The sequence below is a fragment of the Dendrobates tinctorius genome, unplaced genomic scaffold (genome assembly GCF_039654945.1).
Source record: "Dendrobates tinctorius isolate UK_male_01 unplaced genomic scaffold, ASM3965494v1 ptg000015l, whole genome shotgun sequence".
NCBI lineage: Eukaryota > Metazoa > Chordata > Amphibia > Anura > Dendrobatidae > Dendrobates > Dendrobates tinctorius.
This window is the reverse complement of record NW_027361683.1, coordinates 37,552,223-37,840,580: the sequence shown is the minus strand read 5'-3', so window position 1 is coordinate 37,840,580 and position 288,358 is coordinate 37,552,223. Positions and strand designations below refer to the sequence as shown.

Genomic DNA, 288,358 nt, shown 5'->3' with positions numbered 1-288,358 from the left:
TTTAATGAATTATTTAACTATAAATATACATGATGAGTGTCCACAGGAGTGAGGCGATATACAGTTGTGCTCAAAAATTTACATACCCCGGCAGAATTTTTGCTTTCTTGGCCTTTTTTCAGAGAATATGAATGATAACAGCAAACCTATTACTCCACTCATGGTTAGTGGTTGGATGAAGCCATTTACTGTCAAACTACTGTGTTTTCACTTTTTAAATCATAATGACAACCCAAAACATCCAAATGACCCTGATCAAAAGTTCACATACCCCATTTCATAATACCATGTTTTGCCCCCTCTAACATCAATCACAGCTTGAAATCTTTTGTGGTAGTTGTGTATGAGGTTCTTTACTTTCTCAGATGGTATAGCTGCCCACTCTTCTTGGTGCCTCCAGTTACTGTAAATTCCTGGGCTGTCTAGTATGAACTGCGCTCTTAAGATCTTCACAAAGTGGCTCAATTATATTGAAGTCAGGAGACTGAGCTGGCCACCCCAGAACATTCATGTTCTGCTGTAGCCAATGACAGGTCGACTTGGCCTTGTGTTTTGGATCATTGTCATGTTGGAATATCCAAGTACGTCCCATGTGCAGCTTCCGGGCTGATGATTGCAAATTTGACTCCAGTATTTGCTGATAACATGCTGCATTCATCTTTCCTTCAACTGTGACCAAGTTTCCTGTGCCTTTGTAGCTCACACATCTCCAAAACATCAGCAATCCACCTCTGTGCTTTACAATAGGAATGGTGTTCCTTTCATCATAGGCCTTGTTGTCCTCTCTCCAAATGTAACGTTTATGGTCAAAAAGTTCAATTTTGGTCGCATCACTCCAAATAACCTTGTTCCAGAAGTTTTGAGTCTTGTCTTTGTGCTGTTTTGCGTATTGTAGGTGAGATATTTTGTGGCATTTGTGAAGTAATGGCTTTCTTCTTGCAACTCGACCATGCAGCCCATTTTTCTTCAAGTGCCTCCTTATTTTGCATCTTGAAACAGCCACACTGCTAGGTTTCCAAGAGTCCAGTATTTCAGCTGATGTTATTTGTGGGTTTTTCTTTGAACCCCGAACAATTTTCCTGGCAGTTTTGGAAAAAAATTTTGTTGGTCAACCTGACTATGGTTTTGTTTTTACAGAGCCCCTGATTTTCCATTTGTTAATCACAGTTTGAATGCTACTGACTGGCATTATCAATTTCTTGGATATCTTTTTGTATCTCTTTCCTGTTTTATACAGTTCAACTTTCTTTTCCCGTAGATCCATTGACAATTCTTTTGCTTTCCCCATGACTCACAATCCAGAAACATCAGTAGCTGGATGAAAGATGCAAAAGTATGTCTGGATCCCAGAAACTCACTCAGCTTTTATGCACACACACTGATTACAAGCAAACAGGTCACAGGTGAGGATGTTACCTTTAGTAGCCATTCAAACCCATTTGTATCAACTTCTGAGCATGCTATCTGGCCAAAATCACCAGGGTATGTAAACTTTTGATGAGGGTCATTTGTATGATTTGGGTTGGCATTATGATTTAAAAAGATAAAACACAGTAGTTTCAAAATAAATGGCTTCACCCAACCACTAACCATGAGTGGAGAAAAAGTTCTGATGTTATCATTCATATTCTCTGAAAAAAAGACAAGAAAACAAAAATTCTGCTGGGGGATGTAAACTTTTGAACACAACTGTAAGTGTATAAAAGTGTAAAAAGTGAGGGATGATAAATAAAATAACTGTGGTGAAGAAGTATCAATTTAAATAAACCCTTTCTATTATGCCCTAGTTAGACAAGGCAAACACAGTGCTTCTCACCTGTCCTCACTCCCACGATGAGAAGCTCCTTCTTCCTCCTGTGCTTTCATTGTTTGGCACAGATGGTGCAAAGACCCCAATATCTGCTACCTGCCACTGGAAGACCAGTGAGTTGTATAGCTATTATAGGATGAGGAACCAATGGCTGTCTATACGGCAATGCTTTTCAATTGGATCTGTGTCCGAGGTCGCTCATCCAAGTGAAAATAGTGCTAGTGGCTGCAGGCACCCAAACACCCCTGGACCTGGTTGTAGTCTCATTTTCTTGACTTGTTCCAAGGTCTTTGATTATTTATATCATTTAATTAGTACTGCTACTTGATTTTAGAAGGGACCCATGGGAAGCACTACTTAATACCGTAAGTCTATCAGAAATGTCCCTACACTAGTTCACAATGATCCTGACAGAAAATTATGGGCAACCTAGGGGTCTGAGCCTATAACTTCAAATAACGTGGGCAGCTCAGTGATTAGCACTGTTGCTTTGCAGCGCTGGGGTTCTGGGTTCAAATCCCACCAAGGACAACATATGCAAGGAGATTGTATGTTCTCCCCGTGTTTGCGTGGGTTTCCTCCCACACTACACAGCCATACTGATAAGGAATCTAGATTGTGAGCCCCAAAGGGGACAGCATTGTTAATGTTTGTAAAGCAGCTGCAGAATATGATTTCACTATATAAGCAAAGCATAATATGTAAAATATAAATAATACATAAAACAAAGAAACAGCTAAGGCCCATTTACTTGCATGGTTCAATACTTTAGTTTCAGATTGTAGGAGTGGACTTCACACTGTAAATCTACAACTCATGCACAACTAATGAACTTTACTGTTACTAAATATGTGTCTTGCCAGTTATTCATCTGACAGTTCTTTGCTGACTATTAAATGGAGAAGTGTTCTCTCTAGTGGCAGATTGTGTAATTACATCTATCTATTCATGTGTATAACACTTTTACACAGTACTGTGTACAGTATATAAAATATTATACAGAGCAAAAGTATTAGGCAGGTGTGGAACAAGTGCTGCAAAGTAAGAATGCTTTGAAAATAAAAGTGTTAATGTTTATAGTTTATTTTTATCAATTCAAGCATTTTATTAAAGAAGTACTTGGATTAGCAAAAGTTAACTCATTAGGTGTCAAATACTTTTGCTTTTACTTTCACTTCTCCTTTTGCTGAGAAATTAGCAATCAAACTTTTTCCTGCTCCTAAGTCACTTTTGTGTGTCCAGTTCAACATTAAAAATGTGCTGAAAGTTTTTTTTACTGAACACAATGGTATTAGATATGTAGTCAGAGTCTGTTGTTTGGGTATAAAGGTGCTGCTCACTAAATTAGACTATCATCAAAAATGTTATTTATTTCAGTTCTTCAATACAAAAAGTGAAACTCCTATATTAAATAGTCATTACAAACAGTGATGTATTTCAAGTGTTTATTTCTGTTAATGCTGATGATTATGGCTTACAGCCAATGAAAACCCAAAGTTCATTATCTCAGTAAATCAGAATAATTAACAAAAAACACCTGCAAAGGCTTCCTAAATGTTTAAAAGTTTGTTTTAGTAGGCTCCACAATCATGGGGAAGACTGCTGACTTGACAGATGTCCAGAAGACAGTCATTGACACACTCCACAAGGAAAGTAAATTTTGCATTTCATTTGGAAATCAAGGTCCCAGAGTCAGGAGGAAGAGTGGAGAGGCACACAATGCAAGCTGCTTGAGGTCTAGTGTAAAGTTTCCACAATCAGTGATGGTTTTGGGAGTCATGTCATTTGCTGGTATAGGTCCACTGTGTTTTAATAAAGACCCGAGTCAGCGCAACCGTCTACCAGGAAATTTTAGAGCACTTCATGCTTCTCTCTGCCAACAAGCTTTTTGGACATGGAAATTTCATTCTTCAGCAGGACTTGGCACCTGTCCACACTGCTAAAAGTAGCAATACCTGTTTTAATCCCTTAATGACCGGAGCTTTTTTCAGTTTTGAGTTTTTGTTTTTGGCTCCCCTTCTTTCCAGAGCCATAGCTTTTTTTCCCATCAATATGGCCAGGTGAGGGCTTATTTTTTGTGGGACAAGTTGTACTTTTGAACGTTACCATTGGTTTTACCATGTAGTGTACTAGAAAACGGGAAAAAATTCCAAGTGCAGTGAAATTGCAAAAAAGTGCAATCCCACACTGTTTGTTTTGTTTGCTTTGCTTGGTTCACTAAATGCTAAAACTGACCTGCCATTTTGATTCTCCAGGTCATTCAGAGTTAATAGGTTCTTTTTTATCCAAGTGGTGAAATTCCAAAGTTTGTTAAAAAAAAAAAAATTGTGCCATTTTCCGAGACCCGTAGCGTCTCCATTTTTCGTGATCTTGGGTCGGGTGAGGGCTTATTTTTTGCGTGCCGAGCTGTCGTTTATAATGATACCATTTTCGTGCAGATATGATCTTTTGGTCGCCCGTTATTGCATTTAATGCAATGCCGTGGCGTCCAAAAAAATGTAAATCTGGCGTTTTGATTTTTTTCTCGCTACGCCGTTTAGAGATCAGCTTAATCCTTTTTTTTTTTGCTAGATTAATGATTCTGTATGTGGCGATGACAAATATGTCTGTTTGATTTTTTTTATTGCTTTATTTTGAATGGGGCGAATGGGGGGTGATTAGAACTTCTATTATTATTATTAATAATGATAATAATAATAATCTTTATTTATATAGCGCCAACATATTCCGCAGCGCTTTACAGTTTAACAGTTTCAAAACACAAGTCATAAGTAACAACGTTAACAATACATTAATTAAAGCAAAATAAGATGACCCTGTTCGTGAGAGCTTACAGTCTACAATGAGGTGGGGGAGATACAAAGTACAGGTGTGTATTTACAATGGTGTATTTACAATGATGGTCCAGCCATCTTGAGGCAGTGAGGGATGGGTGGAGATAGTGAATGGGCTACACATGCACACTTACACATAGAATGACTTTGATTAGTGAACGTGATAGGCCGCTCTGAACAAATGTGTTCTGAGGGAGCGCAGGAAACTATGCAAATTGTGGATAGTCCTAATTTCTTGTGGTAGAGCATTCCAGAGGATTGGCGCAGCACGGGAGAAGTCTTGGAGTCGGGAGTGGGAGGTACGGATTAGTGCAGAGGTTAGTCGAAAGTCGTTTGCAGAGCACAACGGTCGGTTAGGCCGATAGACAGAAATGAGGGAGGAGATGTAGGGGGGTGCTGCACTGTGGAGAGCTTTGTGGGTGAGAACAAGTACTTTGAATTGGATCCTGTAATGAATGGGTAGTCAATGTAAGGACTGGCGAAGAGTGGACGTGACTGAGTACCGATCAGCCAGATGGATGACCCTGGCTGCTGCATTAAGTATAGACTGGAGAGGGGATAGTCGAGTAGCGGTGAGACCAATTAATAGAGCATTGCAGTAGTCCAGGCGGGAGTGGATCAATGCTACAGTGATTCTAGAGATGTTCTTTAGGGGTAAGCGGCAAGTGCAGGCAAGAGATTGTATATGGGATGTGAAGGAGAGATTGGTGTCTAACATAACACCCAGACAGCGCGCCTGCTGCCAGGGTGTTGCTATGGTGCCACCCACGGAGAGGGAAATGTCACATTTAGTGAAGTTAGTAGATGGCGGGAGCAGAAGAAGTTCAGTTTTGGAGAGGTTGAGTTTCAGATAGAGAGCAGACATGATGTTGGAGACTGCGGACAGACAGTCACTGGGGTTCTTTAGTTCCGCGGGGGTAAGGTTGGGGGATGACATATATAGTTGTGTGTCATCAGCATAAAATGGTAATGAAAGCCAAATCTGCTGATGGTCTGTCCAATTGGAGCCGTGTAGAGAGAGAAGAGAAGGCGGCCAAGGACTGAGCCCTGAGGTACCCCAACAGCGAGAGGAAGAGGAGATGACATGGAGCCAAAGAGCAAAACACTGAAGGAGCGGTCAGAAAGATAGGAAGAGAACCATCAGAGAGCAGTGTTCTTAATGCCTAGTGACTGGAGCCTAGAGAGTAGGAGATAGTGGTCAACAGTGTCGAAAGCTGCAGATAGATCGAGAAGAAAGAGCAGAGAGTGGTCACCTTACGTTTTGCTGTCAGAAGGTCATTGGTCACTTTGAGTGCAGTTTCAGTCGAATGTAGGGGGCGGAAGATGGACTGTGAAGGGTCTAGCAGGGAGTGAGTGGAGAGGTGATGGGTAAGGTGGGCGTAAACTAGACACTCCAAAAGTATAGAGATGAATGGGAGATTGAAGACTGGTCTGTAGTTGTTTGTGCAGGATGGGTCGAGAGCGGGTTTCTTTAGTAATGGAGTAACTATGGCATGTTTGAAGGAGGATGGGAAAATGCCAGAGGAGAGGGAGAGATTAAAGATTGTAGTTAGGTGAGTTGTGACAACTGGAGAGAGAGACTGGTGGAGATGGGAGGGAATGGGGTCGGTAGTGCATGTAGTCGAACAAGAGGAAGAGAGGAGTCTGGAGACTTCTTCTGTGATGGGATCAAATGTGGATAGTGAGCCAGAGGAGATGCAGAAAGGGATGGGAGTCACAGCACTTGGTGGTTGGGAGCAGATTTCCTGATGGATATTATCTATTTTTCTATAAAGTGGGAGGCCGGGTCATCAGCACAAATGTCTGTGATAGGGGCTTGTGCTTTTGGCCTGAGGAGGGAGTGAAAAGTGTCAAAAAGTTTCTTGGGGTTGTTGGCTAGTGAGGAGATCAGGGTGGTGATGTAGGTCTGTTTGGCGAGGTGGAGGGCAGCGTTATAGGTTCTTAACATAAATTTGAAGTTGATGAAGTCTTCTGGTGTGCGGGTTTTTCTCCATAGGCGTTCAGCACTTCTAGAGCATTGCTGGAGAAGTTGAGTTTGCGATGTGAGCCAGGGCTGTTTTACTCTGTGCTTGGAGGTTCTGAGGGTGAGGGGAGCTACTTGGTCAAGGGTGCTTCTAAGAGTGTCGATGTAGTGATGAACAGCCAGTTCAGGACAGGAAATAGAGGAGGTTGGGGACAGTGATGAGTGTAGGGAGTCTGAAAGTGTCTGAGGGTTAATAGCTTGTAGATTTCTGAATGTGTGGTAGGTAGGAATGAGCTGGGGTGGGTGAGTATTTGTGAGTGCGAAGGAGAGAATGTTGTGGTCAGAGAGTGGAGGCGGTGAGTTATTTAGGTGGGAGATTTTACAGAGCCAGACAATGACCAGATCAAGGGTGTTACCGTCCTTGTGTGTCTCAGAGGTTGAAAGCTGCGAGAGGCCTAGAGAAGTGGTTAGTGATTGAAACTGGGATGTAGATGTGGAAGTAGGACTGTTAATGGGGATGTTGAAGTCTCCCAGGATAAGAGTTGGTAGTTCTGAGGATATGAAGTGCAGCAGCCAGGCTGAAAAGTGGTCAAGGAAGTGGGTAGGTGAGCCTGGGGGCCGGTATATGGCCGCTACTCTGAGGGAGAGGGGACGGAAGAGCCTGATGGTGTGGCCCTCAAAAGAAGGGAATGAGAGTGATGGAACTGGGGAGATGACCTGGAAAGTGCATTGTGGGGACAGGAGTATGCCGACTCCACCACCATGTCTGTTTGTGGGTTTCGGGGAATGAGAGCATTGTAAGCCACCATAGGAAATGGCAGCAGGAGAGACAGTGTCCGAATCCTGAATCCAGGTTTCAGTGAGGGCCAACAGATTAAGAGAGTTAATACAAATGGAGATTCAGTGGCGCTTGTGTATGAGTGTAATTCCAGAAGCAAACACTAGGACACCTGTCACAAGGGTGTCAAAGAAATAAGGTAAAATAACTAATAATATTAGTGTGCGCTTGGAACACTCAAAGAAGAGGGAAATCTAAATTGGGTGGTTATAGAAAAAAAAAACCTCTTATAAGTGCTCTTTATGTAGCTGGATAATAGCGAGAAAATAGCAATTAGTAATAGTCAATTGTAAGACCTCAGAAGAAGTGCTTAAGGGAAAAAGAATATATATAGATGCTGGTGGCAATCTTAGTTCCAACCTGAACAATCACAAACTAAAAAGGCATGAGTGAGGGTGAAAACCTGAAATCACTGAACAGGTTATATACTGCAGGGTAATTCTCCCTGATAGTAGCTTAAAAAAAAAAAAAAAAAAAAAAAGTCAAAGTCAAATTGCAGCCTGTGAACGGCTGTGCAGAGTAGCCGCAATAGTAAATGCACAAGTCAGAGAGCGGTACCTGTAAAGATAATGCGATGCGAAGTCCTCACTCCAGTAAGGCCTCTTTCACACTTCAGTTTTTTGCATCAGTTCAAATCCGCCAAAAAGTCAGACTAGCGGATCCGTTCTCAACTGATGAGAACGGATGGCACAGGATCCGTTTTCAGACGGATCCTGAAAATGAGGAAATGTAAAGGAGAGAGAGAGAGAGAGAGAGATATTTTTTTTTCTTGTCCGGCATCCAGAAAGAATTTCGGGTTAAATGAGTGTCTGGAGGATCCGCCACAGAAAAAAACGTTGCAAGCTCCGTTTTGAAATCTTTGAGGATGGTGACGGACAGCAACTTTTGGCGGATACTCAAAAAAAACGGATGCAACGGACAGCAATCCGTCACAATCCGCCATTAATGCAAGTCAATGGAGAAAAAAAACGGATCCTCACAAGAAAATTGAGGATCCGTTTTTTTCAAAACCTGGCGGATTGTGACTGATTGTAAAAAACTGAAGTGTGAAAGAGGCCTAAGCGGTGCAAGTTAAAATAGCGCTTTTTGCTCCAGCGCTTGGAAAGGGAGGGGGGGCTTGTACACTGGGGTATAGACGAGTTACAGGGGCTGCCCCGGCCGGTGGCAGCCTCCTGTCAGTGTACCTCCAGCTGTGGAGCAGACGTGAGCGGCCTCTTGTGCTCCCGGCATCTGTGAGCTGCTCCAGGTATACAGGACCTTCGTGATGTGAGTCAACACATGACCACGTCAGTTTCACTTGCTGGTGGTTGCGACGGGGACCAATGGACTTTCCAACATGTTTCAAAGACTAACTGTCTTCTTCCTCACGTCTGCTCCACAGCTGGAGGTACACTGACAGGAGGCTGCCACCGGCCGGGGCAGCCCCTGTAACTCGTCTATACCCCAGTGTACAAACCCTCCCCTCCTTTTCCAAGCGCTGGAGCAAAAAGCGCTATTTTAACTTGCACTGCTTACTGGAGTGAGGACTTCGCATCGCATTATCTTTACAGGTACCGCTCTCTGACTTGTGCATTTACTATTGCGGCTACTCTGCACAGCCGTTCACAGGCTGCAATTTGACTTTGACTTTTTTTTTTTAAGCTACTATCAGGGAGAATTACCCTACAGTATATAACCTGTTCAGTGATTTCAGGTTTTCACCCTCACTCATGCCTTTTTAGTTTGTGATTGTTCAGGTTGGAACTAAGATTGCCACCGGCATCTATATATATTCTTTTTCCCTTAAGCACTTCTTCTGAGGTCTCACAATTGACTATTACTAATTGCTATTTTCTCGCTATTATCCAGCTACATAAAGAGCACTTATAAGAGGTTTTTTTTTTTTTTATTTTTCTATAACCACCCAATTTAGATCTCCCTCTTCTTTGAGTGTTCCAAGCGCACACTAATATTATTAGTTAGATTAAGAGAGTTGTTCAGAAAGTAGTTGTGCAGGAAAGGAAGCTTGTTACAAACAGACCGTAGATTCCAGAGGGCACAATTAAAAGATGGAGATGAGGGAGTGCAAGTAATATTAATAAGATTATTATGGTTTCTATATGAGGAAGGGTAGGGATTGAGGTTGGGGGATGGTGGACCAGGGTTAAAGGAGATGTCCCCTGCAATCAGTAGGAAGATAAAGAGCAAGTAGTTGTTGGAATTGTAAATAGTTTTTTTCTGCGATGTGTTTGGGCAAGATGGGCTGAGGTTTCTCAGGAAGGTAAGGAGTGCATGGGAGCTGTACATGGGAGAGGGAAGCAAAGAGGGGCTGATGTGTATGAGTCATGATGGAGGGGGATGGGGTGGTGAATGTGGATGGCAAGGGAGCACAGGAGGATAGAAGTAAAGCACATGGTTAAAGGGAAAGCAAAGTGTGGGTTACCTGACTCCTGCCCTGATTAACTGCCATTTACTTGATGCTTAGCAACTGCCATGGATAACTGCCATTTACTTGATGCTTAGCAACTGCCATGGATAACTGCCGTTTACTTGATGCTTAGCAACTGCCATGGATAACTGCCGTTTACTTGATGCTTAGTTTCTGTGATGCTTTGCTTATGGGATGTTTGCGTGCTGCACCCCACACTTAGTGCTTCCCCTTAGAAAACTACTAAATATATAGGCCACACTACAGGGTCAGGAGAGAGGGATTGTGAGAGCTGGTTTGGGATAAAAAAAATAATAATAGTAAAAATATTTTAAAAAAATAATAATAAATAAATTAATATTTATTCTATAACTAAATAAATGTTTGAATGAAAAAAACTCTAAACAATAAAAGTACACATATTTGGTATCGCCGCGTCTGTAATGACCCAACCTATAAAACTGTCCAACTGTTTAACCCCTTTAGTTAACACCATAAAAAAAGCAAAAAACAATGCTTTATCATTATACCGCCGAACAAAAAGTGGAATAACACGCAATCAAAAAGACTAATATAAGTAACATGTTACCACTGAAAACGTCATCTTCTCCCACAAAAAGCAAGCCCCCCATACAGCTCCATCACCAGGAAAATTAAAAAGTTATAGCTCTCAGAATAAAGTGATGCAAAAATAATAATTTTTTATATAAAATAGTTTTTATTGTATAAAATCCCCAAAACATAAAAAAAATAAATGAGGTATTGCTGTTATCATGCGGACCCAAAGAATAAAACTGCTTTATCAATTTTACCACACGTGAAACGGTATAAACGCCCCCCCCAAAAGAAATTCATGAATTGCTGGTTTTTGTTCATTCTGCTTCACAAAAATTGGAATAAAAAGTGATCAAAAAAAAGTAATGTGCCCGAAAATGGCACCAATAAAAGCTTCAACTTGTCCCGCAAAAAACAAGACTGCACATGACTCTGTGGGACAAAATATAGAAATATTATAGCTCTCAAAATATGGTGATGCAAAAACTATTTTTTGCGATAAAAAGTGTCTTTTAGGCTGCGTTGACACGTTCAGGTTTTTTCTCTTTTTCTCCTATGGGATTCCGCAATGCTGTGCTAATGCTGCGGATTTTCCCACGGCGATATCGCATCGCGGAAAAATCCGAAGCATGCTCATTAATTTGCAAAATCGCGGCAATTCCGCCCACATAGGAATGCATTGTTCTGCTTACTTTCCGCATGTGACTGTGCCCACCATGCGAAAAGTAAGCAGAACATTTGCGGATGGTACACACGGTCTGGAGGAGAGGAGACTGTCCTCCAGGCTCTGGGTACCATATCCCTGTAAAAAATAGAATTGAAATGAAAAAAATCGGGTTACATTCACCTTCCGACGTCCCGCGCAGCGTCACGAGGCTTCAGCGATACATGCGGCAGCTCCCTTCCCAGTAATACATTGCGATGACCTTTGCTGACGTCGCGTCTCGCGAGACCGCGAGGTCATTGCCGCAATGCATCACTGGGGACGGGACCTGTCGGAGCATCGCGGAGGGCTGGGGACGCTGCGCGGGACGTCGGAATGTGAATATAACCCAATTTTTTAAATTATTTTTAACATTAGATCTTTTTACTACTGATGTCGCATAGGCAGCCTCAATAGTAAAAAGTTGGTCACACTAGTCAAACACTATGTTTAACGAGTGTGACCAACCTGTCAATCAGTTTGCCAAGCAATGCTACAGATCGCTTGGAAAATGCTAGCATTCTGCAAGCTAATTACGCTTGCAAATCGCTAGTTTTTCCGCGGGAAAATCGAGGGAATTTAATATGCGATTTTCCCGCGGAATGGAATTCCAGAATTCTGGCGGTACCTTCCGCGGGAATTCCGCTATGTGTGAACCCAGCCTTAGTATTTGACAGAAGTCAAACAGAAAAACTCACTATAATGCCTCTTTCACACGTCCTGATATTTCCTGTACCAGAGATATCAGTGTCCATGTGTGGCATGCGTGTGCCACATCAGTACCACAAGGACAGGCAATAGGGAAGAAGCATTACAGTAAGCGCTGTTCCCCCGTGCCAGGTGATGAACACGGCTCTCATCATTCTCCCCTGCACTGCCGGCAATCAGCGCAAGCATGGGAGAATGATGAGAGCCGTGTTCAGCACCCGACGCCAGGGAACAGCGCTTAATGTAACGCTTCTTCTCTGGCGCCGATGCGTGTCACATGGATGAGATCCATGTGTATTATTCGTATGCACGTGTGCTGGATGTTTTGTGGCCCGTGCTGACATTAAAAAATGTACGTCAGCATGTTTTGCCCATGGACACACGGTTCGTGGAAACACAATGACATGTTCACAGACCCATTCACTTGAAAAGGCAAATATCATTCCGTTCCTCCCAGGTCTCTCCACATGGCTGCCCAATGGTCTAAAATTTTGTGACACACCCATGGTGACAGTATGATCACTGTACCCCTAGATGAATTCATTGAAAGGTGTAGTTCATAAAATGGAGTCACTTATGGGGGGGTTCTGCTGTTTTAGCACCTCATGGGCTCTCCCAGTGGGTCATGGCACCTGCAAACCATAACAGTAAAATCTGGCGCTCCTTCCCTTCTGAGCTCTGCCATGTGGTTTACCCCCACATATGGGGTATCAGCGTACTAAGGAAATATTGCACAATAAGGCCGGAGTCACACGGACGAGGAATACAGGTGCGTGAGAGGCGCAAAAAGCACGCATTAGACACGGACCAATGATTCTCTATGGGGTCACTCGCACCAGGCGTATATTTCTCCTCCGTATCCTCCGCTCCGTGCCACTCGCAGCATGCTGCGATTGTCAGCGTACTACGCCCGTAGCACGCCAATGCAAGTCTATGGGTGCGCAAAAAATACGGATTACACACTGAACACACGTGTGACCTGCGAGCAATACGCAGGTCTTTTGGCTGGTGACCAGGAAATGGGCCAATCCATCATCAGGAAGCGTAGACATGCAAATGAGCTCAAAAAGCGCTCCAGACATCCAGGAAGTCAGCCTCCACGGAGTACAGCAGCAGCATGGCGTCCACTTACATAAATGTGGAGATGCTAATTGTGCTGGTGCAGGAGCGTCCAGAAATATGGGACCCACGCGACGCAAACTATGAGAACCGCACAAGAAAGGAGGCGTCATGGAGGCGCATCTGTCGCCAGATGTACCATGACTTCGGTGACAGACCACGTGATGAGCAGCAGAAAATTCGTAAGTGCACCCATAAAAATGTAATTAACGTTAGCGCGCGCTATAAAATGACTCTACAATCAGCCCCCCCCCCCCTTCCTGGGCATGTAATTTTAGCCTCATGAGGCCGTTACATTAGGATGTGACACGTGGCTTCACACAGCCATAATTAGGGGTTTAGGCCACAAGCTCCTCATCCTCCTAGCCACAAAAATTAGTTTCAGGGGAGCTAATGAGACCCTGGGTATCGGCCCAATAACATATGCCACCATGGGTAGAACGCACACCCCATAAGGCCCAATGCCTAGACTACTGTTTGAAAATGTGACCTCTCAAATATGTGATTTTAACAATCTTTCCTGTCACATTGCAGTGGAAGATGTGATGAAACGGTGGAGAAGCATCCGGGACCAGTACCGCCGGGAACGCCAGCAGCGGTCCAGGAGTGGGGATGCTGGCCATGTCAAGAGGAAATATATATATTATGACCGGCTGAACTTCCTCGCCCCAATTCTGGCTCTGAGACCGTAAGTACATACCTCACACCACATGACACAAAAACATTACACAAATACTTTACAGGGACAAAAATATTGATGTATTTTTGCCTCTGTTCTATTTCATAACAGAACTCAATCCAACCTTACGGATCGAGGAACGGCCTCAGAGGCAGAGCCCGTTATTGATCCTGTAGGGGATGAGGTGGCTGGCCCATCTTCTCCCCCTACAAGAAGGATGTCTGAAGAGGAGGCATCACAAGAGCACACAATGGCTGCCCGACACAACATACCACCAGGACGGTCTGCAGCTGCAACCTCACCCATCCTGGAAGAGATGGGCAACTTGAGCAGCAGCCCAACTGCCCAGATCAGGCCCTCCCCACAGGCTGCTCTAGCAACACGGCGAATAAGAAGAAGGCGCCAGGTCGCCATTCAAGAGAGCAGGACCAATGTGGACACTGGGGTGCTGAATTACTTGTCCAGAGTCACTACAGATGATGGTGAGGAGGCCTATGCACGTAGCCTCACCCTTTATCTCCGTGCCCTTACCCGTGAGGTCAGGCTCCGTATTAGGGGGTGTATTCAGATCCTGCTTGATGCAAGCACCCCCCCCAATACCCCATATGAGGTGTTTGAATTTCTGGAGAGGTGGCAGCTGTCACCAAGAAATTTAATGCGCATGAGACCATCCACACAGATGCTTGCTCAAGCAGGGTCTGAACAGCCCCTAATACGTGGGCCAACACCTCAACCCCTTCCTCCCCCTACCCATCCTTCTATTCCGCAGCCCCAAATGTCTTCATCAAGCCAACCCCACCAATATGGCCACTTGTACCCACCCAGTGTTGGAGGCTGGTCCCAACCTGGTTGGGGACGATCTGGCTATCTTGGTGAGGGGCTTCTTGTTGGCTATGGTAGGCCCGTGGCTCATACCCACCGGCCTACCATAGCCAACAAGAAGCCCCTCACCATCATCATTATTACTCTGGCCAGTATCACCAACAGGCCCAGGAGGCTGGACAACAACAGCATCATGGGCAACAGTATGGCCCCACACAGGGCGATGTTGGCCACAATGTCCAGCAGCACCCACAGGCTGTTCCTCCCCGTTCCCCTTCCCCTAGATATGAGGATTTATGAATCAAAACTTTGGAGATGTCCAGTGACATGTAACTGGTGCTTCTAATCTAGACAAAAAAACAGGTGTTCTCCTTCACCAACATTTAGAACATAATTTAACACTCACATTTGTAAACAATGTTTTCCAAACATATGAAACAATCCATCATGACAGGCAATGCTACCTCACGCCTTTCACACAGATATTACATGTGTGTATAAAAGAGAATATTTAAATGCGCTATACTGTTACCTGAAAGGATGAAAATACACTAATCACTTGTTAATGCATAGGAAAGGTGTGCTTGCCTTTAGTTAAGTAGTCAACTTTGTTATTAGCATTCTCTAGTAAACCAATTTGAGGCGACCAGCATTCTCTATGTCTTAACAAGTGAGTTTTGTATTTTCATCCTTTCCAGTATAGCATGCTTAAATATTGTCTGTTCTACAGACAGGTAATATCTGTGTGAAAGATGTGAGGTAGCCTTGCCTGTCATGGTGGAATCTTTCTATGTTTGGCTAACATTATGAGGAAATGTGAGTGTTATCTTATTGACTTTATTTTGGTGATGGAGCTCACCCTTTGTTGCCTAATCCAGGTTAATGTAGGCATGCAGCAATGTTGTTATTGCATAATGTTTGTTGCAGTTTTTTTATGTTATGTTAATGTTACATCAAGTTAACGAAGGCCCAAAGGGTCATTTTGGCCATTGCCAAATTTGTGTTATGGCAAAATTATGTTTGCCTTTAAGCAAAACCCAAAAAAAAAAGGCAAAACTAAAAATTTGTCTACTCTAGTTAACGTCTCTGTGTGATTTCTCACTATCCCTCACAACATACTAACAGACACCAACCAATGCAAAGAAACACTCATAGAATCATAAAAAGGCTTGAGTAATATATATTTAGACACACTTTGACCAAAAAAAAATTAGAACATAGACACAGCATTCTCTTGCCAAGAAGTAGCCCCCTCAGGTGAGATAAAGTAATTAGTGAATATATCACGCACTTTGAGGCCAGAGAGCGGTCTACGTTGAGGGATGATAGGTGGTCTCACCCTGCGCACATTGTCCGGCCTACGCACAACACCATCAGAGGAGGAGCAATCATGTATCCTGGTGAAGTTATGCAGAACAACACAGGCTTTCACAACTTCATTCACATTTTGCTCACTCAACTGAATGGCAGACTGGAGTACCCGCCATTTGGCACAAAGAATCCCAAAGGAACACTCCACCAGTCGCCTAGCACGTGATAGGCGCAAGTTAAAAATTCTGCGCCTGTGGTCAAGGTTGCGCCGGGGATATGGCCTCATGACATTACGTGATAACTGAAATGCCTCATCTGCCACAAGGACATAAGGGACTGATTGTTCGGGGGAGCCTGGTAGCTGGCGTGGTGGTGGTAGATCCAACTGGTTGGTGCGTAGCCGCCGACCCATTATGGAAGTATTGAAGACTCTAGAGTCTCCCGTCCTTCCATAGGCCCCAATGTCAACAATTATAAACTTGTATTGAGGGTCTACCAGAGCCAACAATACAACAGAAAAGTATTGCTTATAATTGAAGAATTGGGACCCTGAGTTCGGCGGCTTACGCACCCTGATATGTTTGCCATCCAGGGCCCCAATACAATTTGGAAACTGGCAGTCCTCCTCAAAGTCCCTTGAAATCCTTAACCAGTCTTCCATCCTGGGCTCGGGTAGGAACACCTGATGGAGTCTTGTCCAGATTTGTGCACATGTAGACCTCACTATGCCTGAAATGGTGGACTTTCCAATGAGAAACTCATGGTGGAGGGCGGCATAAGACAGGCCAGTGGACAGGAAGCTGAAGAACAACAGAAATAGTCCAGGTTAGAATGGCTAAAATAAAAAAAAAATCAGTTACATGCCGACCAAACTTGGTAGGAAATGAGAGAGAACAACACACACATATTTGGTGGCACAATGACTAAGTGATATGCAGTACATATTAGATGTAACATTGTGCTGTGTCAGGTGAAACATATTTTGAGTAAGATGAGGGTATTAAACATTGTCCAAGAAGGCCAAAAAACATAAATTAACACACACATTATGAACATAGAGAATGTGGTTGTGGAGTACATACCGTATTGTGAGGAGAAGTCGCTCCTCTGCAGATATGGCTTGGCGCATCCTAGTGTCCTGAAATGTGATCCCAGGGCGCACTGTCTCCAAGAGGCGATCAAATGTGGAAATGCTCATTCGACAGTACTGGTAAAATTTGTCCGGATGCTCACGCAGAGACGAATAGAGGCGGTGAAAATGCCCTCTTGTGAGTCGTTGCCTCAAAAGTGGATGTACCCACATGCGTCTCCTCCTCCGCGGATCCACTATCACAGGATATGGTTGGCCAAAGCGCCGTGACAAAAGCCAGGTAAAGAGAACCTGCTCGGTTGTATTGAATGTCAGACCCTCTGACATGCTGCACAAAGAACACCAACACACCTCGTGAAAGCAAGGTGAGAAATGTACAGAATGTAGGCAGCCACCTGGTTCTGAGTGTCTAAATAGGGTGCAGGCTAATGACTTAAATTGTTTGCAGGCCTCAAAACCGTTAAATGTCCATTTTGCAAGGCTGCGAGAAAATCTCGCCATACGGATTGCATACGGAGACACACATGCGCAAAATACGCGACCTCACCTTGCTTACGGATGACCTACGGACCACTATTTAGTGGTCATTGATCCGTATTACGCATGTAAAATACGGAGCGTATTTTGCGCAGGTTAGTGTGACTCCAGCCTAACTCTTGGGGTCCAATTTCTTCTGTTACCCTTGGGAAAATAAAATATTGTTGACGAAAAGATCATTTTGTGGAAAAAAATATGATTTTCTATTTTTACGGCTCTACGTTATAAACTTCTGTGATGCACTTGGGGGTTCAAAGTGCTCACCACACATCTAGATAAGTTCCTTATGGGGTCTAGTTTCCAAAATGGTGTCACTTGTGGGGGTTTCCACTGTTTAGGCACATCATGGGCTCTTCAAACGCGACATGGCGTCCGATCTCAATTCCAGCCCATTTTGCATTGAAAAGTCAAACGGCGCACCTTCCCTTCCGAGCTCTGCCATGCACACAAACAGTGGTTTACCTGTATATATGGGGTATCGGCGTACTCAGGAGAAATTGCACAACAATCTTCGGGGTCCAATTTCTCCTGTTACCCTTGGTAAAATAAAAAAATTGGATCTGAAATAAATTTTTGGGGAAAAAATGTGAAATGTTCATTTTTTTTTTAAACATTCAAAAAATTCCTGTGAAGCACCTGATGGGTTAATAAACTTCTTGAATGTGGTTTTGAGCACCTTCAAAAGTGCAGTTTTTAGAATGGTGTCACTTTTGTCACTTTTGGGTATTTTCTATCATATACAGTAGACCCCCTCAAAGTGATTTCAAATTTGATGTGGTCCCAAAAAAAAAAAAAAAAAAAGAAATCGTTGTTCAACTTTTAACCCTTTTAACTTCCTAACAAAAAAAATTTGGTTCCAAAATTGTGCTGATGTAAAGTACACATGTTGAAAATGTTACTTATTAAGTACTTTATGTTACATAGCTCTGTGATTTAAGGGCATAAAGTTGGAAAATTACAAAATTTTCAAAGTTTTCATCAAATTTCCGGTTTTTTTTTCAGAAATAAATTGAAATAGATCACTTTTTGTAGTGACTCTATAATATATGAGTTTCACTTTTTGTATTGAAGAACTGAAATAAATTACCTTTTTGATGATTTTCTACTTTTGTGAGAAGCACCTGTATGTGCCCTATTTTCATATATGTCTCCCATCCTTGGGGCGCCTGAAAAGTTCGAGGCCCGACCCAGAAGTAGTGACCGTGGGTCAAAATTTTTCAGTCAGTTCTCGAGATAGTCTCCCTTGAGGGTCACACAGGTATGCCATCGCTCTTGGAGTTTCATTATTCCACTGTGGTACGAGAACGTAGAACGTTCCGTCTTGCTCCTCCAAAAAGTCCTTTACGGCGTCCATGATGGCTTCATCAGAAGGAAAACGACTTCCACCAAGGTGCTTTTTCATGTGTGGGTATAGGTGATAGTCCAAGGGAGCCAAATCAGGGAAATAGGGTGGGTGCTGAAGCAGTTGGAAACCACAGGAGTGAATTGCAGCCATTGCAACAGCCGATGTGTGAACTGGTGTATTGTCCTGCGACCCAACTTTAAAATGCTGTAACGGAAACAAAAAAAATCAAAATAAATCCAGATTGCTCATGAGACCATTCAACTAACTAAATAACATATTGCATTGCAAAACAAGACCATGCAAAAAAGATTTCATGGGTGGGCCTCAAACTTTTCAGGCGCCCCTCATATGTCCCACATTCTACTATAATGTGCCTTGTTCTGTAATACATTAAAAGCAGATAATACTACTCACTTTCCCCCACACTCCCATGTCACACAGGGTCCACTTCTACAACCTAGGAGCTGGAAGCTGATTTCCACATCTCTGCCATGGCTCATGACGCCACTGCCATGCTCCCTCAGTCAAGGCAACGTCAGCTGCCAGCCTCTGATTGCCCGGCATCATGTATTGCATCGCAGGGAGCCAGCTGGTTCCCTGCATCGCAATACATTTCAGCTGAATCTGCATACTTGGATTCACATCCAGCTAATGAAGTCTGTTGTGAACACTTTTGACCTGGCTTCTGAGTTTGGGCTCCCTCTGGTGGTTGCCGCTGGTAATGGAGCTGGTGTAGCTGACAGAAGTCAATCACCTGAGCAGGATGATTGGAGGTCAGGTGTTACAGACTGGGGAGATTTAAGTGAAAAAGCTTCCCTCAGCTCTTGCCGGTGATTTGGTTTGCTTCCTGATCATATTTTGAAGTCTGCTTGTCTCCTGCTCCATCCTGCATCTTTCAGATAAGTTATTTGTCTTCTTGAATCTTTTTTTGCATTGGATCCATTTTTGCTTGTCTCTGATTTTTGCTTAGCTGGTGTGAGCTCAGCCTGGTTCCCCGATGGGACCTGCGCTGGACTCTGTTCCATATGCCACAGCGTATGTAAGTCTTTTTAGTAACCAGTTCACACCAGAGTTCTGATCTAGTGGGGGAGAGGTCGTGTGGCCTCAGTATTTTTGCATATCAGACGTGTTGGATTTTTCTTAGGGTTTTTTGCGTGATTGCAGACAGTATCCTTTCCTGTCCAGTTCTATCTAGACAGTTTGGGCCCCATCATTTGCTTACTCTATTCTCTGCCTGTGTTTTGTGCTTCATCTTGTCTCACCAGCAATATATGTGCGGGGGCTATCTACTCCTTTGGGGTTCTACTCTGGGGCAGTTTAGCTTTCCCATTTCTCTCTTTAGGCTTAGTTAATTCTGTGGCTGTGCCGAGGCGTCTAGGGCATCGTAGGTACGTCCCACGGCTAATTCTAGTTGTGTTGTCAGTTTAGGGGTCTGCAATCCGCTAAGCTACCAACCTCTCTGGTTATCTGGTTGCCTAGTCTATCCCCCATTATCCTCCTCGGTTACCTAATCATAACAGAAGTCGCTGGTGAAGCTTCACTTTCGGGGCCTGGTGCGTTTGTGTCAGCTATATGTCTGCACCTGATAGAAGTATGTAAAATGTAAATGTACTGTTAAACTTGCTTTTCTTGCTGCAGCTGCCACAAATCTATGCCCACATGCAGCAACCAATGGCCACACTTTTCTGCAAGAGGATTACTAGCTTCACTGTCTTGTGGCCATGGTTTAGGCTAAATGCAACATAAGCACACAAGCCTAATAATTTAGCCACAACCACTGTAGATTACCAAAAAAATAAACAGAAAATATTTTCAACTTGTCCAATTTCTGTTGTCAGAATTGTGCTGTAAAAGAGCATGCCAGAAGACTGCATGTAAGGGTATAAAATGCATGTAAGTTATTGAGGGTGGGACAGAGTAGAAAAAGTCCAAGCTGGTGGCGAGGAAACAACACAAATAAGAGAAAACCATACAATCCCAACCCTAACCCATCTCTTCAACCTATCACTAACAACTGGTGTTTTCCCCTCAAGCTTTAAACATGCCTCAATCACACCTATCCTCAAAAAACCCTCTCTTGATTCATCCTCTGTATCTAGCTATCGCCCTATATCACTTCTCCCCTATGCCTCAAAACTACTGGAACAACACGTCCATCTTGAACTATCCTCCCACCTCTCTTCTTGCTCCCTCCTTGACCACTTGCAATCCGGCTTCCGGCCACACCACTCCACTGAAACTGCCCTAACTAAGGTCACCAATGACCTACTAGCTGCCAAGGCCAAGCGACACTACTCTGTCCTCCTCCTCCTGGACCTGTCATCTGCCTTTGACACAGTGGACCATTCCCTATTACTACAGACCCTCTCATCTCTTGGTATCACAGACTTGGCCCTATCTTGAATTGCGTCATACCTAGCAGACCGGACATTCAGCGTCTCCCATTCACACACCACCTCCTCACCATGCCCCATATCTGTCGGAGTCCCGCAAGGTTCAGTCCTAGGGCCCCTGCTCTTCTCCATTTACACCTTCGGCCTTGGACAGCTCATAGAATCTCATGGCTTTCAGTATCATCTCTATGCTGATGACACACAGATATATATCTCTGGACCAGATATCACCTTCCTACTAAACAGAATCCCTCAATGTCTGTCTGCTATTTCATCCTTCTTCTCCACTAGATTTCTAAAAGTTAATATGGACAAAACAGAATTAATCATCTTTCGCCCATCTCACGTGACCCCCCCAATAGACCTATCCATTAAAGTAAACGGCTGCCCACTCTCTCCAGTCCCACAAGCTCGCTGCCTCGGGGTTATCCTTGACACTGATCTCTCCTTCAAACCACATATTCAAGCCCTTTCCGCTTCCTGCCGACTTCAACTCAAAAATATTTCATGGATCCGTACATTCGTCAACCAAGAATCTGCAAAAACCCTAGTCCATGCCCTCATCATCCCCCACCTTGACTACTGCAACCTCCTGCTCTGTGGCCTCCCCTCTAACACTCTCGCACCCCTCCAATCTGTTCTTAACTCTGCTGCCCGACTAATCCACCTGTCCCCCCGCTATTCCCCGGCCTCTCCCCTCTGTCAATCCCTGCACTGGCTCCCCATTACCCAAAGACTCCTGTTCAAAACCCTAACCATGACATACAAAGCCATCCACAACCTGAGTCCTCCGTACATCTGTGACCTAGTCTCCCGGTACTTACCTGCACGAAACCTCCGATCCTCACAAGATCTCCTTCTGTACTCCCCTCTTATCTCCTCTCCCCACAATTGCATACAAGATTTCTCCCGCGCATCCCCTCTACTCTGGAACTCTCTACCACAACATATCAGACTCTCGCCTACCATGGAAACCTTCAAAAAGAACTTGAAGACCTACCTCTTCCGACAAGCCTACAACTTGCAGTAACCACCGATCCATCAAAACGCTGCACGACCAGCTCTACCCTCGCCTACTGTATCCTCACCCATCCCATTGTAGATTGTGAGCCCTCGCGGGCAGGGTCCTCTCTCATCCTGTACCAGTCGTGACTTGTATTGTTTAAGCTAACTGTACTTGTATGTATTATGTATACCCCTCCTCACATGTAAAGCGCCATGGAATAAATGGCGCTATAATAATAAATAATAATAATAATACAGAGTGAACCTACCATATTAATCTAGTTATCGTCTGTGTAAACTGCATTGAAATGAGTTATGCTGTTATTTAAATGTGTAACTATTGTATGATCATAAGAAAAGATTTGAGGTTTCGAGTAAAGTTTTGTTTACAAACTGCTGACTGACAAATTTTTTCCTGCTGGGGAACGTAACTACCTTGTGAGAGGAGCTCAACTCCAACACTTGAGTATTACATGTAAGTTCTAGGAAATTCTAGTTGAAGTTCACAGCATTCTTTTTTAGTAAAAACTTGTAGTTTGTGTTTATTATTTAGCATAAATACATGCTGGACGGTAGTCTTCATGAAACTTCTATGTAATGTTATTCTGATGTTTCTGCTAGGTGCTCCAGCATGAGGAAAAAGAAAAGCCTTAAAGCAAAGCACCAGAAGCATGCATAATCAATCATCTTATCTGTAAAATGATAGGACTCTGAAATATTCACTTTTTGCCTAAGGAGGCATTTGGATTAACAAATAACACGTTAGAAAGGTCAATGTGACATCAAAGGGACTCACTTTTACATTCAGTATCTGGTTTTCACACGATTAGCTGAAGAGCTACTGCAAACAATTAGATTTCAGATTATTTGGAATGAAAATTTCTATTTTTACGAAGTGACCTGTTGAAATATGTTTAAAATTTTTCTTCAAAACATTATAAATGGATCTCAGAATGTATTAGACCCTTCCTGCATAAGATACTATTTGCTATGACTGCCAAATCATATTCAAATAGGTAACTTACATGTCACGCTGCTGCTTATACAGATAGATGCAAGCTTCACTAGATGGCAATAGAGTGGAGAGAGGACTGCACACAGCAAGAGCAGACCTGCAGTGCAGCAGGTGGCAGCAGAATAGTCAAACAAGCCGGGTCGATATTAATCTGAAGCGCAGTACCAAATGAATAAACAGAGTCAGAAACAAGCCAAATGGGTCAGGAGCAGATATGCCAAAGACACAAGACAAACAGCAGAGTCCAAAACATGAAAGGGGAACATAGAGTCGGGACAGGAAGAAGGGAACAAAACAGACACGGGCAAAGTCAGCAACAGCAGAAGGATAAATCAGGGTATAGCCGGGATCAGCTACTCACGCCGTAGGCAGAAACTATAACTGACACCGCCTGCAGGATGCAGTGAAGAGAAATAGCCAGCCTGGCGCCAGAACAAGGCAGAGAAAAGTTAACCCTTTACATGATCAGACCGGGAAAGGAAGACACACTACAAAACCCATCCTGGATCATGACAGTACAAACCAGGAAGACATATTCCTGAACCTGACAGGTCTTTGTTCAGACTAGGAAAAGCTCTTCTCTGATCCTGGTCTGTATCCTGCCTTACTGTGGACATTGGCACACCAAGGTAACACAATGGTGTCACCACTCGACGGCGACTTACCCTAAATGTCCTTAGCAGCTCCTAGGATCACTCCTAGGATCACTAAAGTAGCAGTTCCCTGAGAAAAGGAACCATACACAAAGCAACTGCAATCAACACAAACTACAGCACAGAGAATTAGCCCCTTAACAACTAGGGGTATTTTTGGTTTTGCATTTTCAGTTTTCCCTCCCCTTCTTTCCAGAGCCATAACTTTTTTGTTTTTCCGTCAATATGGCCATGTGAGGGCTTGTTTTTTGCAAAATTATGGTGTTTTGATTATTTTCTATGCCGTTTAACGATCAGGTTAATCCTTTTTTTTATTGATCGGGCGATTCTGAGCGCGGCGATACCTAGTATGTGTATGTGTGATTTTTTTTTTTAATTGTTTTATTTTGAATGGGGCAAAAGGGGGGTGATTTAAACTTTTTAATTTTTTATTTTTTTGATATTTTTTAAAACTTTTTTACATTTTGACGTGCTTCAATTGCCTCTATGGAGGCTAGAAGCTTCCCATACATGATTGGCTCTGCTACATATAGGCGATGAGTAGATCACCTATATGTAGCTGAATTACTGCATTGCTGTGAGCGCCGACCACCAGGTGGCGCTTATAGCAATGCGGCATCAACAACCGCAGAGGTCTCCAGGAGACCTCTGGTTGTTATTCTAACGCATCGCTGACCCCCGGTCACGTGACGGGGTCAGCGATGCGCGCATTTCTGGACGCGCGGCCGGAAAGCCTTGTCAAATGCCGTTGTCAGCATTTGACAGTGGCGTTTAACTAGTTAATATGCGCATGTGGAACACGATTCTACCTGCACTTATTGTGGGCACATGTCAGCTGTTCAAAACAGCTGACATCCCGGTTTTGATATGGGATCACCGCCGGAGCCCTCATCAAAGCGGGGGAGGCGTCCAATGATGGGTTATGTCCGTCATTGAACGTTAAGGGGTTAAGCCAACAAAGTCTATCACCAGTATGGGAAGGTGACAGGACAGACAAACATAGTAAACGTAAAACACCTGTTACCCGAACCGATAGAAACAAAGATAACAGAACTAAAACACCAATGGAAATTGTGTACAAGTTGTGGCCCAGCAGAGAGAGACGCCGACTAGTGATGAGTTAGCACTGAAATGCTCGAGTGCTCAGTACTCAAATTGAGTAGGTTGGACGCTTGGACACGCTTGACTCGAGTACTGAATATAATTGAAGTCATTGAGAAACTCAACCATCCCAGCCTATTAATTTCAGTGCTCAGCTGTCTGTTTTGCCTTTGCTTGTGATAAAAAATGGAGGGGACCCTAAAAAATGACATGGGGTCCCACCATTTTGGATAACCAGCAAAGGCAAAGTAGACAGCTGTTAACTGATAATAGGCTGGGAAGGTCTATGAATATTTTGCCCTTCCCAGCGTAAAAATACCAGCCCTCAGCTGCCCCAGAAATGGTGCATCACTTTAGATACGCCAATTCTGACGCTTAGCCTCAGCTCTTCCCGATTGCCCTGGTGCATATATTTTTGAGGTTGATGTCAATAGCTGGTGGGAGGAAGGAGAGTGTGCCGAGCATCATTTCACAAGGTCTTCTATAAGACCAGATGACATGATGTGGCCAGCCAATCACAGTAATGTATATTGGCTATCAGCGGTGAAGCGTGCAGGATGGAAACTTGAGCATGGCACTGGAGCACCTGCAATACGCGATTGAGTAATGAGCATGTCTGAGCATTATGATGCTCAATCGAGCATCAAACAGTGCTGAGCATGTTCGCTTATCACTAATGCCAGTCACAGAACACAGAATCGAAGCATGACAGTATTGATATCCTGATTGAGCCTCAATTTAGAAATCTGACCAGTGACATTATGTTGTAATAACTTTGGAATATTTCTACATATCCCAGTGATTCTTATCATTTTTTGGTTTATTTATGAAAATGTCTGAAACTTGCTGTAAATTTAAATATATTTGCAATTTTTAGGCTTAAGTCATCATATAAAAACTTTAATAACAATTAATGTTCGTTTCATTTTTCAAATATCATTTCAGCTTTTTTTTAGTTTTTTCTTAATGCTTTTAGAAGACTTAAGGAGAAAAACAAAATCAGCATGTTTTGCTAAGTAGTCTGAAGACAGCATGAGATAGAGTCAGAAACACAGAATTCTGGGATGTGTTACTTATCAAAGTACGTGCTGTTCTTTACTAATTGTGAAGAATTTATCACAAAAAGATTAACATTGCTAGACTAGTCTGGCAATCTCCTTCTGTGATAGACACCTCATTGTCTATGGACATTGTACATGGAGAGCCTGGTATGGGCGGGGGCAGCTTTCTCAGCTCTGCTTCATTCTAAATGTAAAAGTTCTGCTTGTGTCATAACAGCTGCACCTTGTAATCTAAGTGATACATTGTTGGATTCAGCTTGTCTTTCCCTACATCAGGCTGCTCTCACCTGAGGTAGAAAAAAACCTGCTGACAGATTCCTTTTCAAAGTTTAGCCATATATTTACATGTTTTCAACAGAATTTCTAAAATCTAATTTTTAGAGACCAATTCACTTTTCAAGTGACTTTTTGTGCTCTATATACTAGAAAGTCTTCAAAAATGACCACATTTTAAAAATTATACCCCTCAAACTATTTTCACTTGCATTCAGATGTAAGTGCCTCTCAGGAATTAACGAAAAGCGAAATGAAAAAATAAAATTCATTTTTTCCACAAAAATGTTGATTTACTACAAAATTTTTGGCCTATGTGCATCTTTTTCATTGCTTTCTATTCCATTTTTTCAAAGCGAAGATCATCAAAAACAGCACTTCTGCATTTTTTTTCTCACTGTATGGGAGAAATAATGTCATAAATTGATAAATTACAGATGCAGCAACATTTTTGTCTGCACATTTTGTCTGATAAAATACAAGAAAAAAAGTGTTTTTTTATATTTTTTTTAATTTGAGAGTTTTATTTTTTACTATTTACTAGTCTGAGTATACATGTGCTTGTATGTGCTCTGCATATAGATGTGTCTGTGCTCTGTGTATACATGTGTATGTGTGTACTCTGTGTATATGTAAGGAGGTGGCGGAGACCCTCATTTGCCTCCCCTCTTCTACACACGGAGCCCATGCGACCCCTTTAATGTTGAATATGTCATGTTTCATACGTAATGTGTAATGTTAACTATAGACCTGTCTCTAATCTTCCCTTCATCTCTAAACTCCTGGAACGCCTGGTCCACTCCTGTCTTATCCGCTATCTCTCTGATAACTCTCTTCTCGACCCTCTCCAATCCGGCTTCCGCTCCTTGCACTCTACTGAAACTGCCCTCACTAAAGTCTCTAATGATCTACTAACAGCTAAATCTAATGGTCATTACTCCATGCTAATTCTCTTGGATCTCTCCGCAGCATTCGACACTGTGGATCGTCAGCTCCTCCTCACTATGCTCCGTTCCATTGGCCTCAAGGACACCGTTCTCTCCTGGTTCTCCTCCTATCTCTCTGACTGCTCCTTTACTGTATCTGTTGCCGGTTCCTCCCCCTCTCACTTTCCCCTTACTGTTGGGGTTCCTCAAGGATCAGTCCTAGGCCCCCTCCTCTTCTCCTTGTACACTGCCCCTATTGGTCAAGCAATCAGTAGATTTGGTTTCCAGTACCATCTCTATGCTGATGACACCCAATTATATGCTTCTCCTGACATCACGCCAGCCTTTCTAGAAAACACTGGCGATTGTCTAAACGCTGTGTCTAACATCATGTCCTCACTATATCTGAAGCTGAACCTGTCAAAGACTGAACTCCTGGTGTTTCCTCCCTCTAATAATGTACCTATACCCGACATTGCCATTTCTGTGTGTGGCTCCACTATTACTCCCCAGCAACATGCCCACTGTCTTGGGGTCATACTTGATTCCGAGCTTTCCTTTGCCCCCCACATTCGATCACTGGCTTGCTCTTGTCATCTGCACCTCAAAAACATTTTTAGAATTCGACCTTTTCTTACTTTTGAGTCTGCAAAAACTCTTACTGTTTCTCTTAATCATTCTCGTCTGGACTATTGTAACTCTCTTCTAATCGGTCTCCCTCTTACCAAACTCTCCCCTCTCCAATCTGTCTTGAATGCTGCAGCCAGGATCATATTCCTCACCAATCGTTACACCGATGCCTCTACCTTGTGCCAGTCATTACACTGGCTACCCATCCACTCCAGAATTCAGTATAAACTTATTACCCTCACACACAAAGCCCTCCATGGCTCAGCACCACCCTACATCTCCTCCCTTGTTTCAGTATACCACCCTACCCGTGCCCTCCGTTCTGCTGATGACCTGAGGTTAGCATCCTCAATAATCAGAACCTCCCACTCCCGTCTCCAAGACTTTACATGTGCTGCACCAATTCTTTGGAATGCACTTCCCAGGTCAATACGATTAGTCCCCAATCCCCACAATTTTAAGCGTGCCCTGAAAACGCATATATTCAGACTGGCCTATCGCCTCAACATATTAACCTAATCTATCCCTGTGTGGCACAGCCAAAAGTTTTACCATAACCAGGTTCCCCGCATCATGTTCCCACATGCTTTATGCATCCATTAGCCCTCTGTGTCTGTTCTATTACACACTAAACATTATGGCTGGTCCATACAATCAGGGCAACTGTTACCACCCACCTTTCGCATCTCCCCCCTTTTTTCCTCATAGATTGTAAGCTTGCGAGCAGGGCCCTCATTCCTCTTGGTATTTGTTATAATCTATGTGATTATTGTTATGCTGTAATGTCTATTGTCTGTACAAATCCCCTCCGAAATGTAAAGTGCTGCGGAATATGTCGGCGCTATAGAAATAAAATGTATTATTATTATGTTTTACGTTTGCTGTGTACTACTGTTATTTATGTGTAGTTCCCTTTAACGCCTTAGTGATGGAGCCAATTTGCAGCTTAATGACTAGGCCAATTTTTACAATTCTGACCACTGTCAATTTATGAGGTTATAACTCTGGAACGCTTTAACAGATCCTTGTTTTTTCGGGATATATTTTACTTCATGTTAGTGGTAAAATTTCTTCGATATGACTTGCGCTTATTTATGAAAAAAATGGAAATATGGCAAAAAATTTTTTTAAATTTTGCAATTTTCAAACTTTTAATTTGTATGCCCTTAAATCAGAGAAATATGTCACATACAGTTGTGGCCAAATGTATTGACACCCCTGCAATTTTGTCAGATAATACTCAGTTTCTTCCTGAAAATGATTGCAAACACAAATTCTTTGGTATTATCTTCATTTAATTTGTCTTAAATGAAAAAACACAAACGAGAATGAAGCAAAAAGCAAGACATTGATCATTTCACATAAAACTCCAAAAATGGGCCAGACAAAAGTATTGGCACCCTCAGCCTAATACTTGGTTGCACAACCTTTAGCCAAGATAACTGCGACCAACTGCTTCCGGTAACCATCAATGAGTTTCTTACAATGCTCTGCTGGAATTTTAGACCATTCTTCTTTGGCAAACTGCTCCAGGTCCCTGATATTTGAAGGGTGCCTTCTCCAAACTGCCATTTTTAGATCTCTCCACAGGTGTTCTATGGTATTCAGGTCTGGACTCATTGCTGGCCACCTTAGAAGTCTCCAGTGCTTTCTCTCAAACCATTTTCTAGTGCTTTTTGAAGTGTGTTTTGGGTCATTGTCCTGCTGGAAGACCCATGACCTCTGAGGGAGACCCAGCTTTCTCACACTGGGCCCTACATTATGCTGCAAAATTTGTTGGTAGTTTTCTGACTTCATAACGCCATGCACACGGTCAAGCAGTCCAGTGCCAGAGGCACTGGACTGCAAAACATCAGACGCAAAACATCAGGGAACCTCCGCCATGTTTGACTGTAGGCACCGTGTTCTTTTCTTTGAATGCCTCTTTTTTTCTCCTGTAAACTCTATGTTGATGCCTTTGCCCAAAAAACTCTACTTTTGTCTCATCTGACCAGAGAACATTCTTCCAAAACGTTTTAGGCTTTTTCAGGTAAGTTTGGGCAAACTTCAGCCTGGCTTTTTTATGTCTCGGGGTAAGAAGTAGGGTCTTCCTGGGTCTCCTACCATACAGTCCCTTTTCATTCAGACACTGACGGATAGTACGGGTTGACACTGTTGTACCCTTGAACTGCAGGGTAGCTTGAACCTATTTGGATGTTAGTCGAGGTTCTTTATCCAACATCCACACAATCTTGCGTTGAAATCTCTTGTCAATTTTTCTTTTCCGTCCACATCTAGGGAGGTTCACCACAGTGCCATGGGCTTTAAACTTCTTGATGACACTGCGCACGGTAGACACAGGAACATTCAGGTCTTTGGAGATGGACTTGTAGCCTTGAGTTTGCTCATGCTTCCTCACAATTTGGTTTCTCAAGTGCTCTTTGGTCTTCTTTCTTTTCTCCATGCTCAATGTGGTACACACAAGGACACAGGACAGAGGTTGAGTCAACTTTAATCCATGTCAACTGGCTGCAAGTGTGATATAGTTATTGCCAACACCTGTTAGGTGTCACAGGTAAGTTACAGGTGCTGTTAATTACACAAATTAGAGAAGCATCACATGATTTTTTGAACAGTGCCAATACTTTTGTCCACCCTCTTTTTTATGTTTGGTGTGGAATTATATCCAATTTGGCTTTAGGACAATTCTTTTTGTGTTTTTTTTCATTTAAGACAAATTAAATGAAGATAATAATACCAAAGAATTTGTGTTTGCAATCATTTTCAGGAAGAAACTGAGTATTATCTGACAGAATTGCAGGGGTATCAATACTTTTGGCCACAACTGTAATACTTCATAAATAACATTTCCCACATGTCTACTTTACATCAGCACAATTTTGGAAGCAAAATTTTTTTTGTTAGGAACTTATAAGGGTTTAAAAGTTGACCAGCGATTTCTCATTTTTACAACAAAATTTACAAAACCATTTTTTTTCTAGGGACCACATCACATTTGAAGTCACTTTGAGGGGTTAATATGACAGAAAATACCCAAGATTGACACCATTCTAAAAACTGCACCCCTCAAGGTGCTCAAAACCACATTCAAGAAGTTTATTAACCCTTTACGTGCTTCACAGGAACTGAAGCAATGTAGAAGGAAAAAATTAACATTTAACTTTTTTTTTTACAAACATTTTACTTCAGAACCAATTCTTTTTTATTTTCACAACTGTAAAAAAGGAAAACGAACCACTACATTTGTTGTGCAATTTCTCCTGAATACGCAGATACCACATATGTGGGAGTAAACCACTGTTTTGGCGCACGGCAGGGCTTGGAGCGGAAGGAGAGCCATTTGACTTTTTCATTGCAGAATTGTCTGGAATTGAGATCAGACGCCATGTCGCGTTTGGAGAGCCCTGATGTGCCTAAACAGTGGCAACCACCAACAAGTGACACCATGTGATCTTTTCGTCCCCAAATTTTTATTTTCACAAGTGTAACAGGAGAAATTAGACAGAAAATACCCAAGATTGACACCATTCTAAAAACTGCACCCCTCAAGGTGCTCAAAACCACATTCAAGAAGTTTATTAACCCTTTACGTGCTTCACAGGAACTGAAGCAATGTAGAAGGAAAAAATTAACATTTAACTTTTTTTTTACAAACATTTTACTTCAGAACCAATTCTTTTTTATTTTCACAACTGTAAAAAGGAAAATGAACCACTACATTTGTTGGGCAATTTGTCCTGAGTATGCCGATACCCAATATGTGCTGGTAAACCTCTGTTTGGGCGCACGACAGAGCTTGGATGGGAAGGAGCGCCGTTTGACTTTTTCAATGCACAATTGGCTGGAATTGAGATCGGACGCTATGTCGCATTTGAAGAGCCCCTGATGTGCCTAAACAATGGAAACCCCCCACAAGTGACACCATTTTGGAAACTAGACCCCTTAAGGAACTTATCTAGATGTGTGGTGAGCACTTTGAACCTCCAAGTGCTTCACAGAAGTTTATAACGTAGATCCGTGAAAATAAAAAAATAAAATTTTTTTCACAAAAGTGATTTTTTGCCCCCAAATTTTTATCTTCACAGGAGAAATTAGACCCCCCAAAGTTGTTGTGCAATTTGTCCTGAGTAAGCTGATGCCCCACATGTGGGGGAAACCACTGTTTGGGCACATGGCAGAGCTCAAAAGGGAAGGAGTGCCGTTTTGGAATGGTCTCCGTGCGTCATGTTGCATTTGCAGAGCCCCTAAACAGTAGAAACCCCCACAAGTGACCCCATTTTGGAAACTAGACTCCCCAAAGGAGCTTATCTAGATGTGTTGTGAGCAACTTGAACCCCCAAGTGTTTCACTAAAGTTTATAACGCAGAGCCGTGAAAATGAAAAATAATTTTTTTTCCACAAAAATAATTATTTAGCCCGCAATTTTTTATTTTCACTAGGGTAACAGGAGAAATTAGACCCCAAAAGTTGTCCAATTTGTCCTGAGTACCCTGGTACCCCATATGTGGGGGGAACTGTTGTGAGTTCATTTTCCCCTTCATTACTGAGGCCCGAGGAACTCCCTCTTCTGGTAAAGAAAGGTAGTGAGCCTGATTGTCAAACACCTGAGGCTGATGATGAGGACTGGCTGAGTGGAGTTACGGACTGGATATAAGGCTGCCGACGCCCTTCTGCCCTGCGGGTGATTTCTCTGTGGGTTCCTTGGAGACCAGTCTGAATTCCTGCTCCTCCAAAGCTAAGTTTGCTGCTTGGCCTTTTGCTTTTGTGCTTTGACTTTGTTTTTGCTTTGTTTTTCTGGATTTCTGCCATTCCCTGCTGGGGTGTGCTGAATTCATTTAGCTCTGTCTTCTGAAAATACCTGAGTGCTGATTCAGTTTTTGAAGCCTAGCTGCTTCAGGGCCTTTTTCATATCAGCTGGTTGGCTTATGTCTTTGATAGGGTTTTGGCAGATTGCAGACAGCAGCCTTCCTGTCCTTTCCTATCTAGGTAGTTTTGGGCCCCCGTCTTTGCTCAGTCTATCTTTCTGTCTGTGTTAGTATTTTCATCTTGCCTCACCGTCATTATATGTTGGGGGCTGCCTATTGCTTTGGGGTCTGCTCTGGGGCAGTTTAGATTTCCCCTTTCTTTCTTTAGGCCTATGTATTTCTCCGGCTGTGATCGAGGGGTCTAGGGCATCGTAGGAACCCCCCACGGCTACTGCTAGTTGTGTTGATAGGTTCAGGGGTCTGCAATCTGATAGTTGCCAACTTCTCTGGTTTTCTGGACTTAGCTTGTATTTCTGCTTTTGCCTCCTATGGTGACTCATTCATAACAGAGGCTGGTGATTCTCTTATGAATGAGTCACCGTAGGAGGCAAAAGCAGAAATACAAGCTAAGTCCAGAAAACCAGAGAAGTTGGCAACTATCAGATTGCACACCCCTGAACCTATCAACACAACTAGCAGTAGCCGTGGGGGGTTCCTACGATGCCCTAGACCCCTCGATCACAGCCGGAGAAATACATAGGCCTAAAGAAAGAAAGGGGAAATCTAAACTGCCCCAGAGCAGACCCCAAAGCAATAGGCAGCCCCCAACATATAATGACGGTGAAGCAAGATGAAAATACTAACACAGACAGAAAGATAGACTGAGCAAAGACGGGGCCCCAAAACTACCTAGATAGGAAAGGACAGGAAGGCTGCTGTCTGCAATCTGCCAAAACCCTATCAAAGACATAAGCCAACCAGCTGATATGAAAAAGGCCCTGAAGCAGCTAGGCTTCAAAAACTGAATCAGCACTCAGGTATTTTCAGAAGACAGAGCTAAATGAATTCAGAACACCCCAGCAGGGAATGGCAGAAATCCAGAAAAACAAAGCAAAAACAAAGTCAAAGCACAAAAGCAAAAGGCCAAGCAGCAAACTTAGCTTTGGAGGAGCAGGAATTCAGACTGGTCTCCAAGGAACCCACAGAGAAATCACCCGCAGGGCAGAAGGGCGTCGGCAGCCTTATATCCAGTCCATAACTCCACTCAGCCAGTCATCATCATCAGCCCCAGGTGTTTGACAATCAGGCTCACTACCTTTCTTTACCAGAAGAGGGAGTTCCTCGGGCCTCAGTAATGAAGGGGAAAATGAACTCACAACAGGGAACCACTGTTTGGGAACACGTCTGGGCTCGGAAGGGAGGGAGCACCGTTTGACTATTTGAATGCAAAATTGGCTGGAATAACCATAACCCTAACCCCAACACACCCCTAACCCTAATCTCAACCATAACTCTAACCACACCCCTAACCATAAACCCAACCCCCACACACCCCTATCCCTAATCCTAACCCTAAAACTAATCCCAACCCTAACCTTAATTCCAACCCTAACCCTAACTTTAGCCTAACTCTAACCCTAACGGGAAAATGAAAATAAATATATTTTCTTTATTTTTCCCTAACTAAGGTGGTGGTAAATGGGGGGGGTTATTTACTATTTTTTTTATGTTGTTCACTTTGATAGGGTCTATCGCAGTGACCAAAATTAACCAATATGTAAAATCTTCCTATTGTTGCTGGCCTACCCTGTCGGGCGCACTGCGCATGCGCCCGCCATTTTCTTCCCGGAAGAAGATGGCGACACCCATCGGTGGGAATCACGAGGGCTGAGGAACACCGGGAGGTACCGGCGGGATCGGGGACCCTATTTCTCTCCTCTGATGTGCGATCACATCAGAAGAGAGATAAATTAAATGGCACATTGGACTTTTTTTTGTGGTCGCCATTATAGGGTTAATAACGGCAATCGCAAAACCGGGGTCGGTAAAAACTGACCTGAATTATGTTCTCTGGAGTCTTGGCTACCCCCAGCAGCTGAGACCAAGGAGAAAATCCGACTCTTGGGGGCTCTATACACTAAGTACCCTTAACTACCACCATTAAAAGGTTTATCAGCGGTCGGTAAGGGGTTAATTCTGTGTCTATGTAATGTACTGTGATATGTCTGTGCCTATGTCTAGGTTAGAGACAAAAGTAGTTAACTGGAGGAGGCTGGGCTAGCAGCCCCAAAAAGGAGAAGGAAGTTCCTGTCTCCAGTCGGTGCCTGGGCAGGCTGGCCCATGGCAGGGTGTGCTCCCCTGCTGGGAGCTGGCCATACCCTTGGAGGGGAACAGAACAGGCACAAAGACTGTGTGTGTATGCCCCACCAGTGACTTTTTGCTCCTGGAAGCCGACTGGGAGTCATTGCTTCTGCTGATGCAGCCATTGCTGTGAATCGGTACAGCTCAGAAATTGTTACTTTTTCTTCTCTACCTCACCATCATTAAACAAGTTGCCATTGTTGGGCCCTAAAGAGTGTGACGTGTGGTGCATCTGTTCCAGCATGGAGAGCAGCCATATATCTGCGGTAACCAACTGTGACATGAGGCTGGGACTAGTACTGTCTATTCATGTCCAAGGGGCCAAGGTGCTCACTGTCTGTGCCTTAGTGGACTCGCCCACGACTACCACCACGTGCCACCTTGTTACATATGCATGTGTATCCGTGTGTTCTCTGTACACATGTGTGTGTTTTGTGTATACATGTGTTTTGTTTATACACGTGTGTGCTTATGATCTTTGTATATACAGTATTGTGTATTTTGTGTATATGCATCTAAATGTGCTCTGTGTATACGTGTATACTGTATGTGCTCTGTGTGCATATGTATACGTGTGTGATGCAGCCTCCAGTTCCTGTCCCCATATTGTTAATCAGTAATTCTTTTGCTGTTTACTTCTCTTACATCTGAATTCCATTTTATTTCTTGCATATTTTAATGTACTAATACAGACTAACTTTTATATAGCATTTTTGTATGGATGATGTTTTTGTAGGTAATCCTTTTAACTTTTGTGTAGAGGTACAAGTGGCATTAAAAATAAGAGATGCTTATAGTGTTAGTACATGTATAGCAGGGTAAAAGTACCTCTACTCACAGAAAAAAGAAAAATATATTCAGCTTACTTCATGTAGCTTCATATATAGATCCACAAATGTTGCAAGAATGAAGATTTCCTATTGGAACAGATGCACCTTCGAGCAGCAGTGATTTAATTTTAGCGAGCCATTAAAAAACAGATTTCCACAAATTTAAAAACAATCCTTGAAAAAGTAGTTATGTTCTATCTCTTATGCATTTCAAATCGACATATTGAACTTGAATTTTTCTTAGTCATGGCACACAAAATAATTACAGGTGCTTCTCACAAAATTAGAATATCATTAAAAAGTTAATTTATTTCAGGTCTTAAATACAAAAAGTGAAACTCATATTATATCGAGTCATCACTCTGTAGTCACTTCTAACTCGCGCACTGCGGAAAATAAACCGCTGCGTTTTTACGCTGATTTTTCCACAGCATGTGCACAGCGGTTTTTATTTCCTACAGATTTACATTGTACTGTAAATCACTAGGAATTCTGCAGAGGTTCTGCAGCGGCAAATCCGCTGCGGATCCGCAGCAAATCCGCAACGTGTGCACATACCCTTAGTCTCCTTTGCTGTACTTTACTGCTCACAGACAGTTCCTACTTGATCATGAACTTGTCCCTATCTGCCTAATGAACAGGAAGTGGTCTCCTTTCCTAACACTAAGCCCCTCCACTATGTGTTAGTCCCAAACATTAGCATTTTCTTACCCTAATGTCACTACCTAAACTACAGTCACTATCTTACACTACCTACCTTATGCCCTAAGCCCTAAATTACAAGTGCTTCTCACTAAATTAGAATATCATCCAAAAGTTAATTTATTTCAGTTCTTCAATACAAAGTGAAACTCATGACACCAGCTTGAAAAAATTATTTTAAAATCTGAAATGTTGGCCTACTGAAATGTATGATCAGTAAATGCACTCAATACTTGGTTGGGGCTCCTTTTGCATCAGTTACTGCATTAATGTGGTGTGGCATGGAGGTGATCAGCCTTTGGCACTGCTGAGGTGTTATGGAAGCCTAGGTTGCTTTGATAGCAGCCTTCAGTTCATCTGCATTGTTGGGTCTGGTGTCTCTAGTCTTCCTCTTAACAATACCCCATAGATTCTCTATGGGGTTAAGGTCAGGTGAGTTTGCTGGCAACCAAGCACAGTGATACTGTTGTTTTTAAACCAGGTATTGGTACTTTTAGCAGTATGGACAGGTGCCAAGTCCTGCTGGAGAATCAAGTTTCCATCTCCAAAAAGTTTGTCGGCAGTGGGAAGCATGAAGTGCTTTAAAATTTCCTGCGCTAACTTTGGTCTTGATATACCCTGAGAGAGGGATCCACCCAGCCAGGACAGGAAACCTACTGAAATAAAAGGGAAGTACCTGTCCCCCGCTTTAGTTTGGTTTTCTGTCCTGAGGGGAACCCTCCTGGTGAGACCCGAGCGGGTTGAAGATTTTATTATTTTTATTCCAATTTACCCACTCCTGTCCCGATACAGGAAGAACAGGCACATGCCTGTATGCTGGCCTTCAGGTGCTATAGGTGTCGACCGTGGGTCTACTGGACCTTAGCGTTCATGCAGGCGTTGGCGGCACAGATGTGGGCTGTGTTGACTCTTCTAGATCCACCGCGCCACTCTCCCTCCTATTTCTTCCGGCCACAGCTCTGTAGTGAGCCAGGCTTCCAGGGACGTGCTCCGCTGACGTTATGGGCAAGACATGCTGGGAATCGGCATGTCCAAGTGACGTTGGCGGGGGTGAGCCGGAAGCAAAATGGCGGAGAGCTGGTCGAAAAAGCTGGCCGGGAAGCGTGGAGACTTGGCGCGTCCTGCCTGGGGCGATGGAAGGGGGAGGGGCACTGTTTCAGTCACCGGAGGAGGTGGTTCTGAGGAGAAGCGCAGTTGATCCCTTATAAAATGGGGAACCAACAAAGAAAAGGCGCTTATGTCCACAGCTCCTTATCATGGAGGATATGAGAGGACAACAGCAGCTGTCACCACTATCAGTGCATGGTCACCAGTACGGGTGCACTTAAGAGGAGCAGCCGCTCAAGTGGCAGCAGTCCCGATCAGAGGTCGCAGGACTCCTTGATATCCTCGTGTATGTACCCCTAATCAGCCTCTCAATCCGATACCTTAATATGACAGCGGGTGGTGAGTGATCTAGGAGAATGTCACCTTTTTTTGTTAATAAGGGCCATTTCTAGCTTAAATCACTAGGGGCCTAGGAAGGCTAGCGTAAAAAATAAGAACAAAGAATGTGCCCTTTGTAGGACCCTGCTGGCAGTTCATTAAGTCTCTTGTCTTACTGCATCCAAAAAACTATACGGGATGAGACCCCTGACTTCACCATGAGCCTTAGGTCCATGATCAGGGCTGAGGTGTGTGGTACTAGGAGGTACGAAGGATGCAGTGACGAGTCGCGAGACGGTTTGGCGCTTTTTATAATGACGTTTATAGGCCTAGAGGTGGCTTTCCTCAGACTCGGCCTGACCAACCAAAAGGAGTAACAAGGGTTTCCCTAGCAGGGGCTGAATACAAGAAACACACTATAATACGAACACAACTAACCCGACAAAGGCCGGTCACTATAGGGCCGCGGTATGGCCGACTACGGGTCCTTAGTTATAAAAGTGTCACTTATCCTCTCTGACGTCCGGCAGGGTCCTGAACGATGATGCTTCGGCGTTGCAGCCGCTGGGCCCAGCCGACGAGGATCTGACGAAGACTTCGGGCGTTCCTGTGCCCAGGCGAGGTAGGGGCACAACAGGCCCCGGAAGAGTTCCGCAAGGCGGCGCCCCCCCGGCGGAGGTGGTGCAGTGCTGCTGGGGGGCTGGAGAATGGAGGCCGCAGCCCCGAATGGTGCTGCAGGGACCGCGGCTGGCAGCAGACAGGTCGCAGCCGCGAACTGGAGTGAGGCGGCGTCTGCCGCGGGTGGCAGCAGGAAGGCTGCAGCTGTGAACTGGAACGGGGCGGCATCTGCTGTGGGTGGGAGTTGACGGGCCGCACCCGTGGAGCGGAGATGGGCGGCGGCAGCCGCAGGCGGGAGCGGATGGACCGCACCCACGGGGCGGAGTCGGACGGTGGCTGCCGCGGGCGGGAGCGGATGGGTCGCACCCAAGGGGCGGAGTAGGACGTCGTCTGCCACGGGCGGGAGCTGATGGACCACACCTGTGGGGCGGAGTCGGGGAGGTGGCTTCCACGGGCGGGAGCGGACAAGCCGCACTCGCGGGGTAGAGTCGGGAGGCGGCTGCCGCGGGCGGGAGCAGACGGGCCGCACCCGCGGGGTGGAGTCGGGCGGTGGCGGCCACTAGGAGTGCGGCTGAATAGTCGGCGTCTCTCTCCTGGATGGCTAGGTGCCATCTCCCTCCTGCCTGTGGTGAGTCTCCCTGCAGTCTCTCTGGTCGCTGCTCTCCCCGCTCTGCTCTGGCTTTTGCTCTGGCTCTCTGGCGCTTCCTGGCTTCCTTCCTCCACCTTTCCTGTTCTGCTGACTCACTGTGACTAGCGTTCTCCTCCCCTCTTATATTGGCTCCTCCCCCTGCCCATCTGTCAGTCTCAACGGTCCGGCCCTGAACTCTGTCCCCCGGAAACAACCTGCCCCGGAACCTACACTGTGTTCCAAATTATTATGCAAATTGGATTTAAGTGTCATAAAGATGTAATTTTTTGTTTTTCAAATAAACTCATAGATGGTATTGTGTATCAGGGCTCTTTAGATCACTGAAATCAATCTCAAATGCCTGAGATAATTAGTTTACCAGGTGAGCCCAATTAAAGGAAAACTACTTAAGAATGATGTTCCACATTATTAAGCAGGGCACAGGTTTCAAGGAATTTAGGAAAGAAAAAGGATCTCTCTGCTGCTGAAAAGCATCAAATAGTGCAATGCCTTGGTCAAGAGATGAAAACATTAGATATTTCCCAAAAATTTAAACGTGATCATCGTACTGTTAAGAGATTTGTGGTTGATTCTGAGCACAGACATGTTTGTGCTGATAAAGGCAGAATGAGGAAGGTTTCTGCCAGGCAAGTTCATCGGATTAAGAGAGCGGCTGCTAAAAAGCCATTACAAACCAGCAAACAGATATTTAAAGCTGCTGGTGCCTCTGGAGTCCCTCGAACCTCAAGGTGTAGGATCCTTCAAAGGCTTGCTGTGGCGCATAAACCTACTATTCAGCCACCCCTAAACAGTGTTCACAAGCAGAAATGGTAGCAGTGGGCCCAGACATACATGAAGACTAATTTTCATACAGTCTTGTTTACTGATGAGTGTCGAACAACCCTGGATGGTCCAGATAGATGGAGTAGTGGATGGTTGGTGGATGGCCACTATGTCCCAGCAAGGCTGCGACATCAGCAAGGAGGTGGAAGTCATGTTTTGGGCCGGAATCATGGGGAAACAGCTGGAAGGGCACTTTAAGGTTCCTGAAGGTGTGAAAATGACCTCTGCAAAGTATATCGAGTTTCAGACTGACAGCTGTCTTCCATGGTATAAAAAGCAGAAATGTGCTTTCAGGAGCAAAATCATCTTCATGCATGACAATGCACCATCTCATGCTGCAAAGAATACCTCTGAGTCATTGACTACTATAGGCATAAAAGGAGATAAACTCATGGTGTGTGCACCATCTTCCCCTGATCTCAACCCTATAGAGAACCTTTGGAGTATCATCAAGCAAAAGATCTATGAGGGTGAGAGGCAGTTCACATCAAAACAGCAGCTCTGGGAGGCTATTCTGACTTCATGCAAAGAAATACAAGCAGAAACTCTCCAAAAACTCACAAGTTCAATGGATGCAAGAATTGTGAAGGTGATATCAAAGAAGGGTTCCTATGTTAACATATAACATGGCCTGTTAGGATCTGGCGGTATTAAATGCATTAAGTTAACTTTTTTTCCTTTGGTTCCAAAGTGTGTCGTGATTGCCCCCGGTGGCCATTAGAATCATCACGTGGTGTCGTTCATTCTAAGTTGCCCGGTGGTGGGGAATGGTATCACACTTTAGGTTAATGTTCACTTAATTATGGATCAGGTGTGACACCCTATAAAGGTGTGCTAGAGGTGTGCAATGACTGCCTGTGATATTGTGAGTTTGTGTTCACTCTGTTTTTGGAGAGGCTGGATGAAGGATGGAGCTGGTGAGGAGTCCAGCGCAGCTTAGCCAGGGGGGACGTGTTGCAGCTATGGTGTCTGGACGAAGGGCTCGCATGGCGTGGTGGAGTCGCAGTGATGGTGTCAGCGGGAAGTGTCTGCATGGGCTGGTGGAGTGGCTACTATGGAGAGTGGCACTCGCCATGTGGGACTTGGCCGCTGAGCTGGACTCAAGCATGCTTGACTTCGTGGCAGAAGCTGAACACTTCCTTGGGTCTCTGGTACTAAGCAGCTGCAACTGGTGTTGGACTCTGCTCCAAGGCTGCACTAAGGTGAAGGATCCTGTTATGGTGATGGATCCAGGTGGAGGAGAAGATGCACTCAGGTGGAGGGCTCTGTTGCTAGGAGCGCACGCAACAGAGCAAAGCTAAGTGGTGTTTCCCCTGTATTGTCTCTTTCCTCATGTGTGTTATTAGTGCAGTGGTGGGATTAGTCTCTGCACCGACCCATTCCCTAGTGAGGGTTTAGGGTCAGGGTGAGCAAGGGCGTTAAGGTACGCGTGCGGCGACAGGTGCGGAGCCTGTTTAGGGAATGTAAGGAGTGCAGGGACACTGGCTCAGGGGAGCTTAGGAGGTCTCCATGTCCCCATTCCCTATCGCAGGGCCCACCATTGTTAAAGTTTCCCAGGTTACCCCGTTATTATTTGATTATTGTATGTATAACGTGTAATACCCAAATTCGCCAGCTGGAGGCGGCGTATCCACCTGCACGTTTTATTATTTAAATTCGCCCCACTGGAGGCGGTGTATCCAGGGTCACGTGTGTCACATGGGTTCGTCTTGCGGAAACATCTGCGTCCTGACACACGTGACCATGACATTATCACAGGCCCTACAGTTTTTTTTCTGGTGAGCTTTGGCCATGTGGAGACCACTGAGTTATTGCTGCCGGGCCTCACTGAGGTGAGTGGGGAGCGGCAAGGTGTTTAGAGCCGCTGCAGCAGCAGTTTTCACAGTCTGGGGCCTCTGCTCAGGTAACCAGGAAATCAAAATGGCGGCTTTGGCAAATTGCGGGTCTGGCAAAAGCCCCTAGAGTCGCTGCTGGGGAGCGGGACTTGCTCTTGCACGGGGAGGTACCCAGGCAGGTGGGAGGAATGGTGCCCCACGGAGCTGCCTGGTATTCCCCGAGGTGAAGGGGTACGTCCCTGTAGTGAGCAGATTGGTGAATAGTCCGCGGGGCTCATGCCAAATCTTCGATGCCGCCCCTCCTGGTCGTGTGGAGGCGACCAGCGAGTATATATATATTTTCCTCCATATTCCTGCGGCTATGGTACTAGAACCCCCTAGCGTCGCTGCTGAGGAGCAGGACTGGTTCATGCAGGCGGGCGCACCCGGGCAGGTGGGAGGAATGGTGCCCCACGGAGCTGCCTGGTATTCCCCAAGGTGAAGGGGTACGCCCCTGTGGTGAGCTGACTGGTGTGATAGTCCGCGGGGTTTTACGCCAAATCTTCATACCATCGAAGAAGCCGCCCTCCTGGTCGTGTGGAGGCGACCAGCGAGTGTATATTTCCTCCACTTTCCGGTCCCCTTCTCCTCCTGGTGTGTGCAGCAGGTGTGCTGCGGGGGAGTAGGGACAAATCTCTACCCTCGCCATTAACCAACCCTAGGAGGCGCAGTCCTCATGGTGAAAGGGTTGGAGGGTGGTGTCCCTTGGTGAATAGTGGGGGTGTGAGTGTGGTGACACAGGGGGACGCCTCTGTTGAGTCCAGAGTGAGTTCACCAAGTTATGACTTATGTATGTGTGTAATAAACGTTCAGGTCCGGACCTGTGTGTGAACGAGCGTGTATGTGTGCCACCAAAAAACATCTTGTGGAAGTGTGTTGTGGAGCCTGATCAGCTCATAACAAACAAACATACACATACATTAACTCGTTCCCCAGGTCGGCGTTCTGGAGATGAGTGGTGCCTCCTAAATGAACTTTATTGCCTATACCAGCGGTGCGTTTGTCATAAACCTGAAGTGTCAGGTAATGGTGGGGTGAACTCAGGGTCTGGGCGTCCCCGCTGTAGGTGTTTCCCTAATGAGGGGTGGTCTTGAGGGTCCAGAGGCCCCTTATTAAGGAGGGGGTACTGTCATGATCCAGGGTTGGATCTGGCGGTATTAAATGCATTAAGTGAACTTTTTTTCCTTTGGTTCCAAAGTGTATCGTGATTGCCCCCGGTGGCCATTAGAATCATCACGTGGTGTCGTTCATTCTTAGTTGCCCGGTGGTGGGGAATGGTATCACACTTTAGGTTAATGTTCACTTAATTATGGATCAGGTGTGACACCCTATAAAGGTGTGCTAGAGGTGTGCAATGACTGCCTGTGATATTGTGAGTTTGTGTTCACTCTGTTTTTGGAGAGGCTGGATGAAGGATGGAGCTGGTGAGGAGTCCTGCGCAGCTTAGCCAGGGGGGACGTGTTGCAGCTATGGTGTCTGGACGAAGGGCTCGCATGGCGTGGTGGAGTCGCAGTGATGGTGTCAGCGGGAAGTGTCTGCATGGGCTGGTGGAGTGGCTACTATAGAGAGTGGCACTCACCATGTGGGACTTGGCCGCTGAGCTGGACTCAAGCATGCTTGACTTCGTGGCAGAAGCTGAACACTTCCTTGGGTCTCTGGTACTAAGCAGCTGCAACTGGTGTTGGACTCTGCTCCAAGGCTGCACTAAGGTGAAGGATCCTGTTATGGTGATGGATCCAGGTGGAGGAGAAGATGCACTCAGGTGGAGGGCTCTGTTGCTAGGAGCGCATGCAACAGAGCAAAGCTAAGTGGTGTTTCCCCTGTATTGTCTCTTTCCTCATGTGTGTTATTAGTGCAGTGGTGGGATTAGTCTCCGCACCGACCCATTCCCTAGTGAGGGTTTAGGGTCAGGGTGAGCAAGGGCATTAAGGTACGCGTGCGGCGACAGGTGCGGAGCCTGTTTAGGGAATGTAAGGAGTGCAGGGACACTGGCTCAGGGGAGCTTAGGAGGTCTCCATGTCCCCATTCCCTATCGCAGGGCCCACCATTGTTAAAGTTTCCCAGGTTCCCCCGTTATTATTTGATTATTGTATGTATAACGTGTAATACCCAAATTCGCCAGGTGGAGGCGACGTATCCACCTGCATGTTTTATTATTTAAATTTGCCCCACTGGAGGCGGTGTATCCAGGGTCACGTGTGTCACATGGGTTCGCCTTGCGGAAACATCTGCGTCCTAACACACGTGACCATGACAGAGGTACGGATTAGTGCAGAGGTTAGTCGAAAGTCGTTTGCAGAGCGCAGCAGTCGGTTAGGCCGATAGACAGAAAAGAAGGAGGAGATGTAGGGGCGTGCTGCATTGTGGAGAGCTTTGTGGGTGAGAACAAGTACTTTGAATTGGATCCTATAATGAATGGGCAGCCAATGTAAGGACTGGCGAAGAGTGGACATGTCCGAGTACTGATTAGCCAGATGGATGACACCGGCTGCTGCAATATAATGTTTGGGGCGGACTGTCAATAGCTCTGAGAGTATTTACTGCAATATAATGTTTGGGGCGGACTGTCAATAGCTCCGAGACTATTTACCAAGGTAATATCAGATTTGATGGCTTAACGGTGTTTCAAGAACGAAGGTATCAACCCTTACCTGATGACCTCCTTATAATCAGAAGGTCAGAAGATGACTGTGCAAAACAGCTGAGGGAAGTAACGGTGGTTCTAGAAGATCTGGGCTGAATGGTAAATACCCTCAAATTGAGACTAAAATGAGAAAGGATACAGTCCTTCCTGGGTTTGGTTGTGGACTCCGAGCACCAGATCTGTCTCCTAGGACAAAATAACCAAGCCCTGGAGCTGTCAGCAATAGAGCAGCCAAGAATGACACTAAGAAAAGCAATGTCCTTGCTAGGATCCCTCACATCTTGAATCCCGGCAGTAAGAGAGGACCAGTTTCACCTAAGGCAGCTACAGTGGGAGGTCCTTTCTGCACAGAGGTCATTAAAAGGGCTTTTAGAGGGAAAGTTACATCTTTCTTCTGCAATAAGGTATTCCCTGTATAGGTGGAAAGTTGCTGGACATTATCATTACGTATAAGTGCCGATCGCACTCAGCTTCATTTTCCGTAGTTGCTGGACATTTTCGTTTTGTGCTGTTTGAACTTCGCTGTAAATTCAGGATAATCTCTGTTAGTTTACGTTGTACACTTTACTTGTTAAAACAGTTTATTTTGTCACAAATTCAGTCTCAGATTCGTTCTTATCCTATGCAATCAGATTCCATAGCATCTTCATAATTGTTACACATTCACTGCCTCTAAGACTTGGACTCTGCTGTGCTGGTGCACGAGCTGGTCTAAAAAAAAAGTGTCAAAGGACTCACAGAAATTGCTTCTTCCATTTCCACCACTGCTGCTGCTAATGTTTTGGCACTGATGAATTGACGTTCCGAAGGTTGGAATTCAATAGCTGCAATGCGAACTGTGCGCTTCACTGCTGTCTTGGGGAAAAGCGTTTTCAATACTCCAGCATTTGCAGGTCCCTTTATAGGGTGGGAAGCATCTGGTAAAGTTTGGTTTTATAATGTAGGTCTAGCAGAGTGGCAACCCAGTAGTCAGCAGTATTCCTAATCATAACTATATGGGGATCATGTTGCAGATAGCGCAGCAAGAAGGCACTCATATGTCCGGCTCTACCATGAGGTCCAAGCCCATGCTGTGTTGGTGGCTGGGTATCAATGAGGCTCGTTTCCTCATTCCCCTCCCATCAACCACGAACAACAGAGAGGGGAGGATTATCTTCTTCATCTGACAGTTGCTCGCCCATCACCTCTTCCTCCTCCATTTTGTTCCTCGGATCTTGCTTTTTTGATAACAGTTTGTCATCACCAGCTCCCCTCGATCGCAGTAATCTACCCTCCCTTGGCACCCGCCTGTGTGACGACAGTCTTGAACTTAGAGACAATGTTATCCCTTCCGCATCCTCCTCTGCTTCATCCTCTTCTTCTGGGACCACCATCTCCTCCTGCTGGCTATTCAAAGTCTGCTCCAGCATATAAATGACCGGAATAGTGATGCTGTTGACTGCGTAGTCACCACTAACCATTTTAGCAGCCATTTCGAAACTTTCAGAAGGGTACAGTGGATGCCCACTCTGTAAACGTGAAATGCGCCACATCCATACTACGTTGGCCCAGGCTATACAACATGATATACTGCGTCAGGGCTCGTTGCTGCTGCCACAGTTGCTGCAACATGTGCAGAGTGGTGGAATTCCTCCGTGTTGGCACATTGCATAACAACCTCTTAACTGGCATGGACAAAGACCTCTGAATCAATGCAATTCGATGACCAGAGGGGTGCGAGTGGCGAAAATGAGCACAAAGCTTACGTGCTTTCTTGAGAAGCTCACCCAGACCAGGATAGTGGCAGAGCAGAGAAAACACTGTACCACCAGGATGAGGACATGAGCCATGCAAAAGGCGCCTGTGTGAGCTTGCCTCGCCGTAGGGCTGCCACCAGGATTGCACCATTATCGGACGCGGTCTTCCCTGGATGCAGGTTCAGCAGAGACAGCCATTGATTAAACTCTGCCTGGAGAGCTGCCCACAACTCTTCAGCTGTATGACTGCGATCTCCAAGGTATATCAATTTTAATACTGCCTGATTGTGGTGAGCCTTGGCTGCGCAGTACAGAGGTGGTGGGGTTTTGCTCTGCACTGTTGAAACGCATGTCTCATTAAGGCAGAGGTTGAGGGTGCAGGCGGTGGCCCTAGAGGAGATAGAGAAGGCAGAAGCAGTGAAGGAAGTGTTAAATGTTGCGGTTTGTCCTGCAAGCCTTGGGGATTCCAAGACTTGTGGTCAGCGCCTGTCGCCACAGCCACCAGAGTCACCCAGTGCCCAGTCAGCGAGATGTAATGCCCTTGGCCATGCTTACTCGTCCAAGTGTCTGTGGTGAAATGCACCCTGGCACACAGATTTAGTCAGCTTTCTTAGAAAAGTAATGGCGACTGGGCAATTGGTACTGGGGGACTGCGTTGGCCAGCAGCTTTCGGAAACAGTCTATCTACCAGGTGGAAAGGCAGCATTTCTGTGGCCAACGGATTGGAGATGGTGGAGTTCAACTTCTTAGCTTTGTCATGCGTAGGAGGAAACAATCTTTTATGTGACCACAACTGCAGAACTGTTGGCTAGCTGCAGCGCTGAGGGAAGGTGGAGTACGGTGAAACGGACAAACTGCTGGACCGCGGGAGAGGTGCAGGTGGAGATGTTACAGTGGATTGAGAAACTTGTGGTGTGTTCTTCTCTGAGATCTGTCAAAAACAGGAGGCATATCTTCTTCCCTTACAGCTCACAGCAGGATCTCAGTTAGCTTGACTGGAGCGGGTAAAGAACCCGAGGTTCTGTGGTCGGAGTCCTGCGTCTCAATAGTTGGCACGGTAACAGAGGAGGAGGAATCAGCAGATGCGATAGATGGGGCGGTTGATGGTTATTGAGGTCCTCCATATGCCTCTTTATGTTGTTTTTACTTGATGGTAAGAAGATTTTATATTTTCAATAAAGCAATTGTTATTTTATCTCCTGGAGACGCTGGAATATCTTTTTCTATGTTGTGCATTGAGGTCTGCTGGTCCACATTTTTGCGCCGTGGGATTCCTACAGTAAAGCATGTTGATTGCGCATATGAAGGTTCATACATGGATTAGTCAAATTATTGCGCGTTTTACCTCAACTCAATTTATTTTTGCAAAGTTGGCAGATTACGTGAGTTGACATCCTATGTAGTGTTAAAAAAGGGCTAGGCAACCCTTGCCACCCCTGCAAACTGCACACCAGCGGATGCTGCTGGTCACAGGTACAGGTGTGGCTGAGGATGCATTGCCCATCATGACTGCATCAGTACATGTCTGCGACATACAGTGCAATGTAACCTCCTCGTCTTCCTCCTCAGATGACCTACTCAGCTGTGTGCCTCAATGTTCACGCCAACTGGGAACTAACACATCATCATCATCCTCTGTGTTATCACATTCCTCCCCTTTGGAGTCACTCTCCTCCTCTTCTTGCCCTGACAGCACAGTACAGTCCGTGTGAGCCTCAGATATCTGACTCTCATCAGGATCACCTTCCCCCAGGTGTTAACGTCTGACGAGGGTCAGGATGCTGTTTGGACCCTACTTCGTCCTGCCCCGGATCTAAGCTAAAAAAGATTTTGGGCATCAGTGCAGATTTCCTCTTCTTGACTCTGAAGCTTTTGAGTACACTTCTGATGACCATGGCATAGAATGTGTGAACAGCTCTTCAGACTCTCCCATCTGTGGTTCTGTACAATCAATTGTACAGTTGGAGAGTTGGGATGCGTGGGGAAGCAAAGGAAATTTGGGTGCCACCTCTGTGGACTAATTATGATGTTGAGGTGGAGGAAGAGGAGGAGAGGGCGCTTGAAGCTGCATTTGCTATCCACTCAAGTACATACTCTTTCTGGGCATCATTGACAAACATACCGCTGTGCATCTGCCAAAGCAAGGAAGTGGAGTAGCCTGTCCAGTAACAGAAGTTGAAACTTGTCTTTGCAAAGGACATGACATTGCTTCACTAGTGCTTTCACAAACATTACCACCTACCCCACGTACACCTTGAACACACTCGCACTCTGAGAACAGCTCAAGTGATTTTTTTAGCATCAGACAACAGCGACATAGACGGCGGACCAGGCGTGGGAGACGGAAAAAGAAAAAACACGAGACAACGCAATCATCAGACCACCCAGAGGAGGAGATACAAACGGTAGATGCTGGTAGCCAACCAAGTTATCAATTTGTCTGCTCACACGCTGACTGACCCTGAAAGGTCAGTCTTACAGCGGGGTCTCACATTTTCCCCAATGCAGACTACTGATAAATTTGTGTTAATTAAAGACCTGTTTTTATTTTGTAGGAAAATCATTTTGCAAGCGTTACATTGCAAACCAGATTTGCTACCGGAGACCTCTTCATCGATTGACAGACGTGTATTCCTCGATTTGCTTGACCTCCTTAATGAAAATGATCTAGGTAGGAAGCGTTTCCCCCACAGATATCCTTCCACAACTCCCCCCCCCCCTTGTGCATCATACCTTCGGTCAAAACATTCTTTGAGGTCATGAGGAATGAGATTTTGTCGACCTCACTAGCCGACAAAACTTGACTTTGATGGACAAGAAGGCCTTATATGACTTGAAATCCAATGATACCTTCTTGATCAAAATGGCTGACAAGGGGGGGAATGTTGTTCTCTGGCCTACTGAACTTTATGTCAGTGAGGCCAGGAGACAGCTGGATAATCGTGAATACTATCACAAATTACCATCGGATCCAACACAAGTGTTCAACTGAAAACTCGAACGGTTGTTGTGTGTTGCACTCGATGAGGGTGTTATCACCAAACAGGAGAAGGACTACATTTTTGTTAAAAAGCCTGTTGTGCCAACCTTTTATTTACTGCCTTAGGTGCACAAAGATCTATCTAATCCACCGGCAGGCCCATTGTTGCTGGAATAGAGGGTCTTGGAGAGAAGGCCTGCATCTATTTGGATTTTTTTCTCCAGCCCTTGGTCCTGAATTTACCATCTTATTTGAGAGACTCCTTGGACTTAAATCACAAGTTGTATTCTATTCAACTGTCAAGTCCGGCGTTACTGGTTGTAATTGACGTTGAGTCTCTCTACACAAGCATTCCACATGATTTGGGACTAAGGACTGTTGAATATTTTTTGAGCCACCAGATTAATTGCGATTTGGGACACAATGATTTTCTCCTCAGTTTGCTAAAATTCGTTTTGACACACAATTATTTCATTTTTGATTTTGTTTTTTTTCGACAGGTGTCAGGTACGGCGATGGGTGCCCGCTGCGCCCCCTCCTTTGCCAACCTTTTTTTGGGTTGGTGGGAGGCGGAGCTTGTGTACCCATCGCCTGGCTTTCAAGAACATGTATTTACGTGGTTTCGTTTTATTGATGATATTTTTTTAATTTGGACTGGCTCTGTTTCAGATTGTGAGAACTTCATTGCGTCTCTTAATCGGAATTCGTTAAATATACATTTGACTTATCACTTTTCTGTTTCCACCGTAGATTTTTTGGATCTCAGACTTTCTCTCCAGGACAATCGGATTTGCACCGACCTTTTCCGAAAAGCAACGGCAAACAATAGTCTTTTAGACTATAGGAGCTTTCATCCGGAACATATGAAAAGGGGCATATCCTATGGACAAATTGTACGGACTTTGTTGATTTCAGGACACAATCTAGGGATCTTACCAATAGACTGCGTCAGAGACATTATCCGAGATCCACGATAGGTCAAGCATTTCGTAGGGTCACCTCTGTCACTCGTGAAGAGCTTTTAAAACCTTTTTTGGCTTCAAAATTATTATATTGGGTCACTTTATATTGTTTTTTATTACTTAGGTTTAGCTCCTGGTTACATTATGGGAAAAATTGACAGTATGATGTGATTGGCGATTGGTTAGGTGACTGCTATAAAGTAATTATAATCTAACTGTACTTGGATATGTAGGTTTTTTCTAGGGTATCATATCTAGTATACTGCTGCGTTGACCTAATCTATACTGTGGCTTGTGTTGATTAACGGCATTAGCTATGTGTCCGTCCTTTTGGTTGGGTTACATATGTTGCGCACCTCTACGCAGGCGCGGCTAACTTGGTTGACATTGTGGTCGCCATGGTATTCCCGATGCGCGACTGCGCAAGTGCGGGACTTGGATAGCGTGACATCGCGATGTTTGTGTATAGAGTGGATACCAGCGAGGTCTCTTGGCGCCGATGCGCATGCGCGGGCGTCTGATGACGTGGTGTCGCGGGATTTTGACTCCTGGGTCGCGATTGCTGATGCTGAGCCTCTGACGTTTTCCATCGCTTCTGTTAGATTGATGGGGATTCGTGAATACTGGGAGCATTAGGTAATGTGTTAGCAACCACTATAGGCTATTGAATTTGGCGCCGATTTTAAGGAGGTGCTTTAATTGGCTATGTTTGACTTTACTGATAACACTAGTTGCTAACTTGTGATCTATTGGTTGGGGGTTGTTAGGACAACAGAGGATGCCATCAGATGATTGGCTAGGATAGGAAAGTGATTGGCTCTATTTTCTTTATACTGCGGCATGATTACATTTGTCCTTTTTTAAATGATGTTTTGTACACATTATCATTCTTGTATATAATGTATGTTATTGTATTTCGTATTTATGCATATTACTGTTGTTGTTTTGGGTGGTGGGCGATTCCATTTTGTTGATTGGTTCTTTGGGCCTATATAAAGACCGCCCTTTTTCTTACTGTGTATGCTTGAAAAAGACCACTTGGTGGTTGAAACGTTGCATTGTATCATGGCTGAATAAATCGATATATTTCTCACCTGGATTGGATGCTGCTCCTTTTCGTTTCATTGGAATTCCTGTGGTCCTGTTGGGTCTCTGGATGGTGAGCGTGCATCCCTTTGATCCTGCAAGTGCTGTTTGCCATTTTTCTTGTACATGTGACGATTTGGACCATGGCTTACGGGCACCGGATCTACCAGATGGAACCTTCTAATCCAGAGGTGGGTGAGCTGGATAATGCCATGACTTTTTCATACACTGAGGATGATGCAATACGGATTCTATCTGGATCCCAGACAGATATGTCGTTTTTAAATAAACCGACTACTGACATGCTCAAGAGGAAATATGAAAATGAGAAGAGGAAACTCATTTCCTTTGAGCTACATGGCACAACATTGTGTGAATACTATAAAGCACATAGAATACCACGTGGATTAAGACCGCATTTACGTCCGACCTTGCTTGCGGACAATGCAATGTTTTGTAGTCGATTTGAGTCCATTACTAACAAGTATGCTTTTGACTTAATGCTTCTCAATATTGAGTTTCTTCGATTGGAGATGGAGACTATTTGGAAATCTATCACTGATCTTGAACTACAGCTCACTTCCCAGATGACCCTACAAGAGATGGATACTGTCAAGATCCAGTTGGATGAGAAATTATTAAAGTGTCATGCTGACATTGAAAAGACTAAGAGAACGAAGTGGTTCCGAGATGCTGAGGATTATAAATAGGGACGTATTTTTTCATGGCACAAGAATGTAGGGTCTTTTTCATTCAAGGCGAAGGAGAGACCAACACAGATGCGTAAACGCAGAAGACCACAAGAGAGACAATATCGCAATTTCGGTTTCACCACAGCTGAGTCGGACTCTACGGATGATACAAATATGGGTGCTTCCTCTTCTTCCTTTGTTTTTTAGGGAAGGACAATACCGACTTAACAATGGCAAAAGAAGGATCCGGCGAGGTGGTAGGAAACATGGGCGTAAGAAGAGATCTGCAGAAGCAGGGGAAGAGTCACAATCCCTCAATGAGGACTCGCAATATGGAGGGGAGACGGAAGGGCCTGTGATACATGATAATTTGGTGGTCAATATCTCCTCTTGTGAGTTATCTAAGGTTGATTATGACATTTTATCTAAGGGTTTGTCATTTTGTCCTATGAATTCTCCCGATTGGTTTGAGATTGAATGTGACCTTTTTTCATTCTTTAGGAGACTTCGGTTAACCTCTTTTTTTGCAGGGAAGCATGTACAATCTGATTTCTCTTCTGTTGGTGATTCGGCGGCATTTACTCTACATGGTGTAGGATTGTACTCTAGGAGTAATTTTCAACCACCTGCAAAGAATAATTTCGTTGAATCATATGTACAGTTGGTTGAAAGGGATATCGCACAGTTGAGAAGGAATAACCGTCATTTTGGTAAACATAACCTCAGTTTAGCTGAAAAACAGGCTCTACAGGGACTATCGGATAATAAGGCTATTACAATCAAGAATGCTGATAAAGGTGGAGCGGTGGTTGTGATGGATACTAATAAATATAAGGCTGAGATTTTACAACAGTTGTCAGATGAGGAGGTTTACCTTAAATTGACATGCGACCCCACTTCCGGGTTTCTTGGTGAGTTACGTTCCCTGGTTGATGGTGCATATGCTGATGGGTTGATTGACCAGAAGTTACATGACTTTTTGATTATCGATACTCCGGTAACACCAATTTTGTACACTTTGCCAAAGATCCACAAGGATCTCTACAACCCTCCCGGACGCCCCATTGTGTCCGGGAGGGGTTCACTTTTTAATAAAGTGGCCATTTTTTTGGATAAAGTCTTACGGAAGTTTGCTACATCAGCACGATCCTTTATTATGGATACCAATGATTTTTTGAACAAAATTAAGGAAGTGGAGGTTGATTCTGATACATTATTAGTTTCATTTGACGTAACCTCATTATATACATCAATCCAGCATGACAAAGGGTTGGAGGCTGTCGATGTGGTGCTATCAGGCTCTGACGTGACCCCTGAGTGTACACAGATGATTCTTACTCTGTTAGGTTTCATCCTTAGGAAGAATTATTTTCTTTTTGGGGATGATTATTACCTGCAGATTAGGGGTACCGCCATGGGGTCCAATGTGGCCCCTACTTATGCAAACATCTATATGGCGGTATTTGAGGATCGTTATGTGTACAAGTCCAACTTTTGGGGTCACGTTCGGGCCTGGTGGCGCTACATCGACGACGTCTTTTGCATATGGGATGGGAGTTTTGAAGATTTATGTAATTTTCACACTGAGTTAAATGGAGTATATCCAGAATTGAAGTTCACTTTGACACAATCTTCTACTCAAGTCCAATTTTTGGACACATTGGTATACAAGGAAGGGAATGTATTATGTACAGATCTATATGTGAAAGAAACTGACAGGAATAGCCTTTTGCTTTTTAATAGTAATCATCCAAGGAAGATGGTGGAGTCTTTGCCCTGGAGTCAGATGCTACGAGTACGTAGAATAGTCAAGGATGAGGATAGGTTACATGTTAGACTTGATGAAATGTGTGAAAAATTTACCAACCGGGGGTATCCAATTAGGCAGGTTAAAAGATTCAAGAATAGAGCCATGAATTTGGCAGCTGACGATTTCTTTCGGAGATGTGACAAGTTACCAGTCAAACGGGTTCCTTTTGTATCCACTTTTTGTCCAGTTAGTGATAGGATTATTGGGATTTTAAATAAACACTGGGATGTACTGCATAGGGGATTACCTGAAATCCCTGAGTTCACTATTAGACCTATTGCTTCCTATCGACGTGGATGGAATTTCCGTGATAAATTGGTCAAGGCTGATGTGGGATCTAGTAAAATGTTGCGACAATTGACATTGGGTCCTCTGACTGTGGGTAATTTTCCATGTCTTGGATGTGCCTGCTGTGGGAATATGATCAAAGGGGATTGTTTTTTTCATCCACATACTGGAAAAAAATTCCTGATTAAAGAAAGATTTACGTGTTCCTCTAGTTTTGTTAATTACGTGATTGTTTGCCCATGTGGGCTAACGTATATAGGGGAAACTACCATGGAAATTCGGGCACGGATTAGTAAACATAAGAGCACAATTAGAACAAAACTTTTGGAGCTTCCAATACCGAAGCATTTCTTGGACTGTAGACATTCTGTGAATCAGTTGAGATTCAGGGTGATAGATGGTGTTCCACTGTCAAGGCGGGGTGGTGATAGGATTACATTATTGAAAAAGAAAGAGCTGAGATGGATTTCGATCTTGGATACTCTTCAACAGAAAGGTTTGAATCTTGACTATAATCTGCAGATTTGCACTAAATAATCCATATGAGTCTTGACGTGTCATCCTGTTGTTTTGAACAGTATTGATTGATTTTAATTATTTTTTGTATTTTTGTAGAATGTTGCAGTGGAATGACTTGAGGACATGGGGATTGAATTTCCCTGAAGACTTGTTGGTCTATTGATGTATAATTACATTGATTATCCCCATGCCCTCTTGCCCTCCCTCCCTTTTCTCTCCCCTTTTCCTCCCCCCTTTTTTTCTTTTTTATGTGAAGATGAGAATAAAGTTTTTTTGGCTTCAAAATTATTATATTGGGTCACTTTATATTGTTTTTTATTACTTAGGTTTAGCTCCTGGTTACATTATCGGATAAATTGACAGTATGATGTGATTGGCGATTGGTTAGGTGACTGCTATAAAGTAATTATAATCTAACTGTACTTGGATATGTAGGTTTTTTCTAGGGTATCATATCTAGTATACTGCTGCGTTGACCTAATCTATACTGTGGCTTGTGTTGATTAACGGCATTAGCTATGTGTCCGTCCTTTTGGTTGGGTTACATATGTTGCGCACCTCTACGCAGGCGCGGCTAACTTGGTTGACATTGTGGTCGCCATGGTATTCCCGATGCGCGACTGCGCAAGCGTGGGACTTGGATAGCGTGACATCGCGATGTTTGTGTATAGAGTGGATACCAGCGAGGTCTCTTGGCGCCGATGCGCATGCGCGGGCGTCTGATGACGTGGTGTCGCGGGATTTTGACTCCTGGGTCGCGATTGCTGATGCTGAGCCTCTGACGTTTTCCATCACTTCTGTTAGATTGATGGGGATTCGTGAATACTGGGAGCATTAGGTAATGTGTTAGCAACCACTATAGGCTATTGAATTTGGCACCGATTTTAAGGAGGTGCTTTAATTGGCTATGTTTGACTTTACTGATAACACTAGTTGCTAACTTGTGATCTATTGGTTGGGGGTTGTTAGGACAACAGAGGATGCCATCAGATGATTGGCTAGGATAGGAAAGTGATTGGCTCTATTTTCTTTATACTGCGGCATGATTACATTTGTCCTTTTTTTAAATGATGTTTTGTACACATTATCATTCTTGTATATAATGTATGTTATTGTATTTCGTATTTATGCATATTACTGTTGTTGTTTTGGGTGGTGGGCGATTCCATTTTGTTGATTGGTTCTTTGGGCCTATATAAAGACCGCCCTTTTTCTTACTGTGTATGCTTGAAAAAGACCACTTGGTGGTTGAAACGTTGCATTGTATCATGGCTGAATAAATCGATATATTTCTCACCTGGATTGGATGCTGCTCCTTTTCGTTTCATTGGAATTCCTGTGGTCCTGTTGGGTCTCTGGACGGTGAGCGTGCATCCCTTTGATCCTGCAAGTGCTGTTTGCCATTTTTCTTGTACATGTGAGCTTTTAAAACCTGTCTCACGGATTGGTGACAGCCAAATTCGTTTCATCACGATGTTCCACAACCAGTGGGACAAAATGAGGAAACTTTTTGAGACTCACTGGCCAATTTTGAAAACTGAGGCGCGTATTTCTAACCTCTTACCTGAAAGACCCCTCCTAACTGCACGGAGAGCACCTAATTTGTGAGATTCGCTTGTGCGGAGTCATTTTGTTAGGCCCACTGTAAGAACCCAAACAGGATTTCGCTTACGGGGCTCCTTTCCGTGTGGGGAGTGTAATGCGTGTGGCTTCATGATTCGCACCCACACTTTCACTAACCCACAGGATGGATGCGAATACCAGCTACGAGATTACACTAATTGTAAAACGCACAACGTCATATACGCACTAGTCTGTCCATGTTCTAAAGTTTACATTGGACACACATCCCAAGAATTGCGTAAATGTGTGCAGCAGCACACTTCCAACATTAATTTGGCTGGATCAGACCTGGCCAAGGGTAAAAGCTTGAGCTCAGTGGCTTCACATTTTTTGGAATTTCATAATAGCCAAATTAGGGCCCTTACTGTGGTGGGTTTGCAGAAGATCAAACACAATATTCGCAAAGCTGACAGATTGAGCGAATTATTGCGGTTGGAGTCCAGATGGATTTTCAATTGAACATGGTCAGATCTGGGGGCATCAATGAGGATTTGTCCTTCACTGGCTTCCTCATGGCCTGATTGGTGTTGACATTCTAAGGGGCCTTGTGTCGATTTGGTGTTTTTCATGTACCTCTATGCATTTTTTTTTTTTGCTATTTTCTATCATGATTTTCATTAGAGCCAAAAAAAATTTTTTAGTTTGGGTTTGATAGGCCCTCTAGTTCCATCTAAAGGAAAATAGAAAAGGAAAAAAAATAATTCTTCCTCATGATAGGATTTATTTATACCATCAATCACATTGGTTGCTGTGTTGAATATCCTGAGTTTTTTTTAATATACATTCTGATTAGAAAGATAGTTACTGATACAGAATTGACCATTCAGTTTGGTACTATGAATTATGGCATCATCGATTTTTATGGAATATTTTTTCATCTTTGATATTTTCCCTACTGTTTATATTGGTTACCTGATTGTTGTAATCCATGAAATTGCATTACCCTTTTGATATATTTAAAGGTATATATATCTCTTGCTGATTGTCTGCGTCCACCATTTTTAGGATACATTGTTCACATGCTGCAGTTTTTTAGGTGCAGTTTCCATGTCATTTGTGCATTATTATTTTTTTTTTTCTTTTTAGTATTTGCATTGATTTTTGTATTACATGTGATTCTGAGCATGGACACTGCTGCAAGGTACTGGCGCTCTATTATCACTTTATTTTTCCAAGTTGATAGCATAAGTTTGCAATGGAGCACTGATGTCATTCTTGGGTGCTGGGCTATGTGAGGAGAAAGAGTTAAAAACCACCCTCCCTGCCTGGCTTACAGAGCAGCAGCTTTGTTACATGTGGGGCACCTCCTGGCTCCTGGTCTCTGGCTTTTGAACTGCTAGAGTCTCCTTCACAATCTCTCAGGAATACAATGCTATCTACTGCGCAGGCGTCATGACTCATTCTGGACTCAGGTTATCTTCATCACACAGCTGACGCCGCACTCAGGTGTCGGAGTACGCTGTAGTGATTACAATTGCAATTGTACTATAAAGGGGACTTGATATCATTCCTGGCTACTTCCCCTGAGGAAGCTGCAGGCTAGCAGCGACACACGTTGGGTTCTGTGGGCAGTGTGAGTATGCTTAGGTAATTTTCATGTGATCCAGCAATTGCCTTCCCTCATCTATGGACTTGCATGGTAATCATTTGGATTGTTTACATACCTACAAGTGACTATTAGACTGATCAGACTTTATTGCTGCAAATTGTCCATATGTTTATACTAAACAATTTATGCATATTATATGGTGATAGAGGGCATTGTTGTGAATGCATTTTTTTGAAACACTTATTTGTATAAACATTTCTTCCTTTGTATACTGCATGTGTTCTCCACCTGGCCACTTTTGTTTGATTTGTGGTTTTTAATTGTTTTTATTGTACACTTGGATCTCTCTGGCTATTGTATCTCAATAAAAGCCTTTTTTCACATGGACATTCTGCTGTTGCATGCATGTTATCCTGTGTCTCTTTTCTCCCTTTTTTTCACCTTGAACACAAAGCCTAATACCCCTTCCACCACGGCCTTGCTTTTTCCCCATCAGGTTGCTCAGATAGTGTGGTAGGAGCATAGTATTAGCAACAAAAAATTAGATTTTAAACTCTGTACCACCTCTGCAAACAGCTGAATTTCAGCAACAGTAAATTCCAAGTTGAAATATGGCGTGCAGCATCGTGTTAGTCACAGAAAAACGAATTGTTTGAGTCTGGATGAGGCCTGTATGACAAAAGTTATGCTGCAAACTATTTGAAAGTCAGGTCCCCTACTTTATGATACTAGGAACAGAAGAATTTTTTGTGGCCTCTGTATCAGGCCTCTACAGCTTAATTTTAACCCAACAAAATGACAAAGTGAGATACGGTGGGTTGTCTAAATTTTTGCAACTGAAAAATTATTATTTTTTTAATGTGCCTTAGGTCTGCAGACAGTTTCATATCACTACAGTACAAAATTACAAGGTGGGATACAGCAGGCTTTCACTTTTAGCTACTGAAAAAATATTAATTAGAATGCATGCATGGAGCACAATAGAAGCAGTGCATAACACACTTGTAGGACATGTGCCCTGCTGGCTTTGTCTGTGCACCTCAGTAATAGCCAAAAAAAAGTGCTGGACGATAAAGTTAACAGCCACACTGGACAGTAGCTAGCTACACTATCTGACTGATATACAACCACCTAGCTAACTAGCTAAAATCTTGCTGCTAACAGTGCCAGCGTCAGGAGCATCCTCTCTGTGCTGTTACAGTGTGGAAATTGCACTAAAACATGATGTCCACTATTTATATGAAGAGGGACATGTGATTTCAGCAGCCAATGACACCAAGCCTTTGTGTCAGGACTATGTGGGTGTTTCCTGTGCTGATTGGCTAGCCGCAATGTGCCCACATAAAGTTAGGAAACAAAAATGCTTAGCTACTTACCTGTAGCGGTGTTTTTCAGGAGCCCATGACAGCACCACGAGAGAGGGGATCCGCCCTCCAGGGACAGGAAACCTACAGACATAAAAAGGGCGGCCCTCTCTCCCACTTCAGTTGGATTACAGAGCATGAGAGGACCTCACCGGTTAGTAGCAATTTATATACTGTATATACACATCCAAACTAAATATTCTTCACCCCCGTGACTAAGGCCTAACTCACGAAAGAAAGGTGCCAGTCCATACGTGAAAAAAGGGAGGGAATGCAAAGGTGCTGTCATGGGCTCCTGAAAAACACAGCTACCGGTAAGTAGCTAAGCATTTATTCAGTCGCCATGACAGCACCATGAGATGTGCGGAGATGAAAAGAGTTTAGGGTGGGACAGCTGCCTAAAGCACCTTTCTCCCAAATGTGAGATTGGAGGAATCGCTTAAATCCAATCTATAGTGGTTAAAGAAGGTGGATGGAGAGGACCACGTAACTGCCTTACATATGTCCTCAATGGATACTTCTGACCTTTCTGCCCAGGATGTTGCCATGGTCCAAGTGGAGTGTGCTCCTATACCTTCCGGGATTTCCACACCACCTGTTGTATAAAAGAAATTGCCTCCCTAATCCACCTGGCTAAAGTGTTTTTGGACACTCTAAGTCCTTTCCTAACTCCCTGAAAGGATACAAATAAGGAATTGTCCTTTCCCCATGGATCTGTGGCCGAAACATAATTAAGGAGACACCTTCTTACATCTAGGGAATGAAGTTTTTTCCTCTGACCGGCTAACAGGATTTGGGCAGAAGGAGGGAAGGACTATCTCTAGTAATCTGTGAAACTTTGAAGCAACCTTGGCAGATACAAGGGGTTTGGTTTTAGTACGAATCGGTCTTCCCTAAACTGATTATACGGGGAAGTCTAGAGAGAGCCTGCAGTTCACTAACCCTCCTAGCAGACATTAGCGCAACCAGCAGGGCAGTTTTGAAGGATAGGATTCTAATGGGGGCAGAATCAATAGGCTCAAACGGGGCTACTGTTAAAGCTGATAGCACCAGGTTCAGATCCTATGGAACTAGCTTCTTTTTAATGGTGGGCCTGCACCTAGCCGCTGCTTTTATGAATCTGGATAGTCCGTAATTGCCCACTAGATTACAGTTGTATAGTGCCCCTAGAGCCAAAACCTGGACTCTAAGCGTATTCGTGGCTAGACCCATCTCTAACCCCTTCTGCAGGAATTCTAATATCTGGTTAATGCAAATTTCTTTGACCAACCTCCACCACCGAAGTCGACAAATTCTGACATAGATATTTGTTGTGGAAGGTTTTCTGCTTTTCAATAGGGTGTTTAGTAGCCCCCAGGAGAAGTCCTACCCACTCAGTAGTGCCCCTTCAAATTGCAAGCCGCTAGATGCCGATTGGACACTCGTGGATGGAATACTGGATCTTGGGAGAGGAGATCCGGGAGCTCCGTCAGAATCCATGGCCGAGTCACAGCCCTCTTCCTCAGCCAAGGAAACCACAGTCTTCTGGACCAGAATGGGGCTATCAGGATTATGCGAGCCTTGTCTTCTCGAATCTTTCCCAGAACTATCGGTATTAGATTCAGTGGGGGGAAGGCGTAAGCCAGGCCGAAGATCCACGAGATTAGGAGAGCGCCCACTGAGTACAGGTTTTCTCTGGGATCCAAAGAACAAAACTGATGTAGTTGTCTGTTCTTTCTGTTGGCAAAACAAAAGTCTATTTCTGGGGACCCCACATGTGCATGATCTGTTTGAATATGGCCCCGTTCATTTCCCACTCTCCTTATTTGAGCTTGTTGCGGCTCAGGAAATCGGCCGTGATATTGTGTTTCCCTTTTATATGGAGGGGTGTAAGGGATAGTAAATGAACCTCGCTATCTGATTGAGAGAAGCCTGACGTGTCGGCCCCGTAGGGACATAAGGAAACTACTTAGGGCCCGCTCCACAGCTAATAGCTCTTTTAGATTAGATGAGTAATCTTGCTCGGATGGTGTCCATACCCCCTGGACCCACATATCCCCCATATGCGCTCCCCAGCCCCTGGGACTAGCATCCGTGGTTATGATATGGGAGATATGATTCACCCAGGGAACCCCTCTACTCAGGTATGGCATGTGTGTCCACCATTGTAGTAATTGTACTGACTCAGAGGATAATGTAAATTTTCTCTCTAGGTGACCTTCTAGCCGACAAGTGTTGTGCCACACGTCCCACTGCAGGGTTCTGGTGTGGTATTGGGCCCAGAGAACCGTGGGTATACATAAAGTGAGTGAGCCAAGTAGTGTCATTGCCCCCCCTTAGAGTGACCAAAGGGTTATGTATTGCCCTGAGTGTTTGTCGCAGAATACTGTACACTTTTGGCTCCGGTTACCGACATTCTCGTATCTTGAAATCTAGGACAAGGCTGAGGAACTGCTGCACTTTCAGGGGCTGCAACCGTGATTTTTTGAAATTTATAATCCATCCCAACTCTTGAAGGCTGGATATTACTTTTCCTAATTGTGCGGTGCAATGTGATTCCGCGTGTCCCACAATTGGCAGATCCTCTAAATAAGGGATCACAAGAATATCCTGCTCGTGTAAATGTGCCATAACTTCTGCCATAACTTCTGCCATTATCTTAGTAAAAACTTGGAGTGCAACCCCGAAGGGAAGTGCTCCGAATTGGAAATGGCTTACTATTCCACCTAATGAAACTGCTACTCTTAGAAACTGCTGGTGGTCTGCGTGTATCGGGATGAGATAGTAAGCGTCAATAAGGTCTAAGACCACCGTGAAACATCCATTGAATAATAGCTTTATGGCAGATTTAACTGACTCCATCTTGAAGGAGCGAATTAAAATAAATTTATTGAGATTTATGATAGTACGGAAGGAGCCATCTGGCTTCTTGACCAAAAAAGAGGGGGGAGTAGAATTCCCTTTGTACCTCTGGGACTTCCACCTGGACTCCCATCTGCCGAAGTTCCGGGACCACAGACTCCAGCACCAGTTGTTCTGTAGATGAAGAACGAACGGGAGTCAAAATAAATATGTTATTAGGTGTTTTCTCGGAACTCAAATTTTAGCCCCTTCTTAATGATGCTCCGAATCCAATGGCTATTTGAAATATTTGTCCAAGCCAGATAGAAGTGTAAAAGCCTGCCTCCGACCTGGTCCGTCAGTCATTGCAGCCTTCTGCGGTCACGGGAGGAATTGAACATATATCCTCTACTTTTCCTCCTGCTGCTGTCGTATCTGGTTCTCTCTTTATTTGACCTTCTTTGGTCGAACCACCTTCTATTAGAGTCCCACCTATATGGGGGTCTTCCCAAGTAAGGGAACCGTTTTTTGCCATCGCCGGCTTTTTCCAATAACTCTTCTAGCATTGAGCCAAATAGATGTCCCCCTTCACAAGGGAAATTCCTGGCCAACACTTCAGCCCTAAGGCTCTGCGGGGAGCATTAGACCGGGCCGCCGATCTGTTCGCTAGTTTTACAGAGACCGCTGATGCGTCTGAAAGAAAACGCCGCTGCACCCTGGATCATAGGAAGGGAGGATAAAATTTCTTCCCTAGGAACCTTGTCCTTGAGCTGTTCCTCTAGGCGGTCTAGCCACGCCATCAGAGAACAGGCTGTACCTCCTTTTAAATGCTGGAGGAAGGAACCCTTTCTTTCGGGTTTTTTCCATTCCCGAGTAACCGGGGAATTTATTTTTATCAATGACTGGAAAGGATCTTCGAGTCTTCCCGTCTAGTACTTTAAACATTAGATCCTGCATTGATCTTTCTGACTGGGGCTCCTCAATTCCCATAGTACTGATCACTGCTTTCACCAGCCGATTTATCTGGTCGAGCAGGAAGCATGAGCGACCTCCTCTGGCCTCTGAAGACGACGAGGATGAAGGGGACGAATCTGATTTTAATACCCCTGAGTCGCTCCCTGAATCTGAAATCGGGAGCCCGGGTTCTACCTTTGTAACCCATCTTCCCTATGGTAGGGCTTTAACTGTATCCCTGTCTCCTGTCTGACCAACTGCCTCAGAGTGGTGGTCAGGTCTGGAGTCTCTTCCGCTACTAAGTTCTGGATGCACAGTCTGCACAGCCTTTTCCCGTGGCCTTCAGGGAATGGAACCGCACACTCAACACACTCCCTGTGTTCGGTTTTTGCAGAACCTAAGGGGAGACAATATATCGTCAAGTGAACTTTCACGGAGATCACTTACCCACGGTCTGTAAGTGAGTGGTACCGTAATCTGCGGGGGGTCCTTCCCAGCCGATGTGTCTCTGCGGCCTGAGGACTTGCCGGACTTAGACTTCTGACTGGACTTAGCTACTGTAAGGCGGTTACTGTCACTAGACCGCCATTGGGAAGCTGAACCATAGGGCTTCTCACAGAGAAGCTGCTGCGGGTGTACCCCGAATGCTGCTGCTGTTGCCACTGTGCTGCGGTGAGTCCATTATATGGAATGGACCTGTCTGCGGGGGTACCCCTGGACACCATTGCAGCTCCTTTACATAGCCGGCCTCCCCGAATGGTACCCACCCCGGCTGGGGCCAGCAGGTGAAGCCAGGTGGCCTGCCCGGTATTGTAATGTGCGCTGGGAATGCCTCCTACGCCTCCCCGAGATCACGCCCTCGCTAGATGACGCCCATTCACCGGGCCGCATCCCCCCTGCCGGCGTCCACCCGGCCTGGTGCAGCATCACGCTACCCAGAAAAGAACCGGCGCCGCAGCCCCCACAGCGCACGCCCGGCCGCGTCATCGGACCGCGCTGCCGGCCGCGTCATCAAGGGCCGCCCCCTTCTGTCACGTTACTCTGGCTGTGACCTGACGGCGGCGGGCAGACGCCGAGACCACAACCACCGCCTTCACCGCACAGCGAAAGCTCGGCACGGCCGTCAACACCCACGAGAGGCAGGAGCACACGCCCCAGACGCCGCCAGCCGGCACAGACCCGAGGAAGAAAAAAGGTCCCCTCGCGCGTATACTCACCGGTACGCTGCCTGAGTCGACCTGCCAGGCCTGGGAACTTCTTTGGTCTTCTGCAGATATATCCTGTCCCTGAAGCGCGGATCCCCTCTCTCGTGTTGCTATCATGGCGACTGAATAAAATGACAGTTTACAAGAACGCCTCACCTCTGAGCTCGGCAAACCCCCTCCCCTCATCAAACACATGCCAAATGCTGATAATACACCACTATTATCATTGCTAAAGTGCTGAAAATACTTTTGTGGCAACGCAAATATTTTCTCACACTTTTACTGAATGCTACCGATTTTTTTCAGATTTCATAAAATTATGCTTGCGTTTCCAAACGCAAATCCAAATTTGCTATATTCGTGCCAAATTTATGTTTGGCAGTCATTTTCCAAGCAAATTCACCAATCACTAATCAGGATGGCCATTAGTTTATCTTACACTATTACGCTACAAGAGGTGCTGCAGTTCCTCAAGACATCAAGGCTGACTCGACCAGAGCTGTGGCAACCTCCTGGGCAGAAAAGGGGAAGGTATCAATTGATCAGATCTGTAAGGCCGATACCTGGTGCTCACCATCTACTTTCTTTAAGCACTACAACTGAATCTGTCCTCCTCTGCTGACTTGACCTTTGGTAGAAGCAAGTGTTGGTAAGGTGTTTCAATTCTCCAAAAATCTCTCCCGTTAGCTGTTTTTTTCCGGAACCTATGGCAGCACCCGTATAGTCCCCCCTTCTCACCTTTTGGTGTGCACTGTAGTTTGGGAGTTTTTTATAATGTGGTGTTGGCTATGTGTGTAAATTAACCAGAGGTCCTCTCATGCTCTGTAACCCAACTGAAGCAGGGGAGAGGTAACGCTCTTCTATTTCAGTAGGCTTCCTGTCCTGGCTGAGCGGATCCCTCTCTCAGGTGTGCTATGATGGGTTCTGAAAAAAAAGGCTACTGGTAAGTAACCTTGGTGTTTTCCTTCCAATTTTACATTAATATGCTTGGATACAGCACTCTATGAACTGCCAGCTTCTTTATCTATGACCTATTGTAGCTTACCCTCCTTGTGGAGTGTGTCAAATGACTGCCTTCAGCTGTCATGTCAGCAGTCTTCCCCTTGTTTGTGGAGCCTACTGAAACAGAGTAAGGGACCTTTATAAATGCTTAGAAAGCCTTTGCAGGTGTTTTTTGTTAATTATTCTAATTTTCTGAGATAATGACTTTTGGGTTTTCCTTGGCTGTAATCCATAATCAAAAACATAAACAGAAATAAGCAAAACCAAAAAAAGACAAAGTGTGCATATACAATAATGAAAATAAATAAGTAAAAAAGCAAGTGCATTAAATAATTAACATAGGGTATTTAGTAAACACTATTTTTGATTAAAAAAAGCATAAAGCTGTCCCACCACAACAAGGTATACCCAATTGGGACAGTAAGTACACTCTCTAATGTTAAAAACAGTGGCAGAGAGTAACCGCGTCTTAACCGGACACCAATCTTTGGAGTGACTATATATGAATTGTCCAGCTCAGTGAAAAGGGGGCCTCACCCTATTTGTACTGAATACAAAAATATTAAGAAAAAAAAAACAGAAAACTGAGCCAGAGTATGACTTGAAAACATGCATGAAGTTAAAGCATGTTCCCGCTGGCCATGGAAACAAGCAAAACCAAAAAAAGACTGTGTGCATATACACTAATGAAAATAAAATAAACACTTGAAATAGATCACTCTGTTTGTAATGACTATGACTGTTTGTAATTACTATATATAATATGAGTTTCACTTTATGTATTGAAGAACAGAAATAAATTAACTTTTTGATGATAGTGTAATTTTGTGAAAAGCACCTGTATGTATTAATAGCTTCATCCTGAAGCCTGTTTTCACCTTCCTGACCAGGCCAATTTTTTCAATTCTGACCACTGTCACTTTGAGGTCATAACTCACTTCAGTGGATACCAGACTGTTTTTTCGTGATATATTATACTTCATGACAGTGGTAACATTTCTTTGATATAACTTACGTTTATTTGTGAAAAAATTTGAAATTTAGCAAAAATTTAAAAAATGTTGCAATTTTCAAACTTTTAATTTTTATCGTCTTAAAATTACAGAGTCACACAAAATAGTTAATAAATAACATTTCCCACATGTCTACTTTACATCAGCACAATTTTTGAAACAATTTTTTTGTTAGGAAGTTATAAGGATTAAAAGTTGACAAGCGATTTCTCATTTTTACAACAAAATTTACTAAACCATTTTTTTAGGGACCACCACACATTTGAAGTGACTTTGATGGGCCTATATGGCAGTAAATACCCCAAAGTGACACCATTCTAAAAACTGCACACTGCAAGGTGCTCAAATCACATTTAAAAAGTTTATAAACCCTTTCACAGGAATTAATGGAATGTGGAAGGAAAAAATAAACTTAACTTTTTTTCACTAAAATTTTCCTTTAGACCCAATTTTTCCTTTTTGTCCGATGATGATTGGTGGATACTGGGTCTACATTGTATACCTTAACAACCCTACCACATGGCATAGACCTAGTACTGGCTCTTTCTACTTCAGGACTATGGTCTAATCACCCCTGGCTGTCCTCACCATTTCTTTCGCTCCACTAGGTGCAACAATCATTTACCTTGAAGACAAAAAACTCTCCTGGCTGTCTTTACCAATTCGTTTGTGCCACTAGGTGCCACAACCATTGTAACATTAAGCCTTTGTCCATACAAGTGATATACATAAGTAGTTGATACACGGAAGAAGGTCAGGATGTGACCGAAACGTTTGTGTGACTGATTTACTGATCACGGACAACATTAAACTTCTCTTGAACATTTAAGTTGAGTACCAAATTTTTCTACACCATTTTGGAAAATAGATGCCTCAGGGACCTTATCTAGATTTGTGGTGAGCACCTGGAAACCCAAGGTGCGTCACAAAAGTTTATAATGTTGAGCCATTAAAAAAAAAAAAAACATTTTTCCCACAAAAATGTTTTTAGCCCCACATTTTCTATATTCACAAGGGTAAGGCTATGTGCCCACATTGCAGAAATGCTGCGAAATTGTCCGCAGCATTGCCACAACTCCCCTCTAAATGCTAGAGAAAAGCAGAATTCCCCGTCAAGTGCCCCCCATTTTGAAAATTATACACCTTTAGGAATTAGTCTATAGGCGTAGTGAGGATTTTGACTCCATGGGTGTTTTCCAGAAATAAACAGTAGTGGATGTTGCTGAGTGAAAATTGCAAACAGCCATTGTAGTGATCAGTGCGCTATAGTGCCCAGTACATTGTAGTGAGCAATACCTTATAGTGACCAGTAAATTATGACCAGCTCATGCTTCTGTAGACATGCACCTGTAAATTAGGCAGGCTCTCATCACTACAGAAATGTCAAACGTGGGCACTAAATGTGGTTTACACACACTGATGCTCAGAAGGGAGGGTGCATTTGGATTGGAGAGCGGAGAATTTGCTGAATCTCTTTTGGGGCGTAAGGGCTATTTTGCTTTTCCAGAGCATTTGTACTACCATTAACATGGAAACCCCCTATATTTCCATTGGCAGATGACGGACCTGAATGAGGTAAAATCGCAAAAACTTGATTCCGGCATGTCAAGCCATGGTTTTTCTCATTGGTTTTTCTCATAATATTATATTGCTTATTAATTGTGATACTCAATATGTTGTATATTGCATCTGCTGCCTGTCATGTAAACTTCAGTACATTGGATGTACTACCGTATATACTTGCGTACAAGCTGAGATTTTCAGTCCATTTTTTTGGGCTGAAAGTCCCCCTCTCGGCTTATATGCTTGTCATATACTCCAGGGGGGTCGGCGGGAGAGGGGAAGCAAGGGTATCAGATCATACATACCCCCCAGCACGTCTCTGCAGCCCCCCGCTTCTCCCATGGTCTCCCTTCTTCCATCAGTAGTCATGTGGTACCGCTCATTAAATTCATAAATATGCACATATTCATGACTTTAATGAGCGGTACCATGTGACCGCTGAAGGAAGGGAGACCGTGGGAGAAATGGGGCTGCAGAGACCGTGTCAGGAGGGGGTAAGTATATCCAATATTCACCTGTCTCCAGTCCAGCACTGCTCGCCGCTGTCTGCCGCATCCTCTGTCAGTGACGTTTAGGCAGCAGAGGGCGCGATGATATGGCGAGCAGAGATGGACCGGGGAAAGGTGAATATCTCAGGCGCCAGGTCCTGAGCCAGCGGCGACACCGCCTGCTCAGGACCTGGCACCTGGCCCCCAGCGACGAGAGGTGAGCATGTCATTTTTTTAATTTGCAGCAGCGGCATATGGGGCATGTTCTATGAAGCATCTTATGGGGCAGCATATGAGGCATAATCTATGGAGAATTTTATGGGGCATTTTATGGGGGCATAATCTCTGGAGCATCTTATGGGGCATAACCTATGGAGCATTTTATGGGGGCATAATCTATGGAGCATCTTATGGGGGCATAATCTATGGAGCATCTTATGGGGCATAATCTATGGAGCATCTTATGGGGCATAATCTATGGGCATCTTATGGGGCATAATCTATGGGGCATCTTTTGGGGGCATAATCTATGGGGCATCTTTTGGGGGCATAATCTATGGGGCATCTTTTGGGGGCATAATCTATGGAGCATCTTATGGAGGCATAATCTATGGAGCATCTTATGGAGCAGCATATGGGGCATAATCTATAGAACATCTTATGGGGCCATAGCCTTTAAGGAGCAGCATATGGGGCATTTTATTCTATGAAGCATCTTATGGGGCGATTATTAACTTTTGTGCAGCATTATATAGGGTGTATTTTGCATGGAGCATCTTATGGGGCCCGTCATGAACTGTATGGAGCATTATATGGGGCTCCTGATTCAATATGGATATTCAAAAACATTTAAACTACTGATGTCTCAATTAATTTTACTTTTATTGGTATCTATTTTTATTTTTGAAATTTACCAGTAGTTACTGCATGTTCCACCCTAGGCTTATACGCGAGTCAATAAGTTTTCCCAGTTTTTTGTGGCAAAATTAGGCGGGTCGGCTTATACATGAGTATATACGGTATTTTAAAGTTAAAAATAAGGATTGCAGAACATTTATCTATTATTTGTAATAAAAATGCAGCTTTCTCTGGAGCTTCTAAACATTTTGTTAATACACTTAAGGGAGATGTTTCACATTTTGCTTTTTATGGTTTTGAGACATTGCATAATCCAATTCGAGGAGAAAAAAGACGGAAATTATGAACTACAAGAGAAGCATTTTGGATTCTCAAATTGGATACAAAGTATCCGAAGGGAATGAATTTCAGAAATTATTTGCTTTATATTTATTAGTTTGTTTTGCATCTTTGTTATGATCATTTTTGTTACACCTTGTGCATATTAATGTAATTATTTACTCTGCTGTGATTGGTTCTGTCATACTATTTATTACCGGATCATTCCTTTCGCTGTATTCTATGACTAAGAGCGTTTTTACCGCGCCAGTAACGCATCAGGTGTTTTCATGTTTTTAACCCCTTCCTGACATCTGACATACTATCCTGTCCATGGGCCCCGGGCCCCTATGCCCATGGACGGGTTAGTGCGTCATAGCGATCAGTGGCGCTCACGGGGGGAGCGCCGCTGATCGCAGCCAGGTGTCAGCTGATTATCACAGCGGACACCCAGCACTATGTGTCAGGGGTGGTCGTGGACCGCCCCCGGCACATTAACCACTGGCACACTGCGATCAAACATGATCGCAGTGTACCGGGGGTTTAGGGAAGCATCGGCAGGGAGGGGGCAATCTCCGTGCTTCCCTGAGACCCCCACAGCAGTGCGATGTGCAGCGCTGCTGCGGGGGCCTCCTTCCCTGCAGGTCCCCGGATCCAATATGGTGGGGAGGACCTTTGGGGGCCTGCAGGGAGCCAGCTTCCTCACTGTCTGCACAGCACAGGCATGAGGAAGCCTTGTCAGTGCCTGTGTGAGATCGCTGATCTGTCACAGCGACCGCTGGTCTGATTTTGCTGGCGCTGCGCCCTGCGCACAAAAATGCAACAGCGCATTTTTGTGCGCTGGGCACAGCGCCAGCAAAATCAGACCAGCGCACGATCAGCGCATCCATCGCTAAATATAGGGTACGCTAATCGCATGCACAGTCATGCGATCGGAGGAGATGTCAGGAGGGGGTGCGGCCGGGGGCAAGGCTTAGCGGCGGCCCTGCACCCAGAAAAGCTAGTCTGAAACTAAAGTTAAAAAAAGTGTAAAAATAATTTATAAAAAAAATCGCTAAATAAATTTAAAAAAAAAAATTCAATAAAATTCATTTTTTGGAAACAATAAAAGTACACATATTTAGTATCGCTGCGTCCGTAACAACCCGCCCTATGAAACTGTCCCATTAGTTAACCCCTTTAGCGAACCCCTTAAAAAATAAAAATAAAAAACAAAGCAAAAGATAATGCTTTATTATCATACCGATGAACAAAAAGTACAATAATGCGCAATCAAAAAGACGGATATAAATAACCATGGTACCGCTAAAAACGTCATCTTGTCCCTCAAAAAACGAGCTGCCACACAGCGTCATCAGCGAAAAAACAAAAAAGTTATAACTCGCAGAATAAAGCGATGCAAAAATAATTATTTTTTATATAAAATTGTTTTCATTGCATAAAAGCGCCAGAGCATAAAAAAAGACATACCGTATATACTCGAGTATAAGCCAACCCCCCTAATTTTGCCACAAAAACTGGGAAAACTTATTGACTCGAGTATAAGCCTAGGGTGGGAAATGCTCCATAGATTATTCCCCCATATGATGTCCCCAGAAGAAGCTCCATAGATTATTGCCCCATATGCTGACCCCATACAGAGCAGCCTGTATACACTGATATACAGCAGATCTCTCCCCATACAGAGCAGCCCGTATACACTGATATACAGAAGATCTCTCCCCATACAGAGCAACCCGTATACACTGATATACAGCAGATCTCTCCCCATGTAGAGCAGCCCGTATCCACTGATATACAGCAGATGTCTCCCCATACAGAGCAGCCCGTATACACTGATATACAGCAGATCTCTCCCCATACAGAGCAGCCCATATGCACTGATATACAGTAGATCTCTCCCCACACAGAGCAGCCCGTATACACTGATATACAGCAGATCTCTCCCCATGTAGAGCAGCCCGTATCCACTGATATACAGCAGATGTCTCCCCATACAGAGCAGCCCGTATACACTGATATACAGCAGATCTCTCCCCATACAGAGCAGCCCATATGCACTGATATACAGTAGATCTCTCCCCACACAGAGCAGCCCGTATACACTGATATACAGCAGATCTCTCCCCACTGCTGGCACCTGAGATACTCAGCGGTCCAGCGTCCATGGCTGCTCACCGCTATCTGCCACGTCATCGGTCAGTGACGTTCAGACTGCAGGGGGCGCGGTGCGCGCTAACCACGTCACCGTGCCCTCTGCTGTCTGAAGTCACTGACAGATGACAGACAGCAGCAAGCAGCCATAGACGCAGGACAGGTGAGTATCGCTATACTTACCCGTCCTGACGCTGTCTCTTGAACCCCCAGCTTCTCCGCACTCTCTCTTCCTGCGTTCAGCGGTCATGTGATGCCGCTCATTAAAACTCATGAATATGCGCATATTCATGAGTTTTAATGAGCGGTACCACGTGACCGCTGAAGGCAGGAGGAGAGAGCGCGGAGAAGCTGGGGGCTCAAGAGACAGCGTCAGGACGGGTAAGTATGACCTGACACCCCTGCCCACCTCCGCCCCCCCGGTGTATATGACTCGAATATAAGCCGAGAGGGGGACTTTCAGCCCAAAAAAATGGGCTGAAAATCTCGGCTTATATTCAAGTATATACGGTAAATGAGGTATCACTGTAATCGTACTGACCCGAAGAATAAAACCGCTTTATCAATTTTACCGCACTCAGAACGGTGTAAATGCACCCCCCCAAAAGAAATTCTTGAAATGCTGGATTTTGTTCATTCTCCGTCCCAAAAATTGGAATAAAAAGCGATCAAAAACTGTCACGTGCCCGAAAATGATACCAATAAAAACGTCAACTCGTCCCGCAATAAATAAGACCTCACATGACTTGGTGGGTCAAAATATGGAAAAATTATAGCTCTCAAAATGTGGTGATGCAAAAACTATACAATAAAAAGCGTCTTTTAGCCTCTGACAGCTGCCAAACATAAAAACCCCCCATAAATAGTAAATCAAATCCCCCTTTATCACCCCCTTAGTTAGGGAAAAATAATAAAATTAAAAAAAAAACTATTTATTTCCATTTTCCCATTAGGGTTAGGGGTGTGTTGGGGTTAGGGTTGGAGTTATAATTGGGGGGTTTCCACTGTTTGGGCACATCAGGTGCGCTCCAAATGCAACATGGTGTCTGATCTCAATTCCAGCCAATTTTGCGTTGAAAAAGTCAAATGGTGCTCCTTCCCTTCCAACCTCTGCCATGCGCCCAAACAGTGGTTTAACCCCACATATCAGCGTACTCAGGACAAATTGGACAACAACTGTTGGGGTCCAATTTCTCCTGTTACCCTTGGGAAAATAAAAAAATTGGGGACTAATGATCATGTTTGTGGAAAAATTGATTATTTTTATTTTCATGCCTGGGCGCTATAAGCTTCTATGAAGCACTGGGGGGTTCAAAGTGCTCACCACTAGAGTTGAGCGAAACAGGTCGAACAATTTCAAAAGTCACCGACTTTTGGCAAAGTCGGGTTTCATGAAATGAAACCCGACCCTAGGATGAGGTCGGCCACGAGGTCGGCGACTTACACGCCAAAGTCACGTTTCAAAAGTTTGTTTAGCGCTCTTTTTCAGCCAATCAGGATCCACGGACACTGTGGGCAATGTGATGACATAGGCAGGGGTCGCCACCATCTTTCAGAAGGGCATGCAAGTGATTGGCTTGCTTTGGTGGGCGTCACAGGGGTTATAAAAGGGCGTGCACGCCGACCGCCATCTTACTTCTGCCGATCTTAGCATAGGGAGAGGTTGCTGATTCTGTAGGGAGAGCGTTAGGCAGGGAAGAAGACAAAAAAACTGCTTCTGCTGCTAGCGATTTTGCCTGTGCAACACACCGGTCACTGTGTGTGCAGTGCAAGGGGAGGCTATATTGTGGTGGATCAGCAGTGTTGGTTGTTAGGCTGCCTTCTAAGGCTTCCTGACAGCTGCATTGCTGTTTCCCCACTGCTCTGCAAACTGCTTTTTTAAAAGCAATCCCAATTTTTTTTTTTGTCCTGCTAAGGTACTGAGCGTGCATTTATTAACACCATACAGCGGTGCACGCTCCTCACACAGTACCGTGTAACGGCTGTTATCACAGCCACAGTGAAGCTATCTGTGTGTCACTGTGGAAGGATAAGTGGAGGACTTGTTCCGTTCTTACAGACCTACACTCTAGGGAGATTCCTATTCTGCCCAATTCTACAATTCACTTTTTTCACACCTGTGCCATCAAGCCTGTGACATAGCACTCTGATATTCAGTGGGCCTCACACAATCCAAAAGTGTCCAGTGTCCACAAGTGTCTGCAGAAATTCAAAATCTCCCTTATCCTGTAGTCACTTTTTTCACACCTGCTGCATCGAGCCTGTGACATAGCGCTCTGATATTCATTGGGCCTCACACAATCCAAAAGTGTCCAGTGTCCACAAGTGTCTGCAGAAATTCAAAATCTCCCTTATCCTGTAGTCACTTTTTTCACACCTGTGCCATCGAGACTGTGACATAGCGCTGTGATATTCAGTGGGCCTCACACAATCCAAGTGTCCAGTGTCCACAAGTGTCTGCAGAAATTCAAAATCTCCCAGAAATTCAAAATCTCCCTTATCCTGTAGTCACTTTTTTCACACCTGTGCCATCGAGCCTGTGACATAGCGCTGTGATATTCAGTGGGCCTCACACAATCCAAGTGTCCAGTGTCCACAAGTGTCTGCAGAAATTCAAAATCTCCCAGAAATTCAAAATCTCCCTTATCCTGTAGTCACTTTTTTCACACCTGTGCCATCGAGCCTGTGACATAGCACTGTGATATTCAGTGGTCCTCACACAATCCAAGTGTCCAGTGTCCACAAGTGTCTGCAGAAATTCAAAATCTCCCTTATCCTGTAGTCACTTTTTTCACACCTGTGCCATCGAGCCTGTGAAATAGCGCTCTGATATTCAGTGGGCCTCACACAATCCAAAAGTGTCCAGTGTCCACAAGTGTCTGCAGAAATTCAAAATCTCCCTTATCCTGTAGTCACTTTTTTCACACCTGCTGCATCGAGCCTGTGACATAGCGCTCTGATATTCATTGGGCCTCACACAATCCAAAAGTGTCCAGTGTCTGCAGAAATTCAAAATCTCCCAGAAATTCAAAATCTCTCTTATCCTGTAGTCACTTTTTTCACACCTGTGCCATCGAGCCTGTGACATAGCGCTGTGATATTCAGTGGGCCTCACACAATCCAAGTGTCCAGTGTCCACAAGTGTCTGCAGAAAATCTAAATCTCCCCTGTCCTATAGACACCTTGTACCTTGTTTTACATTACTATATAGTTTGTAGGATTTTGTCTACATTTCTACCAAAAATGAGGAAGGCTGGTGGAAGAGGCCGTGGAATTGGGCGGGGGTTGGCAGCTGGTAATGATGGTGTTGGTGGTGGATCTGATGGTAGTGGCAAAAGCAAAATAGGACCGAATGCAGGAGGTGTTGAGCCTGCGTCATCGTCTGGCTCCATAAGGCTTCGAAGGCTTAGTTTTCTAGGAGTTGGCAAACCGCTTTTAACGCCAGAGCATCAGGAAAAAGTTTTGTCTTACATTGCTGACTCAGCCTCCAGCTCTATCGCCTCCTCTTCTGAAGTTGTAAAAAGTAAAAGCACTGAGTCGTCATTGGAGGCTCATGCTCATGAACCACACCTTTCCTTGTGTCCTTCACCACAACCAAGATTGAAGGATGACGCAGGCCATACTACTGATTACTCCATGGAGCTGTTTTCACATACCATGCCTGGATTATCAAGTGAAATGGTGAATTACCCAGGCCAAGATGAATCTGACATGGAGTGCACTGATGCACAGCCGCTGATAGATGATTCTGCTGGTACATTCACTCAGAGCACTACATTGTCCTCGCAGTGTACAGAGCCAGATTCTGACCCTGATGAGACTCAGGTGCCCCTTCCTGCACACTATACCACCATACACGGTGACACAGAGGAAGGTGCACATGACATTGAAGAGGAGGTGATGGATGACCCAGTTGTTGACCCAGATTGGCATCCATTGGGGGAAGAGGGTGCTGCTTCCAATAGCTCCGATGAGGAGCATCCACAGCAGACATCAACATCACAACAGCTGTCATCTGGCAGGCCCGGAGCACTCCAAAGACAGGTTCCAAAAATCAAAAGAGTTGCTGGACAGCTTGTCCAGAGGGTCAAAACATCACAGCGTGCTAGGCCGCAAAATGTCTGCCAAAGTAGGAAGAGCGCAGTGTGGCACTTTTTTGAACAAAATCCTCATGATCAGGCCAAGGTTATCTGTAAGAAGTGCGCAAAGACCTTTAGCCGAGGGAAAAATCTGAAAAATTTGAATACCAGTTGCATGCTTAGACATTTAACCAGCATGCACTTGCAAGCGTGGACACAACACCAAACCTCAAGTGCCACATGTGCAACTGATCACAAAGAAGGTAGTCAGCAACGCTACATTGTTTCCCCCACTGTAAGCCCACCGGTTAGCACAGCAGCAAATGTTGAGGTGTCGTTGCAAGGCCACAGCAGTCAGGGAATCCCACTGTTATATCAACGAAATACTGAATCTAGGCCATCAGAAAGAACACCAACTCCATCACCATCATCAACCCTCTCTCAGTCCGCCCTGTCCACCGCAACTTCCACCATATGCAGCTCTGAAGTCCAGCTCACCCCCCCAGACACTATGAGTAGGTCAAGAAAGTACTCAGTCTCTCATCCGCGTACACTGGGTTTGAACGCCCACATTGCCAAACTAATCTCGTTTGAGATGATGCCCTATCGGTTGGTGGAAAGCGCAGCTTTCCACGAACTCATGGCCTATGCAGTACCACGCTGTGATCTACCCAGTCGCCACTTCTTCTCTCGCAAAGCCATCCCAGCCCTCCACCATCATGTGAAAGACCGCATTGTCCATGCACTCAAGCAGTCAGTGAGTGGAAAGGTGCACCTCACAACTGATGCATGGTCCAGTCGGCATGGCCAGGGCCGTTATGTGTCCATCACTGCGCACTGGGTTAATGTGGTGGATGCAGGGTCCACAGGGGACAGCGGTGGTGGGACAGTGCTGCCTAGCCCACGTTATAGGAAACAGTTGGCTGTAGGCGTTCCACCCTCCTCCTCCTCCTCCTCCAGAAGCGAATGCTCGTCCACAGAGCGCAGTCGTACGAGCACTCCATCTGCAGCTGCCACTGTTGCACACGAGGTGTCCCCCTATCGAGCAGCTAGTGGAAAGCGTCAGCAAGCTGTGTTGCAGATGATGTGTTTGGGCGACAGAAGACACACCGCCGAGGTGCTGGCCGAGTACTTGAAGCGACAAACTGAGTCATGGCTGGGCAGTGTACATCTTGAGGCAGGCAAGGTAGTTAGTGATAACGGCCGTAATTTTGTGGCAGCCATAGCCCTTTCAAAACTCAGCCACATACCTTGCTTGGCTCACACCTTGAACATGGTGGTGCAGTGCTTCCTCAAAAATTATCTGGAGTTAACAGCCCTGCTCCATAAGGTGCGAAGACTGTGCGCGCACATCCGCCGGTCGCCTGTACACTCCGTTCGTATGCAGAAGCTGCAGCGATTGCTCCACCTTCCCAACCACCGCCTCATTATTGACATTGCAACAAGGTGGAACTCCACCCTGCACATGGTGGAGCGGCTGTGCGAGCAGAGGCAGGCCATAATGCATTTGTGGGAGGATACACGGCCAGGCACTTTGAGAGCAGACATGGAGTTGACAGGTGTGCAGTGGTCGAAGCTGAAAGACCTCTGTAAAGTCCTTCAGTGTTTTGAGGAATGCACACGGCTGGTAAGCGCAGACGACGCCATCCTAAGCATGAGCATCCCACTTATGCGTCTGCTCATGCAAACTTTGACGCACCTTAAGGAGCAGGCGTCTGCAGCCAATGTTGACGAGGAGGAAGAGGTGGAGGGAATCCTTGATGACATTCAGCCATTGTCTGCTCAGGGACCTCTCCTGGACGAGTTGGAGGAAGAAGAGGAGGAGGAGGATGATGATGGGGATGATTACTTAGGGGAGGAGGATGCATCTCGTGGGGCAAGTGAAAATGTTGGTGTGGCAAGGTCTGGTACAGGGTTTGTGCGTGACTTGAGGGATGTGGATTTGCCAGAAAGTGCTCCTCCAACCAGCACTCGCAGTGCATCATTGACACCGGGAACATTGGCCCACATGTCAGATTATGCCTTGCGGATCCTAAAAAGGGACCCCCGCATTGCCAAAATGATGAACGATGATGACTACTGGTTGGCCAGCATCCTGGATCCATGCTATAAAGGCAAATTACAAAACATCATGCCACAGGAGAACCTTGACCTAATATTGGCTAATAAACAAGCAACTCTGGTAAATCGGTTGCTTGAGGCATTCCCAGCACACAGCAGCGGTGATGGTTCTCACACGAGCCGTACGGGCCGGGGGCAGCTTGGCAGAGGTGTTCGTGGTGCACACAGCAGAAGTGGCGTTGGAGACAGGGGTTTCATGACAATGTTGTGGACTGATTTTTCAAGTACCGCTCACACAACTGGTAATACAGCATCGATGGAAAGTGACAGGAGACAGCAGTTGTCAACTATGGTTACAAACTACTTTTCCTCCCACATCGATGTTCTCCCACACAGGTCATTCCCCTTTGACTATTGGGCTGCTAAACTGGACACCTGGCCTGAATTGGCACAATATGCCTTACAGGAGCTCGCTTACCCAGCTGCAAGTGTGCTATCGGAAAGAGTCTTCAGTGCAGCTGGATCAATCCTGACAGAAAAAAGGACCCGTCTGTCAACCCAAAATGTGGATGATCTAACCTTCATTAAAATGAACCATGCATGGGTTTCCAAGGATTTTGTCCCACCTTCCCCTGATGACACATAGGGTGACAGAAAAATGGCTTGCTTTGGTCCACCTCTTCCTGGGACTTGACCTATTTCGCCTTTTGCATCAGCTGAATGTCCAACATCAACATATGCCACTTTCTAAAACTCCCTAACTGTGCTGCCTCCCCCCCCCATGGCCGGGGTCACCACCTAGCACACGACACCGTGCGAGTGCCGTTGCCCTGGACAGGTGGGTAGGCCGACTCTTGGGCGCGGGCACTGGCACAGGGTCCCTCATAGTGCAATCAAGTGTCTCTGACGGTGGTGGTGCACACCCGCCGTCAGACACACCGCCGTACTATGAGGGGCCCAGTGCCAGTACCGACGCCCACGAGTGGGCCCCCCTTGCTTGGGCAGGGCCCCAGCATTTGCAATCTTTACCTCTCCCTGCTCCTCCGCTGTGTAGTCTGGGCCGTCAAATCCATACTGTGCCTGACACCGTCTGAGCCTGCCTCCTGATGTATAGACATATCTTTTGAATGTGTACGCTATCCATACATGTTATCCGGGGATACGGTACCCTTTCTCACCTTTGTGCAATCACTTGCAAGCCATACTGAGCCTTACACCGTCTGAGCCTGCCTCCTGATGTATAGACATATCTTTTGAATGTGTACGCTATCCATACATGTTATCTGGGGATACGGTACCCTTTCTCACCTTTGTGCAAGCCATACTGGGCCTAACACCGTCTGAGCCTGCCTCCTGATGTATAGACATATCTTTTGAATGTGTACGCTATCCATACATGTTATCCGGGGATACGGTACCCTTTCTCACCTTTGTGCAATCACTTGCAAGCCATACTGGGCCTTACACCGTCTGAGCCTGCCTCCTGATGTATAGACATATCTTTTGAATGTGTACGCTATCCATACATGTTATCCGGGGAAACGGTACCCTTTCTCACCTTTGTGCAATCACTTGCAAGCCATACTGGGCCTTACACCATCTGAGCCTGCCTCCTGATGTATAGACATATCTTTTGAATGTGTACGCTATCCATACATGTTATCCAGGGATACGGTACCCTTTCTCACCTTTGTGCAATCACTTGCAAGCCATACTGGGCCTTACACCGTCTGAGCCTGCCTCCTGATGTATAGACATATCTTTTGAATGTGTACGCTATCCATACATGTTATCCGGGGATACGGTACCCTTTCTCACCTTTGTGCAATCACGTGTAACCCATACTAGGCGTGAGAACGGCTGGCGAGCTGTTAAGCAAGTTACAGCACCTGTGGTTTGCACACATAAGTTTTTCATTTTTTTCAGGAATGACGGTTAGGCCTAATTCCGGAACTGCGGTTGACCTGCACTTACTGGGAAATCATTGTTCGCGGGTAATAATTGTAATCAGTGATCCCCATCACTAACGTTGTTCAGTGGGTTATCTGCACCTGTAAGCGACAAACGCTGGCCTTTTCAGTGTAGCGCACATGCAGCCACGGACATGTAAGGGCATGACACACCAGTTATTGGCCAATCTCATGTGCCAGAGCCTCACGTGTCCCTCTAGTAAGCCGGACTCGGACCGCGGGGCATGACGGAGTCTCGTTCGTTAACGGAATTAAGCTTGCAATGTGTGCATCTGTTCTGTAGCTGGCATGGTTGAGGTTTCCCATGTTGAGTCAAATTACGCCGTAGGCTCCACTCCTGGTGGTGCCCTTCTGGACATTCCTTTAAGGTTCTGCTTTGCAACCATACTGCCCACGTAAAACAAACACTTTGCCTTCATGAACGCTGTTTGGAGGGTCATGACTCGTGGGAATAACGCCGCCCAATCAGTTAACCTGCTAGAGAGATCCTTCGTTGCTCCCAAGCATGACATCACACTCCCTAGGAGGAAGGTAATGCCACTGTGGCGACTGTACTCCTGGGGGCGACACAAGTGCACTGATGCCCAGCCACTGCTCGATGAATCTGCTGGTACATTGACCCAGACCACTACATTCCCCTCGCACGCTACCCGGCCTGAATCTGACCCTGATGAAACTCAGGTTACCCTTCCCATATACAGTTCCATCTTACACGGTGACAAAGAGGAAGCTGCAGATGAAAGTGCAGGTTCGGCCCACCCACCATCAGACACACCACCGTACTATCAGGGGCCCTGTGCCAGTGCCGTCGCCAACGAGTGGGCCCCCCCTGCTTGCTCAGGATCACAGCACTTGCAAGGTTGAAATACTGTGCAGTGAGATGGAAGATGGGGACGACGAGGAGTCCAGACTAGTACAGGGATTCCCTAGCAAGGAGACTTATTTGATTGTTTTCAATGTTGGGACAGCAATTTTTGGGGAGCACTATACTCTGGAGAATGATAGATGGGGCCCACGATACACTGGAACATTCCAAAGGTGGACATCAGACACTGGAGCAGCATTTACAGGGCCCATTATACACTAGAGCATTAGAAATGGGGCCCATTATGTTTGGAGCATTATTTGGGCCCATAAGACAGTGGAGCTTCATCCATGGGACCAACATATACTGTAGCATTATGTGGAGCTCATCATATACTGTTTCAAACATTATATGGGACCAATGATTCTGTATGGAGAAATAGATGGGCCTCGTCATGAGATGTAAAAAGTGAGGTATTTTTCATTGTACTATACTGCTATTTCTCTGCCGTATCGGAGCATGATGAGTTGTGGTATTATGTTTTAAAGGGGCGCTCTTTCACCCAGGGCACATGAAAACCTGGAGCCAGCCCTACCCCCCCCACAACTTTAGCCAAATAACCCCCATTTTTCAGTGCGTAACTTGTATTATGAAGTTAATTAAGGTTGACCAGCTTAAGTAAGAAGAATTGATGCTTTTGGCATTCAAATGAGCACTGTAGGTGTGTTTCCTGTCCTCCTCTCACTGCCGACTTTTATTCCCCATTGACTTACGTTGGGTTTCGTGTTTCGGGACGACCCCGACTTTTCCCTATAATCGGCCGATCTTGCTCGACCCGACTTTTGGAAAAGTCGGGTTTCACGAAACGAAACTCGACCATAAAGAACCAAAAGTCGCTCAACTCTACTCACCACACATCTAGATAAGTTCCTTGGGGGGGTCTAGTTTCCAAAATGATGTCATTTGTGGGGGGTTTCCACTGTTTTGGTACATCAGGGGCTTTCCAAACGCGACATGATGTCCGATCTCAATTCCAGCCAAAAAAGTCAAATGGCAGTGCTTCCCTTCCGAGCTCTGCCATGCGCCCAAATAGTCATTTACACCCACATATGGGGTATCAGCGTACTCAGGACAAATTGCACAATAACTTTTAGGGTTCTGTTACCCTTGGGAAATTAAAAATTGGGGGTGAAAAGATAATTTTTGTGGAAAAAATATGATTTTTTAATTTTTCGGCTGTACGTTATAAACTTCTGTGAAGCCCTTGTGAGTTCAACGTTCTCACCACATATCTAGATAAGTTCCTTGGGGGGTCTAGTTTCCAAAATGGGGTCACTTGTGGGGGGTTTCCACTGTTTAGGTACATCAGGGGCTCTCCAAACATGACATGGCGTCCGATCTCAATTCCAGCCAATTTTGCATTGAAAAAGTCAGACGGCGCTCATTCCCTTCTTAGCTCTGCCATGCGCCGAAACAATGGTTCCCCCCACATATCAGGTATCAGCGTACTCAGGACAAATTGCACAATAACTTTTGCAGTCTAATTTCTCCTGTTTCCCTTGGTAAAAATAAAAAAAATTGGACCTGAAGTAATTTTTTTTGTGAAAAAAAGTTAAATGTTCATTTTTTTTAAACATTCAAAAAATTCCTGTGAAGCACATGAAGGGTTAATAAACTTCTTGAATGTGGTTTTGAGCACCTTGAGGGGTGCAGCTTTTAGAATGGTGTCACTTTTGGGGATTTTCTATCATATAGGCCCCTCAAAGTGACTTCAAATGTGATGTGGTCCGTAAAAATAAAATGGTGTTGCAAAAATGAGAAATCGCTGGTTAAATTTTAACCCTTATAACTTCCTAACAAAAAAAAAATTTGGTTCCAAAATTGTGCTGATGTAATGTAATCATGTGGGAAATGTTACTTATTAAGTGTTTTGTGTGCTATATCTCTGTGATTTAAGGGCATAAAAATTCAAAGTTGGAAAATTGCGAAATTTTCAACATTTTTGCCAAATTTCCATTTTTTTCACAAACGCAAGTTATTTGACTGAAATTTTACCACTATCATGAAGTACAATATGTCACGAGAAAACATTGTCAGAATCACCAGGATCCATGGAAGCATTTCAGAGTTATTACCTCATAAAGGGACAATGGTCAGAATTGAAAAAATTGGCCCAGTCATGAACGTGCAAACCACCCTTGGGGGTAAAGGGGTTAATCATGGCTTGACATGCCGGAATAAAATGTTTGAGATTCTACCTCACGGGTTGGTGTGCCAGATCAAATCCTTTCTACTTCTCTGTTGCGGCTGTGCCCAGCAGTGGAACTGGTACCCACCTGTTTCTTATGATTGGACTCAGCCTCATTTGGTCGGATACTGTGTTATGTTGATAGCTCCCTGAACCTCTCTCCTACAGAAATAACAGGGTAAACACTCAGCACAGAGGGCAGGATAAATATGCACAGAGCCTTACTGTGATCATTGGGAGGCAGAATGAACAAATCAACAGCAAGTGAAGAATTGGTTTTGTTTTTTATGCCGTTTCTCCTGTGGTATAAATGATTAGACGACTTTATTCCTTATTCTTCGGGTCGATGCGATTACAACAGCTATAATTTTTCAATAATTCGGCCGACAGTCATGTGAGGGCTTGATTTTTGTGGGACGAGTTGATGTTTTTATTGGTACCTATTTAGTGCTCATGACATTTTGTGATCGCCTTCAATTCTAACTTTTGATAGGTAGAATAAGCAAAAAACAGCAATTCAGGAATTTTTTATATACTGTTCCGCATGTGATAAAATTGATAAGACAGCTTTATCCTTTGGGTCAGTACGATTACAGCAATACCACATATATATCTTTTTTATGGTTTATCGCTTTTCACAATAAAAACTATTTTATAGACAAAATAATTATTTTTGCATCACTGTATGCTGAGATCTATAACTTTTTTATTTCTCAGTAGATAGAGCCGTATAAGCAGCTTGTTTTTTGCGTGACAAGATGACATTTTTAGCGGTGTCATTTTTATTTACATATGTCTTTTTGATCGCATTTTAATGCACTCTTTGCTCTGCAGTATGATGATAAAGCATAGTTTTTGGCTCTTTTTTATTATTTTTTATGTTGTTCAGTGAAGGGGTTATATAGTGGGACAATTTTGTAGGTTGGGTCGTTACGGATGCGGCAATACCAGATGTGTACTTATTTTGTTTATTTTTTTTTTACATAAATGTATTTATTGGAATGTTTTTCTTTCTTTTTTTGTTCTTTATTTGGGGATTTTTTTGATATTTTTACGCTTTGTAATTTTTTTTTAACTTTTTAACATGGCCATTGCGTTGTGCTGATGGAAGCACACAGGGAGCTCACTCCATGTGTGATGCTCCTCGATGTCACTGTCACTATTGACAGCAGCATCAGAGGGGTTAAATGCCTGTGATTAGTGCTAGCAGGGTGTCAGCTCTCACAATCACGGCATTGCACATATTCGGCTGAGGTCAGACTTGCAAGAAACTCGAATGAGTCTCGTACGTCCATACCTGGCGCTGCTGTCGGCACTCGGGACTGGAGCGTTCAGCTGCATAGAAATACATGCAGCTGAATGCTCCAATCTGAGTGCCGGCAGCAGTGAAGGGTATTGACATGCGAAACTCATGCGAGTTTCTCGCAAGTGTGACACCGGCGTTATTCTCTTTGCGGGAACGCAGCTCCCGCAGAGCAGTATATGATCAGCGCATGTCGGGAAGGGGTCAAAATCCATAAGACATCTCCAGAAAGGGGACGTATTCCTTCTATCACATTGAACATCTGGGATTAATTATAATAAGGGAAGTTAGAGAAAGAGAGCTGACACCTCTAGCTACTTAGAACATCAAACACGACACATGAGGTTAAGCCATAATAATACTCAGCCTTTATTATTGCACAATAGCAAACAGAATAAAAACACTAAAAAGAGACATGTCCAATATGCCTCACAAGGTAAATATATACATGTAGCTATTTTGAAAGTATTCATCATAGACAAATATATGACATATAGCCAGATATCAAGTATATCAAATGATGGCTAGCACAAAGATGATATGTAGCTCCTATACAATTTACTATATACAATCTGCATCTATACCCTGCCACAAGATAAAGTATATGTGCACATACCATAGCGGATATATCATAAGGGTAATACAATAATAGTGGTAATGATGATACAGTACCCAATAGTATACACTGATACACCCAGAACACAGTATAAATAATAAGTAACCACTATAGAGTTTGCACATAGTATAATAAAGTGTCAACATGTGTCAACTTGATATCTGGCTATATGTCATATATTTGTCCATGATGAATACTTTCAAAATGGCTACATGTATATATTTACCTTGTGAGGCATATTGGACATGTGCCTCTTTTTAGTGTTTTTATTCTGTTTGCCATTGTGCAGTAATAAAGGCTGAATATTGTTATGGCTTAACTTCATGTGTCGTGTTTGATGTAGTGGTTATTTTGAAGTGCTATTTATTAGGCTCATTTATTTGGATATATTTTAGCGCCTTAGAAGCAGAGACCTTCTGCAGTGGACAGATCATTACAACAGGATTTCTGCTGTGGGAAAAGACAGTCTGCTCGAGATCTGCTGACTCAGAGGAGAAGAGTAGGGACTGCCTTTGTTCCAAGGAAGAAACAGCCTGGGTTTAAAGGATTTTTTGGAGAGTGTTCCAGACTTTGTGTCTCCATTATCAATATATGAATATTGAGGCTTTGTATCAATCTGATATGTAAGGGATATAGATTTTTGGCATCGCAGCAAAGAGATGGACATGACTTATTCACTCACATCATTGTAAAGCCATTAGAACCCCTCCAACTTAATAACAGACCGATAGCTGATGCTATCCAGCTCATGTTTGATCTGTATGTAAAGGTAAAATCATGATAAAAATTATGACAACAATATCTACAGCCTGGAACCTCTGGGGGGTGAAGATATCCTGTTAGTTAGGGATCTCAAAATTCTGAACAGTTGAGCATCTCTTACAATCAGCCTCCACATGAGAGCATCAAGGGTAAGTATGGTGGTGAAACGGGAACAGGTGAATTTCAAATGGCTCCCCCCGTCCTCCCCGTCATACTCGCCCCCTCCTGGCACGCTCTTTGGAGCATCTTATGGGGCCATCAACCTTTATGAAGCAGCATATGGGGCATATTATTCTATGGAGCATATTATAGGGCCATCAACCTTTATGGAGCAGCATATGGGGCATATTATTATATGGAGCATCGTATGGGGCCATCAACTTTTATGGAGCAGTATATGGGGCATATTAAACTATGGAGCATATTATGGGGCCATCAACCTTTATGGAGCAGCATATGGGGCATATTATTTTATGGAGCATTGTATGGGGCCATCAACTTTTATGGCGCAGTATATGGGGCATATTAAACTATGGAGCATATTATGGGGCCATCATCAACCTTTTATGCAGCATTATATGGTGCATATTTTAATATGGAGCATCTTATGGGGCCCATCATGAACTGTATGGAGCATTATATGGGGCTCCTGATACAATATGAATATTCAAAAACACTTAACCTACTGATGTCTCAATTAATTTTACATTTATTGGTATCTTTTTTTCCAGGACGTCCACCTGACAGCACCATGGAGGACGTCCTCCTCTTTACAGGGACAGGAAAAGCACACGAGAGGTTAAAAGGTCCCGTCCCACCCCATTTTCCTCAGTGTTTTTCCTGTCCCTGCATGCAGGGACACACGAGAGGAAGCGCTGCAGAGCTTACCTGAGGGCCCAGGGGGATCGGGCGGCCATTCCAAACCTTCCCCCTGTCAAGACGCCTGGGGCCGAAACTTCCTGATGGGGAGTCCCTCTGCCCCAAAGGCCAGGAGCAGGATGATGCTCCTGGAGAGAGCTGCTCCTCCCGGCGGGAGGCTCTCGGCTCCAGTTGGTGGCCGCCATGGCAGGCGAAGGCTGGTCCCCCGCGGCATCATGAAGAGAGCGCCATCAGAGGCGCAGGAGGGCTAGCGGCGGAAGCGGCCAGAGCGATTCCTGGACTATCGCGAGAAGACGCACGTCACTTTTGGTGACATCGCGTGCCGGGTTTGAATCTCAGCGCGCGCTCCAGGAGCTCAGCGTCTCTCTGGAAGCGCAGACCATGGCAAGGATGGATACAGAGGCTCCAGCGAATGGAGGGGTAAGTGCGCCTGGCGCAGAGCACCCTCCCCACAGCCATCCCCGCAGCCCAGGACAACAGACCTGACTACCCTATCTTAAATCAATAGGATAAGGGAACCCCAGCAGCCCCCCCGACAGTGACTAAGGACCCCACCAAGGCCACATCCAAGTCGGTCAGATGCCCTGTATGCAGGGTAAAGCTGCCAGACACCTATAGCAAAACCCTCTGTGGACCCTGCACATCAAGGGTCATAAGAGACGAGCAGCCATCCCTCCTCTCCGAGATGAGATACTTGATACGGGAGGAAGTCCAAGCCTCCAGAGTCAGCCTCGCACAGCAGCAGTCCCCCAGTCCAGGGCCAAGCCACAAGCGTCCGAGGTGGGAGGCAGAGCCAGTGTCCGAAGCAAGCTCTATCGAGGGGTCAGACTTCCGGGACTCGGATCCAGAGGAGGAAGGAGAGATCCCGGCGGACTGACAGGATCGAAGCAGGAAATACCTTTTCAGGTTAGAGGACACGGACGAGTTGGTCCAGGCGGTGAGGAACACCATGCAGATCGAGGAAGTTCCTAAGCCGCAGTCTAGACAGGACCTGATGTTTGGAGGACTGGTGGCTCGGACACAGACAGTGTTCCCCATAAGTGAACACATCAAAACAATGGTCCTTGAGGAGTGGAAGGAGGCGGAACGCCGACTCGGACTATCCCGTGACTTTAAAAGTCGACTGCCTTTTGATCCCGAGGAAACACGATCATGGGAGGAAGTTCCGAAGATCGTTGTTCCTGTAGCCAAGGTCACCAAGAAGACCGCCATCCCGTTCGAGGACTCATCAAGTGTCTGGGACCCGATGCACAGGAAGGCGGACGTTTCATTTAAAAGGACATGGGAGACTTCGGCAGCCCTCATCAGGGCTAACATAGCAGCCACCTCGGTGGCCAGGTCTATGTTTCTGTGGATGGGGCAGTTGGAGGAACACCTAACCAACAAGACCCCTAGATCTGAGATCATAGCATCCCTTCCCCTCATGAAATCAGCCACGGCGTTCCTGTCGGATACGTCAGCCAAATCAGTAAGGTTTGCAGCCAGAAACAGCTCCCTTTCTAATGCAGCTCGAAGAGCGGTCTGGCTTAAATCATGGTCAGGGGATAACGCTTCTAAGGCGAAGCTATGCTCCATCCCCTTCTCGGGCCTAAGAGTAGTCAAACCAGCCCTAGATAACATTTTAGAGCTGGTGTCCAACAAAAATAAAGGTTTCCCAGAAGAAAAACCTAAGCCCCAGACCTTTCGGAGAGGCCCCTTCTATAGGAGACAGGCCGACTTTAGGAGCCAAGCCAGGTCCAACAGAGGCTCCTATAGGAGCTCCCACAACCAGGGTGGGAGAGCCAAAGGCTCCCTTTTTGCGTCAACCTCCAGATCTAGGAGGCAATGACGCCATAAGTATCGGGGGAAGACTTTGCCACTTCGCAGTAAATTGGGCCCGAGTTACCCACAACCAGTGGGTCCTCAGAACCATTGCGGAGGGTTACAGTATAGAACTTTACTCCCCTCCCCCGACAGATACATTGCCCCCACCGTAGTCCCAGCGGACTCCGCCATGTGGGCAGACATACAGGACATGATCAGTTCAGAGGTTATAGTACCGGTTCCTCTGACAGAAAGGGGAAAGGGACACTACTCTGTTCTCCATTGCAAAACCATCCGGCGAGGCCCAAACTATTATAAATTTAAAACCTCTAAATGCCTGGGTCAGGTACAAGAGGTTCCAGATGGAATCAATTCGGTCCACAATACAGCTAATAGACAGGGACGCTGTCATGTGCACCCTCGACCTGAAGATTACGTACTATCAGGTCCCTAGCCATCCGTCATCCCAAAGTCTCCAAAGATTCGCAGTCAAATTACCAACCCGGACCTGCCACTTCCAGTTCCAATGCCTTCCGTTCGGGCTGGCGTCGGCCCCCCGAATCTTCACAAAACTGGTAGCGGAAATAGTGGCCTTCCTGAGAGGTCAGGGTATCATGATCATACCATACTTAGACGATTTCCTCCTGGTGGCAGGATCCGAAGAAGCGCTCATTCAAGACAGGAACCGGGCAATTACAGTAATGGAGTTCCTCGGCTGGGTGATCAACTGGCAGAAGTCAGACCTCATACCAGAGTGCAGAAAGGTCTTCCTCGGAGTTCTCAGACTCACAAGACAGGATATCCCTGCTACCAAAAGGAAGACAGAAGACTATTCAAGACAGAGCCGGGGACCTCTTGAAGCATCACTCCTCCATAAGAGGGGCAATGGAGGTTCTGGGCTTCATGACTGCTTGCATTCCATGCGTCAGGTGGGCCCAGTTCCATTGGAGACCATTACAAAGGGAGGTCCTAGCAATATGGGACATGAGTCAGGCTTCACTCGACAGACCCATAAGGCTGCCAAGACTAGTGAAAAAGTCACTATGGTGGTGGACACAGCCCAGGAATCTCCAGGTGGGCATATTATGGACAACCTCTCCATACGTGGTACTCACCACAGACGCCTGTACGTGGGGAAGGGGAGCCCATGTAAAAGGGAAAATCTTCCAGGGAAGATGACCAGTATACATCAGGAGCAGATCCTCCAACTTCAGGGAACTCTATGCGGTCTGGGAAGCCCTGCGGCGGAACCGGCAGGTCCTGAAGAATCGACATGTCCGGGTATTATCCGACAACGTAACAGCAGTGTTATTCCTGAAGCACCAGGGAGGCCCCAGGCACCAACCGCTCCAGGCCCTAGCAGGAATAATATTCGCCTGGGCAGAGGGAACAGTCCTCTCAGTAACGGTAGTCCACCTAGAGGGTTCCCAGAACGTGGTAGCGGACTACCTAAGCAGACAGCAGGTCTGCCCGACAGAGTGGGAACTGAACGAAGAGATCTTTCATCAACTGTGTCAGCATTGGGGGACCCCCAGTATAGACCTGTTCGCAAGCTGAAAAAACTCAAAGGTCTCCAGATTCTACTCCCTGAACCCGGCGTACCACCCGGAAGGCGTAGACGCCCTGAGCCAGGCCTGGGAAGAACACCTCTCTTACGCGTTCCCACTACTGGCGCTCATACTGGCGGTACTCAGGAAAATCCGCGAGGACCACGCAAAGGTGATAATGGTGGTTCCATACTGGCCAAAGAGAAGCTTGTTTCCCCTACTGGGGGCCATGGTGGTGGAAAACCCAGTCGAGCTACCTCTGAAGAAAGATGTCTTCCACCCGGGCCCGATCCCCCATCCGAATGCAGCAAGACTCCACCTCTCGGCTTGGATCCTGAAAGGGACATACTGAAGGCAAAAGGCTTATCAGATCAGGTCATATCTAACCTACAGGCCAGCAGGAAACCGGCTACGTCCACAATATACCGGAAGATATGGAAGAGATTCTGTCTGGACGGTGGCAGGTCCGACCTCATGGTGGGTACCCCTGACCTCCCTAGTATCTTAAACGTTCTACAGTCAGGGTTTAATAAAGGCCTTAAGCCCAGCACTTTAAAGGTCCAGATTTCGGCCTTAAGCTCCTTCTTTGATTACCCGTTAGCTTCTCACCCCTGGGTAGTAAGATTTATAAAGGCCATGCAACGTCTTCGCCCCACGATTAGGCAGCTCACCCTGCCTGGTACTCAGGTTCCTATGTAGGGATCCCTACGTCCCCAGGGAAGAGATGACCATTCAGCTCTCCCTTGCAGAGACCCATATCTCCAGATCAGAGAAGATCGTATAATCTTGAGATTAGATCTGGCATTTATTCCAAAGGTAGCCTCTTGCCAAAATATAAACCAGGAGATAGTGTTACCATTCTTCTGTGACAATCCGCGTAATGAAAAGGAACAGCGTCTTCACTCACTGGATGTGAGACGCGCGGTTATAGACTATTTAGAGGCCACCAGCAGTTGCCGTATTGACCCAAATCTGTTCGTCCTTTTTGGGGGTAAAAACAAGGGGAAAAAAGCCTCTAAGGCTGGTTTCACATTAGCGTTGAAACAATGCTGCGCACTGCGTCGGTAAGCCCCGCCCCGATCCGGCTCCCTGCCCGCCCCATCCGGGATCACCGCCTACTATCGCATTTGCACGCATGCAATCGGCGCACCCTATCTTTAGCATAGGGTGCGCAGATCATGCGCTGCCAGTGTGAAAGTAGCGTGCTGCGCACTTTTGACGGTGCGCACCGAAATGCAACGTGCAGCATGCTACTTTCACACTGGCAGCGCATGATCTGCGCACCCTATGCTAAAGATAGGGTGCGCCGATCGCATGCATGCAAATGCGATAGTAGGCGGTGATCCCGGATGGGGCGGGCAGGGAGCCGGATCGGGGCGGGGCTTACCGACGCAGTGCGCAGCGTTGTTTCAACGTTAATTGGAAACCAGCCTAAGGCAACCATCGCAAGATGGATTGCTTCAGTAATCTCAGACGCCTACCAAGCTGAAGGCGCCAACCCGCCAGATACTTTAAAGGCCCACTCTACAAGGGCAGTATCGGCCTCGTGGGCCGAACGGGCTGGCGCCTCGGTTGATCAAATCTGTAGAGCAGCAAACTGGGCCAGACTTAATACATTCTGCAAGCACTACAAGCTTGATGTGCTAGCTGGTCAACAGACCGTATTTGGGAGAAAGGTTCTCCAGGCGGTAATCCCACCTTGAGGAGGTACTTTGGTACTCTCCATGGTGCTGTCAGGTGGATGTCCTGGAAAATAGGTATTAAACCTACCGGTAATTATGTTTCCAGGAGTCCATCCTGACAGCACGGGTAGTTCCCTCCCTGTTTATGTTATGTCATATGTTGTAATATGATTGTATCATTAAAGTGTTTCTTGCATTATCCACGCTGTGGTACCTGTTAAATCACTGAGGGAAATGGGGTGGGACGGGACCTTTTAACCTCTCGTGTGCTTTTCCTGTCCCTGTAAGGAGGAGGAGGACGTCCTCCACGGTGCTGTCAGGATGGACTCCTGTAAACATCATTACCGGTATGTCTAATACCTACTTTTGAAATTTGCCAGTAGCTGCTGCATTAACCACTCTAGGCTTATACTTGAGTCAATAAGTTTTCCCATTTTTTTGTGGCAAAATTAGGTGCCTCGGCTTATACTCGGGTCAGCTTATGCTTGAGTATATATGGTAGTTCGCTGTGTGTTCTGTTCTTTTTACCAATCGGAGTGCTTCCCACTAGAGTTGAGCGACTTTGTTCCAGATGAAACTGGTCCGACTAGGGCAAAAAAAGTCGAAGTTTCGTCCAAAACCCGACCCCAAGGCAAGTCAATGGGGAATAAAAGTCGGCATTGAGTGAATGAAACCCGATCCGACCAAAGTCGCTCAGCTCTACTTCCCACCACTAAGCTCTGAGACATTTTTGTGACAAGATTTAGTAGTTTCCAATCGTTTTTCCTTTTTATCTCATGTAATTTTATATAACGTATTGTTTTGTTCCCATTTTCTACCAGCATATATATATATATATATATATATATATATATATATATTATAAACACGGCAATTTAATAGCTCTGTTCCTCTTGCTCTATAAACGGCACCTCTGAAGCCATACGCTATCTTTAATATGTGTTCAATCGGCCTCTCTAAATGATTGCTAATCATAGCTAGTAGTTCTTTTGTTGATGCGGAGCTGGCAGCAACTGCATGGGGGATTTATACACATATTGCATAATTGTCCTGACAATTTGAGGCAACGGAGATGCGTTTCCTTGACGTACTTGTGGGATCTATTGATCTCTCCAATGTCATCTGTGACAAAGTGGTAACAGTGGTGGAATCTGCCTGATTCCCTTCACCACCCCCTCAGCTGTGTGACCATGACACGTATACCTGTGTTCTACTTGGTAGACTGCATGTGTGTGTCTGTCACCAGTTTTCCAAATACCGTAAATATATTTCTAAAGGTATTACTGACATGAATTTCACCAGATGTCGGTAACAACCATCCAATCCACACAAGCAAAAAAATCAAGCCATAGAAGTCATAAATTAGGCTATGTGTAATGATGAGAATTGACATGGGCTTAATGTATTCAATACATGGAAGAAAAATGCAAAAAGCTATGGAACCAACCCCTATACAGGGACTGTTAGGAGCAGGCCCAGGGGTTCGATTACCACGGTAGCCGGTACCGAGAGGGACGGCTCACAGGAGACACAGGTGGGTAAGACTGAGGGACGGTACTGGATACTAGCAACACCAGGTGTGTACACGGAAGTGCGCTAACTACAGGATAGTGCGAGACAGGTACACGTGAGCACGTATGGCGTGTGACGTGTAATATGTCCGGAGGTAAACCAAGCAAGACGCGTGCAAGGAGCACGACAGAGTACAGAATGGAGCAGCAGTCATGCCAGGAGGAGTATTAGAGTATAGGGACAGAGAGAGTGCCCGGAGGCACAGCGGAGCAAGAGACAGAGCACAAGATCCGAGTGGATGCTAGAGGGCACGACTGAGCAAAGACAGAGCGGAATGGAAGTTCAGAAAGGGTGCCCTGGAGGACCCAGAGCACAAGGCGGAACAGAGGACCTGAGTACAGCGAACAGCCTGGCAGAGACACAGCCGTCCCAGCCAGGAAGCACAACAATAATCAGGCACCTCCCATAGGGGGAGGTCGCCTGATATAGCACATGACTCCTACTGGTTGCGGGTCAGGTCCTCTTGCCAGAAGCACCTGACCACTACAGCTTCTGGGTCAGGTCCTCCATTACCATAGAGAGGACCGACCCGGAGACAGCACTGACAGGAGCGCGCAAGCGCAAATGTGACATGGAGGAGGAGCCCCGGGAACGAGAGCTGCGCGTGCGTCACCCGACGGGAGCCCCTGAGGGACCGCCGTACCGGAGGGAGTGACGTCGGGACCGAAGCCCCGCCTCCTGGTGAGTGCGGCATAACAGTACCCCCTCCTTTACGCCCCCTCTTTCTAGAACTGGAAAATAGCACCTTGACACTAGGAGCAGGATCCAGACACTTGCAAACTGCATGAGGACCAATCAGATCCAGAGTCCCACTATGAGAAAATTTGGTCTCCTGCCATACCCTGGAGAACTCCACAGACAGAGAGTCGGAGGCAGGTGCACCCAAGACAGGACGAACCAGCAGAGGCACACTGACATGCTTGGAGGCCGAAGCGGTGGTGCGGTTACTGAAAGTCAATTCAGCCTTAAGAGGCGAGCTGTCGGAGGATGATTGCTTGGGAGCTTCCTTCTTGGCACAGTACGGACAAGCAGCCACAAAGTCTTTGACATCCTGAGCAAGAGACGGCCACCAGTAGTAGTGGGATAAACGGGAGAGTGTCCTCTTGACACCAATATGGCCGGCAACTGGAGAAGAATGTCCCCAGGATAACACACCTTTACGGTTACCTTTAGCCACAAAGGTCTCCCCCGGGCGCTGGGATGTCAACTTGATGGAAGCCACGAAAATTACCTTTGTCCAGTTACTTGACAGATGTGGAGACTGACCCTCAGCCTCCTTCTCGACAATGTCACAAGTCACAGACCGGTTGCTTGACAGATGTGGAGACTGACCCTCAGCCCCCTTCTCGACAATGTCACACGTCATAGTCCGGTTGCTGGACAGAGGTGGAGACTGACTCTCAGCCCCCTTCTCGACAATGTCACAAGTCCCAGACCAGTTAGCGGACAGCGGACCTGTAACCGCCGAAGATGAGCAAGCAGGGTTCTTCAGATGAACGGACAGCAGGCAACTTTTTTGACAGGACGGTCCCCAACGGAGTATATCACCGGATTGCCAGTCCAGGGTCGGCCCGATTTCATAACCAAGGAAGACCAAGAAGAAGGGTATGAGCCGAAGTCGGCAATATGTGGAAGGAGATTCGCTCCCGATGACATGTGCCAATCTGCAACTCCACTTCCTCAGTGACCTGGTTAACGGTGTCCTGCAAGGGCTTACAGTCGACTGGAACTACCGACCTAGGAGTCTCCAGGGATCTGACAGGAATCCGAAACTTCTTAACTGCCTTGAGACTAATAAAGTTACTCACTGCACCAGAGTCCACAATAGCCTTCACAGTGCAACTCTCGGAACCAAAATTCAGGGACACAGGCACGGTAAGGGGTAAAGAGGAATCACATACACTAGAGGAGAGCTCACTTACCAGTCCCAGGCGGAGAAACTTCCCCGGCCTCTTGGGACATGAGCGTAGGGAGTGGGAGGCATCCCCACAATAGAAACAGAGCCCTTGTGCCTGCCTCTTCACATGACACCGTTGAGCAATCTGGAGACGATCCACCTGCATAGGCTCAGGTACCGGATCTACTGCAGATAACTCGGGTAACGGATGGGAAGAACTGCGCGTGGAGATTAGGTGGGAGGCCCCTCTCTCTTTGGCTGACTCGCGGGTGCGCTCCTGGTAGCGCAAATCAATGCGTGTCGTGAGAGAGATGAGGTCCTTTAAAATGGTAGGAGTATCTCGGCCCGCCAGTTTGTCTTTGATCCGGTTGGATAGACCACGCCAATAGGTCCCTACGAGGGCATCATTATTCCAACCAAGTTCGGAGGACAAGGTGCGAAAACATATTGCGTATTGTCCAACTGTTAGGCTGAGTTCACACGTGGCGTTTTTTTCGCGTTTCCGCGGCGGTTTTAACTTCGCGATTTTGCCGCGAAAACGCGAAAAATAAGCATCCCATGCATTCCTATGGGATTCCGCAATGCTGTGCTAATGCTGCGGTTTTTACCGCGGCGGAATCGCTTCGCGGTAAAAACCGCAGCATGCTCATTAATTTGCGGAATCGCGGCGATCCCGCACCCATAGGAATGCATTGTTCTGCTTACTTTCCGCATGTGGCTGTGCACACCATGCGGAAAGTAAGCAGAACATTTGCGGATGGTACCCACGGTCCGGAGGAGAGGAGACTGTCCTCCGGGCTTTGGGTACCATATCCCTGTAAAAAATAGAATTTAAAATAAAAAATATTGTTATTCTCACCCTCCGACGTCCCGCGCAGCCTTCCCGCTTCTCTTCACGCTCTTGTTCCCAGTAATCCTTTGCGAAAATGCCCGCGATGGCGTCCGTTCTCGCGGGATCGCGAAGTCTCGCGGTCATTCGCGCGACGTCATCGCGAATTACCGCGAGACGTCGCGATCCCGCGAGAACGGACGTCATCGGGGGCATTTTCGCAAAGGATTACTGGGAACGGATGCGCGGGACGTCGGAGGGTGAGAATAACACCGTTTTTTTTTTTTTTTTTACATTCTATCTTTTACTACTGATGCTGCATAGGCGGCCTCAGTAGTAAAAAGTTGGTCACACTCGTCAAACACTATGTTTGACAAGTGTGACCAACCTGTCAATCAGTTCTCCAAGCAATGCTACAGATCGCTTGGAAAACGCTAGCATTCTGCAAGCTAATTACACTTGCAAAATGCTAGTTTTTTTGCGGGAAAATCGCGGGAATTTAAAATGCGATTTTCCCGCGGACTGGAATTCCGGAATTCCCGTGGTAATTTCCGAGAGAGTTCCGGTACGTGTGCACTTAGCCTTAGAGTACCTTGACGGAGATTAAAGAGTGACTCGGTGGTGGAAGCGAGGCGACCAGGCTCGTCGAACACCTTACGTAAGGTGTCCAAAAAGATGGAAAGCTGAGAGACGAGTGGGTCATCCCGCTCCCAAAGGGGATTAACCCATGCAAGGGCCTTCCCCTCTAAGTGAGAAACTATAAATGCTATTTTAGCACGATTGGTGGGGTAATGCTGCGGCAAAAACTCAAAATGCAAACGACACTGATTCAAAAACCCGCAACATAACACAGGGTCACCACCATACCGAGGTGGCTTACATAAGCGCGGTAGCGAGAGAGGAACCATGGCCTGGGCAGAAACGGTACTGGATACTAGGAACACCAGGTGTGTACACGGAAGTGCACTAACTACAGGATAGTGCGTGACAGGTACACGTGAGCACGTATGGCGTGTGGCGAGTAATACATCCGGAGGTAAGCCAAGCAAGACACGTGCAAGGAGCACGACAGAGTACAGAATGGAGCAGCGGTCATGCCAGGAGGAGTATTAGAGTATAGGGACAGAGAGCGTGCCCGGAGGCACAGCAGAGCAAGAGACAGCACAAGATCCGAGTGGATGCTAGAGGGCATGACTGAGCAAAGACAGAGTGGAATGGAAGTTCAGAAAGGGTGCCCTGGAGCACCAAGAACACAAGGTGGAACAGAGGACCTGAGTACAGCGAACAGCCTGGCAGAGACACAGCCGTCCCAGCCAGGAAGCACAACAATAATCAGGCACCTCCCATAGGGGGAGGTCACCTGATATAGCACATGACTACTACTGGTTCCGGGTCAGGTCCTCTATCCAGAAGCACCTGACCACTACAGCTTCCGGGTCAGGTCCTCCATTACCATAGAGAGGACCGACCCGGAGACAGCACTGACAGGAGCGCGCAAGCACAAATGTGACATGGAGGAGGAGCCCCGGGAGCGAGAGCTGCATGTGCGCACCCGATGGGAGCCCCTGAGGGACCGCCGTACCGGAGGGAGTGACGTCGGGACCGAAGCCCCGCCTCCTGGTGAGCGCGGCGTAACAATCTCAAATTGGAAAGAACATCATTTCACCATAAACCGACCATAACCAGGTACTCCCCACAAGATTTCAGACAGAGAAGGGTAAAGAATTATCAGAAGAGTAGTCAAAGAACCAATGACCACCTATAGAAAGCTAGAGAAAGACATAGAATCAGAAGGTACAATTCTTTCAAAGAAAACAATAAGTATGCAATACTTCTTTGGTAAACAAAAAGCATGTTCATGCACATTTAAAGTTTGCTCAGCAACATTTAGACAAGCCTGTGACATACTGGGAGAATATAGTCTGGTCAGGTGAGACCAAAATGGAACTTTTTGCCTTAATACACACCATGTTTTGAAGCCAAAAGGTACCTGCATATTACCCCTAAAACATCATACCAACAGTGAAGTTTAGAGCTGGGAACATCATGGTGTGGGGCTATTTTTCAGCATATGGCACTGACAAACTTTGTGTGATTGAAAGAAGGATGAATGGACAAATGTTCCAAGACATTCTTGAAAAAAAAATATCTGCTGCCATCTACCAAGATGACTGTTGGAATATGTTTGGTGCAACAACTCCATACCTGTCTGAGTGTTTAGTTTCTAGATTTGTATTCTGTTTATAAAGTTAGAGCAAAAAAAACTCACAGAGGCTCACACAGAGAGAGCATGTGCCTGTATGTGTATAAGTGAAGCATCCTGCTGCTGATGCTGCACAGATACAGACACACAAATGATTTATTCCTAATTTGTTAAGCTTATCATATATTGTTCCTGAATAAAGAAGCTCTGTTGTCACATGCTTGGAGAGTATCCTGAATAATCCGTTGCCAACAATGACGAAGATTAAACAAGGTGGACATTACAGCAAGACAGTGATCCAAATCACTCAGCCAAGTTAACTATCAATCGGTTTTCAGGAAAAAAAATAAAGCTGCTAGAATGGCCCAGCTAATCACCTGTCCTGAATCCAATAGAAAATTTATAGAAGGAAAAAAAGCTCAGAGTTTATGGAACATTCAGGATTTGAAGGATGTTTGTGTGGCAGAAAAGGTCAAAATTGCATGTAAGTAATTTCTCCATGCACCGGACGTGTCTTGAAGCTGTCCTGAACCTTTTTATATGAGGTTCTGCAGATGACATCCTCAACCCGGGCTGAATATCACAATATTGTCGGGGTAAGGTGCAATGTACTTTTTGTGAGGGGTTAATATCTGGTCCATGGTCCTCCAAACAAAGCACAGAATGAAAAATGTGCAAAAATACCTTGCAGTAAGACATATAATAGTAGTCAGCAAGTGTTGATAAAAAGATGACAACAAATACAGGGTATTTAGTCGATACTTTTTTTGCAAAAAAATGTATGCCAAGCTGCTCCACCACGTCAAGGTAACCCCTATTGAAGCAGTCCCTATCTACTATATTTAAAACCTGAACATGTGAACAGTGTCTAAAATGAGCAGGATTAAGACAGGCGCTTACCTGTATGGGCTCGTGGTGTGAGACAGCTCCTTTTGTGCATGTCACACAAGAGAGGGGTGGGGTCTCTCAAATCATGCATAAGCACGAAAAAACTGGATTAAAAACACGTGACATGAAAAATGTGCTAAAATACCTTGCAGTAAGACATATAATAGTAGTCAGCAAGTGCTGATAAAAAGGTCACATGTCATCTTTTTATCAGCACTTGCTGACTACTATTATATGTCTTACTGCAAGGTATTTTTGCACATTTTTCATTATGTGCTTTGTTTGTGTTTCAGTCAGTGGGTGGTGTGAACATTGTCCCACCGACTTGTTCACATTTGTGCATGTCACATGTGTTTTTAATCCATGGTCCTCCAGAAGGTAGCTCCTTGCAGTGCAAAACAGAATTTTGGTACGCTAGAAGCAAGCGTTAGGTGTAGAAACGGCCCTCTTTACCTTTGCACTTTGAGAGAGAAGGATTTGCCAGTAACCTCTTGTTAGGTCCAGAGTGTGATGTATTTGGCTGAACTTAGCTTCTCCTTGACATCATTGACACAGTGTATCGGATACACATCACATTTAGACACCACATTTAGTTTAATGAGGTTGTTAAAGAAATGCCACTCTCCACCAGGCTTCGCACAAAGACAATGGGGCTGGACCTGCCGCACTTTGACACCTTGATGACGCCCATGTTCATCATTTTCATCACCTCTTTCTAAATCACTTTGCGGCGGGCTTCGGTTATTCTATACAGCTTTTGGTTCACCCGCATATGTGGTCCCATCAAGATTTCATGTTCATAACAATACACAGGTTCTTGAACAGGTCACCAAGGAGGATGGCAGGAATAGGCTAGGCCACCTGGAAACCAGAAAGGTTGTTAACTTAGCGGATTGCAGACCCCTAATCCTGACAACACAACTAGCAGTAGCCGTGGGGCGTACCTACGATGCCCTAGATGCCTGGGCACAGCCGGAGAGCTAACTAAGCCTATAGCAAGAAGGGTGAAATCTAAACTGCCTGGAGTAGAACCCCAAAGAAATAGATAGCCCCCAAACATATATTGTCAGTGAGACCAGGTGAGGGACAAACACAGGCAGAAAATAGACTAATCAAATGATGGGACCCAAACTGTCTAGATAGGAAAGGAAAGACACTGTCTGCAATCACGCAAAAACCCTAAAAAAAATCCAACACATCTGATGTACAAAAAAACACTGAGGTCTCACGACCTCTCCCCCACTATATCAGCATTCTAGTGTAAACTGGCAGCAAAGCAAAAGAGACTAATATAACAGGGGACTGAACAAACTGACACAAGCTGTAACATGTGGAGCAGGGTCCAGCACAGCCCCAGCAGGGAGCACACTGAACCTGCACAGCAAAGCAGAAAGAGGCAAAACCAGAAGAGAAGCAAAGGCATAGCAAATTAACAACTTAGCTGAAAAATGCAGGATCAGGCAGGAGACAGCAGACCTGAAGATGCACAAGAAAAACTAATCAACAGCAACAATTGAGGGAAGCCTGCTCACTTTTAATACTCCCAATCAGTAACCCCAGATCTCCAATCATCATCGTCAGGTGGCAGACCTCTGTCAATCCGGCCAATCCTACCCACAGTAACCACCAGAGGGAGCACCGACTCAGAAGAGAATTCACTACAGTGTATGTCCTGGCAATGCCAAAAACAGATCCTGGTTCTGTTGAAGTAATTCTTGGCACTGTTGGTTCTGAGCTGATGACAGTGTCTCTGTCACTGTGACATCCTCAATGTCCTCTTCTGGCTTGTCCAGCCAACATGACATTTTAAGTTTAGTTGCCTTAAAGGAATCATACACACATAATATACAATTAATCACAGTGTTGATGATTCCTTTAGGATAACTAGACTGAAAAGCTCACAACATACTTACTAATATACATGCGATTACAGTGGCCTGCAACAGTATTCAACCCTTTTTGGCTTTTTACCTTTTTTGTTACATTACAACTTGTGTTTTAATATTTTTGTAATCCGATTTGTGTGTGATGCATGAGCGTTAAATAGTATAAATTGTTGAAGTGAAGTAGAAAAATATAGGCAGAAATTACAATTATTGGACCAAAGAACTGTGGCAAAAATTAAGAGACCACCACATCAAAACCCCGTCATGGGCAACCCATTCTCCAGACCTGAACCCCATTGAAAACATCTTGAATGTAATCAAGAGGATGATGGATAGTCAACAAGCCATCAAACAAAGAAGAACTGCTTAAATTTGTGCACCTGAAGCAGTGTAAAAGACTGGTGGCAAGCATGCCAAGACCCATGAAAGCTGTTTTTAACAGTCATGGTTATTCCAAAAAATATTGATTTCTGAACTCTTCTTGAGTTAAAACATTAGTATTGTTGTTTCTATATTATTATGAACTTACTTTCTTTGCATTATTTTAGGTATGAAAGCACTTTTTTTTTTAATTTTGACCATTTCTCCTTTTCAGAAAAAAAAATGTATTGCTTGGAAATTCGGAGACATGTTGTCAGAACTTTGTAGACTGAAAGAACAATTTACATTTTACTCAAAAATATACCTATAAATAGAAAAATTAGACAAACTGAACATTTGGAAGTGTTCTCTTAATTTTTGACAGAGCTGTATATGTATTCCCCTTTTGCTATCTCCTAAAAATTTCTGGTGCAAGCAATTACCTTCATAAGTCACATGCTTAGTGAAAAGAAGTCCACTTGTGCAATCTAAGTGTCATGAAGACCAAGGAGATTTCCAAACAACTCATAGGCAAAGTTGTTGAGAAGTACAAATCTGGGTTGAGTTATAAAAAAAACAAATCACAATCTCTGAGCATCATCAAATCCATAAGAAAATGATACTACAACAAACCTGCCACCAAAACTCTTAGACTGGGCATGGGGGGGCATTAATCAGAGAGACAGCACAAAGACCAAAAGTTGACCTGAAGGTGCTGAGTTCCCAAGCAGAGACTGGACTATCTGTCCATATGACCACAATAGGCCCGTACACTCCATAGAGGTGGCCTTTATGGAAGAGTGGGCAGAAAATAAACAACTTTACTTACACACAAAAATTGTAAGGCTCATTTTGGATTTACCAAAAGATGTGGGAGACTCTATGGTATGGAGGAAGGAGGTGTGGTCAGAGGAGACCAAAATTTAACTTTTTTGGGCCACCAAGGTATACGCTATGTCTGATACCAAACCAACACAGCTCATCACCCTAAAAACACCATCCTCACAGTGGTGGCCGCATCATACTGTGGGGATGTTTTTTGGTAGCAGGGACCGGAAAAATGAACCAAGTCGAGTGGGAAGATGGATGGTCTGAAATGCAGGGATATTCTTGAGTAAAACCTGCTTTAGTCAGAGATTTGAGACTCGGACAGAGGTTCACCTTCTAACAAGATAATGACCCAAAGCATACCGCTTAAGCAACACTCGAGTGGTTTATGGGAAAATATGAAAATGTTTTGGAGTGACCTAGTGAAATCCCAGACATTAATCCAATTGAGATACTTACAAAATATTGAGAAAATACTGACTTTAGGGTGGTGAATAATTATGCACACTGAAGTTTTCAGTTAGTTTTTCCTATTTGTTGTTTGCTTCACAAAAAAAAGAACGCAACATTTTTACAATGGTAGGCATGATCTTTGCATTAACTGATGCAAACCCTCTAAAAAAAGAGAGAAATTCCAGGTTGTGAGGTAGGAAAACACAAAAAATGCCAAGGTGGTGAATACTTTCGTAAGCCATTGTATATGTGAATAATAATTTATGTGCACATAAAAACATATTAAAATGGGAATGATGTTTTTAGAGGAGAGGAGGAGGAGCGCCGAGAGATGGCTGCTCTGGCATGAGGCTCCTGAGTTTTTTAGTTTTTACCCCGTTTAATTGTTAATTCTCCCTTTAATTAAATCGTCATGTGTAGACGCCAGACTTACCCTGTAGGAGTGTTTATAAGTTATTACCTGGTCTTCACTGTGATGGTGAGGTTAGGCTTCAGCTGCAGGTTTGCCCGCCAGGTACCACTCCAGAGCAATCCCCAGTATTGCAGAAGCTGACCCCGAGGGTCAGGAATGCAGGTACTGAGTTTGGAACAGGAACACTGGTAGAAAAGATACTGGTACAGGATCAGACTGGGCAGCTGATGCAGACAGGAGAGGTTCAGTTTCACAGGTACTGGTTCAGATATGATGGCTGAGTTCAAGCGGATTTGGGTTTAGTCATGGACAAAACTGTTTCATGTTCTGAGACAGACAGGGCAGATTCATGTTCAGGCACAGACAAGATGGATTCAGGTACAACTAATTAACAAGTGAAAGACTAAACACTAAAGTTGCTCAGGCATCTCCCTACAAGGGAGAGTGCCTTAAATACATAATGTCTCCCAGCAATAGGCTAAGGACACTTCTGGAGTGCATGGGCTGTCCTTTAAATAAGTGGGAGTGTGTGCCCTAAGCGTTTTGCCAGGTGACCTGTGTGGTGTGCTTCAGCTCTGTGACATGGGAGCTGCGGTGGGAGCCAGGACAGGGGAAACAGAGCTGCCGTGGTGGTTAGCATGGTTGCAGGAGGAAGGGGGAAGGACCACGCAGGGATGCTGGCACTACAGTACCCCCTTCCTTACGCTCATTCTTCTTCAAGGATGCAAGGAATCTTTGCAAATCCCTTTCAACCTATCAGGAAAAAAGTTTTACTCCTCACCTTTTTCATGGAAAAGATGCTCTTCACTTCACAGACATCCTCAAATTAGACTGGCACAGGTGTGTAACCAGAAGTTGCTCAAGACGACTGGCTTAAGGAGAGATATGCGGAAGGAGTTAGGCATGTGTAACAAAGCTGGAATCTTTATCTTTTAGGACATGGCGTTGATCTGCTTGATGACCTCTAAGAGGTTGATAAAGCAGGGAACCAACTTATAAGATGGAATCTTGAGACAAATGTATTTTGAGGAGAGCCACGCCTTATCTCAAGGCTGAAAACATGGTCGATCCATGTGTCTTTTGCCGGCATTCCATCCGTTCACCGGACTTCTAAAGAGTAGCTTTGGCATCTCTCTAGGTCTTGGAGAAATCTTCAGTGAGAGCATCAGCTGCAAGAACTCCGAATGTGGCTGACACTGGAAGATGAATACCATGCTGTTGACCATATAAAATTAAGAATCTTGACTTTACAGAGGACTAGCATACATGATTATTATAGGAAAACGATCTCCAAGGCAAAAGCTTGACCCAATCGTCATGGTGCACATTCGTAAAATGTTGCAGAAAATTAGACACAATCTGGTTTACCCTTTTCACCTGACTGTTGGATTGAGGGCGGTATGCAGAAGAGAAGTCCAAGACCCTATTCAAAAGTTTAAAAGTAGTTCTCCAGAATTTGGATGTGAACTGGATGACCCCATCAAATACAATGTGAAGCAGAAACCTGCGAAGGCAGAATAAACTTCTCAGCAAACAAGAGAGTAGACAGAAGACCAAGCAATGGGATAAAGAGAGCCATCTTTGAGAAGTAGTCCACCACCACCCAGATCGCTGAGCAACCAGAGGTGGCAGGGAGATCCATAATAAAGAACATGGTGATGTTCTGCCAGGGAGATGAAGGCACAGGTAGTGGTAAAAGTCTTCCTGATGAAATATACTTCAGAGTCTTGTTACGAGCACAGGAAGTACATTCGGAAACGAACTCCACAATATCTTTACGCATAGTTGGCCACCAATAATGACATGAGATAAGTTGCAAAGTCTTTTTCTGCCCCACATGACCTGCCAATTTTGGGGCGTACCTCCACAGCAGAACTTACTTCCTCTCAGATTCCGACTCTAAAATCTTTCCTGGAGGAATCTGAGACAAGTTTAACTGAGCCACAATAACAATCTTGGAAAACTCAATAAGCTAGTGACCCTCCTCTTGGTCAGTGTATAGAAAAGACCTAGACAGAGCATCCGCCTTGACATTCTTGTCAAGCAGCTGAAAATATAGAACCAAGTCAAGTCAAATCAAAGAAAGAACAGCACCTAGCTTGGCGCGGATTCAATCTTTTGTGCAGACTGGAGATAAGCCAAGTTCTTATGGTCGCTGTATATGATGACCGGGTGAACTGTGCCTTTTGATTAGGTAACACCACTTTTCTAAAGTCAACTTAATATCCAATCAATAACTCATGATCACCAATCGAGTAGTTACATTCAGGGGCAGAGAAGGTTTTGGACGAAAAAGCCCAAGTGACCATTCAACCGGAGGAAAACTTCTGCATAACAGTCCCTGGCACAGAAGATAAGGCATCCACTTCCAGGAAGAATTGTTTGTTCTCCTCATGCCCAAGTATTACAGTAACAGAGGAGAAGGCCTATTTTAGGGAGAGAAATGCATTCTCAGCCTCCAGAGTCCAAATCTTTTGGATTTGCACCCTTGCAGATCATCGATGAAATGAAGGCATTCCGAGAGTAGAAGTGAGGAATAAACTGGCGGGAATAGTTGGCAAATCTTAAAAATTGCTGATTTGCATTCATGCCAGCAGGACCTGTCCATATGAGGATTGAAGACACCTTTTTGGGATATATCTTCAAACTCATGTCTGAGATGATATATCCTAGGAAAGGCAAAGAGGACTGTTCAAAGATGCATTTCTTAATCTTAGCATACAGGTGATTCTCTCTTAGTCTTTGCAAGACCCAGGGAACATTCCTCCTATGAGAGGTCGGATCTGGATAGAAGACCAGGATATCATCCAGATAAACCACAGGCAAGAGTAAAAGAGATCTCAGAAGATGTAATTCAAACACTTGGAAGACAGCTGTGGCATTACTGAGCCCAAACGGCATAACACGGTACTCATAGTGATGGTTTTGGGTATTGAAAGAAGTTCTCCACTCATCTCCTTGGCGTATGCAGATCAACTTGTATGTTCCTCTCAGATGAGGTTGATGAAAATCGTGGCACCTCTAAAATGATCAAACAAGTCTGGGATTAGTGGCAACCAATATTTGGTTTTAATTGTTATCTGGTTGAGACCTTTATAATCTATACAAGGCCGGGGAGTTGCATCCTTCTTTTTGACAAAGAAGAAGCCAACTCCTGCCAGTGAGGAAGACATCTGGATGAATCCCCTTGCCAGGTTCTCCTTGATGTAATTGTACATGGCTAGGGTCTCCACCTGAGGCAGAGGGTAGATATGAACTCAAGGAGGTGAAGATTCCAGGAGCAGGTCAATGAGACAATCATACAGCCTATATGGAGGTCTCATCTTCGCTTCCTTCTTATCGAGGGCATCAGCGTATGACCAGTAAGTGGATGGCAGACCCTACAGAGTAGATGTCACCTCTTGAGACAAGACTGTCCACATTGAAACACCTCTCCTGACTTCCTGTCCAGGAAGGGCTCATGAATACGTAGGCATGGCAGGCCCAGGAGAAGTGGATGTGACAGCCTAGGCAGCACATAAAAGGCAATCTTCTCTGTATATAGAATTCCTAACTGACATTCTACCTGCTCATTAACAAAAAGAATGACTTCAGATAGGGCCCTTCCTTCGATAGATGACACCATTATAAGGACTTTGGAGGCATCGAACGGGAATCTGGTATCGATCTACCACAGCTTGCTGCATGAAGTTCCCAGCCAAACTGGAATCTAGATAGGTCGTCTTAACGAACGGGGGACCTCTACATGACACAGATATGGTCAGGGTCACCGGTAGAGAGGAATTACTCTTGCCCAGATGTGGAGACACCTGAGTCAGCGTGTGCCCTTGTACGATGGCCTGTCTTAAAGACTGCATGGACCATGGCTCATCCCACTGAACGCCTGCACTCCTTTCCCGTGGGCAGAATACCATTCAGGCAACCTTGATGATGGTAAAACAATGTGGTAATAATATATTGAACCACCAACAGACAGGATTAGCTGCAACTTCTTGGCTTCCAGTGCAGACTAACTCCTCCAATGGCACCTCGCTTTTCATGAGCACCCACATAGAGGAGGTAATGACAAGCTTAGAAATCTAACAGTCCATTGAGGCACATGGTCAGGTGACTGGAGGGTCCCAACCTGGCTTTTTCAAGCTTCTCCATGGGGCCAGGTTACCAGAGGGTCCCAATCTGACTTTTCCAAGTGTCTCTATGGTGCCAGGTGACCGGAGGGTCCCAACCTGGCTTCTCCAAATGTATCCATGTGTTCGGTGATGGTCAATGGAGCAGATCTGCATTCTTCCAGCTAGGGCCCTGGATCCTTAAGCTGGCATCCTGTAGAATGTCAAATCTGTGTTCCTCTTGATGGTGCATTGGCTGTTGTTCTGTAGAGACTCTCTTGATGGAGACATGGTGTTCTGGCTGTTTTGTTGAGTCTTTCTTTGCAGAAGGATAGAAATCCCTTTGTATACCCACACCTGTGGTTCATCCACAGGTCAGGGGGAGGTGGGTTGAGATTAACTCTCATTGTTTGAGTATTTAATCAATCTGCATCGTTTGTCCTCCATTGTTTTGCAGGTCAGAAAGCTACATGGTCTTGTATATTGGGTAATCAACATATTATCAAACATTGACTGTTCAATGACCCTGCATCCCTGTCCTCTAAAGATAGTAACACAATAAACTGTAGAAGCTGATATAAGAGATAAATAGCAGCCATTCAACAATTCACAAACCTCAATTTCAAGAGTTGACATTCAGACTCATGACAATAGTCAATTTTTCTTCATCCACCAAAGAAAAACACATAAATTCAATAGGCCACAGACAATAGGATATTGTTGTGAGTTCATTTTCCCCTTCACTACTGAGGCCCGAGGAACTCCCTCTTCTGGTAAAGAAAGGTAGTGAGCCTGATTATCAAACACCTGAGTCTGATGATGATGACTGGCTGAGTGGAGTTACTGACTGGATATAAGGCTGCCGACGCCCTTCTGCCCTGCGGGTGATTTCTCTGTGGGATCCTTGGAGACCAGTCTGAATTCCTGCTCTTCTAAAGCTAAGTTTTCTGCTCGGCTTTTTGCATTCGTGCTTTGACTTTGTTTTGCTTTGTTTTTCTGGATTTCTGCCATTCCCTGCTGGGGTGTGCTGAATTCCTTTAGCTCTGTCTTCTGAAAATACCTGAGTGCTGATTCAGTTTTTGAAGCCTAGCTGCTTCAGGGTCTTTTTCATATCAGCTTGTTGGCTTATGTCTTTGATAGGGTTTTGGCAGATTGCAGACAGCAACCTTCCTTTCCTTTTCTGTTTAGTTAGCTTGGGCCCCGTCTTTGCTCAGTCTATCTTTCTATCTGTGTGAGTGTTTTTTCATCTTGCTTCACCGTCATTATATGTTGGGGGCTGCCTTTTACTTTGGGGTCTGCTCTGGGGCAGTTTAGATTTCTTTTTCTGTCTTTAGGCTATTTAGCGCTCCGGCTGTGATCGAGGGGTCTAGGGCATCGTAGGATCCCCCCACGGCTACTGCAAGTTGTGTTGATAGGTTCAGGGGTCTGCAATCTGATAGTTGCCAACTTCTCTGGTTTTCTGGACGTAGCTTCTATTTTTGTGTCTGCCTCCTACGGTGACTCAATCATAACAGAATCACCCGCCATACCGCAGATCCTAGGGTACTCAATAGCAGGAAAGAATTGTAAAAAAAAAAAAAAAGTGTATATTTTTTCCTCTATATCTCTGAGGCCGTAGGGGGAATTTTTTTTTTCTCTCAATGGAGATAAAGCAATTGTCTGATTGTGTGGAGCAGCTCGCTGCGGAAGTGCGGGGAATTTCCGCCTACCTTGCTCATTCACATGCTGCTGAACCAAAGATTCTTACACCTGATGTATTTTTTGGGGATCGGTCTAAATTTTTGAATTTCAAAAATAATTGTAAATTATTTTTTGCCTTGAAGCGTAACTCGTCAGGGAGCTCCGCGCAGCAGGTTAAAATTGTCATCTCTTTGCTGCGTGGCGATCCCCAGGATTGGGCGTTTTCTTTGAAACCAGATGATCCTATTCTGACTAATGTGAACGCATTTTTTCAGGCCTTGGGGTTGTTGTATGACGAACCTAATGCCATTGATCAGGCTGAAAAGACCCTGCTGGCATTGAACCAGGGTCGTGATTCTGCAGAATTGTACTGTCAAAAATTCCGAAAGTGGGCAGTACTTACTACCTGGAATGATAATGCCTTGGCTGCTCTCTTTCAGAAGGGGTTGTCAGAAGCCATAAAAGATACTATTGTGGGATTTCCTGTTCCCTCTGGTCTTGACGATTCTATGTCATTAGCCATTCAGGTTGATCGGCGTTTGCGCGAACGCAAAGCTGCACGAGAGGTGTTGCCACCTGTTGAACAAATGTCTGAACCTATGCAATGTGATAGAGTTTTTTCCAGAGAGCAGTGTCAGGAGTTCAGAAGGCGTAATAAGTTGTGTTTTTTCTGTGGAGATGCCTCTCATATTATTTCTGTCTGTCCTAAACGAGAGAAACGCTTTGCACACACGTTTTCTGTTGGTGGTGTTCAACCTAAGTTTCTTCTGGCTATTACTCTGATCTGCTCCCTGTCCACATTTTCCGCCAAGGCTTTTGTGGATTCGGGAGCAGCCCTAAACCTAATGGACTTGGATTTTGCTAAACGTTGTGGATTTCCGTTGACACCTGCAGACGCCTATCCCATTGAGGGGGATTGATGCTACTCCTTTGGCTAAAAATAAACCTCAGTTTTGGACCCAGGTGGTAATGCGGGTCGCCCCAGACCATCAAGAAAATTGCAGATTTTTGGTGTTGCATAATCTGCATGATACTATTGTTCTGGGGTTTCCCTGGTTACAAATTCATAATCCAGTTTTGGATTGGAAATCTGTGTCTGTGGTGAGTTGGGGTTGTCGGTGTGCCTTTAGTGAGGCTCCGGTGTTTTCCACCTCTCCTCAGTCGCATGATGTTCCTGATTATTTGGCGGACTTTTATGATGTATTTAGTGAGAATGAGTCTGCGTCTCTGCCTCCTCATAGGAGTTATGACTGTGCAATTGAACTGAGCCCGGGGTGTAAATTTCCCAAGGGTCGGCTCTTCAATTTATCTGTACCCGAGCACGAGGCTATGCGATCCTATATTAAGGAGGCGTTGGAGAAGGGTCATATTAGACCATCCTCGTCACCCTTAGGTGCCGTTTTTTTTTTTTGTAGCCAAAAAGGATGGATCATTAAGACCTTGTATTGATTATCGTGCCCTCAACAAAATTACTGTTAAATATCAGTATCCGTTACCCCTGATTTCTGATCTATTCTCCAGAGTTAAAGGTGCTTGCTGGTTTACCAAGCTTGACCTCAGGGGGGCGTATAATCTTATTCGCATTAAGCATGGGGATGAATGGAAGACGGCGTTTAATACTTCGGAGGGACATTTTGAGTACCTGGTGATGCCTTTTGGGCTCACTAATGCCCCTTCTATCTTCCAGTGCTTCATGAACGATATTTTCCGAGATTTTGTCGATAAATTTTTGATTATCTATCTGGATGATATTTTGATCTTCTCCAAGGATTGGGATTCTCATGTGGAACATATTCGGACTGTGTTCCGGATCTTGAGGGAGAATTCCCTGTATGTCAAAGGATCTAAATGCCTTTTTTGAGTACAGAGGATTTCTTTTTTGGGATTTATTTTGTCCCCGTCAACTATTGAAATGGACCCGGCCAAGGTACAGGCCATTTACGATTGGGTTCAGCCCACTTCTTTGAAGGCCCTCCAGAAGTTTTTGGGTTTTGCTAATTTTTATCGGAAATTTATAGCAAAATTTTCTAGTATTGCCAAGCCATTGACTGATTTGACTAAGAAGGGTGCTGATGTGTTAAATTGGTCTCCGGAGGCTGTTTCTTCCTTTCAGGAGCTGAAGCGAAGATTCACCTCCGCCCCGGTTTTGCGGCAACCTGATGTCTCACTTCCGTTCCAGGTAGAGGTTGATGCTTCTGAGATTGGTGCAGGAGCTGTTTTGTCCCAAAAGGCTCCTGTAACATCTAAAATGAATCCCTGTGCTTTCTTTTCCCGAAAGTTCTCTCCATCTGAACGTAACTATGATGTGGGGAATCGGGAACTGTTGGCCATGAAATGGGCATTTGAGGAGTGGAGACATTGGTTGGAGGGAGCTAAGCATCAAGTCGTGGTCCTCACTGACCACAAGAATTTGATTTACCTAGAGTCGGCTAAGCGCTTGAACCCTCGACAGGCTAGGTGGGCCTTGTTTTTTACACGTTTTGATTTTGTGGTTTCTTTTCTTCCTGGAACTAAGAATGTCAAGGCAGACGCCCTCTCTAGGAGCTTCTTTGCTGATTCTCCTGTGGTGACCAAGCCTGCTACCATCTTAGGCGAAGGGATAGTTCTTTCTGCCATCTCGCCCGATTTGAGATGTGCTCTGGAAGAGTTCCAGGAGGACAAACCTGAGCGGTGTCCCAGTGGAAAGTTGTATGTTCCTGACCAGTGGAAGAAGAGAGTGATGTCTGAAGTTCATTGCTCTGCTTTGGCTGGTCATCCAGGTATTTTTGGTACTAGAGATCTGGTGAGTCGGTCTTTTTGGTGGTCCTCCTTGTCTCGTGATGTCAGGAATTTTGTGCAGTACTGTGGGACGTGCTCCCGGTCTAAATCGTGTTCTCGCTCTAGTGGGTTGTTGATGCCTTTGCCTGTCCCCAAGAGGCCATGGACCCATATTTCAATGGATTTCATCTCTGATATGCCCATCTCTCAAAGGATGACTGTTATTTGGGTGATTTGTGATAGGTTCTCTAAGATGGTTCATCTTGTACCACTTCCTAAGTTGCCGTCTTCCTCTGAGTTGGTGCCCCTGTTTTTACAACAGGTGGTTCGCTTGCACGGGATTCCTGAGAACATTGTATCTGACAGAGGAGTCCAGTTTGTGTCTAGATTTTGGAGAACTTTCTGTTCCAACCTGGGAATTCAGTTGTCCTTCTCCTCTGCTTTTCACCCTCAGACCAATGGGCAGACAGAGAGAACAAACCAGACCTTGGAGTCATATTTGAGATGTTTTATTTCTGCTGATCAGGATGATTGGGTTTCATTTTTGCCCTCGGCCGAATTTGCTTTAAATAATAGAGCTAGTTCTGCCACTTTGATGTCACCTTTTTTTTGTAACTTTGGGTTTCATCCTCGATTTTCTTCAGGACAGGTGGAGCCCTCTGCCTGCCCAGGTGTTGACACTGTGGTGGATAGAATGCACCAGATCTGGGACCAAGTGGTGGATAAGTTATCTCTCTCCCAGGAAAAGGCCCAGCGACTTTCCAACCGACATAGGACCATTGGTCCCCAGTTTAAGGTTGGTGATATGGTGTGGTTATCATCAAAAAATATTGCTATGAAGGTGGCTTCTCCTAAGTTTAAGCCTAGATTTATTGGACCTTACAAGATTTTGGAGATTATTAATCCCGTCTCTTTTCGTTTGGCTCTTCCTGTCACATTTAAAATCCATAATGTGTTCCATAAATCTTTGTTGAAGAGGTTTGTTGAACCTGTTGTTCCGGGGGTGGCACCTCCAGACCCTGTATTGGTTGAAGGTAACATGGAATATGAGGTAGAGAAAGTACTGGATTCCCGTCTGGCTAGACGGAGACTCCAGTATTTGGTTAAGTGGAAGGGTTATGGTCAGGAGGATAATTCCTGGGTCTCTGCCTCTGATATTCATGCCAAAAGATTGGTGCGTGCCTTTCATCGGGCTCACCCTGATTGCCCTGGTGGCGTGGTTGAGGGTTTGGTGACCCCTCCTCAAGGGGGAGGTACTGTTGTGAGTTCATTTTCCCCTTCACTACTGAGGCCCGAGGAACTCCCTCTTCTGGTAAAGAAAGGTAGTGAGCCTGATTATCAAACACCTGAGTCTGATGATGATGACTGGCTGAGTGGAGTTACTGACTGGATATAAGGCTGCCGACGCCCTTCTGCCCTGCGGGTGATTTCTCTGTGGGATCCTTGGAGACCAGTCTGAATTCCTGCTCTTCTAAAGCTAAGTTTTCTGCTCGGCTTTTTGCATTCGTGCTTTGACTTTGTTTTGCTTTGTTTTTCTGGATTTCTGCCATTCCCTGCTGGGGTGTGCTGAATTCCTTTAGCTCTGTCTTCTGAAAATACCTGAGTGCTGATTCAGTTTTTGAAGCCTAGCTGCTTCAGGGTCTTTTTCATATCAGCTTGTTGGCTTATGTCTTTGATAGGGTTTTGGCAGATTGCAGACAGCAACCTTCCTTTCCTTTTCTGTTTAGTTAGCTTGGGCCCCGTCTTTGCTCAGTCTATCTTTCTATCTGTGTGAGTGTTTTTTCATCTTGCTTTACCGTCATTATATGTTGGGGGCTGCCTTTTACTTTGGGGTCTGCTCTGGGGCAGTTTAGATTTCTTTTTCTGTCTTTAGGCTATTTAGCGCTCCGGCTGTGATCGAGGGGTCTAGGGCATCGTAGGAACCCCCCACGGCTACTGCAAGTTGTGTTGATAGGTTCAGGGGTCTGCAATCTGATAGTTGCCAACTTCTCTGGTTTTCTGGACGTAGCTTCTATTTTTGTGTCTGCCTCCTACGGTGACTCAATCATAACAGGATATGTCTCCTGGCCTACTGAAAATATACATCTGGCATAATTGAGATTAAATGCTGTGCTGTCAAACCAGGGTAGTCTTTCCTACTGACCCTAGGCTTGGGAGTTTCCTGACTTCTTTGAACTAAAGCAGATAAGATGTTCCATTCTACTGCATTAGTAGCACAATCCCAGACAACTGCTGCCGCAGAAGGCTGGGGAATGAGAAATCACTGAAAGGATGGAGCCAGCTGCATCGTTCTCAGCTCATGTGATGCTTCTCTGGAGCTCTCCTGTAACCTGAGATCGATCTGGATAGCCAGATGCTCTATAGTAGCAGGCATTTCCTGACCAGTCAGTTTGTCCTTGATCCTTCCAGACGAAGCCTACCAAAGGCAGCTATCAGTGCCTTGTTGTTTCAGCCAAGTTCTGAAGCCGGTGAGGAACCAGACAGCATTTTGACCTACAGTGTGACCTCCCTGATGCAGGCTGAGAAGAGAGGATGTGGCAAAGGTGACACGGCCCAGCTTGTCGAAGACCTTGCGAAATGCCACAGGAAGGTTTGCAATCCGAGGTCACAGGATCCCCAATCTCCCAAAAGGGATTGATCCATGGTAGGGCCCCTCGTCCAAGGTGGGACATCAGAAATGCCACTTTAGCTCTATCAGAATAAAATTGGTGAGACAGTGGTTCATAGTGCAGCATGCACTGATTAATAAATCCACGACACTGCTTGGGATCTCCATCAAAACGTGGTGGAGCAGATAGACTAGGATCAGCTTCTGGTGTGTGGATTGCAGACTGAGTAATCACAGTCGAGCTGCAACTTGGGCTGGAGCCGATGAAGCAGCCAACGTCAGTGCGTCCAAATGGGTGTTCACAGACCACATGTAGGCCAAGATTATACTAGAACAACTCAGAGAGTGGAGGGGTAGTGGCGTCAGTGATGTCCATGGCCTGAGAAAACTGTCACGCTGGTGGGTGTGGACCCACTGCATCATGGGTCAGGCTTACCCTGTAAAGGTGTAATTAAGCAGGTACCTATTCAGGGCAATCCCCAGTACTGCAGAAGCTGACCCCAAAGGTCAGGAATGTATTTACAGAGTGTCTGGGGGGACAGGAATAAGAACTCGGGGAGAAAGGTGTGCATGTGCAAGACTAACTAAACACTAAGGCTATGTGCACATGCTGCGGATTCACCAGCAGATTTGTATCTGCGGATCCGCAGGTAAAACCACAGGTAAAACCACAGGTAAAATGACCTGTGGTTTTACCTGCGGATTGGCCTGTGGTTTTCCCCTGCAGTTTGCCACCTGGACAATGGAATAGGTGGCAAACCGCAGCGGATTCAAAACCGCAGCTTTTCCGCAGTATGTGCACAGCGGATTGTAAGTCACATAGACTTACATTGTACTGTACACTGTCTGCAGAACTGCTGCAGATCCGCAGAGGCCAAATCCGTAGTGGATCCGCAGCAGAATCCGCAGTGTGTGCACGTAGCCTTAAGCTGCTTGGCACCTCCCTACAGGGGAGGGTATCTTAAATACATGGTGTCTCACAGCAATAGGCTGTTGGGCCCCTTTTAGCGCGCCACCAGAAGACCTGTGTGGCGTGCGCAGGTTCTGGGACATGGGAGTTGCGGCGGGAGCTGAGACAAGGGAAACAGCAGCAGCCGTGGCAATGACCATGTCAACGTCCCTGCTGGGGGAAGGGGGAGGAACCACGCAGGGACAAAGATGCAAAACTATATGGTGTGACTGTAGGAGCCTTACCTAATTAAGTCATTCTGTATGAAGAACATTATTAAAGCACACGTTGGATAATAAGGCATAGCTCCCAACCTTCCAGATTCAGTGGGACTATCCTGACACATCAGGGCTTTTCTTTCTGCTTCTAATACCTCTCTCTGATGTCTTCATTGCTCTCTCTGTAGCTCCTCCTCAGGGAGGGAGGGTCACATTGCTCTGCTTGGTGAATAAATTAAATTCAAACAAAAAAGGAAGCACACTTTAATGCCATAACATGCAAACATGAAATATGAATTGCATTACTGCATTAGAAGTATGAAAAATTGAGAAAGTTTAGCTCATAAAATGGCCAATTTATGTGTACCTGGAAGCCACAGTAAGGCATTTCTCATTTTCCAGGACCTTAACCTAATGCCAATCCTCACTTAGACTGAAGTCTACATCTGAATGTGAACCTATGTAAATTCTCTCCTTAGACTGTAGTCTATATCCCTGTGGAGGAGTAGTGGCCCTGCTTTGATTAAAAATGCCTGCGGCTAACATTACTGCATTAGAAGTATGAAAAATTGAGAAACTTCTAATGCAGTACTGCAATTCATTTTTCATATTTCATGTTTGCATGTTATGGCATTACACTGGCTTCCTTTTTTGTTTGAATGTATATGAGTTGGTGACTCTAGGTTAAGCACCTGTTCACATTATGTTTATGCTTGGATGTGACTGTCAGTTTTTGAAATTGGTGAATAAATAAAATTATGATATTTACACTTCTCTGCTCTTCCTGGGACTCAAACTCACGTCTCTGTGTTCAGGCAGCAGCACTAGCAATGAGCCAGAGCCCATAATGATAAAGATAGGAGTATTTAGTAATCTTGAACTTTATTGCAAGCAGCGACCCCAGAAGCAGATTGTACATGTTGTAAGTCAGCGGTGGCACTATACGCAGTGATGAGGCAGTGACCCACAAAGTTCAAACATAAAAGTCTCTTTACTCTGTTTCCTCACAGTATTAAAGTCCACTTCACACACAAGTGCAAATCATATAGCATAGCAACAGTGTCCATTTCACAGCACTACATAGCACCTGGTATCCTCCGGATCACAGCCGGGAACCATACCCTCCAGTTTCCGATAAATACACAAGTCCACCTTCAAGACCAGTTGCCGTAGTCGACCGCACCACTGTGTAAGCTGTGGGTGCCAGTAGTTGCTCTTCTGGGCTCCGTGTTACCCTTACAAACGCTGTGCCCCTGCAGGCTGCAGCTCCACATCAAGCAAACTCCACTCTGATACTGACACACCCAATGCTCTGCTGCAGTGGCTTTTACAAACAAACCTGTGACCTTAGGCCACATGGAAAACCCCGACCGGAAATTAAATGGATTACACCACTAACATACTGCAGGTTTTCCCTAAGTCTGTCTTGGACAATAGCATGTCCAAGATTACACTTATTTCTATTATTTTTTGTCTGCATTGCCGTCACCGCTATGCCTGTGACTGCCATGCACACCTATGGACTTTGTACGCCTCCATGCACATCCTGGGGAGAACACACAGCGACCCCTATCTGTGACATCGGTCACTGCTTCACCATTGCAATCCCAGCTACGCTTGTGACCGCAATCCATTCCCATAGCGTCAATACGCCTCCGTGCACATCCTGGGGAGAACATATAGCGCCCCCTAGCTGTAACAGGGGTCACTGCCTCACAATGTACATTGTATACAGCAGTGTATTTCTTTGCACTTGTATACTGAGGTGATGAAAAAGTCAGATTTTTTGTGTTTCTATAAAACTGCTAAAAAATAAAAATCAATCACAAAAATGTAATTTTATTTTTTGTGAGTCTCCCCACATCTTGACACTACAACCTTCAACATTACAAGCAAGAGATAAACCTACTGAGCCTCAAGCTCCAGTGATGTAATTGGAGAATTTTGTGTACTTGATCTTTACTGCAGGCTCTGACTCCACAGGCAGATTACATAGATGTACAGTGTATATAACAGTGTATAGAGGGAGAATAAAAGATTTTTTTTCCCTCCTATAAATTTGCTGAAAAGTAATGAAAACAATTATAATAATGTCAATCTTAATTAGCTTTTTTAAAAAAAATAATAAACATCACAAATCGTCAAATAGCATGGGCATATTTGGTTTCCTTGTAATCGAAACGACCTGCACAGTACTACCTTCACAATATATTTATAAGAATCGGTAAATGGCATAAAATTATGGAGAGATTGTTATTTTTTCTCTATTAAACCCATAAAAAATGGAATAAAAATATAAAACTGAGGCCGTAGTGTAAATGCTTCGTTTTTTCCGCAGTTTTTTTTTCTGCTTGCTTTATGCAGGTGTCCACAACACATGATGTAATAAGTCTCCCCTGACTATTGCGTTTTTTGTTGCTTTACTTTTATGTGTGTTCCCCCATATTTGATGCCTTTTGGTGGAGATGTGAAACCGCATTTTTAACGCTTTTTAAATACTACAGAAAAGCTTTGATTCTACACATAAAAATGCAAATGCATTTTTTTTCCTTGCGGTTTTTTCAGGCTCCACATAGAAACCTGTAGATTAAAACAAAAAAAAGCACCAAAATCGTAGAGTTAAGCAGCATCTTTATATGTACCGAGAGCAGATATTTCTTGAAATCACATCCACTTTGCTTAGACATTAAGGCTATGTGCACACGTAAGTGTTTTTTAAGCGTTTTTACCGGCAAAAACGCGTAAAAAAACACTTACAAGAGGCATCCCATTCATTTTAATGAATTCTGCACTTTTTGTGCATATTGATGCATTTTTTCCCGCAAAAAAAACACATCACGGTAAAAAACACAACATGCTCATTAATTTTGCAGAAAAATCCGCATTTCTAGCTTTTTTCTATGAGACTGGGGACGCACGGAAAAAAACGCATAAAAAACTACGTGGAAAACGCACAAAAAAGTACAAAAAAAAGCGCGTTTTCTGGGAAGGAGTCCGGTTTTCATGCAGAAATTTTCTGCATACGTGGGCACATAGCCTTAGACCATGTTCACATGTAGCATAAATTCTGCGCTTTTTCTGTTTATTTGCACAGAAACTTTGCTGTGTTTATCTGTCCAAGCAAAATGGATGTGATTACATGAAAACTGTGCCCTCTGTGCATTTAAACTCGTTGCTGAACGGTGCAGATTTGCTACTTTTTTTTTCTCTGAAGGATTCTATGTGGAGCCTAAAAAAAGTATATATAAATCTGCTGCTACTACTTTTTTAAGTGCAGAAGCAAAGCTTTTCTGTACTATAAAAAGCACTTAACAGTTAACACGGCTTCACATCTGCACAAAAAAGCATCAAATAAGAATGAAAAGGACTAAAAAATGCAATAATCCGAGAAGATTGTTATTGTGTAGTTTGGTTCAAACAGCTGCAGAAAGAAACACAGTATTTATGTTATGTGTGAATACAGCTTTACAGACACCAGAAAGCCAGATTTCGTGTAGTGAATGAAGCTACATAAATACAAAGTTCTGGTGGCTCCGGCTGTGAATGAACGAACAAAAAAATAAATATATATATATAAATAAACCGCTGCACGACCAGCTCTACCCTCGCCTACTGTATTATCACCCATCCCTTGTAGATTGTGAGCCCTCGCGGGCAGGGTCCTCTCTCCTCCTGTACCAGTTATGATTTGTATTGTTTAAGATTATTGTACTTGTTTTTATGTATACCCCTCCTTACCTGTAAAGCGCCATGGAATAAATGGCGCTATAACAATAAATAATAATAATATATAGGTGTCAACTAGAGATGAGCAGGACACACAGATGATGTCATGCCGGCCCTGGCTGATCAAAACCCGCGCCAAAAGCACAGGATGGTAAGAGATTTGCGGGCCTCCCATCCAGTCGCCTAGTACCACTTGCCTGGACGCTGGAACAGAGACCTGTGTGTTGATCCGCTTATCTCTAGTCCCAACTGTCCCAGATACAGCAGACAGTCCTGGATTTGGGCCTACGCCCTGCATTCTCAGGCGTCTTCTGAATTTCTCTCACTGACACTGACCCTCTGACATCTCCTCCTGCCAGGATAGAAAGTAATGGTAAATGAGCGTGGATTGGGGTGTGGCCAAGGCATGACCAATGTTTGCCATGGCATGCTAGGCATATTGCATGATCTGCCCCTCATTCTGCTCCTTGAAAGTTAGGCGGTATGATAAATTGCAGACTTGGTCAACACTATACCACACCATAATGAGATTCTCCTAATCACCCTATGGTGGGGAAGTAACCCTCTTTCACAATCACCTTAATTTATCCTTTATTCATATGGATTGTAAATGTAACAGGGGCCAAGGTGATTGTCATGGAGAGGGGCTGCTGTTTCGGCACGCCCTGACATCTCGCAACATAAACACAATGTCCATTCTAGTGTTTGCTGTGTGTGCAGTGTGTTTCACTGACTTGTGGGTTAGAGTCCTCCTCAGGTTGCAGAGTCCCAGCTTCCTTCAGCATCACACAATGTCTTTCAGAGTCCAAGTCCATTTTTAACATAACAACTTTACTTAGCTCGTCCAGTTTAGTTACAGACACCGCACAGTAATCTTCACACGTTACGGACATTCCTTTTCCGGAACTGTCCCTGGTCCTTCTTGACATCTTGTGTTCCTGTACCGTACCCTCCGGTACCGCAGCTCTCTCAGTAGCCGAACTAGTATTTTCCTGGTGTTCCCCGTCCATTGCCAAAGGATGCCGCTACCAATCCTTCCCAGACCGTAAGTCTTGGACGACACGGGAATTTCCATAAAGCCTAGCCGCTGTGTCCCTCATGCTGCTCCGATTCACTCGTGCTCATGTGTCTTTCCACCTGTAGGGCTTGGACTGATGACCTTCTGTCATAACACAGTCTCTTTTCACAAACTAACAGTTCTCCGTCCTATTCTCAACTTACTATCTCAGGAACACATTCTCACCCCTCACTAGCTCCTCCCACTAGTCATTTCCTATTGGCTTAACTATTTCTTATCTTAACTCAATCTAACCTCCTAATCTACAGTGACCCCACTGTTATAAGTTCTACAGTATATTGCCCCTTTCTAATGCTAAACCTTACTTTATTACTATATCTCCCTATTTCTATCCCTAGCCCATAAAGGTATATAACTTACACAGCACATGAACATAAGTACTCTTCTTGACACTCCAATACACAGTAAAACAATATCACATTACATGACACTATATATGCAAAGCGCACCCAATTTTATTAAAAAGGTATGCACAGGGATGCAGGGCACAAATTAGCCCTCAGCACACCCCCCCACACCTCCCTCCTAAAAACATGGTCGTCCCTGACCATACGGTACAGATAACATACAACAATATCACTAAACACTCTTTTAAAACATATTCAACCGCAAAAATTAGCATGCTCTACATTAGAGTCCTTTTCCCTTTAATAACATGGCCCTTCAGCCAACAATGCACATTTGACCGTCGACGCATGGACACATTCCTTTTTAACCTGGCACGATCCTCGGGTTGTCCACTCAGCACTACGGGTCCACTCAACCCCGATCCCTTTGCTTCTGGGACCCGGGCACGCCACCAGTTCACTGTAGGCCAAACCAGGCCCATTAGCCAGTCCTTTTACCGGTCTCCAAGTGTCCAAACAAACATCATGGCCAGAAGCATTTACATTCCATATGCTTCTGACACGGCTCACTTATCAGGTCCTCCTGTTCATGTTTTCCCCCTCCCTCCTATTTTCAGATCATGGTCCCTTTTAAAACATGTATGCTGCTTCTAACCCCCTAAAGATAAAATTCAGGTTAAGCAAAGCCAGTACAGGATTAATAAAACACAGTCCTTAAAGCAGCCACGCACTATCCCATTTTGCACAAAGGAGTCTCAATCCCATAATCCAGCAGGGGGTGCGCAAATAAACTTGGAGAGGGGAAAACATTAACGCTTTCAACTGCGGCCGGACTGACCGCTCTGTAACTTCTCACTCAGCATTCAGGGGCTCCTATCCCCAAGGATGCGGAACAGTCCCGCATCTCACCATCACGTGCAACAAGCACAACTTTCCCTTTTCTCAAAGGGGTCAACTTTAGTAGTTGTCCCTGCGGCTGACACATCGTGCCACTGCGTGCCCCTGCATGTTACCAAAAGGGGTTCCAGAGGAAGATCCACTGACTTCAGATGCTCCACTCTCCCTCCGGACCCGTCCATCTGACACTGGGCTCCGTGCCCGTGCTCCAGTGACCAGCGGCAACTCCGGCACCACCTCCGGTGTCACAGTCTCCAGCGCAAAAGACTGGGGAGGGGCGGAGGTCAGTTATTCCACAGGCATCGGGAGTGGCGAAGCCTGCGCCAGCTCCCACTCCTGGCGTTCGTGCAGCTCTGAGTCATCCTCAGAAGCAACAAGGTGACTGCCACTGCATAGTAGCCCCAGGGTCCTCTCCTTTTATGAAGGTGACCTGGTCTCCTTGCCGCAGGGGCCGCTGAAACTTAACGGAGCCCGCGTTCACGTAGACCTTGTCATAGGTGCGGGACTCCCATATAAAACCGTACACGCAGGATGGGTTGGTATATACCAGCAGACCGCTGGTCCACCGGCCAGCCATTGCGCCTCCTCCCGGGTGATGCAGATCCGCCCATATTTCTTGCTCTCTTCTTTTTTTTCTCCTCCACCACACCCACTATCTATGCTGCCTGCCCAGGGGATGGAAAGGGGCCTCCCCTTCCAGGTATTGAGGTGAGGGGACAAAAGATGGGACGTTCAGGAACACAGGCCTGCGTTCTGTGACCAGGGTCCACTCACCGTCTGGCTTCAGTCATCCCGCTCCCACTGCACTGGTATCACTGCCGTGACTGCTCCATGACCGCCAGTCTCCATCTCAGCAACTGCCACCGCCTCCAGTTCGGGGTGGCTCGGTACAGGCTCCCCCGGGTCAGCCTCTTCTGGAACAGACACCTCCAGGTCAGGCTCCTCCAGGTCAAACACCTCTGGGACAGGCTCCTCAGGGTCGAACTCCTCTGGAACAGCTTCCTCCAGCCCGAGACCACTCAGCTCAAGGTCCTCCAACTCCGGCACTTCCAGGCTCGCACCTTCCCAACTGTGCTCTTCCGCCACCAGGTCACCGAGTTCCTCGTACTTCGGGGCACCTTCCACCTCCAGTTGGTGACGTCCGGGGTCTGGCATCTGCCAGGGGAAAACGGTCAAGATGATAATCCTTCTCGTACCCGGCCATTCCCCACAACCATACAGGATGGGCCTTCTCCTGTGCCTGCTGCCACCTCCATTCAATGCAGGCGACACCACCACAGCATCGGGTGCACAAATGCTCCATTGATGCTGTGCCTCGCGATGGCGCCATACAGCCGCACAGGAGGTTTTCTTCTTCTGGGCTCCACCCGTTCCAGGGTGGAGCCGCCTCTGGTCGCTTCACCATCTCAGCATCGGACTCCTCCCATTCCTCAGGAATTTGCAGCAAAGGACGAGGTTTCTTCTTTCGCCACACCCACCGTGGGTGGGCACCACTCACAAAGGGATGTGCAATAGGCTCAGGCCACTGCTCTGCCAGATGGATTTTCGCGCCATTCTCGACTTAGGACACCCACGATGGGCAGAGCTATCGCCAGCCTCCATGCCATAATTCGCCTTTTTAAAGTTTCTCACGGCCGCCATCTTTGCCGTGCTGGGGGTTCCTCCGTTTTCTGTATGCAAGGAATCTTGATCCTGCTAACTACACCAAAACAGAATGGGGGCCAAGGTGATAGTCATGGCAAGGGGCTGCTGTTCCAGCATGCCCTGACACCCTGCAACATAAATATGATGTACATTCTGGTATGTGATGTGTGTGCAGTGTGTTTCACTCACTTGTGAGTTAGGGTCCTCCTCAGGTTGCAGACTCCCAGCTTCCTTTAGCATCACACAATGACTTTCAGAGTCAAAGTCCATTTTTAACATAGCAACTTTACTTAGCTCGTCCAGTTTAGTTACAGACACCGCACAGTAATCTTCACACATTACGGAGATTCCTTTCCCTGAACTGTCCCTGGTCCATCTTAACATCAGGGATGCAGAGCACAAATTAGCCCTTAGCACACCTTCTACATAAATGCTTTTGAGCAAACCTCTGGCTCCTTTTATTTAAGTTGGTTGAAACTCTGAAGGATTTTGTTAATGGATGTAGCCTGTGAATTGTAAAGTATAGCAGAAAATATAATGATATATAAATTGATGCATTATTATTAGAAAACTATATAAACTATATACATGTATATTATAAACTATATAGTCTTTGTTTTTGGCAGGCAGGAACCACAAGAAGAAGCGCAGAGTCTTCCTAGGCTGAGAAATCAAAAGTCAGAAGATGCCTTTTTGCGGAGAACATCAAGAGAATCAAAGGTCAGATATTAAATTCATTACAGCTATTTAAGCTGATGTTTTCATGCAATGTGTCACTGAATATCTATGGCACAGATAACTGTATTCCTGACACATGCCAATAAAAACTAATTATCCTCATACCTTGACAATGAGTCAGTCAGAATTCCTTATTTCTGAGAAACCACCCACTACTCAATAGAATTTCTATTGTCCTGACATAGCAGAAGCCAGATATTGCTGGAGAGCCGAGACTCGTGTTTTCCTCCCGCTTTTCCTGGAAATCTGGGTCACTAATAATTATTTACTAGAGCATTGCACCCACATGTGTCTGTATAATATACCAGCCTCAGATTTACTGTGCAATGAAAGCAATGTAATTATTGTAATGTGGTTATTCAATGTCTGGAGTGTACAAATATCAGTACTACTTGGTAATCAGGATATACTAATTCTGTCTACATTGCTTCAATAATGCTCAACTTTTTCAAAGATGAAATCCTAAAGTTGAACCGTAAAATCACTGCTAGAAGCATCTGTTAGTGGTTTATTCAGCTGTCCATATTGAAATAAACATGAATACTCGTCTGAGCTGAATATGCATGTTTAGGGCAGAGACACACTGGTGTATTTCTCCTGCGATAATCGCATCGCACTGAACGGACTGGCCGGCACCTCTCCTGACCTGAGCATGACAGCATGATGGATTACTATGCAGCTGTCAAGCTCAGGTCAGGAGAGCAGACAGCCAGTGCGAGTTTTACAATGCGATTCTCGGACGAAAAATACGGCAGTGTGTCTCTGCCCTTATGGTGGCGTTGGGGAAAAACAAGCACTCAAGCAAAGTAATTGTGTCACTATGTAAGGCTAGGCTCACATTATCGTTTGCGTCCGCAGCGTATTATCCGCATGCACAAACGCATGCAAAACGCTTGTTTGCGCAGCATTTTTTATCTGCATCATCCCTGCATGTCCCTGCATGCGGATCTATGCGGATCAAACACTGCACACACAAACGCTAATGTGGAACCAGCCTAAATTGGTTATTGCTCCATGACACCACCCAAAACCGTGACCGGGAAAGTTTGTTTTTTTTATACATGCGGTCTAAAGAAGTATACTTTTTTTCTCATTTAAATATTAAGACAAATTGATTTTGTGTAACTGTCATATTTACTTCTTTTTTTTGCTTTTATCAGATGATATTGAAGGAAAAATAGGAGAAGCAAGTGTCTGTTTTTCCCATTTTTTATGACCACTAAAGTGCATCAAAAATGTGTTCCCCATTCTTTGACAATTGTATATATTGGACTTGTTTAATGGGTTTTTTTACGAGGGTGTAGCTACTTAAAGCATTTACATTGACAGCAGCATTTTTTTTATTATTATTTATTTTTTACCTGTTATTTTTCTATTTAATTTGCAGCTCATAAAAGATTAAAAGATTTTTGGAGGCCTTTAAAAATTGAAATGTTTTTATTTCCTTTGTAACTGGGGCTGGTATTGGTCTCCTATGACCCATCAGCTTCTGCTCCCTCCCTATACATAGCAATCACATGACTAATGTGTATGGAGGAGGAAGCGCCATCAGCACTTCCTATTACTATTTACACAGCTCTTGTGTAGCATAGTCTATACAGAAATGGAGAAAGCACAGACAGTAAATAAAACATCGGTGCCTCCTCTATAGGGACTCCTGCAGTGCCTGGTAGCCGGATCCCCACTTTTGTAGTTAGGCTAGTTTCACACTGCTTTAAAGCAGTCCGTTCAACGCATAGCATTGACGGACTGCGTTAACGCTATAGCATAACGCTAGAGCGTTATGCTATACGCCTAGCACAGATGCTTCATCTGCACTAGCGGTGACAGAGCCTCGGACGCTGCAGCCCGCGTCCGAGGCTCCATCACAGAATGATGGCACATCGCTAGCACTTGCCACTTTATGGCATGCGTTGCGATGCGTCCGATAATAGGAGGGAATGGCAGCATTAACGGACTGCGTTACATTGCGTTATGCCACGGTGTAACGCAGTCCGTCTAACGGACTGCCATAACGCAGTGTGACCCCAGCCTTACACAATCATGTGAGGCTGCAATCCTTTGCAGTGATGTTTTAGAATGTCACTACAAAGTAGGAGTGGAGCCGCCTGGATATCTAAAGTCTATGTGAATTTTCTGAAAAAATATGAGAAAATTGTAAAGGATTTCCTGATTGCACACTTCATTTTCCTTATTTAAGTTTTTATTTTTTTAATTATTGTTTACAATTTTTTGATATTTTACATTCAGTTACTTTCCTGAGTACAGTGGGGAAAAAAAGTATTTTGTCAGCCACCAATTGTGTGAGTTCTCTTAATACTCTTCTGGATAATCCAAATTCTCTCTAGCAAACTTCAGATGGGCCTTGACATGTATTGGCTTAAACAGGGGGACACGTCTGGCACTGCAGGATATGAGTCCCTGGTGGTGTAGTGTGTTACTGATAGTAGCCCTTGTTATGGTGGTCCCCGCTCTTTGCAGGTCATTCACTAGGTCCCCCCTTGTGGTTCTGGTATTTTTGCTCGCCGTTCTTGTGATCATTTTGGCCACATGGGGTGAGATCTTGCGTGGAGCGCCAGATTAAGGGAGATTATCAGTGGTCTTGTGTGTTTTCCATTTTCTTATTATTGCTCCCACAGTTGATTTCATCACATCAAGCTGCTTGCCTATTGCAGATTCAGTTTTCCCAGCCTGGTGCAGGGCTACAATTTTGTTTCTGGTGTCCTTCGACAGCTCTTTGGTCTTCATCATAGTGGAATTTGGAGTGTGACTGTTTGAGGTTGTGTCTTTTATACTGATAACAAGTTCAAACCGTGGCTATTACTACAGGTAATGAGTGCAGGACAGAGGAGCCTCTTAAAGAAGAAGTTACAGATCTGTGAGAGCCAGAAATCTTGCATGTTTTTAGGTGACCAAATACTTATTTTTCACCATACTTTGCAAAATAAATCTTGCCAAATCAGACAAGGTGATTCTCTGGATTTGTTTTCTCATTTTGACTCTCATAGTTGTGGTCTACCTATGATGTTAACTACAGGCCTCTCTCATCTTTTTAAGTGGGAGAACTTGCACAATTGGTGACTGACTAAATACTTTTTTTCCCCACTGTAAATGCTCAAGGAACTGGTGTAACGTCCAGAAATGCAACAAGTTATTAGTTTCCCCATTTTGAAATAAACTGTCTAATGACTCACTGGTGGTTTCATTTTGCCTCTCTAGAACATTAGAATACAGATAATTCCATTTTTATACCCTAAAATGAGTTCATAATACTTCCAAACTATTAATGGATTACTTGTTAAAGAGGATTCTAGATTTCATGTTAAAGAGGATTTTTTTTTCAAAGCAAAAATGGTTGAATAGTAGTGCAAAGGTAAAGCCACATTCCATTTACAGTAATAGTCGTATAAATGTATTGTAATGAAATAGTGATGTAAACTGAACTCATTGTAAGATAGGAATAGAAGGACCCCCAGCTGAATGGCACCACTCATTTATATTACTATACATCGAATATGTTTTCATCTTTGATCAGTTATGTGCCTTAACCATATATGTACACATTTTATAGTATAAATTAATTTGTTTTAGATTGGCATTGAACCTGACACCATACTGTTGTTGTATATATGATTTTAATATACAACTCTGGCAAAAATTAAGAGACCACTTCCAAATGTTCAGTTTGTCTGATTTTTCTATTTATAGGTATATTTTTGAGTAAAATATAAATTGTTCTTTTAGTCTCCAAATTTCTGACAACATGTCTCCGAATTTCCAAGCAATAAATTTTGTTTGCTTTTTCTTCTGAAGAGGAGAAATGGTCAAAATAAAAAAAACAGTGCTTTCAGACCTCAAATAATTGCAAAGCAATCAAGTTCATAATCATTTAGAAACAACAATACTAATGTTTTAACTCGGGAAGAGTTCAGAAATCAATATAATTTTTAATCACAGCTTTCTTGTGTCTTGGCATGCTTGCCACCAGTCTTAGACACTGCTTCTGGCGCAAAAATTTAAGCAGTTCTTCTTTGTTTGATGGTTTATGACTGTCTATCATCCTCTTGATTTCTTTCCAGAGGTTTTCAATGGGTTTCAGGTCTGGAGAATGGGGGCTGCCCATGACAGGCTTTTGATGTGGTGGTCTCTTAATTTTTGCCAGAGCTTGTATACTCTATGTAAGCTCCCCTGCGTGTTGCTCACTTTTTGTTACCTTCCTGATTGTTTAATTAAGAACATGTTTTGCATTACTCACACATTCTGGACTTCATGGTTGGTTTTCCTTGTCTTTTCCTTCATAGAACCTGAGAAGGGTAGGGATAGAGGGAAAATAAGCAGGTGGGAAGGTGTATTTAAATGATTGGCCCCATTATGAAGCACCGAGTGCCTGTACTTGGATTGAATATTCATTCCGTTATGACAGTCCCTTTAAAGGGATAACCTACGTTTGATAAAGTTGTTTCCTAAGGCTATGGTCACATCTTTATCTTTGGATATTCTGTTTGTCTGATCCCTTTTAGGAACAGACGAACTGAATTAATGTAAAAAAAAAACAGATCCGTTGCATAATTGATGCATACAGAAGCAGAGGTCGCTCAATAATTATCATGCAATCCATTTGTTTTTTTTATTTGTCAGTTTTGTGTTCTTCAAATCCATAATGGAACCCAAATAGACCACATGATAATAATTGGGTCCCCTTTGCTTCTCATTGAATTAGTTAATTTTGACATTAATTCTGTTTGTTCCTAGAACAGAACAAACATAATGTTCAAATGGAAATGTGAACATGACCTTTCTTAGGCATACTGGCATTTCTCTCTTTTCATCAAGCTTTTATTTTACTAAATTGACAAGGAAAAGTGCATCGATATTGGTGTTTGATTTACTTTCTCAGATAATGAGCTCTGATCTAACTGCTGAATTACAACTATATAGCCATTTATATATTTTGAATAAAAATGCTCTTTTTTTACACTATTTTTTGATCCTCTTTTTTCAGACTCGATCACTTAGTTATTCAGAGTTGGAGTTTCCGGCGCCTAGCTTTATCCAGAGGTTTGGAAGTCTGACCTGGCGCAAGAAAAGGTTTAGCACCTTTGAATATGGCAATGCTTCCCCGAATATTTCAAGCCCAACAGAATTGCAGTGGTCTGTGGGACGATTGGAAAGACCAGCTGTGGGAAGTGAACTGGATTTGGAAAGGAGACATCCAAAGTCCTGTATTGTTCAATATCCTTTTGCACAGAGCACCCCTAAAATTTTTGAACATTGTTCTAAGCAAGAGCAAATGAATCTGGAGATGTCAACTTCATTTGATTTTATAGCTGATGATGATGGAAACAGCTCAATCCCAGTATCCACAAAAGGGAAAAATGTTCAGCTGCCATTTGCCTTTCCAGAAAGACTAGGAGAAGATGAAGATTCACTTCCTTGTTGGGCAGAGACTGTACTGAATGACTATATGCCACAAGACCAGCAAACTCCAGGTTCACCAATCTATCCTCTGTCTGGAGACTCTCAAAGTTTAGAGTTTATAGACCAGTGTGAAGATCCTGACCAATATCGAAGCCCTCTTTATCATCGCATACGTTCAAAGAATCTCATGCTAGAAGAATCATTTATTAAAGAATCCAAAGTAAAAAACAGTCTAACACAGAAGAAAGCTCAGACTAAGGATTACAAAAGCAAAAACAAAGAAGAGACTGAAATAATTACAAAACGCACACCTCGCTATAACCGCATCCTTTCTCAAGATCCAGCACAAATCAAAACAGACCAAAAATGTGTTAACTTATCTTCAGAAGAACCACAAAATAGTTCACCCAGTTCTCAGGGATCATTAAGGTCACATACAGAATTTGCAAAGCTATGCGGCAATCGAACCTCTTTAGCGCATACAAATGATACAACAAAAGATGAGTTGCAAAAAGAGACCAAAGAACTTCAGGACCCAATTGAAGACCAGACACAAAATCTGCTCAGAGAGTTTCTAGAGCATGAATCAGCACAGAGACTGTCTGATTCCTCTACACTACCTCTTTCACCACCAATGGAAAATGACTGTAAATCACAGGCATCACCAAATACAGCCAGAATGAGATATGAAGTTATAATTACCATGACTAAAGAGGAAAAAGAGCAAGCCCAATTACAAAGGCTGGCACAAGAGATGGTGAAAGCCGAGGAACTTGTTGGACAAGATCTGAGGATGTCACCTTCATTGGAATCTCAGGCATCTGGCTACCATAGGGCGGGTCTTACAGAAGTGACAGCTCAGGATATTTCAGAAACATCAGCGCAGACTGAAAAGAATACAACACGGGAGGAGGAGATCTCAGAGAGGAAAGGAGGAGAAACTCCTAAGAGGGCACAACTGGACAGGTGAGCAGTGGATGCGAGTGGGCAAGTTATCCTAAATGGTGGAAGCAATTGTAGAGAAATACTGACAACATACAGTATCATGACAGCTAAAGTCATAGGATATCCACAGAAAACTGATTGCATATTTTGTCCCTGGAATGACAAAAAAAAATAAATGGGATAATAAGAAATTGTGCATCTTAAAAGTGAGTAAAACTTGTTGGTTAAGTATATTTACGGTTCAATGTATGAAATGAAATCATGAATGCTGTGACATATCTTTTGTAAAATGCGGTGATTTTGTCATTCTTCCCACACATAGGTTTGGTTCTGGGTCTGAACTCTGTATTCTGCTTGTCACATCACACAATACAAAGTTCAGTGTGGGGAGGGGTAGAGAGAGTAGGGAAATACTGCAGATAATAAGTAGAACAGGAGTGGCTCAGGTTTACCTGTATTGCCATCATTGCCTCAACAAAGTGTTCTTCAGGCAAAAAAAGAAGACCAGAGATCTAGGTGAGTAATATAGCTGGATATAAGTATATAAAATATTCATGTACATTATATATGATAGATACATAGATATTATACATTTGTTTTCCTTGTTGTGATATTGTACATGAATGACGTAAGAGATTAGGTGAGAGGTTGTACATATAGAAGAATCTGTTAGGTTACAGGTTTGACATCAAAAGATAATTCAACAGAACATTCTATGGAGGAAATTAGCCGAGCACTTTTTCATTGAATCTGAATGCATTCATTACAGTTGTTAACAAATGGTGACATATTATCTGTTTTTATGAAGAAAAAGCTTATATGTATTAGTAAAAAGCTAAACAAATTAAAGAACCTCTCTGGCATTTTTTTTATTGCCCCCTCTGTTAGCAATCTGTAATATGTGTGTAGAGAGTGGATTAGAATATTTATCAGTCACTATCCTCTGCGTTATCCAACGCTGCTTCGATATCATGTGACTGCATTTGTGGCCTACCAACTCACAGTTCCTTTTAAGTTAAGGAGAAGTTGTCACCATGTTAAAAGTGGCCCAGTTTTTCCCTTATTTTATTCCCACTGCTCCTTTATGTATTCCTGTTTTTTTATCACATAGATATGGACTTTTTTCATTTATTGCATTTTCATGGTCTTTACAAGAGGGGTGACTCACAGGGTAGTAATGCCAAGCAGCCTAAAGACACATCCACAGAGAATCCTCTGAGCCACACCCCCATGAAAGGCCATAAAACTTGGCACTAGATAAAGACACATATCTGTGAAACGGCAATGCAGATTTGCAAAAAAACAGTAAGAAATATTGATGGTGAAGGGGTTAAAGGAATCTTTCAGCAAGTTTTTGCTTTGTAATGTGACGACCGTAGGAGATAGGGGCTGAAACACATATTTCAAACTTGTGTCACTTATTAGGCTGTGTGTTATTGTTTATTTACATTGAAGGTTTTATCACCTGGAGACAATCACTGCCTTGAATACATCTCATGTGCTTCCTAGACCAACCACACTCCTTGCCCTGATAAGCAGCTCCCTGTCAATAGATAATGTACATAAAGAGTCTGGATGATGATGTTAGCTTTCTGAGCATGGCTCCGTCTAAAACCTCTGTGTCACTGTAAGATGCCCAAGCCAGGTAGTCATGGGCGAGCTTCATCCCTGGTTCACAGTATAGGTAGAACATGCCTTTTACTATCTCTTCTAGTTCTAGGGGATCTTGTCCTTTTCTAGCAGTATATCTGGAAATCATCTCATTCAGCCTTTAGAGATTTGAGTCTAGTTTCCACTGCAGCTTCACAGAAGGAGTGTGCTCCCAGGACCCCAACATCTATCTCGAGGTTCCCAGGCCTGTAAAGGGAGCTTGTGTAGAGGGGTTCTCTGACAATCCATTGCCCCAAGGATCTGGGCTCATGCTGTCCCTACCAGCCCCTGTTCTGGGCTTATCACTGGTCACTGCTCAGCACTCACTGACTCTGTCTCTTCCTGTCCTTGACACTAAAGGGCCTTTTACACATAGCGACGCACCAGCAATAACGATAGCGATCCGACCAGGCATAGATCGCTGGTGCGTCGTTACGTGATAGCTAGATAGCTTTCAAACAGTCCAATCTCATCAACGACTCTAGACAGATCAGCGATCTGCATAGCGACCTCGTTGGTCGTTGAGTACCTTTCACATTACTTAACTGAAAGCGATTCAGACCTCGGTGGGCGTGCTTCAGCGTTTCATTTACAACGCCCCCCAAGTGTGGGGAAGGTGACCTGACGGACGGACGGACTAGTCAGAGTGAAGAAGGAAAGGTTTGCACAGTGTAGGTAGGTGTCAGGTATTACAGTGGGGAAACAGCTAGGAAAGTGTAGTGGACGTGCAGTACCTTGGGTTGACCATTAGATGGCAGGGAGGAGTGTGAGCAAAGGACTTGACAACAGCTTAGGGCTTTAGAAACCGTTGGTCATGGGGGCGGGGTTACAGTGACAGGGGACCGGGAGAGCTATAAATACTGAGGGAGGGTACCAGAAGGTTCCAGTCCCCAGGGGGAGCTCCAGTGACAGGAGGACTGCGACAGTCTGTGCGCTGTGAGGAGAAACCAGACCAGGGGGACTGAGGAGAGGGAACGTCAGGGGGGTGGTCCTGACAGGAAAGTACCGCAGAAAGGACGAGACAGAGGCGAAACACACCGTGTGAAAGGAGACGTCTGACCAGTATAATTACTGTTGGTGTACGGGCCTAAGGCGGCCACAGTGACTGACCTGTCAGCAGCGTCGACGAAGTGAAGTAGGGACGGTACGTGCATGAACGTCCCTGGTGCTAAGGTACGGTGTGTAAAGCGGGCCTTGAAACGGAGGCTCAGGAAAGTGAAGTGTATTGAAGTGAAGTGCGGTGTACTTCAGAGGCCGTCAGGCGGACGGCCAGCGAATAAACCTGGACCTGTTGTACCCGAATGTTGCCTCCAATTGTCTCTGTACGTCTCTGCGCGGTATAAAGAGGGACCACCCCCCAGCTCGGCCCACCCACCTCTACATTTGGCGTAGTCGGCAGGATCGCTGCCACTAATACATCATCTTCTGCGGCAGGCCTGCCTTAAAGGATGGAGAAGGACTTGGACTGTGCTGCTTGGATAATAAATACCTGTGGATTACAATTGGCTTACCTGTTGATTACAAATTGGGAGCGCTGTGGTGACTCCGTGGTGCTGACAGAAGATCCGGGGCGGTATCAGGAGCTGCGCAAGATGGCGGCATTACTACAGCCCAGGGGAGAGGTCCGGGCGTTTGCAGTCGTGTTGAATGGACTGGGACCCCCTCCAACGTACTCCCGTGGACAGCAGTATGTGCCCGGAGGCCGACGCTCCTATGTACTAGACCCTGGCAGATGGGTGGAAAGGTCTGCCAACGCCCCACCCAGCAGGAGGAGTGGCACAGAAGAAAAACTTGGCTGCGGCTGTCTGACGCCATTCGAGTGCTGCCCAACGGACGGTATGAGGTGCTGCGGGTGTCGGGGCATCGGCCGCCTAGAGTGGCAATGGCGGCGAGAAATGGAGCTGCACCAGAAGTCATCTTCAGAACCACGGGCGGGCAGCGGGATGCTGAGTCGGGGAGCGGAGCCTGAGGGGAGTCAGCGAGAACGGCCGCCATCAATACCAGCAGAGGACTTCTCAGCGGAGCCCCCGAGTCCGGAGGGAAGGCCCGCCGGACAGTGGAGCAAGGAACGGAGGCTGCGGGGGAAACCGCGTGATGATGGGACGGAGGCCGCAGCGCCGGGGAAGGTGAGAGTACCCCCGGCCCTATTAGTGCCTCCGCAAGCGGCCCCCACCATTCTGCTGCAGCACGCAGCCCCCTGTGCACCGGAAGGCCTAGTTACCACGGGCCCCGTGGTGTATGCGGAGCTGAGCGAGGACCCCGCTCATGTCCCCGAACTACCCCGCCCGGAGTCACCAGTGCAGAGCTCACCCAAAGAAGACGCTGCTGCGCTTCCCCTGCTAATAGCAGCTGCATCGTTGAAATCGGCCGTTACTCCGGCTCCGTTGGAAGTAGTGGATGCGGCCTGTCCTGAGGCCGCGGTTATACCGCTGCGGCCGACTTAGCGGGCCCTGTGATTCCAGCCCCCGAGGACCCGGTTGTCCCCATTTGCCACCTGACCCCAGCGGCTGCTGGGCCGCAGAAATCTTCGGCCGTTTCTGTCTTGCGGTCTTTTTCAGCGGAGCCCCGCCCACCGGACTCCAGGGCCCGTGCTGTTCCCTCCGTGTGGGTAGCGGAGGTGATCAGGAAGAAGAAGGCCCGGGAGCAGGAAGTGTGGAACCTGCTCCACACTCAAGGAGAGGCCGGCATGGAAAAGAAGAGGACTTGAATGGACACCCTCAGTATCCCCGGGGGCTCCACGGCTGTGGGGTCCCTCACTACTAGCCACTGCGTAGTGAAGTAGACTGTCGAGAGTTCGGTGCACTGTAGTGCAGGTTCTGGAGAACAGTTCTAGTTTAAAAAAAAAAAAATGTTTGATGTGCTGAGTTTGTTTTTAGTATGTTCCTCTTACAGGATGTTATTTGCTGATTTGAAACTTGACAGAACGGGGATATGGAGAAGTGGAGGAGTGTTCAGGTCCAAGGAAGGAGGAAGAAAGAGGATCTGCAATGTTATGTTGTTATATGTTGGTTTTAAAAGCAAAAAGAAAATGAAAAAAAAAAATTATAAAAATGGGTACTTGTGCTATTATAAAGTTGTTTAATGTATAATATGCCAAAGTAAAATGCAACAGGTCCGGGTAAGGGAAGGTCTGCGGGACCAAAGGAAAGTGTGAGATCCGGTAGGGATCTAAGAGTTGAGGAGGTCTGGGAGACCGGGTCGCCGACCATGACATGTTATTGAAAGAAAGGAAAATGAGTTGGAAGACGTGAGAGAGACAGCCGTCCTAGGTCAGGTCCCCAACACCATGGACACCCCTGAAGGAGGAAGGCGGGCGCTGGTAATGATCTGGAAGGTAAGAGACCTCGATCATGGCGTACCGAATAGTGGAAGGTGACAGTAGGGGAGAGTAGGGGAAGGTACACGCCATAGAGAGAATATGGGTGTACCTAGCCCAATTTGAAAGACGTTGTCATGTGGCGTGCGTGCTGGTGAGTAGCAGTAGGCTGCTCAGAGCATAGTGCTCCCAGTATGGTTCGGTCCCCGCAGATAGTGGGTTTGGCTCAACAGCTGGTTACTAATACCGTAGTCAAAAGTAATAAACATATACACAGGGAAAAGTCATTTGATTGTAAAAATCACTCCCTGACAATTAACCTAATTTAATACCATGAAAATAAAATGTAATCTCACCTGTCCGCCATAAATCCATAATAAGGAGGTTCCACAATGATCCCCAACTTTGCTGGAGGTTGTGTTGAGTGATCGCTTCAGTAACGTGAGCACTCAGCACAGCAGCCAGAACACAATGAGACCAATTGAACACTAATAATAATCTTCATTTTTATATAGCGCTAACATATTCCACAGCGCTATACAGTTTGCACACATTTTCATCACTGTCCCCGATGGGGCTCACAACCAACGCAAAAACGGGGAGAACATACAAACTCCTTGCAGATGTTGTCCTTGGTGGGATTCAAACCCAGGACCCCAGCGCTGCAAGGCTGCAGCGCTAACCACTGAGCCACCATGCTGCCACTAATGACCACTAGTAATATTAATGGCACTTCTGAAAAGTCATAGAACAACAAAATCGAGTGGAGAAGAGGTCCATGATAAGAATTATTATTTTTATTAAATCTTCAAATATTAAAAACATTAATCTAAATAAGCATAATGACATATAGGGGACGCTCATGGGTAAAAAATAAATATATATGAATATACAGTGGGTACAGAAAGTATTCAGACCCCTTCAACTTTTTCACTCTTTGTTTCACTGCAGCCATTTGGTAAATTCCAAAAAGTTCATTTTTTTCTCATTAATGTACACTCTGCACCCCATCTTGACTGAAAAAACAGAAATGTAGAAATTTTTGCAAATTTATTAAAAAAGAAAAACTGAAATATCACATGGTCATAAGTAGAGTTGAGCGACTTTGGTCGGATCGGGTTTCATGAAACAAAATTTGTTTCAGATGAAACTGGTCCGACTAGGGCAAAAAAAGTCAGAGTTTCGTCCGAAACCGGACCCCAATGCAAGTCAATGGGGATTAAAAGTCGGCATTGCTCAACTCTAGTCATAAGTATTCAGACCCTTTGCTCAGTATTGAGTAGAAGCACCCTTTTGAGCTAGTACAGCCATGAGTCTTCTTGGGAATGATGCAACAAGTTTTTCACACCTGGATTTGGGAATCTTCTGCCGTTCTTCCTTGCAGACCCTCTCCAGTTCCAGTTACTTACCCACTGTAAGTAGTAGATAACGTGATAAATCTGCACACACAAAAAGAGGGTGGTCAATAAATAGTAACTAATTATTGGTAGTATGAAGAAAAGCCTATCAAAACAAATGGCTCACATAAATGTATAGGGGAACAAAACCAAGGGGTAAATGAATAATTCATGTAAATCCATATAGAAAAGATTGTGAAGTAAAGAGACCCAATATGTAAACAATATTAGATAGGCCCAAAGTCGAGTCCCGCAAGATGGTAAAGACCATGGTCCATAGCCAATATGTAACAGACAGCCCCCAGAAAAAGCTAGCAGCGAAACACGCTTTGGGGTGAGGTGAGGCCTGGGTATTCATGCATTACCTCGATACTACTATTTTGTTGCTATAAGATAAACACTGCACGTTGCACTTTCTTATACTGTTTCTACTCATTGTTTACCATTGTCTGTTACATATTGGATAGAGACCATGGTCTTTATCATCCTGTGGGACTCGACTTTGCGCTTATTTAATATTGTCTACATACAGAGGGGAAAAGTATTTAGTCAGCCACCAATTGTGCAAGTTCTCCCACTTAAAATGAGGAGAGAGGCCTGTAATTGACATCATAGGTAGACAACAACTGTGAGAGTCAAAATGAGAAAATAAATCTAGAAAATCACCTTGTCTGATTTGGCAAGATTTATTTTTCAAGTTATGGTGGAAAATGATGACACAGACATAAACTAAAAAAATTAAGGTCACAAATGACTGTCAATACATATCTATCTATCTATCTATCTATCTATCTATCTATCTATCTATCTATCTATCTATCTATATATATATATATATATATATATAGGTCCCAGAACATAATAAATAAGTGGGATAAAAAGGTCTGCGTAAAGTCTGAAATTGGCTGTGATGCGGAGGGGATAAGCACTTAGGTGTTAAAATGTGATTCAACTAAAGTGCTGTCTTCTGGGTGATTAAGGAATTGTATAAGTCTTGGCTGTGTGTATATTTGTATGAAATACCCCTTTATGATTTATTTACAAACAAGTTCCGTCCGGACTGAGCGAGCAACATATCAGTAATATCATCTAATGGGTGGGGCAATGCATTAAAAGTGTAATTCTACATGTTGTTTCATGTCCTCATGATATTGGATCTTTTAATATTCAGCAATATCTAGTATTCATTAAAGCATGAAACCGCAAGTAGAAATGCTAATTCATGCACCTCCCAATAAGCTGATGTTACTGGCATAATGCCATATATCTCTCGTCGATCTACAGTAAATTTACAGTGTGATATCTGCAATGCATAATACTGTCATATGGATAGGACCTTATTGTGTGGCCTTGCAGGTAACATTCTTAAGGCCCTTTTACATTTAGCGATGCACCAGCGATCCGACCAGCGATCCGACCCGGTCAGGATCGCTGGTGCATCGCTAAATGATCGCTAGTGAGCTGCCACACAGAAAGATCTCACAGCGATGCAGCAGCGACGCAGCAGACGATAGTTACCTTTCACACACCGCGATCCAGACGTCCTCCCGCCCGCGTCCAGCGTTGCTCGTCTCACACAGCAGGAAGCCCAGCAGGAAGCAGATGACAAGAAATGGAGCCGCGATCAGCGATAACCAGCGGGGGAGGCGGTCAGAGGTAAGTATCACACATAGCGATATCGCTAGCAATATCGCTATAACGTCACAAAACCAGTGACGTTTTAGCGATATTGCTAGCGATATCACTATGTGTAAAACCCCCTTTACTTTGATAGAGGAACTAAACTACATTGGATAGAGTGGGACTAAATTAAGTTATGCATTCTCTATTTATATTTATGTGTTTGTATGTATGCATATATATACAGTGGGGATTTAGATCTCTCACTCCATATTTATTCTGAAGCAGGACAACACACTGCTAATGTCATTAAGAAACTCTTCAGCATAAATAAGAACAAACATTTCTGGAAGTTATGATATGGTCCCCACAGAGTCATGATCTCAACATCAAGTCTTTCTTGGATTACATAAAGAGACAGAGGAATTTGTGCTTTTGTACATCCACAGAAGATTTGTGGTTCTCTAAGGTGATTGGAAGAACTTCCCTGCCCAGGTCCTTCAAAAACTATGTGCCAATGTACTTAGTAGAATTGATTATTTGTTTTGATGCTGTTTTGAAGATAAAAGGTGGTCACAAGAAATATTGATTTGATTTAATTTCTTTTTTGTTCAATTCACAAAAAATACACTATTAACAGTTATATCTTTGAAAGCACAGTAACTTTGCAGCATTTCTTCCATACCTACTTAAAACTATCGCACAATACTGTGTATATATTACATATTTATATATTTTTTCTGCCTAAAATTTTTGCATAGTAATATTGATGAGCCCACACCTTACCACCCTGCCTGACGTCACTATTACTGTATGTCAGATGAATCACGTAATGCGGTCTCCCCATTTCCACCAATGTGATGTTCCGCACCCCCTGGGGATATGTAAGGTCCTCCAGATCACAGCCGGGAAACATATCCTCTGGATTGCAGTCGATAAACATACCAGTCCACCTCCGGATCACAGCCGGGCACAGGACTGTTTACCTCCGGTTCACAGCTGGTCACAAGTAAGTTCAAATCCGAGACCAGTGGCCGTGGGCGACTACACCGCCGTGTACGCTGTGGGTGCCAGGCCTTTCAGCTCAGCTTGTCTGTGTTACCTCACACAGGTGGAGCTCTGCGGAGCCTTCTGGTCTGCACACTTACAAAACAAAACTGACACTGACCCTGACACACCCAAACCCTTTACTGCACGGTTTTAACTGGAATCTGTGGCCATGGGCCACATGGAGAATCTGAGCCAAGGAAAAGGAATCGAACTGCCCCATTACCATCCTGTAGTGCATTTTCAAAAATAAAAGCCCAGCAGGATCTCTTAAATCTGCCCTGGACAAAGAGCTTGTCTAAGACCTGTACTCTCTTTTATTCTGCATTACAATCATAGCTATGCCTGTGACTGCAGTGCACTCTCATGGCCTCAATACGCCTCCGTGCTCATCCTGGGGGGACACACAGTGACCCCTACATGTGACACTGGTCACTACCACACACAAGTCACAAATGACCAATAGACAATGCCAGAAGTGTCTTACCTGGGCTAAGAAGAAAAAAGAACTGTACTGTTGCTCAGTCGTCCAAGGTGTTGTTTTCAGATGAAAATAAATTTTGCATTTTATTTGGAAATCAAGGTTCCAGAATCTGGAGGAAGAGTGGAGAGGCACACAATCCAAGCTTCCTGAGGTCCAGTTTGAAGTTTCCACAATCAGTGATGGTTTGGGGAGCCATGTCATCTGCTGGTGTAGGTCAACTGTGTTTTATCAAGACCAAAGTCAGCGCAGCTGTCTACCAGGAAACTTTAGAGCACTTCATGCTTCCCTCTGCCAACAAGCTTTTTAGAGATGGAAATGTCATTCTCCAGCAGGACTTGGCACCTGTCCACACTGCCAAAAGTACCAATGCCAGGTTTAAAAACAACAGGATCACTGTGCTTGATTGATCAGCAAACTCTCGCCTGACCTTAACCCCATGGAAAATCTATGGGGTATATTCAAGAGGAAGATGAGAGACACCAGATGCAACAATGCAGATGAGCTGCTAGAAGGCTGCTATCAAAGCAACCTGGGCTTCCATAGCACCTCAGCAGTGCCACAGGCTGACCACCTCCATGCTACGCCGCATTGATGCAGTAATTGATGCCAAAGGAGCACCGACCAATTATTGAGTGCATTTACTGAACATACATTTCAGTAGGCCAACATTTCGGATTTTAAAATTATTTTTCCAGCTGGTGTTACAAAGTATTCTAATTTACTGAGATAATGTCTTTTGGGTTTTCATTGGCTGTAAGCCATAATCATCAACATTAACAGAAATAAACACTTGAAATAGATCACTCTACTTGTAATGATTCTATATAATATGAGTTTCACTCTTTGTATTACAGAACTGATTTCAATTAACTTTTTGATGATATTCTAATTTGTGAGAAGTACCTGTATGTACATTTGGTTCTGTCGCAAAAGTTATATCAGTATGTGGATTGCTACATTGTGCAATAGTGCAGCTCTCAACTTTTACTTGTTGTTAATACATTTATATAAGGCTGTGTGCACATAGGGCAGCTGAAGTGAATTAGAAAGCTTTACTTTTAATATATTACCAAAACACCTTGTACCTACTTACACTGTTGATATGCCATTGTATTATATTATTATGGATTATGGTCACAGTTTGGAGTAGAAACAGTTTAGGGAAACTGGTATCTCTGTAGCTCCAAACACACAGAAGTAATTACCGTGAACTGTAAAATGCTAATAATTACATTCCCAGTAATCTGTGCAAGGCCCTCCTGGTTCAAAACATAATGGACTCATCAAATTATTTTATTTTTATGCTATGTTAATGCTGTATAAAAGCTCCTAATGAATTCTTTATTAATTTATTTGTAAAATCTTAATTCAGAAACCAAAATTTTGTTAAAATGTGTTACAATTAGGGGTCAATTGGGCAAAATTTGGAGTGGTCTCATGGCTACATGTAAAGAGCTGCAGAGCGGAAGTTCAACCGAGCTGCTGTCTGGTTGTGCTCTGACATCCTTATCCTCTTATGCATATCCCCATCCTTATCCTGGTTTGCATGGCCCCATCCTTATCCTGGTATGCATGGCCCCATCCTTATCCTGGTATGCATGGCCCCATCCTTATCCTGGTATGCATGACCCCATCCTTATCCTGGTATGCATGACCCCATCCTTATCCTGATATGCATGGCCCCATCCTTATCCTGGTATGCATGGCCCCATCCTTATACTGGTATGCATGACCCCATCCTTATCCTGGTATGCATGGTCCCATGCTTATCCTGGTATGCATGGCCCCATCTTTTTCCTGGCATGCAGTGACCCCATCCTTATCCTGGTATGATTGGTCCCCTTCCCCATCCTGGTATACATGGCCCCCAGCAGAAAAAAAACCAAACATTCTTACTTTCCCTGCGCTCCCTCGCAGCATCCTACTCCGGTGCCAGCAGCTGCTTTGTGCTTGTAAGCAGTGCTGGCAGTGACGTCATGCGCTGTTTACAAGCAGCCCAGGACAGCTGCCGTAATACTCACTGTTCTCCATGCCAGGACTATGTGCGTGGAGTGCAGTGAGTATTGATTGCTCTTTAGCAAGCACAGTGTCAGCCGCAGCCACTGGGTTCCTGCAACTGCCGGGTTTTTATGTGTGCTGAGACTAAACGAAAGGAATATTCATTGCATTCCATGCCTATGGGAGTGGAATGCAGTGAATATTCATTGCCTTAAGTAGCCAGCACACTCAAAAATCCGGCAGATGCAAGAAGACTGTGCTCGCCATTAAGACTGTGCTCGCCTATCTATGCCCATGGGCGTGTTAGAGGATAGAGAAATGTTGGTAAACTTTTAAGTGCTTTACCATCCTAACAAAATAAAGTGATGTTTAAAAAGTTATGCAGATGTAAGGTAGACATATGGGAAATGTTATTTATTAATTATTTTGTAAGTGTGACTAACTGGTTTAAAGATATAAAGATTGAAAGTTTGAAAACTGCATTTTTTGTCAAAATTTTTACCAAAATTACCATGTTTTCACAAATAAGCGCAAGTCGTATCAAACAAATTTTATCACTATCATGAATTACAATGTGTCATTAAAAACATTCTCAGAATCAGTGGGATGCATTGAAGCGTTCCAGAGTTGTTACCACATAAATTGACATTGGTCAGAATTCTAAAATTTGTCATGGTCATTAAGGTCAAAATTAGCTCTGTCACTAAGTGGTTAAAAACAATGGATTGTTTTTATTTTTTGTTCCCCTGTCAACATTAGTATGAGTCTCTGTTTACTTTAGATTTACATCTAGTTGAAATGTGTTGATACGGTTCAATGGTTACACTGTTTTTCATTTTTGAAAGTCAAATAAAAAAGTCTCTTAAAAACAGAAAGTTGTGTAGAGCATAACTTGTTATAGCCTGTTGTCACAGAGTTCTGATGAACAGCCAACAAGATGTATTATTTTGTATTCGGTTCCTATCCCCTTAGTGACCGAGCCAATTTTGACCTTAATGACTAGGCTAATTTTTACAATTGTGACCACTGTCACTGAGGTTATGGTTCTGGAACGCTTCAACGGATTCCACTGATTCTGAGATTGTTTTTTCATGACATATTGTACTTCATTGTTAGTGGTAAAATTTCTTCGATATGGCTTGTGTTTATTTATGAAAAAAAACTAAAATTTGGAAAATTTAGCAATTTTCAAACTTTTATTTTTTGTGTTCTTAAATCAGAGAGTCATGTCACAAAAAATAGTTAATAAATAGCATTTCCCACGTGACAACTTTACATCTGCACAATTTTGGAAACATAATTTTTTTTTTAGGATGTTATAAGGGTTAAAATTTGACCAGCGATTTCTCATTTTTTCAACAAAATTTACAAATCCATTTTTTTAGGGATCACCTAAAAAGTGAGTTTGATGGGTCAATATGACAGAAAATACCCAAAAGTGACACCATTCTAAAAACAGCACCCTTCAAGGTGCGCAAAACTGCACTCAAGAAGTTTATTAACCCTTAAGATGCTTCACGAGAAGTCAAGCAATGTGGAATGAAAAAATTAATATTTTACTTTTTACACAAAAAAAATTCTTTGGACCCAAACTTTTTTATTTTCACAATTGTATCAGGAGAAAGTGGACCACAAAATTTGTTCTGCAATTTCTCCTGAGTACGTCGATAGCCCGTATGTGGGGGGAAGCCACTGTTTGGCACATGGCAGGGCTCAGAAGGGAGGAAGCACCGTTTGACTTTTTGAACGCAAAATTCGTTGAAATCAATGGCGGGCACCATGTCGCATCTGGAGACCGCCTGATGTACCTAAACAGTGGAAACCCCCCAATTCTAACTCCAACCGTAAGACAGCCCTAACCCCAACCCTAACCATAACCCCAACACAACTCTAACCCTAATCACATCCCTAACCCCAACCCCAAAACCACCCTAACCCCAACACCACCCTAACTCTAACACCATCCTAACCACAACACCACAACCTTAACCCCAACATAACTGTAACCCCAACATAACCCTAACACCAACACAACCCTAACCCCATCCCTAACCCTAGCCCAGTTCTAACCCAAGCTCTAACCCCAACCCTAGCCCCAACATAAACCCTAGCCCAACCTTAACTCTAGCTCTAACTCCAACCCTAACCCTAGCTCTAACCCCAATCCTAACCCTAACTGTAAAGAATGGAAAAAATATATATATTATTTCTACCTAACTAAGGAAGTGAAAAAGAGGGATTTGATATAATTTTTTTTATTTTGATCACTGTGATAGAGTATCACAGTGATCAAAATGAGTCAATAGGAAAAATCTCTGATTGTTGCCGCTTACCGGTTACAGATCTCGACGGGCGCACTGCGCATGTACCTGACATTTTCTTCCGGGAAGATGACACGGAGGGCTGGGGGATGGAGCCATATGTTACAGGGATAACGGAGGGACATGGGGGACCCCATATCTCTCTCCTCTGGCATACTAGATCATATCAGAGGAGAGAGAAATGAATTGAAAATCTGACTATTATTTTTTTACGATCGCCATTATTCGGTGAATAACAGTGATCACAAGACAGGGAATGGTAAAAACCGACCCGAATAATGTTCTTTGTGGTCCCAGCTATGGTAGCTGAGACACCGGAGATTTTCTGACCTTGGGGGCACTATACCCTTATTAGCTTTTTAAGAGCGCTGAGGAATAAGTACCCTTAACTGCCGCCATTAAAAGGCATATCGGCAGTTGTTAAAGGGGTTAAACAGGACAGAAAAAAAGGAACCTGCATCACTTTTGCATTCTGTTGCATCCTGTTTTAGTGCTGCATATTGACAAGAAAATAAATACCTTTCAATAGTGTGCAAAATCTTATCTCAAAAGATCTTGGGATAACATTCCCAAACATAAAATTGTATGTAACTGCTGTTTGCCTGCAGATTATCACTATATCTATAGTTAAATAGTGTTTGATACATGCCAGTTTACCTTTAAAATTTTAGCATGTTTGCAATCTATTAATAAACTGTCAGACTGAAAATTAGGTGGTAATTAGTTCCTATGACACTGTCACATATGTGTCGTCTATCAGCAAATGTGACCAGCAAGGTACGAAGTACCATGTCTGCTGGGAATGCCAAAATATTCGCAGATTCTGGATTCTTATATATCACCTAATCTTGTCTGTTGCTGGAGTTAACCTTAATAAAAAGTCCCAACAAACGTTTGATCTATTTTATATATTTTGTGCAGCTATATGGTAGAATTTGGATGGATCATGGCCAATGATCAACCAACACTCTTAAGGCTATGTGCACACGTAGTTGGAAGGGCTGTGGATTTTTCCGTGTGGATTTTGAAAGATCCGCAGGTAAATCCGCAGGTCAAAATACCTGCGGTTTACGGGCGGATTAGCCTGCGGTTTAGCCCTGCTGTTTCACACCTCACAATGGTGAAGGTGTGAAACCACAGCGGAATCCGCACAAGGAATTGACATGCTGCGGATTGTAACCCACAGCAAATCTGAGCGGAAAAATCTGCAGCATGCGCACAGCATTTTTGGTTTTACCATTGCAAAGAATGGTACTGTAAAACGCAGCAGAAACTGCTGCGGACCCGCAGGGCCAGAGACACTGCGGATCCGCAGCAGAATCCGCAACATGTGCACATAGCCCAAGAATTCATAATCTAACTTTGAAGCAGTTTGGCAGCCATAGGCTGCTTAAGTAAGTTGATTGTCTTTTTAGCCACCCAGTTTCACATACAGCTTAATAGAGCATTTCCCTTGCCATCATTCTTTGTGTAAGTCACATTTTTTCCCCTGTGTTTTCTCCTTACCCTCGGTCCATAGACTGAGACCAGATTCTAATATGTGCAAGTATACTATGAACATTGACCAAATGTTTTAAATGCAGATTACCGTAAACGTATTGTCTCACGTATAAGCCTAGGATGGAAAATGCAGCAGCTACTGGTAAATTTCAAAAATAAAAATAGATACCAATAAAAGTAAAATTAATTGAGATATCAGTAGGTTAAATGTTTTTGAATATCCATATTGAATCAGGAGCCCCATATAATGCTCTGTTGTGAGTTCATTTTCCCCTTCACTACTGAGGCCCGAGGAACTCCCTCTTCTGGTGAAGAAAGGTAGTGAGCCTGATTGTCAAACACCTGGGGCTGATGATGATGACTGGCTGAGTGGAGTTAATGACTGGATATAAGGCTGCCGATGCCCTTCTGGCCTGCGGGTGATTTCTCTGTGGACTTCTAGGAAACCAGTCTGATTCCTGCTCATCTAAAGCTAAGATTTCTGCTTTGCCTTTTTGCATTAGTGTTTTGTTTCCCTTGCTTTTCTGGATTCTGCCATTCGATGCTGGGGTGAGCTGAATCTCCTTTTGCCTGTTGCTCTGTCTTCAGAATATTCCTTAGTACTGACATAGCCTTTTTTGAAGCCTAGCATCTTCAGGGCCTTTTTTACTGTCAGTTGTTGGCTCTTATTTTCATAGGGTTTTTCACGGGTTGCAGACAGCAGCCTTCCTGTCCTTTCCTATCTAAGCTAGCTGGGGCCCCATCTTTGCTCAGTCTATCTTTCTGTCTGTGTTTTGTTCTTTCTTCTTGCTTCACCGTCATTATATGTGGGGGGCTGCCTTTTGCTTTGGGGTCTGCTCTGGGGCAGTTTAGATTTCCCTTTCTGTCTTTAGGCTATGTAGTCCTCCGGCTGTGATCGAGGGGCCTAGGGCATCGTAGGAGCCCCCCACGGCTACTGCTAGTTGTGTTGATAGGTTCAGGGGTCTGCAATCCGATAGCTGCCAACTTCTCTGGTTTTCTGGACTTAGCTAGCATTTCTATTTTTGCCTCCTACGGTGACTCAATCATAACAATGCTCCATACAGTTCATGATGGGCCCCATAAGATGCTCCATACAAAATACACCCCATATAATGCTGCACAAAGGTTAATAATGGCCCCATAAGATGCTCCATAGAATAATATGCCCCATATGCTGCTCCATAAAGGTTATGGCCCCATAAGATGTTCCATTGGGTATGCCCCATATGCTTCCCCATAAAATGCTCCATAGATTATGCCCCCATAAGATGCTCCATAAAATGCTCCGCAGATTATGTCCCCATAAGATGCTCCATAAAATGCTCCATAGATTATGCCCCATATGCTGCCCGATAAGATGCTCCATAGAATATGCCCCATAAGATGCTCCATAGATCATGCCCCATATGATGCTCCATAGATTATGCCCCCATAAAATGCTCCATAGATTATGCCCCATAAGATGCACCATAAGATGCTCCATGGATTATGCCTCCTTATGCTGCCCCATAAAATGCTCCATAGATTATGCCCCATATGCTGCACCATAAGATGCTTCATAGATTATGCCCCATAAGATGTTCCATAGGTTATGCCCCATATGCTGCCCCATAAGATGCTCCATAGAATAGGCCCCATATGCTGCTGCCGCTGCTGCTGCAATTAAAAAAAAAAATGACATGCTCACCTCTTGTCGCTGGGGGTCAGGTGCTGGGGCCCTGAGCAGGCGTCCTATGGGGGCCAGGTGCCAGTGTCACTGCTGGCTCAGGGTCCCGGCACCTCGGATATTCACCTGTCCCCATTCCACTGCTGCCGCTCTGTCTTCCGGTGGACCAGGGACAGGTGAATATTGCATATACTTACCCCCTCCTGGTGCGGTCTCTGCAGCCCTGCTTCTCCCACGGTCTCCGGCAGCTATTCCTTCCTTCAGCGGTCACATGGTACCGCTCATTAAAGTCATGAATATGTGCATATTCATGACTTTAATGAGCGGTACCACGTGACCGCTGAAGGAAGGAGCCTGAGACCATAGGAGAAGCAGGGGGGCTGCAGACACATGCCGGGGGGTAAGTATGATCTGACACCCCTGTTCCCCCTCCCCCTGCCAACCCCCTGGCGTATATGACTCGTGTATAAGCTGAGAGGGGGACTTTCAGCCCAAAAAAATGGATTGAAAATCTCTGCTTATACGCGAGTATATACGGTATATTGTGGCTACATGTTCATATGTTATGCTAAGCTTAAATCTGAAACTTTTATATTATAAAGATTCATTAATCTACACAATCATTAATGTATTGTTTGACTTTCATTGTTTTTGTCACATCTCAAATATGATTAAAAAAGATATTAAGATCTTGTGAAAGTAGAAAAATATAGAAAAAGTTGATGTGAAATTGATTTAGAGCTTATCTTATGACCAATAAATGTCACAGTATATATTTTTTATATCAGAAAAAGTAACAAGAAAAGCAGCACTCACCCGATATTTCTTTCAAGATGTGATTTTAAACGATAAAATTGATTACATAGATATTAGTGGAAGTGCAGGTGTCTGGGGAGTTGTTTTATGAACAATCACGGCAAACTCCACAAAAACCCAAGAAAGATTATTAGCTGCCACAACGAGTCATTTGTTTTTTTTACATGCAGGCCAACTAGATGCCTAGTAGGTAGCATATGGCTTTGAGGCGTGGTTTACATAGCAAACGGAGCAGCACTATTAACCCCTTAAGGACCGCCGATACGCCTTTTAATGGCGGTCCCTAAGGGTACTTAAACCACAGCGCCGTTAATTAATGGCACTGTGGAAAAAGTAAATAGCGCCCCCCACAGTTGGACTTTCTCCGGGGTCTCGGCTGCTGGGGGTAGCCAAGACCCCAGAGAACATGATTTGGGTCTGTATTTACTGACCCAGGGGTTGCGATCGCCATTATTAACCCTACAACGGCGACCGCAACAAAAACCCCACGATTTTACATTTAATTTCTCTCCCCTCTGATATGATCGCACATCAGAGAGGAGAGAAATGGGGTCCCTGGGTCCTTCAATGCCCCCTACGGTACTTTATGTACCGTTTCTCGTTCCCCCACTCTCCTGGCCCCCCTCCTTCCTTCGACAGAAAGAAAATGGCGGGCGCATGCACAGTGCGCCCGCCAAGATCTTCCTGCCTGCATCCAGCAACCAGTGAGAATTTTCTCATTGGCTACTGGGTTTTGATTACAGTGATAGACTCTATCACAGTGATCAAAACCCCCAATATTAGTAAATATGGCAGCACTTTGGCTGTGCTTTCTCTCATCTCTCCTTGTAGTTGTTTAGGGAGAGAAGAGAGATAGACTACAGCTGAAGTGCTGTCCTGTCAGTGAAGAAAAATCATATTTTCTGTGTCCGCAAGCGTCCTATAAATCAAATTACCCACCACCGTTCTCCATAATCCCAGCATCCCCATCCCCATTGTCAGGGATTATAAATATATATCTAATATATAAAGCTCAAAGTGTGTATGTATGTGTGTATGTATGTATGTGTGTGTGTGTGTGTATGTGTGTATGTCCGGGATAGGCATCCGCACCGTCGCAGCTACAGCCACAAAATTTGGCACAGTCGCACGTCTGGACCCCGAGAGCGTCCTAAGCTATGATGTGAGGCGAAATTTTAACCCCGCGTGTTCCAATTCACCAAACAATTTTGCCCCCGTCTACATACTGGGGAAAAAGTGTGTGCGTGTCAAGCCCCGCCCCTCATTATGATGTCACAATGCCCCTATTTGCATACTGGGGAAGCAGTGTGTGTGTGTCAAGCCCCGCCCCTCATTATGATGTCACAATGGTTGCCATGGCGACGCTGATGTCATCAAAGGTTGCAAGCCCCGCCGCCGCTCATTATGATGTCATAATGGTTGACTATGGATTGGAGGATGTGTGTGAGTATATGGGCACCGGACTATGGGATGGAGGATATGTATGATGGGTATATGGGAACGGGACTATGGGATGGAGGATGTGTGATGGGTATATTTTTGCACTGGACTATGGGATGGAGGATATGTATGACAGGTATATGGGCACGGGACTATGGGATGGCGGATATGTATATGGGCATGGGACTATGGGATGGAGGATGTGTGATGGGTATATGGGCATGGGACTATGGGATGGAGGATATGTATGATGGGTATATAGGCACGGGACTATGGGATGGAGGATATGTATGATGGGTATATGGGCACTCGACTATGAGATGAAGAATATGTATGATGGGTATATGGGCATGGGACTATGGGATGGAGGATATGTATGATGGGTATATGGGCATGGGACTATGGGATGAAGAATATGTATGATGGGTATATGGGCATGGGACTATGGGATGGAGGATATGTATGATGGGTATATGGGCATGGGCCTATTGGATGGTGGATATGTATGATGGGTATATGGGCATGGGACTATGGGATGGAGGATAATTATAATTTGTTATAACTAACCACAGTTAGTTACTATGCCCGGGCAGCACCGGGCTCTTCAGCTAGTATATATATATATATATATATATTTTTATAATTTTTTTTAAATTTATTAGGGTTAGGGTTACACGTGCTAGGGTTAGGGTTACACGTGCTAGGGATAGGGGGAAAAAATAACAGGGTTAGATTAGGGTTAGTATTTCATTAGGCAGGGAAATAAAATGGCCTACAGAAATTACAGCGCGGAGCTAGCTTACAGCTTGCTTTGCTTCGGCAGCTCCAGCAGAGAAACAGAATCTGCCCCTGAAGCTGAGCAGTTTTCAGACAGTGACGACGACTCTTCCTCCACAGGATCCCTCAGCCTGATGGTAGCGGAGTCGGTCATCACTGCTGAAGCTTCAGAGGCAGGACCAAGTACCACAGTCCCCCCATCGCTGTGGTATAATGACACCTCATTTTCCCCTCAAATTCCCCCTTTTTCTGCTGTCCCTGGAATAAGAGTAGATGTCTCCAATTTTACCCCCATTAATTTTTTCCAAATTTTCATTACCCCCGAAGTCCTAGAATTAATCGTCCACCAAACCTATATACCCGACAATACATTTCCCAAAAACCCACTGCTTTTCATTCCCGTTCCTGGATCCCCACAAATGTCCCTGAAATAAAAAAAAAATTTAGGCATTACCCTGAATATGAGTTTAGTAATAAAAAACACACTCCGCTCTTACTGGGCAACAAAAGCTGTCCACAGCACCCCAGTATTTGCAGCCGTCATGTCCCGAGTCCGTTATGAAGCCCCGATGGGATTCCTCCACTTCAGTGACAATTCCCAAGCCCCCCCAAGAACTGACCCCAATTATGATCGGCTAAATAAATTGAGACCCCTAATTTCCCTCCTGCAAAATTCAATTCTAAATTCCTATACCCCAGAGAAAAATGTGGCAATCGACGAGTCCTTGATGAGCTACAAGAGCCGTCTGTCATTCCGACAATTTATCCCCTGCAAGTGTGCCAAATATGGAATCAAATTATACAAAATTTGTGAGATCTCATCAAGATACACTTCCACCTTCCTAATTTATGAAGGTCAGGACCACCAAATAAACCCCCCAAACTGCCCCCAGACAGTTGGCATCCCAAGCAAAATTGTGTGGCAGCTAATGACGCCCCTTTCTAAATCAAGGGTACCATGTGTATATGGACAACTATTACACAAGCGCCCCACCTATATAAATCCCTCCATGCTGCAAATACAGGGGTCTGTGGGACAATCAGGAAAAACATAGTGGGGTTTCCATCACAGTTGGTGTCCAGACGTTTGGAAAAGGGGGCGTCATTCTCACTTGCAAGTGACCAACTTCTTACAGTAAAGTGGAATGACAGGAAGGATGTTTACATGCTAACCACACTGCATGCAGACACCAGTGTGACGGTCAGAGAGAGGGGTGCCACCAGGGGCAAGGTAAAACCAGTCTGGGTCACAGACTATAATAAATTTATGGGTGGCATTGACTTATCAGACCAGGTTCTGCAACCATACCTGGTCAAACAGAAGACCAGGGCCTGGTTCAAAAAGGTGGCAATCTACCTAATTCAATCTGCCACATACAACAGCTTTGTCCTGTATAAAAAATCCCAAGGACCCCTTACATTCCGACAGTTTCATGAAAAAATTATTGAGGGCCTCATGTTTGAGTCAATGGCATCGGGGAAAGCCTTTGAGTCTGAGGATTCCCGGAGACTTGCAGAGCGCCATTTTCCTCACCCTGTCCCTGTCACTCCCACCCAAAGGTATCCTCAAAAACGATGCCGGGTTTGCAGGAAGCATGGCAAACGGAATGATTCCCGGTACTATAGCCCCACATGCCCATCCCAACCAGGCCTTTGTATCTCCCCCTGCTTTGAGACCTACCACACCACCTACTATTAAAAAATTTTTTATATAAGTTTTATTTTCTGCTTAGTGGCCCCAGTAGAGTAATTTGGAGCAAGTAATAGAGAATATTTTCATTAGTAGATCCCATTTTACACCATTCCACAATTAATTCAAACACTTGATCAATCCCATACTAAACTACTATTCCAACAAATTCTCTTCCAAGTACCCACGTCTGTACAACCCAGAGTGTGGACACCACAAATGTTCTTGAAAGGTCACGTCATCTGAAAACTAATTCTAGGACTTGATTACTCACAAAATATTTTGACCATTTATCTAACTTTGACTGTTTTTACGACTGTCTTGAGGTTGTTCCGTACTTATACACTATGGACTTTACCGTATGTTTCTTGCCGAACCTCTGGAACCAGATTTACAGATTCTGTAGGGGATTGGTGGTTTTGTGCATATAGCAGTTCTGACCTTGGCGGGGGGAGCTTGCTATGGTGCACCATGTCTATTGGCACATTCGTCTCTCATATAGGGATGGATGGAGCTAAAAGGACATTGTATGTATGACCAGTCTCTGAAAGTGTCTGCCATTCTAGCCCTGCTGATGTTATTTCATCTTTGGAACAAACTTGGCTTTGCCACATAGTTGGCTCCATTTTCCTCCACATTTTGCCCTTCATTCCAGTACAGTTTATTCTTCTTGCTACAATATACGCAAATTTGGGACAATTGTTTTGTTAGCAAGACCAAATTTTATAATCAGCCAATGTATTTTTAGGAGCAGGCCTCCCTCTGTGAGTAATAATTCCTTAAAGGATTTTTAAATAAAGCCAAATTTGTCACATTGTCCCCTTCCTGTCTGAGCTCTGCAGTTTGTCCAAACAGAACTTTTTGACTACATATGGGAAATCGCCACGTTCATAAGGAAGTGGGTAACAAATTGTGGTGTCCACATTTTGGTGTAATCTCTGGCAAAATTGAGAAATTCAGGTCTACTAAACCAAGATTTTTGTGGAAAAAATGAACTTTTTCAATATGACGACCTAATGTTATCAAATTCTGTGTCGTACCTGTGGGTTCAAATTGCTCAATATACCCCTGGATAAAATCTTTGAGGGGTGTAGTTTCCAAAATGGGGTCAGTTTTGGGGGGGTTTCTGCTGTTTAGGCACATGTCCAAACCCGACATGGCATCCAGTCTCACAATTTTGAGATTAAAAGTCAAACCGTGCTCCTTCCCTTCCGAGCTCTACCGTGCACCCAAACAGAGGTTTACCCCCACATATGGGGTATCAGCATACTTAGGACACATAGCGCAACAACTTTTGGGGTCCAATTTTTCTTGCTACCCTTGGTAAAATAAAAAATTGGGGGCAAAAGATAATTTTTGTGAAAAAATATGATTTTTAATTTTTACGGCTCTACGTTACAAACTTCTGTGAAGCACTTGGGGATTCAAAGTGCTCACCACATACAGTCATATGTAAAAGTTTGGGCACTCCTATTAATGTTAACCTTTTTTCTTTATAACAATTTTGGTTTTTGCAACAGCTATTTCAGTTTCATATATCTAATAACTGATGGACTCAGTACAATAAACCTCATTTGAATCCAGAAATATAACTAACAGAAAATGTGCAATCTAGATACATATGACTGTATCTAGATAAGTTCCTTAGGGATGTAGTTTCCAAAATGGGGTCACTTGTGGGGGGTTTCCACTGTTTAGGCACATCAAGGGCTCTCCAAATGCAACATGGCGTCCAATCTCAATTCCAGCCAATTCTGCGTTGAAAAAGTCAAACGGCGCTGCTTCCCTTGCGAGCTCTGCCATGCGCCTAAAAAGTGGTTTAACCCCACATATGGGGTATCGGCGTATTCAGGAGAAATTGCACAACAAATTTTGTGGTTTATTTTCTCTTTTAACACTTGTGAAAATAAAAAAAATTGGTTCTGAAGTAAATTTTTTGCAAAAAAAAGTTAAATGTTAATTTTTTCCTTCCACATTGCTTCCTGTGAAGCACGTAAAGGGTTAATACATTTCTTGAATGTGGTTTTGAGCACCTTGAGGGGTTCATTTTTTAGAATGGTGTCACTTTTGGGTATTTTCTGTCATGTACACCCCTCAGAATGACTTTAAATATGATGTGATCCCTAAAAAAAAAATGGTTTTGTAAATTTTGTTGTAAAAATGAGAAATCGCTGGTTAACTTTTAACCCTTATAACTTCCTAACAAAAAAAATGTTGCGTCCAAAATTGTGCGGATGTGTGACAGATCTCTCTGATTTAAGGGCATAAAAATTTAAAGTTTGAAAATTGCAAAATTTTTGCCATATTTCCATTTTTTCATAAATAAACCCACGTCATATCGAAGAAATTTTACCACTTACGTGAAGTAAAATATGTCACGAAAAAACAATCTTAAAATCAGCATTATCCGTTAAAGTGTTCCAGAGTTATAGCCTTATAAAGTGGCAGTGGTCAGAATTGTAAAAATTTGCCTGGTCATTAAGCTGTAAAATGGCTCTGTCAATAAGGGGTTGAAAAATATTCAGGATTGAGAGTCCTCAGTAGTTGATACCTTTTAATGGCTAACTGAAAAGATGGTAACACATTGCAAGCTTTCGAGACTACTCAGGTCTCTTCATCAGGCTAGACTAATACAAAATCTGAAGTCTAGCCTGATGAAGAGACCTGAGTAGTCTCGAAAGCTTGCAATGTGTTACCATCTTTTCAGTTAGCCATTAAAAGGTATCAACTACTGAGGACTCTCAATCCTGAATATTTTTCTATCCACTGGCTAACACGGTACAAAGATATACATCTTTCCTGTATCAATAAGGGGTTAAATTTTATATTTAATCCAAACATTAGGCAGTGTTTGTAATATACAAAAGATGTTACAAAAGGGACAAAAATACACAGTGTATACAGCTACATAGAATAAAATGGATAAAACAAAAGATACTTACTACACAGATATGATTTGGCCTAATGAAGGAGAGCAGTTAGTTGAAGAACGTCCAGAGGACAGGAATCATGGATACATCACAATGTATCTCTCTACTGGAACAAAGGTCATAATTTGACTGGAACTTTAATCAGGACCTGAGTTACACACACACACACTCTCCCGTGATGACCTCACGTGGGCTGGGTTGTGCGATGTCTCCAGCCCTTCAGGATTTTATGAAATTCCTGACTTATGTGATAATTTCACTCCTGATGAATGCAGATGTTCGAGATTGCCACCATATTTATTGTACAAAAGCCTTTGTTGGTGATGACCACTTCAAGATGCCTCCTATATGGAGAAGCTAGTCGCATGTATTGCTGAGGTGCGGCTTTGTGATTTTGGCCCATTCTTCCACACACTCCTTCTATGAACTCTAAGCTTTAGTTCCTTACATACATTTTCTATTGGATTCAGGTCAAGTGATTGGCAGCGCCATTGTAGGAGTGTTATTTTCTTTCTCTGAAACCAATTGAGAGTTTCCTTAGCTGTGTGTTTGGGATCCATTGTCTTGCTGAAATATTCACTCAGGGCCGGGACAAGGGGTAGGCAACTTGTCTAGGGTGCTACCTACCCGATGGGGGTGCAGTTTTAAAAAAATGACATTGCTGAATGCTTGTGGCCGCCAACATTCAGCAAAGTGAAGTCAGCAAGTCACTGACTTGTTGTCACGCTGCATGAGGATGGGGAAAATGTCCTCTGTGCTGTATCCTGGTGCCCATTTTTCTTTAAGTGCCTCCTTACTGTGCATCTTGAAACAACCACACCACTAGTTTTCAGAGAGTCCACAGTATCTCAGCTGATGTTATTTGTGGGTTTCTCTTTGCATCCCGAACAATTTTCCTGGCATTTGTCACAGGTGAGGATTCTACCTTTAGTATCCATTCAAACCCATTTGTGTCAACTGCTGTGCATGTTATCAGGCCAAAATCACCAAGGTATGTAAACTTTTGATCAGGGTCATTTGGATGATCTGGGTTGTCATTATGATTTAAAAAGAGAAAACACAGTAGTTTGACAATAAATGGCTTCACCCAACCTCTAACCATGCATGGAGAAAAAGTTTTGATGTTACATTCATATTCTCTGATAAAAGACCAAGAAAGCAAAAATTCTGCCAGGAGTATGTAAACTTTTGAGCACAACTGTATGCTGAAAAACAGCTCAACACCATGATGTTCCTACTTCCAAACTACACGCTTGGTATGTTGTTTTGGGAGGTGATGTGCAGTGTCTTTTGGCCTCCAGACATGGTGTGTATTATGGCATTCAAAGAGTTCAATTTTGGTCTCATCTGATGCGACTATATTCTCCCAGTATTTCACAGGTTTGTCTAAATGTTGTTGAACAAACATTAAATGCTCTTGAATGTGGTTTTTGGTCAGTAATAGAGTCTTGCATGGCCAGCGTGCATACAGGTCATGGAGGTTGAGTGCATTACTTATTGTTTTATTTGAAACAGTTGGTCATTCTGTAGTTCTCCACAAGGTGGTCCTTGCTTCTTGGAGAACTATTCTGATAATTATTTTCATTTCTCTGTCTGAAGTCTTGTGGGGAGCACATGGTAATGGCTGGTTTATGGTGAAATGATGTTCTTTTCACTTTGGGATGATGGTCTCAACAGTGCTCACTGGAACTTTGAGTAATTTAGAATTTCTTCTGTAAGCAATGCCATCAGTATGTTTTGCAACAATAAAGTTGTGAAGGTCTTAAGACAGCTCACTGGTTTTACCTATTATGAGATGTTTCTTTTATGGCACCTTGGTAATTAGACACCATTTATAGGCCATTAGTTGAACCAGCTGATATTATTTTTCATTAAGTGGCAGGATTGCTTTCGAATTACTGACAGATTTCAGCTGGTGTCATGACGGTACATGGCTTTTTGCACTTGTCTTTCATGTGTTCAATACTTTTTTCCCTGTGTGATTTCTCATTATTACACATAACTAGAGAAGGGCAAACCCAAACATGAAAGTTTGACGTGTGTACTGAACACCTACTGTTCAGGCACAGACACCAAACATGGACTTCACCAAGATGTCTGTGTTACTATTCAGGTTCGGCCCCTCAAACAGAGTGTTTCTTGTGCTGTCATGTGCATGACAGCGTGGCTAATACTGCTTCTGATTGGCGGGAAAATCATTACCTCACGTCAGACAGCCACGTAGGTGAAAAGTTTACCTCCGGTCACCGTCGTCGACTGATGGGACTACTTCTCCCATCAGCCTATGCCTGCTGCCGCTAATTACAGTGAGAGCAGGTGGTGGCTGATGGGAGTATTCATCAGCCGGTGCCTGCGCTCTAAATAAATAATTATATTTAAAAAAACGGCCTGGGGTCCCCTGAATTTTTGATAACCCACCAGACAAGCTGCATCCCTCAGCTGTCACCAATAGCAAGGCTGGTAATCAAGAATAGAGGGGTATGCACGCTGTTTTTTAAAAATTATTCTTGACAACCAGCCAAGCTAAATCTGACAGCTGGGGGCTGGTATTCTCAGGCTGGTAAGGGTCCATGGATATTGGCGCCCCCACCTAAAAATATCAACCCGCAGCCACCCAGAAAAGGCACATATATTAGATGTGCCTATTCTGGTGCTTTGCCCAGCTTTTCCCACTTGCCCTGTAGCGGTGGCAAGAGGGGTTCATTCCTCAGTGGTTCTCAGCCTAGACGGTCGCATCTTGGCACCGTCCAAGTTGAAAACTGTTCATCCCCAGTCATGGATTACAGTGAGGGACAGAACGACAGACAGGTGAGGGATATGATTGTTTTTTATTTTTGTTTTATTACAGGAGACGTTAGCTTAAATGGAATGGGCGATAGTTTTATTCACTTGTGTTTGTTATTATTAGATAAAAAAGTAAAAGTGTGTTTTGTTTTATTTCAAATAGAGGACTGTATTCTAGTTGTGTGTTTATTTACTGGTATAGCAGATTGGGAATATATAACACTTAACTTTTAAAAAAGTAGGTAAAAACCACAAAGAAAACAATAATCATAAATAGACCATGTGTAACCACACAAGTGCCCTCAATCGGTTAACAGTGGGGTATGTAGTACCTCTAGACGTCATTACTGCTTTATCCGGCACACAAATGTTAATCACATAGTAAAATTTGTCAAGGGACTTTAAACTTGAATACCTAGTTCCTCTCTTATTACTTATTGGTTACTGGCTCTTATCCCTTTGTATGGAACCCTTAATTGTTTTCAAGTAAACATGTCAAATCCTGACAAGAATTCAAATCCCCATTATAGATCAATATGTATAAAGTACTCTTAGTGCTTTAGCGAAGGTATATCAAGTATATACAGTGGGTAGGGGTATAGTGAATCGTGTGTGAAACCCTATATCCACTCTATAGCCCTGGATGATCTAGAGGTACATCAAAAAACTAACTGGGTTAGTAGCCATTCCAGCTTGTGATTTTGCAGCATGTGGCAATCAGTGCTTCCTGTATTCACCATGTAAAGAAATGGTTTATAGAGCTCTTCCAGTCTTTCTAATTAATGGGTAAGCACATAGTAAAACATCCATACTTAGTTTCAAGTTTCAAAAAATGGACATAGAAAAGGCTTGATATCACCCGATTGGTCATGGGTAAAATCAGATCCTATGCTTTACGAATGTGTGAACGGTTGTGTCAAACCTTAGTCTTATTCTCCCATCTCCTGATGCGTTTCATCCTCACGGATTCATCAGGGGAGTCTAAGATTGCTGCATAGTGCAGACTCGCCGCTCTCCAGTTTAAAAAGGCTCAGGACCGCGCAATTTTGATACTGCCTCCAGCGTGTAATGCGCTTCTGGTCCTTGGACCACATTTCTGGTGTTTGGAGTGCACAGTGCCTTCGGTGACACGCACCGCATCATACAGGCATTGGCGCTCCGCGGTACTGGCTATTTAGCCTACATACTCCATATCGGATGTAGTCGAGAAATGGTACCCAATCACTACTCATACTTATGTGCAAAACAATCCCATCTAATGTGAGTTATGCCTCAGAAACAGGAGAATTATTCAAATCACCTTGGATCTGGAAATAACACACCGTGACAAGACAATCTTATCTCTCTGTCTTGTCCCTTTCTTCCTAAAGTATGGTACATTTTTCCTATCAAACCCCATAGGTATCCGAGGCAAGTAAAAATGGTAAATAAGGTAAATAAAGCATCTGACATAACATGTAAAAAGGATAAATCAAAGCAGGTCAGGAAGACAGGTTAGAAGAAAGAGGTGAGATGTTCACCTTGGCCTCTTTTGGGGAAGTGATGGATAGAGTAGCCCTGCGGATCCGCAGCAGTTTCTGCTGCATTGTACAGTACCTTTATGTTCTATGGAAAATAAAAAAAGCTGTGCACATGCTGCGGATTTTTCCGCGCGGATTTGCTGCGGTTTTAAATCCGCAGCATGTCAATTCTTTGTGCGTAATCTGCAACGGTTTTACACCTACTCCATTGTCCAGGTGTCAAACCGCAGGGGAAAACCGCAGGTTAATCCGCAGGTAAACTGCAGGTCTTTTGACCTACGGATTTACCTGCGGATTTTTCCAAATCCGCACAGAAAAATCAGCAGCACAATCCGCAATGTGTGCACTTACCCGCACATATTCTTTCAGACAGCACCAATTTGTTTTAAAGGGATGGACTTTTCATTTCCTTACTTTTTCTGTGAAGTATTGGTGACTCATGTCCTACCTATCATGGAGGTTGGCATCCTATCAACCTTTGCATATGGCGCCCCCACTCGACGGCGGCTGCCCCTGTCTAAACTGTCCCTTGAGCATTGTCCCTAAGCTTGGTCACATGCACTCCGAGTATCTGTAACTGTAGGATTATGTCTATTAGAATCACTGCACACATACACTTAAGGAGTATTTGCTTATTAGTGAAATTTATTGAAAACAAGTGCTCTTATAGTGATTGCGACAGTCGCAATCACTATAAGAGCACTTGTTTTCAATCAATTTCACTAATAAGCAAATACTCCTTAAGTGTATGTGTGCAGTGATTCTAATAGACATTTATGTGGGACTCATGAGCCTCCTTCTCTAGCACCATACCCCCGTACCTATCGTGTGCTAGCCATTGAATCTCATACTATAACCGTAGGATTATTAACATGTATTACAAGCAAAGGGGTAGTAAAATGATATACCATTATTAATTAACAATACTGTTAAAATGAATTTTTAAAAGACAGGGCAAAAAAATCTCCAATTAAAGGGGATAAACAGCAGCAATAAAGAATCACAATGTTACAAATCCAAATCCAAAAGGAGACTTAGAGTGGTCTATGATATATGATAAAACACCCTATGCACACAATGGGGTCAGAATGCCTAGGAGCAAATAGCAGGGACAATGCAGAGTCCAGGTACCCAGTTTGGTAAAGAGAACAATATTTGTGCTGACCACAGTGGGGGAGGGAAAGAGAAAAAGGTAATGGGAACACTCAAAAGCCACCAAATTGGTAGTCACATCAAAGAATGAAGACTGATAATTGACAGTGAGATAATGATGATTTACATGCAATACTCCTTAGGTTGTGCAATAAAATATGGAGGCGTATCAAGTGATGTATGGAATTGACTGGAAAAAAGTTTTAGCTGCTTAATAATAGATGCTTGGAGTAATACTGCCATTGTGAGCATGTGTGGTGTTAACTGCTGCGGAGTAGTCTCCTCGCCCGACGAGCACCGTTTCGCAAGGTTGCGTCTTCTGGGGTACGTACCACCACAAAATATGTTTCACTCAGCATTCTTTAACGAAAGCAAAGTTGGAAGGAGAAAATTATTATTTCAAATAAAAATAATTTTTTTCAAACCTTTATATAGTTTTTGCGGCGCAAATATATATGTGCTGGGTCAGCAGCGAGTATCGACAATCCCCTACCACAATGGGGTATAATTCCTTAAAAATGTGTACATATATAAAAATACTCGCGCTTTGACTCAGTCACAACAATACATTACTGATAATATTAATCCAGAAAAAAAATACCTGTTTTTTATGAAGGATATCCAGTAGTGGATGAAAGAGAAGGTGGCTATTTAGCGAGTGCCTATAATAACCAAGTGGACATTAAAAAGAGAGACAGTTACTTGAGACCTTAACGAAGGCACTAAATAAACAGATTGTGAATAAAAAAGAATAAATATGAATAAATAAATAATATTTATAAAAAACTCAAACTTCCCTTGGTAGGGAACTTCCAGCCAGAGATAGCAAAGTATAGTATGCAAAAAAGGAGCCAATGGTTCTGGAACAGAACCATTGGCTCCTTTTTGCATACTATACTTTGTTGGCGGATACCACGTGACATTTTCAGTCACGCCATCTGAAGACGCCGCATAGCTTTCATTTAAACTTGCCGACGCCTACCGCGCCCTTCGCGGCCACTGCTCACTTCAGCAGCTAACCCAGCGAGGCTATCTCTGGCTTGGACACAACTCCAGGATCAACCGCTCAAAATTGAGCAAAAGAACAACAACGGATCCAGCCATCCATATAAGACGCCTCTCCTACAAAGGTACTGGACTCTGCCTGTTTATTTAATCTCAGTACTCACAGCACTTTTCACAAAGAGACGCTCATACAAACTTATAACGCTGGTTCTTTATGTCTAGGAATGCGCCTTTATGTATGAGAGTTTAATCTGGGAGTTTAATCAATTGAATTATTCGGCACATGTTTGCTTAATAGTGCCAAACTATCTTTTACCGCTATCAAGGAAGTTTCGAGTTTTTTATATATATTTTTTTTATATTTCTCAATCTACGATTAATAGTGCACCCTCACGGGATTGGAGTCTAATCTGGAGGATGGGTAACTTAAAATAATTGGGCACATTTCTGCTGAATAGTGTTGAAATCACGTTTAGCGTATACCAAGGGAAGTTTGAGTTTTTTATATATATTTTTTATTCATATTTATTCTTTTTTATTCACAATCTGTTTATTTAGTGCCTTCGTTAAGGTCTCAAGTAACTGTCTCTCTTTTTAATGTCCACTTGGTTATTATAGGCGCTCGCTAAATAGCCACGTTCTCTTTCATCCACTACTGGATATCCTTCATAATAAACAGGTTTTTTTTTTTCTGGATGAATATTATCAGTAATGTATTGTTGTGACTGAGTCAAAGCACGAGTATTTTTATATATGTACACATTTTTTTCAAACCTTGCCAATGTCTGGACTAGATTTTAAATTCATTTGGCAACTCATTTGATTAATAAAGTATGAGTTTTCATGGAAAACACAAAATTGTCTGGGTGACCCTAAACTTTTGAACGGTAGTGTACATTTACTTAAAAAAATGGTGATGTGTTCAATAATTATTTCACGTGCAGTAAATAGTTTAGGGTTGAAGTCTTGCTGTGCCAGATTCACAAGTCTTATGAACATTCTTGAGGTGCAAATCACTTTGTGTCATAAGCAAACCGTATGTAGATCAGTTCTCATTAAATAGATGTGTGAACTCAGGTCACAATATTTTAGCGATTACAGTTATCAAAGCTGACAGAGCTGTAAATCTGTAACTATTGGTCATAAACGTATGAATATTTCACAAATTACTTTTAATCACCAGGCACTTGTAAACTACCTCTAAATTCAGCCTATCCCTTCTCTTAAGGTTTAATGCCAGTTGAACAGTCACACAGCTCAACATAGAACTAGTTGATTTATACTCTGTTGTATAATGAAAAGTATAGCCACAATAAGTTACCCTTCACACGTTGCGGATTTTGATGTGGATCCACAGCGCTTTTGGACGCACGTAATTGCATTAAATCCGCAGTGTAGTGCACAGCCAATGTTAGTGAATGGTAAATTAAGAATTGCTGTGCACATGCTGCGGAAAAATCAGTGCAGATTTGCAGCGTTTTTTTTCCGCAGCATGTCAATTCTTTTTGCGGATCCGCAGCAGCGTTTTTTTAGTGTGGTCGGTCTCTCTCTCTCTTTCTCCGGAGGCACAGGGGACAAAATTCACAGACTGAATCCATTACCAGTACCACCAAACAAATACGCACAGCAAAAACGCATTAAAATCCACAAGAAATCCGCATCAATTCTGCATGAAAACCGCAAGTTTTTTGCCCTGCGTTTTCTGTCAAGAGATGCGGATTCTCTGCAGAAAATTCTGCAAGCTAATCCGCACATACCTTAAATAGAAGTAGGTTGACGGTTGGCAGTCGTTAAACGAATGTCTGCTGTACAACTATTTAACTGACTGACCCATATACATTAATTCCCTATTGGCTATTATAATCTGGTTCAACCCATCATACTTTTTCATTGACTCTTGCTGAGGAAAAAAGATGTTTTTTGGAATGTTCATTCAAAGAGAGATTGCTTCTGGGTATCTTCCCTATCAGGCAAAAAATTCAAAAGTGTCCAATCTTTGCATATGATGAGGGTATGCCATTGGTTGGTGAAAACAATTGATAGTTTTTAAATTCAAACCCATGAACATACTTTATGTATGAAAACATTAATCAACTTTAGACTAATTTGTATGGGGATCTTTACACATGGTTCAACTTCTCAATTATTTAATCTCTATTTGTATGTACAGGTTGTGGTAGATCAGCTCACTGAGCAGTACATGGAGGTAGAAATGGGAACACTGTCTCTTCAAGTCCTTCAGTGGTTTATTAGGTACATGTACCATAAACCATGGTGAAGTAAAATAAACATGGCCCATCGGGCAAAACAGAAAAACAAAACAAAATGGTATCTCACAGTCCGACCGCTCTCGGTGAGAAAAACCACATGGTTCAGTTTAACCCTAAGGACTTTCCTAGAGTTACTCTCTCCAAACACACTGAACACTGATTGCCTCTGAAGGCTGACTATTTAAGCCCCTGACCACACCCTGGGGTGGAGATAAGGTGCACAACCTCCCACCCACTCTATGGTGGTCCACAAAAACCAAGCCCTTAAACAAAACGGCCGAGTAACCCCTCTTAACACTTAGGCTATGTGCACATGTAGCGGAACTCTCGCGGAAGTTACCGCAAGAACTCCGGAATTCCATTCCGTGGGAAAATCGCATTTTAAATTCCAGCGATTTTCCTGTGGAAAAACTAGCGATTTGCAAGCGTATCTAGCTTGTAGAATGCTAGCGTTTTCCAAGCAATCTGTAGCATCGCTTGGAGAACTGATTGACAAGTTGGTCACACTCGTCAAACATAGTGTTTGACGAGTGTGACCAACTTTTTACTATTGAGGCCGCCTATGCAGCATCAATAGTAAAAGATATAATGTTAAAAATAATAAAAAAAATGGTGTTATATTCACCTTCCGGCGTCCCGCGCAGCCTTCCCGGGCCTCAACGATGCTCCCATTCCCAGTAATGCTTTGCGAGACATTTGATGACGTCGCGGTCTCGCAATAATGTAGCGGTCTCGCGAGGAATAGGGACCGCTACATTATCGCAAGACCGCAACGTCATCAAAGGTCTCGCAAGGCATTACTGGGAATGGAAGCATCACTGAGGCCCGGGAAGGCTGCGCGGGACGCCGGAAGGTGAATATAACACCATTTTTTATTTTTTATTCTATTTTTTACAGGGATATGGTACCCAGAGCCTGGAGGACAGTCTCCTCTCCTCCGGACCGTGGGTACCATCCGCAAATGTTCTGCTTACTTTTCGCATGGTGGGCACAGCCACATGCAGGAAGTAAGCGGAACAATGCAATCCTATGGGTGCGGGATCACCGCAATTCCGCAAAATAATGAGCATGCTGCGTATTTTTCCGTAATGCGATTCCGCCGCAGGAAAATCCGCAGCATTAGCACAGCATTGCTGAATCCCATAGGATTGCTTGGGATGCAGGTTTTTTGCGTTTTCGTGGCAAAATCGCGCGTTAAAAAATGCAGCGAAAATGCAAAAAAAACGCAACGTGTGAACGCAGCCTTAGGGTGCTAGAGCAAAACTTCTGGGTTTCAAATCACTGAAGTCAATAACCTCAGCAAAACATATCTGCCCTCCAGCACTTTGCCAGTGACTGTGTCACAAGATGCATTCCTATCATCACTGCAAAGTCAGAAAATGTGTCATTAAAATGTGCACAGTTTAGTGTACAAATAACCAGCTTTTAAATAAAATCCGAAAGCCTCTTTAGCTTCTTAATAAATGTGCATTCTTTCCTCGCCCCTCTGATTTACCATCTTTTAATATTTCTTCAGATAACCTCTCCCTTGTATCATTCCTGATGTATAGACAAGCATATATGTTCTTTTATTCGTGACAAACCCATACAGGTTTTAGTTCATTGACTTGCCCTAACCTGTAATTGTAGATAAGCAAAAACCTCTCCTACATTTGCCAGCACATTTTAGAAAAGTGCACTGTTTTCTTAATGTAGTGTAATTTTTCTTATTAGAGTGAAAAACTTAAAATGTCAGATTTGCTTTACAATAAATGCAGTTTCAGGGTAAATATACAGAATGATATGTTTCTGAACATTTCAACATTTTTTTTTCTTCTAGATCTATTGGATCAGCACTGGATGAGAAGTTTGTCTTTACCAACAGTCGCTCTGATTGGGTGGCTGAATCTTGCAGACTTCAATTAACTAAAATGGAAAAGCCGGATAATCAGCAAAAGTCGGAGTTTCCCAGAAAGCCTATAGAAAAGAATGTTTCTACAAAACTGTCACATGGTGTTGTGTCTCCTCATTTATATGTCGGCCATGTAAAAGGCTTGCAAAAAGTGTTTGAAAATATTAGCTCAAAAGATGATGTTATCCATCATAAAGTAACAGCTAAATCCCAACAGTATGGATCTCTTAGGCAAAAGAGACATAAAGTGCCTCAAGATGCCCCTGTCTCTCCAGGAGTTCATGGGCCAGTTTTCTCTACAGTTTATAATCCTTTCAAAAAAGATCCCTTAAAGAAAGGAAATGAACAAGTAACAGTGACAGTAATTGAAAATACTGGAAATGCAAACACTTCTACAGAACCTACAGTATCACAGAGCAATATGGACAGTAATAGAAAAAACATGGAAAGCAAAAGTACCACAAAGAAATACATTGCAAATGTGGAATTAACCAATATATGCCATTCTGACTATGAAGACAACTATAGGAAAGTAAAAAAACAACATCCAGATCTTAAGCTTCCCCCTAGGACAACAACACCACCCCCATACAGGACTAAGAATAATTCTTCTATTTCACTAAGTTCACCAAGAGGATGGAAAAATGAGAGTGTTATTGTTCGTTCACCTCTAGCTTCTGCACATAAGTGTGAAAATCAGAGGAATAATTCCTCTCCAATGCCATCTCAAATATCACACAATTTTTTCTTTTCAGAAGGCAATGATTCATGTGCTAAAATAGGTTTAGAAACAAACCAAAATGTTAAAATGTTTGGTGAAAAACCAATCCATTCAAGAGATCTTACCAAACATAATCATTCAAAGAACTCACAAGAATCATACAAAGCAGAACTTAAACTCTTACCCCAAGTCACTATACTCCATGATGTGAGTCATATTGTTGATGGAAAAGAGGCATTACACAATCGAAACTTTGAGAAATTTGCAAACACCAAAAACAATGACATTCAAAAAGACCCTATAGCAAATGTTAATCTAGAAGCAGGAGAAATGCAGGAAGTATTTACTGGTACATTTCTGGCAGAAAGAATGTTGATAGATGACACACCTTATCAAGAAACCAGCTCTTCAGAAATAGTAAAATCAAGAGGCAAGGAGGTCAATGTAGACGAAATCATGACAAAGGTTGATAGTAAGCTCAGTCATGATATTCTTCCAATAATGAGTCAAAGACGAAAGCCACCTTCTTTTACATATGATGCCTCCATTAAACTGGAAAACACACATAGAGAGAAACATTCAAATGAATTTAAGAATCACAATGCTTCACGTTTCATGGATATAAACTATACCAAAGGCGACAGTAAGGGTATGCCACATGAGAATAGAAATAGGATATCTGGGGACTTACGCACCAGCAAAGAAGCGAAAAGTAAATATCAACCTTCCATAATCCATAGTAACATTGTAGATGAAGAAAGGCATGACTCTATTCATTTAAATAAAAGAGCAAATGATGAATTTAGACATTTTGAAGGATCAGTCAGTGATCAACCACTTGACGAGACCAATACAAGGCTAAAACATAAAGTGGAGGAATTGAAAAAAGAACATGGTGAATTACCTCACTGGGACTATAGCACTAAGAATAACTTAAAATGTAATACTATTTATCTTGAAAATCAATCGGATGTAGCACAGCCGAATAACCCTGCAACTGATCAATCTGAGGAAAAAGTTTTATTTGTGACCACTGAAGGTAAGCACATTATACATGTAGAAACAGATATTATGAGATCAGCGAATAATAATGAAGAAAGAAAAACAGATTTGGCAGATAGAGTAGGTGGTGCGATCAATCATTTGCCATTAAACAAAGCGATAGCAGAAAGTTATATAGAACAAACAGAAATGGACATTCCTGAAGGTGACGATGGTGTTTCGTGGAAGCAATCTATATATAAAAAAGAAAAGGACAGAAATGAGGAAGGATCAAAATTAGGTTATAATTATCGCAATGAGAAAGCCAGGAAAGACAAAGAATTAAATAACCAAGAGCAACTGGATATCATTTCTATGACAGCAGCTGATAGACAGACAGATGACATGAATAAAATTGATGAAGAAAGCAGGGTAATGGGCACTCACTCTTTGGATATATTGGTGCAGTCTAAACATGAAATAGCAGAATTGAGAGATCAACCACATGATATTGTGAGAGCTATATCGTCACTGGATGAAGATAGATCCAAATATGAACAAAATGATTGGTCCAGTGAGGTATTGTCTACTAAGAAGTCAGACCAAGGGTTCCAAATGGATTTGAATCTAAATGTTTGTAGAGATGTAATGGACCATGGTCGCAAATTCACAATCAGTGTGGAAAGAGAGATGGGACAAATGGAAAATGTATGGGAAATACCCAGAAATACTACAGCGGTGAAAAACATAGTAAATATGATTGAAGAAAAGACTGATGAAGTTGATATATCAACTGTAGCTATGAGAGACCAGAGTATACTGGATGCTACTGTAACAAAAGATGAGTCGGTTTCAAATACAATTTATTTGTTTGCCAGTGACAGTAGTATGACGGTAAACACAGAGGTTGAGGAGTCAAATGAGTTATTGACAGATGCTGAATATAATGAGGAGCAAGCAGCATCTGATCATATTGTCCTAGTTGACTCATCTAGAAAGAGCAGTGAACAATCATGTAACAATTTAAAAGAAGATCCAGATACAATGTTGAGTACGAGTGTAAATGGCAGTCACCTGTCGAAAACACATGTGCATTGTGAAAATTCAGCACAAGCAAATGACGTCACTGTGAATCATAATTTACAAAATGCCGACCACATAAGTGAACACCATAAGAATGAAAGACAAACTTTGGATGTGATTACTCAATTTGTTGATAGCAATGTTGTAGAGAAAATAATTGTTGTAAGTGGAGATGATATTAGTATTTGTGGTGAAAAAGATGAAGATAGAAATATAAAACAATCTGTAAGTGAGCCTCGGGATCAGACTGGGGAATTGGTACTTGGCAAAGCTGAACTGACTGGGAGCATTTCTGCAACAAAAGAGTGTTTAACAGTAGACCATAATAATTCAACAATGGAGGATAAGTTAACTCTCCCTATAAATGAAGCTGATCAAGGACATTTGAGCCATGATGATGATCAACAAAACATTGTAGACGGACGATTAGTGGAAAATATCACTTTGACAGGGGAAGAAAAAGAAAATGTGATAAGTCAGCAAGCTAATGTAAAAGTAGTTGAAGATCCTTCAAGTGGTGTACTAATGGGCAAGGTAGAAAAAGAGGCCTTATTGCCGAATGATAAATGTTTAATAGCTAAAACTGAAGATGCATGGTATGATGAAAACGATGTATTAGATCCTGATATGAAAAAAGCAAAACTTCTTATTATGGATATTAGTAATGAGATACATGAGCCTGCAAGGTTTGAAATTCCCAACCATGTTTTATCTAGTACTGATATTAGGGACTCCACCAATGATCTAACAACTGAAAATACTCAGATGAGTAAACTTATAGCAAATCAAATTACAGATGAAGTAAATCATTGGAAAATTCAGACAGATAATCTATCCTTGAAAGAAGACCAATCAGAAAGTCTACATGAGTTATCTACTGTAACATTGAACAGTAGTGATCCTCAGACTACTGTAACATTACATACTAGTAATCCACAGACTACTGGAACATTGCTCAGGAAAGATCCACAATCTATTGTAACATTGCACAGTAGTGATTCTCAGACTACTGGAACATTGTACAGTAATGATCTGCAGACTAATGGAACTTTGCACAGTAGTGATTTGCAGACTTATGGAACATTACATACTAGTGATTCAGAGACTACTGGAACATTGCTCAGTAAAGATCCTCAATCTATTGTAACATTGCACAGTAGTGATTCTCAGACTACTGGAACATTGTACAGTAATGATCTGCAGACTAATGGAACATTGCACAGTAGTGATTTGCAGACTTCTGGAACATTGCATACTAGTGAGCCACAGACTTCTGGAACATTGCATACTAGTGATCCACAGACTTCTGGAACATTGCATACTAGTGATCTGCAGACTACTGGAACATTGCACAGTAAAGATCCTCAATCTATTGTAACATTGCACAATGGTGATCTGCAGCCTACTGGAACATTGCACAGTAGTGATCTACAGACTACTGGAACATTGAATACCAGACAGCCACATACTTCTGGAACATTACATACTAGTGATCTTCAGACTACTGTATCATTGCATAATAGTGATCCCCAGACTGCTGGAACATTGAATACTAGGCATCCACAGTCTGCAGAAACATTACATACTAGTTATCTGCAGACTATTGGAACATTGCACAGTAGTGATCCTCAGACTATTGGAACATTGCACACCAGTGATCTTCAGACTACTGAAACACTGTACAGTAATGATCTGCAGACTAATGGAACATTGCACAGTAGTGAGCTACAGACTACTGGAACATTGCAAAGTAGTGAACCTCAGACTACTGGAACATTACACAGTAGTGATCTACAGACTACTAGAACATTGCATAGTAGTGATCTACAGACTTCTGGAACATGGCACAGTAGTGATCTTCAGACTACTGAAACATTGTACAATGGTGATCCTCAGACTATTGGAACATTGCAGAGTAGTGACCCTCAGGCTTCTGGAACATTGCACAGTAGCAATAATCAGATTACTGGAAGATTGCACAGTAGTGATCTACAGATTACTGGAACATGGCATACTAGTGATCCGCAGACTACTGGAACATTATGGCACAGTAGTAATCTTCAGACTAGTGGAACATTGCACAGTAGTGAGCTACAGACTACTAGAACATTATACAGTAATGATCTTCAGACTATTGGAACATTGCACAGTGGTGATCTGCAGACTTCTGGGACATTGCATGGTAGTGAACCGCAGACTAATGGAACATTGCTTATTGGTGATCCCCAGACTACAGGAAATTTGCACAGTAGTAATCTACAAACTTCTGTACAAGATCCAAAAGTAAATGAAAATGAACTTCTAGAAAGCAATAATATTGACACACATGATTCCAACATTCGTGTCTTTTTAAACAAATTAAATGGAGACATTCCTGATATCTTAATCTCAGATGTGGAGAAAATAAAAAATACTTTAGGGGATATGTCTGGTCTAAATACAATTTACTCACAAGAGCAACAAAACTCAGTGGAGCAAGAACAAATGCCTGAAAGTGTTCAACACTTCTATCTTCCCAAATCAGAGAAACATACACTAGAAGATACAAAATGTGGTATAAACACTATAAAAGAGGAAGAAATGGAAGCTTCAGAAAATATGGAGATTTGGGTGAGCAAATTGAGACAATTTGAAACCCCTGAGTTTATGAAACAACTTAGAGAACCTCGTCAGCCTCGTTCCTCCGGACTAAACATGTGTGGCAATTTACCCCCTATAAAGGAGGATCAAGGCTCTCCAAAGAGTGACCGCTTTCCTTTCAGATTACCTATTCCAGATATAAAAGAAAATAAATTTATTTCTGAAGAAAGTGAATCAACAGAAGAACCTAATGTGGCGCAACAGACTGAAACTTCAGAACCAGGTGAAAAGACATATTCATGGGAAAGAAATACTGAAAGGTCTGCAATTAGGTCCTCCCCACTGGAACTAATGAGAAAACACTCTGGTGATGAGGTTTCTAGAAGTGACAGCTACAAGAATTTTATTGCACAAAATATTAGTCAAAGGCAAAGTTCTATAATTGGGTCTTTACTTCTGTCTGAAAGAATAGACAAAAAGACAGACACATCTGAAGGGAAGCCCTATTCCAGACTTGAAAGCAGTTTTTTCCTTAGCAGTTACCTGAAACCCCAGAATGATGATCAGGGTGTGACAGAAGAAACACAAACCGTTTCAGAGAATACATCTGAAAATGATACAGCTACAATCACAACCAATAACACTTCTAATAGCATTACAGAAAAATCTAAGCAAGAAGACAATGTGGACTCTTCCAGTGCAAAGATGGACCATGTGACAAACATTGATTCAAATGAGCTAACATCCGAGCTAGAGTTGTCAATGTCTTCTCCATTAAAGACTTTCCCGGATGTCTGGGTGAGATTTACAAAAAATTTAATAACTAATTTTATATGCTAATTAAAGGGATTGTCCAGGAAACAACAACAAACGGTGTTGTCCAGGCTACGATTAAAGGGAATCTGCCACCCCATTTTTCGAGTATCAGCTGCCGGCACCGCCATCAGGGGCTTATCTACAGCATTCTGTAATGCTGTAGATAAGCCCCCGATGTAACCTGAAAGATAAGAAAAATGAGTTAGATTATACTCACCCAGGAGCGGTCCGGGTCCAGGCATGGTCTGATGGGTGTCGCGGTACGGTCCAGCGCCTCCCATCTTCTAACAGTGACGTCCTCTTCTTTGCTTCCTGTCGTGGCTCCTGCGCAGGTCCATTGCTCTGCCCTGTTGAGGGCACAGCAGAGTACTGCAGTGCGCAGGTGACGGGAAAGGTCCAGCGCCTGCGCACTGCAGTATTCTGCTCTGCCCTAATCAGGGCAGAGCAGTGCGCCTGTGCAGGAGCCACAACAGGCAGCAAAGAAGAGGACGTCACCATTAGAAGATGGGAGGCGCTGGACCGCAACACCCATCAGACCAAGACCGGATCGCCCCCTGCCGGTGAGTATAATAAAACTCATTTTTCTTATCTTTCAAGTTACATCGGGGGCTTATCTACTGCATTCTGTAATGCTGTAGATAAGCCCCTGATTCCCTACTATTCCAAGAGCAAGTGAGTGAGCAAGCATTCACATGTTGACATTCATGCATTTGAATACTTACGGTCACAAGCGATGTAGACTTATCTGACTCCTCTCCATTGAACAGCATTGAGAAAAGCCAAATCAGTATAGTCGATATGTGACTATTAGTATGAAAATCGCATACATTGGTTTTTCATGACCACCCGCCTGGGTGTGTAATTAATTACCCCTTGACCTGTGAGATAAATGTATGTCATGGCCAGGTGCTAGTTCCTTCATCTTAGAGTGCTTTTTTGCCTTGGCCTCAAACTTTAACAGCTTAGTGCCAACGGCTATCCCAGACAGGTGTCTGGCATGGAGCTCAGCTACCGAACCAATTGCAGCTCTCCCACCTACTGATTGCAATGAATACTCAGTTACAAGATGATTGACCAATCATAGTGCTAATCATCATAATGACCTGAGAAAATGCTTTTCCCAGCTATGATCTCACTCTTGTCAATGCTGTTAAGGAGATCAGAGGTGTGTTGCTTCTTCTCACTGTCAGAAAGTTAAAAAAGAAATTTAACTCCTTAAGGGCCTTTCCTGATTCTCCCATTGCCCATTTGATTCTTCCAGTACCCCCAAACTTCCTGTCGCCTGCCTTTGCTTTCTTTTCCTTTTCATTTTTTATGCAAACGTAAAAAATAAAAAAATAAATTGATTAGCATTAAATAGTGGGAAGTTACAGTAGGGAAAATAAGGATTTGATACACTGCCGATTTTGCAAGTTTTCCCACCTACAAAGAATGGAGAGGTCTAATTTATATCATATTATATACAGTATTTTATAAGGTACACTTCCAACTGTGTAAGACGGTATCTAAAAAGAAAAACTAGAAAATCACATTTCATGATTTTTAAGCAAATTAAATTGCAATAATTGCATGAAATAAGTATTTGATCACCTACCAACCAGAAAGAATTCTGTCTCTCACAGATCTGTTAGTTTATCTAAGAAACCCTCCTACTCTGCACTTATTACCTGTATTAATTGCATCTGTTTGAACTTGTTACCTGTATAAAAGACATCTGTCCACACACTCACACTGCAACATCTCCACCATGGCCAAAACCATAGAGCTGTTAAGGAGACCAGGAACAAGGCTGGGATGGGTTACAGGACAATAGGCAAGCAACATGGTGAGAAGGCAACAACTATTGGTGCAATTATTACAAAATGGAAGAAACACAAGAGGATTGTCAATCTTCCTTGCTCTAGGGATCCATGCAAGATTTCACCTTGTGAGGTAAAGATGATTCTGAGAAAGGTCAGGAAGCAGCTCTGAACTACATGGAAGGACCTGGTCAATGTCCTGAAGAGAGTTGGGACCACAATCTCAAACATTACCATTAATAACACACTGTGCCTTCATGGGTTAAAATCCTGCAAGAAGCTCAAGGTGCCCATGTTCATTCCAGTACATGTCCAGGTCCTTTTTAAGTTCACCAATGTCCATCTGGATGATACAGACAAGGCATGGTAGAAGGTCATGTGGTCATATGGGACCAAAATAGTATCAACTCTACTCGCCATGTTTGGAAGAAGAAGGAGGCTTAGTACAACCCCAAGATCACTGTCCCAACCATGAAGCATGGTGGTGGAAACATCATACTTTGGGGGTGCTTTTCTGCAAAGGGGACAGGACGACTGTACAGTATTGAACAGATGATGGATGGAATCATGTATCGCGAGATTTTGGCCAACAACCTCCTTCCCTCAGTAAGAGCATTGAAGATGGGTCATGTCTGGGTCTTCTAGCATTACATTGACACGAAACACACAGCCAGGGCATCTAAGGAGTGGCTCCATAAGAAATATTTCAAGGTATTGAAATGGCCTAGCCAGTCTCCAGATCCGAATCCAATAGAAAATCTTTGGAGGGATCTGAAACTCAATGTTGCCCAGCAACAGCCTTGAAACTTGAAATATCTGAAGAAGATCTGTATGGAGGAGTACTTCAGTGTGTGCAAACTTGGTCAAGAACTACAGGAAACATCTGACCTTTGTAATTGCAAACAAAGGTTTCTGTACCAAATATTAAGTTCTGTTTTTCTATTGTATCAAATACTTATTTCATGCAATAAAATGCAAATTAATTATGTAAAAATCATAAAATGTGATTTTCTGGATTTTCTTTAGATTCTGTCTTTCACAGTTGAAGTGTACCTAAGATAAAAATTACAGCCCTCTCCATGCTTTGTAGATGGGAAAACTTGCAAAATCGGCAGTGTTTCAAATATTTATTTTCTTCACTGTAGATAAGGAATAGCTATGGGCATAAATTGTGTTCCTGTTAGCGGGTGTTAATGTCAGATAATATTGGTGTTGGATTTTAGGTCAGTTAGGGCTGGGCTTTAATCTCCTTAGCCAAAGGGTAGGCAATTCATTAATTTTTCCAGGTGGCCACATGAGAGACCGTGACTGTTGTGGAGGGCTGAACCAATAGGCTGAAATTAATTCTGCTCAAAGTTAATATTAACATATTAAATATTTTGTATATTAATATTAATTATATCATTTAGTATTGAGCAGAATTAAATATCCTGACATCCCCCTAGGTTAGCACAAACACAAACTCTTCTCTTGCGTTAGCCTCTCCAAACACACTGAACACTAAATGCCTCAGGCGGCCAACTATTTAAACCCCAGAGTACACCATGAGATGAAGATAAGGTAGACAACCTCCCACCTGCTCTATGGTTGTCCACAAAAACCCAGCCCTTAAACAAAATGGAAAAATAACCCCTCTCAGCACAGTGTGCTGAAGCAAACTTCTGGATTTCAAATCACTGAAATGAATAGCCTCAGTGAAGCAATAAATGGATTCACTCATCCACTAACCACTATGAGTGGAGAAAAAGGTTTGGTGTTATCATTCATATTCTCTGAAAAAAGGCCAAGAAAGCAGAAATTCTGTCAGGGTATGTAAACTTTTGAGCACAACTGTATAAAGTGTGAGTCCCACAGCGCCTCCTATTTACGTTATTAGTCACCACATAGCCTCCATATACAGTGGCATGTAAAAGTTTGTGCACCCCTGGACAAAATTACTGTTATTGTGAACAGTTAAAGGGAACCTGTCATCTCGTTTTGCCGCTATAAGATGCGGCCGCCGCCTGTCGGGGCTTATCAACATCTTTTGCCCATATTAGTCATTTCTTTTAATTAGCCAGTCTCAGATATGGCTTTTTCTTTGCCACTCTGCCCAGCCTTTTCACTGTAGACGTTGACACTGGCGTTTTGTGTGTACTATTTAATGAAGCTGCCAGTTGAGGACCTGTGAGGCGTCGATTTCTCAAACTGCAGACTCTAATGTACTTGTCTTGTTGCTCAGTTGTGCAGTGGGGCCTCCCACTTCTCTTTGTACTCTGGTTAGAGCCTGTTTGTGCTCTCCTCTGAAGGGAGTAGTACACACCGTTGTAGGAAATCTTCAGTTTCTTGGCAATTTCTTGCATAGAATAGCCTTCATTTCTAAGAACAAGAATAGACTGTCGAGTTTCACATGAAAGTTCTTTTTTTTCTGGCCATTATGAGAGTTTAATGGAACCAACAAATGTAATGCTCTAGATTCTCAACTAGCTGAAAGGAAGGTCCGGTTTACAGCTTCTCTAATCAGCCAAACTGTTTTCAGTTGTGCTAACATACTTTTACAAGGGTTTTCAAGGGTATTCTAACCATCCATAAGCCTTTTTACACAGTTAGCAAACACAAAGTACCATAAGAACACTGGAGTGATGGTTGTTGGAAATGGGGCTCTATGCACCTATGAACATCTTGCATTACAAACCAGACGTTTGCAGCTAGAATAGTCATTTACACCATTAACAATGTACAGAGTATATTTCTGAATCATTTAATGTTAGCTTCATTGGAAAAAACTGTGATTTTCATTCAAAAATAAGGAACTTTCTAAGTGACCCTAAAATTTTGAACGGTAGTGTATGTTTGAATATATGTACATTGTATATACACAAGCAATTCCCCCACTCAGGTCCATCATCGGTTAATGGAAATATAGTAGCTTCCAAGTTACTGGTAACACAAAGACTCTGGAAAAGTGCTTTGTCCCCTCACCCCCCAAAAAAGAAAGAAATCCAGCAAAATCTGTGCCACAAATCTAAGTTCCCCTCTCCCTTCTGAGCCCCACAGTGTGCGTAAACCACATTTAGTTTCCACATGTGTGTCAGTACTGTAACGATGAGAGTCCACTTAATTTATGGGGTGCATGTCTCCAAAATATAGCACTGGTAAATCCACTCCTTGTTATATATTGTCGCTACAATATATAACAAGGAGTGCATGTCTCCAGAAGCATGATCTGGGCATAATATATGGGCTCTATAATGTATCGCCACTACAGTGGAAGATTTGCAATTTTCTCTCCGCAACATTCACAGCTGCTTGTTTCCGTAAAACACCCATGAAGTCAAAACTGTCACTACACCTATACATAAATTCCCTGAGAGGAATTATTTATTTGAAATAGGCTCTGGAAATTCATTCTCATAGAGATCTGAGTTTGTCCCAAAGCCCTGAAGAGCTCATTTACATGTAAGAAAAGCATGGATTTCTATGGAATAAGATATTGGATTGCAGATATCATGGTATCATTTTACCCAACTTTCTATGACATAAATGCCCATATAGACAGTTTAGGAAGGTTGATCCTAATTGCAAATGCCCTTTGACATATAGCAATTAAAAGTAGTAATAAAAACAACAATTTTTTTTTTTCTTTTCCAATTTATCATGATTTTTCATACAGAGACACAAAACATATTCGCTTAATTTTTTCTCCAAAAGAAATTTGGGTCATGACGACACAAATAGGCCGGGTCCTAAAGAGGTTACTTGACTACATTCTAGATATTATATGTGTCAGTATGTATAAAATACTACTTTATCATTATCTGATTTAGATTTGGTGGATTAGTATGTAGCATAGCAACTGTAAATACTGTACTGTCTTTCAGCATCACCCAGAGAAGAGTCATGGCAAGTTGAATCCAAGACCAGGAAAGGTAAGAATATACCGCGAATAATATAGGATTATCATGCTTCACTGCAAAAACATATTTGAGCAAATTTTCACACAAGCAAAAAGTATGTCTGTAATAGTTAAAGGGATTGTCTCGAACTGGCCCACCGAGGAACCGGTGGATCCTTCGGGGGGGCGGACTACGACCATCTCTCTCTTCTCAACATACAGCACAAACACATGCCCGGATTAAGCAGCCCTCAGTTCATGAGACGAGATGGGAAAAAAGGTGAGCGCAACGTGACTGAATTTTGGCTCCCTCACTGCTTGTTATACAGTCTGCTCAGAGACGTGGAAAGCAGGAGCTGAGCAGGCTTACACTGGGGCATCAGAACACCATCTATTCTCTGTTGGGCTCCTTCCCTAAATTTTGCCTCCTTTATTAGAAATTCTTCACAGGTGCATGTCTTCCCACATCTTAGGTGTTGCCTGTTTTCTCTCTCCATGAGCACCACCTCCTTCAGTTATTCCCACATATTATCAGTATTATCATGCATATGAACGTAATGAACTGCACAGTAAGGAAGTATGAACCCCAACATCCTGTGCCTGGACTGCAGAATATGGTGGTGGGGTCAGAGCCTTCCAAGCCAGTGAGTAGAAAAAAAAACTAAGGACCCAACCAAGTAGCAGACAGAATGTGACAATAATGTCCTAGCAGCTGGAGCAGTGCATATTGGCTACTAGGATGGGGAAGGAGGCATCTAAAAGGCTTAGCACATCCATTCCCCTTGCACTGTATCTCTTCACTACCATGCTCCTGGAGACATGGAGCTGTAAGCACCCCCCTAGCTTGAAATTGCTGTCTGTAAAGGCGGCATGGATAGCTGTGTACGTCAGTGCAGCAAAGCTATGAGAAATATCTTCTGTACTGCTATCTCAGCTCTGCATTCTAGTCCGCACTAGCAGGTTGTTGGGGGGAATCTTCAGAGAATCGTGTTGATGGACATGAAGTGAATAAAGGAGTTTACTGCGTTATGTATCTAGCACAACACCCTGTTCTTATCCTCCATCCCACCAAAAGATGCCTTTTCCTGTTAGCTAAAAACATCTGCCCTATCCTGCCCTCCCGCTGCCCTTTAGATCCAGCACTATTGCCACTTCTCATAGTGAATTTATCACAAAATTAAATAAAAAAAAATTAAAAACACTAACAGACCATAAAATAAACAATGACAATAGGCAGGGAGGACAAAATAGTCCCAGATCAAGGGTAAAGTGAATCTGACAGCAGGATTGTGCTGAGTAACCTACAGACAGTGTCTGGTTGGTGCAGTTATACTGATTAAAATAATATATTGGTTGATGAAATCCATCTTGTGGTTGTTGTGTAATCCTTATTTGCAGTTTTCAGTTAATGAGATTCTTGTGCTCCAGGGCGGCCTGTGGAGGAGTCTTCATGTGGTGCTCTGCTTAGGTATTCATAATGCAGCCTGCTGACATGTCACCGATCCCTCACTGACCTGCCCCTTATTTTACATACTGTATGTCATATTGTGTGGTTACAACAAAAAAGAACTTTCATCAAAATGATGCCTGCGCTGTAGCATGACACATACCTAATAGGTATATATGCATTTATGCTTTAGTGATATACTATTGTGGGGAAAAACAATTACCTCCATCAAAATGCCCCCCCCCTATTTTTAATAATCAGCAAAGTCTAAGCAGACAGCTGCGGTCTGATATTAATAGGCTGAGAAGATCCATGGATATTATCCCTTTCCAAGCCTAATAATTCCAGCCCTCAGTTGCCACAGAAATGGCGCTTCACCTTATTTCTCCCCATTGCCCTGGTGCATTGGAAATTGTGGTAATGGTGATGGGGTTGATGTCAGGTGTGTAATGTCTGCTGACATCAAGCCGAGGGGTTATAAATGGAGAGACATCTGTCAGACACCCCCATTACTAACCCCATAGTCAAAAGAAAGAAACACACACAAAAGTCCTTTCTTTGTAAAAGCACTTCCACCACAGGATTCGCCGTAATCCAAGTAGAGGTCCCACAATGTTCCCAGTCTTCTTTGTCTAGTTAATGGAGCCTGTTCACATAACAAAAGGTCCATGGAATGGAGCTGCAGTTACTGCCGTGAACTGCTGTAACCTTACTGACATCACTGCTCATCAAAATGTACTGCACAGCGTGAGAACCGGTAGTAAGTTCTCACACTGCAAGTGGTGACATCAGTAAGGTTGGGGCAGTTCTGCAGGTGTTAACTGCGATGGCCTGACTGAAGTCACTGCTCATCACAGCAGCTGGGTTTTTATGCTTTGCAGCTACGCTTTGTTCTTAGAACGGGGCACCATAGACTGGACAAAGAAGACGGGGATTGTCGTGGGACCTCCATTTAGATTATGGCGGACCCTGTGGATTTTTTTATGATAATAAATGGATAAATAAATAAATAGAAGAGACAGAAGATTTGGCACTGCTCCTTAACCCTTAAGCAGTTCCATGACTGCTATTCAAGTCCAAAATCACACACCTGGACCGACCGCCAGGCTACCGTCCGAACGGGTGCTCAATCCAGAAAAGCAAACATGTAATCTGATTATGTACAAAAGAGAAAAAAAGTGATGGCACTCACCGTTCTGTCGTGAAAATTCTTTATTGATTAAAAGGCATTGGCACGGGAGAAACGTACAGAGAGTGGACGACGGCCGTTTCACGCACTTGTGCTTCAACGGGTCCTGAATAAATGGATAAAAGATAAAAGAATGGATAAAAGAAGGAATTTGTTGTGAATGCTTTTTACAAATAAAGGACTTTTGTGTGCATGTGTGTTTATTTCTTTTGACTACGGGCTTAATCATGGGGGTGTCTGACAGATGCCTCTCCATTACTAAACCCCTGGGCTTGATGTCAGCGGATATTACACAGCTGGCATCAACCCATAAACCATTGCTCCATCTAATGGATGTGCCATTTCTTAGGCAGCTGAGGGCTCGCCTTATTAGGCTGGAAAGGGGCCAATATCCATGGACCTTCCCAATGTCTATTAATATCAGCCAACAGCTCTATGTTTAGCTTTTGCTGATTATTAAAATAGGGGGGAACCACACATCATTATTTTTAGGGTCCCCCCTCTTTAATAACCAGTAAAGGCTAAGCAGACAGCTGTAAGCTGATATTAATAGGCTGGCAAACTCCATGGTTATTGGCCCGTTCCCAGCATAATAACACCTGCTCATGCTTATACGCTTATTAAATATTTGACGGCTATCTATCTCTGTATATAAGATTGCTTTATTAGTTACAAAACTAGCATTAAATTCCATAGAGATTACAGTATGTAAAAGATTATGTTAAAAATGCATTGCATACAGATTGCACACGCATGTCATACGGTTGCTAGATGAGAAAAATCTCTTTGTAATCTCATTGTACTCACATTACACTTGTTCTACTTTTCTGAATCAACATCGGACTTTTTTTTATACGCTAGTGTGACTGCAGCTTGAAGGGGCTTTACTCCTTCAAAGATTGCTTCAGAGGCTCAGGGACACAAAAAAACCCACAAAAAAGCTAACTGACCTATTACTAACTCTATGGCCTTTGTTGGTCTGCTGCAGCGCTTTTGTCAATCACTGAATTCAGCATTTCGTCTAGATGTCACAAGCCGCTAAGTTCAGTGATTGATTGCAGCGCTGAAGACATTAAGTGACCACTACAGCCAATCAATAAAAGCAGGAGCAACAGCTACTGAGTTAGAAGTGGACCTCGTTAGGGTGAGTAAAATCTTAGCTTATTATTTTTCTGTTTTCCTGAGCCTAGGGTGTAAAGATCTATGATACAGGCCATCCCCTTTAAATGATGTGCACCATCATCTAATAGCATTGTAAAAATCAAACCCTTATGTCAACTCAAGTAAAAAAAAAAAAAGATATGACTCTGTGAAACTAAAAACAAAATACAGCTTCCTGAAAGCCTAAAAAGGAACAGGTATAGCTAGGATCGCTGCACCCAGAGGCGTATCTAGGCTTTCTGGCACCCGGGGCAAGAATTTGGTTCGGCGCCCCCCCCCCAAGTACATATGCGACTTGCACACTTAGCTATGTACCCACGAGCTGCTCCTCCTAATGCTCTCAATGTTCAGTAAAAAACTGAGAGAAGCAGGAAGAGAAGCTCGTTGTCACAGGACCATAACTAAGAAAATCGCATATGAGTGAAGTGTCCGTGTGATGACTACTGGAACCTGCAGAGCTGAATCCTGACATTGCAGCTTCTGAATTCTCACAACGAATGCACTGCACACTTTTAGGATTCTCCCTTGCTGATGTACCGTCATGTCAGCACAAGTATGTGATTTATATACTTCTGGCCACATTCCGACTAGATGTGCCCGGCCTCGCTCCGTTCATTTTCATTGAGTGAGGCCACACATGTCTAGTCAGCATGTGACCGCATGTATGTAAATTTCCGGCACGAGAGAATCCTGACAGCGTTCAGTGGGAACTGTGAGAATTCAGACGTCTGCAGTCACATAGAATGACAGCAGACTCAGCACAAACCTGGACAAACCCTTTAATGTTCCTAACAAATAAAAACATGAGAATTAGTCAGTATCACAAATAAAATTTACATCCAGGTACCTTATAGATGACGTCGTCTCTGCAGTCAGTCACCTTTTCTTCTAGACCCCATGATGAGTTTTCTCATCCACATCTCGTCTCTGTAGACGTCCATCTTCTCCGGTCTTCTGCAGAAAATCTCCACACGACGTCCTTAAAGATAGAAGTGTCATTATAATGCCCCTAAATAAAAATATCTGCAATATACTGTCACCTCACACTATTCCCCCTCCCTCCTCATACGGTCTCCTCTATCATCCCACCTGTTCACCATACTGTCTCCTCATATATTTACCCCCTCACTCTCTATACTGTCTGCTCACACATACCCCCGACTCCCCATACTGTGTCTGCACACATACATTAACCCATTCGCTCCACATACTGTCTGCACCAATCCCCCATACTGTTTCCTCATACATACTCTTTATTTTGTGTCCTCAAATCTCCCCACACATTAAATCCCCCATCCCCATTCCAAATCCCCCCACACATTAAATAACCCCCCATCCCCACTCCAAATCCCCCCACACATTAACCCAATCCCCACTCATTAACCCCCATCAGCACTCCAAATACCCCCACACATTAACCCCAACCCCACTCATTAACGCCCCCATACATTAACCCCCATCCCCATTCATTAACCCCCGCACACATTAACCCAATCCCCACTCATTAACCCCATCACCACTCCAAATCCCCCCACACATTAAATAACCATCTGCACTCCAAATACCCCCACACATTAACCCCCATCCCCATTCATTAACCCCCACACACATTAACCCCCATCCCCACTCATTAACCCCCATCACATTAAATAACCCCCATCTCCACTCCAAATCCCCCCACACATTAACACCATGGCATCCCCACTCATTAACCCCCACACACATTAACCCCCATCCCCACTCATTAACCCCCATCCCCACTCCAAATACCCCCACACATTAACCCCCATCCCCATTCATTAACCCCCACAGACATTAACCCCCATCCCCACTCATTAACGCCCCCACACATTAATCCCTATCCCCATTCATTAACCCCCGCACACATTAACCCAATCCCCACTCATTAACCCCCATCACATTAAATAACCCCCATCTCCACTCCAAATCCCCCCACACATTAACACCATGGCATCCCCACTCATTAACCCCCACATACATTAACCCCCATCCCCACTCATTAACCCCCATCCCCACTCTAAATACCCCCACACATTAACCGCCATCCCCTCTACAAATCCCCCCCATCTCCACTCATTAACTCCCCCTCATCTCCCATCTTCGGTGGTTCTTCAGCTCCACAGAGGAGCACACTTACCACCAGTGTTTGCTTTGGGCGCCGGGGAGTGACGTCAGCAGCGTGATCACATGACCTGATCACGCTGCTGACGTCGCTCTGGCTCGGCGGTCAGAGCTTCAATTGTACAGGCGTCTGTATAGACGCCAGTACAATTGTTCCCTGGGAGCCGGCACGGCCTCCTCTGCGCCGGCTGTCAGCTTGACAGCCGTCACAGAGAACCACCGACTCTCAGGTGGGGGGCGGCAGAACGCAGCCGCCAGGGAGGACACTGCGGACCGCTGCATTAGGCGGCCCGACTGCGCCCCCCTGCTGGCTGCGCCCGGGGCAACTGCCCCGGCTGCCCCCCCTAGATACGCCACTGGCTGCACCTTTTGCTTCCAGAAAAAATGATAGAACTTACGACTAAGCCTCCTGACAATACTAAAACATAAGTGTGAACCTTGCCAAATATTAGCATGGAACGTAAGGTTAGTGAGGAGAGTCCAGTGGGCAACTCCCTCTGGCTTATTTCTGTTCGGTTCAGCTTGATTGACTGGTCTCTCCCTATACTTTAGGGAGCTTAAGGGTGAAGCTGAAAGGTGAAGGGAGCTTAAAAAGAGACCTGTCAATCAACATAAGCCAAAAAGCATTTCTGATAGAAATAATAAATATTTTTGAAACACTGCAGTTCACATGTCAGTTTTTTTTTCTCCTTAAAGAAAAAGAATGGCAATTTTAACCAGTGTGCTGCGTCCAGTTTTCAACCATTTTAATGCTGTGTATCCATTTTGTCTCTTCTATAAAAAAAAAAATGATGGACGTTTCTGAAGCTTTTCCTTGCAACCTTTCAGTGGAAATCAGAAAGCACACTGATGCAACTCAGATTATATCAATGTGCGGTCCTTTTTTTCTGATGCAAAGTAAGACATATCTCCATTTTTATGTGAACCATCAGTCAGCAAAAAATCCTGCATAGAATACTCGGAGAACACCTGAGCATGCTCAGAAAAACCCGAGCAACGAGTATACTCGCTCATCACTAATAATTAAAAAAACACAGAATTCCTGGAATAACATCTCATAGATGGGGTACCAGGTACAAGCAGCAACCAACGCGTTTCGATCCATAAGGGTCTTAATCATAGAATGCTTAATTTTACCCAAGTCTTCACATTGGAGGTCATTTCCCCCTTTTTTTCCTGCAGGGAAATATTTTACTCACAAAAAGAATCGGCTGTGATCCCATTCTGTCCTGTCTGTATCCTCTCTTTTGCTTCCTCCCCTGCCCAGGAGCTGTAGTATGATCAGACCATGTTCCTGCACGGTCAGACGCGGCCATTACACAGTACACAGCAGGACCACATTTATAAGATTATCTCAGCACAGGAACATTTTATTTTTAAAAGCATCCAATTTTGAACTTTATTTTTATTCCAAAATCTGTTGGTTAAAATGTACTTTTATTCATGGCACAACTCCTTTAAGGCTGTGTGCCCACGATGCGATTTTTAAGTGTTTTTGCCGCGATTTTCGACGTGAAAACGCTGCAAAAACGTTTAAAAATCTTGTACAGAACGCACCCCATGCATTTCTATGGCATTCCGCACATGCTGTGCTAATGCTGCGCTTTTTTCCGTGGCGGAATCGCATCGCGGAAAAAATCGCAGCATGCTCATTCTTTTGTGCAGAATCGCAAAGAATTGCTGCGATTCCGCACCCATAGGAATGCATGAGAATCGCTTACTTCCCGCATGTGGCTATGCCCACCATGCGGGAAGTTAAGCGTCTCATGTGCGGTTGGTACCCACGGTGTGGAGGAGAGGAGACCTGTCCTCCAGGCCCTGGGTACCATACCCCTGTAAAAAAAAAGAATAAAAAATAAAAAAATCGGGGTATATTTACCTTCCGACGTCCCGCGCTGCATTCCCGGCCTAAGCGTTCCCAGTAATGCCTTGCGGCAAGGTCCTGTAGTGACGTAGTCTCGAGTGACTCTAGCGGTCTTGTGAGATCGTGAGATCGCTATAGCAACGCGAGACCAACGTCATCACAGGTCTCGCAAGGCATCGCTGGGAACGGGAGCGTCGCTGAGACTGCGCGGGACATCGGAAAGTAAATATACCCCGATTTTTTATTTTTTAATTCTTTTTTACATTCTTTCTTTTACTATTGATGCCGCATAGGCGGCCTCAATAGTAAAAACCTGGTCACACTTGTCAAACACTATGTTTGACGAGTGTGACCAACCTGTCAATCACTTTCCAAGCGATGCTTCAAATCGCTTGGAAAATGCTTGAGAAAGTCGCGGCAAAATCGCGAACAGAATCGCGGTAAAATCACCGTGAAATCGCGCGGAAAAAAACGTGCGATTTCTGGGAAGGAATCCAGTTTTCAGTGTGCATTTTAACACGCAACGTGGGCACATAGCCTAAGGCTTACTGCAACTTCTTTAAAATTACAGCATCCTAAATGTCTGGTGTCTCAGCACTATTTCTTTCACTGTTGATGTCTGGGTAAAAACTGTACTATGTATCACTTGTTCACTGTGCAATCTTTATATACAGTGATATGACTTAATTTTAAAGCAGTTTAAAAAAAATATAAGCTCCTACAGCAAAAATCATTACCCTTAGACCACCAAAATTTGAATATTTACTCACTAGCATAAGTGTAATGTCAAATCATATTATATATTGTTGTTCCAATCCTTGTCAGATGAAAGGGAACTAAAATGTTTAGCTTTCTGTAACAAAAATGAGTCCTAAAATGTTGCTAAAAAGATGAGAGTTGTAAAAGTCTTGTTTTTCATCAAAATTAAAGGCATTTTTATATAGCTGGAGATAGCATTTAATGTTCAGTAAGGACCATGGTAATATTATTGGATAGATGCAAAAGTAATGTATCTTCCTTCTTGCGTTTCTTCATCATCAGATCATGCTATTTTCAGAGCCCGGTTTCAAGGGCCGTGTATATGAGATCTTTAGTGATGTGGGTAACATGTGTGACTGGAAGTTACAGGGAACGATCTCTGTTCGGATTATTCGAGGAGGGTAAGTAGCATTTGTAAAAAAAAAATCATTTGTCATGTCAGGTTTTTTTTTTTACCCATGTTGGCATATACCTTTTGTAGGATCAATATCTTCATATTTTAGTAAATCAGACAATTATGCAAGCAACAAAACAAAAAAAATTACGTTTTTATGGCTTAATATGTTTTGCATTTTTCTATTTACATTTAGAGAAAAACAGGGGGTGATTTAAACTTTTATTTTTACAACTGTAAAAAATAAATAAATTAGAAGTTTTAAAAAATATTTTTTAATGGTACTTGAACCTATGATCGCCTCTTATCACACAAGCTGGGCCTTGTAGGAGCTTTCACATTGCAGAACGCTGACTGCTATGGCAACCAATCAGCACCTCAAAATCACATGAGGGGCCGGCGGGAGTCAAAAGTGACAGCTGTCAATTTAAAACATTTTAAAATTCTGTTTTCATTCTTGAAGAAGGTTTTCGACCATTTTAGCCTCCTCCCTGATTTCAGCAATGTGTCACTTTATTTACAACTTGCTTGATAAAATCACTAATTTATCTGTTGCAGTTCTCTGAATGCTGAGCTCTGTCTAACCCCACTCACAACACTATATAGGTAGATTTCTGTGCAGGCTGTGCATAGGTAGAGAGCTTCCAATCAGTGGAGGGGGCAGGTTATGCAAACCTCATGAACATAAACGACTACGTGGCAGCAGGTTTACTAGTTCTCTAGTGATAATCTCCTGCTGATAAAATAAAACAGCAATTTTATCAATACTACAGCAAGCAGCCCAGTAAGTGACACATCGCTGTAATAAGGGATTCTGTCTCTACATCATGCTGCTCTCAGGCTAGGTGTTAAAAACGCCTTTATAGTTTAATTTTCATTTTTGTCAGATTCTTGGTGCTTTGGATATCTTTACAGAAAACATTTATCTTAACTACTGTATATTGGTTTATGTATATGGTTAAGGTTGCATGCTACTAAGCTCCAATTTTGCACTTTGAACTGGACACATAATGTAATAGTGGCTGCAGAGCTGAAATTTTTTTAGTGTCACCTTTCCATAGAGGAGATGTTAGCAATCAAAGTGTTTGGAATCTAATGACCTAATTATGCAAATTGTCTCTTCAGAGAGGAAGAGGAGTAGAACTCTAGTGCCACCTATTGGAAGTAGCAATAATAAAAGTCAATGTCGACCCTTTAGCGAGCCTTGTTACATGACTTAGGATAAAAGCCAAGCCAGAATCTCAATTTGCAGACACTGTGTTTCAGGGTACCGCTCCTCGTCAGTGCAAAGTGTGAGATCTGGTTTGGCTGTGAGAGAGGCGTCTGATGAATCTAATGAGTTAACACTCACATGGATTTAACAAAAGTTAGCAGAGATTTAACTGGGGACATGTTCTCCACCATGTATCATGATGATCAATAAGCAAACAAAGAAAGAATCCGCCCAACCATAGCTTAGAGTAGGTCTCTCAGAGTGAGATGTATGACAAACGATTTTTATTTTATTTCACTCAGCTACAGCTATTATTTTATTCAGTACAGTTAAAAAGTTTGGTGAAAGGACCTCTTAAAAGATGTTTTCAGAGAAATGTAATAAAATACATACAATATATAATAAACATTTAAATATTAAACATTTTTTTAAATTTATTTTATTTAGTAAAAAGGTATTCTTTATCTACTGCACTCTGGCAGGATTTCAAAGCTGGCAACTGCCAGATATCTAATTGTGCAGCCTGTCCTTGATGTCAGAAGACACACAGTATGACGGACTGCTTGAAGCACAAGGCAGAAACAGGAAAACTGTCTGGCTGACTGAGGTGGACGTTCATTCTCAGTCAGCTAAAGAAAGGGGTTTATGTTCTCCTTTAGTCCATTCTTCTCAGTGTCCTGTCAGGTTGACTGAACAGAGGACTGTGTGTTCACGATGCCTGAGAGGGCGCTGCTCTGATGTGACCTCAGTCACGAGCAGATGTTCTTCACGCAGACCGTCCTACTGTGAGTCATCTGAAATCTAGGATGGGTTGTAATTAATGGCAGTTGCCTTTTTTAAAATCCTGACAGTACAATAGATAAAACATACCTTATTGCTAAGTAAAGATATTTAGAAAAATGTTTAATATTTAAAATGTGTATTATTTATTTTATTATATTTCTTGGAGAAGCCCTTTAACCCCTTAATGACCACCAATACGACTTAAAACTAACCTGCGATATGAGAGACTAGCATCCCTAGCATCTACAGGTGACAATCCATCATCTGTCGGCTGTACACTATATCAGTGTTGGCACCGACCATGGCCGTTTAACCCCTTAAATACTGTTGTCAATAGTGACTACGGCATCTAGATGGTTAGCAGAGTGTAGGGGCTTCTTCTTTCACCCCATCGGCACCCTGAGCCCTTGATTGTCTGGTCCTCGTGTTTGGTATGGCAATTCATGGCCAAATAATGGCCTTAGAGTCTGCCGGCTATAAGCGGCCTATACAAAAGTTAGAAACATTTAAGTGGTAAAAATAATTTTTTTCATTCCTGTCATGTCACATTGCATTCATTCCTGAAAGCACCTGAAGGGTTAATAAGCTACCTGACAGCAGTTTTGAACACGTTAAGGCGTGGAGTTTTAAAAATGGCATCACTTTTGGGGGTTTCCAATATATAGAACCCCCAAAGTCATGTTACAACTGAATATGTCCTTAAAAATAACTTTGTAAATTTCCTTGAAAAATATGAAAAATGACTGCTAAATGTTTAAACCTTCTAAAATGTTAACAACAGAAAAAACCGCATTTACAAATGGTGCTGATGTAAAGTAGACATGAGGGTAATATTATTAATGTTATTATATGGTATGACTATCTGGATATGGGCAGAGTCAGACGGCCATACTTCTCATCCAAGAATCGCATAGTAAACCTCGTCCTGGCTGTCGGCTCTCCTGACCTGAGCTTGACAGCTGCATAGTAATCCATCACACTGTCATGCGCAGGTCAGGAGAGGTGCCGGCCAGTCTGTGCAGTGAGATGAGATTCTGGCACGAGTTATACGGCCGTCTGACTCTGCCCTTAAAGGTCAAAGTTTGAAAATTGCAATATTTTAAAACTTTTTTTGTCAAATTTCTGATATTTTTTATAAATAAACACTAAACATATCAACCTAAGTTTACCACTATCATAAGGTATAATATGTCACGAAAAAAACCCACTCAAAATCAATAGGATATGTTGAAGCATTCCAGACTTAAAGTGAGAATGGTCAGATTTCAAAAATTTAGCCTGGTCACTAAGGGGTTAAGGCTTGAACCAAAAATACTGGGATATATTTTGTGAAAGGACTTTTACTGACAGTTCAAAGCTAACTAATGTATGTATTTTACATAGATGGCTTTTGTATGAGAAGCCACATTATAGAGGAAAACGTGTCATGCTTTCAGAAGGCAATACAGATCTATCTCGTCCATGGGAAATTCAAGACAAATCAACTGAAAACCCAAAAGAAGATACTCAGAAACCCAAATCATGGATTGGATCACTGCGTCATGTGGTTCGGGTAAGTCAAAGGGAATGAAAAAAAATTACCTTTGGTTTGTGAAAAACTAGTCAAGTTTATACAAAGAAGAAGAAATTAATTTCACTTTAACTATTTGTCATTATGTCTGTCTGCTTTCTTCCATGTCAAGGATTTCCAGGTGCCTCGAATAAGTCTATTTATGGATAAAAATGGAGAGGGTAATAAGATAACAATTTTGGGGGCCACTGCCGATTTATGTGTTAATGGACAACCAACTAAAACGGAATCCATCATAGTGCACAGTGGACTGTAAGTGATCAGGGATTAAGCTGGTAATCGATGGTATATGATCATAGAGGCAATTAGCTAGCTTAAGTGATTCAGAGATTTACTGTGTAAGTTAAAGTGATAATATACTGTTTCCCACAGCTGGCTGGTGTACAGTAAACAATTTTTTGAAGGAGATCCTTATATTTTGGAACCTGGAGGATATCCTAACAGAAAAGCCTGGAATGGTCATGACTCACATTTATGCTCCTTGCAGCCTGCACGTATAGTGAGTTATTTTCATCTTTTTTCCTTTTCAACTCATTTCATATTTATATTTTACCATGACTATATTGTTACAATGTTTGTTTTCTGCATTTTGTAGGGAGGACCAGCAGTGGAAAAGCCTAATGAACCCAAGGTGAGATCAGAGGTTTAGTGTACTATAATTATCTTCACAAAGATAAAGCTTGTGATACATGAAATAACTTTTAAAATAAAGATTTTCCTTTGGAAATTAAAGCTTAACGATGACCTTTCGCCTCCTGGGAATACTTGTCTGTAAAAGACCACATTTTTTGCTGCGTTTTTCAGGATCTCAAAGTTCACTTTGCTTCCACCATGCAAGCATGAAAATGCAAAGTGTTAAGGTACTGTCACACTAAGCGATATCGCTAGCAATATTTCTATAACTAGTGACGTTATAGCGATATTGCTAGCGATATCGCTGTGTCTGATACTTACCTGCGACCGGCTCCACCGCTGGTTATCGCTGATCGTGCGAGAACGTCCTGGACCGTTTCTCGTCGTCTGCTTCCTGCGGCGCTTCCTGCTGTGACGACGAGCGACTCGTGGAGCCGGGCGGGAGGATGCAGGATCGCCGCGTCTGACAGGTAAGTAGCGATCCCCGTCCCCAGCGATGTCGCTGGTGAGATCTGCCTGTGTGGCAGCTCACTAGCGACCACCCAGCGATGCACCAGTGATCCTGACCGCGTCATATCGCTGGTCGGGATCGCTGGTACATTGCTAAGTGTGACAGTACCTTTAGGCCACCAATGCAAGACATATGTGAAACCATAAAACATTTTTGGAAAAAAATGGCAATTTGATCAAATTATTTAATGGAAAAAGATTTTTATTTCTGAAAATATAGTGACTTTTCAGAACAAAAAAGTTCATGCGTTAATAAAAAATACACAATTGCAAATGTGAAAACTGCAGAGGAGTTGAATTGATTGGGAATAGTTTACGACATTAGCAGTGCATTTTGTAGGTCCGACACTAATTGAATTAAACTGTACAAATCCTAACTGCCATTTTCATGTGAGGAGATCAAAACATTTTGGTTTAAACTTGAGAAAATTGCAAAAATATGTGTTTCACACCCTGTGGACAAGTTTTTCACTAAATCGCAGCAAAAACTGACGGAAACATTCTTGTTGCTTTTTTGCTCTTACTCATTGCTTTCTGTGGGTGAAAAAATCTTGCAAAAATGCTGAAAGAAGTGACATGCTGCAGTATTTTTAAAAAAACAGCAGTTTTCCAATTCACTCAGGAAAAAAACCAATGTGTGTGCATGAGATTTCTGAAATCTAATATCTTTTCATGATGCTGTAAAAAGCAGCTTTTAATTTGCATTAAAAAACGCAGCAAAACTGTGAACCAGGGGTGTAACTACCACAGTTGCAGCAGTCGCCACTGCGACCGGGCCCGGGGGGAGTCAGGGTCCCGGCAGGTCAGACCATGATATCTCCCAACTGTCCTGATTCTCGCGGGACAGTCCCGTTTTTGACCAGCCCCCCGTCCTGCCCTGGAGTCTACTCTTCCTGCACTGCACTGAACCACCACGCGCCCCCATGCACCCCATCCTCGCCCTCCCAGATAGACCCACCGCAGCCTGCAATGACGTCCTAGGCTGTGTTCTTTTCTGTGCACACAGAACCTGTGATGAGGTCACTGGAGGGGAGGAGTCAGGGGTCACATGATCAGGAGCCTCAGTGTATGCAGAACTCTGCTGTGCTGGTTGTCATGGTGCTGGATGAGGTAAAGCTTATTTGTGGGGTAAGGAGGTGTTTACAGGGTGGATGTAGCAGAGCTGTGTGTACAAGGTGTGCGGAGCGGAGCCGTGTGTGTTCGAGGTGTACGGAGCGGAGCCGAGTGTGTACGAGGTGAGCGGAGCCGTGTGTGTTCGAGGTGTACGGAGCGGAGCCGAGTGTGTACGAGGTGAGCGGAGCCATGTGTGTACGAGATGTACGGAGTGGAGCCATATGTGTGTACGGAGCAGAGCCGTTGTTTACGAGGTGTGCAGAGCGGAGCCGTATGTGTACGAGGTGAGCGGAGCCGTGTGTGTACGAGGTGAGCGGAGCCGTGTGTGTACGAGATGTACGGAGCAGAGCCATATGTGTGTACGGAGCAGAGCTGTGTGTGTAGGAGGTGTCTGGAGCAGAGCCCTGTGTGTACGAGCTGTACGGAGCAGAGCCGTGTGTCTGCGAGGTGAGCTGAGCCGTGTGTGTACGAGATGTACGGAGCAGAGCCGTGTGTGTGCGAGGTGAGCTGAGCCGTGTGTGTACGAGATGTACGGAGCAGAGCGATATGCGTGAACGGAGCGGAGCTGTGTGTGTACAAGGTCTGCGGAGCGGAGCCGTGTGTATGAGGTGTATGTAGAGGAGCCACGTGTATACGGAGCGGAGCTGCGTGTGTACGAGGTGTACGGAGCGGAGCCGCGTGTGTACAGGGTGTATGGAGCCGTGTGTGTACGAGATGTATGGAGTGGAGCCATATGTGTGTACGGAGCAGAGCTGTGTGTGTAGGAGGTGTCTGGAGCAGAGCCCTGTGTGTACGAGATGTACGGAGCAGAGCCGTGTGTGTGTGAGGTGAGCTGAGCCGTGTGTGTACGAGATGTACGGAGCAGAGCGATATGCGTGAACGGAGCGGAGCTGTGTGTGTACGAGGTCTGCGGAGCGGAGCCGTGTGTATGAGGTGTATGTAGAGGAGCCACGTGTATACGGAGCGGAGCTGCGTGTGTACGAGGTGTACGGAGCGGAGCCGCGTGTGTACAGGGTGTATGGAGCCGTGTGTGTACGAGATGTATGGAATGGAGCCATATGTGTGTACGGAGCGGAGCCGTGTGTGTACGAGGTATGCAGAGCCGTGTGTGTATGAGGTGTACGGAGAGGAGCTGCGTGTGTACAAGGTGTACAGAGCGGAGCTGCGTGTGTGCGAGGTGTACAGAGCGGAGCCGCGTGTGTACGAGTTGTATGGAGCGGAGCCGCATGTGTACGAGGTGTATGGAGCGGAGCCACGTGTGTACGAGGTGCAGGGAGCGGAGCCGCGTGTGTACGAGGTGTACGGAGCGGAACCGCGTGTGTACAAAGTGTGTGGAGCTGAGATGTGCGTGTATTTTGGCATGGTGGGGGGGCCCAATTGGAAAGTTCACACCGGGGCCCATAACTTTGTAGTTACGCCACTGCTGTGAACATATCCTTAGGGTGCCTGGTAAGGTAGGGTGTTTATTTAGGGTCTTCATTCAAGGGAAAGTTTGCTCCTCCCTCCTTATCACCTCCTGCCTTTGTCGCCCTGTACAAAACAAGTGAATATCCATTGTGGCTACTGTGCTGTGTAAAATCAAATTTCCCTCGCTTCCTTCTGATTTCTATTTGGGGTATGGTTATCATTTTTTAACTTTTTAATAAATACTAATAAAGAGGATTTTTTTGCCCTCTAAGCAACTCAATGCACAACTACTAATGTCTAAACCGCTGGCAACAAAATTGAGTAGAGTACACCCTAAAGTTTAAATGGCCAAATTGTGCCCAATTTGCCATTTCCCTCACCAGTGTCATGTGGCTCATTAGTGTTACAAGATCTCAGGTGAAGAATGGGGAGCAGGTGTGTTATATTTAGTGATATCTGTCAGGTATTCTCTGATACTGGGCACTGGAAGTTCAGCATTTCACCTCATGGCAAAGAAGTCTCTGAGGATCTGAAAAAAAAGAATTGTTGCTCAACATAAAGATAACTATAAGATGCTTGCCAACACCCTGAAATTGAGCTGCAGCATGTTGGCCAAAACCATACAGAGGTTTAACTAGACAGATTCCACTCAGAAGTGGCCTCGCCATGGTCAACCAAGGAAGTTGAGGGCATGTGTTCAGCATCATGTCCAGAGGTTGTCTTTTCAAAATAGACATATGAGTGCTGCCAGCATTGATGCAGAGCTTAAAGCATGTCAGTTCTTACTGTAGATCATATGCAGCACACTGCATCAAATTGGTCTGCATAGCTGTCGTCCCACAAGGAAGTCTTTTCTAAATATGATGCACAAGAAAGCCCGCAACCATTTTGTTGAAGACAAGCAGACTAAGGAAATGAATTATTGGAACCATGTCCTGTGATCTGATGAAGTCAAGATGAACTTATTTGGTTCAGACGGTGTCAAGCATGTGTGGTGGCAGCGAAGTGAGGAGTACAAAGGCAAGTGTGTCTTGCCTACAGTCAAGTATGGTGGTGGGAGTGTCATGGTTTGGGGCTACATGAGTGCTGGTGGCTGTGGGGAGCTAGAGCTCATTGAGGGAACTATGAATGTCAACATGTACTGTGACATACTGAAGCAGAGCATAATCACCTCCCTTCGGAAACTGGACCGCAGGGCAGAATTCCAACATGATAACAACCCTAAACACACCTCCAAGACGACCACTGCCTTGTTAAAGAAATTGAGGGTAGAGGGACTGGACTGGCTAAGCATATCTCCAGCCCTAATCCCTACTGAGCATCTGTTGGGCATCCTCAAATGGAAGGTGGAGAAGCGCAAGGCTAATTTTCAAACTCATTTGCTCTCATTAAAGTGTTGATTTGTTTCTTTAGTTCTGTGCAAATTGCCTCTTCAGAGAAAAAGAGGACTTGAACTCTATTGCGCCACCTGTTGGTAGTAGCGATCCTACAAGTTACAATCAACCCTTTAACGAGTCTTGTAATATGACTAAGGATAAAAGCCAAATCAGAATCTCAATTTGCAGTCATGGTGTTTCGAGCTATTGGCTCTCGTCAGTGCAAAGTATGAGAACTGATTTGGCTAGGTGAGAGGCTCTGGACTGAGGTCTAAGGGGTAAGGTTTCTCCTTGTGGAGAGTGACATGCTAGCTCTGGCTTGTCAAGATAAGGAGGCTTATTCGCCATGCAATGCTCCTCTGGGAAAAAAATATGTAAATTGCTTCTTCAGAGAAAGAGAGGACTTGAACTCTATAGCGCCACCTGTTGGTATTTCTTTAGTTTTGCAATTTGAGCCGTCTTAGCCCTGAGTATCTACATCCAAAATTCCTTGCTTTATCTCTGATGTGAGCTCTCTAATTTTCTGCAAGTCATGATTCAGAATTACAAAATCCTGCCAAAGTTTGTCCACTTTAGTTACCAACATGACTTGACTGACGTTGACAGCTGAAAGAATCTGGGAAAATTCCTGGTCAATGTTTGTAGAGGAGCAAGAGGATCTTTGAGGAGAATGCGGCTGATAAGAAGTTAAGAATTCATAGTCTACAAGCAGAGAGGTCCGATGTGGAACCTTACAAATCATGCAGGATCCTGAAGTATTGTTACAAATTTTTAGCTTCACCTGCTCTAATATGCGTCAGTGCGCTGGCTGAAGTGAAGGAGTTTTTAGAATCAATATATGATGAGCAAGGCTGGTCAAATTGGAAGGACTTCCCTTTATGTTTTTTTCTTTGCATTTGCTATTTCAATGTCAGCTGTCTCCCAGATTCAACGGATTAAAGCAGAGAACAACTTCAGGAATTTATTAACAGCCTTTTTATTTGCCATTATAACGTCAGCTATCTCCAGGATTCAACTGATTAAAGCAGTGACCAACTTCAGGAACACATTGGGGAAAATAAGTATTTGATACACTTCCGATTTTACAAATTTCCCCACCTACGCAAAATGGAGGGGTCTGTAATTTTTATCATAAGTACACTTCAACTGTGAGAGACAGAATCTTAAAAAAAAAGTCCAGAAAATCACATTGTATTTGCATAATTAATTTGCATTTTATTGCATGAAATAAGTATTTGATACGATAAAAAAAGGAACATATATTTGGTACTGAAACCTTTGTTTGCAATTACAGAGGTCAGACGTTTCCTGTAGTTCTTGACCAAGTTTGCTCACACTGCAGCAGGAATTATAGCCATCTCCTCCTTACAGATCTTCTCCAGATCTTTCAGGTTTCATCGCTGTGTCTGAGCAAAGTTGAGTTTCAGGTCCCTCCAAAGATTTTCTGTTGGGTTCAGATCTGGAGACTGGCTAGGCCACTCCAGGACATTGAAATGCTTCTTATGGAGTCATGCCTTAGTTGCCCTGACTGTATGTTCAATGTTCATACTGAGGGAAGGCGGTTGGCCAAAATCTCATGGAACATAACCTCATCCATCTTCTGTTCAATACGGTGCAGTCATCCTGTCTCCTTTGCAGAAAAGCAAGCCCAAAGTATGATACCATGCTCCACGGTTGGGATGGTCTTCTTGCGGTTGTACTCATCCTTCTTCTTCCTCCAAACACGGCTTTTTGATCTCATCTGACCACATGACTTTCTCCCATGACTCCTGTGGATCATCCAGATGGTTATTGGCAAACTTCAAACAAGCCTGGACATGTGCTGGTGTGAGCAGGGGGACCTTGCGTACCATGCAGGATTTTAATCCATGACGGTTTAGTGTGTTACTAATGGTAATGTTTGAGACTGTGGTCCCAGCTCTGTTCAAGACATTGACTAGGTCCTCTCATATAATTCTAGGCTGATTCCTGATCTTTGGAGCCCCAGACTGAGGAAGATTGACAGTCATCTTGTGTTGCTTCCGTTTTCTAATAATTGCAACAACAGTTGTTACCTTCTCACCAGGCTGCTGATCTATTGGGCTTTTGCCCATCCCAGCCTTGTGCAGGTCTACAATTTTGTTCCTGGTGTCCTTAGACAGCTCTTTGGGTTTGGCAATTCTGGAGAGGTTGGAGTGTGATTGAGTGTGTGGACAGACGTCTTTTATACAGGTATTGAGTTCTAACGGGCAATTAATACAGGTAATGAGTACAGAGTAGTAGGGCTTGTTAAAGAAAAAACTAACATGTCTGTGAGAGCCAAAATCCTTGCTGGTTGGTAGATGATCAAATACTTATTTCATGCAATAAAATTCAATTTAATCATTTAAAAATCATACAGTGTGATTTTCTGATTTTTCATTTTAGATTTTGTCTCTCACAGTTGAAGTCTACCTACAATAAAATCGCCAGTCTATCAAATACTTATTTTCCCCAATGTATATTAACAGCTATAAAATGTCCATCAGGAGAAACTGTCTTAGTTCACAATGAGTAGATGGTCTAATATATAGGCTGAGTTGCTGTTAAACACCAGCAGGTAGCAGTGTTGCTCAAGATTTAAACAGAATCCAGCATAGAGAAAATGGCATCTGAAAACTTCCATAAAGTAAGGACAGAGTGAGGAAGGCCTTAAAGAGGTTTTACCACAAACAAAATTAATTTTAAAGTTGGTTTTAACCTCTTAATCCTCAGGGGTATTTTCATTTTTGCATTTTCGCTTTTTGCTCCCCTTCTTCTCAGAGCCATAACTTTTTTTATTTTTCTGTCCATATGGCCAAATGAGGGCTTGTTTTTTGCAGGACGAGTTGTACTTTGAAATGACATCATTGGTTTTAACATTTCGTGTACTGGAAAGTGGGAAAAAAATTCCAATCAAGTGAAAATGCAGACAAAGTGCAATCCCACACTTGTTTTTTTGTTTGACTTTTTTACCATGTTCACTAAATGCTAAAACTGACCAGCCATTATGATTCTCCAAGTCATATGGTGAAAAAAATATCCAAACTTTGCGCCATTTTCTGATACCCGTAGCGTCTCCAATTTTCGTCCGCTCGGGTTGGGTGAGGGATTATTTTTTGCTTGCTGAGCTGACGTTTTTAATGATATCATTGTGGTGCAGATGCGATCTTTTGATCGCCCATTATTGCATTTTAATGCAATGTGAAGGCGACCAAAAAAATGTAATTTTACCATTTTTACTTTTTTTCTTGCTACGCCGATTAGCGATCAGGTTAATCCTTTTTTTATTGATAGATAGGGTGATTCTGAAAGCGGCAATACCAAATATGTGTATGTTTGATTTTTCATTATTGTTTTATTTTGAATGGTGCGAAAGGGGGGTGATTTTAACTCTTGTAGTTTTAAAAAACAGTTTTTTTTACTTTTGGCATGCTTCAATAGTCTTCATGGGAGAATAGAAGCAGCCATAACCCAATCAGCTCTGCTACATACAGGCGATGATTGGATCGCCTGTATGTAACAGAATTGCTGACTTGCTATGAGCGCCAACCACCGTGCAGCGCTCATAGCAATCCGGCATTGACAACCATAGAGGTCTGCAGGAGACCTCTGCTTGTCATGTCAACCCATTGATGACCCGCGATCATGTGACGGGGTCACCGATGGGTGGATTTCGGACGCGATTGTCGGAAGTGCATGTTAAATGCCGCTGTCGGAGTTTGACAGCAGCATTTAACAGGTAAATAGCTGCGGGGGGATCGCAGTAGGGTATACTGTAAAGATGAATATAGCAGCCATGTCAATGTTTTATTGGAAATAATAAAAATTTTGGATTTTATTCCTGGAGCTGGACTTTCCTTTCTTCTGAAGTAACGGTAGGAAAATGCAATTACTGTCGAAAGAGCTGAATGATGATGAGACACAATTGCCAGCAAGTTGTGTTGCTACATCAGCATGTCAGGATGAGGACCAGGATGTGGAAGTGAAAGATGAGTTGGTGGACAATGAAGTCACTGACCCAACCGGGGAAGGTGACTGTCATGGGTTTACCGCAACAGAGAGGATCTAGAAGACTGCAGTGTCTGATTTCTTCTACTCTTGCACTGATTAGAAGTACTTCAACTTCATATTAAATGGTGTAAGTTTCTTTTAGCAGTGCAGAGGTTAATCTGCTCAGTTGAGAGCTCCTGGAAACTTTCCTTCATTAAGGATCAGCTGTTCACTATTAGCCTCTCCTGTTGTGAATTTGCTTTCTGGCCTACCTCTGGTTACTAGTGAAGGTAGTGGAGCTGGTTATATTGACAGAGGGGTCGCGAGTTCTTTTTCTGGGCTTCCTCTGGTGGTTACTGGAGGTAATGGAGCTGATCTGATTGGCAGAGGCTTGCCACTTGATGATGAGGAGGATGATTGGGGATCTGGAGTTTCTGACTGGATTTAAGACAGCTGACTCCCTCTATCCCTGCTGGTGATTTTTTCCTGCCTCCAGAGGTCTTAGTTTCCAGCTCAGTCCCTGCATGCTCAGCTAAGTGTTCTTTTGCTATTGTTCACATTTGATCTGGTTTTGTCTATTTCAGTTTTGTGTGGTCAGCCAGCCCCGGCTGGGGCTGTGATAAATTTCCATCCATATGTTACTGCTTGTGTCAGTTTGTTTTTGTTCCTTATTAGATTGACCTCTTTTTCCTCTGCTTTCAGAATATACCAGAGTGCTGATATAGTGGGCAAAGTTGTGCGACTTCAGCATTTTTCTATCAGACGTGTTGGACATTGTTTGCAGGGTTTTTTGCGTGATTGCAGACAGTGTCTTTCCTTTCCTGTCCTGTCTAGTTAGTGTGGGCCCCATCGTTTGCTCAGTCTATTTTCCTACCTGCGTTTGTGTTTTCATCTTGTCTCACTGACAATATATGTTTGGGGGCTATCTATTCCTTTGGGGTCTGCTCTGGGGCAGTTTAGATTTCCCCTTTCATGCTTTAGGCTTATTTAGCTCTCCGGCTGTGTCGAGGCGTCTAGGATCATCGTAGGTACGCTCCACGGCTACTGCTAGTTGTGTGGATAGGATCAGGGGTCTGCAATCCGCTTAGTTACCAACCTCTCTGGTTTTCTGTGGCTTATCTTGGTCTTGCTCTCCTCCTCGGTGACCCAATCATAACACACTCCCATGTCCTATATAATCTGGGCCCTGGCTAGCACTCATTGTCAGAGATCGCTTTTGCTGCTTGGCTGGAGGTTGTTAGTGGTTGTTATTTGGAGAAGGCATTTGGTGGATTTGAATGTTGCAACATTTTTGGTGTGTGGTAATTCCCTTTTTTCTCCTACTTTGATTTACCCCCATCCTCCACTCCCTAGTGCATTCCTCTGTTATCTGTGTGAATATATTAGTATGTTCGGTATTTTTTGTTATCCCTGTTCATATTACCTTGTTAGTCTGGTTGGTACACTCATACTCCTCTCTTCCCTTGGTGGGGGAAGGATGCAGACTGAGGGCCAATTTAGGAGCTAAGGCAAGGTATGTGGCCCCAGCGTCTTCACCATCAGAAGTAATCTGGGGAACATGGCGAGCTAGGGTGCCCCTAGCGTTAGGTACAGGGAAGGAGCCCCTAGTCTCAGGACACCCAACAAGAGTTGTGACATGCAGAACGAGGACAGCAGCACATGGGGAAGGATCCACAGCAGGAAGAGGCAGGCGATGGCCAGAGACATAAGGCGGGCAACTGATCCCCAGAGCACCACCATGGGTGTAGTTGCCAAGGTAAGGGTTAGATGTTCCCAAGTCTGGCGCTTTTGTAAAGGCAGGCCAGTTAGCCAAAAAAAGGTAATTTGCAATATCTGCCATGCCAGCATGGGGCAGCACAACTACCAGCCTGACCACCACAAGCATGCTCAAGCACATGCAAGCGAAGCACTGTACTACTTGAGCTGAACAGCCAGGGTCCAGAAAGAGTGTCTGAGGGTGACACCACTGCCTCTTCTCCTTTTCTACGGGCACGTCACCTGTCGGTGCACACTTACAACCACCGTCAGAAACCACGGCCACGTCCGTGACCAAGCTCAGCGTTCAGTTGTCCCTACCCCAGTCCTTGGAACGGATTCGTAAATACGCAGACACCCTCCCACAGGCTACAATGCTAAATGGCCACATTTCCAGACTACTTGCTCTGGAAATGTTGCTGCTTAAGCTTGTGGAGACAGAACCTTTCTGCAACCTCATGGCGTCAGGTGTTTTTGGTACTCTGTCCCCAGATGCCACTATTTCTCCTGCCGTCCCTGCCTTACACATGCACGTGTCCTATAACATCAGCCATGCCCTGACTAACGCTGTGACTGGGAAAATCCACTTAACCACGGACACCTGGACAAGCATTTGTGGTCAGGGACGCTACATTTCCCTGAAAGCACACTTCGTGAACATTGTTGATGCTGGGACCCAGTCGGACCCTGGGACGGAACACATGCTACGGACTATGAGGATTGCAGGACGTGGTTCAATCAGGGTTGCGCTCATCTTCTACAGCAGTTCCTGCACATCCTCCTCCTTCTTACTTCCATCACACAAAAGTCAGTCGCAAGCTGGAAGCACTGCAACACTGCTTCGGCTAAGCGACAACAAGCTGTGATGAGGCTAATCTGCTTAGGTGACAAACCGCATACAGTCATGTAATTGTTGAAAGGTATGACAAACTAGACTTCTCTGTGGCTATCACCCCTGAACCTACAACCAGGCATGAATGTGTGGGACAATGGCCATAGCCTGGTGGCAGCTCTGAAGCTTGGTGACCTCATACACATACCATGTCTCGCCCATTTGAACAATTTAGTGGTTCAGCATTTTCTCAAAACCTACCCAGATCTGCCTGAGCTACTTGTGAAAGTATGCCACGTGTGTGGTGTGTCCATTTCTTTAAGTCGGCTACAGCTTCCACCACCCTGGCAGTGCAGCAGCATTTGCAATTTCCAACTCGCTGACTGGTGTGCAATGTCACCACTAGAGTTGAGCGACTTTGGTCGGATCGGGTTTCATTAAACAAAATTTGTTTCAGATGAAACTGGTCCGACTAGGGCAAAAAAAAGCCGGAGTTTCGTCCGAAACCTGACCCCAATGCAAGTCAATGGGGAATAAAAGTCGACATTGAGTGGATGAATGTCATCCGCTCAATGCCGACTTTTATTTCCCATTGACATGCATTGGGGTCGGGTTTCGGACGAAACTCCGACTTTTTTTGCCCTAGTCGGACCAGTTTCATCTGAAACAAATTTTGTTTTATGAAACCTGATCCGACCAAAGTCGCTCAACTCTAGTCACCACGTGTTGGAACGAAATGTTACATATGGTGGCAAGGCTTTGTGAGCAGTAGAGGGCAGTAGTTGAATACCAGCTACCTTTGCCTGTCGGTATTGCGATCAGCCTCCTCAAATAAGAGCTGATAAGTGGGCATGGATGTCTGACATCTATGTGGTTCTCCAAAAGTTTGAGGACTCAACCAATGGTGAGCGGCAATGATGCCATAATCAGCGTCATCATCCCGATTCTCTGTCTTTTGAAACATTCGCTGCTCAGAATTAAAGCAGAGGCTTTGCAGGTGGGGCAAGTTGAGATGGGGCAAGATACTACACTGGGTGATTCCATACAGTCCAAGCTCATCTCATCTTCTCAACACGGATTGCTTGATAATGAGGGCGACAAACAGAAGCTGGTTTCCTGCGCTACAGACAGTAGTATCCACACCATCTTCATCCCGTCTGTTCAGCGTGGATGGCCTAAAGCTTAGTAGGAGAGGGAGGACAAGGAGGAGGATGAGAAAATGAGGAGGACAACATGGACAGTGGCCCTCTTGGTGGGGATAGGGAAGTCTTGGCTGTTGGCAGTCTGGCACACATGACTAAGTTTATGTTCCACTGTCTTTCCTGTGACCCTTGTGTTTTACGCATTTGGACAACATGAATCACTGATTGGTCACCCTTCTAGACCAACGCTACAAGGAGAACTATACATTCCTCCTTCCCATGGCGGAGATGTCTATTAAAATGTTGCAGTGCCAGAAGGCCATATTTGAAGAATTATTTAAAAAATTCCCATCTGACAACTCTGGCGGCAGAGGTCACAATTCCTTGGACAACCAAGGAGTTTAGACTAGGGAGACACCCACAAGATGCAGCAGAGGCAGGTGAACACTCTCAAACGGCTGGGACAGTTTTCCCGAGTCTCCCAGTGCGCAGGCCCTGATGCACAGGGTACTCTGACAAGGAGGGAAAGTTTTGGAAGATGCTAAAGGAGTACCTTGCCAACCATACCAGTGTCCTCCATGATTCCTCTATACTTTACAACTATTGGATATCCAAGCTAGACACGTGGCATGAACAGTCTCTATGTCTTGGAGGTCGTGGCCTTCAGAGTAGATGTAAAACGCTCCACGAGATTCCCCAGCAGGGTTGATTAAATAACTGTCCTTGATGCTGCTACATTTCATCTAATCGCTTTTTTCAGGGAAAATTAAAATAGATTCTATTGTGTCAAAATAATACCGCTCTCTATCTGCCATTCATGTAGGGTGAGGTATTGCAGTAGGTTTATGCTTAGTGGATGACAGGCATCTAGTCAGGGATTATTGCCTTATAAATTCTAAACCTTCTTGATGCTGTTTCTCACCATGCATTCATTGAATGATTCATGTTTTTTATGGTGTTCTGTACTCAGAAATTCATCAAAGCTGGTAAAATTAAATGATTTAATGTGTCCATTCACAGTTTCTCTGTAGCATCTGTATGTAAGAGGTAGTGGTGGGAGACTTTATGGTACTGGAGCTGGAATTACCACTTCTGAACTCTCCAGTGCTTTGTTTCCATTTATTTTTGAGTGGTTCTTGAAGTATGTTTGGGGTCATTGTCCTGCTGGAAGACCCATGACCTACTGCGATGCAAACCCACCTTTCTGACTCCGGGCACTACGTTGTGACCAAAAATCCTTTGTGAGTCTTCACATATCAAGGCATCCAGGGCCACAGGCAGTAAAACATCCCCAAAATATCTTTAACCTTCACTATATTTAACTGTACCTACTGTTTTATTTGTAGGCTTCATACCATTTACACTAAACAATAGAATTATGTGCTTTACCACATCTGTCCACAAAATACCTGCTGCCCCTTTAACAATAGAATAGAAAGGGCTGCCTAATGGCCCTCTACAAACAGTGATGGCTGCCTGATGGCCCTGCAAAAAATAAAGAAAAAAGAAAAAAAAGAATATCAATGTGTCTCACACACCACATGGCCAGATAAGGTATTAAAATGATAAAATTACATTTCCTGTTGAATGTTTTTTTTCACCAATGAAAGCAATGCAAAAGTGCAACAAAAATACTGTGTGTGAACTTAACCCAAGGTGTGGAGGTGCATTTTTTTTTCTGTTATTTAATTTGCCTCATACACAATTCATTATCCTGGAAAGAATGTATCTTAACATTTTTTTCCAGTGAGATCCACTTTGAATGTGGTTTCGTATGTTAGTATATCCGTAAAAGTGGCGTAATACTCTGACAACATTGTCCTCAGCAACAACCTTGGACTCAGAGATGCTTAGGAAGGTTTTCCCCATGTTGTTCCCATGTCATGTCAGTTCTCTTTTCATCATTTTCAGCAATTTTTAGACCCCCCCTGACCTCCAGGGGGGGGGATGGGTAGCGCCAGAAAACAAAATGCTTGAGTTTCCCATTAATTTCCATTATACTCGTTACTCGACTCGAGTAACAAGTGCCTAAGCATTTTAGTGCTCTCTCATCACTATAATTTATATACCGTATTTGACAGATACTAACATTACGTCATGGCCGAAAGTGGTAAAGTGTTAGCACCCTTGAAATTGTTTAAAAAAATGAAGTATTTCTCCCAGAATTTTTTTGTTATACAGATGTTTATTTCCTTTGTGTGCATTAGAACAACAGAAAAAACAGAGAAAAAGACAAATTAGACATAATTTTACCCAAACGCTAAAAACTGGGCTGGCCAAAATTGTTGGCACGCTTACAAAATTAAATCAATGTGACATCCAAAATAATTATGTCAAGTGCCACAATACAATATCAAAACCCGTCTGTTCCACCGGCGGTGTAATTACCCAGGAACAGAAACAGCACTATACAAAAATCATCATAAAACATATATTTAATTAAGACATGTAAAAACAATGAAACAAACTGATGAAACCTCTGTTGTGGGACATGAAAAGAGGCTAAATACATCTATGAACAGAGACTAATGGTGCAAAGAATGAGAGACCCAAAAGATGCATAGCAATATGGCAATCACTAAATGCAAAAAGTTCAGTTACCATTCAATAATTAGCCAAACTAAAGAATAATAGCATTCAGCCCGATAAAGCATCATAGTGAAATGCTATATTAAGCAAGGCTCCCATAATTATAACAAAACTTGGGGCATAAATAGCGATATATAAATATCTCTCCAAATATCAAAGACAGCTGCGTATTTATCCTTGCATAACAGATGGTAGCAAGTGGCCCAACAAAAAATCATAGCCTGCTAACACCGCTTTAACCAAGCATATGAGAGCTACATAAATTCATGACCCGCGATCCAATAAGTGCACAATAATAAGTCAAATGCTTACATAGATCGGGAATAGCTGCATGTCCCTCACTCCGACGTGCATTTCGTCCTCTTCCTCACGCCCCTGAGGAAGAGGACGAAACGCGCGTCGGGGTGAGGTACACGCAGCTATTCCTGATCTATGTAAGCATTTGACTTATTATTGTGCACTTCTTGGTCATGAATTTATGTAGCTTTTTTTGTGTAGTTTTTTTGTGTTGTTCCAATACAGACAAAGGAAATAAACTTGTGTATAACAAAATGTGTAATTGCAAAATTTTTCTGGGAGAAATACTTCATTTTCCAACTCTTTTGGCCATAGTAAATCAGGAAAGACATGTCACTCCGAAATATAATCGGGAGGTGCATGGAAAAGGGGTAACAATCCCAGTAAAATGCAGAAGAAAAAATCTGGAACTCTTTTGGCCATGACTGTGTGTATATGTGTATATATATTTATATTTTATCTATACAGTGGATAAAGAAAGTATTCAGACTCCTTTAAATTTTTCACTCTGTTTCATTGCAGCCATTTGGTAAATTCAAAAAAGTTCATTTTTTTTTCTCATTAATGTACACTCTACACCCCATCTTGACTGAGAAAAAAACAGAAATGTAGAAATTTTTGCGAATTTATTAAAAAAGAAAAATGGAAATATCACATGGTCATAAGTATTCAGACCCTTTGCTCAGACACTCATATTTAAGTCACATGCTGTCCATCCTCCTTGAGATGGTTCTTCTCCTTCATTGGAGTCCAGCTGTGTTTAATTAATATATAATTATATCTCTGTTTGTATATATACCGCATATACTCGTGTATAAGCCGACCCGTGTATACGCCGACCCCCTAATTTTGTCACAAAAAACTGGGAAAACTTATTGACTCGCGTATAAGCCTAGGGTGGAAAATGCCGAAGCTACTGCCCTTATAATGCTGCACACTGAGCGGCCCCTTACAATGATGCACAGTTATTAGTGGCCCCTTATAATGCTGCACAGTGAGCGGCCCCTTACAATGATGCACAGTTATTAGTGGCCCTTTATAATGCTGCACAGTGAGCGGCCCCTTACATTGATGCACAGTTATTAGTGCCCCCTTATAGTGGTGCACAGTGAGCGGACCCTTACAATGATGCACAGTTATTAGTGGCCCCCTATAATGCTGCACAGTGAGCGGCCCCTTACAATGATGCACAATGATTAGTGGCCCCTTATAATGCTGCACAGTGAGTGGCCCCTTACAATGATGCACAGTTATTAGTGGCCCCTTATAATGCTGCTGCTGCCGCTGCCTCAATTAAAAATAAAAACCTATATATTCACCTCGTCCCTCAGCGTTGCCGGCTCTGCACAGTGACTGTTCAGGCAGAGGGCGCCTGCTAACTATGTCATGGCGCCCTCTGACCTGAACGTCACTGCCAGAGGAAGCAAGACAGCAGAGCGACGCGCAGCGGTGGAACGGGGGACAGGTGCCTTTTAATAGCGCTTTTTGACTGACTTCATTGAAGTCAATGGGTTTAAAAAACACTGAAACCGTTTTGAATGTGCACCAAATCTACACTACAAGTCACAAATAAGCAATGTGTGCTTGAGGCTATGTACCCACGTTGCAGAAATGCTGCGGAAATTTACGCAACATTTCCGCACTCCTGCCGTGGATAAACCACAAGCGTTTTTCAAGCGTTTTTCGGATGTTAAAATAATAATTAAAAAAAAATATATTGTCATTCTCACCTTCCGACGCCCCCAATCTACTCTGCAGCGCTCCCGGTATCTTCCGGTCCCAGTAATGCTTTGCGCGAAGGACCTGAGATGACGTCATGCTCGCGAGAGCGCAATGTCATCAGCGGTCATTTGCGCAAAGCATTACTGGGACTGGAAGATGGGAGCGTGGTGAGAGGCGGGAAGGACTTTGGGGGCCGCCAGAGGGTGAGTATATCACTATTTTTTATTTTTATTCTATTTTTTACAGGATTATGGTACCCAGGGCCTGGAGGAGAGCCACATGCGGAAAGTAAGTGGATAAATGCATTCCTATGGGTGCATAATCGCTGCAATTTCACAAAGTATGGGCATGCTGCGGATTTTTCCGCTATGCGATTCCGCAGCAGAAAAATCCACAGCATTAGCACAGCATTGTGGAATCCCATAGGATTGCAAGGGATGCATTTTCTTTGCGTTTTCACGGGGATTCCGCAGTGGAAAAACGCTGCGAAAACGCAACAAAAACGCAACGTGTGCACACAGCCTGAGACTTCAGGATTCTCATTCAGTTTGCTAGCATCAGAAATCCCTTGTGCATATAGCCTCACTGTACCAGCCTGTGGCAATTTTCTTTCTCGTAAAACCTTTTTAATGTAAGGCAATGATGACTGCTCATGTTTCCTTGGATGTAACCATGGTTAACAGAAGACAATGATTTCAAGTACCAGACCCATTTTAAAGCAACCAGTCTACTTTTACAATTCAATCAACATGACAGAGTGGTATGAGCTGCCTTGTCTTGATTAATACATTCTTCTGTGCGAATGAGAAGATCACTGAAGTGATTTAAGCAGATCATTTTGTGGCAGGTTGAAATTCAATGGAAATGGAGTTTTTGTGATTAAATTAATTTACATAGCAAGGAAAGCTTGGAATGTGTTACCATCTTTTCAGTCAGCCATTAAAAGGTATCCACCACTGAGGACTCTCAAATCTAAATATTCTCATAGCAAGGAAAGACATCTGCCCACACTTCTTAACGTAAACCAGAGTTAATGTAAATTGCCATGATAAAAAGTTCAGCAGCAACCCTTTTTAGAGCAAAGTATGTGTCAGTCTCAAAACTTTTGCCCACATCTCCAACTGGAAGGGCAGTTACTGCTCCTCTAATTAGTCTAGTACGTATAACATTTCAAGTATAAAGCACTTAGGATTGGTTTTGCCCAAAAGTTTTATTTTCTTGTCTCTGTGAACATTCAGCTCATCACTAGAATAGAGATAATAGTCGCTGTTTACAACACTTGCTCAGTGATGAACCAGAAAGGATGGCTTGTTTGGATCTATAAGTCAACTTCTATTGTAGGCTATTATTCCATTGATATATTGTTTGTTCTGCTATTTTGCAGATATGATTTGTCATTTGGGCTTGTATACTTGTATATCATCCAAAATGATGATTGTGGAGACATACATCGTAAATCAGAATTTTGGTATTCAGATTAATAGTTGTACCAGCTTACATTTACAAACAATCTATCCTTGCAGATTCTCTTGTTTCAACACCCTGAGTTTAAAGGCCACCAATGGGAAGTGACCAAAGACCTACATTTACTACAAGGGGAGCCTAATCAGCAGGGAGAGCGTCTCACTAGTGTGGGCTCTTTGAAAGTCTTTGGAGGATGGTAGGTATAAAGTTGTCAATACAAATGATTATTATGGCATGATTATTGTCTTTACATGTCCCTCACCTACCAATTTTATTGAGTGCAGTTGGGTAGCATATGAGAAGGAAAGCTTTCATGGTCACCAATACCTTCTAGAAGAAGGGGAATATCAGAACTGGTCTCAGTGGGGAGGTTGTACTGAAGAGTTGGGATCACTCCGGCATATCTGCACGGTGAGGATACTAAAGATGTTAGTCTATTTTTCTTGCATCATTGTTAATTTTTTTATGTGTAGTACATTACACATTTTCTATTCCTTTAGGATTTTTCAGAACCTGAGATAATACTATATGAAAAGCCAGGTTGCTTAGAAGGTTCATGTTTGCGTCTGAATGAAGCACTGGCAGATATAGAGGTTGCTCAATATGGGACTAGTACTTGCTCTGTCCAAGTCCTCAATGGAGTGTAAGTTTGTTTTTTAAAAAAGTATTTTTAATAATTTTTTAATCATACCTTTGAAATGCTTACACTCATTCTATTGCTTAGGTGGGTGGCGTATGAGAATGTTGACTTCTCAGGAGAGCAGTATATTCTAGAAAAGGGGATTTATCACAACTATCAAGACTGGGGCGCTAAGGACAGCCATATCAGTTCTGTGCAGCCAGTACTACAGGTAAGATATGTTCATAACCATCTATAATTAGGGTTTTGCTATATATGAGGTTTACAATTTTCACGTAATTAATTATGGCACTGTAGCAGTTTGTAAATATTTTACCTGTTTTCCATTATGGGTTTTCATGTGGATTAGCAGCATATACACACATAGTCAAAATTGTTGGTACCCCTCTTTAATGACAGAAAAAAAACACAATGATGACAGAGATAACTTGAATCTGACAAAAGTAATAATAAATCAAAAATCTAAGAAAATGAACAAATGAAAGTCAGACATTGCTTTTCAACCATGCTTCCACAGAATTTAAAAAAAACAAAAATCATGAAATAGGTTTGGACAGAAATGATGGTACCCTTAACTTAATATTTTGTTGCACAACCTTTTGAGGCAATCACTGCAATCAAAAGTTTCCTGTAACTGTCAATGAGACTTCTGCACCTCTCAACAGGTATTTTGGCCCACTCCTCAAGAGCAAACTGCTCCAGATGTCTTGTGCTTGAAGGTTGCCTTTTCCAAACTGCATGTTTCAGCTCTTTCCAAAGATGCTCAATAGGATTTAGAAGGCCACTTCAGAATAGTCCAATGTTTTCCTCTTAGCCATTCTTGGGTGTTTTTAGATGTGTGTTTTGGGTCACTATCCTGTTGCAAGACCCATGACCTGCGACTGAGACCAAGCTTTCTGACACTGGGCAGCACATTTCTCTCTAGAATCCCTTGATAGTCTTGAGATTTCATTGTACCATGCACAGATTCTAGACACCCTGTGCCAGATGCAGCAAAGCAGCCCAGAACATAACAGAGCCTCCTCCATGTTTAACAGTAGGGACAATGTTCTTTTCCTTATATACTTCATTTTTCCGTCTTTGCACATAGATCTGATGTGCCTTGCCAAAAAGTTCCATTTTCGTCTCCTCTGTCCATAGAACATTCTCCTAGAAGCTTTGTGGATTGTCAACATGTAGTTTGGCAAATTCCAGTCTGGCTTTTTATGTTTTTTTTTCAACAATGTTTTCTTCCTTGGTCGCCTCCCATGAAGTCCACTTTGGCTCATACAACGATGGATGGTGTGATCTGACACTGATGTTCCTTGAGCTTGAAGTTCACCTTTAATCTGGTCAGAAGTGTTTCTGGGCTCTTTTGTTACCATTCATATTATCCGTCTCTTTGATTTGTCATCAATTTTCCTCCTGTGGCCACACCGAGGGAGGTTGGCTATAGTCCCACGGAGCTTAAATTTCTGAATAATATGTGCAACTGTAGTCACAGGAACATTAAGCTGCTTGGAGATGGTCTTATAACCTTTACCTTTAACATGTTTGTCTATAATTTTCTTTCTAATCTCCTGAGACAACTCTTTCCTTCGCTTCCTCTGGTCCATGTTGAGTGTGATACACACCATGTCACCAAACAGCACAGTGAGTATCTGTAGCCCTATATACAGACCCACTCACTGATTCCAAGTTTGTAGACACCTGTGATGCTAATTAGTGGACACACCTTGATTTAAAATGTCCCTTTTGTCACATTATTTTCAGGGGTACCATCATTTCTGTCCAGGCCTATTTCATGAGTTTTATTTAAAAAAAAAAAATTCTGTGGAAGCATGGTTGAAAAGCAATGTCTGACTTTCATTTGTTCTTTTTCATTTTTTATTTATTATTACTTTTGTCAGATTCAAGTTATTTCTGTCACCATTGTGGGTTTTTCTGTCATTAAACGAGGGGTACCAACAATTTTGACCACATGTGTACGGTGTTTTCATGTGTCACATGAATATACCACATATAAAGCATCCCATAGATTTAAACCCCTTTCTGACATCGGACGTAATGATCCATCCATGTGACCTGGGCCAATTTGACTAGGTATCACCTGGACTGACTCTGATCGGTGCGATTGATGTAATCGATCGCGCCAATCACAGGGCACAGCTCTGTGACCTATTTGTGACTGCGCTGCAGTTTCTCACAGTAGCTGAGGATTTCTGCAGATCGGTCACGCTACAGGATCTGCTGCTGTGCTGGGCCTTTTCTTTTTTGCCACCCCCCATGCGCCACCCCCGTGTGCACATTTAGCAGCCGTTGAGCTTTGATTAGTGACACAGTTCATTCATCAGAGCTCATGCTCACTGTTTTCCACTTTTCACTGACTTTTTTTTCTCCCTGGTTGCTGCTATTTTTCTTTTAGCTTTTTCTTTTCAAATAAAAAAGTTTACACCAAGCACTATCTCACACAAACACACAAACAGATAAATAAAGTACTGACACAATCACAACATAAAAAAATGTTGTCCCATTCGTCACAAAAGCACTATTCAGTGAAGGAGGCATATGCTTTCCTTGCCCCTGACACTGATAGCGAGGGAAAGGATCCCACATTTGTTTATTTTTCAGATTCATCCTCCTCTTCCTCGTCCTCCTGCTTGTCTTCCTCTTCAGGTGCTGCTGAACCGCCATGCAGACGTCTCAGGACAGAAGGTGAACCAGCGCCCCCCATTATGGACCTCGCCCCCTGAAAATTATGAGCCACTTATTCCTGATTTTGTTGCAGAATCAGGCATCAAGTTTGACACCACTGGCCTCACAAAACTAGACTTTTTCAAAGTCTTTTTCTCTGAGGATTTTGTTAACCTCATTGTGGGCCAAACTAATTTGTATGCTCTTCAATTTTGGGCACAAAACCCCTGTTCATCATTTTCTAACTGGTCTCCTGTAGACGCAGTTGAAATGATGCAATTTTGGGGCCTGGTCCTTCACATTGGGATCCTGAAGAAGCCAGAACTTCGGCAATATTGGAGTGTTGATGTTTTATACAACACTCCAGTGTTCTGAATTGTCGTGGCCCCAACACGTTTTGAGGCCATCCACAAATTTCTGCATTATACCGATAATGCACAGTGTCTTCCCCGAGATGACCCCAACTTTGACCGTCTGTTCAAAGTTCGGCCTGTCATCGAGCACTTCAACAAAATGTTTGCTGAAGTGTACATGCCCCAAAGGGACATCTGTGTGGATGACTCGATAATTCATTTCAAGGGAAGGCTCAAAAACCATAAACACCTTCCCAGTAAGAGGGCCAGGTACAGAATTAAGCTCTATAAGCTGTGTAAGAGTACCTCAAGGTACACCCACAGGTTTAGAGTTTATGAAGGGAAGGACACCAGGATTGAACCCCCTGAATGCCCCCTGTCCTCGGAGTGAGTGGGAAAATTGTGTGGGATTTGGTGCACCCACTGCTGGATAAAGGTTATCTATCACCTCTGCACGAATAACTTTTATACCAGCATCCCACTCTTTAAGTCAGCATGCGGTACTGTCCGCAAAAATCAGAGAGGCCTCCCAAAAACGCTAAATGGGCAGATGCTCAGAAGGGGTGACAGCAGAGCCCAATGTAGCGACGTGCTGGTGGTCAAGTACAAGGACAACAGGGATGTCTTTTTCTTGACCACCATAAATGGTGATGGCAGAACGCTCAGCACTGTACGGGGTACCTCTGCACAGGTCTGCAAACCGGACTGTGTACTGGTGTACAACAAAAACATGGGGGGCGTTGATCTCTCTGATCAAGTACTCCAGCCGTATAGTGCTTTGAGAAAGGCCAAGGTGTGGTACAAGAAGCTGGCCATGCACATCGTACAGATGGCAATGCTCAACGCTTTCCTGCTGTCACGATGTGCAGGCCACACAGATACGTCGCACCTTCAGCTCCAGGAGGTAGTGATCAATGCCCTGATATTTGGCAGGAAGAAGCGGGTCCCAGTACTTCCGGAACTGAAGGTTCTCATATCGTACCAGGTCAACATTTCCCAGGGGAGGTCCCTCAAAGTGGGGAAAAAAAAGAAGGTCACAAAAGAGGTGCTGAGTGTGTAACAAAAGGGGAATACGCAAGGACTCCGTTTATCAATGCGACACCTGCCCCGACAAACCTGGCCTGTGTATGAAAGATTGCTTCAGACTGTACCACAGTTCCATGCACTACTAAATTCATTTCTAACTTACACAACTGACATATAACAACCTGACAAACACTACGCAAGTCACGTATGCCACTACATTATAAAATTCATATACCAGAAAACAGCAGATTAGTTACAAAAAGGGGGCACTTTTTGGGCATTGCCACTGTTAAGGCACATCTTGATAAGGTCCTTGGGGGTCTAGTTTCCAAAATGGGGTCAATTGTGGGGCACTTCCACTGTTTAGGCACTTCATGGGCTCTGCAAACACAACATGACACCCGCAGACCATTCAAAGTCTACATTCCAAAACGTCACTACTTCCCTTCCTAGCCCCAAAATGTGCCCAAGCAGTAGTTTTCTCCCACATGTGGGGTATCAGCGTACTCAGGACAAATTGGGCAAGAATTGTTGGATTCCAATTTCTCCAGTTACCCTTGTGAAAATAAAAAATTGGGGGCTAAAAGATCATTATTGTGGGAAAAAATATGATTTTTTATTTTCACGGCTCTACATTATAATCTTTAGTAAAGCACTTGGGGGTTCAAAGTGCAAACCATACATCTAGATAAGTTCCTTGGGGGGGTCTAGTTTCTAAAATGGGGGGGTTTCCACTGTTTAGGCCCATCAGGGGCTCTCCAAACGCGACATGGCGTCCGATCTCAATTCCAGCCAATTTTGTGTTGAAAAAGTCAAACGGCGTTCCTTCTCTTCCGAACTATGCCATGCACCTTAACAGTGGTTTTTCCCCATATATTGGGTATCGGCATGTTCAGGAGAAATTGCATTATAAGTTTTGGGGTTATTTTTTTCCTGTTACCCTTGTGAAAATAATAAAAAACATAGTCTAATGTTGCATTTTAGTGAAAAAAAAAATTAAATGTTCATTTTTTCCTTTCACATTCCATTAATTCCTGTGAAGCACCTGAAGGGTTAATAAACTTCTTGAATGTGGTTTTGATCAGCTTGAGGGGTGCAGTTTTTAAAATGGTGTCACTTTGGGGTATTTTCTGACCCCTCAAAGTGATTTCAAATGTGAGATTGTCCCTAAAAAATAGTTTTGTAAATTTTGTTGTAAAAATGAGAAATCGCTGGTCAACTTTTAACCCTTATAACTTCCTAACGAAAAAATTTTTTTTCCCAAAATTGTGTTGATGTAAAGTAGACATGTGGGAAATGTTATGTATTAACTATTTTGTGTGAACTATTTATCTGTTTTAACGGCATAAAAATTCACAGTTTGAAAATTGCAAAAATGTCCACATTTTTGCCAAATTTCCATTTTTTTACACAAATAAATGCAAGTTATAGTGAAGAATTTTTACCACTAATGTGAAGTACAATATGTCACAAAAAAATTCTCAGAATCGTCAAGATCCGTTGAAGCGTTCCAGAGTTATTACCTCATAAAGGGACAGTGGTCAGAATTTTTAAAATTGGCCCAGTCATTAACGTGAAAACCACCCTCGGGGGTAAAGGGGTTAACATTTTCAGCTATTATCAATGTAAGGGTCAAAGCACCAAATTTTGAAGCACTTTCACCAGTGTAGCAGGCACTTGTTATTAAATTGCAACCTCTATTCTTCCATTGAAGAGCGGTGCAAAAACAAGGAAAATTAAAGTTTCAATATAATGTATATGAAAAGAAAGTTAGCACTCACCCTTCTTTCACAAGGGACTTCAGGATTTTTTTAATTTTCATTATTTGACATCAAGCAAAAAAGTGTAAAAGTGCTAGCAGCGTGGCGGCAGGTGCAGAAATTTCATAGGAAGAGATATGACGGACAACGAACGTTTCACACTAGTTTGCGCTTCTACTGGTCCATGTGTAACAAGGTGGCAATGAACACATCCGGAATCACTGCGTGTACAACAGGGGGCAGTGCTTTGGGTGGAGCGGGGTATCCGCTACGTCGAAAGTTCAGGGATTCCGGCCCATGGAAACATACCATAAGACAAGACAAACACAGCATATACACAACAGGAACATATTACAGCATAACACACTGTTAGAGCACCGCATGGAGGGCCACATCAGGGAAGGGGAGAGGGAGCAACCGAGGGTCTCAAACACCTCCTTACACATGTTACTATGTGAAATCACCTCATTCCCTTTAAACCAGAGTGAGGGAAGTGAAAGACTAGGTGAATACAATTACATTGATTAAACATCACATGAGTACACAAAAAAAAGCATGTCACAAAAAAACAGACAGGTCTAAGGCTAGGGTCACATTTGCGTTCAGGAGGGCTGCGGACGGCTGCCTACTTTCTCCTTTCTTCCTCCCTGAAGCTCCGTCTACTTCTTTGTGTCCTTCGTTTCCCTGCGTACCTATCTTTAACATCGGGTACACAGAGACATGCATTGCATGTGGATGCGTTCGCATACGGCGATTTTGATGTGTACGGCGACCGTACGGAAATGCTAAATTTTGCGTTTCCGTGCGATTGCCGCACACGTCAGATCGCTGCATGCGGACGCATCCGCATAAAACGCATGTCCCTAAGACCCAATGTTAAAGATAGGTAGGCAGGGAAACACAGGACACATACAGAAGTTGGTGGAGCTTCAGGGAGGAAGAAAGGAGGAAGCAGGCAGCCATCCGCAGCCCTCCTGCACGCAAATGTGAACCTAGCCTAACTTGTCATGTAAGCCCAGAGGACCATGTGCTTTCTTGTCTAAAAGCCATTTTGCTTCTCTTTGCAGAAGCAATTTATTGCTATTGCCTCCTCTTAGTGGATTTTCTACATGCTCAATACCTGCAAATGTTAACCCATTAGGATCTGCATTGTGGCAATTTATTTATTTAATGAATCTCACTAACCCTTTCATTGTAGTGATAGAATGGAAATGTTCCCTGAAGCGTGTGCATAGTTTCCTAATTGTTTTCCCTATATAGTAGAACTGACAAGAGCATAAAATTGCATATACAACATAATTCGTACGACACATGATGAGATCTTTTATTACATGCGTAATTTTACCTAATTTTAAAACCTTCCCTGTAATCCGCAGCCGACATTATGAACAATGTCCACAACGATAATTACTTATTGGTTTACTATCTGTTAACCATATAGATGTTTTTATATCAGCTGTAAATCTTTTTCTTACTAGTAAGTCGCCAATATTTTTATTTCTGTTAGCAGCGGATTAATCAGCGTAACATCCAGAGTCAGCAACACAGAATGTAGATTTATTCATATCCAGGTTGAACAGCTTACAGCATGAAATGTGATCAGTCTGGTATCTGCTGTGGCTTGCAGCATGGTAGCATTACAACAACAAAAAGGGAAGAGAAGGTGGGGGCATCCTGTCTGTTTTTTTTTTTTGTCACTGAACTTTGTTAACAATCTCACAATATGCACAATATATAAAACAGTACAGTAGTAGTTGTTGCAATACATACAGATCAATATGCATTATTCCATCACCTCCACTCAACAACTACTTATCCTCTTAGTCCCAGTGTGGTCCTCAATTCTTGGAACCTGGCTCGTGGCAATGGCTTTGTCATAATGTCAGCTGCCATCTTATCAGTTTCACAATAGACGAACTGAATTATGCCACGATCTATCAAATCACGTAAATGATGATGTCTGACGTCAATGTGCTTGGTTCTAGCACTGATCTTTTCACTGCATGCAAGTTTAATGCATCCTTGGTTGTCCTCATTAGCAGCATTGATCCACTTTGTTCTTTCATGGACAGGTAGTTCTTGCATTTCATCCCATGACTGCGGCTCTGATTCAGGTAGTGTCTTGACTATGTAGGATAGATGTTTAGCTCGTACGCCTCTGTTTGATCTTGAAGCTCTCCTGATTTTAGATTGACCTGATTTTTCTGTTGTTCCTTCAGTGGTTGAAGAATCCAGCCAGACCTCTACATCCTCCTTGTTATTGTCTTGTAATTGTGACTTCAGCTGGACTACTGGCGTGATGTCACAAAACTTGGGGGACACAAAGTTCTCATCAATCACTACATCTCTACTTATTGTGACCTTGTTTGTTTCTGGGTGTAGAATCCTATAACCTTTCTGGGTTTCACTGTAGCCTACCAGGATCCCTTCCTTAGCGTGATATTCCCACTTTGTTCACCTTTCTTTGGGAACATGTACAAGCGCTTTACTTCAGAATATTCTTATATGATGTAGTTTTTGCTTTCTGCTGTTCCATTGCTCAAACGGAGTTTTCTCTGTAGCTTTACCTGGTAGTCTGTTCTGAAGATAGCAAGCTGTCATGATTGCTTCACCCCAATATGCTGTGGGCAGATTTGCATCAAACAACATACTTCTTCCACTTTCACAGAGTGTTCGATTCCTTCTTTCCGCGACACCATTTTGCTCAGAATTTTACGGTACAGTGGTCTGAAATAGGATTCCATTTTTCTTTAAAATGCTCTGTGTCTCATTACTTGTGTATTCAGTCCCATTATCTGCACGTAGAATCTTTGGCATTCTCCCAAATTTATTATATACCTCAGCTAGATATACTTCAAGTTTCTCTGGAACTTCTTTCTTGCTGTGAAGCAGATGGACAACTGTATATCTTGAATGATCATCAATAAATGTGAGAAAATATCTCTTCTTCCCAGGAGTCTGAGTGCTCATTGGACCACAGACATCTGTATGTATTAAATCTAGTGTCTGTTCTGTTCTTGTAGTACTTCTCTTAGGAAAAGCTTTTCTAGACATTTTCCCTTTGATGCAGCTAGTACATTTCATTATCTGGTTAAATAGATCAATTGTAATGTCCTCAGCTAGTTGCTTTTGAACTAACTTCCTTATTGCTTCTGGGTCTCTGTGTGCTAGGCGCCTATGCCATACATGAATGCAGTTATTGTGCCTTTCTTCCTGAGCAGTATACACACACTCTTTGCATTTAAGCTGGTAAAGTTCATTTGTGATTTTTCCTTCTGCTAGTTTGTGGCCCTCTTTTGAGATGATGCAGCTATCATGCTTAAATGTAACTTCATTTCCTTCTTTTGTGAGTTTCTTCACAAATAGTAAATTACTCTCAAGACTAGGCACATAGAGCACATCTTTTACTGGGATCTTCTTGCTTTGTGTTGGTGAGATTTGACAATCAATATAACCATCTCCTATACCTTGTGAAGTCATGTACTGACCATTAGCCATTATCACTTTCTCTGACTTACTTTGGTTAAGCTTAGAAAAGAAGTCCCTGTTATTAGTCATGTGACTAGTTGCTCCAGAGTCTATACACCATGCATGCTTTGATGTATTTACACTGACAGTAAATGCAGTTTCAGTATTCACAGAATCATTTTCTGCAGACACAGCACTTTTAACCCTTTGAAGACTGCTTTGCTTTTTCAGCTGATTCACTCTAGCTTTCCAGACTCTGCAGTCAGCTTTCAAATGTCCTGAATTCTTGCAAACAAAACATTCACGTGTTTCTTTTAGGTGCTTTCTGTTATCATTTAGATTTTGTGTCTGTAAAGCAGATTCTGCATCGCATGTCCTGCTGTTTACACCTTCTGCTTTCTGCTTATATTCATCTATGAGCTTCCTTCTGACATACTCCAATGTAAGCTCATCATCTGGGTGCGCATCTAGTGCGGTTACAAGTGTGTTATCGTTTTCTGGAAGACCACTAAGCAGTAATGCGGCTACATGAAAGTCCTTAAAATCTTCCCCAATGCCTCTCAGGCATTCTACAATCTCTAGAATGCTTGTTATGTAGTCCTGCATATCCTGGCCATTCTGTAGTTTAGACTGGTACAATTTTCTCATGAGATAAAGCTTATTGCTTAAATTTATCCTCTCATTCACCTTTTGCAGCTGCTCCCACATTTCTCTTGCAGTTTCACTTTTACACACATGCACAATCTGATCATCATCTATACTGAGTGATATGGTACTTTGTGCTTTCTAATCCATCTCTATCCACTCCTGTGATACTGGGTCAGGTTTAGGCTCCTTTGTGTATTTCCACGTACCTTCTCTTATCAGCAGCATTTTCACTTTGAATTTCCAGGATTGATAATTCTGGTTAGTGAGACTTGGTACTGTAAACTTCATGGAGTTGCTGCTGCTGGTGGCCATCTTTGCTGTATTCCTTTCTTTTCTTTTCTCTGTGCTCTGGGGATCTGGGACTCTAGGACTCTGGGCCATAACCTGTTAGCAGCGGATTAATCAGCGTAACATCCATAGTCAGCAACACAGAATGTAGATTTATTCTTATCCAGGTTGAACAGCTTACATCATTAAATGTGATCAGTCTGGTATCTGCTGTGGCTTGCAGCATGGGAGCATTACAACAACAAGAAGGGAAGAGAAGGAGGGGGCATCCTGTCTGTTTTTTTTTTTGTCACTGAACTTTGTTAACAATCTCACAATATGCACACTATATAAAACAGTACAGTAGTAGTTGTTGCAATACATACAGATCAATATGCATTATTCCAACAATTTCTATAAGTAACTAACGGTTTATTCTGAACTACATAATAAGGTCTCTATCACTTTGCAATAAATGCCAGTTTTTTCTGATCGCATTCTTTATCGAACTCATATTTGGGTTATTTTTAAAAATAAAAATCAATCATTGTTTTCTTTTTAATTATATCAGTTCTTCTTGGCTTTTTTTTTTATAAATTCTGCATGCATTTTTGCTTTAGCTCTATTCTGTGCCTCTTTTAGTTATGTTGAAGGGTAATCCCTATCTCTAAAGTTTTTTGTGAGTTCTATTGCTTGAGTTTCAAAACCTGCATCACTACTATTGATTCGTCTTAGTCTAAGATGCTGACTAAAAAGTACCCTTTCTTAGTGTGACTGGGGGTTGCACTATTAAAATGTAGGAGCATGTTAGAAGCTGTTGATTTTTTTAAAAGCTTTAGTAATAATATTATCATTCATTATACTTACGGTATTTGCACATTTAAAAACTCTAGATTATTAGACCCAAATTTTGCTGTGAATTTCATGTTGACTTTGTTGTTATTATTTAAATAATTAACTAATAACTGTTGTGTTGTATTGAACTTTATCTTCTAAAAAATATTACGATGTGTGAACATGTCCTAAGGCCCCACTACAGGTGCTGGCAAAAAAAAATAAAATTTATTAAAAAAAAGTTATGCGCCAAATCTGTGAACCGGGAACTGGATCTAAAGGTTGATTTTGTGTCATTAGATTTCATTATTCTTTTCATAATTTTATCAATTATTTCTTTTCATAGGTTGGAGGACAGAATCTTCAATATTTACCTAAGGTGAGAAAAAGAGTGCTCGTTCATGTAGACAGCAGAAGGTTTATACTGTAGTAGAGGGGGAAATGTCATGACCCTTTATAAATATATGTTCACATGTTGAAGGGAATCTGTCACCAGGTTTCTGCTATCCCATCTGAGAGCAGCATGCTGTAAGGGAAGAGACTCTGATTCCAGTGACATGTCACTTACTGACCAGCTTGCTGTCATTTTGCTAAAATCACTGTTATCTGCTGCAGATCTATCAGTTGTCTTAGTGCGGAGCTTAGTATAAATCTACCCACACCACTGACTGGCAGCTTTCTGCCTATGTAAGGTGTACAAAGAAAGTGGCCAATCAGGGGTGGGGTTATAAAGAGCACATGAATAATAATAATCTCCCGCTGATAAAACAATGATTTTATCAAAATCACAGCAAGTAGTCCAGTAAGTGACTCACTGCAGGAATAAGGATCTCTTTCTCTACATTATGCTGCTCTCAGAATAGATGTATTCTTTCAGAGGTGTATGTAGGCTTTCTGGCACCCGGGGCAAGAATTCAGTTTGGCACCCCTGCCTACCCATCAGCACACATGCAATTTGCACTTAGTCATGTACCGACAAGTTGCTCTTCCTAATGCTCTCAATGTTCAGTGAAAAACTGAAAGAAGCAGGAAGAGAAGCTCATTGTCACAGGACCATAAGTATGAAAATCGCATATGAGTGAAGTGTCCGTGTGATGACTACTGGAACCTGCAGTGCTGAATTCTGACAATGCAGACTTCTGAATTCTCACAACGAATGCACTGCACACATCTAGGATTCTCCCTTGCGTTGGACAGTCATGTCAGCACAAGTATGTGATTTGTATACTTCTGGCCACATTCCGACTAGACGTGCCCGGCTTCGCTCCGTACATTTTCATTGAGTGAGACCACACATGTCTAGTCAGCATGTGACCGCCTGTATGTAAATTACCGACATGAGAGAATCCTGACAGCGTTCAGTGCGCACTGTGAGAATTCAGAAGTCTGCAGTCACATAGTATGACTGCAGACTCAGCACAAACCTGGACAACCCCTTTAATGTCTCCAGCATAAATAAAAACAAGATACTTAGTCAGTGTCACAAATACTATTTACATCCAGGTACCTTAAAGATGTCGTTGTCTCTGAGTCGTTCTCCTTCTTTTCTTCATCTTGTCCAGACCCCATGATGAGTTTTCTCATCCACAGCTCGTCTCTGCAGACTTCCATCTTCTCCACTCTTTTGCAGAAAACCTCCACATGGGGCCCCTAAAGTTAGAAGTGTCACTATAATGCTCCTGGATAAAAAAAAACTGCCCCTCACTATATTGTCTGCACAAAATATGACTCCCACACTGTCCTTCTTATGGTACATGCTCTTTACACTGACCTCTCCTTTCCATACTGGCCTCCTCTACACACTGTCCTTTCACATTGTTTCCCCCTATAGAGCCCAGTGTCTATACTGTACTCTGTCATCACACTCCCCCTCCTTGGTATACTGTCCCCTCCTGGCTGTGCCCTTACACTGTCCCCCCATGCTATGCCGCCACTACTCAGTCTGTATTCTGTGCCCACTCACTTTTCTCCCCCCATTCTGTCTCCTCACACTATTCCCTTCCCTCCTTATACTGTCTCCTCTCACATCCCCCCTGTTCAACATACTTTCTCCTTGTATATTTATCCCCTACTTTCTATACTGCCTGCTCACACATACCTCTCACATATACCCCTACTGTGTCTGTACACATCCCATCACCCTCACTCCCTGTACTGTCAACTTACATTTTTCACATTACTACTCATACTGTGTCCGCATACATTCCCCCGTTCGCTCCCCATACTGTCTGCACCCATCCCCATTCACCATGACTGTGTCTGCACCCATCCCCCATACTGTTTCCTCATACATGCCCTGCATCTCCCCATTTGCTCCTCATTTTCTGTCCTCAAATCTCCCCACACACATGAAACACCCCATCCCCACTCCAGATCTCCCCACAAACATTAAATCCCCCCATTCCCTACACAGCCTGTCATCATCCCCCCATTCCCCACACAGCCCATCATCAACCCCACATCACTCCTCCACACAGCCCCTCATCATCCCCCATCACCCCTTCTCCACACAACCCCTCATCACCCAATTCCCCACACAGCCCCTCATAACCCCCAATTCCCCACACAGCCACTCATCATCCACCTAATCCCCACACAGCAGATCATCATCCCCACTCCCCACACAGCCCTTCATCATTCTGCTCATCACCCCTTCTCCATACAGCTCCTCATCACCCAATTCCCCACACAGCCCCTCATCATCCCCTCATTCCCTACACAACACCTCATCATCCCCCCTATTCCCCACAGAGCACCTCATCATCATCTTTCCTATGCAACCCCACTCGAGTAACATCAACCCCTTTCCAAAATCCATCCTCAGAGCACTCACACTGAGTCTTAGGTTCTCATTTCCATTTGTACAAGGGTCCATGGTGCAGCCCCTCGGTCTTCTCCTCACGCGGCTCCATGGAGCAGCCCCTCGGTCTTCTCCTCACACAGCTCCATGATGCAGTCCCTCATTTCCTGCTTCACCAGCAGCCTCAGCAGCAAAACCCACTGCTTCCTGCTATCGAAGCTTCACTGGACTGAAGGAGGCCCCGCCCCTTCCGGTGACATCATTGCTTCAAAAAATCAACTCCGTTCTGGGAGCCGGTGAGCTGCAGCTTCTCTGTGTCGGCTGTCAGCATGACAGCCGACACAGAGAACAGCCAACTCACAGTCCGGGGGGCGGCAGAATGCTACATTTGGTGCGTGCAAATATCTAATAAACCAAGTCTGTCAAAGGAAGCTGTCTATAGGTCACACATCTCAATACTTTTTAGATAAATATATATGGGAATTTTATTAAAAACATTTTGTTTTAGAAAGATATCTTTTTGTTCTGGGCTTTTAGAAAATAAAAAAAATCTTCTTTTTTTGCTGTTAGGCTAGTTTCACACTAGCGTATGGAGGAGCTCCAGACAGCTGCGGGCTTCCTCCGTGAAGCTCCGCCCTCGGCTGCACCTCCTCCGGTCAGCTCCGTCTCTGTCGGCATGCGGCCTGCATACCGTACCTTTAGCATTAGGTACGCAGGCCATGCCGTTGAATGCAGATGCCTCCGCATGCGTCTTTTTGACGGTGCGGCGATCTGTACCAACCGCAGCATGTTGCATTTTGGTGCACTCGCCGCACCGTCAAAAATCGCATGCGGAGGTATCTGCATTCGTACCTAATGCTAAAGATAGACAAGATCAGCTGTGGCAAAGAATGCTTAGTACCATATGTATAACCCTCAGGGGTTAAATGTCAATAGCTTGGAGGATTCCCATTCAAAATAAAACATAGCCTTTAATAATCCATTAAAATGTAAGACATCACATAAAAACACATAAACAAACATAATAGTGCTCGTGCGTATCAGTGCTCATTTAAAAAATGGTTCGGTCTCACCATTAATCATGGACATAAGCGCCCCGGCGTATTTTTCAAATGTCCCCTGCTGGGTATTCGGGTCCATATAGCATCACAAGACAGTGTATGAAAAAGGAGGTTAATAGGGTTACAGGTATGCAGTTTTCCCTATCCTCCCTGTCGTGCCAAGGTATTACTCCAGCCCTATAGTGTCACCCCCTGTCCTCAGAAGGGGTATTAGCTCCATACGCATTTCCTCTCCAATAACGGGGATTCATCTGGGGAGTTATATAATTAGATATAAGGGGGTTTGAATATATTTGTCCATAAAGAAGGGGCCCCGCAATGGGCACGACAGGGAGGATAGGGAAAACTGATATGCACGAGCACTATTATGTTTGTTTATGTGTTGTTTATGTGATGTCTTAGATTTTAATGGATTATTAAAGGCTATGTCTTATTTTGAATGGGAATCCTCCAAGCTATTGACACTAATGCTAAAGATAGGGTACGCAGGCTGCATGCCGACAGAGGCGGAGCTGACTGGAGGAGGTGCGGCTGGGGGCAGAGCTTCACGGAGCAGTCTGTAGCTCCTCCATACGCTAGTGTGAAACTAGCCTTATTTTTCTCCGAACCTTTGCACCATTATCTAAATTTATCTTCTTGTCACCAAATTGATTTGGGACTAACTGCTGGACTGTGTATGTTTTTTTTCTTTTTAGATACAACTTTTCTCTGAGAATAACTTCCATGGCGACTGTATGATGCACACAGAAGACACTGTATTACTGCCAAAAACCTTTTCACCCCAATCATGTCGGATAGAAGGGGGCAGGTGAGAATTTCTTACTTTTAGTTTTATGCTGTAGCCATTTGATATCACTTTTCTACCACTCTGCAGGTGAACTTTTCTTAGCCCAACTTCAGAACTTGCCACTAATCTTCTCAGTCACATGCCACCTACTAGGTAGAACATAGTTCTCATAATAACTTTCAGTTTATATCTTTGTCATTAAGGACTTTAACCCCTTCTTGGCATATGACGTACAGTTCCATCACATGTTATGTCCTTGAGTTTGATGCAAGTTTGCAAGCCAGACCCTCATCTTTCCCAGCAGGTGATGGCTGTGTTATTCAGCCATCATCTGCATTTAACAGCACTGGGTGAAGCAGACCTTCACCAGTGGCTATTAACCTGCTAATTGTTGCTGTCATTTTGTGACAACTGCATTTAATGCACGCTGGCAGGGAGGAAGCTCATCATTCTATGCGCCCTTCAGCACACCCGTGCCCGTGATCATGGGGTGCTAATGGGTTGCCATGGGAGCCAGAGATCTGCTGAAAATGAAAAATAGTCGGCACTCCAGTCGTTATCGTGGTCCAAATGGAAGGATTGATTCATCCAAGAAAAAAGGCAATTGACAAAGGCTCTGAATGAGCTGAAATGTTTTGTGGAATAAAGCAAATTAAATCAACACATGTGACTGCCGGGATATCCTTTCTTCTTGGAAGAGACCTGCTGAAGACCCTTGTGCATGTCATTACGGTACTCCTCGAAGGCCAGCCTTCATTGGATACCGTGATTCTCACTGTACATAGCAGTGCTGTAGTATTACTGTGTATACCATCTTGGTACATCTTGAGTCATGCATCCTTTCCTGTAAAGATATGCCTTCTTTTTAACTGTGACACAAACTGTGATTTACACTCAAATAGGTCTGAAAGACAATGTGACAATTTGCGCATAATTATGCACTATTGTGCACATTTTCCAGCAAAGTCGATATGCACTCGCAGTAATAAATCTGCTCCGTTGATTAAATTATGTGTGAACATAGCTCCTTTATTGGTCTGTTCTTTCCACAGTTGGATTCTGTATGAAAATGAGAATTGCTGTGGAGAGCAATACATTCTTGATGAAGGGGATTATCCTACACGTACTGCTATGGGATGCCAGGCAATAAGTTCGGTACAATCTCTTAAGAAAGTTCCACTTGTAAGTATCTAAATAGGCAGACTTGTGCATTTTACTCATATGCAGCAGTATAAATGAATAGAAAAGAATATAGAAATAAATATTTTTTAAAGAGCTGCCTCCCCGCTGCTGCCCCTGGTCCTGTTGAGATGGTTGCTGTAGCTATATCATGACTACAGCATTTGACTGCTGCAGCCAAGCATTAGACTTGGCAGTGATGCCGAGGTTAACAGCAGTAGACTGCTGCGCCAAGTGATTGGCTGCAGCATTTAAGTATTGTAGATTGGATGTGTTAACGAAGACTTTATTATTGATGACCTAGCCTTGGAATATGTCATCTATATGTGATGGGTTTGGGATAGACACCCAGCAGCCCAACCAGTCGGCTCAAACCTGCACCAGCAATGGTTAGATATAATTGATGTGTGTGGCAGAACACAGCAGACCCGTACATTGGCCACTGCCAAGTACTTCACGTCATCTGCCATTCAAATGGCTGTGGAGGAGAACTGTTTTCAACAGATTGCCTGCTCTGCTCGCTGCACACTCCCTGTGCTTTCCTCTTCTGCTTGTCCAAGAAATCTGTTCCTGAGTCAAATTTCAACAAGCAACAAGGACCTTGATTGGCTGTAACTTAAAGAGGTTGTCAGTTCCAGAGGGTCATGTGAGACCTTCCCAGTGATATTTTCAGACAGTTATTGAACAGATTCTAAGAATTAAAAAAATATAAATAAGAAAACACATCTGTTATTCCCCCATTCCAAGAATTCCCATAAACAGGGGCATTGATAGGGTCCTAATAGATCAGTGGCTCAAACCTCAAAGTACATGTCTCCTCATACGACCCCCTGCCACTTAAAGGAGGATCTATACATATATAATTAAAGTATACCACTGTTGCTATCCCTTAAATACACAATACAATTACCAATACTACGAAAGTTACTACTATAAAAGCTGAAATTATACGGCTACACAAAGTCCAACCAACTAATATTACCACCACAAAGTGAATACATAATATTATATGACCATTACCTCTACATAACAAAACACTGTATACAAAAACTAATAATACCAACATACACTTTCTACTACTGTACATAATGATTGAAATACATCAAGCTGTTACTAGATAAAAATACCGATATTACCCTCATACAGTGACCAGTGATCACATAGTGGTAGATGCCAGTCTTGCAGAGTAAATAATTGATTACAGCTTAGATATTCACAATACAATTGTTTCTGATTGGGGTCGTTCACTTTTCTTGTCTTTTCATTCTGGTCCAGACAGACAAGACGACTTTTTCCAGCCACGTCTAATCTGCAGTGTTTAATAGAAAGATACATTTCACCATCATTTTTCCAGCATCATCCAAAATTATTCCCAACCCATATCAACTCCCCATTCTGCCTGCTTTACTGGTGACCCCAGTAGTTCAAAAATTGTCTCATTCAAGGGCTGCGTCCCTTGCTTTACTTGGGTCAAATTGTTGCTGCTTTGCAAATTTACGTTTGTTGTTATGTTTACTGCCCTACCCTTACATCAACTCCCTCCCCCCCATCCCCTCTACCCCCCCCTCTATACCCTTGTTAAAAAATAAAATATTGGAAAAGAAAAAGACCCGACATAGGGTCGAAACGTTACCTCAACGCACTATTCCCCTGTGGTGTCTTCAATAACAAAAAATTTTTTGCATTGAAAATCAAAAAAAAAAAAAAAAAAAAAATTGTCTCATTCACATTTTTTGTCCTTAGCATTATATATAGTACGATGGTCCCCCACAGTTCCTCTCTATATAGTTTGAGGCCAAACAGCTCGCAGTATAAATTATGAGAGGAACACAGACCATTATATATAGTGTGATGGCCCTAATTACCCAGTTACATATAGTATAATGATCCCAAAGCTCTCTTATGTACTGCATTATGTCCCCTGCAGCCTACTATACATAGTAAGATGGCTCCCACAACCCAATAATATAAAAAAGAATGAAGATGATACTCACCTAATCCTGATACCTGGCAAAGCAGCCTATGCGGTCTGTGGCTTACAAGACAGTAATAGAGAAGGAAGCTTTGGCTCCTGGCTCTGTAATGGGATTGAAGTATGTCAAAGTCATGTTGAAACTGACAAAGTTCAGTGTGGCGGTTGCTGGAGATCAAGGGCTTTGCCAAGAAGTTCGAGGCCAGAGCCCCGGATCTTTGATGTTAGTAATGTCCTTGCCCATAAATCATTATCATGACACTAGCCCTGACTGAATTAACCTAAAATAGTAATGTAATATAACAGAATTAACAGCAGGCAATGACACAAAAATAGTCCAATATTTTTTTTTTTCAAATTCCTGAAACAATAATATTTATTAAAGCCATTACACTAACATGTCTTACAATGTGTAAATAGTATATGATATTGAAAGGCCCACAATGCTTGAGGACATCATGTTTTACATAATTCCTTGGCACTAAACTAGTGAGTAGGTAAACTCAATCACTGGGTTGAAGAGATCAGAATTCAAATCTCAGCAGAAACTTTACCTACACAGAGAATTGATAATTCATTGGCAGTATAATGGTTAATTGGGTAAATTTGGTGCAAAAGTGGAAAAAGTTAATGCCCCTTTTTTATCTAATTTTGTTTGTTTTGAGCCTTTTTTTTCTTTGTACCCAATTCATTATTCTATTTGTGCCTTTTTTTAAGTCTGTTTTATTTATGCTCACCTGTGGGTTTTTTTCCGCTTTGTGGGCAGAGTTTAGTAATTCCAGATGTATTAGCCTGAACTGATTCATCAATTGCGACTTTTTAAAAAGTTGTAAAATTTGGTGCAACTTCACTCCGGTCTCCCTTTCACTTTGCGCCAATTTCATGAATCCCATGCACCAGTTTATATTTTTTTTTTTAGTACACTTTGTGGCTTAGCTGCTGAGGATACACGGCAACTACGGTCACAGTAACATGACATTGCTGGATTTGACTGACTAGCCTTTATGGAAACCATAAATGCAACCTATAGACAAGGCCTTGGTGTGGTACATGCCAGAGTGTTCTTTATTACACTTGCACCTCTCTATGTGACATAGGATGGCTGGCCCTGTGATTTGACAATAGCTATTAGTAGAGATCAGTAACGTTCACAGGACCCTGGTTCAACTCTCATGTTGGTAGTCCGTGGCACCTTTACCAGATCACTGCAAACCTCCGCCTCCCAGCCGCTATTCCCAACATTTCTTCTGATTAGTATTCCCAATTCAACATCATTATTATGGTGCGATGCACATATGACATTGTGCTAGCCCTGCTAATTACAACACGTTCCAAGGGAGGAGGTTCACAGGGTTCTGGTCCAGTGGTCACGGACTATCGATATGACCCCTGGACCAGAGTGAATCTTTTTGCTCAACTCTAGCTATCAGTTATGCTATAATATCGGTACAAAAATAGCAAAGCACAGCTACTTTGTTAAGTTTTCCTTTCAATATTTTGCAGTATTTTTCAACACCTTCAATATCACTTCATGGCTTAGAGAGATTTGAAGGCAAAGAGATAGAATTCACTAGTTCAGTTCGGAGCCTGCAAAGTGAAGGCTACAACAACCATGTGCTGTCTATTAAAGTGGCGAGTGGCATGTGAGTAATTGTTTATTCATATATTCCTTCTCACAAACTGTACAGGACTTCTTCACATACAGTACAGTATTATCTCTTAATATTTTTTATTTAATATTCTACTTTCCATTTTTTTTATAAAACAGATGGGTTGTTTATGAGCACAGTGATTTTCGTGGAAGACAGTGGCTACTAGAACGGACACAAATCACTAACTGGTTGCTATTCAGTGGTATTCAGCGAATCGGATCACTTTGTCCTATTAGACAGGTAGGCTCACTGCAAATACTATAAACTGTATGTAAGCCCAAATACCAAGATGACAAAGTTTTATGTGCCCATATTCCTGGAGGAGCATACATATTTAGTATTTTTATTTTATAATTTATTCATGTACTTATTTTAACCTGCAAAACCATAGATATGAGGTCAATGCATGTTGAAGAATCATCAGTTTAGTTTGGACTAACAATACCATGTATTACATCTGAAGCAATGTCAATCTAAACCCTACATCTCTTCATTTTCTCATCTGTTTCAGAGGAGGGTATATTTCCGACTTCGGAACCGTGCCTTAGGCTTGTTCTTGGGCGTTCCAGAGCCAGCTGAGAACATGAAAGCTGCACGTGTCCAAGTCACTGAGCCAAGAGTCGGAAGCTGTAATCTTTGGTACTATGAGGAAGGACGCATTAAGAATCAGGTTAGTGAAAAACATGCAGGCATCTGTGTTATTTTTTCCCCTCATACACCGAAATTGTTACTGTATAAGCTAGTAAACCCATGCAGAATAAATAAAAAAAGTCATAAGACTTTTTTCATCCTAGAGGCAATAGTGGAAATCAAAATTTTTGTAAAATGAAACCTTATCCAAAAATAAAAGAAACTCAGTATTGTCCTATTATATCACTCTTTAACAGACCAAAACACACACGTTAATGTGAGGCCTTCTGGGGATTTTTCCAGTTTACATTTTTTAGTGTTGCTACCTAGTTACTATTGGCTCAACAACATGCTAAGCATTTTATTGCCTTGAGTGTACATGCAAGCTGGGTGATTAGTCAGAGTGTTTATGACAGCTCTGCCCAATCATATAGATAATTGTGCACCTATGAACTCATAGCTACACAGTTAAATCCCCTTATTTGTATTGAACTCTATATTCAGTGTAGAGTATGTACATGAAGCTGAACAAGATTAGAAAGATTTACTCCCTACAGCTTCCTGCCTCAGTAAGGCTATTCTGGATACTGGTGAATAACCACCAAACATCAGGTAAAAGCAAGACTACCTGTTCTGACTTTACACACCTTCTATAATCCACATGGTTTACTTTGGAGATATAATAGCATATTTGACTCATTTTCCCTCAACAGTGTAGAAAGGCTGTGCTAGAGATAAGACTCTGACACTACTGTATAGTAATCTTTAGCTGGCCCACTTAGGGTATTGTGCTACAGGGAGATATTGGCTAAAGGTCTTATAGAGTGCATTGTGATTTGGGGGGTTCTTAGGCTATGTGCACACGTTGCAGATTCAGCTGCGGGTTTTTCCGCGCGGATCCGCAGGTAAAACCGCAGGTAAAGTGACCAGCGGTTTTCCTGCGGTTTAGCCTGCTGTTTAGCCCTGCGGTTTCACACCTCTACTATGTTAAAGGTGTGAAACCGCTGCGAAAACTGCCCAAACAATTGACATGCTGCGGTTTGTAAACCGCAGCAAAACCGCGCGGAAAAAAACGCAGCGTGAGCACAGCGGTTTTGAAATGCCATAGGATAACATGGTACTGTACCATGTCTGCTGAACTGCTGCGTTTCCGCAGGGCCAAAACCGCTTGCGGAAACGCAGCAGAATCCGCAACGTGTGCACATAGCCTTATAATCACACTTACCATATCTGACATGATTACAGGCACTGATTGTGGCTGACGATATTACAGGGGTACTAAATGTGACAGACAAGGTGACCAGCACTGGAATGTGTATCTAGAACCTCCTCCATAGGAAATTCCTGCCACTGCATTGTTCTCTTTAATTCTATATTAAGGTTCAAGAAATGTCTATCTCTAACAAAAACCACGTATCTTTTGTGTCTCCTTATAGATGACTCCTCAAATGAGCCTGCAGGTTGTTGGCATGGCTACTCCAGGGACAAAAGTAGTCATGTGGTCCGAGGGGCGCAAACCTATTCAAACTTGGTCTCTTGAGGATTCTGGTCATATAATGAGCTGTTTATTTGAGGGTTTGTGTCTAGATATAAAAGGTAAGACGTTAAAGCAGTACTTACTAAGGTGACCTGGCATATATGCACTATATTGCTATATAGTCAAAACCGGCATTTTGTTTGCCAGTTTTGGTGGAAGATTTCACTGTACTAAGGTGTGATAAATTCATTAAGAGGCGTAAGCATATTTAGCTACCATGCGCCACTGCAATAAATGTACTCCATTAAGATATACAAGTACAGTTGTGCTCAAAAGTTTACATACCCCGGCAGAATTTTGCTTTCTTGGCCTTTTTTCAGAGAATATGAATGATAACACCAAAACTTTTTCTCCACTCATGGTTAGTGGTGGAGTGAAGCCATTTATTGTCAAAGTACTGTGTTTTTTCTTTTTAAATCATATTGACAACCTAAAACATCTAAATGACCCTGATTAAAAGTTCACATACCTGATTTATTAATACCGTGTATTGCCCCCTGTAACATCAATGACAGCTTGAAGTCTTTTGTGGTAGTTGTGGATGAGGTTCTTTATTTTCTCAGAAGGTAAAGCTGCCCACTCTTCTTGGTAATAAGTCTCCAGTTCCTGTAAATTCCTGGGCTGTCTAGCATGAACTGCACGCTTGAGATCTCCCCAGAGTGGCTCAATGATCTTGAGGTCAGGAGACTGAGATGGCCACTCCAGAACCTTCACTTTGTTCTGCCGTAGCCAATGACAGGTCGACTTGGCCTTGTGTTTTGGATCATTGTCATGTTGGAACATCCAAGTACGTCCCATGCACATCTTCCGGGCTGATGATTGCAAAGTTGCCTCCAGCATTTGCTGATAATGTGCTGCATTCATCTTTCCTTCAACTTTGACCAAGTTTCCTGTACCTTTGTAGCTCACACATCCCCAAAACATCAGCGATCCACCTCCGTGCTTTACATTAGGAATGGTGTTCCTTTCATCTTAGGCATTGTTGACCTCTCTCCAAAGATAACGTTTATGGTTGTGGCCAAAAACTTCAATTTTGGTCTCATCCCTCCAAATTACCTCGCTCCAGAAGTTTTGAGGCTTGTCTCTGTGCTGTTTTGTGTATTGTAGGCAAATACTTTGTGGCATTTGCGCAGTAATCACAGTTTGAACGCTGTTGACTGGCATTATCAATTCCTTGGATATCTTTTTGTATCCCTTTCCTATTTTATACAGTTCAACTAGCTTTTCCCATAGATCCATTGATAATTCTTGTGCTTTCCCCATGACTCACAATCCAGAATCAATGGCTGGATGAAAGATGCAAGAGTCTGTATGCATCCCAGAAACTCACTTAGCTTTTATGCACACACACTGATTACAAGCAAACAGGTCACAGGTCAGGATGTTACCTTTAGTAGCCATTCAAACCCATTTGTGTCAACTTCTGTGCATGTTATCAGGCTAAAATCACCAGGGTATGTGAACTTTTGATCAGGGTCATTTGGATATTTTGGGTTGTCATTATGATTTAAAAAGAGAAAACACAGTAGTTTGACAATAAATGGCTTCACCCAACCACTAACTATGAGTGAAGAAAAAGGTTTGGTGTTATCACTAGTGTTGAGCGATACCGTTCGATACCCAACAATATCGTATCGGATGGTATCGCCCGATACGAAAAAAATATCGGGTATCGCCGATTCCGATACCAGAAGTCCCATTCAAGTCAATGGGACTTCCGGTATCGGAATTAAAAAGAGGCCTTTATTTCCTTGTTGGCTAATTCTACATAATTGAAAACAAATAAGAATCATGTAGAATGTATTGTGGGAGGTGGAGGAGACATTAAAAGCATAGTGGTTTATTCAAATCACATGGCATAGCATTAATTCCAATTTTTTTTTTTTCAAGACGTTCGGAGTTAAAAAGATATTGACTATGTTAACTTTTTTATATTTAGTCAGATATGTATGTTTCACAACTTCCATGCTCTTCACCTTCTTTTGTACTTCTCCCACACTTTCTCCTTCATGATCCGCAGCAGTAGCATTTTTTTCATCAACTTTTTCTTCACCTTATTCATCTTCTTCTTCTTCACCTTCTTCCCATTAATTTTTTTTTCCATTCTTCATATTCTTCTTATTCAGCTATTATTAATTTTCATATGCTATTTCTTCATCTTCTTCCTATTCTTCTTTTTCTTCATTTTCTTATGGTGACAGGCATTCCTGTAGTACTTATCTATAAAAGTTATAAGATTACACCTTACGTTCTGCCTGTCACAAAAGATTTACAACAGGATTTGTCCGCGTTCAGTTTGGCCTGCAGCAGCAGGCATTTTCCAGGGGCACCACGAGGAGGAACGGACTCACCCCCATTTACTGCTTAGTCTTCTTCTGCTTATAATTTTGATTTCTTCTATGCTGATTTTTTGTCTTATGCTTAATGTTCTTCTGCTTTCTGTTCTTCTGCTTTTGCTTCTTCTGCATCTTGTTCTTCTGTCTTTTGTTCTGTATCTTGGTGGTTGTCTTCATGCGAGAACCAGCTGACAGTACTGGAACCCGTAGTGGCAGCAGAAGGAACAATAGCCAATGGCACTACTGAGGAACAGCTGACGGTGCTGGACCCCGGTTACTATGCAGGAGGTACCTGTGCTAGAAACCACTACCAAGGACCAGCTGACGGTGCTGGACCTCGGATACCGAGATGGAGGCACCTAGGCCAAAGGCTGTGGTGAGAACCAGCAGACAGTGCTGGCACCCGGATGGGTAGCAGAAGGAACAAGAGCCAATGGCACTACCGAGGACCAACTGACGGTGCTGGACAACGGTTACTAAGCAGAATGTACCTGTGCTAAAAAGCACTACCAAGGACCAGCTGACGGTGCTGGACCTCGGATACCGAGATGGAGGCACCTAGGCCAAAGGCTGTGGCGAGAACCAGCAGACAGTGCTGGCACCCGGATGGGTAGCAGAAGGAACAAGAGCCAATGGCACTACCGAGGACCAACTGACGGTGCTGGACCACGGTTACTAAGCAGAAGGTACCTGTGCTAAAAAGCACTACCAAGGACCAGCTGACGGTGCTGGACCTCGGATACCGAGATGGAGGCACCTAGGCCAAAGGCTCTGGCGAGAACCAGCAGACAGTGCTGGAACCCGGGTGGGTAGCAGAAGGTACCCATTGAAAGCAAAGTAGCCAGGCCGCAAGCCGGTCGCAGTTACCGAAACCCACAGTCCTACAGGGGGTCCCTGTCCCATTGGCACTACGGATCCAGCCTTCAGTGCCAGTTCCCGCAGCCCACATAGGAGTCACCTAAACTGCAGGCACCGTAGAGTCGGCTAACCCGGCCGCAAGACGACAGGACAACGGATTGGTGGCATAGTGACCTTGACACTACCCGGAAACAGCAGGCGTGCTGGAACCAGGCTGGGCAACAGGGAGTCCCCGTGCCAAAGACACTGCCGAGAACCAGCTGACGGTGCTGGAACCCAGATAGGTATCAAAAGCTACAAGAGCCAATGGCACTACCGAGGACCAACTGACGGTGCTGGACCACGGTTACTAAGCAGGAGGTACCTGTGCTAGAAAGCACTACCAAGGACCAGCTGACGGTGCTGGACCTCGGATACCGAGATGGAGGCACCTAGGCCAAAGGCTCTGGCGAGAACCAGCAGACAGTGCTGGAACCCGGGTGGGTAGCAGAAGGTACCCATTGAAAGCAAAGTAGCCAGGCCGCAAGCCGGCCGCAGTTACCGAAACCCACAGTCCTACAGGAAACCAACATATTACTCCCAGCCGTAACCCCACAGGCTCGGGAGCACCACCACACCGAGGTATATTGCCCACTAATCAACTAGGGGATCCGCCCACTTTACGGAAACTCCCCATCCAATTTTCACCACATCACCACCACCAAATCAATGAACATAGGAGACCCAATACCATGAGTCTCCAAAAACAATTTCAAAACGACTCCAAGGACTCCCCCCCCCCTTTCGAACCGCCACAACGAGGGCCCATTGAACACCTCAATGGCCCGAGACCCCCCCGAAAACGCCATACCATGGCCCTCTCAATGCCTTCCTGCAGACCCAGAGCCCAAATGTCGGATCCCACCGCGTTCAAATGAACACCATCAGCCAACCAAAAATCTCCTTCCCCTTTTTCAAGATCAAAATGACGTACGACCACACCCCCATTCCTAACCACAAAAGAAGATACCGCCCTGTTAACTTTAATCCTTGCCTTGTCGACCTTCACCAAGGATCTCATGTAACGCCAACGCTTGCGTGGAACAATTTCTGACCAGACAATGGTGACCCCCGGATACAACAGCCACAACCGCAAGCAATCCTGCTTGATGTCCTTGATCAGCACCCGAAAAGGTCGAACCGCTAAATCATTGCCCCCAACATGAAGAACCAGAATGTCCGGAGCACGGTCCAACTGAGCACAGATATGAATTTCTTTCAATACCCTTCTCTACTCCATTCCCCTGAAACCGAGCTACCGCACCACCGCCACGGTCCTGGAGAAGCCGAGTTGTCTGCCATCGTTCCGGACGTCAGCACGCACAGCTCCCCAATGAACAAAGGAGTGCCCAAAAATCCAAACTAACAAAGGTGCGGTATCTGAAACAAAAAGAGGGGAAGGGGGCGCTAAACATCACAACATACCACAGTACACGAAAATAACTCCCAATCCGCCACAAGCTTCCACTCAAGCCACCCCCCCCTCCAATTGAGGCCGAACATAGCTTCGGTACCGATTAGACTTCCAGCCACCAATCTGCATTATGCCCGCAGGACCTAAACCCCCAACCGCTGCTTCCGTGGCAGCCCCAATCCTAAAAGAGTGAGTTGCAAAACGGGATTCGTCTAAGCCCAACAACCGAATAGACTTTTTGAAAACGGCCCCAAACTGATAACGAGACAAACTACTACCATCAACATGACACAACAACGATCCGCTCAAGCTGGGTCGCAGTTCCCAAAAATTCTGTAAACCCTGAACAGGGCACATAGAAGAGCCGGGCATGCTGCCCAACACCACCCGATGGCCTTTTCCCGACTGATCCGTCTTGGACCGTCGTAACCAAAATTCCACACCACGCGATGTCAACACAACATCCCTAGCCAACAACCCACCAACTGAACCTGTGTTGGGGAAACAAGCTCTCCCGCCCGTAAAGCTCTGAAAAAGGCGAACGAGAAAGCTAAACGAAACAACAAAAGCTCATGACGCGAAGAACAAACCGACTCCAGCACAAGGCCCAACTGTTCCAACATATTAAAAGATATCGGCCTCCTCAAATCACCCCCACTTTTGCACCGGCGAAAACCCTTAGCCGCTTGTCTGACCAAAAACGTCTTTGTCAAATCGCGACTATTGCGTAGCCGAAAGCCAAACGACAATCCAGCCAAAACCCGTGACACTTTTGCGCAAGACCAGCCCTCAAGTGAACCACAACCCAACCAGGCCAGCAGCATTCCCTCCTGATCCTGCCCGAAACCAATGACAGGGCCGGCTGCCGCAACTTCCTCCCACATCCGCCATACTGCCCGGTAGGCCTCCCAGGTTTTCGGCGCCAAGGAGGACTCAATCAGCGCCTATGCGGCCCATAAGCCAACCTCCACAGTTCCTCCGGGCAAGCCAAACCCTCGACCTCTGCTTCTGGCGCCAAGGAGCGAAAACGATCCCACTGCGAACGAGAAAGAGAGTCAGCTATTTCGTTCCTGACTCCAGGAACATGTGACGCGGTCACGCACGCATTCAAAGACAAACATAGCAGAACCAATTGTTGCAGCACCCGAACTACCGGAGGAGATGAAGCGGTAAGCCCGTTGATTGCGCACACGACACCCATGTTGTCGCAATTAAACCGCACACGCTGATCCCGAAACTCCCGACCCCACAAATGCACTGCCACCAGGATCGGAAAAATTTCCAACAACGCAATGTTGCGCACCAAACCAGACTCGATCCACTCATCAGGCCAACGAGACGCGCACCACTGTCCTCTGAAATAAGCTCCAAAACCGATGCCCCCAGCCGCATCCGTAAACAGCTGCAGCGCGTCGTTGCCAACCACATCAGACATCACCAAAGAGCGACCGTTGTACCCAACCAAAAAAGACTCCCAAACCGCCAAATCCACCCTAAGCTCTGACGACAATCTGACAAAATGATGGGGGGCCTGAATCCCTGCAGTAGCGCTCGCCAGCCTACGTGAAAAAACTCGCCCCATCGGCATTACTCGACACGCAAAATTCAACTTCCCCAGCAACGACTGGAGATCGCGCAATGATATTTTCTTCAAACGTCGCGCCCGAACCACCTCAGCCCGCAGATCAGCCAACTTGTCCTCCGGCAGCCGAAACTCCCACGCAACGGTGTCAATAACAATCCCCAAAAAACGCAAGCATGTACTTGGGCCCTCGGTTTTACCAGGCGCCAGCGGAACGCCAAAGCGCTCAGCAACCCACTCGATGGTTTGCAATAGTCTGTGACAACGCAACGATTCAGTCGGTCCGACGCACAAAAAATCATCCAAATAATGGATAACTGACTCAAAACCAGAGACGTCACGCACCACCCACTCAAGAAAAGAACTAAAGGCCTCGAAATACGCGCAAGACAATGAGCAGCCCATGGGTAAGCACCTGTCCACAAAAAACTTGCCGTCCCAAAAACAACCCAAGAGACGGAAAGCAGCTTCCACGTCAGTCTTGGCCATAACGGCCCCCCGACCACAACTCCGCACCCACCGCACCGCCTCGTCGAAGGAGGAGTAAACCACCGAACATATCTCCGGATCAATACCGTCGTTGACCGACCTACCCCGAGGAAAAGACAAATGCTGGATAAGCCGAAACTTATTTGGCTCCTTCTTTGGGACCACACCCAGGGGAGAGACCACCAGATCCGGAAACGGCGGGGACGAGAAAGGGCCAGCCATGCGGCCCAAAGAAACTTCCTTTTCAATTTTGTCTGAGACCACAGCCGCGTGAACCAGAGCTGAACGCAAATTTTTTAAAACGAGTGGAATGACAAAAGGAGGATGCGGAATCACGAAACCATCTCTAAAACCCGCATACAACAATGCCGCTTTTTCCCGGTCCGCATATCTATTTAGATAAGGGACCATCCTTTCCAGTTTCACCGGAGTCTCCCCCTTTTGAATTACCGCCCCTAGCTCCTGACTTCCCTTTTTTAAAACACTTAGACGCTCCATGGGAAGCACCGTTACAGGCGGAACAAAGGTGTTTGAATCTACAATTCGCCCCGAACTTGCACTGCCCATCGTTGAACTGCCAACAAACCCCCAACTTGTGGTGCCCCCCTTGCCCCGATCCACTCCCGCTTGCGGCACTTGAGTTACCGCTGCTCTGGCTGGTGCTGCCAGCCCCCCCATGAAAGGAGCTCCCATACTTGTTCTGAGCAATAACGCGCATCCATAACCCAATATCCTTCTGATCCCAACGAATGGCTGGGCGAACAGCCTTCCTCTGCCGGAATTGTTCATCGTACCTCAGCCACGCCTGACCCCCGTAAACCCTGTAAGCTTCACCTATCGCATCCAGGTAACAAAACAATGCCGAGCAATTGTCCGGGGCCCTTTCCCCTATAACGCTTGCCAAAATGGCAAACGCTTGCTGCCAATTCACAAACGTTTGAGGAATTAAGCGCCACCTGCGTTTCTCCTCATCCTCCTTTTTGCTATCCAACTTCTTGCTCTTATCCAGATTAAATTTTTCAAGCGGCAATAACGAGAAAATCTCCACATATTCGTCCTTCCATATGCGCTCCTTAACTTCCTTCTTTAAATGAGCCCCCAATGGGCCCTCAAAGCAGACATAGACCTCGCCGTGAGCCCTGTCATCCAAGTGCACACGACATTCCTTCTCCTTTTCAGTTTGCACTGAAACTGACACTGGTTCGCTAGTGCGCCCCGCCAGCCCTGGCCCGCTCAGCCCCGCCTGTCCCCCAGATGGAGACCCCACCCAGGCTGCCAAAGGGGATGGTACAACAATACCCCGCTCTAGACGCGACAGCAAATTGCGGACATCTGCAAGCATGGACGTAACCCCCACCCCATTACTCGAACCGTCCGTCAAGGGACCCACCCCGCCTAACCCTGGAGACGCCAATGACTGACATACAGGGGACACAGATGCATACTCACCGGGCTGCGAGGGAGCTGTGAGCCCTCCAGCCGAAGCGCCAGGATCCCCAGATGCGTTCCTGCCAGATTGGCTCCTGATGCCGTCACCACTTGACCACCGCCATCGTCCGGGACTCCCCCCTGAGGGAACCGGGCCATCGTGCCCGAAGACCAAGGGGGATCCCGCTTGTAGATCCCGAGGCGACGTGGCTGATTGCGCCAACACGGCCGGAGACCCCGATGATGCGCCAGCCGTCCGCGCTGACGCGTGTGCGGCCACCGCTGGCGAGCTCCGTGGGACCACAGCATACCACCTGCTGCCGGATTTGGGGGTGGATGACGCATGCCCTGCAGAGCAGCAGGCCGACCCGTCCCTGCTGCTAGGCCTCCTGTCGCTGCTCCCGGAGCGGAAAGCAGGCCGCATTGCGGGCACCCCCCCGCCGCGGCCCCCCGATGGACCCGCAAACTCCGCCACACTGGAGGGTGAGAGGCAAGGCCCCGCTGACGTAGTCCTCGCAGACCGGGAAGAGGAGCTGGGAGCAGGACGCGCTGGATTAGGGCCCCCAGCGCGGCCCTCCGATTGATCCTGTGACAAGCGCCGCCCGGCGCGTGCCCGCCCCGCCCCCTGCACGGAGCGAGACTGAGGCCCAGACACCGCCGCAGGGCCTCGCCGGGCATGAGGATTCCTCCCAAGCCGGGGCCCGCTGGAGCGAGCAGCGCGGGGCGCCCGGCCTGGAGGGTCCCTGGAGGGGCTCCTGCGCCGACGGGAGGCCCTAGGAGCCACATCAGGAGAGAGTCTTTCGGGCGGCCTCACCCGCCGTGCGCGCTGTTCCCTCGGTGTCGGCAGGACCGGCTGCCCGGACGTCCCCGGGGTGACCGCCGCCAACTGCGCCTCCAGCCATCCTGGCGGCTGGTGTAAAGAAGCCGCCCTCAGGCACTGCAACGCCCGCTCCAGGTCAGCCATGGTGAGTGGGACAACTGCTTATTGTAGCAGAGCGGGAACTGTGAGGAGGGAGGCCCCACTACACACCCATATATAGTGGCAACACCCCCTCAACTAACTGGCCTCCGCCTAACGCCTTTCCTGGGGGAGGGGAGGCTCGGCTCCAGCCACTACTGGAGACAGTGGCGGACACACATTGGGGGATCTGCTGTCGTAACAGAACCCCAGTAACACAGGAACACGTGTGGAATGCGTGGACGGCAACTGTGAGCAGGAACTGGCAGTGTTGGAGGTCAGGGGAAATACTAGAGACAGAGTGGAGACAGAGGCCAAATCAGAGAATGTTTAAATCTGAAGTAGTTACAATTTGGAAGCAGCAGCAGTTTGCCCTCCACACAGCAGGGGATCAGCTGACGTTACTGAACCCCACTTTCACATGAACGTGTGTGTTTTTCTGTGTGGACAGCACTTCAGAGCACCAACTAGCGTTGTTGGAACCCAGGGACAATCATGGTGCAGGCCGAGGCCTACTAGGAGCGAGGTGTAAAGCAGAGGTATTTTGACTTTGGAGGGAGCAGGACACTTTGCCCTCCACACAGCAGGGGATCAGCAGACGTTACTGACCCCCACTTTCACATGAACGAGTGTGTTTTTCTGTATGTACGGCACTTCCGAGCAACAACTGACGATGTTGGAGCCCAGGGATAGTCATTTTGTATGCTGAGGCCTACTTGGAGGCAGTTTAAGATAAGACGTTGTTTGAATTTGGAGGCAGCAGCAGTTTGCCGTCCACACAGCAGGGGATCAGCTGACATTACTGACCCCCACTTTCACATGAACAAGTGTGTTTTTCTGTGTGGACAGCACTTCCGAGCACCAACTAGCGTTGTTGGAGCCCAGGGAGAACCAGGGTGCAGGCCGAGGCCTACTTGGTGGCAGTTTTAGATTGTTTGTAGGCTACAACAGACTGTCAACGTGCTCCAATTAGGCATCTGTCTCCACTCTGTTTCCAGGATTTCACGTGACTACCAACACCGCCAGTTTATGCGTACAGTAGCCGTCTGCCCAATCCACACGTGTTCCTGTGTTACTGGGATTCTGTAATGTCAGCAGATCCCCTGATGTGTGTCTGCCACTGTTTCCTGCTCTGTCCACATTCCCACCGCTTGCAGTGGGAAGGTGGACAGCGCAGGAGACAGTGGCGGACACACATTGGGGGATCTGCTGACGTAACAGAACCCCAGTAACACAGGAACACGTGTGGAATGCGTGGACGGCAACTGTGAGCAGGAACTGGCGGTGTTGGAGGTCAGGGGAAATACTAGAGACAGAGTGGAGACAGAGGCCAAATCAGAGAATGTTTAAATCTGAAGTAGTTACAATTTGGAGGCAGCAGCAGTTTGCCCTCCACACAGCAGGGGATCAGCTGACGTTACTGAACCCCACTTTCACATGAACGTGTGTGTTTTTCTGTGTGGACAGCACTTCCGAGCACCAACTAGCGTTGTCGGAGCCCAGGGAAAATGAGGTAGTAGGCCGAGGCCTACTTGGAGCCAGGTGTAAATCTGAGGTTGTTTGACTGTGGAGGGAGCAGGACACTTTGCCATACACACAGCAGGGGATCAGCTGACGTTACCGAACCCCACTTACACATGAGCGAGTGTTTTGTCTGTGCGGACAGCACTTCCGAGCACCAACTGGCGTTGTCGGAGCCCAGGGACAATGAGGTAGTAGGCCGAGGCCTACTTGGAGCCAGGTGTAAATCTGAGGTTGTTTGACTGTGGAGGGAGCAGGACACTTTGCCATACACACAGCAGGGGATCAGCTGACGTTACCGAACCCCACTTACACATGAGCGAGTGTTTTGTCTGTGCGGACAGCACTTCCGAGCACCAACTGGCGTTGTCGGAGCCCAGGGACAATGAGGTAGTAGGCCGAGGCCTACTTGGAGCCAGGTGTAAATCTGAGGTTGTTTGACTGTGGAGGGAGCAGGACACTTTGCCATACACACAGCAGGGGATCAGCTGACGTTACCGAACCCCACTTACACATGAGCGAGTGTTTTGTCTGTGCGGACAGCACTTCTGAGCACCAACTGGCGGTGTCGGAGCCCAGGGAAAATCAGGTAGTAGGCCGAGGCCTACTTGGTGGCAGTTTGCGATTGTTTCTAGACTACTACTAACTGTCAACGTACTCCAATTAGGCCTCTGTCTTCACTCTGTTTCGAGTATTTCCGCTGGCTTCCAACCACACCAGTTGCTGCTCTGAAATGCCGTCTGCACAACCCACACTTGTTCCTGTGTTACTGGGGTTCTGTAACAGCAGCTTCTCCCTAGAGGTGAGTCAGGCAATGTCTCCTGCTCTGTCCACATTTCCACTACAAGTAGTGGGAATGTAGACAAAGCAGGAGACATTGCCGTGCTCAACTCTGGAGATGAGCAGATGTTACAGGACCCAGGTACCACAGGAACAAGTGTGGATTGTGCAGACGGCACTTGAGAGCAGAAACAGGCGGTGTTGTAGGCCGGAGGAAATGCTCAAAACAGAGTGGAGACAGAGGGCAAATCAGAGAACATATTAAATCAGAGGTAGTCAGAGTTTGCCGTGCACACAGCAGGGGATCAGCTGACGTTACCAAACCCCACTTACACATGAGCGAGTGTTTTGTCTGTGCGGACAGCACTTCTGAGCAACAACGGGCGTTGCTGTAGCCCAGGAAATAAAGTTCAGGTCATAGAAACATGAACACAACAGGAGACCTGGATCCTGTTGCCAGCCAATTATTTATTCTGGAAGAGGACTGGCAAATTCAGGTGAGATCCAGGCCTTGTTCATTTTCACAAAAGTAAGCCGGTCAACATTATCGGCGGAGAGTCGCGTGCGACGGTCTGTTACCACACCACCTGCAGCACTAAAGACACGTTCCGATAATACACTGGCAGCAGGGCAAGCCAGCACCTCCAATGCATACTGGCTAAGCTCTGGCCATGTATCCAGCTTAGAGACCCAATACTTGAACGGGGAAGCGCCGTCTGGGAGAACACTAACAGGGCACGACAAGTAGTCTGTCACCATCTGACGGAAACGTTGCCTCCTGCTGACTGGAGCCGTCTGTGATGGTGTAGCCGTTTGTGGCGGTCCCACAAAACTTTTCCACATTTGGGCCATACTGTCCTTGCCTTGTCCTGCGGCACTGCCTCTGCTACCTCTTTGTGCAGAGCTTCCTCCACTGCCTCTACCCACATGGCTGCTTTGAAAAGCACTACCAGCAACACTTGTGGGGGGAATGGAGAACATGATGGCCTGCACAAGTGTTTCTTGGTACTCCCGCATTTTTCGCTCCCGGTTCAATTGTGGTATGAGGCTTTGTAAGTTGTCCCGGTAGCGAGGATCTAGGAGGGTGTACACCCAATAATCAGCCGTGTGGAGAATGTTGGAGATGCGGCGGTCATTTAAGGCCTCTTTCACACATCCGGTTTTCAGCATCAGGCGCGATGCGGCGAAAACTGTAAAAACCGGATCCGGCGCCGGTTGCCACCGGATCCGGTTTTTCCCCCATTCAGTTTCATTATTGCCGCATCGCGCCGGATACCTATGCGGCGTATCCGGTTTTTGCCTGATCCGGCAAAAACAGCCTGTCCGGCGTCTGGAAAAAACGTTCCATGTAACGTTTTTTTGCAGCGCCGGACCGGCTTTTTCCACAGCGCATGCCCAGACTCTGTGAATGTTAACCCCACAAGTGCCCGGCGAGAGAGAGAGAGATCTCTCTCTGTCACCCGGACACTTGTGAGAGATCTCTCTCGCCGGGCACTTGTGGGGTTAACACTCACAGTGTCTGGGTGAGAGAGAGAGATCTCTCTGTGGGGTTAACCCCACAAGTGCCCAGCAAGAGAGAGAGATTCTCTTGCCTGGACACTAATGTTAACCCCCCATGTCTCTCTCTCTCCACCCCCCTCCCCTCTCCTCCCCTCCCCTCTCCTATCCTCTCCTCCCCTCACCTCCCTTTCAGCAGCTGTCTCATTGGCTGCCTCTGTCCTGCGGCTCCTTTAATAATGTCCGAGCCGTATCATCTCGCCGCACACACATCCGCTGTCACGGCTGCAGGCCGGATCCGGCGGCCCGGCTTTTCGCCGCACGCCGCCGGACCCCACACACCGGATGTGTGAAAGTAGCCTAACAAGCACTGCAGCATGAAATCAACCATGTGCTGCAGACTGCCAACTGGACCGGAAACGCTGTCCCCAGCTTGAGGCAGCATCTCTGCCTGCTCAGCATCACCCCACCCTCGCTGTACACACTGTCTACTAGAGCCTTGTGTACCTCCCTCCTCTGGAGAGATGTGTTCCTCCTCCTCCATTGACTCCTCGTCGTCCTCCTCACTAAGTGTCCCCTGCCTGGGCCTTTGTGTGGAAGCACGTTGCGCAGACTTGCCAGAAGCAGATGGCATTTCTGACTGCTCATCCTCGACCTCTTCAAAAACCTCCTCACTTAGTGCTTGTAAGGTTTTTTGAAGCAGACAGATGAGGGGGACAGTCATGCTGATTAGTGCATCATCTGCACTGGCCATCCGCGTGGAGTCATCGAAGGCACGCAAAACTTGGCAGATGTCCCTCATAGTGGCCCACTCAGTGGTGGTGAAGTGTGTCCGGCGCACAGTGCGACTTGTTTGCGCCTGATGCAGCTGGTACTCCATTACTGCTGCCTGCTGCTCACACAACCGCTCCAACATATGTAACGTTGAATTCCACCTGGTGGGGAGGTCACATATGATGCGATGTTCTGGCAGGCGGAATCGTCGTTGCAGAGATGCAATGCGCGATCTTGCCATGCTGGAATGCCGCAAGTGAGCACACTCTAGGCGAACCTTGTGCAGCAGTGCATCAAGATCCGGATAGTCCCTCAGAAAGCTCTGCACGACCAAATTGAGCACGTGTGCCAGACATGGTATGTGAGTGAGGTTGCCTAGGCCCAGAGCTGCCACTAGATTTCGGCCATTGTCATTCACTACCAAACCTGGCTGGAGATTCGCTGGCACAAACCACACATCGCTCTCCTGCTTGATGGCATTCCAGAGCTCCTGTGCTGTGTGGCTCCGATTCCCCAAAGAAATTAATTTAAGGACGGCCTGTTGACGTTTGGCCACACCTGTGCTCATATCTGGCCTAACAGGCTCACGCAGTGCTGATTCCGAGGAACTAGAGTAGGAGGAGGACTCAATATGTACAGACTGCATTCCTGCAATCCTTGAAGTTGGCAGAATACGTACAGAGCCACTCTCCAGATCTGTACCCGGCTCCACAACATTGACCCAATGGGCAGTGAGGGAAAGGTATCGTCCCTGTCCATGGCTACTGGTCCACGCATCGGTGGTCAGGTGGACCTTGCTACTGACGGCATTTAGTAGCGCATTTTTAATTTTTCCCTCCACATGCTTTTGTAGGGCAGGGACAGCTTGCCTGCTGAAATAAAAGCGGCTGGGCACATTGTATTGTGGAACTGCCAATGACATAAAGTTTCGGAATAATGTCAGTCTCCACCAGCCTGAATGACAGCATCTCAAGGGCCAGTAGTTTGGCAATGCCGGCATTCAGAGCCAGTGCTCGGGGATGGTTTGCCGAGTATGGCCGCTTTTTCTCCCATGCCTGTGCTACCGATTGCTGGTGAGTGGCCTGGGAGGGTGCTGATGACTGCGAACGTGGTTCAGTGGGTGGAATTTCACTGGGTCTCTGGACAACAGTGGCAGTGGTTCTTCCATGGCGTTCCAGTGAGGAAGCCGAACCAGCTGTGTGTGAGCTGGAGGAAGAGGCCCCAACACGAGCTGAAGAGGTGGTAGGTGCTGCTGAAGGTTGGCCTACATCTTCAGTGTGTCTGTGTAACTCCACCTCATGCTTGGTACGCACATGTTTCCACATATTTGTGGTATTGAGGTTGCTCACATTTTTCCCTCGTTTCACTTTCTGATGACACAGCTTGCATTTGACAAAGCAAATGTCATCTGCAACTGTGTCAAAAAAAGACCACGCACTGCAAGTCCTGGGAGGGCCCGTTTTGTGTTTTGGAAGAGGATTGCTCCTCACGGGTGCCAAAGTGGAGGCTACAGGCAACCAAGTCTGCCCCCGCCCTCTCCCTCCTCTTTTGGCCGTTCGGGGAATCTCTTCCTCAGAGCTGCTCCCACCACCTTCCTGTGGCTGACGCCATGATGGGTCAAGGACCTCATCATCTCCACTCCCCTCTTCAAGCACCGGCTGGTCCTGGGTTGTCTCGCCAGCACCGTACACACCAGAAATTGGCAACTGAGTCTCATCATCATCTGATGCATACTGAGGTGTGCTGACCATAGGCACTGGCCCACCCGCCTCTTCAGATTCAGAGGGACAAAGCAGTTGCGCATCACTGCATACTCCCTCTTCTTCACGCTCTAGAATGCCTCTTGGCTGGCCACCTCTTTCCAAGCCAACAGATTCTGAGAACAGAAGTAAAGATTGAGATGGCTCCTGTCCAGGGCTCTCAGACTGCCTGGGCAATTTGGCAGGTGGTGAAGAGACAGATGGTTGCTCTTCAGTGCTCTGGCCTTGGGAGGATGAGGAAGTCATTGAAGTGGATGCGTTAGCTGCCATCCATCCGACAACGGCTTCAATTTGTTCGTCACGCAGCAGTGGGGTACGGCAAGGTCCTACAAAGCTGCGCATGAAGGACTGTTGCCTGGTAAAAGTGGGGGATGCCGGGTCACTGGTGGCCGCAGCAGATACCGAATCCCCACGTCCTCTCCCTGCTGAATCCCCCCGTCCTCTCCCTTCTGAAACTCCACGGCCATGACCACGTGCCTTACTCCCTGCCTTCTTCATCTTGGTAGACTGATAAAGATAGGCAGAAAAGTAAAAAAGGGGTGGCTTAGTGTTCTTATTCCTGAACACCTGCTAACCAGTATAAGAAACACTAATTTGGCTAAGAGTGTGTGTACTACACTTTAATATGATCTAATGTGGCCTAGACAACTGTAAAGTGGAGTGTTTGGTGAACTTTATTTCCTTTTTTTTTTTTGGGTGGGGGGAAAGGAAAGGAAAGGATGTGACCAAAGTTTGAAAGCTATAGTATCACAAACTTTTTGGAGCGATTACAATGCAGGAAGCTAACCTACAATGCAATTGATGAGGCTCCAAAAAATAGGGTGATACTAGCCTGGCTGGCCCTGAAGGGCACAAGCCAGCAAAAAGGCTCCTCTATCTAATCCTATATAGTGTTTGCAACCAACCAATGACAATGGATGCGGTTGGAAGCACACTAATATAGGATCAAAAATCTGGCAAAATTTGCTGCAAAAAAAGGACTATGTATGAGGCAGTGACGCACGCTGAGCGGACTACAGCTAGCGGTGGCTGTAGAACACACTGCAACGTGAGCTGCACTCACACACAGAGAGACCTATCAGACAGCCAAAAACAGTGCAGAGAAATGGGCTATAGCACTGAAAGGCTGCTGAAAGGCTCCGCTGTCCACTCCTTTAGTGTTTGCAACCAACGTATATGGATACGTATGGAAGCACACTATACAGGAGAAAAAAAAAGCAGCAATAAAAGAAAAATGTGTATGAGGCAGAGACACACGCTGGCCGGCCTACAAGCAGACGTGCCTGCAGGACACACTACACAGCGTGGGTCTGCACTCACACAGCCCTTGCAGACAGCTGTGAAAACAGCGCTGCTAGGGAAAAGCAAGCTACAGTGGTGGTTTATGTAGCCTGGGTTAAGCACTATATGTTTTGTGGAATCGCTATTTCTAACTGTCCCTCACAGTCTTCAACAGCAGCCTGTCCCTAACTGAATTCACAGCAGAGTGACCAGAAATGGCGGCTGCAGCGCTTTTTATAGTGCATCATGACATCATTTCAGCAGCCAATCACAGCCATGCCAGTAGTTAACATGCCTACATGCCTAACATGATATGCCCACACTTCTGAGGATCCCCATTGGCTGAATCAAATCGAGCGGGCTCCTAGCATTATGGGAACTTCCGATTCCGGTATTCGATATGAAAAAAGTATCGGAACTAAGTATCGGAATTCCGATACAGCTAATATCGGCCGATACCCGATACTTGCGGTATCGGAATGCTCAACACTAGTTATCACTCATATTCTCTGAAAAAAGGCCAAGAAAGCAAAAATTCTGCCAGGGTATGTAAACTTTTGAGCATAACTGTACCTTTCTATCTTGATTTGCAAAACTCTTGTTTTTTTACATTTTGATTAGTTTGTTGGCTGTGCTTGGTCGTGTCACTTCCCAGCTAAGCACTGCACACTTTTCCAAAAGTTGGCCAACTCAGTGACATACCACCAGTGGCAGCAGGTCAGACCACACCACTGCTATGGGGCCCGTGAGCTGGGTAGGGGTGGAGGCGTCTGCTGAGGCTCCTTCCTCCATCATCATTCCTCGCACTGACGGCCAGAGGGGGGCTCACTCAGTGCCAGCAATGATGATATGGAGAAGGGAGCATCAGCAGACGCCTGCACCCCTATCAGTCTACCTCGGCATATGACGTGTCAGTACAGCGGGCGCGATGACTTAATTATACGGCTCTTCACACCACAGGCTCAGCAGTCTGAAGCATTGGGTGGTACGGGGTGAGGTAAGCGTTGTATTTATTGTTTTAAATCAGTGACTGGTGGCCATAATAGCGTGTGGAGGACCATTGGGGGATTAATTATACTGTATGATGGACCATGGGGGGTTCATTATATTCTATGGAGGACCATGTGAAGTGCATTTTATTGTATGGAGGACCATGGCGAGTGCATTATATTATATGGAGGACCATGGGGAGTGAATTATATTCTATGGAGAACCATGGAGATTGAATTATATTCTATGGAGGACCACGGGGAGTGCATTATGCTATATGGAGGATGCTGCGGGGCGCATTATACTATATGGAAGATTAGGGGGACGCATTATACTATATGGAGGATTTATACAGTGTGAAGGTTTGTGTGGGGTCCATCATACTGTGTGGAGTGCTATGGGGGGTGATTATACAGTGTAGGACTATTATCCTGTATGTAGCCCCGTTATACTGCATGGAGGGCTGTCGGAGGCGTCACAGTTGGGGGATCATACTGTGTTGTTGTGGTGACCATATTTATCCTTGGGAGTACAGTAGGGTCATTATGCTGTGCATGTAGAGGATAATGTGGAGGGCTACACTATGGGGGTATCATACTGTGCTTGGGGGGCACATTTGTTGGCATCATACTTAAATAAGGCAATTTAAAGATAAATCTAGGTCTTCAGCAGGATGAAAATTACTACATGAAGGCTGGAAAGTTGTGAGATATTTTCTTCTGTAACCTGGCAATTATTTAATTTTTTTGGGGTGTTCTGCCCAATTAGAACTTCTGCTCTAGGGCCCCATGAATTCTATGGGTGACCCTGTTGGGATTTAAAAGCCTAAACTCGGCTGTAAGAGTGATTTCACACAATGTGAATTACTGCAGATTTTCAGATCTCAATTCTTGTGTGATTTTCCCCACAAACTCTAGTGATTTGAGTAAAGAGAAAGCAACAATTATTTATTATAGGATACATCATATATGAGATTTATATAATAGCCTATAGCCAGCAATTCATCAGAATACCTGCAATATAATCCTACATTTCACCTTCAGCAACCACTGCAGGGTGATACCTCATTGGTCATGTCGTCCCTTGGCATAATAAGTTGTTTGCTGTGGTTTCAAAAGTGGCACCTAGAACAATCAGCTGATCTCCTTGGCAGCTGTATTGTGAAATATTTTATCTGTGATATTAACAACATATGATGTACATTTTTGTCATAGGTCTATAAGGAATGTATGAAGCAGTCTCAGGAGCTGAGACTGCTTCATACTAAGCAGAGCCATTGGCTATGTTATATAGTCAGCATCTGTCTGTTACTACAACTGTGGTTATGCAATCCAATGACTGTAGCTTAGCCACTTCAATTTCTATCTCTGACAGCAGCATTAAAATGATATCAGTCCTGAGGCATCTGGTCTTCGGCTTCCATTGGCTCTCCGCGATGGAATCACAGCGTACTATTTGGTTACCATAACAACCAGATGCCTACTAAAGCCCCACTCCCATTACTGTCATGGTTTTTAGCTACAGGCTTCCATAGGAGACTGCAATTTTCTTATATACTGCAATATTATAGATTATAGCATATAGTTTGTGGTATATAGTTTATAGTAAAAGTGATTTAAATATTGCTGGTTCACGTCTTCTAAGGGAACCAAACAATAAAGTAAAAATGTATACCGTATATCAAAATATATATGTGTATATATATATATATATATATATATATATATATAGTGGGGCAAAAAAGTATTTAGTCAGTCAGCAATAGTGCAAGTTCCACCACTTAAAAAGATGAGAGGCGTCTGTAATTTACATCATAGGTAGACCTCAACTATGGGAGTCAAACTGAGAAAAAAAAATCCAGAAAATCACATTGTCTGTTTTTTTTTTATTTTATTTGCATATTATGGTGGAAAATAAGTATTTGGTCAGAAACAAGCAATCAAGATTTCTGGCTCTCACAGACCTGTAACTTCTTCTTTAAGAGTCTCCTCTTTCCTCCACTCATTACCTGTAGTAATGGCACCTGTTTAAACTTGTTATCAGTATAAAAAGACACCTGTGCACACCCTCAAACAGTCTGACTCCAAACTCCACTATGGTGAAGACCAAAGAGCTGTCAAAGGACACCAGAAACAAAATTGTAGCCCTGCACCAGGCTGGGAAGACTGAATCTGCAATAGCCAACCAGCTTGGAGTGAAGAAATCAACTGTGGGAGCAATAATTAGAAAATGGAAGACATACAAGACCACTGATAATCTCCCTCGATCTGGTGCTCCACGCAAAATCCCACCCCGTGGGGTCAGAATGATCACAAGAACGGTGAGCAAAAATCCCAGAACCACGCGGGGGGACCTAGTGAATGAACTGCAGAGAGCTGGGACCAATGTAACAAGGCCTACCATAAGTAACACACTACGCCACCATGGACTCAGATCCTGCAGTGCCAGACGTGTCCCACTGCTTAAGCCTGTACATGTCCGGGCCCGTCTGAAGTTTGCTAGAGAGCATTTGGATGATCCAGAGGAGTTTTGGGAGAATGTCCTATGGTCTGATGAAACCAAACTGGAACTGTTTGGTAGAAACACAACTTGTCGTGTTTGGAGGAAAAAGAATACTGAGTTGCATCCATCAAACACCATACCTACTGTAAAGCATGGTGGTGGAAACATCATGCTTTGGGGCTGTTTCTCTGCAAAGGGGCCAGGACGACTGATCAGGGTACATGAAAGAATGAATGGGGCCATGTATCGTGAGATTTTGAGTGCAAACCTCCTTCCATCAGCAAGGGCATTGAAGATGAAACGTGGCTGGGTCTTTCAACATGACAATGATCCAAAGCACACCGCCAGGGCAATGAAGGAGTGGCTTCGTAAGAAGCATTTCAAGGTCCTGGAGTGGCCTAGCCAGTCTCCAGATCTCAACCCTATAGAAAACCTTTGGAGGGAGTTGAAAGTCCGTGTTGCCAAGCGAAAAGCCAAAAACATCACTTCAATAGAGGAGATCTGCATGGAGGAATGGGCCAACATACCAACAACAGTGTGTGGCAACCTTGTGAAGACTTACAGAAAACGTTTGACCTCTGTCATTGCCAACAAAGGATATATCACAAAGTATTGAGATGAAATTTTGTTTCTGACCAAATACTTATTTTCCACCATAATATGCAAATAAAATGAAAAAAACACAGACAATGTGATTTTCTGGATTTTTTTTTCTCAGTTTGTCTCCCATAGTTGAGGTCTACCTATGATGTAAATTACAGACGCCTCTCATCTTTTTAAGTGGTGGAACTTGCACTATTGCTGACTGACTAAATACTTTTTTGCCCCACTGTATATATATATATATATATATATATATATAAAAGTATTTTAAAATCTCTACTTCTAGTGAATGAATTTGCTTTTAATGTAAAAATAGTAGATGTTTGCTGTGATCAGAGGTAAATTCTGTAGCTTAATTCATCATAATTTTGAACAAACTGATACATATGCATAAAACACGTAAAAACCTTCTACATACAGTTATCAGAAATAATTGCAGTAAACGGCAGTGTATAAAAATCGCATTTTGATGTCAGAACTTAACCAATTTACAGATGTGACTGGCACTATTAGTGATGTGGTGTACATACATTTCTCAGGAGGGTCTCCTTCCATGTAGTACGACACTGTCTTTAAAAAAAATAAAGTTTCTGAGCATCTGCCGAGTGTATTATCTGTTCTTGGTGCAGCAGAGAATCATAATACACGTTAGGCGTGGCAGACTTTCTATACTTTCAAGTCAGTAGTGGCCAGGAAGCGTCTCTTAACTCTTTTAACCTCTTAAAGCACCACTCTAGCATTGTTTGTTAATTTTATCATCAGAATGGTATCACTAATGCCCAAAGTAAAATCGTTATCTGCCGTCTTCTTCTGTTCTCAGCAGCGATGCAGTCGTCTTCTGCAGTTTGTGACCTGCTGGATCACTCCAGTGTTTGTTGGGTGAGCCGGAGGTCACTTCTCAATGTAATTCCATGAGAGTCCGAACAAGGTTTTCATAGACTTACCCTGGGAGCTTGTGATCAATACCTCTGACTTCTGGTCAGTCAGGAGCTGTGGTCACAGGATGGAGGATCAGGACTGGAGGAGTGCAGGGAAGAGCAGAAGACAGTGATAAGTATTTTGCTAGGGGAGGGAACAGCCATTATTGATATCCATTTTGCATATTTTCAGTTTTGTTCACTATTATGATGAATTGATGTACAGAAATGACTCCTGAACATGATCAACATCTACTATTTTACTGCTGAAAATCAAATTTATACCCTAGAAGTGAATATTTACTATAAAAAAGTCCATCTGTTAGCTGCAACATGCTGCTGCGATAATCCTGAAATAAATATTATTTGTGTAAATTTTAAGCTTAAAAAGGTGACTAATATTAATAAAGTATAATTAATGCAGCTTGTTCCAGGCTTATAGATAAAATACCCATTCTACATAATATCCAACGTTTTCTAACTAGCTGTTCTTATTCATGGGAAACCACTTACTTAAAACGGCTAGTTCAAAATGTGTGAGATAATATATGGAGTGGCTGTATTCTCTATATGCCTCAATTTTTTTTTTTTAAAACTGGAACATCCTGCGAGCTGGCCTTTATTAGGATTTGTATATGCAGCGAGCTCACGCTGGCTCTGTGCCCAAGCCGCAAGCAAGACGAGGATGATAGCAGTGAGCTGGACTGTCTTTTATTCTTTCTATTTTTGAAAGTTGGCTCTTGCAAAATAACTCACCTGTAAGGTTTTCCTCATGTAGCCGAAGTACTACTTTTGCTAAGATTTCTCTCTTAACTTGCAGGTGGGCACAGTTATGACTCGGACCATGTTGTGGTGTGGGAGACAGCAAAGGACAGGCTAACACAAGTTTGGGATCTTGAAGTGTTCTGAAACAATTAATAGTTTATTTTCCGGACCAGTGATGATCTGTGTTCCTGTTATTCTGCTGAATATATTACAACGAAAGAGCAAGACATCACTTAATGGAATTTATCAGTCATTTTCACCAGGTTTCCAGGAGCCATTCATCATCCCATGCTCCTTCCTACAGTATTACGAACATGAAGATGCAGTCTGGCACAACGTATGAACCTTCTACTCCAACATGATAAAATATGATGCAGTTTCCTACCCACAATCCAAGAAAAGGTACTGTCACACTAAGCGATATCGCTAGCAATATTGCTATAACTTGTGACGTTATAGCGATATTGCTAGCGACATCGCTGTGTCTGATACCTACAACCCGCTCCCCCGCTGGTTATTGCTGATCGCGCGAGAACATCTAGGACTGTTTCTCGTCGTCAGCTTCCTGTGGCGCTTCCTGTGGAGAGACGAGCGACGAGCGTGGAGCCGGGCGGGAGGACGTCAGGATCGCCTAGTGTGACAGGAAAGTAGCGACCCCCGACCCCAGCGATGTCAACTGGTGAGATCTGCCTGTGTGGCAGTTCACTAGCGACCACTTAGCGATGCACCAGCGATCCTGACCGCGTCATATCGCTGGTCGGGATCGCTGGTACATCACTAAGTGTGACAGTACCTTAATAAAAAAAAAAAATCTGTTAAATGTGAAACTGAAGCTGACGGGTACCGGAGATGTTCTATGTATAGTTTTATTAAGCAACTCTGTGTAAAGTTTGAGGTACTAGAATATTTATATTGTATACATATATATTTTTATACAGTTTCACAATCTTTGTCTTCTAATTCACAAGCTTGTGGTGATTTTGTATATACTATACTATAATATATGGGACTTATTAAATGGAATGAACACTCAGCTGGTTCTGTAACATTTGATGTATTAAGGCCTCTGTTTATGTGCATGTAGAATAAGCAAAGGTAAAATGCTAATAAAAAAAACATAACACTTCATGGTACAATCAGGTTTATTCTACAGATCAGGTTCAGAGAAAGTGAGCCTAGACATTTATCAGTTGTTTGGACTCTTCACATATGGCATCCGTGTTTTGGCTTCTCTTCATCGTTCTTCATCAGTCAGTCTTCACAGAAGGTGGTCAGTTTAGGATGTAGTGAAAGACTGAAAATGTAAGTATGGTAAGTAACATGACTGACATGCCTGGAGCTCCATTCAAAGTAGATGGCGTTTTAGCATCTTCATTTGCAGTTGAGTTTGCCTAATGTGAAGGAAAGAAAATATAAAGTATAAAAAAAACTCTTATTTTACATTACAAACCAAAGTATTTTCAGGCGTTAAGGTAAGAACTTATAAGGTGCGGCTGGGAATCATGCCAGCATGTCATTTTACAGTGCATCTTCACAGTTTTCAAACACTTGTTAACGTGTGCATTTTTTTTTACTTGTGAAACTGTTTATTGGCTTCATTTTTGACCGCATTGCAGCAACACCTTGGCTGAGCAGGGAGTCCTTATATATGTGCTACATGTTTCCTTAAAGGGACTTTGTCATCACAGAGTGATTGTTCAAGTACAGGCACTCGGTGCACCTTGGCATGGCCAAACATGCAGGCACACCTTCCCATCTGCTTGTTTTCTCTCTGTCTCAATTCCCCCTATTTTTTGATTGACAGCCCTGTGTTAATAGAGCCAGAAAAGGATGGAGAATAGATGGAAAACAAGCAGGTGGGAAGGTGTACTTAAATGTTTGGCTGCGTCATGGTGCACCGAGCTCCTATACTTTGTCAGCACAGAATGACTATTCAAAGCAAGTCCCATTAAGGATGCCATAGACATTGGTTGGCTGTTGGACGAAAGATACTTTGGCAACATACACATTTTAGACTGTTGGCGGAACCCATTGTGATCCGCACACTATGATGCAATGTCATTGCGTTATTTGTAAAATCACATCAGCTTGCCTGATACTGTGGTAATGCTACAGATTGTACCTGCACAATCCTGCAGGTAAAATCTGCTGCAAATTTGTCATTTCAGCATTCACCTTTAAAATTAGGAGTTACATTTAATTGGAAAAATAACGAACAGTGAAAAAATGGTTATAAATAAAAATGTGTTCTTTTTAATTATACAATAATAAAAATCATATTTAGTAACATAGTATTTAAGATTGAAGGGAGACGTTAAGTCCATCTAGTTCAACCCATAGCCTAACATGTTGATCCAGAGGAAGGCAAAAAACCCATGCAGCAAACACTAAGCTCCACACTGGGGAAAAAAATTCCTTCCCGACTCCACATACGGCAATCAGACTAGTTCCCTGGATCAACTCCCTATCAAGGAATCTAGTATATACCCTGTAACATTATACTTTTCAAGAAAGCCATTAAGTCCCTTCTTAAATTTTAGTAGTGAATCACTCATTACAAAAAAAAGCACCCCCATATTATGGTGTTTTCCCCACCATGCTTAATGGTTGGAACTGTGTTCTTGAGGTTGCATGCATCCTTCTTCTTCCTCCAAACATGACGAGTGAAGTCAATACCAAAAAGTTCTATTTCGTTTTCATTAGTGTTGAGCGACTTTTGTTTTTTTAGGGTCGAGTTTCGTTTCATGAAACCCGACTTTTCCAAAAGTCGGGTCGAGCAAAATCGGCCGCCTATAGGGAAAAGTCGGGGTCGTCCCGAAACAAGAAACCCAATGTAAGTCAATGGAGAATTAAAGTCGGCAGTGAGAGGAGGACAGGAAACACACCAACAGTGCCCATTTGAATGCCAAAAGCATAAATTCTTGCTACTGAAGCTTGTCAACCTTAATTAACTTCATAATACTAGTTACGCACTGAAAAATGGGGGTTATTTGGCTACAGTTGTGGGGGGGGAGGGCTGGCTCCAGGTTTTCGTGGGCCCAGGGCCAAAGAGCGCCCCTTTAACACATACCACAACTCATGATGCTCCGATACGGCAAAGAAATAGCAGTATAGTACAATGAAAAATACTTCACTTCTTACATCTCATGACTGATATCCATTTTAAATTCTCCAATACCTCCAAAAACGGACAGTATATAACTCCATACAGTATTATGGCCAGCGCTTAGTGAGCTATACAGAGTAATGAGGCCCATATATTTCTCCATACGGAATCATTATTCCCATATAATGTTTCAAACCGTATATGATGAGCTCCACATAATGCTACAGTATATGTTGGTCCCAATGGATGAAGCTCCACTGTCTTATGGGCCCAAATAATGCTCCATATATAATGGGCCCCATTTCTACTGCTCTAGTGTATAATGGGCCCTGTAAATGCTGCTCCAGTGTCTGATGTCCACCTTTGGAATGCTCCAGTGTATGGTGGGCCCCATATATCATTCACCAGAGTATAGTGTCCCCCAAAAATTGCTGTCCCAACATTGAAAACAATTACATAAGTCTCCTTGCTAGGGAATCCCTGCACTACTCTGAACTCCTTGTCGTCCCCATCTTCCATCTCACTGCACTTGGCTGTTTAGGCCCTCCCACCGGCAGAGACAATTTTGCGTACTATGCGGTGCCCTGTGCCAGTGCCATCGCCCATGAGTATGCCCCCCCACCTGCTCAAGGAACCTGCACTTTCATCTGCACCTTCCTCTTTGTCACCGTGTAAGGTGGTATAGTATGCGGGAAGGGGAACCTGAGTTTCCTCTGGGTCAGATTCTGGCTGTGTAGAGTGCGAGGGGAATGTAGTGGTCTGGGTCAATGTACCAGCAGCATCATCCAGCAGTGGCTGGGCCTCAGAGCACTTGTGGCGTCCCCAAGAGTACGGTCGCCACTGTGGCATTGCCTTCCTCCTAGGGAGTGTGTTGTCAAGCTTGGGAGCAATGAAGGATCTCTCTAGCAGTGAAACCAACACACAACACATTTCCCACTCCAGGCCAGCAGGGAGACCTCTGAACCTGACTGCTGAGGAGCTGCTCTCTGTGGTCGGGAGGAGGTAAGTTAGGGCACTCTGTGCAGGGAAGGGGAAGTGTGTGGACGTGAGAAGGGGAGCTGGAGGATGAGCAGAGTTAAGGCTCACTCCTAGCTGGAGCGCATGGTCCGGATTCCGGTCTCCGAGTTTGTAGGGACACTGACGTTCCTGCAGCAGAAACCGGGGGAAGTAGCAGCTATAAATGCTCTGTACCCAACTAAGGCTCGGAGGCCCCAGCATCGACGTGTGTGAGGCAGAAGGAAAAGGCTACAGCTGTCTGCCATACAAGTAAAGTCTGAGGAACATCTGTTAGACAGGAGGCGTTTCAGTGAACCACGGTCCTGTGAGTGCTTCCCCCACAAGCGCTAGAAAGGAGATGTTCAGGAAGGTACATGTTGGCAGAGTGTTGGAAGGGAGCTTTCCATTCTGGTCCCAGAGGTTGGCAGAGGTCCTGACTCGGAGGACACAGCACGGAGGCAGGCATCTGTGTAACCTGCAGACTGAGTAAAGCTTTGGAACTGCACGCTCTGGTGTCCTACAGTTATTCCAGCACCGCTACATCTGGGTACCAGCACCTACTCCGCCTGTGCCTTTCCCCCATCACTACATCTACACTTCCCTGGGACTCCAGCTCCACCTGTGGGGAGCTTCACCATCTTTGCTGCACAACACCATCAGTCCCAGAGGATCTGCATGCAGCGTCGGCCTAACATCTATGTTGCCGAACACCACAGGTGGTGTCAAACTATATAAACTCTTTACCATTATACCACGCCATTTACATGGGCGCCCAGGGCCATCGTCCGGGTCACCGCTGCTGTGACACATCCCACTGACACCGGCCCGGTACCGAGTACCCCACAGCCCTGGGGGGTCGACCCATATGCCGACTGCTGATCGGGCGGCGTTATTCCCACAAACCTCCAAACAGCGTCCCTGAAGGCAAAGTATTTGGTTTCCGGGGGCAGTATGATTGCAAAGCTGAACCTTAAAGGAATGTCCAAAAGGGCACCACCAGGAGTGGAGCCTGTGGCTTAGTTGGACTGCACCCGGGAAACCACTACCATACAAGCTACAGAAAAGATGGACAGATTGCAAGCTTTGTCGATTCTGTGTGTGGTGTGGTATGTCCGTTTGTAGTTGTGCTAGCGATTTCTCAGCTTTATTCCGTTAACGACCGAGACTCCGGCATGGCCCCGCGGTACGCGTCAAGCTTACTAGAGGGATACGCGAGGCTGTGGCACGTGAGATCGAGCAATAACAGGTCTAGCATTCCATTACATGTCTGGGGCTGCATGCACGCTACACTGAAAGGACCAGCTTTTGTCGCTTACAGGTGCAGATAACCTGCTGAACTCCGTTAGTGATGGGGATCTGGGATTCAGATTATTCCCCGCGAACGATGATTTCCCAGTAAGTTCAGGTCAACCGCAATTCCGGAGTTAGACCTAACCGTCATTCCTGAAATAATTACGTGTCCAAACCACAGGTGCTGTAGCTTGCTTAACAGCTCGGCAGCCGTTCTCAGGCCCAGTATGGATTCAACAACATTGTAGAAAGTTGATAAAGGGTACAGTTTCACCGGATAACACGTATATATGTAGCCTAGTTTACACATTAAAAATATATGTCTATAGATCAGGAGGCAGACTCAGATGTTCTCAGGCCCAGTATGGATTTGACCAGATTGTACAAAGTTGAGAAAGGGTACTTTATCACTGGATAGCAGGTATATATAGCATAGTTTAAACATGTAAAATCTCCGTGTTCTCAGTATGGATTACACAGCAATCTAAAAAGTGGAAAAAAGGAAATGCATTTGAGGCGTACACAACTATATACTTTTGGTGTTATTTTTAAATCTTCATATATATTTCTGTCTCAGTAATACAGTCCAGCCTCTCCACAATAGGAAATGAGATGCATACAATTAGTGACATAAAGGCTATTGATTGCAGAAATCTAGGAATTATTATTCACGGGAAAAACTTCCGTCACAATTCTCATAGGCGATGCTGACCCTCAATTAATTTGTGTGTTGAGACAGTGAAAACATTTTTTTGTGAATAAAGTCTTGCTGTATTGCGCTTCCGTTGATTCCATCACTGTTACTCATCTCAATCCAATTTTTATCACAGGGAGCGATGTAAACATGGTGCTCACTGACTATCATGATCTGTCACGTAACTTTGGAGTGCAAAAGACAGAAGCCAAAGGCCGTAGGCGATTCTATTTGAATTGCATGAGAGGGCACATTTTGAAATGTGCGCCGGAATGTCACACGTTTGTGAGTAGGAAAACTGTGAAAGCTGATGATAAACCACCACTGCATGTAATTGTGAGTCGACGTCCATAAGAAATGGAAGTCACTGATCATCTGGAGCTAGAGCCCGGCCAGCAGGACAGGGCATAGCTACATCTTAACCATCATCTTTCAGTTCAATCAATTTGTAGTGGCTGTCCCAGTGAAGGATTTGACAGCCCAGACTACACACCGGAGGAGCAGGGAGAGGTAAACATTGCAAATGCTGGGGCCCTGCCCAAGCAAAGGGGGCACACTCGTGGGTGTCAGTACTGGCACTGGGCCCCTCATAGTACGGCGGTGTGTCTGACGGTGGGTGTGCACCACCACTGTCAGAGACACTGGATTGCACTATGAGGGACCCTATGCCAGTGCCCGCGCCCAAGAGTCGGCCTACCCACCTGTCCAGGGCAACGGCACTCGCACGGTTTTGTGCGCTAGGTGGTGACCCCGGCCATGGGGGGGGCGCCCACTTAGGGAGGTTTACAAAGTGGCATATGTAGATGTGGGTCATTCAGCTGCTGCAAAAGGCGAAATAGGTCAAGTTCGCGGAATAGGAGGAGGACCAAAGCAAGCCATTTTTCTGGCAACCTATGTGTCATCAAGGGAAGGTGGGACAAAATCCTTGGAAACCCATGCATGGTTCATTTTAATGAAGGTTAGATCATCCACATTTTGGGTTGACAGACGGGTCCTTTTTTCTGTCAGGATTGATCCAGCTGCACTGAAGACTCTTTCCGATAGCACACTTGCAGCTGGGCAAGCGAGCTCCTGTAAGGCATATTGTGCCAATTCAGGCCAGGTGTCCAGTTTAGCGGCCCAATAGTCAAAGGGGAATGACCTGTGCGGGAGAACATCGATATGGGAGGAAAAGTAGTTGTTAACCATAGATGACAACTGCTGTCTCCTGTCACTTTCCATCGATGCAGTATTACCAGTTGTGTGAGCGGTCCGTGAAAAATCAGTCCACAACATTGTCATGAAACCCCTGTCTCCAACGCCACTTCTGCTGTGTGCACCACGAACACCTCTGCCAAGCTGCCCCCAGCCCGTACGGCTCGTGTGAGAACCATCACCGCTGCTGTGTGCTGGGAATGCCTCAACCAACCGGTTAACCAGAGTTGCTTGTTTAGTAGCCACTATTATGTCAAGGTTCTCCTGTGGCATGATGTTTTGTAATTTGCCTTTATAGCGTGGATCCAGGATGCTGGCCAACCAGTAGTCGTCATCGTTCATCATTTTGGCAATGCGTGGGTCCTTTTTTAGGATCTGCAAGGCATAATCTGACATGTGGGCCAATTTTCCCGGTGTCAATGATGCACTGCGAGTGCAGGTTGGAGGAGCACTTTCTGGCAAATCCACATCCCTCCAGTCATGCACAAACCCTGTACCAGACCTTGCCATGCCAACATTTTCACTTGCCCCACGAGATGCATCCTCCTCCCCTAAGTAATCATCCCCATCATCATCCTCCTCCTCCTCTTCTTCCTCCACCTCGTCCAGGAGAGGTCCCTGAGCAGACAATGGCTGAATGTCATCAAGGATTCCCTTCACCTCTTCCTCCTCGTCAACATTGGCTGCAGACGCCTGCTCGTTAAGGTGCGTCAAAGTTTGCATGAGCAGACGCATAAGTTTGAACGCCCACATTGCGAAACTAATCTCGTTAGAGATGATGCCCTATCGGTTGGTGGAAAGCGCAGTTTTCCGCGAACTCATGGCCTATGCAGTACCACGCTATGACCTACCCAGTCACCACTTCTTCTCTCGCAAAGCCATCCCAGCCCTCCACCATCATGTGAAAGACCGCATTGTCCATGCACTCAAGAAGTCAGTGAGTGGAAAGGTGCACCTCACAACTGATGCATGGTCCAGTCGGCATGGCCAGGGCTGTTACGTGTCCATCACTGCGCACTGGGTTAATGTGGTGGATGCAGGGTCCACAGGGGACAGCGGTGGTGGGACAGTGCTGCCTAGCCCACGGTATAGGAAACAGTTGGCTGTAGGCGTTCGACCCTCCTCCAGAAGCGAAGGCTCGTCCACAGAACGCAGTCGTACGAGCACTCCATCTGCAGCTGCCACTGTTGCACACGAGGTGTCCCCCTATCGAGCATATAGTGGAAAGCGTCAGCAGGCTGTGTTGCAGATGATGTGTTTGGGCGACAGACACACTGCCGAGGTGCTGGCCGAGTACTTTCAGCGACAAACTGAGTCATGGCTGGGCAGTGTACATATTGAGGCAGGCAAGGTAGTTAGTGATAACGGCCGTAATTTTGTGGCAGCCATAGCCCTTTCAAAACTTAGCCACATACCTTGCTTGGCTCACACCTTGAACCTGGTGGTGCAGTGCTTCCTCAATAATTATCCGGAGTTAACAGCCCTGCTCCAGAAGGTGTGAAGACTGTGCACGCACATCCGCCGGTCGCCTGTACACTCCATTCGTATGCAGAAGCTGCAGCGATTGCTCCACCTTCCCAACCACCGCCTCATTATCGACATTGCAACAAGGTGGAACTCCACCCTGCACATGGTTGAGCGGCTGTGCGAGCAGAGGCAGGCCATAATGCATTTGTGGGAGGATACACGGCCAGGCACTTTGAGAGCAGACATGGAGTTGACAGGTGTGCAGTGGTCGAAGCTGAAAGACCTCTGTAAAGTCCTTCAGTGTTTTGAGGAATGCACATGGCTGGTAAGCGCAGACGACGCCATCCTAAGCATGAGCATCCCACATGCTCGATAGGGGGACACCTCGTGTGCAACAGTGGCAGCTGCAGATGGAGTGCTCGTACGACTGCGTTCTGTGGACGAGCCTTCGCTTCTGGAGGAGGGTCGAACGCCTACAGCCAACTGTTTCCTATACCGTGGGCTAGGCAGCACTGTCCCACCACCGCTGTCCCCTGTGGACCCTGCATCCACCACATTAACCCAGTGCGCAGTGATGGACACGTAACAGCCCTGGCCATGCCGACTGGACCATGCATCAGTTGTGAGGTGCACCTTTCCACTCACTGACTTCTTGAGTGCATGGACAATGCGGTCTTTCACATGATGGTGGAGGGCTGGGATGGCTTTGGCTTTGGTCATGTGCACCTTCCTCTGTGTTACCGTGTATGGTGGTATAGTGTGCGGGAAGGAGCACCTGAGTCTCATCAGGGTCAGAATCTGGCTCTGTACACTGCGAGGACAATGTAGTGCTCTGAGTGAATGTACCAGCAGAATCATCTATCAGTGGCTGTGCATCAGTGCACTCCATGTCAGATTCATCTTGGCCTGGGTAATTCACCATTTCACTTGATAATCCAGGCATGGTATGTGAAAACAGCTCCATGGAGTAATCATTAGTATGGCCTGCGTCATCCTTCAATCTAGGTTGGGGTGAAGGACACAAGGAAAGGTGTGGTTCATGAACATGAGCCTCCAATGACGACTTTTATTTTTTACAACTTCAGAAGAGGAGGCGATAGAGCTGGAGGCTGAGTCAGCAATGTAAGACAAAACTTTTTCCTGAAGCTCTGGCTTTAAAAGCGGTTTGCCAACTCCTAGAAAACTAAGCCTTCGAGGCCTTGTGGAGCCAGACGATGACGCAGGCTCAACACCTCCTGCATTCGGTCCTATTTTGCTTTTGCCACTACCATCAGATCCACCACCAACACCATCATTACCAGCTGCCAACCCCCACCCAATTCCACGGCCTCTTCCACCAGCCTTCCTCATTTTTGGTAGAAATGTAGACAAAATCCAACAAACTATATAGTAATGTAAAACAAGGTACAAGGTGTCGATAGGGACAGGGAGATTTTGAATTTCTGCACACACTTGTGGACACTGGACACTTTTGAATTGTGTGAGGCCCACTGAATATCACAGCGCTATGTCACAGGCTTGATGTCGCAGGTGTGAAAAATGTCACTAGAGGATAACGGAGATTTTGAATTTCTGCACACACTTGTGGACACTGGACACTTCTGGATTGTGTGAGGCCCACTGAATATCACAGCACTATGTCACAGGCTCGATGTCGCAGGTGTGAAAAATGTCACTAGAGGATAACGGAGATTTTGAATTTCGGTACACACTTGTGGACACTGGACACTTTTGGATTATGTGAGACCCACTGAATATCACAGCGCTATGTCACAGGCTGGATGTCGCAGGTGTGAAAAATGTCACTAGAGGATAATGGAGATTTTGAATTTCTGCACACACTTGTGGACACTGGACACTTTTGGATTGTGTGAGGCCCACTGAATATCACAGCGCTATGTCACAGGCTCGATGTCGCAGGTGTGAAAAATGTCACTAGAGGATAACGGAGATTTTGAATTTCTGCACACACTTGTGGACACTGGACACTTTTGGATTGTGTGAGGCCCACTGAATATCACAGCGCTATGTCACAGGCTCGATGTCGCAGGTGTGAAAAATGTCACTAGAGGATAATGGAGATTTTGAATTTCTGCACACACTTGTGGACACTGGACACTTTTGGATTGTGTGAGGCCCACTGAATATCACAGCGCTATGTCACAGGCTCGATGTCGCAGGTGTGAAAAATGTCACTAGAGGATAACGGAGATTTTGAATTTCAGCACACACTTGTGGACACTGGACACTTTTGGATTGTGTGAGGCCCAGTGAATATCACAGCGCTATGTCACAGGCAGAAATTGGCTAGTGTATGACAAACTACAAGGTGTATATAGAATTGGGCAGAATAGGAATCTCCCTAGAGTGTAGGTCTGTAAGAACGGAACAAGTCCTCGACTTATCCTTACAGAGCGACACACAGATAGCTTCACTGTGGCCGTGATAACAGCCGTTACACGGTACTAAGAGAGGAGCGTGCACATACACGGCTGTCCAGTGTATGTAAAATTGTCAAGCTCCGTGTTTTTTAAGTGTACGGACTGACACACGCTGTCTCTCTATAGTTTTGAATGTGATCAAACAGCAAATATATTTAACTGTTTGAAAACTAGACAAAACTAGAAGGTGCAGGTCTGTAAGAACGGAACATGTCCTCGACTTATCCTTACAGAGTGACACACAGATAGCTTCACTGTGGCTGTGATAACAGCCGTTACACGGTACTGTGTGAGGAGTGTGCACCGCTGTATGGTGTGAAAAAATGCACGCTCAGTACCTCACCAGGACAAAAAAAAAAATTGGGATTGCTTTTAAAAAAGCAGTTTGCAGAGCAGTGGGTAAACAGCAATGCAGCCGTCAGGAAGCCTTAGAAGGCAGCCTAACAACCAACACCGCTGATCCAGCAAAATATAGCCTCCACTTGCACTGCACACACAGTGACTGGTGTGTTGTACAGGCAAAATCACTAGCAGCAGAAGCAGTTTTTGGTGTCTTCTTCCCTGCCTAACGCTCTCCCTACAAACTCATCATCAGCAGCAGCAGCTCTCCCTATTCTGAGATCAGCATGAGTAACATGGTGGTCGGCGTGCACGCCCTTTTATACCCCCTGTGACGCCCACCAAAGCAAGCCAATCATTTGCATACCCTTCTGAAAGATGGTGGTGACCCCTGTCTATGTCATCACGTTGTCCACAGTGTCCGTGGATCCTGATTGGCTGAAAAAGAGCGCAAAACAAACTTTTGAAACGCGACTTTGGCGCTTAAGTCGCCGACCTCGTGGCCGACCTCATCCTAGGGTCGGGTTTCGTTTCATGAAACCAGACTTTGCTAAAAGTCGGTGACTTTTGAAATTTTTCGACCCTTTTCGCTTAACTCTAGTTTTCATCTAATCACATGACCTTCTCCCATGCCTCCACTGGATCATCCAGATGATCATTGGCGCTCATCAAATGGGCCTGGACATGTGCTGGCATGAGCAGGGTTACCTTGTGTTCCCTGCAGGATTTTAATACATGGTGGTGTAGTGTGTTACCAACGGTAATGTTTTAGACTGTAGTCACAGCTCGCTTCAGGCCATTGACCAGGTTCTCCCATGCAGTACTGGACTGATTCCTGACCTTTCTCAAAATCACCCTTACCCCACGAGGCGAAATCTTGCATGGAGCCACAGGCCAAGGAAGATTGACAGTGATGTTGTGTTTCTTCCATTTTCTAATAATTGTACCAACAGTTGTTTCCGTCTTACCAAGGTGGTTGTTTATTGTCCTGTAGCCCATCCAAGCCTTGTGCAGGTCTACAATTTTGTCCCAGGTGTCCTTAGATAGCTTTTTGGTCTTGGCCATGGTGGAGAGGTTGGAGTGTGATTAAGTGTGTGGATAGGGGTATTTTATACAGATAACAAGTTCAAACAGGTGCAATTAATGCCAGTAATGAGTGCAGAGAAAGATGACATCCTAAAGGAAAACTAACAGGTCTGTGAGAGCCAGAATTCTTGCTGGTTGGTAGGTGATCAAATACTTATTTTATGCAATAGAATGAAATGTAATTATTTAAAAATCATACAATGTGATTTTCTGATTTTTCTTTTTAGATTCTGTCGCTCACAGTTGAAGTGTACCTACGATAAAAATTACAGACCTCACTGTTCTTTGTAGGTCGGAAAACATGCAAAATTGGCAGTGTATGAAATACTCATTTTCCCATATACTGTATGTGTATATATATTGCGCAAAAAAATAAAGGGAACACTTGGAGCTACATTGTGCTTTTTAAATGTTCCCTTTATTTTTTCTCATTAATGTACACTCTGCACTCCATCTTGACTGGAAAAGCTGAAATGTAGAAATTTTTGCACATTTATTAACCCCTTACCTACAAATGATGTAATATTCCATCCATGTGACCATGGACCTAATTAACATGGTCGGAATATTACGTCATCGCGATCAGCGGCGCCCACGTGGTGAGCGCCGCTGATCGCGGCCGAGTGTCAGCTAATTATCATAGCTGACACCCGGCACAATGTGTCAGGGGCGGTCACGGACCGCCCCCGACACGTTAACCCCTTGCACACCGCGATCAAACACGATCGCGTTGTACCGGGGGTTAAAGGGAAGCATCGGCAGGGAGGGGGCTCCCTCCTTGCTTCCCTGAGCCCCCCACGGCAGCGCAATCTGCAGCGCTGCTGCGGGGGACTCCTTTCCTGCAGGTCCCCGGATCCAATATGGCGACGGGGACCTCCGGGGGCCTGCAGGAAGCTGGCTTCCTCAGTGCCTGCAAAGCGCAGGCATGAGGAAGCCTGTGCAGTGCCTGTGACAGATCGCTGATCTGTCACAGTGATCTGTGATGTGACAGATCAGCGATCTGTCACAGGACAGTGATGTCCCCCCTGGGACATTGTAATAAAGTAAAAAAAAATAAAAAAAAGTGTAAAAATAATTTAAAAAAAATCGCCAAATAAATAAAAAAATAAAAAAATAAATATTCCCCAATAAATTCATTTTTTGGAAATTAAAAAAAAAAAAAAACAATAAAAGTACACATATTTGGTATCGCGGCGTCCGTAACAACCCGCCCTATAAAACTGTCCCAATAGTTAACCCCTTAAGTGAACCCCTTAAAAAATAAAAATAAAAAACGAAGCAAAAAATAATGATTTATTATCATACCGCCGAACAAAAAGTGCAATAACGCGCGATCAAAAAGACGCATATAAATATCCATGGTACCGCTGAAAACGTCATCTTGTCCCGCAAAAAACGAGCCACAATACAGCATCATCAGCGAAAAAATAAAAAAGTTATAGCTCACAGAATAAAGTGATGCAAAAATAATTATTTTTTATATAAAATTGTTTTCATTGCATAAAAGCGCCAAAACATAAAAAAACGACCTAAATGAGGTATCGCTGTAACCGTACTGACCCGAAGAATAAAACTGCCTTATAAATTTTACCGCACCCAGAACGGCGTAAACGCACCACCCAAAAGAAATTCATGAAACGCTGGTTTTTGTAAATTCTGCGTCCCAAAAAACGAAATAAAAAGCGATCAAAAAATGTCACATGCCCGAACATGATACCAATAAAAGCGTCAACTCGTCCCGCAAAAAATAAGACCTCACATGACTCGGTGGGTCGAAATATGGAAAAATTATAGCTCTCAATATGTGGTGATGCAAAAACTATTTTTACAATAAAAAGCGTCTTTTAGCGTGCGACAGCTGTCAAACATAAAAACCGCCATAAATAGTAAATCAAACCCCCCGTTATCACCCCCTTAGTTAGGGAAAAATAATAAAATTAAAAAAATGTATTTATTTCCATTTTCCCATTAGGGTTTGGGCTAGGGTTAGGGTTAGGGCTAGGGTTAGGGTTAGAATTGGGGGTTTCCACTATTTGCGCACATCAGGTGCTCTCCAAACGAAACATGGCATCTGATCTCAATTCCAGCCAATTCTGCATTGAAAAAGTCAAATGGTGCTCCTTCCCTTCCAAGCTCTGCCATGCACCCAAACAGTGTTTTACCCCCTCATATGGGGTATCAGCCTACTCAGGACAATTTGCAAAACAACTTTTGGGGTCCTATTTCTCCTGTTGCCCTTAGGAAAATAAAAATTTTGGGGCAAAAATATCATTTTTGTGGAAAAAAATGTTTTTGTTATTTTCACGCCTGGGCGTTATAAACTTCTGTGAAGCACTGGAGGGGTCAAAGTGCTCACCACACATCTAGATAAGTTCCTTGGGGGGTCTAGTTTCCAAAATGGTGTCATTTGTGGGGGGTTTCCACTGTTTTGGTACATCAGGGGCTCTCCAAACGCGACATGGTGTCCAATCTCAATTCCAGCCAAAAACGTCAAATGGCGCTGATTCCCTTCCAAGCTCTGTCATGCGCCCAAATAATGGTCTACCCCTACAAATTGTAGTATCAGTGTACTCAGGACAAACTGCACAATAACTTTTAGTGTCCTGTTACCCTTGGGAAAATAAAAATTGGGGGTGAAAAGATCATTTTTGTGGAAAAAATATGATTTTACCAATAAAATTAACGCTGTACGTTATAAACTTCTGTGAAGCCCTTGTGGGTTCAAAGTTCTCACCACATATCTAGATAAGTTCCTTAGGGGGTCTAGTTTCAAAAATGGGGTCACTTGTGGGGGGTTTCCACTGTTTAGGTACATCAGGGGCTCTCCAAACGTGACATGGCGTCCGATCTGAATTCCAGCCAATTTTGCATTGAAAAAGTCAAACGGCGCTCCTTCCCTTCTGAGCTCAGCCATGCGCCGAAACAGTGGTTCCCCCCCACATATCAGGTATCAGCATACTCAGGACAAATTGCACAATAAATTTTGCAGTCCAATTTCTCCTGTTACCCTTGGTAAAATAAAAAAAATTGAACCTGAAGTATTTTTTTTGTGAAAAAAAGTTAAATGTTCATTTTTTTTTAAATATTCAAAAAATTCCTGTGACGCACCTAAAGGGTTAATAAACTTCTTGAATGTGGTTTTGAGCACCTTAAGGGGTGCAGTTTTTAGAATGGTGAGAAAATGGAGAAAAAGCTACTGACCAAAATGCAGGGATCACTGCAAAATTACAAATTTTATTGGTAACAAAAAGACAACATCCATGTAAAAACATTTAAAAAGTCATACAATGACATGATACTATCACAAAGGCTTATAATAAAGCCCAAAGAGCTCCCTCCAGTAAATGGACATATATAAAAAAAAAGGCTCTAGAATATATCACATACAATAGCATACCTGCAATGAAGAAATGTTCAGAGATGTAATACTAAACATAATGATCCATTGAATAATCCATCCAAATAGACTATAGTACAATAATAAATGCAAGTGATAACAAATGTAAGCAACTGAGCCATGAAAATAAACACCATAGGGTACTAAGCATAGATGAAGCTCCCCCTTGTACGTGGCATTATATAGGGACTATGCAGGCAGGATTTAATCTTGGTCATTTTAGCCTCTTGGCTACTCCATGATTGCTATACTTTTCATCTATGCTTAGTACCCTATGGTGTTTATTTTCATGGCTCAGTTGCTTACATTTGTTATCACTTGCATTCATTATTGTACTATAGTCTATTTGGATGGATTATTCAATGGATCATTATGTTTAGTGTTACATCTCTGAACATTTCTTAATTGCAGGTATGCTATTGTATGTGATATATTCTAGAGCCTTTTTTATATATGTCCATTTACTGGAGGGAGCTCTTTGGGCTTTATTATAAGCCTTTGTGATAGTTTCATGTCATTGTATGACTTTTTAAATGTTTTTACATGGATGTTGTCTTTTTGTTACCAATAAAATTTGTAATTTTGCAGTGATCCCTGCATTTTGGTCAGTAGCTTTTTCTCCATTTTCTCAGTTTGTGTTTATACTGACTGCTGGTTGATCCGCATATCTTATTCAGTAGTGCCCTCCTGAGTTTTTACATATATACTTAGTTTTTAGAATGGTGTCACTTTTGGGTATTTTCTATCATATAGACCACTCAAAGTGGCTTCAAATGTGATGTGGTCAGTAAAAATAAAATGGTGTTGCAAAAATGAGAAATCGCTGGTCAATTTTTAACCCTTATAACTCCCTTAAAAAAAAAAATTTTGGTTCCAAAATTGTGTTGATGTAAAGTAAACATGTGGGAAATGTTAGCTATCAAGTTTTGTGTGTGCCGTATCTCTGTGATTTAAGGGTATAAAAATTCAAAGTTGGAAAATTTCTGTTTTTTTCACAAATAAATGCAAGTTATTTGAATGAAATTTTACCACTATCATGAAGTACAATATGTCACGAGAAAACAATGTCAGAATCACCGGGATCCATGGAAGCGTTTCAGAGTTATTACCTAATAAAGGGACAGTGGTCAGAATTGTAAAAATTGGCCCGGTCATGAACGTGCAAACCAGGGCTTAAGGGGTTAAAGGTGAACTTCAATCTCAAGGAACATCAGTGTCAGATCGCACCATCCATCGTTGTATGAGCCAAAATGTACTTCATGGGAGACGACCAAGGAGGACTCCATTGTTGAGAAAAATAAAAAAGCCAAACTGGAATTTGCCAAACTACATGTTGACAATCCACAAAGCTTCATTTTTTAGAAAAATAGACATAAAGAACCTACACATTTGGCATAACTGTAAACATACAGGGTATAGTTAATATTTAATTTATAAAATAACAAATTCATACTAAAAAAGACTGCACATCCATTACATGTGAGACTATATCAATGCTTTATTATGCAAACACAAAAATAGGGCATTAAATATACACAATTAAAAACATACTAAGATGTTCTGATCCAGGTTGAAACTTTTCATAAGGCCATAGATCTTCCCACACAGGTCCAAAAAAAAACCTACACTATGAGTATGAATATTACATGTAACACAAAATGTGTTTACAAATTAATCTTAATACTATAGTATATCACACAATACCCAAAGCCCAAACAATACTTCCCAAGTAATAGAACATAGTTTTAGTAAAGTGAATAAATAAGAATATAGGCAATATTCATGTTAACATAAACATTTGTATAAACAAAAAAATTATAATCAGTCCCAAATTATTTATTATGTAGCATCTATGTGTTAGCAGCACTCAGGGATAAGTAAGTTAGTAAGTTGGAGCTGATTATAACTAGCGTGTGTATGCAAATGGTTATATTTCAAATTAATATTGCTCATTTGGAATCCTTTTTTCTTTTATGTTCCACATTTTTGTTTTTTTATTCACTTTATTGAAATTGCATTTTATTCATTTTATCACATTTGAGTTATTGTTGTGGTTTGAGGGCATTATACCATATACTATAATATTAGAATTTATTTGGAGGCAAACTTTTGTGTTGCATGTCATATTCAAACTCATTGTTTAAGCGTATGCTTTTTCTTTGTTTGCCATGTGGGATGGTTTGTGTTCTTAACATTTGTCTGAACCTGGACCTGTTCGTATTTGTTCATTCTTCATTATTTTTGTGTGCATTTGCCTCCTATTTTTTTTTGTCTGGATGATAAGAAAGTATTGAAACTTTCTATTTTGCTACTTCTTTATTTTCTTGACACAATGGCTGACAATTAAGGGGAGAGCACTTGATAATTAATTGCTATGTTGAGGGGAACATAAAAAAAACTGGTATTGCAAGCAAGCATAAAAATATAATACTTTAGATTCTCAAAGCAAGCCTTGTCTAAAAAAAAATATATTACATGCTTTATGCATCCATTAGCCCTCTGTGTCTGTACTGATACACACTCAACATTATGGCTGGTCCATACAATCAGGGCAACTGTTACCACCCACCTTTCGTGTCTACCTCTTTCCTCATAGATTGTAAGCTTGCGAACAGGACCCTCATTCCTCTTGGTATCTGTTATGATCTATGTGATTATTGTTATGATGTAATGTCTATCGTCTGTACAAATCCCCTCTGAAATGTAAAGTGCTGCGGAATATGTCGGCGCTATAGAAATAAAATTTATTATTATCAAGCTAAAAACAGAAAATGGCATTACGAGATGTAACGGTCTAATTTTTCGACTAGTTTCCCATTCTAAAAAGTGGTGCAATCACTATAAAAATGGCACATGTACTTATATACTGTACAATTGATAAAAGGTACTGGATTTTCTGTTATAAATAATTGCAGTTTTAAACATAGAGCATTCCTATAAAAGGCCTTTTTACGCAAAGCCATCATAAAAATATTCCCACAGCTATGGCATTCAGGAGTCATCATTTAAGTCATGTTCACAACTTCAAGATTCTGTCCAGATTTAGGATTAGTTTACATTAATGTGTTAATTATTAGGCCAGTTATGTCCTCATTGAGGATGGTCACACATGCCATGGGCCATTCGGCACAATTATGACAAGTGCTATATACTGACGAATTGAGAAACAGTTTCCATACTGCAGTTTTATTTTATAGCATCTTGTACATGTGTTTCTGGAGAGCTATGAAAAATACCAGTACAAATGCCACACTTAAAGCCTGCTGCATATTATCATCAATTATGGCAAAGAAACCTAAATGTTGTATATATTGACTTTAAAGTCAATCTTATAGACCTTGTTTTTTGTTCCAAAAAAGCGATGTTCAAAAGGTAAACTTTGAAAATTGGCAATAAATAAAATACCACAAAACATGTTACAATTCCCTGCTAAACATATGTTTAGCCCTCATGATGTCCATGCGTGCAGCGAACAGCATATGGACCAATATTGGCCTATGTGCTAATGCACATGGGTTATTCAACACATAGACCACAGGTCCATTTTGAAAAAGTTACATCAAGCACCAGTCTAGTCTTTAGCACAAACCAGATTACTGCATGAAAATAGAAGGTAGAGCCATCATCCCTCTAAGGCATATGGATAAGCAAAGTCACGCCAGCAAGTTGCTCATCTAAACTTAGACTTAAGAAAGCCTAAGTCTGACCAGGCCTTAGATGACAAATAGTTTATTAGAGTTCAAGATATGATAGATGTTCATACGTGTGGTTTACATTTTCAACAAGCAATAGCCATAAGCATGGAAGAAGCATGTTAATATGGTGCATATGTAATGCAATATAGATATGATCTGGCAGCATGGTGGCTCAGTGGTTAGCACTGCAGCCTTGCAGCGCTGGAGTCCTGGGTTCAAATCCCACCAAGGACAACATCTGCAAGGAGTATGGAAGAAGCCTGTTAATATGGTGTTTGTGTCATGTCTGCCCTGTCTGTTTTCTCTCAAGAACTCCTGGAGCAATGTGCATGCGCACATCTTGTCTGCTATCCTGCTCGTTCCCTAGAGCAGTGTGCACACTCACCTCATGTCTGAGCTGCAGGATGCCTGCGTTTCTGCTCTTTCTGTGATCTTCTCGTCGTGTCTAGAATCTCTGATCAAGTGTCCCTGTCTGGATCCTGCACTGTCTGGTTCTGAAATCATCTCGTCATGTCTGGAACGCTGATCATGTGACCTTTCCTAGTATCCTGCACTGTCTGGTTTGGTAATCATCTCGTCATGTCTAGAACTCTGATCATGTGACCTGTCTAGGTTTCAGCTCTGATTCTGCAGTCGTCTCGTCATGTCTGGAACTCCAATCATGTGACTACACTCTGTTATCCTGTGGATCTGAACCCGGAAGTGCTCCCCTGGTCCTGACCTGGAAGAGGAGGTGCTATGCCCTATATCAGGCCGCCCCTTCCTATGCTCAGGGCCTGAGTATTGTGTGGTGTCCCTGCATGGCTGCTTGGTCTGTGGGGCGCTCCCTCTATTCTGTGCCCTTGCACTCTGCTCTGTCGTGCATCTCTGCACATGCTCCGTGCTCGTATTCCGTCTCTTGTCTTGTCTAGTGTTTGTCCTTCGTGCCATGTTCTGTCCCTGCCCTGCTTTGCCTTGTAGTCCTTGTTTGCTCTGATTCTGTTCTTTGTTTCTGTCCTCGTGTCATGTCTCGCTCTGCTTTGTGGCTTCAGGTACCCTGCCTCTGTCTCTGTCCCTGGCGTGTCCTTACACGTGCAGGTCTCCGCTCTGAACCTCTCCCTGGCGTGTCTCTACAGGTGCAGGCCTCCGCTCTGAACCTGTCCCTGGCATGTCTCTACACGTGCAGGCCTCGCTCTGAACCTGTCCCTGGCGTGTCCCTACACGTGCAGGCCTCCGCTCTGAACCTGTCCCTGGCGTGTCTCTACATGTGCAGGCCTCCGCTCTGAACCTGTCCCTGGCGTGTCTCTACACGTGCAGGCCTCCGCTCTGAACCTCTCCCTGGCGTGTCTCTACATGTGCAGGCCTTGCTCTGAACCTCTCCCTGGCGTGTCTCTACACGTGCAGGCCTCGCTCTGTGCCCTGTCTAGTCCCAAGGTCCTTGCTTGGCCTGGCTCTGGGCTTTGGCCTACGCTCCACTGCTAGACTGTCCCTGTCCCTGGCATGCTCTTTGCATGCGCAGGTCTCTGCCTAGTTCTTTGTATTGTCCCTGATGTTTCGTGCGCCTTGCACATTTTGTACTAGGCTTTGCCATGCTGTCTCGCATGTGGCTCTGTCCTGTACCCTTTGCCTAGCCCTACCTTGTGGCTCCGTGCCTCTGTGCACGTGCTTGGTCGCCTGTGCCTACCTGGTGTGCCTCAGCCGTGCCGCCTCTAGCCAGGCTCGCCTGTGTACCCCAGCCGTGCCCCGTCCAGTGCTATTGTGGTCTGGCTGCGTGGCCCCGCAGCGGTGCCGCCTCTAGTCGTGCCCGCTTGCAACTGCCATCGTCAGTACCACCTGCCGGTGCTCCCAGCCGTGGTCTCTGTGCTCCCTTGCACTCACGCTGGTTCTCGCACTGTGCCTTTTTGTGCTACTCTTGCACAAAGCCTTTGTCTCTTTTGCTCTTCTCTGTACCTCTAGTTTGCCTGCCGGATTCCATAACCTGCCGACCGCTGCCAGAGGTCCAGACCTAGATGACTGCGGCCTGATGTCCAGAGCTGATGTCCGTAGCCAGATACCTGGACCCTGTCGGTCGATGCCAGCATTTGGATTCCGATGCCACCGTACTCTGTGCCTCTCCCTGGCATGCCCCTTGGCATGCGCAGGCCACCATCCTGTGAACCTGACCCGTCCCTGGCATGCCCGTTGGCATGCGCAGGTCTCTGTCCTGTGAACCTGATCCTGGCGTGTCCGTTGACATGCACCATGTCACTAACTCTCTTGTTTCCTTGCATGGAACCCTGGCTAACTTCTGGATGTCCGGATCCTGCCGATCACCGTCTGAGCTACAGACCCTGACGCCCTGGTTGATCGTGGACTGTTGTCCGGAGTCCGATGTCCGTGTACCATCTGCACGTTCCATGCCTGGACCTCGGCGTGCCATTGCACGCACTCTGTTTCATGAACTCTGTGTGTTCACGTTTGCTCCTGTTGCACCCTGAAGAGTTCCACAAGTCTTGGACCTCGGCGTGCCCTTGCACGCACCTTGTTTTATGTTCTGTGTGTTCACGTTTTGCACCTGTTGTACCTGAAGTCTTCCTGAATGAAGTTTCTTTGAATTAATGACTCGTCTTGCCTTGTCTTGTTTCCCAGAGCCGGCCGTCTGGTCCAGCTGCTGTGGCGGCTCACCCCCTTTGTCTTGCCCCTAACACTCCCACTCCCTAGGTGGGTGGGTGCCACGGCCCAGAGGGTCCACTCTTTCCAAGAAGAACGACTCAGCGTAAGCTGACACTCATCACAGTTTGTGTGGGTTTCCTCCGGGAACTCCGGTTTCCTCCCACATTCCAAAGACATACTGATAGGGAATTTAGATTGTGAGCCCCATCGGAGACAGCGATGATAATGTTTGCAAACTGTAAAGCGCTGCGGAATATGTTAGCACTATACAAAAATAAAGATTATTATTTATCTGTAGCCTCAAGTACACAAATATGAATTCAAGTTCAAAACGTCTAGCCTGAGCTATTCATGTCTAAGTAATACTTTCTTTATCCATTACCAGAGTAATTCAATTATATTGTTCATTTCTTAAAGAAATGTTCAAATATAACAGATTTGTGGTACATATATCTGCAAGCATTTCTATGTCAATGTTAAATGTAGACTTATCTACCCAGATCTCTTTTATGGTTTTCCCAAGAACAAAGTTAATTATAATCAACATTTGAATCAAAAGATCTTTAAATAATAATAACTTCCATAATTTGATATGTTTAAAAATAAAATATTCCTGTGCTGAGATAATCTTATAAATGTGCCCCTGCTTTGTAATGGTCGTGTCTCACCCGTGCAGGGACATGGTCTGATCATAGCACATCTCCTGGGCAGGAAAGGAAACAAAAGAGAGGATACAGAGCGGACAACACAGGATCACAAATGGTTTTTTGAGGTAAAACATTGCTTAAAAACAAGCATTGATATATTTTGCCTCATAAAAAGAATAATAGGCGATCCCCTGCTGTCCTGTCTGTATCCTCTTTTGTGTCCTCCCCTGCCCAGCAGCTGTGATCCCGTGCTGTCCTGTCTGTATCCTCTCTTTTGCTTCCTCCCCTGCCCAGGATCTGTGGTATGATCAGACCATGTTCCTGCATGGTCAGACACGGCCATTACACAGTACACAGCAGGGGCACATTTATAAGATTATCTCAGCACAGGAGCATTTTATTAACACATCCAATTGTGGAACTTAGTTTTCTTCCAAGATCTATTAATTAAAATGTACTTAGTTCGTGGGAAACCCCCTTTGAGGATTATTACTATCTTAACACTAACAATTATAACAGTGTGACAAAGCTTTGTAACCTTTAGATATTGGCATTAGTGACTGCTGGAAATTAATATAGCTTCACCATGTCTGGTAGCATTGTGCGATTGAGACCTTGATAACTTCCAGCACTATATAATTTTGTATAGCACAATAAAATAAAATCTGGAATGGAATAGGAAATTCTCCGTCATTGCCACTTACCGAATTTTCTTCTCCGAATACGACTGCCATAAGGAGGAGCAGCAATGCACAGCAGAAAAAATAACGTGCCATTATTATAGATGTTCCAACAGAGCTTGGATTGGGCTTGGTGAGATGCAGAACCTTCTCAAATCAGAGCCTTAGACACAAGAAGCAGTATTGTATTAGGAGTTTGTTTTTCAAGTTTGAAAACCCTGAAGTGAAAGTATCTGTTGCTGATGAGAATGGTTTGAATGCCAAGCTTATGGTTTAACACCTGTTCATGAAGACCAAGTTCAACGATCTTGCCCTACTATAGATCACTGCTCAGTAACAGCAGTAAAACCACTTCCAGGATGTCCTTTGTAGTTATTTTGTGATCTTTAGATAAAATTTGTGCTTAAATACGGGTGCTGAAACTCAGGAGAAAAACAACCAAAATGTCCCATCAGGCTTACAAGGGAGCAATGTTTAATGAAAAGTTAGACACAAGCTTAGATAAATGAAGAACAATCTGGTAAAACATACTATTAGAAGACACTGGGCAAACAATATTCTGAATCTTATATTACTTATACATACATGGCCTATCACTCATGCTGTACATTATTTGTGATAAAATGTAGCATGAGAATTATTCCAGAAACTATGGCCTTTGCTTTCTATGCCATTCCAGCAAATTAAATAGTTGGAATGATTTCTAAATTTGCTGCGTTAGAGACTGTCTAAAAGGCAGAAAACGTTATCTATATTTGCTATGAGCAGGCGTAAAGTTGCAAAAAAAAAACTGTCCAATTTCCTGATTTTCAAATTAATAAATTTGCCTAAATTTGAAAACTTTGCCAATTCTTTAACTTCTTCCAGACTACTCATAAACGATAAACCCTGTCTGCGTTCTACTCTGCAGTGACGTGAAATGGCACTGCTTAGTTTAGCAGCAGTATGACATTGTGTAGCTACAGGAGATTGCTATCAGGCACAGACTGACTCTCCATAGAGAAGGCAGAGATGGTTTGTTACCGTCTTTCCCTTTCTGATTACGGCATACTGCCCCAGCGATCATCTAATTGTTGTGTTTTGGGGGAGAGCAGGATCTGCTGGGTCCTTGGAGATCAAGACAATCAGCCAGGAGGCAGAATTTCCACTGTAACTGAGTCTAATAAATCAGCCACAGTTACAAGGAAAATCCAAGTAAAAGAATAAGTATTCTAATGTTGAAATGCACCCTAGGGGTGTTTTATAAATTTATGGGATCGCACAATATGTGAAATAAATGACAAATAAATACATGAATAAAAAACAGGAAAATCGAATCTGCCAATCCAAATTGTTCTTAATTGCACGGCCCAGTAATAAAAATTGTAAACATATCCAATATATAAAAATAATATTTTTAATATATAAAAATATTTTGGAAAAGATGAACATATTCCATAATGCATCCTAGTGATCCTTTGTGTTCATAAAAAATGTAAAGAACAGACACTTATTTCCTTTATTTTACCAACAACATTGCCAGATTTCAGTAAGAAAAATATGAAAGTATTAAAATGACAAGAAAATAAGACCCCATGTTTTATGATAAAAGATACAAAAAATATTTGAATACCAAAAAAGGAAAAATATTAAAGATTTATAAACTGTATTTACAAAAAAAATATGTTTGGTCAGGAATGGGTGTAAATGAAAAAGAAACCCAGTTTTTGAATTATTTTAACAGTTTTGGTGAGTGAAGTCTAACAAGTGACATTTTTGCAAAATTTTGGCGTACATCTTAATTATACTACAATTTTTGGTACAGTTAACACCAAGAAATAGAGCAAACTGTTTAATAAAGGAGGGCCATTATTTTTTATGCTGGGTTCCCATCCACATTGTGGTGTCCATCTAAACTAAACCTTTTGATGGACGCTGTGTCAGAAGATTTTTCAGATCTAAATACCTGTTGAAGGTGCATAGGTGCATAGCTTCTATATATTATGTTACTTTCTCTAGTAGGAAATCCTGCACTTCAATTCTGCAATATGTCTTCCAGACTCATCTACTATGCATGCTCGCACAGGAAATATGGCATTACATAGAACTACAGGTTATATCTACTAGATTTGAAAAAGAGAAAATATGTTTTTAGTTACTGTAACTTTTATTTTATGGTGAGGATATTGTCCTGATCCAGACCTAGTTTTGAGTCCTGTTGTAGAAATCGCAGCTACATGGGATGCAGTAACGGACCGGAAGCAAAGCAAGGGTTAATGTGGGGTTTAATTTAACAGAGGATACTGGACGCAGGGAGAAAAGGAGGTAGGGTTGAATTAAGGGGGAAATTTGGAACTTGGGAAAAACAGGTGACGGGTAAAAAGGCAAAGAGTTCTGGGGTATTAGATTTATCAATCTGACAGCATCTGAAGTTAGATTCCTGGATGCAGGCAGTGGCGCCAAGACTGTGGCGCATAAGGGGGTCTGGTGTAGTCCTTAAGAAGATGGCGTCCTGAATCCTGGCGGCGACGGTGTTTCTTCGGGTTTCCGATGGGGTCCTTGCGGCGACGGTAAATCCTTGTTGTCCTGACGGGGACCAGAAGACGAATCAGAGGTACAGTCACAGTCCCTAACACTGCCAGAGTATGATGTTACTCAGCAGATGCCACATGGTGTATCAGTATACAGTTCACAGTGGATCACCTGGCTTTCCGGTTTCAGCACGCGCGCATCTATGTCCTAACAGAGAACTTTGTCACTCACAGTCTCCTGTGTCAGCATACACTTCGCTGGTCTGTGTTGGCAGTCTCTGAGTGAGGGTCTGAGGCCCCGAAGGCTTGGACCTGCTCCGTCCTGTTGCACAAAGGTCGGAGCCCTGGCTATATCCTCCTGCACGCTGCACGTTCTCGCCAAGTCTGACTGGTTTCCCATGCACTGTGGCTTTTTTAGCTTAGCCGTGCCCCCTAACTCTGAGTGCAGAGGTCGGTCTGGGACCTTAAGCTTTACCCCATGCAACAAAGGTGCGACACTTCCAGATCCGTCAGGGAAAAGGTGCGCCCGATCCGATCCTTCTCCTTACACTGTCTTCCCTTGTCCCGGTCTGATCATGTCAGGGGCTAACTTTTCTCAGCCTCAGTCTGGTTTCAGGTTTGCTATTTAGCTCTGCTGCATCCTGCAGGCTGTGTCAGCTATAGTTCTGCCTTAGGTGTGTGTATCTGACTCTGGTATATCCTGATTTGTCCAGCTGTGATCCCTGAATTGCCCTGTGTCTGTTTATTCCCTCTGTTTGTCCTGACTCCCTGTTAGTGTGTTGACCCCTGGCTTTTGACTTGGCTTGTATTCAGACCTGCTTCTGTCTTTTGTTTTTGACTTATCCGGTCCTGTCCGGCTCTGACTTCTCCAGCTTGTTTGTGACCTAGAGTTTGCTTATTCCTTCAGTACTGTGCTACAGTCTATTTTCTGACCCGGCTAGTCTGACTGTTCTGCTGCCACCTGGTAGTAGCTGTCGTTGCTGCTTCGCAGGCCCTGGGAGTATGCAGTCCTTCCTCCACTCTATTGCCATCTAGTGGAGTCTGCACATACCTGCATTGCAGTAGCCTGACAGATATGACTTTATTTCCCCACATGGCAAGGTAGTTAAGAATTTGAATCCCACTCGTATGTTAGCGCTTGGTTACACAAATGGCAAATGTAATGGAAGTCTTCTAGTTGCTGGGTAGTAGAAGTAGTAATTAGCATAGCAGACATGTTTTCAAAAGAATGAATATCTAAATACATGCGTGAAACAGTGGAAGGTTATAAAATAAATCTGCCACTTGTGAACGTACACTAGATCCTCCATCCCTAGGTGAGTAAGTGAATATCTAATACAATCTTACATGAAGCAGAAAGAGCAACTTTAAAGTATTTTATACTATGCAATAGATTTAACAGCTGTTAAATAAAAAAGGAACTGGTTTAGTTATGAGGTAGTTTGTTAGCCTCCTTTCATACGCACACTCTTCTGTGTCCACACAAGCGGAGACTGGCAACAATAGTCGGACCTATATCTATTGCTATTTTACACACATTTAAAGATTTTTCTTTTCAAACTGGATAAACCCATTAATGATTTTACTGTATCCACATCAAAACAAGAAAGATGTCAGAAAACTGCAAAAATGAAAATCATAACTTAAAAGTTCAGAAAAAATTGATGTGAAAGTGAATAATGAAACTCCAACCATAACGGAAAAAAGAAGAACAAAGGACATCTGAACTTGCACAAAGGATACGCCTTCATGGTAAACTTACATGCAGTGAGTTTTTTTTTGTGTGTGGGTTTTGATTCAAAAGTCTGCAACAATTTATATCAAAATAACTGAATGAAACCCCTATTTTCATGTGCACAGAATTCAGGATGTGCTGAGGATTTGAGGAGTTTGCTGGCCAATCAAGCACAGTGATACTGTTGTTTGTAAACCAGGTATTGGTACTTTTGGCAGTGAGGACAGGTGCCAAGTCCTGCTGGAGAATGAAATTTCCATCTCCAAAAAGCTTGTCGGCAGAGGGAAGCATGAAGTGCTCTAAAATTTCCTGGGAGAGGGCTGCGCTGACTTTGATCTTGATAAAACACAGTGGACCTACATCAGCAGATGACATGGCTCCCCAAACCAACACTGATTGTGGAAACTTCACACTAGACCTCAAGCAGCTTGGATTGTGGCCTCTCCACTCTTCCTCCAGACTCTGGGACCTTTATTTCCAAATGAAATGCAAAATGTATTTTCATCTGACAACAACACCTTGGGCCACTGAGTAACAGTCCAGTTCTTTTTCTCCTTGGCCCAGGTAAGACGCTTCTGGCGTTGTCTATTGGTCATGAGTGGCTTGATGCAAAGAATGCAACACTTGTAGCCCATGTCCTGGATATGTCTGTGTGTGGTGGCTCTTGAAGCAATGACTCCAGCAGCAGTACACGTTTTGTCAATATGCCCCAAATTTTTAGTTTCAATAAGTTTTATTTGAAACATCATATGAAAACACAAAGACAATAACCAATCTCCCATGTAAGGGAGCATATATTATTATATTCGTAACAACAAATTAGACATTCAAGAAAAAGGACAAGACAGGGGTAGGGGAAGGATAGACAGCAGGAGTTCAGCCATACATTGCTTAATATTAATATGAAGAACCAATTTGAAATATCTATCTCAAATAAACATCCAATGTTTGTTATGAGGACTGGTAAGGCCTTTTCTATAAGTCATAAACGGTTAAGGGGAAAGCTGCAAGGCCAAGTCTAGTTGTGTATTTGGATGTAATTCTATTCAAGGATTCCAGACCTTGAGAAATAAGTTCCACGTATCAGATCTAGTAGATTCTCTCCGCTCATATAGCATGATGGTATTCATTCTTTCTTTTACCAAAGATATCGATAGTGAAGGGGTTTTCCATCTTGCAGCTATATGAATCTTTGTTGCCATACACAAATAATTCACCAATTTATGAAAACTTTTTGAGAACCTCGGCGGTTTAGTACCCAATAAAAAGGCAGAGGGCTCTAAATCTATTTGTTACCCGAACATTGTTCTACCAGACATTTCACTTTCCTCCACAGATCCAAGACCACTGTACAAGACCACCAGATGTGTTTGGACCCTCTATAGAGCAGGATTATCTTTGTCTAGCGTGAGGGGTCCCTCTAGACATCGGGTAGAGGGTCTCCCTAGTGGCTGTAGGGTGTATCAGGGCCCCTAGGGATAGCCACCGTTGAGCAGGGGCGCCACAATGTTCCCCCCTAGGGTGCCAACCTCCGCGGCCAGGCAGATGTAAGCTCAGTGTATTTATTAGGGATTCCTAGTTGTTCCCTTATGGTTTTTGATTGAGCACATTTTTGTTTTTGTTTTCGTCACGTTTTTTGGTGTATAACCAATCTTGGTTTTTTAACTAATAAAATACTTTATTTTTTTAGGGTATTCTTTCATGATAATGTATTAAGACCTTCTTGAATAATATATTTTGAGGGCGGAGAGCTCAGTCAGAAAGCTAACATAAAAATGACAGAAAAACTGACGGCACATCTAGAACTAGTCTGAATAGGTGCATACCAAAAGGCAGCTTACATATCAAAATGAGGACATGGTTGCACTCAATTGCATTACGGCATGTCAATATGAAATATATGAAGTGTGAATAGCATAATGGCTTTTGAAATTTTGACACCGCCCTTCATCAAGCTGTGATTTTAATTACATCCAATCATTTTGGTTCCTATCTTCCTATAAATACAGGCTTTACCATGCTATTAGCCAGAGGTTAGTTCATACTAGGCAGTTAGAATAGGGACCCATTCGATTATGAGATTACCTTGACGTTGGTGAATGGGCTAACATCTTTTTGCCAAATTTTGTGCTAAGTATCTCATATGTTTTTTATAAATTTCAAAAGCCATTATGCTATTCACACTTCATATAATTCATATTGATATGCCTTAATGCAATTGAGTGCAACCATTTTCTCATTTTTATATGTAAGCTGTTTTTTGGTATGCACCTATTCAGACTAGTTCTAGATTTACTGTCAGTTTTTTCTGTCATTTGTACCTTTAGATAATGTCTCACTACTACGGTACCAGTCATCAATCGACATGACAAATCCTAAGGCCTCTTTCACACATCCGGTGTCAGGGGTGCGGCGGCATGCGGAGAAAAGCCGGGCCGCCGGATCCGGCCTGCAGTGGTAACACCGTATGCACATGCGGCGCCTGATGCGGCTTGGAGGACATTTAAAGGAGCCACTGCACCGGGGGACGAGAGAGCCAGCCGGAGAGAGATCGGGAGACGAGAGAGCAGCCAGAGAGAGAGCGGGGGACGAGAGAGCAGCCAAAGAGAGAGAGGGGGATGAGAGAGCAGCCAAAGAGAGAGTGGGGGACGAGACAGCAACCAGAGAGACAGCGGGAGACGAGAGAGCAGCCAAAGATAGAGCGGGGGATGAGAGAGCAGCCATAGAGACAGCGGGGGACGAGAGAGCCAGCCAAAGAAAGGTATGGAGCGTATGGAGAGAAAGAGACAGAGGGAGAGAGAGAAGGGGAGGGGGAGAGAGCATGTGCTGTTGAAAAAGCCGGTCCGGCACTGCAAAAAAACATTGCAGCCAACGTTTTTTGCAGACGCCGGACGGCGCATGTTTGCCGTATCCGGCAAAACCTGGAGGCGCCGCATGTCCATCCGGCACGATGCAGCGATCATTACATTCTATGTGAAAAAACCGGATCCAATTCCGGATCCGGTTTTCACAATTTTCGCCGCATCGTGCCGGATTAAAAAAAACGGATGTGTGAAAGTAGCCTAAGTCTCCCTCCCACTGTAACATGTAATCTAATTTTATTTCATCGTAAGGTGGACTAATAGTAGAGTAAATCAAAGAAATCATTCCTTTCCCCAATGGATCGTGTAAGCATTTGTTCTCAAAACCCGTTATCCAGAGAGGAATTTTTCCTGGGAGAATTTGCTTAGAAAAATGAAATACCTGGTTTATACGCATCATTTCCCTTGCAGTAGGTGTGAATTTTTGAATAAATTCTTGTCTGTCCCACAATACATTAAATGGAGAGCAAAGGTGCTTGAGTAGGTAAATCCCCTTAGGCCTCTTTCACACTTCAGTTTTTTACAATCAGTCAAAATCCGCCAGGTTTTGAAAAAAACGGATCCGCAATCTCTCTCTCGCAAAAGTCGGGTCGAACGAAATCGGCCGACTATAGGGAATAGTCGGAGGCCGACTGAAACACTAAACCCAATGCAAGTCAATGGGGAAGCAAAGTCGGCAGGGAGTGGAGGACAGTAAACACACCTACAGTGCCCATTTCAATGCCAAAAACCTAAATTCTTATTACTGAAGCTTGTCAACCTTAATTTACTTCATAATAGGTTGAAAACTGGGAGTTATTTGGCTAAAGTTGCGGGGGGGGTAGGGCTAGCTCCAGGTTTTTGTGTGCCCTGGGCCAAAGAGTGTCAGTGCGCCCCTTTAACACATACCACAACTCATGATGCTCCGATACGGCACAGAAATATAGGTATAGTACAATGACAAATACTTCACTGCTTACATGACATGACTGATCTATTTTAAATTGTACAATAGCTCAAAAAAAGGACAGTATATTACTCCATACAGTATTATGACCACCACATTGTGCGCCATACAGAATAATGAGCCCCATATATTTCTCCATACAGAATAATTGGTCACATATAATGTTCCATACAGTATATGATGAGCTCCACATAATGCTACAGTATATGATGGTCCCAGTGGACGATGCTCCAGTGTGTTATGGGCCCAAATAATGATCCATATATAATAAGCCCCATTTCTAATGCTCCAGTGTACAATGTGCCCCATAGATGCTGCTCCAGTGCCTGATCTGCCCCTTTTAGAATGCTCCAGTATATGATGGGCCCTATGGATGATGCTCCAGTGTATGATGGGCCCAAATAATGCTCCATATATAATGGGCCCCATTTCTAATGCTCCAGTGTATAACGGACCCCGTAAATGCTGCTCCAGTGTCTGATGTCCCCCATTTGGAATGCTCCAGTATATGATGGGCCTCATGGATGATGCTCCAGTGTAGGATGGGCCCTAATAATGCTCCATATATAATGGGCTCCATTTCTAATGCTCCAGTGTATAATGGGCCCCGTAAATGCTGCTGCAGTGTTTGATGTCCCCCATTTGGAATGCTCCAGTATATGATGGGCCTCATGGATGATGCTCCAGTGTATGATGGGCCCTAATAATGCTCCATATATAATGGGAACTATTTCTAATGCTCCAGTGTATAATGGGCCCCGTAAATGCTGCTCCAGTGTCTGATGTCCCCCATTTGGAATGCTTCAGTATATGATGGGCCTCATGGATGATGCTCCAGTGTATGATGGGCCCTAATAATGCTCCATACATAATGGGCTCCATTTCTAATGCTCCAGTGTATAATGGGCCCCGTAAATGCTGCTGCAGTGTCTGATGTCCCCCATTTGGAATGCTCTAGTATATGATGGGCCCCATTATTAATGAACCCAGGCATGGTATGTGAAAAGAGCTCCATGGAGTAATCTGAGGCATGTGCTGCCGCATTCTTCACTTTTGGTGTGGGTGAAGGACAAAAGGAAAGGGGTTGCTCCTGACCAGAAGCCTGCACTGACGACTCAGAGCTTGCCTTTTTTGAAACTTCAGAAGAGGAGGCGATAGAGCTGGAGGCTGTTTCAGCAATGTAAGCCAAAACCAGTTCCTGATGCTCTGGCTTTAAAAGCAGTCTACCTACTCCCAGAAAAGAGAGCCATACAGGACTTCCAGAGCTACACCATGATGCAGGCTCAACACCTCCTGCCTTAGCTGCTATTGTGTTTTTGGCACTACCAGCAGATGCACCACCACCACCATCAGTACCAGATGGCCCCCCACGCCCACGTCCACGTCCTCTTCCACCATACTTTCTCATGTTTTGGAAAATGGACCCAAAATGCCAGCAGATATATGGTACTGTATCAGAAGCATACAGCTCTATTCAGTCTAGGGATATCAGTAAATCTCTGTATATATTTCGTGAGTCATTCACAGATGCTCACATGCTCAGTATGGATTACACAATAAAATAAAAAGTTGAAAAAGGGTACAGTATCACCAGATACAAGGTATATATAGTATAGTGTAAACATTATGAATCTCCGTATATATTTCAGGAGGCAGACACAAACGCTCTCAGGCCCAGTATGGATTACACAAGAATATGAAAAGCTGTAAATGGGTAATATAACACAAGCCTACAGCTGTATACAGTGTTGAGGTAATCTTAAAGCTCCAAATATATTTCCGGAGTAACAGACAGACGATCACAGGCTCATTATGGATTACACCAGAATCTAAATAGCAAAAAAGGTTACTGTATCAGAAGCGCACATCTGTATACAATGTTGGCCAAATTTGAAATCTCTGTATATATTTCCGGAGTCACCCTCAGACCCTCACTCAGTCTGGGTTTGACCATAATAAAAAATGTTGTAAAAAAGGTACTGGATAACAAGATAGCAAGTATATATATTATAGGGTACAATTTGAATCTCCGTATACATAGTCCCGTAGTCACTCTCAGACGCTTACTCAGTATGGATTTGACCGTAATACTAAATGTTGAACAAAGGTACTGTTTAACATGATACAAGCTGTATTGAGTATAGGGTAAAAATTGGTATCTCTGATGCACCGTATATATAGAAGGCGTAAACCACACACGCTCACTCACTATTGATGATACCGTAATAAAAATTTTTGAACAAAGGTACTGTATCAGCACATACCAGGTGTATCCAGTCTAGGGGTAATTGTAAATTTCCGTCTATACTTCTGGAGTCAGACACAGACACTCACAGTCTCACTATGTATTACACCAGAATTTAAAAAGTAGAAAAAGGGAAAGGTATTCGAAGCGTACACCAGTATACAGTGTTGTGGTACTTTTAAATCTTCGTATATATTTCAGCCTCAGAAAGCTAGTCCAGACTCTCCGCTACTGGAAACTACATGGATACAAGTACAGACAGAAAGTCGAGTGTTAGCAGAAATTTGGGAATTACTCATCGCGGGAAAGCCTTCCGGTAGATGTTGCAGAGGCGATGCAGACCCTCAATTACGGTGTCTGTGGAGACAGCGAAAACGGTTCTTTGTGAAGATAGGATTGCTTTATCGCAATAACGTGGATCACATCACCGTTACTCGTCTCCATCAAATTGTGATCCCTGGGAGAGATGTAGACGTGGTCCTCACTGACTATCATGATGTGTCTGGTCATT

General features: G+C 44.0%; 1 protein-coding gene and 1 long non-coding RNA gene across 3 annotated transcripts; one reads left to right on the top strand and one right to left on the bottom strand.

The window, feature by feature from the left end:
• The first annotated feature begins 64,909 nt into the window (after positions 1-64,909).
• CRYBG2 (crystallin beta-gamma domain containing 2) lies at positions 64,910-255,013 on the top strand. Of its 2 annotated transcripts, XM_073563710.1 has the most exons (23): positions 64,910-64,979; positions 123,152-123,245; positions 128,266-129,647; positions 164,829-171,063; positions 176,741-176,788; positions 185,599-185,717; positions 189,090-189,258; positions 189,389-189,528; positions 189,649-189,775; positions 189,872-189,907; positions 208,166-208,302; positions 208,391-208,517; positions 208,607-208,749; positions 208,831-208,957; positions 211,402-211,440; positions 220,122-220,154; positions 224,332-224,444; positions 225,476-225,605; positions 229,078-229,217; positions 229,343-229,466; positions 229,738-229,896; positions 231,293-231,452; positions 253,943-255,013. In XM_073563710.1, the coding sequence occupies exons 1-23, from the start codon at positions 64,951-64,953 to the stop codon at positions 254,029-254,031; spliced, it is 9,900 nt and encodes a 3,299-aa protein (XP_073419811.1). In that variant the 5' UTR covers positions 64,910-64,950; the 3' UTR covers positions 254,032-255,013. The 2 variants fall into 2 exon arrangements, with proteins under 2 accessions (XP_073419811.1, XP_073419820.1); XM_073563719.1 differs by lacking the exon at positions 211,402-211,440.
• LOC141076312 (uncharacterized) lies at positions 255,012-277,861 on the bottom strand. Its single transcript, XR_012227451.1, has 2 exons — positions 277,575-277,861; positions 255,012-255,278 (listed from the first exon to the last, which is right to left on the bottom strand). It is a non-coding gene; the product is annotated as an uncharacterized lncRNA (long non-coding RNA).
• Between the last annotated feature and the right edge of the window lie 10,497 nt (positions 277,862-288,358).

Bases quoted from the DNA above. Each gene is read 5' to 3' on its own strand.
- CRYBG2 (XM_073563710.1), top strand. From the start codon at position 64,951: ATGATGGGTTCTGAAAAAAAAGGCTACTG. The intron at 208,518-208,606 runs GTGAGGATACTA...CTATTCCTTTAG, and splicing joins CACTCCGGCATATCTGCACG to GATTTTTCAGAACCTGAGAT. The intron at 225,606-229,077 runs GTAAGTATCTAA...AATATTTTGCAG, and splicing joins CTCTTAAGAAAGTTCCACTT to TATTTTTCAACACCTTCAAT.